Below are 288,358 nucleotides of genomic sequence, written 5' to 3'. Positions count from 1 at the left end.
ATGCACTGTACAGTAACAACAATGACACGATGACTACAAAATGTTTAAAGATTTGTCATGAACACATTTTCGACAAAGAGTTTTCCACCTCTCTTGGGCTTGCCGATAGCTACAGTATGTCTGGTGTGGTTAGCTACACAGGAAGTCACGTTTTCCACCACTCTTATACAGCAATGTGTCTTCAGGCTGAGAAGCAGCACAGTGGTTGCCTGTAAGGCCTTTCACTGAACCATTTTCAAAAATAAATCTTATGACAATTAGCATGTTTACAAACAGTAACATTACTCCATTTTGGGTTTTGTGTCAATAACGACAGTGTATGACCGATAAAGGGGGAGGAACACGAACGATGTAGACAGAACAGAAATGGACAGAGTTTGAAGAGCGATCTTCCTACACATCTTCTTTCAAACAGACAATCCAGGGAAGGCCAAAATAAAAAATGCTCTCCACAAAGACCAATATTCTGATTTATTGTAGAATATTTGGCTCTGGTGAAAAGCACTCATCAGCAACTCTTCTGTATTACCATTTAGGAAAGGTTAACCTACAGTTAGAATATTATACGATTTCTTCACACCTAATTTTCCTCATCACATGATCTTTTCCTCATCACAAGGCTTAATTGGCATGAAGATGAAAGTGAGAAAACATCAAAGGAAGCACAAAATGGCAGGTATTTAACCTGTTACAGTACATTCTCGTATGCTCAATTATGATCAATTTATGGTCCATTGTCCAACAACCCCACTCATAGAGGTTTGTAAGGACACTTACCAACTAGTCTACAGTAAGATCTGTTCTCTGTAATCCTTCATAAATGTGACTGCAAATTGAATCAAGGGATTGAGAAGACTTGGTGGGGCTACTCGACAGGGGTCCCCACCCATGCTATACCACGATACACACTCTCACAAGCTCGTACACGCTCACACAGTTTTCCTCACACAGTAGTAGCTGAGTTCAGGTGTCTTTTAATGGGGTGGTCACGAGGGGGTCTGCTAGGGCTTTTCAATAGTGTGAAGGAAAGGTGAGCTCACCCAAGTACATTAGCAGGCATCACTGGAATATTCATTTTACTGTATGAAATATCTGGCCTGTGTTACATTCAGGAGTTTATCAACAGGGCCTTGTACAGTTATGTTTTTGCTTGGTCTTTTTGTTTGTTTCTGTGTTGCCTTGTTTGCACATAGCCAGGAAATTGCACCTCGCAAGAAAGTTCACTGCTCAAGATGTGTGTTTGCCACATAACCCAAAATGACCGTACGTGTAGTCAAAGCAAATAAATAGAAATACGTCCTTAGACGCTGAAGGAAGTGTTTAATCGTTGTCTTTATTTTAAAACAATTCAAAAATCAGGACCAAATAGTAAACAAGAAAGAAAGAAAAAAAGATGTGCTAACAATACAAAAGGTCTTTATTGGAGTGTTGTTTACTGGAGACAACCGGAGGGGTGGTAAGAATATATGTCAAAGCTGAATCCGAAATCGCAATGGTACTGTAATTCCTCTCCCTTGCCATCCAACATCCAACCCTGGCATCCACACTTGGCATGGCCTGCCTGAGGACCAGCTTGTTGTCTGGGGCCTTGAGAGCCCAGGAGGCTAGGTCTATACACCCGGAGGGCTTGGTCAGCGTTTTCTTCTTCAGGGGGTGGGTGGTGGTGGATGGGGATGGGTGCAGGCCAAGGCTGGCAAGGGCTGGGTGCCAGGGTCTCAGTGGGATGCACCCCTTTCTGGGAGGCTGCATGGCCGGCCCCCTCCTGGTCTCCCAGCGTGGTACAGGGATGCTCGGTCAGTGCAAGACAGGTCCATCTGCCCCGCACGGCACCTCGCCTCGGCCTGCTGCACCACTACAGCATCAGCTAGCCCCTCCACCACCTGCACAATTGCCACCTTATGGAAATGACCTACTGCGGGCCTGACCCGGAACACATGGCTCACCTTCACTAGGGATGGGTTGGACTGGGAGGGTTGCAGGTTTTGGATCTTGTGTTCTTGTCTGCTTCATTGTAAAGCAAGGGAATACGCACTGTGAAGCTTAAGATCTTTCACTTCTTTGTTTTATTTTAATGTCAATACTCAGGCCCACAAAGGCTTGGGTTAATTAGAAGAAGTAAATGAATGCTCTGTTGGGAAATAAGACAGTTTCTCAAACACTTTTAGGGTGCTTGACAGAAATAAGAAAAGGTTCAAAATCTATTATTTGAAGTGACCTAGAACATACAGTGAAGTGTGCAGAGACGGAGAGAGTGGTAAGCTCTCAACACAAAGGGTGTCTCTGGTGTGGGTGGGTGTTTCCATCTTTCTCCGGTTCTCTTTGAAATTGTTGTGTAGAGGCATGGGTGGTGGCCACCATCGTACAACAAATCAATGGGTACATTCTTTTTTATTTTCAACACCTTTTACTATTCTATCTGAGTTCTTGTAATAAAAAAAAAGTACAAGTCAAAAGTTTGGACTCATTCAAAGGGTTTATCTTTATTTTTACTATTTTCTACATTGTAAAACAATAGTGAAGACATCAAAACTATGAAATAACACATCATGTAGTAACCAAAAAAGGGTTAAGCAAATCCAAATATATTTGAGATTTGAGATTCTTTAAAGTAGCCACCCTTTGCCTTGATAACAGCTTTGCACATTCTTGGCATTCTCTCAACCAGCTTCATGAGGTAGTCACCTGGAATGCATTTCAATTAACAGGTGTGCCTTGTTAATTTCTTTCCTTCTTAATGCGTTTGAGTTAATCAGCTGTGTTGTGACAAGGTAGGGGTGATATACAGAAGATAGCCCTTTTTGGCAAAAGACCAAGTCCATATTATGGCAAGAACAGCTCAAATAAGCAAACAGAAACGAAAGTCCATCGTTACTTTAAGACATGAAGGTTTTATTAAATTTTTTATTTAACCTTTATTTAACTAAAATTTCAAGAACTTTGAAAGTTTATTCAAGAGCAGTCGCAAAAACCATCAATCGCTATAATGAAACTGGCTCTCATGAGGACCGCCACAGGAAAAGAAGACCCAGAGTTACCTATGCTGCAGAGGATAAGTTGATTAGAGTTACCAGCCTCAGAAATTGCAGCCCAAATAAATGCCTTGCAGAGTTCAAGTAGCAGACAGATCTCAACATAAACTGTTCAGAGGAGACGACGTGAATCGGGCCTTCATGGTCAAATTGATATAAAGAAACTAAAATACTTGCTTGGGAAGAAAAGACTTGCTTGGGCCAAGACACCCGAGCAATGGACATTTTGAGGTTTTTGGTTTCAACTGCCGTGTCTTTGTGAGACGCAGAGTAGGTGAACGGATGATCTCCGCATGTGTGGTTCCCCCCGTGAAACATGGAAGAGGGGGTGTGATGGTGTGGGGGTGCTTTGCTGGTGTCAAACTGTTTTGTTATATTTCAGTCTTTTGTGATGTATAAAAAGTGCAATATTGAATGCAAACTCAAAATTGAATACACGCCCCCATTCTCATCGACGGGGCTGTAGTGGAACAGGTTGAGAGCTTCAAGTTCCTTGGTGTCCACATCACCAACAAACTATCATGGTCCAAACACACTAAGACAGTCGCAAAGAGGGCACAACAAAGCCTATTTCACCTCAGGACACTGAAAATACTTGGCATGGGTCCTCAGATCCTCAAAAGGTTCTACAGCTGCACCATTGAGAGCATCCTGACTGGTTGCATCACTGCCTGGTATGGCAACTGCATGGCACTACAGAGGGTAGTACATATGGCTCAGTACATCACCGGGGCCAAGCGTTCTGCCATCCAGGACCTCTATATCAGGTGGTGTCAGAGGAAGGCCCTAAAAATTGTAAAAGACTCCAGCCACCCTAGTGATATCCTGTTCTTTCTGCTACCGCACGGCAAACGGTACCGGAGCGCCAAGTCGAGGTCCAAAAGGATTCTTAACAGCTTCTACCACCAAGCCATAAGACTCCTGAACAGCTAATCAAAGGGCTACCCAGACCCCTCTTTTACGCTGCTACCTACGTGTACATACAGGATTACCTCAATTACCTCAACTAACCGCACATTGACTCTGTACCGGTACCCCCTGTATATACCCTCCACATTGACTCTGTACCGGTACCCCTTGTATATAGTCTCCACATTGACTCTGTACTGGTACCCCCTGTATATAGCCTCCACATTGACTCTGTACCGTAATACCCTGTATATATCCTCCACATTGACTCTGTACCGTAATGCCCTGTATATAGTCTCCACATTGACTCTGTACTGGTACCCCCTGTATATAGCCTCCACATTGACGCTGTACCAGTACCCCCTGTATATAGCCTCCACATTGACTCTGTACCGTAATACCCTGTATATATCCTCCACATTGACTCTGTACTGGTACCCCCTGTATATAGCCTCCACATTGACTCTGTACTGGTACCCCCTGTATATAGCCTCCACATTGACTCTGTACCGTAATACCCTGTATATATCCTCCACATTGACTCTGTACCGTAATACCCTGTGTATAGCCTCCACATTGACTCTGTACCGGTACCCCCTGTATATAGCCTCCACATTGACTCTGTACTGGTACCCCCTGTATATAGCCTCCACATTGACTCTGTACCGTAATACCCTGTATATATCCTCCACATTGACTCTGTACCGTAATACCCTGTGTATAGCTTCCACCTTGACTCTGTACCGGTACCCCCTGTATATAGCCTCCACATTGACTCTGTACTGGTACCCCCTGTATATAGCCTCCACATTGACTCTGTACCGTAATACCCTGTATATATCCTCCACATTGACTCTGTACCGTAATACCCTGTGTATAGCTTCCACCTTGACTCTGTACCGGTACCCCCTGTATATAGCCTCCACATTGACGCTGTACCAGTACCCCCTGTATATAGCCTCCACATTGACTCTGTACCGTAATACCCTGTATATATCCTCCACATTGACTCCGTAATGTATATATCCTCCACATTGACTCTGTACCGTAATACCCTGTGTATAGCTTCCACCTTGACTCTGTACCGGTACCCCCTGTATATAGCCTCCACATTGACGCTGTACCGTAATACCCTGTGTATAGCTTCCACATTGACTCTGTACCGTAATACCCTGTATATATCCTCCACATTGACTCTGTACCGTAATACCCTGTATATATCCTCCACATTGACTCTGTACCGTAATACCCTGTATATATCCTCCACATTGACTCTGTACCGTAATACCCTGTGTATAGCTTCCACCTTGACTCTGTACCGGTACCCCCTGTATATATCCTCCACATTGACTCTGTACCGTAATACCCTGTGTATAGCTTCCACCTTGACTCTGTACCGGTACCCCCTCTATATAGCCTCCACATTGACTCTGTACCGTAATACCCTGTATATATCCTCCACATTGACTCTGTACCGTAATACCCTGTGTATAGCTTCCACCTTGACTCTGTACTGGTACCCCCTCTATATAGCCTTGCTTGTTATTTTACTGCTGCTGTTTAATTTTCTTTCTATTTTTTTTCTAGTTTCTATTTTTAATTTATCTGTTTTCTACTCAGCACTTTTTCTCTAAACTTCTAAAAGCATTGTTGGTTAAGGGCTTGTAAGTAAGCAGTTCACTGTAAGGTCACCTGTTTTATTCGGCGCATGTGACAAATACAATTTGATTTGATTTGATTTATGGTGTGGTGTCTTCTTTTTAAAAATTTGATTTGATTTATGGTGTGGTGTCTAATTTTTAAATTTGATTTGATTTATGGTGTGGTGTCTTCTTTTTAAAAATTTGATTTGATTTATGGTGTTGTGTCTTCTTTCTTTTAAGCCAATAACCATGTGTGTGAGGTGTACTGTATACTGTACAGTAGATCTGTTTAAGACTACCAAGAATCACTCCGTGTTACCCTGATTTTAGCCCACTAAAGTAGAAGGTTCATAAAAAAGGATAAGTTGTTTTTCCACATAGACTGTTTAATAAAGAGCTCTGCAGGATTTTATATTTGGTGGTTCGGTAACCAGTTGGTGTGCCTGCAAGTACTAGATTTTCTTAGAAGATAAGTAACATCCTGTGTCATATTCATTAGCCCAAACTAACACACAAATGGTCCCATGGGCATCACTCACAACATTGGCAACTGACATACAGGCTACGGAAGTAAACTGGCTACGGAAGTAAAATTTACGTTTTCTCACTCCTCATCTTCATCACGCTAATAAAAGATATGACAATCGTCTCAAAGCTTACCACATTAAGATCTCAAATACATTGCCCAAAACAACTCCGAACCCCGTAGGCTACTACCCCGCAGGTTTGGCGGAAAGGGGAGAATGTCCAATTATGACGGGTAGAAAGGGAGTTGCTCATGCAAATGGGACAGGCAGGTGCTATTGTGCGGCCCTGGGTAATGCGCTGAATGCAGTGAATGGGGGCTAGTCGTGCCCTCTGTGCTGTCCCAGCTGTCATTGACTGGGGGGAGGGAGGCGGATTGGGGGGGCAGAACCTCCCTACACTCCTACAACAGATAGCCCTGTTTGTCGTCCCCAACTGGTGGCTCCTGTCCTGTGTTAACGCCAAGTGTCGGCGAATCGTAGCGAAGCTAATTAGTGCCAGTAAATGAGATCAACTAACAGAGGCACAGGCCAGCGCCATGCGGCTAAATGGCTGCCTTCAATGGAGGCTAGCGTAGCATAATTACCGCAGGTCCACTCCACAATGGTGGCTTTATGGAAGCTGAAATTGATTTCATGTATGTTGTTCAAGGCAGTGAGAGTAGTCCATCATTGGTTAACAATGGTTAACATAGATGTATTTGTGTGTGTGTGTGGATGCCAATTTCTTTAGCAACAATGGCTGCTGAAGGGAACTATCGAAGCGGGCAAATATTCATTCTGTTTTTGAATCAATGGGAAGTCTTTAACCCTGACACTTAACTACGCTCATTCAAGTGATGCACGTGATGGTTAATAGATCTTAACTTAGTCAAACCTGAAGCAACACTGGATGGATATAGTGAGGTGGGTGTTGTCTTCAATGTTACATGGTACAGATATTTGCACAAAAGAAATCAATAATATAGAAAACATACACAGATCCAAAATTGGACGATCACGTTAGAGTTGAAGTGCTAATCAAACATAAACTGGGACTAACATTTCAGACATACAGTTTTTCCACATTTAAACCTACGTGAGACATAAAGATCTCTGTTAAGTCCTATCCAGGTTAACACTCAATGATATGTAAAGGTCAGTGTGTGCATCTGGCCTGCCATGTACAGCAGTTTGATGAAGTGAAGCATGCCTCCAGCTGAAATAGAGTGAGTGCTTATCTTAGCAAGTTCAGCTACTGTTCCTAAGGTGTGAAAACTGAGGTGAAACAGCCTTTCTCAGAACTAAAGATAGACCTAAGACAAGAAGTAAATGTTCATATATTGTGTACCACGTGTGGCCATTCATTAACGCCACAGTGCAGTTGCCCTCTAACTCGGCCTGTCGAGTTCGCCTAAAAAGTCAGTGTACTCGCACTCTATTGTATAGGTTTATCCATACCATTGTCTCACTGTCAAATACAATATGTCATGCACAGTATTTTACTAGGATCACAGAAGGTGAACATTTCTACTTAATGTGGAACAATTCTGTCTGAAGTTGAAATCCTTTGACAATTAATGTGAAATCAATTCTAAGCATATCTTGAATGTCTCATTTAAGGATTGTTGTATGGTACATACTGTACATTTTATTTTAAGCTGAATGGTGCATTATGTTAATCACATCAAATCAAATCCAATTTTAATTGTCACATGCGCCAAATACAACAGGTGTAGACCTTACAGTGAAATGCTTACTTACAAGCCTACTTACAATGCAATTTTAAGAAATGAGTAGTGCATACAGCAATGTAACCCTGGATGAAAAGCTCAAATTTAAAGACATTCAAAACAAGACAAAGAGAGAGAGAGAGACACTGAGAGAGAGAGAGAAAGAGAGAGAGAGAGAGACAGACAGAGTGAGAGAGAGAAAGAGAGAGAGAGGGAGAGAGACAGACAGAGTAAGAGAGAGAGAGAGACAGACAGACAGAGTGAGAGAGAAAGAGAGCGAGAGAGAGTGACAGAGAGCGAGAGAGAAAGAGAGTGATAAAGAAAGAGAACGAAGAGAATAATTAATCAGCATATGATTGAGACTTTTTTAAATTTGGAAATGTATAAAAAGAAACAAAGACGGAGCATATTTAATTCTCCTGAGTTGCATTTGTTGGGTTTAATTAATAGAAGTGATGCAGTCACACACCAACGGAGGTGTCTAGGACAGGTGTTTTTTCTGCTCTGAGAGTGCTCCCCAAGCGCAGAGGGAGGTATGGCCTGTGTGATTCTCATCCGTTCTCAAATATAAATCTATTACTCATTGCTCATAACTTTAACTCAAGCAAGTTTGGTGGTGAAGATTCAACTCAGATGACTGACAACTGATGGTGGCAGTATTGTACAATTGCAGGACTATGGTATTTACATGGAGCATTATATTTCTTACAAAAATCAGTTTAGCTAAAATGACCGTAGCAACAAAAAAAAGCTAAATAAATGGCAAATTGTGTAATACCAGGTATTAGCATTTTGATCATGTCAAACAGTTGTTTCCTTAGCATGAGCTCTATGTGCAGTAAGAATGCTCCTTCCCAATACCTTCATCTCAATCAGCATGAATATAGACAAGCAGTTGGTGTGTAATGTAGCAGAAGTGTCTGCCAGCCCGACGCTATAGTGGCACTCCGGCACTGTCAAAGGTGCCGCGTTTAGCCTCGGGCCGTACTCAAATAACTGCTGTGGTGGTTCCAGGGCCCGTGTACCAGCAGGGTCCAATGATGCACACTTTACTAAACCCCCACCACCTCCAACCACAACAAGCACCCCCCCCCCCTTCTCTTGCCTACCACACTGGTGCAGAAGGCAGTCTGCGGCCCCCCTCCCCGGGCCCAGTGGATGGAGTTCATCCATCCAGCACTAACGGAGTGCAGATAGGCCGTGTCACACAAGCCGCCCAGGTCCCCTAGCACCACCTCTCCTTTTTTTTAAATGTTCTTTTATTTTCCTTTCCTCTCTTCTCCGCTCCTCTCATATTCTCTCACAAAAACTGAACTGAATAGAAGGGCTGATGTAAAAACCCTCCTGCGGCCAGCCTGCCTCGTCCAAAACAAAAGTAGCACTCCTGGAGCCACTAACAGGACATGTCCCGTAATGGGTCTGTATGTCCCAATCCTTTCACAGTCCTGGAGCCACTAACAGGACATGTCCCGTAATGGGTCTGTATGTCCCAATCCTTTCACAGTCCTGGAACCACTAACTGGACATGTCCCGTAATGGGTCTGTGTGTCCCAATCCTTTCACAGTCCTGGAGCCACTAACAGGACATGTCCCGTAATGGGTCTGTATGTCCCAATCCTTTCACAGTCCTGGAACCACTAACAGGACATGTCCCGTAATGGGTCTGTATGTCCCAATCCTTTCACAGTCCTGGAGCCACTAACAGGACATGTCCCGTAATGGGTCTGTATGTCCCAATCCTTTCACAGTCCTGGAGCCACTAACAGGACATGTCCCGTAATGGGTCTGTATGTCCTAATCCTTTCACAGTCCTGGAGCCACTAACAGGACATGTCCCGTAATGGGTCTGTATGTCCCAATCCTTTCACAGTCCTGGAGCCACTAACAGGACATGTCCCGTAATGGGTCTGTATGTCCCAATCCTTTCACAGTCCTGGAACCACTAACAGGACATGTCCCGTAATGGGTCTGTATGTCGCAATCCTTTCACAGTCCTGGAACCACTAACAGGACATGTCCCGTAATGGGTCTGTATGTCCCAATCCTTTCACAGTCCTGGAGCCACTAACAGGACATGTCCCGTAATGGGTCTGTATGTCCCAATCCTTTCACAGTCCTGGAACCACTAACAGGACATGTCCAGTAATGGGTCTGTATGTCCCAATCCTTTCACAGTCCTGGAACCACTAACAGGACATGTCCCGTAATGGGTCTGTATGTCCCAATCCTTTCACAGTCCTGGAACCACTAACAGGACATGTCCCGTAATGGGTCTGTATGTCCCAATCCTTTCACAGTCCTGGAGCCACTAACAGGACATGTCCGTAATGGGTCTGTATGTCCCAATCCTTTCACAGTCCTGGAACCACTAACAGGACATGTCCCGTAATGGGTCTGAATGTCCCAATCCTTTCACAGTCCTGGAACCCAGCAGGACATGTCCCGTAATGGGTCTGTATGTCCCAATCCTTTCACAGTCCTGGAACCACTAACAGGACATGTCCCGTAATGGGTCTGTATGTCCCAATCCTTTCACAGTCCTGGAGCCACTAACAGGACATGTCCGTAATGGGTCTGTATGTCCCAATCCTTTCACAGTCCTGGAACCACTAACAGGACATGTCCCGTAATGGGTCTGTATGTCCCAATCCTTTCACAGTCCTGGAACCCAGCAGGACATGTCCCGTAATGGGTCTGTATGTCCCAATCCTTTCACAGTCCTGGAACCACTAACAGGACATGTCCCGTAATGGGTCTGTATGTCCCAATCCTTTCACAGTCCTGGAACCACTAACAGGACATGTCCCGTAATGGGTCTGTATGTCCCAATCCTTTCACAGTCCTGGAACCCAGCAGGACATGTCCCGTAATGGGTCTGTATGTCCCAATCCTTTCACAGTCCTGGAGCCACTAACAGGACATGTCCCGTAATGGGTCTGTATGTCCCAACCCTTTCACAGTCCTGGAACCCAGCAGGACAGTTTATATCGGCGTGAACTCTCTTTCTTCAAAGTCCTTGTCTTCATATGGGACCCAATGATTAAATGATTGATCAAAGTTGGAAATGTGGTATAACTTAGAGGTTGATTGATGTCAAGACAATGATAACAGAGATTTGAGGTTTCAAGTTGTTTGTCGCTGCTGTCTCAAAAGCATCTTTGCCTTTAATTAATGATAAACCAGGGTTACACAATTCCGGTCCTGGAGGGCCGAAACACTTTTTTAGTTTTTACCTGGTAGTAATTTGCACTCTCCTGGTGTCCCAGAGCTGAATCGGTCCCTGATTAGACAGAGAGGATGAAAGCCAGAAGCTTTCATCCCTGTGACCTCATATTACTGGAAATTAACAATTTAAAATTATACACAGTATGCTATGCTACTGCCATGATGTACAGTGGCTTGCGAAAGTATTCACCCTCCTTGGCATTTTTCATATTTTGTTGCCTAACAACTTGGAATTAAAATAGGTTTTTGGGGGGTTTGTATCATTTGATTTACACAACATGCCTACCACCTTGAAGATGCTAAATATTTTTTCTTGTGATGAACAAGAAATAAGACACAAAAAAATGGAAAACTTGAGCATGCATAACTATTCACCCAATTACAGCTGCAAGTCTCTTGGGTTATGTCTCTATAAGCTTGGCACATCTAATCACTGGGAATTTTGCCCATTCTTCAAGGGAAAACTGCTCCAGCTCCTTCAAGTTGGATGGGTTCCGCTGGTGTACAGCCATCTTTAAGTCGTACCACAGTTTCTCAATTGGGCTTTGCCTAGGCCATTCAAAGACATGTAAATGTTTCCCCTTAAACCACTTGAGTGTTGCTTTAGTATTAGTAGTATGCTTAGGGTCATTGTCCTGCTGGAAGGTGAACCTCCGTCCCAGTCTCAAATTCTGGTAGAGTGAAACAGGTTTCCCTCAAGTATTTCCTTGTATTTAGCGCTGTCCATCATTCCTTCAATTCTGACCAGTTTCCCAGGCCCTGCCAATGAAAAACATCCCCACAGCATGATGCTGCCACCACCATGCTTCACTGTGGGGATGGTGTTCTCGTGGTGATGAGAGGTGTTGGGTTTGCGCCAGACATTTTCCTTGATGGCCAAAAAGCTACATTTTAGTCTCACCTGACCAGAGTACCTTCTTCCATATGTTTGGGGAGTTTCCCACATGCCTTTTGGCGAACACCACATTTTTTGTTTATTTTTTTGTTTATTTTTTTCTTTAAGCGATGGCTTTTTTCTGGCCACTCTTCCATAAAGCCCAGCTCTGTGGAGTGTACAGCTTAAAGTGGTCCTATGGACAGATACTCTAATCTCCACTGTGGAGCTTTGCAGCTCCTTCAGGCTTATCTTTGGTCTCTTTGTTGCCTCTCTGATTAATGCACTCCTTGCCTGGTCTGTGAGTTTTGGTGGGTGGCCCTCTCTTGGCAGGTTTGTTGTGGTGCCATATTCTTTAAAAAATATATATAATGGATTTAATGGTGCTCCATGGGATGTTCAAAGTTTCAGATATATATTTTTTTATAACCCAACCCTGATCTATACTTCTCCACAACTTTGTCCCTGACCTTTTTATTGCTTTTCTAGTATTTTTTTTTTATTCACTTCACCAATTTGGACTATTTTGTTTATGTCCATTATCCAAATCTAAATCCAAATCAAATCCATTTAAATTACAGGTTGTAATGCAACAAAATAGGAAAAATGCCAAGGGGGATGAATACTTTTTACAAGGCACTGTTTCAATCATGTACAACTGACAGTACTCTATTATTACATTTTAAGTAAACCTATTCTGTGCTTTATATTTGTCTATTATGTAATGTCCCGAGTCCCTTTTTTTTGTAATTGATTTATAATTTGAAATGTTTTATATAGGATAAGGTTTATTTACTGTAGGTGCAGTAGCACCCACTGATACCATAGATTACAGCATGAATCTATAGACAATCACAACCAGAGAAAGTGAGAGAGATGAGAAAGAAACAAGAGAGAGAGACAAATGGAAAAAGAGATCATACCTCAGATCAGACAAGTCAAGATGAGGGGAGAGGGGAGAGCAAGTCCAGGGCCATGGATCTGCCTGCCTGCCTGCCCAAGCGACGTGCCACAGAGCGTTCACAGGCCCAAGGAAATGGGAGGTGAGAAGCCGGGGTCAGGCTCCGACACGACTCTGTGCCTCTAATTTGGAGATTTCTCATTTTCGGCTCCTGATTCGAGGGTAAGAAATCGTACCTGTGAGAAGCCCTCAGGCAGAACACGGCGAGGTGTGGAAGAATCTGTATCTCACAGCACTCAATGTGGTGCCTGACTATGCCTGCACTGCTCTTGTTCCTCTACCACTGTAGTGCACTTCTCCAAATAATACCTCAACAGTGACATACAGTATAATGCAGTATCTGTGCTCTTCCAGTAGCTACTCAGTACACACTTGTGTTGTATGTAAGTCATTCTGTCTCTTTACTCTGGGAGGTTGTAAGTAACAAGAACATTTCCCAGGACATAGACATAGCTGACATATCGTACATATTTTATTAATTTAACTGCACTGTCCAATTAACAGTAGCTATTACAGTGAAATAATACCATGATATTGTTTGAGGAGTTATGAACTTCAAAGGTTATTAATAAACCAATTAGGTACATTTGGGCAATCTTGATACAAAATGTTGAACAGAAATGTAATGGTTCGCAGGATCCGCATGTAACTTTACACATACACTGCTGCTATCCATTGGCCAAAATCTAAATTGCATCCTGGCTTGGAATAAGACGTTATGGTCTTTCTCTTGCATTTCAAAGATAACGGGACAAAAAACACGCATGGTTTTTCCTTTGTATTATCTTTTATCAGATCTAACGTGTTATATTCTCCTACATTCATTTCACATTTAAACAAACTTCAAAGTGTTTCCTTTTAAATGGTATCAAGAATATGCATATCCCTGTTTCAGGTCCTGAGCTACAGCCAGTTAGATTTGGGTATGTCATTTTAGGTGAAAGCGGCAGATCCTGAAGAGGTTTAACCATCAACGCAGTTGAAAAAAAAAAAAAGAAGATTTAAAAAAAATAATAATATATATATATAACAAATATAAGGAGCAACAATAAAATAACAATAACAGTAGCAAGGCTATATACATGGGGTTCCGGTACAGAGTCAATGTGTGGGGGCACCGGTTAGTTGAGGTAATTTAGATAATATGTACATGTAGGTTGACTATGCATGGATAATAAACAGAGAGTAGCAGCAGCGTAAAGGGGGGGGGAGACAATGCAAATAGTCTGGGTAGCCATTTGATTAACTGTCGTTGTGCCCTCTTCACGATTGTCTTAGTGTATTTGGGCCATGATAGTTTGTTGGTGATGTGGACACCAATGAACTTGAAGCTCTCAACCTAACAGCCCCGTTGATGAGAATGGGGGCATGCTCGGTTCTCCTTTTTCTGTAGTCCACAATCATCTAATTTATCTTGATCACGTTGAGGGAGGGGTTGTTATCCTGGCACCACACTGCAAAGTCTCTGACCTCCTCCCTGTATGTTGTCTCATAGTTGTCAGTGATCAGGCCTACCTTTGTTGTGTCGTCGGTAACCTTGATGATTGTGTTGGAGTCATGCTTGGCCATGCAGTCATGGGTGAACAGGGAGTACAGGAGGGGACTGAGCACGCCCCCTGAGGGACCCCTGTGCTGAGGAGCAGCGTGGCAGATGTATTGTTACCTACCCTTTCCACCTGGGGGCGGCCCGTCAGGAAGTCCAGGATCCAGTTGCAGAGGGAGGTGTTTAGTCCCAGGGTCCTTAGTTTAGTGATGAGCTTTGAGTGCACTATGGTGTTGAACGCTGAGCTGTAGTCAATGAATAGTATCCGTTTGTCCAGGTGGGAAAGGGAGTGCAATAGAGATTGCATCATCTGGGGAATCTGTTGGGGAGGTATGAGAATTGGAGTGGGTCTAGCGTTTCTGGGATAATGGTGTTGATGTGAGCCATGACCAGACTTTCAAAGCACTTCATGGCTACAGACGTGAGTGCTACGGGTCGGTAGTCATTTAGGCAGGTTACCTTGGTGTTCTTGGGCGCAGGGACTATGGTGGTCTGCTTGAAACATGTTGGTATCACAGACTCGGTCAGGGAGAGGTTGAAAATGTGGACACTTGCCAGTTGGTCAGCGCATGCTCGGAGTACACATCCTGGTAATCCATCTGGCCCTGCGGCCTTGTGAATGTTGACCTGCTTAAAGGTCTTACTCACATCGGCTAAGGAGAGCGTGATCACACAGTCATCCGGAACAGCTGATGCTCTCATGCAAGCTTCAGTGTTGCTTGCCTCAAAGAGAGCATAGAAGTCATTTAGCTTGTCTTGTAGGCTCGTGTCACTGGGCAGCTTGTGGCTGTGCTTCCCTTTGTAGTCCGTAATGTTTTGCAAGCCCTGCCATATCCGATGAGCATCGGAGCCGGTGCAGTACGATTCTATGTTAGTGCCGTATTGACACTTTGCCTGTTTGATGGTTCGTCTGAGAACATAGCAGGATTTCTTATAAGTGTCCGGGTTAGAGTCCCGCTCCTTGAAAGTGGCAGCTCTACCCTTTAGCTCATTGCAGATGTTTCCTGTAATCCATGGCTTCTGGTTGGGGTATGTTAGTACGATCACTGTGGTGACGACGTCATCGATGCACTTATTAATGAAACCAGTGACTGATGCAGTGTACTCCTCAATGCCATCGGAAGCATCCCGGAACATATTCCAGTCTGTGCTAGCAAAACAGTCCTGTAGCTTAGCATCTCCGTTCCCTGACCACTTTCTTATTGGTACTTCTTGCTTTAGTTCTTGATTGTAAGCGGGAATCAGGAGGATAGAGTTATGGTCATATTTGCCAAATGGAGGGCGAGGCAGAGCTTTGTACGAGTCTCTGTGTGTGGAGTTTTTTTTCCCTCTGGTTGCACATTTAACATGCTGATGGAAATGAGGTAAAACTGATTTAAGTTTCCCTTATTAAACTCTCCGGCCACTAGGAGCGTTGCCTCTGGATGAGCATTTTCCTGTTTGCTTATGGCCCTATACAGCTCTTTGAGTGCCATCTTAGTGCCAGCATCGGTCTGTGGTGGTAAATAGACAGTTACGAAAAATATAGATGAAAACTCTCTTGGTAAATAGTGTGGTCTACAGCTTATCATGAGATACTCTACCTCAGGCTAGCAAAACCTTGAGACTTCCTTAATATTATATTTTGTGCACCAGCTGATATTTACAAATACCCCTTGTCTTACCGGAGGCAGCTCTTCTATCTTGCCGAAAACCCTGCCAGTTGTGTGTTTTCCATGTCGTCCTCCAGCCACGACTCGGTGAAACATAAGATATTACAGTTTTAAATGTCTGGTTGGTATGATATCCTTGATCGGAGCTCATCCATTTTGTTATCCAGTGATTGCACGTTGGCTAATAGGACTGATGTTAGTAGGGGTTTACTCACTCGCCTACGAATTCTCAAAAGGCAGCCGGACCTCCACCCCCTTTGTGTGCTGTTGTGTTTCAGCACTTAATAATTTACTGTAGTGGGCTAAATTAAGGTCACACAGACCTACAAATGTACTTTGAATGTATTGTTTGCATCCCAATATTACACTTTATATACATCACAAAAGACTGAAATATGACAAAACTGTTTGACATAAACACCGGATTTTTGGCATATATTTGTTTAAATGTTGATTAATTATGAAATGTAAAAAAATATGAATAACATTCCACCCATCGGCCATTCGACTGCAGGAAAGAGCTGCTTTGTTGCACTCGTATTTTCACAACACTCTTCTCCTCTATGGTTTGTCACCATGGACACACAGTACTGTGATAATAATAACAACTGCATTTATATAACACTTTTCAAACAGCAGATCAAAGAGCTTTCAACGTTTCAGCATTACTATGACTCGTCACCATTGACAAACAGTACACCCTCTGCTCATTCACCTCTGAAGAACCATCACCCTCCACACACAGACTGGCCCAATGACCTCGCATCCATTAGACTGCCGCTGACACCGTCACCACCACCGTCGCTAACTGCCCTCAACAGTGAGGTCAGCCTGTTGAAAAGATAGCTGTGACCTTTGCTTGTCATGGCCCTGTCAGCCCGACAGCCTAGACCCACTTCAATTTGCTTACCGCCCCAATAGGTCCACAGACGATGCAATCGCCATCACACTGCACACTGCCCTATCCCAATTGGACAAGAGGAAGGCTGTAAGAAGGCTGTTCATCACCAGGAGCCAGCTACCTGCCCTCCAGGACACCTACAACACCCGGTATCACAGGAAGGCAAAAAAGATAATTAAGGACAATAACCACCCAAGCCACTGCCTGTTCACCCTATTTCAATCCAGAAGGCTAGGTCAGTACAGGTGCATCAAAGTTGGGACAGAGAGATTGAAAAACAGCTTCTATCTCAAGGCCATCAGACTGTTAAACAGCCACCACTAGCACAGAGAGACGGCTGACTACCTACGCCACGACTTCCGCTGAAGTCGGCCCCTCTCCTTGTTCGGGTGGCGTTTGGCGGTCGACGTCACCGGCTTTCTAGCCATCGCCGCTCCATTTTTCATTTATCCATTTGTTTTGTCTTGTTCCCCGGACACCTGGTTTTCATTCCCCAATCACACTGCATGTATTTATTCCTCTGTTCCCCCTCATGTCTTTGTGTGAGATTGTTTTGTGTTACGTGTCTATGTTGACGTGCTTTACTGGTTTGCGTTTGTTCCGTGTTTTATTTCACGAGGTATGTTATTGTGTTTATACCATATTATTGTGACTGTTTGCGCGTTTGCACTTTTGCATTGGCTGGAGGTTTCGACACAGTGGCCATCTGTTGGTTTCTCCTGCCTCAATAAAGTGTGAGCTTGTTCACAACTCTCTACTCTCCTGCACCTGACTCCGCTCCCAGTACGCACACCATTGACACTACAGACTTGATATCATTGGCCACTTTAAGAACGTTTACATATCTCATTACTCATTACTCATCTCATATGTATATAATGTACACTGTATCCTTCACTATCTATTCTTTACTATCTATTCATCTTAGCCGCTCTGTCACCGCTCATATATGTATTTTATTCTTATATATCCTTGTCCCATTCCTTTACTAGATTGTGTGTATTAGGTTTTGTTGTGGAATTTATTAGATATTAGGTTTTGTTGTGGAATTGTTCGATTTTTCCTGTTAGATATATATTGCTGCATTGTCGGATCTAGAAACATAAGCATTTCGTAACACTCGCAATAACATCTGCTAACCCTGTGTATGTGACAAATAAAATTTGATTTGATTTGTGTATCAGACAGTCACCCCCTCCGCCTCACTCACTTATTAACTGCAGATGAAGTAATCACAATGGACACCTACTTCTGTTTCAATCAAGGGGACGTGGCTGGGAGGACATGGCGCGTTATGGTTGAAGGGTGTTTGTTTAGGGCCTGGAGGGTGTGTGTTTCAAACATTTAGCTGCCCAGCCTCTTGTCTTGTCATTTACAAGGTGATGTAGGAAGACAGGAGATTTTAATGAAGTTTAATTTGGTGCATTAATATACTTGTTATTATAGACACGACGATAGTTGGTTGAAGCTCAGTGTTAAATTCAAATCTCCCTACCATCAGCAAACCACTCGCCCACACGACGCCATACAGGCTGTCAAGTCAAGACCCTGGTGAGGACGACGAGCACACAGATGAGCTCCCGTAAAACGATTTCTGACAGTTTGTGCAGAAATTCTTTGGTTGTCCAAACCCACAGTTTCATCAGCTGTTTGGGTGGCTGGTCTCAGACGATCCCGCAGGTGAAGAAGCAGGATGTGGAGATCCTGGGCTGGCGTGGTTACACGTGGTCTGAGGTTGTGAGGTCAGTTGCACATACTGCCAAATTCTCTAAAACGACGTATGAGGCGGCTTATGGTAGAGAAATTAAAATGTTATACTCTGGCAACAGCTCTGGTGGACACTCCTGCAGCCACAGGCTCCCTCAAAACTTGACACATCTGTGGCATTGTGTTGTGTGACAAAACTGCACATTTTAAGAGTTGTCTTTTATTGTCCCCTGCACCTGTGTAATAATCATGTTGTTTAGTCAGCTTCTTGATATGCCACATCAGGTGGATGGATTATCTTAGGCAAGGGAAAAATGCTCACTAACAGGGATGTAAACAAATTTGTGCGCAAAATTTGAGAGAAATAAGCTTTTTGTATGAAGGGAAATTGTACATGTTTCGTTTATATTTTTGTTCAGTATACAGTGCATTTGGAAAGTTTTCAGACCCCTTGACATTTTGTTACGTTACAGCGGTATTCTAACATGGATTAAATACAAATCTACACACAACACCCCATAATGACAAAGCGAAAATATGGCAATTCAATTGATTGGACATGATCTGGAAAGGAACAAATCTGTCTATAAGGTCCCACAGAGCAAAAACCAAACCATGAGGTCAAACGAATTGTCCGTAGAGAATTGTGTCGAGGCACAGATCTGGGGAAGGGTACCAAAAACATTGAAAGTCCCCAAGAACACAGTGGCCTCCATCATTCTTAAATGGAAGAAGTTTGGAACCACTAATACTTTTCCTAGAGCTGGCTGCCAAGCCAAACTGAGCAATCGGGGGAAAACGGCCTTGGTCAGGGAGGTGACCAATAATGTGATGGTCACTCTGACAGAGCTCCAGAGTTCCTCTGTGGACAACAATCTCTGCAGCACTCCACCAATCAGGCCTTTATGGTAGAGTGGCCAGACGAAAGCCACTCCTCAGTAAAAGGCACATGACAGCCCACTTGGAGTTTGCCAAAAGGCACCTAAGGGACTCTCATGCCATGAGAAACAAGATTGTCTGGTCTGATGAAATCAAGATTGAACTCTTTGGCCTGAATGCCAAGTGTGACGTCTAGAGGAAACCGGGCACCATCCCCACAGGGAAGCATAGTGGTGGAAGTGTCATGGTGTGGGGATGTTTTTCAGAGGCAGAGACTGGGAGTCTAGTCAGGACCGAGGGAAGATGAATGGAGCAAAGTACAGAGAGATCTTTGATCATGATGAAAAGCTGCTTCAGAGCGCTCATGACCTTGGACTGAGACGAAGATCCACCTTCCAACAGGACAACAACCCTAAGCACACAGCCAAGACAGTGCAAGAATGGCTTCGGGACAAGTCTCTGAATGTCCTTGAGTGACTTGAACCCGATCTAACATCTCTGGAGAGAAATAGCTGTGCAGCGACGCTCCCCATCCAACCGGACAGAACTTGAGAGGATCTGCAGAGAATAATGGGAGAAACTCCCCAAATTAAGCTTGTGCCAAGCTTGTAGCGTCATACCCAAGAAGACTCAAGGCAGTATTCGCTGCCAAAGGTACTTCAACAAAGTTCTGAGTAAAGTCTGAATACTTAAATGTAAATGTGATATTTCTGTTCATTTGCAAAAATGTCTAAAAACTGTTTTTTTGCTTTGTCATTATGGGGTATTGTGGTGTAGATTGATGTGGAGGGGGGGGTGATATAATCAATTTTAGAATAAGGCTGTAACGTAACAAAATGTGGAAAAGGGGTCTGATTCATTTCTGAATGCACGGTAGATGCTGCACTCACTTTCATAAAACCCTAGAGCAAGATATTGCATCTATGTCATGAGGTACAGTATGATGCCATTGGATATCTGCCATTGTTCTTCCAGGGTTGGCAACATCATGAATTCATTGAATCTTCCTTTCTCTCCTTTCTCCTCTCCTCTTCCTAAGCCATTGCAATAAGACCATAATACAGTAACCTTATTCCCAACACCTCTGCTGGTGTCTGGGGACATGGGTCTACACGAGAAAGTCCTGATTCCTCTTTCTTTCTCCTCTGCTCCACAGCCACAAGGCTCAGTCAAGCAACACCGACAGGCCTCTACTGAGACCACCTCATACTCCCGTCCAGCACCCCCGGGCCTCATAAACCATTTGAAACACCGCCCCCCCACATCCCAACACCTTAGCCCCCACTCCCCGACTCCCTCTCCACCCCCTCCACAACCCCCCTTCACCCCACCCTCTAGAGAAGTCAAGCCATCCATATCGAGCAGGGTAGATGTTGAGATCATACTTTTATTGTCAGAGGACTACTCCTCGGCCACTTACCTCCATGGAACATTTAGTGCCGTCTTGCTGGGCGCTGTACAGAGAATAGCACTATAGGGTCACTGATGAATTGGTATTTTTGGTTGGGGAGTAAACACACTGCTTTGCAGGCATTAGCTTCCTCTCTCTCGCCTGTGCAACGGCTGAGATTTTACCTGATTATTCTCCTTTTATATCCTGTATGGGCATTTTTGGTTTTCCAATTGATTCAAACAAAGGCTTGATTTATGGTTAAACTAAGTGTGGTCTCCTTTTTCTGTTTGTAAAACATAAGCCTGTGATTTTGGGGGGGAAATCAACAAAAAAAATCAGAAAAACATTAATACAATGTTGCGTTCACAGTCTTGACCACTTCCGACATTATGCTGTATAACAAAAATGTATCTTTCCCTCAAAGCGTTGCTGCAATAAATCCTTGTGTGAGTGACCGCAGAGACAGTATAAAAAAGGAAACCTTGTAAAACCCTTTGACCTTGGTTAATCTCTGTGTTCGCGTAAAAGAGAAGCAACTACGGTACATGAGTCTCACAGAAATCCTTCTTATCTCTGAAAAATAGACTATGCAAACTATGGATGGATATTAAGTATTGATGTGTTGTTCTCTTGGTAAACACTTGAGAAATAATAAATGGCTGAGTGAAGACTGATACCCTATGAGAACTAGTCGCTGTGTGACAGCCTAAACAGCTGTCAGGGAGGACTGTGTGGCCTGTGTGTGTGTGTGTGTGTGTGTGTGTGTGTGTGTGTGTGTGTGTGTGTGTGTGTGCGTGCGCATGTTTGTCTGTGCATCTGTGTTTGTGTGTGGGTGTCTGTGCATTTTAATAAGAAGGTGTTGACTCTGCCCTTTAAGGCTCACCGGTGGGGAATCCCTGTAGTCGAGTGTGTGTGTGTGTGTGTGTGTGTGTGTGTGTCACGTTGGAAAAAAACATATCTGTGCACCGCAGCGCAACACCTGCCAGAGGCTGTGACTGTTTATAGCAGTTGCTGTGTGATCTAGAGAGGACAAGACTGAGAGCATCGCCACACACACACAGAAACATTCTGTGCCCACACACATCAGTACATCATACATAAACATAATCACTGTGTACACAAAATATACACAGGCACTTGTACACACACACACACAAGCCCAAACACACAACATTAACACTGGAAAATGTAATAACCACAGGTCAGTGTGAGCAGGATGAGGGGCACTTGCTTAGCCGTCCACTCCCCAGCAGGACCTATATTGCAGCAGTAGGCAGGGGAGCCTGGCAGAGGCTCCGGCCTACAAAGTTCAATATAAACGAACAGTGGGATCTCCCAGGGACCTGGCAGGAAAAAGCTTAGCGAAGTTAAAGCCTCACCAGCCCTGCCTGGCTACACATGCCAACCATGCCAACAGAGCTGGGTAAGGCTGAGTAGGTAGGGGCATGACTGGGCTGGTGGCCCACCACCCACCCTGACACACCCAGGACCTTGTCAGTCGTCACCCTCCTTTAAAGGGACAAGTGTCACTGACGGTCACTGTCACTGCTACTCAAGGTTCTTATAGGAGTGGTTTATTTCAATAAATACTATGCAACAATTTCAAAGATTTTACTGAGTTACAGTTCATATAAGGAAATCCGTCAATGCCGATATGCACCTGCTGGTCACAGATTGTTTTTTAAAGTAGGTGTGTGGTTCAGAAAAGCAGTCAGTGTGAGCTCCATTTGCCTCATACAGTTCCTTCACATAGAGTTGATCCTCTTCAATGGCTGTGCGAAGTTACTGGATATTGGCGTGAACTCGAACACACTGTTGTACACGTCGACCCAGAGCATCTCAAACATGCTCAATGGGTGACATGTCTGGCTGAGTATACAGGCCATGGGAAGAACTGGGACATTTTCAGCTTCCAGAATTGTGTACAGATCCTTGCGACATGGGCGTTATCATGCTGAAACATGAGTCCTACCTGACAAATGGATGTGGATGGGACATTTCATGCTCATCCATTGAGATTCGGACTATTTTCTTATTCGATTTCTTTACAATATTTCTTATTCTTACTAATGAATACATTAAAGATGGATTTTTTTTCTACAAATGTAAAGATCATTTGTTTACCTGGAATCATTCAGAAAATGTGGCCATGCCTGACATTAAGTAGGGAATCAAAATTGGTATCCTCAGCAAAGAGAATGGGAAGTAGAAGACCCAGCAGTAAGGTCATTGATATACGCTAGGAATAACAAAGGTCACATTTTTTAACCCTGTGGCATGCCACGGGATATCTTGACACTGGTAGATGCACATACATTTGCATAAGTAAATTGTTCTCTATCATAAACATAACTACGTACATAGCCAATGATATGTATAATCATGAAAACCATAATAATGCAATTTAGGATGTAATATTTTATGATCAACCGTGTCAAGCGATTTGGATAAATCTAAAAAGATGCCAAGAGCATATTCATTGTTGTTCAGGGCTGTAAAGATTTGATCCACAAGGTGCAAAAGGCCATATCTCTGGAATAGTTTTTATCAAAACCATATTGGTGCTCATATAGAATACAGTGTTGATTTAAATGTTTCAACATTCCCTTATACACCAATTTTTCTAGGATTTTCGAAAAACATGGTTGTACAGATACTGAGCGATAATTTGTCAAATATCTGGGATCCCCAGAATTATAGTGGGGGATACCTTTGCCAATTGTCAAATCTTTAAGAACAATAACAGTTTGCATTCTTTTTGTGAAGATATACGTTAGAGGCTCAGCAATCAAGAAAGACACAGATTTCACCAAAAAGGTGCCAATCGAATCATGACCTGCTGCTGATATCTTTAAGTTAACAATTACCTCCATTACATCAGGAGGATGAACCTTAAGCAGATATGGGAAATGTCCCTTAATGTAATCCTAGCGATTTCTGTCAGTTTTCTCTATTTTCTTTGACAGAGAGGAACCCACATTCACAAAAAGGTTGTTAAATTGACATGAAATAACATCAGGATCACTATAGGTTTTTATTTCCAACAATACATTGAGATGGGATAGTTGTAGATGCCTTTTTCTTATTCAACAGTTGATTGCTGATTTTCCAAGTCTACATTATATTATTTGTTAATAAAATACATTTTTGGGGATATCCAAAGTAGGTTAGTAAATTTGTTCTTATACTTTTTGTAATTTGCAGAATTCAGAGGAGTGGGATTTGTAAGAAACTTTTTATACAACTTCTTTTTTTTAAAGAGGATTTTTTTTAGACTGGTTGAAAAAAACAAGGTTTCTAGAACCCATCTGCTGCTCTCTTATGTGGTTGAACTAAGGGAAAGCAGTGGTGAAATACACAATTAAGATGTGAGAAAAGTCTGGTAAGCAGACTCCACACCGGCCTGATTATTAAAAAATGTCACATCAAATATCATCAATCAATCATCTTCAAGCGCTTACAATTACTTTTGTTAAAAATTCTACCTTTCATGCTATTAATCACTCCAGATTTCCAGCTGCCAAAGAGAAGTGGAAAATTGGAAAATGGTCAGAATTGTCAGTATAAAGTATACCTGTATTAGTCACATTATTCAAATAATTAGTAAAAAATATTATCAAAAAGGGTGTCATATGAATTGGGCAGTCTGTGATCTTATAGATGAGGGGATACAGATGAACTGGTCAGTCTGTGGTCTTATAGATGAGGGGATACAGATGAACTGGTCAGTCTGTGGTCTTATAGATGAGGGGATACAGATGAACTGGTCAGTCTGTGATCTTATAGATGAGGGGATACAGATGAACTGGTCAGTCTGTGGTCTTATAGATGAGGGGATACAGATAGATGGAGTATAAAGTATTCAACAAGTCATATGAATTGGGCAGTCTGTGGTCTTATAGATGAGGGGATACAGATGAACTGGTCAGTCTGTGGTCTTATAGATGAGGAGATACAGATGAACTGGTCAGTCTGTGGTCTTATAGATGAGGGGATACAGATGAACTGGTCAGTCTGTGGTCTTATAGATGAGGGGATACAGATGAACTGGTCAGTCTGTGGTCTTATAGATGAGGGGATACAGATAGATGGAGTATAAAGTATTCAACAAGTCAGATGAACTGGTCAGTCTGTGGTCTTATAGATGAGGGCATACAGATGAACTGGTCAGTCTGTGGTCTTATAGATGAGGGGACACAGATAGTTGGAGTATAAAGTATTCCACACGTCAGGTGTCAGTGAGTGGTCTTATAGTTCCAGTATAATGTATTCAACAAGTCAGGTGTCAGTGAGTGGTCTTATAGATCCAGTATAATGTATTCCACAAGTCAGGTGTCAGTGAGTGGTCTTATAGATCCAGTATAAAGTATTCAACAAGTCAGGTGTCAGTGAGTGGTCTTATAGTTCCAGTATAATGTATTCAACAAGTCAGGTGTCAGTGAGTGGTTCTCTTCAATAAGTTTATGTTGTGATCATCCAATAGAAAACAAATTGTACCTTCATTATTAATCAAATCCAAGGTTGATGCAAAGACATCAATGTCAGAACCGGGTGGCCGATAGATGCATCCAATCACCACTTTTTTTTACCACCAACAAAATGAACAGTAGGGAATTTCTATGAAAAGAGATTTAACATCAATATCATCAGACCTGTGAGGTCCTCTCTTACAAAGAATAAGAAATGTTCATGAGCAAAAATGTACCCTCCTCCTCCCACTCTTGATGTTCTACAGAGGTGAACTACAAGGTTGACTGTCTCTTCCTTCAGACGTGTGTCTGAAAGGGCAACAATGGAACAATCATGATTGTGAGAAGACAGATCATGAACAAGGTGGTCATCATTATTAGGAAGACTGTGAACGTTCGAATGAACACTTTAAAAGAAGCACGTCATTTTAGTTGGATAAACTGTTATGGCCTCCCGAGTGGCGCAGCGGTCTAAGGCACTGCACTGCTGGAGGCGTCACTACAGAGCCTCGTTCGATCCCAGGCTGTGTCATAACCGGCCGTGACCGGGAGTCCCATAGGGTGGCGCACAATTGGCCCAGCGTCGTCAGGGTTTAGGGTAGTTTGGCCGGTTTGGCGGGTCATGTTTCGGAGGACGCATGACTCAACCTTTGCCTCTCCCGAGCCCATTGGGGAGATGCAGCGATGAGACAAGATTGTAATTGGATATCACGGAATTGGGGAGAAACTGACTGGGAAACTGGTCAGAATTGAAGGAATGATGAATGGAGCTAAATACAGGGAAATTCTTGAGGGAAACCTGTTTCAATTTTATCAGAGATTTGAGACTGGGATGAAGACTGGGATTGTCCTTCCAGCAGGACAATGACCCTAAGCATACTGCTAAAGCAACACTCGGGTGGTTTAAGGGGAAACATTTAAATGTTTTGGAATGGCCTAGTCAAAGCCCAGACCTCCATCCAATTGAAAATCTGTGGTATGACTTAAAGATTGCATTGCTGTACACCAGCGGAACCCATCCAACTTGAAGGAGCTGGAGCAGTTTTGCCTTGAAGAATGGGCAACAATCCCAGTGGTTAGATGTGCCAACCTTATAGAGACATAACCCAAGAGACTTGCAGCTGTAATGGCTGCAAAAGGTAGATCTACAAAGTATTGACTTTTGGGGGGTTAATAGTTATGCACGCTCAAGTTGAGTTTCGTTGGGGGGTTTTTCTTGCTTCTTTCACAATAAAAAATATTTGACATCTTCAAAGTGGTGGGCATGTTGTGTATAAATCAAATGATACAAACCCCCCCAAAATACATTTTAAATCCATGTTGTAAGGCAACAAAATAGGAAAAATGCCAAGGGGGGTGAATACTTCCGCAAGGCACTGTAGATGTTTGAGAGAGACAGAAGTAGGAGCATTCTCTTTCCCATGGAATGAGAACAGTGAACGAGCAACGGGCAAAGAATGACACGCTTCTGGCATTCAAATTGCCATGGATAAAAAAGCAATTGTGTCGTTGTCTATATCTTATACCTGCCCACACCATAATCCCACCATGGAGCACTATATTGACAACGTTGACATCAGCAAACCGGTCTCCCACACTATGCCATACACGCTGTCTGCCATCTGCCCGGTACAGTTGAAACCGGGATTCATCCGTGAAGAGCACACTTCTTCAGTGTGCCAGTGGCCATCAAAGGTGAGCATTTTCCCACTGAAGTTGGTTAGGATGTCAAATTGCAATCAGGTCAAAACTCTGGTGAGGATGACAAACATGCAGATGAGCTTTCCTGCGATGGTTTCTGACAGTTTGTGCAGAAATTCTTCGATTGTGCAAACCCACAGTTTCAGGTGTCCAGGTGGCTCGTCTCAGACCCGCAGGTGAAGAAGCCGGATGTGGAGATCCCGGGATGGCGTGGTTACACATGGTCTGCGGTTGTGATGTTGGACATTCTGCCAAATTCTCTAAAAAGACGTTGGAGGCAGCTTAAATTAACATTCAATTATCTGGCAACAGCTCTGTTGGACATTCCTGCAGTCAGCATGGCAATTACTCGCTCCTTCAAAACTTAAGACATCTATGGCATTGTGTTGTGTGACAAAACTACACATTTTAGAGTGGGCTTTTATTGTACCCAGCACAAGGTGCACCTGTGTAATGATCATGCTGTTTAATCAGCTTCTTGATATGCCACCCCTGTCAGGTGGATGGATTATGTTGGTAAAGGAGAATGCTCACTAACAGGGATGTAAACTAAATTGTGCACAACATTTGAGAGGAATATACGCTTTTTCTGCTTATGTATAATTTCTGAGATATTTTATTTTAGTTCATGAAACATGGAACCAGCACTATATATTTATATTTTTGTTCAGTATATTTTACCAATGTTATATTTAACTGACAATGGCATTTGATGCCAGGTCTTTACCTTTGTTTTGTCCTGTACAGTAAATGGTAAAGTTGTGTTGTGAATTAGATCATGCAAGTCTATTACTGTGAGACTGTGTGTAATCACATTGTAATCCAATCTATACTACAGGAAAATACAGTACATGCGAGAAATGTTGTCAAAATTGTATTACATTGAGCAATTGTGAATGTATTACTTAAATCAATAATTGCTGAAAGATGGCCACGGATTCATACTACTACTAGTATTATTTTCATCTTATGTTAAAATATGCTTTATAAAATGTAGGATCATAGAGCCTGTGGTTATTTTCTTATTCTAAACATGATTGCTGTTTCCAGCATTATGTCATCTAACATATGCCCATTACATAGGGTTGGTTGCCTGGAGAACAAAGTGAGACGGTTGCGTCATCATGCCACCAAAAAGACCCCCTGACTTCATTTAAAAAAGAACCCCCTAAAATCATTCCAAACCTCTCTATGCTTTACATTGAACATTGAACCCCCACCCCCACCCCCACCAGCCACTTCAGATGGCTGAGGACACAATAATGACAACAGATGGGGTTTTTAGAACATGGTTAAGGAGAACAGCGGGGGGGGTTCAACAAACCGGGAGTCCAACAGCCAGCTCTCAGGGTGAAAGGGGACTGGCAGAACTGCAGCACACCACCGCTCCTTGTCAACTCCTCATCAACTGTTGGGTTCGAAAGGAAAGGTTATCTTATAATACATATGCTAATCACCAGGATTTGCATGTCTGTTTCTATGTTTTTGTGGCTGTGATTTTTGTGTCTCTACGTCAAGGTTTCCAAACTGGACCCCCCTGGGTACACATTTCGGGGTTTTGCCCTAGCGCTACACAGCCGATTCATATAATCAACAAATCATCCAGGTTTGATCATTTGAATCAGCTGTGTAGTGCAAAAACCAAAATGTGCATCCCTTGGGGACCCGAGGACCGATTTTGGGATACGTACAGTGCATGTTTGTGTGTATGTGTGTGTGTGTGTGTGTGCCTACCTGCATGTGTGCAGATGTGCACATTTCTATGTGAATTTCATGTGCTTTGGAAATGCTAATCAAACCAATCTGCTTTAATATAGTGTGATTACAGTGTGATAACTGTGGTCCAAATGTAATTTGTCTGTTTCTTGCTCTCCTTTCAGGGGGCTGGCATAGTCTTGGGGTCGTCTGGTTTCTCTCCTTAGTGTCGCAGTGTGCCAGGCAGCGTGGCAGAGCAAATACCACGGCTGGAGCCTGGCTCCCTATCACAGGACAATATGGTTCCTGTCTTATCATATGGATACCTCATTACTACCTTAATGCTAGCATTCTGCTCATAGTGTTCGCTCAATTGGTTAAGTTACCGAAGCCATGACGAAATAGAAAGGAGTAGATTGGGATATTGAAATCTACCAACAATATACCGTGTAAGCTTAGAAATGTGTTATACATATTTTAATTGTGGACTTTCAGGATGTCAAAATAATAAATAGGGATGTGATTTGCGACACATTTGTTTGTCTTGCTGACTGATACACACTGAGTGTACAAAACAAAGATTTGCTCCCTTATTGATGTCACTTGTTAAATCCACTTCAATCAGTGAGGATGAAGGGGAGGAGACAAGTTAAAGACGGATTTTTAAGCCTGAGACAATTGAGACATGGATTGTATATGTGCCATTCAGAGGGTGAATGGGCAAGACAAAAGATTCAAGTGCCTTTGAACGGGATATGGTAGTAGGTGCCAGGCGCACCAGTTTGAGTGTGTCAAGAACGGCAACGCTGATGCCTTTTTAATGCTCAACAGTTTCCCGTGTGTATGAAGAATGGTCCACCACCGAAACGACATCCGGCCAACTGTGGGAAGCATTGGAGTCAACATGGGCCAGCATACCTGTGGAACGCTTTAGACACCTAACAGAGTCCATGCCCTGACAAATTGAGGCTGTTCTTAGGGCAAAAGGGGGTGGCAACTCAATATTAGGAAGGTGTACCTAATATTTTGTGCACTCAGTGTATGTCACTTGCTTCTATGAGGCCTTGACTGCTCCCTCTTTTCAGTCCTGTGCAACTACAGTACATGTCAGGGTTTTCATAATTCAGAATATTGGCAATTGTCCACTCTCAGCAATAATACTAATCTTCCCGGGATCCAGCAACAAGGGATCTGCCACAACAACAAGGGACAGTCATGCTTCGTTTATGGAACTTCACTTGGCGACGCTTCCACTCACGTGACACGACACCTGGAGGGAGAAATCACATGCGTGTTGTGACCGGGTGGATGGAGGCCCTTCACGGTCTCTCACCTTCACCCCCTCAGCCCGGGACCCCTCGCGGACCTCACCCCAGAAACACAATTAGACTACATGGGTCCCTAACGCTTTTTAGGAGTACAATCCGTACCTCTCGAGAAGGAGGGGGATAAAAGCCACAGCCTTCAATCTATGTCCTTCTCTCTCTGTCCCTCTTTGTCCTTTTCTCTCTCACTCTTTCTCTCTTCTTCCCATGGGTAAGCTGGCTCTCTGCCTCCCTTGATCACAAAGGCCATGTCCCTTTGTCTCACTGTCCCAGGGCAGGGCACAGTGTTCAGTAATCAAGGCTTGGTGGTACATCTATGAGAGGTTTTGAAGGACTGTACCTACCTGCACAACAAGTTCATCTGCATTTTAGTCATTGAGCAGACACTCGTATCCAGAACAACTTACAGGAGCAATTAGGGTTAAGTTTCTTACTCAAGGGTAGAAACAGATTTTTCACTTAGGAGGCTGGGGAAATCGATCCAGCTCCCTTTCGGTTACTGGCCCAACACTCTTAGACGCTAGGCTACCTGCCACTTTACAGTGAAGTGAGGATATTCCTGCAATGATACAATAGAGTCACCTTGGAGTCTCTTGTCTTTTGCGCCTGTGTTGATCTCACGTGCGCGTGTGTGCGTGTGCGTGTGTGTGTGTGTGTGTGTGTGTGTGTGTGTGCACGTGTACATCTTGCCTTTGTGCCTTTATGTGTGTGTCGTGCATGTGTGTGTGTGTGTCATATATTCCAAATAACCCCTGATCTCACACTTCCTTATGGGCACACGGACAAACAGCTCACCCATGTCTGTAATCCTTTTATTAATCTGTCATCATAACTTTAATCCCATGTAGCTATGCGTGTATTTGGGGCTAAGGCCTTCACCAGCGTTGACCTACCACGTCTCCACCAAAGCCTTATCTGACCCTAGCCAACCCTCTGGCTTCCTGTTGAGACTGGCCCTGTCTTAAGTAGCTATCATCCACACATTGCTAAAGGTTGGCCTGGAGCATATTTCAAGAGGTGCAGGAGCCACTGCACAGGTAGCCGACACTGACTAGACCATACATCCATCTGAGACATATGAACGTAATGCCTCGTGCATGCAACCACCCATCCACCCTAAAGCATCTCTCACATGCGGTCACGATATCCACCCACAAATGAAATCCACCCCTGACAAAAACAATCTCTGAATCTCACGCCTCTCCTCCCCTCTCCCTCTTGCCTCGCGTGGCACAGGCGTTCTCACCAAGACCCAATTGCCATGACAGCATGACCCACAACCCTTCTACCCCCTCCTCACCCCTCCTCCCCCCTCCTCCCCGCTCGTCATCCATTTCACCCCCACTCACCTCCCTCCATCCCTCCCTCTCCAATGACAATGTCCCGGTAATGGCCGCCTTTGTTTTTCTTGGCGCTTTTGCGTGGATTTGTCAGGACGCATTTCCTGTGTGCAAACTGAGGGCTGCCGCTGCGTGGCAATCTGGGCTCACTTCTCAGGCAGCTAAACCCTTTGACACTGTGCTTTTTAATTAAAATTACATTATGATTAATCAGCCAGAAGGGGGGCCCCTCTCCGTTCGTTTCCAGGCAGGTTTGATTACAACCTGTGACGGACGCCACTCGCTGCCAAGCCGCTAAAGATGTGCTGGCAGATGCGGCGGCCCGGCCAGCTTGTCGAGCCCCGGGGTTGCGGGCGGGAAGGGAGAGAGGGAGCGGTAAAGGGAAAGAGAGGGAGTAGAGAAGTGGGAGGAGAGGGGGAAATGACACAGACAGAGGGACAGTAAAGACAAGCGAGGTGAAAAGGGAAAGAAAGTGGACAGAGAGACATTGGGCGAAGGATGCTAAGAGAGGGAGTGGGTACGGGGGGAAAAGGGAGTAAGAAATAAAGAAACAAAGGTAGTCAGAGGAAATGATGAGAAACAGAGCGAGTGAGACAGACAGAAACAATAACAGAAACCCCGTAGACTGGGAAGACACTTCAGAAAGCTCCCACCAGACATACCCAGCAGCCCCCTGGAAAACAATATTGATCTGGATATGTCTGGTCTACCAGAGAGTGACTCCAGGAGCAGAGGAGAAGGAAGAGAAGAAGGAGGAGGGTGAATGGGGGATCAGTTCTCCCTACAAAAGTACAAGGTGCCTGTGTCTGGAAACAAGAGCCCACACTTACCTCCAGTGTCTAAGAGGGCACTGAGGGCCCTTTGTAGTGCAGGTACAGTAGTGTGCAGTCTGTGTACTGTAGTGTGTCGGCTCGGGAGGCCTGTAGTCTGTTTACTCAGGTTGAAAGAGCCATGTTAGAAGCGTGTCCCTACACCAGAAAACAAAACCGGGAGGAGGATGTCATTGCTACAGTGTATCGATGGAAGCTCACAGGGCCAGTGTGACACATTTCAAATGGAGTCAGTCAACAATGCAACACCGGGCGCTTCAGGGTCTGGTAATGGCAGATTGCATGGAGTATCCGTTATCGTAGACAGACGGTATCATATTCAATCCAATATTAATCCATTATCATATTCAATTGATGTTGAATTCAACTACTTTCATGCCTCATGTATGAGGTCAAATGGTTAGCAGATCGCATAACACCTAATGATACTACAGTATATGAGATAAAACACTGGGTGTGGGGAGTGGGGTGAGGGGGCAGGGGGTTGTAGGCAAAGAAGGGGTTAAGCATGCGAGACGGGAGTGTTATCGAGCACGTCCCCACCGCTCATGGGTGTGCAACAGGGTGTGTACTGATTGGAGGGGACCTGGGGAAAGGTCAGGGATGGAGCACTGACTGACTGAACACCCCTGATACCATTCAACCCTCCACTGACTTACTGACTGACTGAACACCCCTGATACCATTCAGCCCTCCACTTACTGATTGACTAAACACCCCTTATACCATTCAACCCTCCTCTGAATGACTGCCTGAAAACCCCTGATACCATTCAACCCTCCACTGACTGACAGACTGACTGAACACCCCTGATACCATTCAACCATCCACTGACTGACTGAACACCCCTGATACCATTCAACCATACACTGACTGACTGAACACTCCTGATACCATTCAACCCTCCTCTGACTGACTGCCTGAACACCCCTTATACCATTCAACCCTCCTCTGACTGACTGACTGAACACTCCTGATACCATTCAACCCTCCGCTGAATGACAGACTGACTGAACACCCCTGATACCATTCAACCCTCCACTGACTGACTGAACACCCCTGATACCATTCAACCATCCACTGACTGACTGAACACTCCTGATACCATTCAACCCTCCGCTGACTGACAGACTGAACACCCCTGATACCATTCAACCCTCCACTGACTGACACTGACTGAACACCCCTGATACCATTCAACCCTCCACTGACTGACTGACTGACTGATTCAATCCTCCACACCCCTGATACCATTCAACCATCCACTGACTGACTGACTGAACACCCCTGATACCATTCAGCCCTCCAGTGACTGACTGACTGAACAACCCTGATACCATTCAACCCTCCACTGACTGACTGACTGAACACCCCTGATACCATTCAACCCTCCACTGACTGACTGACTGAACACCCCTGATACCATTCAGCCCTCCACTGACTGACAGACTGAACACCCCTGATACAATTCAAACCTCCACTGACTGACTAACTGAACACCCCTGATACCATTCAGCCCTCCACAACCTGACTGACTGAATACCCCTGATACCATTCAACCCTCCTCTGACTGACTGACTGAACACCCCTGATACAATCCAGCCCTCCATTGACTGACAGACTGAACACCCCTGATACCATCCACTGACTGACTGACTGAACACCCCTGATACCATTTAGCCCTCCACTAACTGACTGAACACCCCTGATACCATTCAACCATCCACTGACTGACTGACTGAACACCCCTGATACCATTCAGGCCTCCACTGACTGACTGACTGACTGAACACCACTGATACCATTCAACCATCCACTGACTGACTGACTGACTGACCACCCCTGATACCATTCAACCATCCACTGACTGACTGACTGAACACCCCTGATACCATTCAGCCATCCAGTGAATGACGTACTGAACCCCCCTGATACCATTCAACCCTCCACTGACTGACTGACTGAACACCCCTGATACCATTCAACCCTCCACTGACTTGCTGACTGAACACCCATGATACCATTCAGCCCTCCACTGACTGACTGACTGACTGACTGACTGACTGACTGACTGACTGACTGACTGAACACCCCTGATATCATTCAGCCCTCCACTGACTGACTGAACACCCCTGATACCATTCAGCCCTCCAGTGACTGACGTACTGAACACCCCTGATACCATTCAACCCTCCTCTGACTGACTGCATGAACACCCCTGATACCATTCAACCCTCCACTGACTGACTGAACACCCCTGATACCATTCAGCCCTCCAGTGACTGACGTACTGAACTCCCCTGATACCATTCAACCCTCCACTGACTGACTGACTGACTGACTGACTGACTGACTGACTGAACACCCCTGATATCATTCAGCCCTCCACTGACTGACTGACTGAATACCCCTGATACCATTCAACCCTCCACTGACTGACTGAACACTCCTGATACCATTCAACCCTCCTCTGACTGACTGCCTGACTGACTGAACACTCCTGATACCATTCAACCCTCCGCTGACTGACTGACTGAACACTCCTGATACCATTCAACCCTCCGCTGACTGACAGACTGACTGAACACCCCTGATACCATTCAACCCTCCACTGACTGACTGACTGAATACCCCTGATCCCATTTAGCCCTCCACTAACTGACTGAACACCCCTGATACCAGTCAGCCCTCCACGGACTGACTGACTGAATACCCCTGATACCATTCAACCCTCCACTGACTGACAGACTGAACACCCCTGATACCATTCAACCCTCCACTGACTGAACACCCCTGATACCATTCAGCCCTCCACTGACTGACTGACTGACTGAACACCCCTGATACCATTCAAACCTCCACTGACTGACAGACTGAACACCCCTGATACCATTCAACCCTCCACTGACTGACGTACTGAACACCCCTGATACCATTCAACCCTCCACTGACTGACTGACTGACTGAACACCCCTGATATCATTCAGCCCTCCACTGACTGACTGACTGAATACCCCTGATACCATTCAACTCTCCACTGACTGACTGAACACCCCTGATACCATTCAACCCTCCACTGAATTACTGACTGAACACCCCTGATACCATTCAACCCTCCACTGACTTACTGACTGACTGAACACCCCTGATACCATTCAGCCCTCCACTTACTGATTGACTAAACACCCCTTATACCATTCAACCCTCCTCTGAATGACTGCCTGAAAACCCCTGATACCATTCAACCCTCCGCTGACTGACAGACTGACTGAACACCCCTGATACCATTCAACCATCCACTGACTGACTGAACACCCCTGATACCATTCAACCATACACTGACTGACTGAACACTCCTGATACCATTCAACCCTCCTCTGACTGACTGCCTGAACACCCCTTATACCATTCAACCCTCCTCTGACTGACTGACTGAACACTCCTGATACCATTCAACCCTCCGCTGAATGACAGACTGACTGAACACCCCTGATACCATTCAACCCTCCACTGACTGACTGAACACCCCTGATACCATTCAACCATCCACTGACTGACTGAACACTCCTGATACCATTCAACCCTCCGCTGACTGACAGACTGAACACCCCTGATACCATTCAACCCTCCACTGACTGACTGACTGACCACCCCTGATACCATTCAACCATCCACTGACTGACTGACTGAACACCCCTGATACCATTCAGCCCTCCAGTGACTGACGTACTGAACACCCCTGATACCATTCAACCCTCCACTGACTGACTGACTGAACACCCCTGATACCATTCAACCCTCCACTGACTTACTGACTGAACACCCCTGATACCATTCAGCCCTCCACTGGCTGACAGACTGAACACCCCTGATACAATTCAAACCTCCACTGACTGACTAACTGAACACCCCTGATACCATTCAGCCCTCCACAACCTGACTGACTGAATACCCCTGATACCATTCAACCCTCCACTAACTGACTGAACACCCCTGATACCATTCAACCCTCCTCTGACTGACTGACTGAACACCCCTGATACAATCCAGCCCTCCATTGACTGACAGACTGAACACCCCTGATACCATCCACTGACTGACTGACTGAACACCCCTGATACCATTTAGCCCTCCACTAACTGACTGAACACCCCTGATACCATTCAACCATCCACTGACTGACTGACTGAACACCCCTGATACCATTCAGGCCTCCACTGACTGACTGACTGACTGACTGAACACCACTGATACCATTCAACCATCCACTGACTGACTGACTGACTGACCACCCTGATACCATTCAACCATCCACTGACTGACTGACTGAACACCCCTGATACCATTCAGCCATCCAGTGAATGACGTACTGAACCCCCCTGATACCATTCAACCCTCCACTGACTGACTGACTGAACACCCCTGATACCATTCAACCCTCCACTGACTTGCTGACTGAACACCCATGATACCATTCAGCCCTCGACTGACTGACTGACTGACTGACTGACTGACTGACTGACTGAACACCCCTGATATCATTCAGCCCTCCACTGACTGACTGAACACCCCTGATACCATTCAGCCCTCCAGTGACTGACGTACTGAACACCCCTGATACCATTCAACCCTCCTCTGACTGACTGCATGAACACCCCTGATACCATTCAACCCTCCACTGACTGACTGAACACCCCTGATACCATTCAGCCCTCCAGTGACTGACGTACTGAACTCCCCTGATACCATTCAACCCTCCACTGACTGACTGACTGACTGACTGACTGACTGACTGAACACCCCTGATACCATTCAGCCCTCCACTGACTGACTGACTGAATACCCCTGATACCATTCAACCCTCCACTGACTGACTGAACACTCCTGATACCATTCAACCCTCCTCTGACTGACTGCCTGACTGACTGAACACTCCTGATACCATTCAACCCTCCGCTGACTGACTGACTGAACACTCCTGATACCATTCAACCCTCCGCTGACTGACAGACTGTCTGAACACCCCTGATACCATTCAACCCTCCACTGACTGACTGACTGAATACCCCTGATCCCATTTAGCCCTCCACTAACTGACTGAACACCCCTGATACCAGTCAGCCCTCCACGGACTGACTGACTGAATACCCCTGATACCATTCAACCCTCCACTGACTGACAGACTGAACACCCCTGATACCATTCAACCCTCCACTGACTGAACACCCCTGATACCATTCAGCCCTCCACTGACTGACTGACTGACTGAACACCCCTGATACCATTCAAACCTCCACTGACTGACAGACTGAACACCCCTGATACCATTCAACCCTCCACTGACTGACGTACTGAACACCCCTGATACCATTCAACCCTCCACTGACTGACTGACTGACTGAACACCCCTGATATCATTCAGCCCTCCACTGACTGACTGACTGAATACCCCTGATACCATTCAACTCTCCACTGACTGACTGAACACCCCTGATACCATTCAACCCTCCACTGAATTACTGACTGAACACCCCTGATACAATTCAACCCTCCACTGACTGACTGACTGACTGACTGACTGAACACCCCTGATACCATTCAGCCCTCCACAACCTGACTGACTGAATACCCCTGATACCATTCAACCCTCCACTGACTGACTGAACACCCCTGATACCATTCAAATCTCCTCTGACTGACTGACTAAACACCCCTGATACAATCCAGCCCTCCACTGACTGACAGACTGAACACCCCTGATCCCATTCAACCATCCACTGACTGACTGACTGAACACCCCTGCTACCATTCAGGCCTCCACTGACTGACTGACTGACTGACTGAACACCCCTGATACCATTCAACCATCCACTGACTGACTGACTGAACACCCCTGATACCATGTAGCCCTCCATTAACTGACTGAACACCCCTGATACCATTCAACCATCCACTTACTGACTGACTGAACACCCCTGCTACCATTCAGGCCTCCACTGACTGACTGACTGACTGACTGAACACCCCTGATACCATTCAACCATCCACTGACTGACTGACTAACTGACCACCCCTGATACCATTCAACCATCCACTGACTGACTGACTGAACACCCCTGATACCATTCAGCCCTCCAGTGACTGACGTACTGAACCCCCCTGATACCATTCAACCCTCCACTGACTGACTGACTGAACACCCCTGATACCATTCACACCTCCACTGACTTGCTGACTGAACACCCCTGATACCATTCAGCCCTCCACTGGCTGACAGACTGAACACCCCTGATACCATTCAACCCTCCACTGACTGAACACCCCTGATACAATTCAGCCCTCCACTGACTGACTGACTGACTGAACACCCCTGATACCATTCAACCCTCCACTGACTGACAGACTGAACACCCCTGATACCATTCAACCCTCCACTGACTGACTGACTGACTGACCACCCCTGATACCATTCAACCATCCACTGACTGACTGACTGAACACCCCTGATACCATTCAGCCCTCCAGTGACTGACGTACTGAACACCCCTGATACCATTCAACCCTCCACTGACTGACTGACTGAACACCCCTGATACCATTCAACCCTCCACTGACTTACTGACTGAACACCCCTGATACCATTCAGCCCTCCACTGGCTGACAGACTGAACACCCCTGATACAATTCAAACCTCCACTGACTGACTACTGAACACTCCACTGAACTGAACACCCCTGATACCATTCAGCCCTCCACAACCTGACTGACTGAATACCCCTGATACCATTCAACCCTCCACTAACTGACTGAACACCCCTGATACCATTCAACCCTCCTCTGACTGACTGACTGAACACCCCTGATACAATCCAGCCCTCCATTGACTGACAGACTGAACACCCCTGATACCATCCACTGACTGACTGACTGAACACCCCTGATACCATTTAGCCCTCCACTAACTGACTGAACACCCCTGATACCATTCAACCATCCACTGACTGACTGACTGAACACCCCTGATACCATTCAGGCCTCCACTGACTGACTGACTGACTGAACACCACTGATACCATCAACCATCCACTGACTGACTGACTGACTGACCACCCCTGATACCATTCAACCATCCACTGACTGACTGACTGAACACCCCTGATACCATTCAGCCATCCAGTGAATGACGTACTGAACCCCCCTGATACCATTCAACCCTCCACTGACTGACTGACTGAACACCCCTGATACCATTCAACCCTCCACTGACTTGCTGACTGAACACCCATGATACCATTCAGCCCTCCACTGACTGACTGACTGACTGACTGACTGACTGACTGACTGAACACCCCTGATATCATTCAGCCCTCCACTGACTGACTGAACACCCCTGATACCATTCAGCCCTCCACTGAGTGACTGACTGACTGACTGAACACCCCTGATACCATTCAACCCTCCTCTGACTGACTGCATGAACACCCCTGATACCATTCAACCCTCCACTGACTGACTGAACACCCCTGATACCATTCAGCCCTCCAGTGACTGACGTACTGAACACCCCTGATACCATTCAACCCTCCACTGACTGACTGACTGACTGACTGACTGACTGAACACCCCTGATATCATTCAGCCCTCCACTGACTGACTGACTGAATACCCCTGATACCATTCAACCCTCCACTGACTGACTGAACACCCCTGATACCATTCAACCCTCCACTGACTGACTAACTGAACCTCCCCTGATACAATTTAGCCCTCCACTAACTGACTGAACACCCCTGATACCATTCAAGCATCCACTGACTGACTGACTGAACACCCCTGATACCATTCAGGCCTCCACTGACTGACTGACTGACTGAACACCCCTGATACAATTCAGCCCTCCACTGACTGACTGACTGACTGAACACCCCTGATACCATTCAACCCTCCACTGACTGACAGACTGAACCCCCCTGATACCATTCAACCCTCGACTGACTGACTGACTGAACACCCCTGATACCATTCAGCCCTCCACTGACTGACTGACTGACTGAACACCCCTGATACCCTTCAACCCTCCACTGACTGACTGACTGACTCACTGAACACCCCTGATACCATTCAGCCCTCCACTGACTGGCTGAACACCCCTGATACCATTCAGCCCTCCACTGACTGGCTGAACACCCCTGATACCATTCAGCCCTCCACTGACTGGCTGAACACCCGATACCATTCAACCCTCCACTGACTGACTGACTGAACACCCCTGATACAATCCAGCCCTCCACTGACTGACAGACTGAACACCCCTGATACCATTCAACCATCCACTGACTGACTGACTGAACACCCCTGATACCATTTAGCCCTCCACTAACTGACTGAACACCCCTGATACCATTCAACCATCCACTGACTGACTGACTGAACACCCCTGATACCATTCAGGCCTCCACTGACTGACTGACTGACTGAACACCCCTGATACCATTCAGCCCTCCACTGACTGGCTGAACACCCCTGATACCATTCAGCCCTCCACTGACTGGCTGAACACCCGATACCATTCAACCCTCCACTGACTGACTGAACACCCCTGATACAATTCAGCCCTCCACTGACTGACTGACTGAACACCCCTGATACCATTCAGCCCTCCACTGACTGACTGACTGAACACCCCTGATACCATTCATCCCTCCACTGCCTGACTGACTGAACACCCCTGATACCATTCAGCCCTCCACTGACTGACTGACTGAACACCCCTGATACCATTCAACCCTCCACTGACTGACTGAACACCCCTGATACCATTCAGCCCTCCACTGACTGACTGACTGCCTGACTTACTGAACACCCCTGATAACATTCAACCATCCACTGACTGACTGACTGAACACCCCTGATACCATTTAGCCCTCCACTAACTGACTGAACACCCCTGATACCATTCAGCCCTACACTGACTGACTGACTGACTGACCACCCCTGATACCATTCAACCATCCACTGACTGACTGACTGAACACCCCTGATACCATTCAGCCCTCCAGTGACTGACGTACTGAACACCCCTGATACCATTCAACCCTCCACTGACTGACTGACTGAACACCCCTGATACCATTCAGCCCTCCACTGGCTGACAGACTGAACACCCCTGATACAATTCAACCCTCCACTGACTGACTGACTGACTGACTGACTGACTGACTGACTGACTGACTGAATACCCCTGATATCATTCAGCCCTCCACTGACTGACTGACTGAATACCCCTGATACCATTCAACCCTCCACTGACTGACTGAACACCCCTGATACCATTCAACCCTCCTCTGACTGACTGCATGAACACCCCTGATAACATTCAACCCTCCACTGACTGACTGACTGACTGAACACCCCTGATACCATTTAGCCCTCCACTAACTGACTGAACACCCCTGATACCATTCAACCATCCACTGACTGACTGACTGAACACCCCTGATACCATTCAGGCCTCCACTGACTGACTGACTGACTGAACACCCCTGATACCATTCAACCCTCCACTGACTGACAGACTGAACACCCCTGATACCATTCAACCCTCCACTGACTGACTGACTGACTGAACACCCCTGATACCATTCAGCCCTCCACTGACTGACTGACTGACTGAACACCCCTGATACCCTTCAACCCTCCACTGACTGACTGACTGACTGAACACCCCTGATACCATTCAGCCCTCCACTGACTGACTGACTGACTGAACACCCCTGATACCATTCAACCCTCCACTGACTGACTGACTGAACACCCCTGATACCATTCAGCCCTCCACTGACTGACTGACTGACTGAACACCCCTGATACCATTCAACCCTCCACTGACTGACTGACTGATACCATTCAACCCTCCACTGAACACCCTGATACCATTCAGCCCTCCACTGACTGGCTGAACTCCCTGATACCATTTCAGCCCTCCACTGACTGGCTGAACACCCCTGATACCATTCATCCCTCCACTGACTGACTGACTCAACACCCCTGATACCATTCAGCCCTCCACTGACTGACTGAACACCCCTGATACCATTCATCCCTCCACTGACTGACTGCATGAACACCCCTGATAACATTCAACCCTCCACTGACTGACTGACTGACTGAACACCCCTGATACCATTTAGCCCTCCACTAACTGACTGAACACCTCTGATACCATTCAACCCTCCACTGACTGACTGACTGACTGAACACCCCTGATACCATTCAGCCCTCCACTGACTGACTCACTGACTGAACACCCCTGATACCCTTCAACCCTCCACTGACTGACTGACTGACTGAACACCCCTGATACCATTCAGCCCTCCACTGACTGACTGACTGACTGAACACCCCTGATACCATTCAACCCTCCACTGACTGACTGACTGAACACCCCTGATACCATTCAGCCCTCCACTGACTGACTGACTGACTGAACACCCCTGATACCCTTCAACCCTCCACTGACTGACTGACTCACTGAACACCCCTGATACCATTCAGCCCTCCACTGACTGGCTGAACTCCCCTGATACCATTCAGCCCTCCACTGACTGGCTGAACACCCCTGATACCATTCATCCCTCCACTGACTGACTGACTCAACACCCCTGATACCATTCAGCCCTCCACTGACTGACTGAACACCCCTGATACCATTCATCCCTCCACTGACTGACTGACTGACCACCCCTGATACCATTCAACCATCCACTGACTGACGTACTGAACACCCCTGATACCATTCAACCCTCCACTGACTGACTGACTGAACACCCCTGATACCATTCAACCCTCCACTGACTTACTGACTGAACACCCCTGATACCATTCAGCCCTCCACTGGCTGACAGACTGAACACCCCTGATACAATTCAAGCCTCCACTGACTGACTGACTGACTGACTGACTGACTGACTGACTGACTGACTGAATACCCCTGATATCATTCAGCCCTCCACTGACTGACTGACTGAATACCCCTGATACCATTCAACCCTCCACTGACTGACTGAACACCCCTGATACCATTCAACCCTCCTCTGACTGACTGCATGAACACCCCTGATAACATTCAACCCTCCACTGACTGACTGACTGACTGAACACCCCTGATACCATTCAACCCTCCACTGACTGACAGACTGAACACCCCTGATACCATTTAGCCCTCCACTAACTGACTGAACACCTCTGATACTATTCAACCATCCACTGACTGACTGACTGAACACCCCTGATACCATTCAGCCCTCCACTGACTGACTGACTGACTGAACACCCCTGATACCCTTCAACCCTCCACTGACTGACTGACTGACTCACTGAACACCCCTGATACCATTCAGCCCTCCACTGACTGGCTGAACACCCCTGATACCATTCAGCCCTCCACTGACTGGCTGAACACCCCTGATACCATTCATCCCTCCACTGACTGACTGACTCAACACCCCTGATACCATTCAGCCCTCCACTGACTGACTGAACACCCCTGATACCATTCATCCCTCCACTGCCTGACTGACTGAACACCCCTGATACCATTCAGTCCTCCACTGACTGACTGACTGACTGACTGACTGACTGAACACCCCTGATACCATTCAACCCTCCACTGACTGACTGACTGAACACCCCTGATACCATTCAGCCCTCCACTGACTGACTGAACACCCCTGATACCATTCATCCCTCCACTGCCTGACTGACTGAACACCCCTGATACCATTCAGCCCTCCACTGACTGACTGACTGCCTGACTTACTGAACACCCCTGATACCATTCAACCCTCCACTGACTGACTGACTGAATACCCCTGATACCATTCAGCCCTCCACTGACTGACTGAACACCCCTGATACCATTCATCCCTCCACTGACTGACTGACTGACTGACTTACTGAACATGCTGTTGGTCCAAAACCAGGAAATTGCTCCTCTTGACATTATGTCCACAAACAGTTAGTACAACTTGGCTTTAATAACCAGTAAAATGGCTGATGTTTTCTCCATTATAAACTCCAGAGCAAAGACAGTACTTTGTGGTGCTTCCTGGGGCCACATTGACAGGCAGAATTAAAACCCAGTTGGTGTTCTGTCACCGTCAGAGTGCAGAATGCCCTTCGTCAGAATCCATTAATTAGATGCTCTTATTATTTCGAACATGCTGTGGTTGAGCTGCCACCAAATCATTACTTATGAAAGTAAATAATCTATTTAATTTGTGATGTTTTATTCATGTTTTTGTATGCACTTGTAATTAATCTGTATTTTCCCTATCATCCCCCTCTCACCCATCGACCTCTCCCTTCTGAATTCCTCTCCAGGCTCCTCTCTCCTCTACCCTTCTGCCATCCTAGGAACCCCCCGCCACCCCTCCCTCCCCCCAACCTGTCCCAGGCTGCCCTCCCCACTACCCCCATCCCTGGTCATCACAGAGCAGGAGATCAACAGACACTTTAGGAAACAGAACAGCAGGAAGGCGTTTGGCCGGGACAAGGTCTCTCCAGCCACACAGCACTGACCAGCTCTCCCCTGTCTTCATGGACAACCAGTCACTAGAGCAATGCACTGTTCCTGTATGTTTCAAATCTTCCATCATTTTTCCAGTCCCAAAAAAGCAAAAGGTGTCGACTACAGAGCTGTAGCACTCACCTCTGTCATCATGAAAACCTTTGACTTCCTGACTTCCTGTCCGACAGGACGCAACATGTGAAGCTGGGAAAACACCTTTCGAACTCGCTGCAGGAATGCAGTCTCTCACCTCTACTATACTCAATCTAAACCAATGACTGCACCTCCAACAAATCATCTGTCAAACTAATCAAGTTTGCAGATGACACCACTTTGGTCGGTCTCATCACTGACGGCGATGAGTCCATGAACCGCGGAGAGGTCGACCGGCTAGTGGCCTGGTGCAGTCGCAATAACGTGGAACTCATCACAGACAAAACCGTGGAAATGGTGGTTGACTTCAGGAAATTCCCCCCCCCCCCCACCCCCCACCATCTGTCCCCCTCGAGATTGATGGCTCAGCTGTTAGCACAGCTGAATCATTCAAATTCTTGGGGACCATCATCTCCAACAACCTCAAGTGGGAGGACAACATCACAGCGGTCACCAAGAAGGCACACCAGCGGATGTATACCTGCGGCAGCTGAAGAAATGCTAAATCTCACATCGATTGTTTGAGTCCCATCCTTACCTCCTCTATCACCATCTGCTTTGGGTCTGTGTCTGCCCCGCTGCAAGGGAAATCCGCAACACATTGTCCGGTCTGCAGAGAGGGTCACCGTCTGCCACCGGCCCTCCATCGAGGTTCCTGCACGGCTCCAGGGCAAAGAAACGTGCAGGAAAGATCATCGCCGTCCCCTTCCACCCTGGTCACCAGATCCTCCAGAAATTCTCCTTTGGAAGGCGGTTGAGGTAATTCATGACCAAAACCTCCCACCAGCTGAAAAGTTGTTTACCTTCTGACCCAGAGAGACTAAAGGACTGTGCTGCACACGGCATCAAGCCATCTCTGAACTGCACACAAAATAACTGCGCTACACTGCATTGCAGTCTGTCCATCTCTCTGCATTTAGACATAGTGTCCATACTGATACTGTACATTTGTACATCCATTGCATATCAACCATATACCCACTATACATTTGTATATCTGCTCATTCTCTTATAGCTCTATGCTCACTCTACCTAGTTCTATATAATGTAGGTAAACTTTGTTGAAAGTCCAGTGTCTGTATTCCGTCTCTAAATGTTGTCTATCACTAGCAGCACCATATCACCAAGTAAAATTCTGAGTATGTGGAAATGTAATTGGCGAATGAAGGTGATTCTCATAGGAATCCCTGCTCAAATGCCCAACTGTAGCTCCTGTGTACAGTATCTGCCTAAGTGTGAGAGAGAAAGTGTTGGTGTGCGCGTGTCCACACGTGTGTGTGTTTCCATCCATCCATTGCCCGTTTGCGTGCTTTGGCACCACCAGCGGGGCTCAGTGGTACAGACCTGACCCGCCACTGAACCCTGTGCCCCTGCGATCTATACGTATCATTTACCCGCAGCCTTACCCTCCTCGCTCCCCTCCCCGCTTTCTGGGCTAATGCACAGAGGCGTGAAACACCTCGTAATGCTCAATCACAGCGGGGCAGAGTGGACAAGTAGCCATCCAGAGTGACAGCACAGGGCCGGGGTGGCGGCAATGCAGAGGGAAGAAGCGACCGACAGGGAAAGGAGAGGGAGTGGAGGGTGGTGGGGGGCAGGGGTAGGGGTACTGTAAGGGAGTAGGGGAGTGGGGGGCTAGAGAGGGGATATGGGCTGTAAGGGGTGTTGGCATGGTAAGAGGGTGTTGGAGCTGGATGTTAATAGCGAGGATGTATTCATGTGGGACTGTGGTGCTCGGATCTGCAAGTGAAAAAAGGAGAGAGAAAAGAGAGGAGGGATAGAGATTGGAGACTGCAACAGACGGAAGTCACACACTTGCGAAGTTGGAGGTGTGATAGAATGAGACTTGATCAGGCTGAAAGGCAGCTTCTTGGACTGCTGTTTTAAGAGATGGTTTAACCCTTCCCTGTCCGAGAGAAATCAGAGGAATTTAAAACGAGACGTGGACAAGAGCTCAAGCGCTCCTAGTGTACAAGTCAAAAGGTTGTGAATTGATACATGTATCTATCCATTGTTTATACACGTTATACACAGGTTAGTCTAGAGAGGCTTGTGATCTCCTATTGGAGATCAACTGTGCTGTGTTGCACTGACAGTACAGAGAAAAATAGCACTAGCTTTATGCCCTTTGTGCTGCTTTACCATACAGAGGTGACAATGATATTGTCTGCTTCCCATCTCTATCATAAAATAAAGCTAAAATATATAGAAAATATGGTCAGAAGAATGCTTCCCTCATCAAAATACTGCAAAATTCTGAGATACTGTGCATATTTATGACCAGTACCCAAGTTTGCACATAGACACTGCACATAGACACTATCTAAGTGTGAGACATAGATACTGGCAATACATAGATACAGTATACTGGCAATACATAGATACAGTATACTGGCAATGCTATCCATGTGATGCAATGGAGATAAAACTGAAATACTCCAAGTCAGCACAATGTATTGTAAACAAGCACAAGATCCGCTTCCACCTTGGCAGAGTCCCTGATGTCCTTGCCCTTGCCCTGTGGACCAATGCCCATGGCCCAGGCAGCGCTGTGGCCAAGCTGCCCAATGGTCCAGCTAATCATATGCAGCGCCGCAAGGAAGCTAAATCTGTGTCCCAAATGGCAGCCTATTCTCTACATAGTACACTGCTTCTGACTAGAGCCCTATGCACTATATGAGGAATAGGGTGCCATATGGGACAGCCAGTGTCAGCCTATGCCAGATTATGCCTCTTTTACAGTGGGATGCCAAGGCCAGAGCCCACAGAGAAGGGCCCTGACAGACATTGAATGCATTGGCTTGAATGTGTGGGGGAGTGGACCCCCCCCCCCCCAACTAGGAGTGGTACCTCCCACTCTGTGTGTACCCCTCTGTCCAATGCCTGCTGTGGGAGCACTGACCCCTCTGACTGTGTGGACAGAGACCCTGCTGACCAACATAAACAATGCCATTACTAAGGCCCAGCGGGACCATACTAAAACACAGAAAGTGTGTGTGTGCATGTGGGTGTGTGCCTACGCATTTGCATGCGTGCGTGTGGTTCTGTATTGAGACGGGGAGCCTTTTCGTTTCCAGCATATCACAGGTGACCTTAACTCCCCCTTGTTCACCCTCAGTGTCAGCCTGTTTAGGAGAAAGGCCGTGTAGCCAGAGGAAGTATCTATTCATTTCCTCAGCATTCTACTTGTTCATGTATGGGTTTCATCATGGATTACTTCCATTGTTATTCATGGTCTATTACAAAACATCATTAAATGGGTTATCATTTGAAAGGGATAAAGGGTGATTTGAAGCAAAAGGTCACAGGTATTATAGAGAGGACTTTGACCTTTAGGCCATCCGAGTAAACAAACCTAAATGACTTTGTGCCCACCGACACACACACGCATAAGCTGAAAGTAGCCATCTGAAAGCATCTGTTTTATAAACAGATGAGTGACCTTGTGTCTGGCCAGGGCAGGATGTGAGTGCAAGGGCACAACAGGGGTGTGAGCCATACAGGGGAGGGGGCAAAGGAGAAGGGCATGAGACAGACACTATCCCCTCATCAGTCATTCAGATATCCCTCTCTGTCATTCTGATAGCCCTCCCTGTCAAAAGTGTGTTTGCATTTGTGTGCAAGCGTGCATGCATGAGTGTGTGTGTTGTATGTGTTCAGTGTCTGAATGTGCATCAGCATCTAAATAGAGTGTGTACACGGTGACTGAATGTATCCACTGGGGCTGACCTCTGGCCCCTGGTGACCTTTGACATGTCTCTGTCACTTCTCACCTCACAGAGACAAACTCTCATTGTCATTGTCATCATTGTCTCTCCTTCCCCCCCCTAAAGCCGTCTTCTCAATGAAACCCCAACGAAAGGCTTAACACACTGCCACATCAAATGACTGCGTTGTGTTTCACCTCAATTTGACAGTGGACCTCGGGATGGGTGGAGAAGGAGCCGACGTCATACACGGCTACAGGGGGTGTTCATCCTGCCCATGTCATTAACATCATCACGAGACACCACGGCCACGGTGAGAAAGGATGGGTTGTTCTTTCTTCCACACGCCGCGTACACATAGGGGTTTCCTCAGTCAGGCCATTTAGCCTTGAGAGCCTTGTCTGACCTCCGTGACACGGTGGCCACCCTGGCTGTCAGAGTCACCTCCAATCCCCGGCACCGAGAGAGGGAGACTGTGACCAACGTTACAGGGCCAGGGCATGGTGAGGAACCCAAAAAAGCTTAAGAGGCACTTGACTCAAATCAAATCGTATTGGTCGCATACACGTGTTTAGCAGATGCTGTTGTGGGTGTAGTGAAATGCTTGTGTTCCTAGCTCCAAGAGGGCAGCAACATCTAACAATACACAACAATACACACAAATCTAAAAGTAAAAGAATGGAATTACAAAACATAGAAATATTAGGACGAACATTGTAGGAGTCCGGAGTATATAGGAGTCCGGAGTATATAGTATATGTGTGTGTGTGGATAGAATATATAGTATATCTGAAGAATACGTGGATAGAATAGTCTATGTAGAGCCATAGTTGAATAGGACGGCCTAGTTCTTACACACCATCCTCCTCCTTCCCCTCTTAACACGTGAGGATGTCTCTGTGAACTTGTATACTTTCTGATCCTTCTAACCTTTACACCCTGAGGAGAAATGCAAAAGGATGTACAATAATCAGACTCTTTGACATTGTGACAAGTGTCATTAGAAAACCTCATTGCAGTTCTGTCTATGACCTTGCCACCAATATGTGCAGTTTTATAGAATGTGCCAAATAAATGATATTATCATAGCTTCACACAGGCTAAATCTTTATTCAGCTTTCTACCCTCGTTGGCAAACATGTTGCCCTTTTGCCAACTTACCAGTGTATCAATCTGACAACAGGTGCTGCTTTCTGTGTCTTATTTTTCTTTTTCTGAGACAAATATCCCAAGAAGATTACTATATTCTCACGTTAGTTACTGTGTGGGAGTTGTGGTAGGTGCCAATCAGAGATTCTCATGTTCTTGTGTAGTTTTTTCATGAAAACCTCTTTTTTTTTAAATCAAATGTACTTGTATCTGCAATGGTGGTCTGTGGTCTGCTCTGACATGATTTACTTTCAGTTCAACAAAAAGCACAGCACCGTGGAAGTACCTCCAGCCTGATGTTGTACTCTTCAGTACAATGAGATTACAGTATGTAATGCAAAAATATCTACTGTAAGCTTACTTGTTACACTACTACCTCACTGATTTTCAGTGGTGAGGACTGGCAGTCATTACGGTCAATTGATTGTCAATATTTTGTTTTAATTTATTGAACAATGTCTGTCCTGGAAAATGTTGTGCACAGCAAGGTATATCCTGGATTGAACATCTGTGTCGGTGACATACACTGAGTGTACAAAACATTAGGAACCCTTTCCTAATTTGTGTTGCACCTCTTTTTGCCCATGGACTCTACAAGTTGTTTAAAGTGTTCCACAGGGATGCTGGTCCATGTTGACTCCAATGCTTCCCACAGTTGTGTCAAGTTGGCTGGATGTTTTTTGGGTGGTGGGTGGAACATTCTTCATACACACAGGAAACAGTTGAGCGTGAATGGCACATATACAATCCATGTCTCAATTGTCTCAAGGCTTAACAATCCATCTTTAGCCTGTCTCCTCCCCTTCATCTACACTGATTGAAGTTGATTTAACAGGTGACAGCAATAAGGGATCATAGCTTTCACCTGGATTCACCTGGTCAGTCTATCAAATCAAATCAAATAATCAAATCAAATCAAATACAACAGGTGTAGGTAGACCTTACAGTGTAAATGCTTACTTACAAGCCCTTAACCAACAACGCAGTTTTAAGAAAATACTTTCATTAAAGAGCAGCAGTAAAATAAAAATAGCGAGTCTATATACAGGGGGGTACCGGTACAGAGTCAATGTGCGGGGGCACCGGTTAGTCGAGGACATGGAAGGAGGAGGCATTCCTAATGTTTTGTACACTCAGTGTGAGCTGCCTTAAACAGTAAGTGAGTCAAAAATCGAACAAAGAAATACAACAATACAAGGATAACGAATGACCTTTTATGGCTCATGCATCTCCTTTCTATTATGAGGAGTAGAGCGTCAAAGATCTCTGCCACCGACTTGCTCAGCTGTGAATAAAATGATGAGAAACTGATACTATTGTCTTGTGGATGAGTGGCAAACCTGTGACCCCTGCTCTCGCGTTTCGGCCAATCACGTAAAGTGCCCCCCCCCCCCCCGAGGCATCTGATATAAAGAGAGAAACCAAAACCAAGCAGTGGTTCTTAGGATCCTCCATCCCTCCCATCTCTTCACTTCCCCTCTTTATCCAATCCTCCTATGTTGCACTGATGAACTTGTGCCCCCTGCCTTCTATTTGACCTCCTTGGTAGAGTGCCACAACCCTCCCTCCACCTTCACCTCCCCCTGCCTTCCCCCTCTTCCTCCCAGGCCTTCTAACGCGGCAGACTGACGTTCCCGCCTGGCCGCCCCTCGCCGTCTCACAGAAGTGAGAAAATAAGATGGCATTGGATCTATTAACACGTTGAGCTGAGTGTGAGTGAGGGGGCCCCAGCCGAGGCCACTCTCCTGAGCCCCTCACAACCGACCGACCGCCACGAGGGCAGCTCTGGCCTGGGGCTGGGTGGAGGGTGCAGGGGTGGAGGAGGGGGCATGGATAGGGGTGAGAGCAGTAGGGGGGAGGCTGTAGGCAATTAGACAGGGCTGAGTACGACCATAGGAGGGGGTAGATGGTGGCAGTGGTGGTTGGGGAGGCCGTACAGTGCACGTCGTGACAGCACCTCATCAACAGGAGCCATATTGATCAGAGGATTGATCCACCTGCTCGGAGTAATGATCAATAGATACCGGTCAGGACTTGCGTGTTTTGACAAAAGAGGCATGCGTACTGTACTGTACACACAAGGCGACGACATGCCTTGAAATGTGAGGAGTGAATTGAATCTGGTGTCTAAGAAGCAAATAGATCATTTTTTGAAGTAAAGAAAACTGCAGAAAACTGCAGGGAACAAAACGTGAGGATTATTTCTGACAAGAGTATGTCCCCAAGTGTGAGCATGTGCACGTGTGTGTGTGAGGGTGCTTTTTCATTCAATTTGTTTAATTGGACAAACACAAACTGCAGCAACTCAGAGAACCTTATCTGACATTTTGTTGTTCTTCTTTTATCCTTGTTCTAATTTTATGATGACTATACTGCACATGACATCCACGGGATTTCAGTCATGAACTTGTTGGCACTAGAAATGATTATGTGTGTCTTCAGAGAGTGTCAGTACCTTGGTGTGATTACACGCCTACATCTCTATCAGCTTTTCTACAATCAGAAAGGAGAACTCTCGACTTGCTGTCACACTTCAGTTACACTTTCATTTCATAACATTAACAAACATATAGTGAGGTGACAAATAATTCATCTCTGATGATATTGACATCCCATAAATGTGCCAACATATTGTCTGATTAATACATTAAAATAGGCAATGATATTCATAAATGCACAACGACAGAATAATAATAATTGTTGTGTGATTGGAAAAAAATGTTTAATGTAAATAAAACGTTTAATGTAAATAAAAAACGTTTAATGTAAAAAACAAAAACAGATCACAACAAATCCACGATTCCGTTGAATGAGCACAAGCCATATTTGGAAAAAATTAATTATACCGTGCACAGTTCATTAATTCCAGCAACAATTGATAAAAACGTGTTAAATATTATACTGTATATACAATGCTGATGCGTGTGCCACAATCCTTTCCATACCCTGACAGTTGAAAAGAAAGTCCACCATTTTGTCAGCCCCAAGCGGCCTTCCCTCAGAGGAACTGGTTACCAAACGATCCAAGCACCATATTTACAGGTGTGAAAAGATACATTTGACTAATACAGTGTGCTCCTTACAATACACAGTACGCCTGCTCGGTTCAAATGAGGAAGAAATCTTATGAGCGAATCGTTCATCTCGTCTTTTGGCTGTGTTTATTAAGAGGATCCGAGGCGTAGCTGAGCACAAGTCTTAAGAGAAAGTGATAAAATATACAGCGAGAAAAGCTCTCAAAGTGTCAGGAAATTGCAGTGTGTGTGTGTGTGTGTGGAGGGGGGAGTGATGAACGTTCAAGATGATCGCAGTCTGCTTGTCCGACTCCAGAGAAGAAGAGATGTCCTCAGTGCTCGACTTGGGATGAAAGAGGTGCAGGAGCACGGTTTATTAGACAATGTTCACAGAAATGACCGACAGACATTATAGAGACCTCTGGTTATTTACTGGTTAAGGGTTCATAGACATTTTCACAGATTGAATTTCGTGACATTACTATGACTTCTCCAAGACTTTTAACCAGATTTCCATGAATGCATGAATGCAGTATTGACACTAAACGGCTGCTGGTCTCTGATCCTATGTAGGCCTACTATCTCCTGCTGTTGTGCCCTTGGCCAAGGCACTTAAACCGCCACAAAGTAGAATGACTGCATTGCTAGGCTACTGTGTAAAACACATATAGTCAACCCTCCATCTGGAGAGCTATTAGTTGTGCAGGCTTTCGATCCAGCCCTGAAAAACACCAGAGTCTGCCTAACAAGGTCCTGTTGAGCAGTTGCTGTTCAGGCTACAACGTGGTGTGATAAGAGCGGGACTCAAACATTAAATCCTGCACACCTAGGAGCACTCCTGGAGGATGGTTGACAACCCTTGGATCAAATATTGCAACATGACAACTAAATACTTTTATGTTTTTATACAATTTTTCTCTCATTCGATTAATAAAGCAAATCAAATTGTATTAGTCACGTGCGCCGAATACAACAGGTGTAGTAGACCTTACAGTGAAATGCTTACTTACAGGCTCTAACCAATAGTGCAGTTCCAAAAAATACAGAATAAGAATAAGAGATAAAAGAGGCAAGTAATTAAAGAGCTGCAGTAAAATCACAATAGGGGGGAGGCCAATGGAAATAGTCTGGGTAGCCATTTGACTAGATGTTCAGGAGTCTTATGGCTTGAGGGTAGAAGCTGTTTAGAAGCCTCTTGGACCTGGACTTGGCGCTCAGGTACTGCTTGCCGTGCGGGTAGCAGAGAGAACAGTCTATGACTAGGGTGGCTGGAGTCTTTGACAATTTTTAGGGCCTTCCTCTGACACCGCCTGGTATAGAGGACCTGGGTGGCAGGAAGCCTGGCCCCAATGATGTACTGGGCCGTACGCACTAACCTCTGTAGTGCCTTGCGGTCGGAGGCCAAGCTGTTGCCATACCAGGCAGTGATGCAACCAATGCTCTCGATGGTGCAGCTGTAGAACATTTTGAGGATCTGAGGACCCATGCCAAATCTTTTCAGTCTCCTGAGGGGGAATAGGTTTTGTCGTGCCCTCTTCATGACTGTCTTGGAATGCTTGGACCATGTTAGTTTGTTGATGTGGACACCAAGGAACTTGAAGCTCTCAACCTGCTCCGCTGCATCCCCGTTGATGAGAATAGGGGCATGCTGGGTCCTCCTTTTCCTGTAGTCCACAATCATCTCCTTTGTCTTGATCAATTTGAGGGAGAGGTTGTTGTCCTGGCACCACATGGCCAGGTCTCTGACCTCCTCCCTATAGGCTGTCTCGTTGTTGTCGGTGAACATGCCTACCACTGTTGTGTCATCGGAAAATTGAATGATGGTGTTGGAGTCGTGCCTGGCCTTGTAGTCATGAGTGAACAGGGAGTACAGGAGGAGGCTGAGCACACACCACTGAGGGGCCCCTATGTTGAGGATCAGCGTGGCGGATGTGTTGTTACCTACCCTTACCACCTGGGGGCCGGCCAGTCAGGAAATCCAGGATCCAGTTGCAGAGGGAGGTGTTTAGTCCCAGGGTCCTTAGCTTATTGATGAGCTTTGAGGGCACTATGGTGTTGAACGCTGAGCTGTAGTCAATGAATAGCATTCTTACATAAGTGTTCCTTTTGTCCAGGTGGGAGAGGGCAGTGTGGAGTTCAATAGAGATTGCATCATCTGTGGATCTGTTGGGACGGTATGCGAATTGGAGTGGGTCTAGGGTTTCTGGGATGATGGTGTTGATGTGAGCCATGACCAGACTTTCAAAGCACTTCATGGCTACAGACGTGAGTGCTACGGGTCGGTAGTCATTTAGGCAGGTTACCTTAGTGTTCTTGGGCACAGGCACTATGGTGGTCTGCTTAAAACATGTTGGTATTACATACCCGGACACAGAGAGGTTGAAAATATCAGTGAAGACACTTGCTAGTTGGTCAGCGCATGCTCGCATTACACGTCCTGGTAATCCGGGGCGAGGGAGAGCTTTATATGCATCTCTGTGTGTGGAGTATAGGTGGTCCAGAGTTCTTTTCCCTCTGGTTGCACATTTAACATGTCGATAGAAATGTGGTAAAACTGATTTAAGTTTCCTTGTATTAAAGTCCCTGGCTACTAGGAGCAGCGCCTCTGGGTGAGCAATGTCTTGTTTGCTTATGGCGGAATACAGCTCATTCAATGCTGTCTTAGTGCCAACCTCTGACTGAGGTGGTATATAAAACGCTGCAGAGAATACGGATGAAAACCCTCTCGGTAGGCAGTGTGGTCTACAGCATCACGAGAAACTCTACATCAGGCGAGCAATAGCTCGAGACTTCCTTAGATGTCGTGCACCAGTTGTTGTTTACAAAAATACATAGACCGCCGCCCCTTGTCTTACCGGACGCCGCTGTTCTATCCTGCCGGTACATCGCATAACCAGCCAACTGTATGTTGATGTTGTCGTCATTCAGCCACGACTCCGTGAAGCATTAATGTCCCGTTAACAGAATTGAGGGAAGTTGGGGTTTATTCGATCTCCTTCAACTTCTCAGCAGGCAGCCCGCTCTCCGGCCTCTCTTTCTCTCACCTCCTCTTCACACAGATCACGAGGCTTGGGGCCTGTTTCCGAGGGAGCCGTATATCATCCGCCTCACGCTCGTCAGAGTCGTGAAAGAAGAAAAAGGATTCTGCTAGTCCGTGGTGAGTAATCGCAGTCCTGATGTCAAGAAGTTATTTTCGTTTCAGAGACAGTAGCAGCAGCATTGTACAAAATGAGAGAAAAAAAACAGTTAAACAAACAATGCAGATAAACAAACAAAAAACACAATCAGTTGGGGGCAACGACTGCCTTCTGCTCCGGCGCCATTTTATCATGGGGACACAATTGATAAAGTAGGTTAGTTCAAAGCGAGTCAACGACATTAATGCTGATAGCTAAATAGATAGCTATACTACAAGCTATGTGTAATGAACACGATGGGAGACAGAGAGCTGGTTTCAAGCGCAGGGCGCAGCAGGTAAAGGACCACAGGGGGAGGCAGGTAGCTGGATCCAGGGGCAGGCAGAAGGTCATACACAGGGGGAGGCAGGTAGCTGGGTCCAGGGGCAGGCAGAAGGTCATACACAGGGGAAGGCAGGTAGCTGGGTCCAGGGGCAGGCAGAAGGTCATACACAGGGGGAGGCAGGTAGCTGGGTCCAGGGGCAGGCAGAAGGTCATACACAGGGGGAGGCAGGTAGCTGGGTCCAGGGGCAGGGAAGGTCATACACAGGGGGGGAGGCAGTCCAGGGGCAGGCAGAAGGTAGACAGGGGGGAGGTCAGGTAGCTGGGTCCAGGGGCAGGCAGAAGGTCATACACAGGAGAAGGCAGGTAGCTGGGTCCAGGGGCAGGCAGAAGGTTATACACAGGAGAAGGCAGGTATGTCATACACAGGGGGTCCAAAAAGGCAACAGTCCAGGCAGGGAAAAGGCTAGAACCGTTGTCCGGGAGATCAGGCACTAGCTTGATAACAGGATATCCGATAGGCTAAAGTACAGGCAGGGAATAGGCAAAAGGCGCCGTTAGTGAGGCAGGCAAAACTATCATCCACGGGAGGATTAAATTACAGGAAAAACAGAGCTCCGACTAGAACTGTGTCACAAAACATACAATACCTTACAATGATGGGGTGCAAAGAACTGAACTAAACAGTGTGTAATAATGACATACAGGTTTGTGAACAGGTGATCAGAATTCAGGTGATTAGGATCTGGAGAGTGAGCTGCGTTCAGGGGATCTACGAGTTTGAGAGTGTGAGCTGGAAGTAGACGTTACACTATGTTTTGAATTGGCTATAGTTAGACTATAATTATTTTATAGGCTACCTGCTGCTGAAATGTCTCTCTCTCTCGCTCCTCGGACAATGGCCCACTCACACTGACACACATGCAGATGATGCAGAGCACACACAGAGAGACACGCTGAAGGGTATAGGCCTAATTCTGAGCATGGGTGATATGTAGATTTTTAAATGATTGATAATATATTTTAAAAGGAAAACACAACATTAAACTTCCATGACTTTTCTAGGATTTTCATGACTGTAAAAACTCTCATTTGACAACTTGGAACAACGCATCCTTCGCATTCTCAATCTGTACATTCTCAGACTCCAACAGTCTACTAGCACGCACACACCAGATTCACAGACGGGTACAGCACTCCGGACAGCTCCAAGTCAAGCACTGGTTGTCCTCAAGGGCCTCAATGCTCTCCAACATCATTAGGGCAAGAGACCACAAGCCTGCGTCAACAGACCTAAAATACAAAACTGGAGTAGATCATTTCAAACTAAAATGCACTATTTCTGAAATGTAGTGTGTCAAACCTATTATAAGTTGCATTTTGTTTGCAAGCCTGAGGTCAAGTCATCAGAAGGTGCCTTCTCATCAAAGGAAGTTCCTGGTCAAAAGGTGTCTTCAGATATGAGGATAGAAGAGTAAATAGAAGGGGCCTGTTAGCGTTTAGGGGGGGGGGGGGCATGCATCATGGCTCTGAGCCCAGACAAGACGACGCTGGGCCTGCCTGTCGTGCCACAGAGAGGCTCACCACCCTGTACAGAGTCAGGAACATTAGCATTGGGACCGGCAGCTTAGCGCCAACACTGCACCTACCCCATACCGTAAAGACAAGTGATACTACAAACTAATGTTGCAGTTTGTAATCTTTTCAAATTGTGAAATGTACACCAGTTATACATGCACACATTACTTACTATATAATGTTATGACAATGACTACAAAATCTGTTTATTTAGACACTCACTTGGAAAAGATTCCATAATACTAGTCATTATTTTCCAATTGAATGCTGTATAGATTACACATTATTGTTGTGATTTGTAATTTAGGAATATACTGTATTTTCAAATAATCAACACGCTGTGAGAAAAAAAAGAGGTGCTTCCGATCTCTCTCCACATTCAACGAATTTTGATGTCCATAATTATACACCTTGAACTCCCCATAATTATTCACCTTGAACTCCCCATAATTATTTCCCTTTGAACTCCACATAATTATTCCCCTTTGAACTCCCCATAATTATTCCCCTTTGAACTCCCCATAATTATTCACCCTGAACTCCCCATAATTATTCACCCTGAACTCCCCATAATTATTCCCCTTTGAACTCCCCATATTTATTCACCCTGAACTCCCCATAATTATTCCCTTTGAACTCCACATAATTATTCCCCTTTGAACTCCCCATAATTATTCCCCTTTGAACTCCCCATAATTATTCACCCTGAACTCCCCATAATTATTCACCCTGAACTCCCCATAATTATTCCCCTTTGAACCCCCCATAATTATTCACCTTTTCACCCTTTGAACTCCTTTGAACCATAATTATTCACCCTGAACTCCCCATAATTATTCACACTGAACTCCCCATAATTATTCACCTTGAACTCCCCATAATTATTCACCCTGAACTCCCCATAATTATTCCCCTTTGAACTCCCCATAATTATTCACCTTGAACTCCCCAAAATTATTCACCTTGAACTCCCCATAATTATTCACCTTGAACTCCCCATAATTATTCACCTTGAACTCCCCAAAATTATTCACCTTGAACTCCCCATAATTATTCCCCTTTGAACTCCCCATAATTATTCACCTTTGAACTCCCCATAATTATTCACCTTGAACTCCCCATAATTATTCACCTTCAACAGTATTGTATACAGAGCAAACTCATTCAATGACAAGCCTTGATGCATAAACTCCCAACTCCCAGTTCTTCCCTGCTGTATTTATGCTTGCATCCATCTTTCCCCTTTCCTCCTCTCCCACCATTCACAACCCGCTGCTATGCCCCTCCGTACGGCCTGACATGGGCGCAGAGAGAGACCCCCTAATTAATGGACGCAACCTTGCGGCCCTCGACCAGCCTTACAACTCTTTTAATGAAGTGATTAGCTGTGGTGCATTAAGATGTATTTAACCCGCAGCATAAGTATTAAACAGCCCATTAAATGGAGTAGGGGGCTCAATTAAGACAGACAAAGGCCAACACTGAATGTGAAGGGGGGAGTTGGAGAGGAGGAGGGTCGGGTTTCTGGGTATGTGCCCTCTTGCCTTTAGCATCTACCCAAACAGCTCATGGTGAGCCTGAATGACAAAGGGGACTGACGTGCTGTAGCGGGAGGGAACAGCGTCGTGGCCAGTGATGCTTTACTTTACATCTATCAAGGGTCAAGTGGAATGGAGGATTGGCTTCTTCAGAATCTCAACAAACAGGGTGCGTCAGGGCTTTCTCTGCCCTCCAGCAGAGGCTCCAGTATTGTCCTCAACTTCGCTCTCTCTTCTATTTTGTCTTTCTCGCTCTCTCTCGCACTCTCTCTCTCTGACTGCCCACAGTCTCTCTTACTTACTTTTCATTTCTTGTCATTGAAAATCAATATCGAAATGGGATATATCTGACCGTCAATATAAGTTATTATTGAACAAAACACATGTTATTTTTCTCTTATTTTGGACTGCTAAAAGTCTTCTCAAAGTGAACCCGCATTGCAACCTGAAACCAGACATTTCAAAATCTATTTTCCAAGTTGTTGATTTTTGCACAAACAATGAACCGCCGTCAGGCATGCCAGAGCCCCTGCTGAACAATGCTGGTATTGTTCAGTTGGAGAGAAAAAAACTGGCGTGGGAGCTGGCTTTATAAATGTTCTCCCTTTTCGCCCACCATTCGTTTGTTTCGTGGCATGGTGAAGGCCCATGAAGAGCCCAACAGGCTGTCCCATATGCGTGGTAGCTCCTAAATTTAGTTGGAGTCAGCGGTGGCCTCTTTGCAGTTCTGCCTCAGAGGATGTTCGCTACAATGCCAGTCCAAAAACAACAGCGCTGATAAACACCTTTGTCTCACTGTCTGAATACTTGGACTACAACTTAGATTCTTTTTTTTTTATTATAAAAAAAAGGGGCTTCAATGTGAAAATATTGCCGTTTTTTGATTAATTAAGTCCACCGGCGTCAATCTATTGACGATTTATTGATCTGGTTACTTTGAAATGGTGGACCAAGAAGTAATGCAGTCAAAAAGTAATCCGCTGTTTTTATAATAAATTCATTGAAAGAGTTTATGCCCCTGTTGAGGAACTCTCTTTCATACATATTAAAAACATATATTTACTAAGCACTGTACAAAATGTAATACTTACACATATCATCATCAGCAACGAGACACTATCGGTTTTAAATATCTAGGTCTTTTTCTTTCTTTGTGGTGCATTTTAAGTCATGTGTTAATGAGTATAACACCTTTGAATGGTGGATTTAATGCATCCATACCCGATGACAGTTAAACCTCTATATATACACAATCATTTTCCCTAAGGACAGGATCCCTATGCATAAAGAATGCTCATGTATTCTTGATTTAGAGAATAAAGTGTTATATACTGCAAAGTGTATATCAGGCAGATGATCAAACATACTCCGAAAAGGATAAAGCAGAATAATCTAGCTTTCCTTTACGATAGTATGCTTAGTTAGAAGTGTTTTAATTCCAGATCATTACATATGCTAACACAGACAGAGGCTCTGCATGATGAGTTAGCTAGACGAATTCAGAGGCGTTAATTGGCCCCAAGACTCCAGGCCCTCCTTCCCTATCTATCATGATTATGTTGAACACGACGTGGGTTAGCATCGAAATACATTCCCTATCAAATACCATTACCCCCTTGTTCGGCAGAATTTTGCGGAACAGCTTGCTGCTTTTTGGGGTTCATCTGCTGTTGAGCTAATTGGCCTGAAACTAAATTCCAACCAAGTGGCTGTCAGTGTGCCCTATGTGTTTGAGTGAATTTGAAGGGGACGGAAGCGCTCAGGGATGGACAGTCAGAACATGATTCGGCTTAGAAGAGCACCGTGCGATCGTGGTACACACCTTCAGTCTGCATTAGCCCTCAAAGCCCTTAGCATTTACATTAGCCTGCAGGCTAACACAACTACTGTGGAGGCTGCTGCAGAGATGAGACTGACAGATAAAGGTGAAAGTGAACTACAGCAGGTTATGGTTCAGCAGACATTGCTCAGATCAAATAGCTCCAAGACATACTACTGGATATGTGTTTTGATAGTTCTTTGTCTCATATACTTCACAGTAAATCAAATCCAATTGTATTTGTCACGTGCAGAATACAACAGGTGAAGTGCTTACTTGTGAGCACTTTCCCAACAATGCCGAGTTAAAAAGTAAGAACATTAGCAATTAGCAAAATAGAAAATAGTAACACAATAGTTAACAATAACAAGGCTATATTACAAGGAGTAACCTAGTCAATGTGCTGGGGTACGAGGTAGTTGAGGTAATATGCACATGTAGGTAGGAGTAAAAGTGACTAGGCAATCAGGATAGATAATAAACAGAGTAGCAGCAGCGTATGTGAAGAGTGCGAAAGTGTGTGTACGCGTGTGTCTGATCTTGTGCATGTGTGTGTTGGAGTGTCAATGTAAGTATGTGTGAGTGTGTGGGTAGAGTCCAGTGAGTGCGCATAGAGTCAGTGCAAAAGGGTCCGTGTAAATAATCGAGGTAGCCATAGACTAACTGTTCAGCGGTCTTATCGCTTGGGGGTAGAAGCTGTTCAGGAGCCTTTTGGTCGCAGACCAGTTTATTAGCACTGGTAACTGAAATATGCCTTTCGAACCAGAATGTAAACTTGCCCTTCAAACAAGAACCGAAACATACCACTCAAACCAACCAAACATTGTTAGCGAAAATGCTAAATGCCACAATTTCTTTCTCAAAGCATTAGGCATCACAGTCTGCTACAGTAATAATATATTCTAATCTGGTAACAGTGAGAGGACAGTGTGTCAGCCCCCCCAGAAATCCACTGTAAAAAACAGGACCACTCTCCACTAATACTGTGTGATACTGTGTGGTATAGGCATAATGCTGTTATTACGGCAACTGGCTGGCAGGCTTCCAGAAGTATGGTAAACACCCCTCCTGCTGTGTTCTTTGCACCCTGATCTCAGCTCTCTGAGGTATCCCCTGCCTGTTGATCGTGCGAGGAAAAGGAGAGGAGAGAGACAGAGAGAGAGAGAGAGGGAGAGAGAGAGGAGGAGAGAGGGGTGGGGGTTGAAAGAAAGAGCGACACCTCACTCATCAGCCCAGAATGTGCCATGTCGCCTGCTGCAGCATCAGGGTTCACAGACTCAGACCTCAGATCACTGCTCACATCTCCCTCTCCTCCTCCCCATCCCTCTCCTCCTCCCCATCCCTCTCCTCCTCCCCATCCCTCCATCCCTCCATCCCTCGTTCTTTCAGGAGTAGCATCATGAAGTTGCATGGTGGTGTAAAGTGTAAAAAACCAAGTGGCCCGGTCGCCTGAGTGCTGGACATAAACCACAGTAGGGGTGAGTGGGGGAGTCAGAGGGGGGGGGGGTTCTTTTCTCACTCTGAGGGTGAATCACCTTTTTTCGCAGATTGGCCTCTTTCTTAGCGTAGCTGCCACGGTGCAGTGTGGTTCATAAGCACCTGTTAGTGCTGATCAGCTCACAGTCAGCTCTGACCAGTCAAGGGTGACAGTGAGAGGTGCCATGATATGGATACCTGGTGGAGAGATTATAGGCTTGCTCTGCTGGGAGATTAGATGGACGGTAGTAGGGGTTGAGCGGGGATTTGGTTGTTGTGATGGTATGATGGGGGATTCAACTGAGGCTGGTTATTGTTCGTGAACTGATTGCGATCATAGGAGAAATGAGCACTGTAGAACATTTTACAAATCATCTATAGTTGACTTCCGAGTCAACTATAAAGTAAAGACTTAGGAGGCAAGAATTGTTTAGTGTCGCTATCAAGAGTGTACTGATGGACCTTAGCAAGCTAAAGTTGATAATCACATCACTACTACTACTGAAGACTTCAATGAAGTTGACCGCCTTCTGAGTGTTGGTGGGTGAACTCCACCAAAGTTGACTTGGACCAAGCCAAGATGGGAGGCCTCAGCTGCGGCTAAGTGAAGCCAACGAGTGAAGGCCTTTGAGCAGGGTGACGGGAGGGAGCGGGGAGCTAGTGAGTGCATGGTAGAGAGCGTTTGGTGAAAGTGCAGACAGCTTGGGAGGTGCTAATGAATGCCGGGCACTGCTAACGTACTGTACCCAGGCTCCGGCTGCACCCTGGCAGCCTCCTGTCCCTCCTGCGAAATGTGAAAGATCAAGCGGTTGGAGAGACCAGACGGGATCACACACATATAGTACATACTATAAACGTGCATCCACACGCGCACACACACGGCAGGCTCCCTACTGGTTTCACGTCCTGTAGCATCTAGTCAGGCCAGGCCATGCTTCACATGGGATGACTCAAGGCTCCCTACTGGGGCCTCCCTACTGTAGCATGCAGATGCACCTCTTACCTTCGGAACAACTTCAAGACTTGGCTAGTTTACTCTCTCTCTTTGCAGCTACATTACAGAACTGGGTCGGAATATTGAATGCAGTTTTTTTTAAGTACTATGTAACAATTTGAGCATACTCTGTAATTACATCTTACCTGCTACGTGACTACCATGCCAATACATTCTGTATTATATTAGGGAGACTGATATTAGCGAGAGGTAACATTTCTATCGAATGTGGAAAATGAGCCCCAGATTTGGGTGCTACAGCCTGACAGCTGCTGTGAAGTTACATCAGGAATAGATCATGATGAGGCCGTTATCAGCTCAACTCCTTAGAGGGCCTCTTCTTGTTTTGACAACCTGCAAGCTACTCTATATATTATGTCTATATATTTTCCCTCAGTGAAAATCCTTTATAAACCGGGTCGTTTGAGCCCTGGATGCTAATTGGCTGAAAGCTGTGGTATATGAGACAATATACCACGGGTATGATGTAAAAAGACTTGTTTACTGTTCTAATTATGTTGGCACCTCAATGGTTTGTGGTATATGACTAAGGGCTGTATCCAGGCACTCCACATTGCATTGTGCCTAAGAACAACCCTTAGCCGTGGTATATTTATTGGCAGTGTACTGTGCCACACCCCCTCGGGCCTTATTGCGTAAGTATATCATGAAACATACCCATGCCTATTTATGCATATTTTAACATGTATGTATCAAGATTCAAGTGTTATTAAGAAAACATATTTGCTTATAGCTTATTTTGACTTGAAATGAATGGTAGGGTCTCTCAGATTCCTGATTGAGTCTTTATGAACCAGTCACACCATCGGTGGTCATCTTTAACGTCACTGTATTTTATATGTTACAAGTGATTTTCAACGAAAGTGCATTCTAAATAGAACACAAATACCTGCTGGTTCAATATTTGAAGATAGCATTGGCAATGGTTTCTGAACATTTTGAAGTTGGCCATGGCTGCGAATATGGAGTTTTCACCCCTGCCCTGCTCCAGCCCTGCCCTGTTCCAGCCCTGCCCTGCTCCAGCCCTGCCCTGCTCCAGCCTTGCCCTGCTCCAGCCCTGCCCTGCTCCAGCCTTGCCCTGCTCCAGCCCTGCCCTGCTCCAGCCTTGCCCTGTTCCAGCCCTGCCCTGCTCCAACCTTGCCCTGCCCTGCTCCAGCCCTGCTCCAGCCTTGCCCTGCCCTGCTCCAGCCTTGCCCCAATGGAAACCGCTTTCTCAAAGCTATGGATCCAGATCACATTCTGCACGTGTTAGGCAACAAAAAACGATTATAATAATATACGTAGCTGCTACTCACACTCCACCTTCCTACAAATTTCTCAAAGGACTCACGGGTGGCGCAGCGGTCTAAGGCACTGTATTTCAGTGCTAGAGGCCCTGGTTTGATTCCAGGCTGTATCCAACCGGCCGTGATTGGGAGTCCCATAGGGTGGCGCACAATTGGCCCAGTATCGTCCGGGTTAAGGTTAAGCTGGGGTAAGACATCATTATAAATAAGAATTTGTTCTTAACTGACTTGCCTAGTTAAATAAAGGTTAAATAAATACACATTTAAAATTCTCTCTTTAATCACCCTCTTCTGAACCATGCGAATTTAGTTTATGTCTCTGCCTCATATTTCTGGACAGCTGAAATTGGCTACTTATGAAGGCTACAACCGTCTCTGTCTGTTGAAAGGAATATTGCAGTCGCACAAGCAGAATGCAGTCCCCGACACATTCATTGCATTGGAGAAAAAACAATCAGCGTTTTGTGTGATGATGCAGGCTAATCTTTATAGTTGCTGCCATATCGAAGCCGCTACCCAGAGTTGCTGAACAGGAACACTGCCTGTCCGCCTCCTGCTACAGCCAATGTTGGCAATGATAATGAAAAAAATGACATTCAATCACTAATTAGACTAGGTCTCTGTGTTTTACATGCTGCCAAGATATCTGCATGTAACTCCCTTCTTGAGTAACTCCCTTCTTGAGTTTTGCAAAAAAGTTTTGAGTTTTGCAAAAAACTATCTGCGAGTTTGGATGAACATATTGATCATGTCTTTTGTGTACAACACGTAAATAGCTGCATGTAGCCTAACTCGGCCTCCTGCAAAAAAAATCATACGAAATCGTGCTTATGCTTAATAGTCTACTTAGGCATGGAATGCAAATAGTTTGAACATGTTGACCGTGTCCGTTGTGTACAACATGAAGTGTGTAGGCTACATTTGACAAAGGCATTCATCACTGGTCAAAGTGGCAGCGGAGCACTGAGCAGCAGCTACGTAGGCAGCGGAGTGGGCAACAGCTACGTAGGCAGCGGAGTGGGCAACAGCTACGTAGGCAGCGGAGCACTGAGCAGCAGCTACGTAGGCAGCGGAGTGGGCAACAGCTACGTAGGCAGCGGAGTGGGCAACAGCTACGTAGGCAGCGGAGTGGGCAACAGCTACGTAGGCAGCGGAGTGGGCAACAGCTACGTAGGCAGCAGAGCACTGAGCAGCAGCTACGTAGGCAGCGGAGTGGGCAACAGCTACGTAGGCAGCGGAGTGGGCAACAGCTACGTAGGCAGCGGAGTGGGCAACAGCTAAGTAGGCTGTGGAGCACTGAGCAGCAGCTACGTAGGCAGCGGAGTGGGCAGCAGCTACGTAGGCAGCGGAGCACTGAGCAGCAGCTACGTAGGCAGCGGAGTGGGCAACAGCTACGTAGGCAGCGGAGCACTGAGCAGCAGCTACGTAGGCAGCGGAGTAGGCAACAGCTACGTAGGCAGCGGAGTGGGCAACAGCTATGTAGGCAGCGGAGTGGGCAACAGCTACGTAGGCAGCGGAGTGGGCAACAGATACGTAGGCAGCGGAGTGGGCAACAGATACGTAGGCAGCGGAGTGGGAAACAGCTACGTAGGCAGCGGAGTGGGCAACAGCTACGTAGGCAGCGGAGTGGGAAACAGCTACGTAGGCAGCGGAGTGGGCAACAGCTACGTAGGCAGCGGAGTGGGAAACAGCTACGTAGGCAGCGGAGTGGGCAACAGCTACGTAGGCAGCGGAGTGGGCAACAGCTACGTAGGCAGCGGAGTGGGCAACAGCTACGTAGGCAGCGGAGTGGGCAACAGCTACGTAGGCAGCGGAGTGGGCAACAGCTACGTAGGCAGCGGAGTGGGAAACAGCTACGTAGGCAGCGGAGTGGGCAACAGCTACGTAGGCAGCGGAGTGGGCAACAGCTACGTAGGCAGCGGAGTGGGCAACAGCTACGTAGGCAGCGGAGCACTGAGCAGCAGCTACGTAGGCAGCGGAGTGGGCAACAGCTACGTAGGCAGCGGAGCACTGAGCAGCAGCTACGTAGGCAGCAGAGTGGGCAACAGCTACGTAGGCAGCGGAGCACTGAGCAGCAGCTACGTAGGCAGCGGAGTGGGCAACAGATACGTAGGCAGCGGAGTGGGCAACAGATACGTAGGCAGCGGAGTGGGCAACAGATACGTAGACAGCGGAGTGGGCAACAGATACGTAGGCAGCGGAGTGGGCAACAGATACGTAGGCAGCGGAGTGGGCAACAGCTACGTAGACAGCGGAGTGGGCAACAGATACGTAGGCAGCGGAGTGGGCAACAGATACGTAGGCAGCGGAGTGGGCAACAGCTACGTAGGCAGCGGAGTGGGCAACAGATACGTAGGCAGCGGAGTGGGCAACAGATACGTAGGCAGCGGAGTGGGCAACAGATACGTAGGCAGCGGAGTGGGAAACAGCTACGTGGGCAGCGGAGTGGGCAACAGCTACGTAGGCAGCAGAGTGGGCAACAGCTACGTAGGCAGCGGAGTGGGCAACAGATACGTAGGCAGCGGAGTGGGCAACAGCTACGTAGGCAGCGGAGTGGGCAACAGATACGTAGGCAGCGGAGTGGGCAACAGCTACGTAGGCAGCGGAGTGGGAAACAGATACGTAGGCAGCGGAGTGGGCAACAGCTACGTAGGCAGCGGAGTGGGCAACAGCTACGTAGGCAGCGGAGCACTGAGCAGCAGCTACGTAGGCAGCGGAGTGGGCAACAGCTACGTAGGCAGCGGAGCACTGAGCAGCAGCTACGTAGGCAGCGGAGTGGGCAACAGCTACATAGGCAGCGGAGTGGGCAACAGATACGTAGGCAGCGGAGTGGGCAACAGATACGTAGGCAGCGGAGTGGGCAACAGATACGTAGACAGCGGAGTGGGCAACAGATACGTAGGCAGCGGAGTGGGCAACAGATACGTAGGCAGCGGAGTGGGCAACAGCTACGTAGACAGCGGAGTGGGCAACAGATACGTAGGCAGCGGAGTTGGCAACAGATACGTAGGCAGCGGAGTGGGCAACAGCTACGTAGGCAGCGGAGTGGGCAACAGATACGTAGGCAGCGGAGTGGGCAACAGATACGTAGGCAGCGGAGTGGGCAACAGATACGTAGGCAGCGGAGTGGGAAACAGCTACGTGGGCAGCGGAGTGGGCAACAGCTACGTAGGCAGCGGAGTGGGCAACAGCTACGTAGGCAGCGGAGTGGGCAACAGATACGTAGGCAGCGGAGTGGGCAACAGCTACGTAGGCAGCGGAGCACTGAGCAGCAGCTACGTAGGCAGCGGAGTGTGCAACAGCTACGTAGGCAGCAGAGTGGGCAACAGCTACGTAGGCAGCGGAGTGGGCAACAGCTACGTAGGCAGCGGAGTGGGCAACAGCTACGTAGGCAGCGGAGTGGGCAACAGATACGTAGGCAGCGGAGTGGGCAACAGCTACGTAGGCAGCGGAGTGGGAAACAGATACGTAGGCAGCGGAGTGGGCAACAGCTACCTAGGCAGCGGAGTGGGCAACAGATACGTAGGCATCGGAGTGGGCAACAGATACGTAGGCAGCGGAGTGGGCAACAGCCACGTAGGCAGCGGAGTGGGCAACAGCTACGTAGGCAGCAGAGTGGGCAACAGCTACGTAGGCAGCGGAGTGGGCAACAGCTACGTAGGCAGCGGAGTGGGCAACAGCTACGTAGGCAGCGGAGTGGGCAACAGCTACGTAGGCAGCGGAGTGGGCAACAGCTACGTAGGCAGCGGAGTGGGCAACAGCTACGTAGGCAGCGGAGTGGGTAACAGCTACGTAGGCAGCGAAGTGGGTAACAGCTACGTAGGCAGCGGAGCACTGAGCAACAGCTACGTAGGCAGCGGAGTGGGCAACAGCTACGTAGGCAGCGGAGTGGGCAACAGCTACGTAGGCAGCGGAGCACTGAGCAACAGCTACGTAGGCAGCGGAGTGGGCAACAGCTACGTAGGCAGCGGAGTGGGCAACAGCTACGTAGGCAGCGGAGTGGGAAACAGCTACGTAGGCAGCAGAGTGGGCAACAGCTACGCAAAAAAATATCCTGCACACGTTCGGGAATCTTAGTATTTCTTGCCACGGCAAATCGTTTTTCCAGAAACTCCAGAATCACCGTAAAAAAAAAAAAAGTTTTCTGGTCAGCCAGTTTCCAACTCTCCATGTTGGTTTTCAGGTAGCTTACAAAATATGATGCATCTGATTTTCTCTTGTGGTTTGCTCCCTTCAGAAACATGTATTTACGATTAAGTTGAACCTCATTATATGCTCTTTGTGAGTTGTCTGGAGATGTATCTATTCATTGGCTTCAAAAGGGTGTCATGTATATGAATTATGCTAACAGGATCTAATTAGCAGATGCAAATGAGGTTAGTCAAAATTGTACTGAAAAGACAGAAGAAAAACTCCATGGGATAGTTGGAGCGTGACAGCTCACCAACCGCCCCCACGCTGGGCACCAAATGTGATGGTTCGCTCCTGCTGCTACTCTTTACAGGAGATAGGACCAAACCATAAAAACACACGTGGGGAGGGCACCCATATCAAAGGGTAATCTAAAACTCAATACCTGCTTGTGTTCAAAATCCTTCCAAAGACCCTAAAGATCTTCACATCAACATCTACACATCACCAAGTGTACAGGTGCGTTAATTAACAAGCGTGTTGAAGAACATCTTGTTTCCTACCTAAAGTTCTTTGCCCCCCCACAAAAACAAAGAAAACAAATGTTACACAACTAGCTGATGGCACTCCGGAATCCGGTGTTAGTACGACTCACCAATAGCAGCCGCCTACAGGCTCCTGCCATTATGACATCAGTGCCCCAGACTGTGGCTGAGCTGGCAGAGCTCGGGAGCAGGCCTTCTGGTCTCGGCAGGGAGGAGGACCAGCAGGCTGCAGGCAGGAGCAGGGTCACAGACTCCTCTTCCTGCTATGGGAACCTCGGCTACACTCGCAGGCAGGCAGGCAGGCAGGCAGGCAGGCAGGCAGGCAGGCAGGCAGGCAGGCAGGCAGGCAGGAGCATAGGGGGAGGCAGAGACCCTTTACAGGCATGTCACAGAACATAAAAAGCACAAAGTGGAACGTACCTGCCTTACCCTTGCACTGACCCTCAAGCCATGTAGGGCCTGTCAAGATCAGAATGGACAGTGTTAGATGGAAACCGGATGCCTCAAATTAGGTTATTTTGTCACGTTGAAAGAGAGTCTCATTGAATAAATCACTATGAACATGGGGTGATTGGCTGTCACATATTATTGTACACAATATTGTGTCAGGAGAGAGGAGAGTGAAAGACAAAATGAGAAAGAGAAAGTACACAAACTTGGAGCTGCCCACCCACCCACTCACTCTTCCCGCACACTGACTCACTTCACCTCAATCCCACCCACACACACATAGACTAGATGGGTATCAGAGGTGTACCTGGTTACCCACAATTCTCACCACACCCCAAAGTTTTGCAAGTAACAGGAACCTCAAAGGTCAAAAGACTTGTCCTAAACAACTGACATGTGGCCTGATATTGCACAAACTAGGACACAGACCACAGCTCATCCAATATATCAAGTATAAGGACTTTCCAAACCACCCAAGCTGAGTGTTGCTGTTGATTAAAGCTCACTAGACTAATACCACCCTAACAGCCTAATTCAAATACCAAAATACCATAGCAGAATTCAACAAAATACCTATCACGACAGAGAATGAACAGCCTGAAACAAGACCCCATAGGTAACGACACGATCAAGTAGTGTTTTCAGGCGTTGTTCTTTGACTGTGTATGAAGGGGTCTCAACTCTAACACCTCCCACACAAATGTACCTCGCTGTGTCCCACACACACACACTGCTTCAGCCCGGGGCTCCCCTTTTGACAGCGTACTCGCAGAAGGTGTGACTGCTGCTCTTGCTGGTGTGGAGGTGGGGGGACCACTCTTCAATCAGGCCTACATGTATGTATTATGTTGGGATGTCCTCTGCTGCTTTATCACACTTCCTTTGTGTGATTGGAAAGAGTCGTGTAGCGTCCCTTTTCATAGGGGATCCCCTGTTACTGAGCTGATAAGGAAAGATGATGCTTTATTACCAGTCCAAGGGTTTTTTTTACTTAGTAGCTGTCATGTTCTTTGTGTCTTTCATGCTCATTGCTAGCCGAAATTCGTTGGATATTCAAGACATAGCCCATCGTCTGCCTTTTCACCTACATTTTTAAGTGGACTCTACACTTAAATTGGGCTCTAAACCTTTTCAATCTATACATTTGTGAGTGGCACATTATCTGACAACTTAATATTGTATGTGGATGTCTATGTGCATGAGTGAGTAATAAAATGCAAGCATTTGTGGCGGGGGGGGTGAGTCGTTGATTGCCTATACAACAGATTTTTGAAACAGAACCCGGAGCGTTAGCGCCGACTTTGGGGCCAACTGGTCCCAGCTGTTCTGTTCTAGCAAGGTCCAAAGCAATCAGATGATCCTCAAAAGGAAGCTTCCCCTTCCCTGACCGACAGAATGTTCGATCGATGTGTCTAGACCTCCATCATGTCTAACCTGCTAGCACAGAAGGACACGACAAACATGGCAAACACTCGACAGACGATCCAAAGGAACAGACAGACTCCTTTCCCTTCCCCGTGTAACGTGGAGACTCATGATCGTTGCTGTTCAGCGTTTCTTGTCACGCAAGACCCCTACACTTCTGGGAAGTCCAACCTGAGGGAGTTTGTATTGATACCTCTTCGTATGTCTGTGGTGGAGGCATTCATTTACTGTTGCTGTCAATGGGTTGTACTATAACCAAACTTTCCCATGCATTTCTGTCAACCCAATAAATAAATAAATAAACACGATTACTCCCCACTTGGCACAGATATCAATTCAACATCTAGTCCACGTTGGTTCAACGTAATTGTATTGAAATGATGTGGAAACAATGTTGATTCAACCAGTGTGTGCCCAGTAGGTCCATCTCTCACTTTCTACTTTGCTGGACCCTGTTTGGGGTAACAGGTAAGCACATTTTCTGTAAAAAAAAAAACTTCATTCTGTCACAGGTTTCTTTGCTTTTGCACTTGACACTGTGCTTCTCTCCAATTAGACTGAACCTCTATGGGCCGCCACAATGTATGTGGGAGTCCCTGCTGTTTCCCTGACTGCCAGGCTCTCCCTTTGGTGCTTTGGCTCCAGAGCCATGCAAGCGCATCTGATGTAGTCTCTCCATCTGACTAGTCGCCACCCATCCATCCACCAGCCTTCTGGAGGGATCCTACAGTACAGGAGGGGCCCAGATTGTTGTAGGCCATTTACATGTAAATACAGAGACGCAGGGCCTGCGCCCGTGTTCAATATTGAAGGGGTCCTTTGCACACAGGTCCCTGTGTGTGTGCATATATGAGTGTGCGGTGCATGAGTGTGTGGCCTGCTCCAATACATCTAAAACATGGAGCTGCCAAATTACAGGGAATGTTTTAATACAATTCCATTCTGTGGTCCCTAATTGCATTTTGACACTGGATGAATTCCTTCAGAAGCAAAAATTCAACCATTGTTGAATGAACGATTGAATTGTTTATTATTTGATTGATGTCTGAGAAAATGTACTGAAAGCCAAGAATCCTTTCTTGCAAGTGATATAAATATATGAGCTAGACATTTACTGAGATTGACAGACAGAGAGGTGCACTGAAGAGCCAAGTCTAGCGTTGTAAGTAAGTGCAGCTCCCCAGAGAGGTACTAGAGATCCTGGGCAGTGGCACGGTTTCACCGCGGGTCAGCCTTAAATCATGCTACATAGCCATCCTCCCACCAGCATAGCGAGTCAGCTAGGGCTTTCCTCTGTTTCTCTAGAAGCTACATTCTCACTTCTGACTCACTGATTTAACCACACTGAGGCAGAGCAGGAGTACTCCCTGTCCAAAAAGGGGTGGGGGAAAATATAGAGGGGACTGAAATGCAGTTTCTGAGTCAAGATTAGCAATGTGATAAAAGCCCACCTTGTTCAGCAGTAATAGTGGTTGTAGGATAGAGTATTGGGGGTGAGCACCGCTGTCGTGCCTTGGTGGCAGTGGGTTCGCTGAAGTGCAAGGCTGTTGCCCCCCCCCCCCAGCCAAGAGAATGTGCCTGTCAAGGGTGTGTTATCTTCCAAGGCTTGATGCAGAGTCGATACAACTCTGGCATCGTTCTATCCCTCCCCCTTCCTCCCCACTCCTTACGCCTCATGTTCCACAGAACACATATATCCAGCCAAACTTTTAGCACCTGCCATTTTGCTTGGCCCCTCATGTCGATTCCTCTGGCATGGAATGGGATGGAAGGGGAGAAGTGGGTCAACAAAGGTTGATGTTAAAATGAGGATGAGGGTGAGATGGAGGCCAAATGACTGGCATCCATCTTGGATTTCACAAGCTCAGGTTTTACCCATGATTCACTAAGAGAAGACAATGGTTGGCTACATGTGTCAAAACCATGCAGTGATCATTTGAATCCACAGACTAGCCTCAATGTGTTCCGTATTTCAACAGGTAATTGAAACATTGACACGTTTCACAAGATACTTACAATCACAGCAATATCACCATAGTTCATTAAAAAAAATGACCATTGTCAGCGGGACTAATATTTGACATTAAACTTGCCAGAGGGTGCAAATGGAGAATGGGACTGCTGCCGTGAAACAGGCCATTAAAAATCAATAGGACACTCCAGTCCAAAATGATGTACTTCAAGCTTAGAATACTGCTTATCTAGGCCTATTGTACTTTGAAAGTTTTTTTTCCTAGTTGTAAGAGTGGTTGAAAAGTCAGACATAATGTGCACACCAAGCCTGACACTTCACTATGAGGCCCCGTCTTATATATTGTGTCCCAGTCCCAGAAGGCCCGAAGGTTGACACCTACCGTAATGCAGTAATCCAAAAATCATGTTGGCGTGCCTTGGGATCAAATACAGTCTGCGTGCCTTTCAGTCCTATCTCTCTGTAAGCGGCGTATGTACCGGACTTTGAAGATTTATCTTAACACAGTGGATTATCATAGCCCCCCTGAAAACCTCCTTCTCATATCCAAGTATTGAGCCTCAGCCTAGGCTAAACACATCTCCCAGATACAGGATGCAACAATAATCCACACCTCCCATCCATATATATATACGCAGAGAGTGCAGCTACAGAAACAGCATCCTGAAATATACGGAGGCTTATCTGTGGAACGTTAATAAGTAACATTCCTGTGATTTTATGCATTCATGTGTTTTTTTATTTTTATATAGCTTCAATTCATACATTGGATTATGTATAATGTGCTGCATACATAGTGGAGAATTCCCTTGGCTACCTCAGTGACTGTCTGGCAGAAGATTGAGAAGGGAGAGCCTTGTATTACATGATAATATGCTCCGCCAGAGTGGAGTATCTGTAATGACATACACATGTATCAAGCATGAATACATTTGACAACATTTTACAACAAAAAAACATTTGTTTGGGGATGTAAAATGTCATTAAGGAAATTAAGAATTTGTGCACGACTCAAATTTGGAAGAAATTGACCTTCATTCAAGGTCCTATAAACCACATCATTTTTTACCATTGCTCTGAAATAGCAATGGTAAAAATGACGTGGTTTATAGGACCTTGATCATCCTCACCTTTGTTGACCCAAAGTACAACTTAAGTAAAAGGAGATGAGAGAAAGAAGAAGAGATGCCAAATGCCATTTTATAGCCAATGAAGAAAGCAATATGTGAGCAATTAAAATGTGTGGAATCTGTCTACACAGTGGAAAATATACTGAGGGACCTTCCATGATAGAATAGTCAGATAAATTCTTTACAATAAAAATGTTCGAGAGAGGATGATGATTTGCGAAAGAGAGCATGGTGTGCGATGCAGTTGGTTCGTTTCCCACCATGCCTCCCGCCAGGGGTCTTGGTAGTAGGGATGCACTAATGAGCCCGGTGTTATTAATCCTTGCAATGAGGTACATGAATTCACTCCAGAGCAAAGGCTTCAGCAGCCCGCCTTGGCCCATAAAACCTGGAATGTATTCCTTTCATGTGCTCTGCTGATTATCTACTCTGACAACAATATGTTAAGACTTCCATGCCCCTGGCCCCAGGCCATCCAAGGTCATCTCCGAAACACTTGGACTTTTATGGGTGGTCAAGGAACACGCTGACAGGTCAGAATGGGAGCTCCTTTACGATTCGACCTAAACATCGGCCTCATTTGGAATTAGTTTATGTGTCGGGGCTGCATAAATCACATGCATTCTGTTTTCTACTTTCAAAAGGCGTCCACGGCTTTTTTGGAGTCGTTTTGGAAAAATCCACAAAACTTGAAGCCGTGTGGTTATGCCGGTTAAAATGATAGCGGTTGCGTTTTTATTGTTTGCTTCATCCAGTTTTTCTCACCACATGCATGCAGTCATCTGTGAAACATAGCTGTAAAGTATGATGATCGGTTGTGAAATAATTCAGATTTTTACTATATTCTTCTTTACTGGTTTGAAAAACAGCGTGCCTCTCTTTCAGGCTAGATTTATTCCCATTGACCAGAGACTAACTTCCACTTCCCTGTCTATTTCCCCCAACATAGATAGACTACTTTCACTTGTGGATTTATGATAATTTACTGATCATACTTCAACTCATAAAACACACAGTTTGGTGGAGTTAGACTAACGAGATGCTGACAGCTGTTTGCTGAGAAATAGAGAGCCTTTAATACCAAGACACTGTCTAAAGCCAAGCCTACTGACTGTAAAGTTCCCCTTTCCTCATCAGAGTGACCTCAGAGGCATGGTCCTGTGCGCCTCTGCCCTCAGTGCCCTGAACGTCAATTCATTGCTATGGTATTGGTGGAAGGTAGCCTAGCGGTTAAGAGCATTGGGCCGGTAAACCGCAAGATTGCTGGTTCAAACTCCAGAGACTAGGTGAAAAATGAGGAAAGCAGTTAACCCTAATTGCTCCTGCAAGTTTTTCCATGAGTTTGATTCCATTCCATGTATTATTATGAGCCATGCTGTGCTCCACTCACCAGCCTCCTCTGGTGTCCAAATAGTCTGAGAAAGAGGGAGGGAGGGCGAGAGAGAAAGTCACGCTCTTTACAACAGAACCTAAGCACAACGGTCTCAGTGCCAGTTGTAGTTCCAGCACTTAGGATTTCCATAATGGCTGGTTTTCATTGCCTCATATTCTGATTTGCTCTTTCTACCTTCCTCAAAAGCCTCCGAGACTGATCGAGAAGACACCTCCTAGACAGTCCCTCATTATTTGGCCCTAGTCTAAAAGCTAATAATTGATTTGGAGTTACCCTGTTTCACCTAACCCTTTAGCCTCTCCAGTGTAATCTTTTTAGAAGTTCCCCAGTAGGATTCATTGGAAATCAAATCAGTTCATGATAGATTTGGTGGTTGGAGTGCATCATCCTTATGATCAGAAACAGGGATGGACAATTGATATTGTGCCACCCAGCTCCAGTCGCCACATGGTCCAGTGGCCAGCTTTTATGTCCTCTTTCTGCTACATGCCAATCTGCCTCCAGCTGTGTGCTCTACTCTCCCTTAGCTTTTCACAGATTTGTATCCCCATTTTCCCCAAATTCATCTCACCCCCTAACCCAGGTCACTCTCTTGACTTGCCGCAGTCACACACACACACACACACACACACACACACACACACACACACACACACACATGCGCACACACACCTACACACACTTGATGCCCAAACACACATACCTGTTTTTTAAATGGAAATGACTTATCGACGTCATGTCATTGTAACCTAAAGAAATTTGACAATTAAAACATCTGAGCAAATTGCAGGTCAGACCTATTCCTGTCATATTATTTGCTCAACAGTCAAGAGACATACAGAGGATAATCTAGAAATGGTTAAAAGTGCTCTGATATTGCACTCTCCCATGTCCCTGTGTCGTGTAGGCAGTGAAGGCCCTTGTGAATCCCTTGGACTAGCCTACACAGCACCAGGGAATGGGAGGATGTCAGGAGACAATATGTTGAGACACTTCTATGCGTGGCTGCTCTTCGAAGGTGGCCCTGTTCTTTACTCCCCCTCCCTCTTTCATCTCCAATCCAAAATCAAATCTAGAATCAGCTTGTAATGGTAGGAAGGATCGGAGGACCAATGCGAGGCGTGGTAAGTGTCCATTTTAATATATAAAACTGAACACTACAAAAATACAAAATAACAACGTGAATGAACAAACGAAAATCGAAACGGTCCCGTGTGGTACAAACACAGACACAGGAAACAATCACCCACCACTCAAAAGTGAAACTAGGCTACCTAAGTACGGTTCTCAATCAGGGACAACGATTGACAGCTGCCTCTGATTGAGAACCATACCAGACCAAACACAGAAATCCCAAATTATAGAAAAAGGAACATAAGACTGCCCACCCCAACTCACGCCCTGACCATACTACAACAAAGACAAAACAAAGGAACTAAGGTTAGTTCACTCATGCTGCTAAACATACTCTTGTAAAACTGACTATCCTACCGATCCTTGACTTCGGCGATGTCCATTTACAAAATAGCCCCCAACACTCTACTCAGCAAACTGGATGTAGTCTATCACAGTGCCATCCATTTTATCACCAAAGCCCCATATACTACCTACCACTGCGACCTGTATGCTCCCATTGGCTGGCCTTCACTACATATCCGTCGAAACCCACTGGCTCCAGGTCATCTATAAGTCTTTGCTAGGTAAAGCCCTGCCTTATCTCAGTTCACTGGTCACCATAGCAACACCCAACCGTAGCACACGCTCCAGCAGGTACATGTATATTGCACTGGTCATTCCCAAAGCCAACACTTCCTTTGGCCGCCTTTCCTTACAGTTCTCTGCTCCCAATGACTAGAACGAATTGCAAAAATCTCTGAAGCTGGAGTCTTATATCTCCCTCTCTAACTTTAAGCATCAGCTGTCTGAGCAGCTTACTGAGCACTGTACCTGTACACAGCCAATCTGTAAATAGCACAAACGACTACCTCATCCCCATATTATTACTTACCCTCTTGCTCTTTTTCACCCCAATATCTCTACTTGCACATCATCTGCAAATCTATCCCTCCAGGCCTCTAGGGCCTGTTTATTGCCTACCTCCCAACATGTGCACACACTGTACATAGATTTGATATTCTTTTGTGTACGTTTGTTTATGTGTAACTCCGTGTTGTTGTTTTTGTCGCACTACTTTGCTTTATAATGGCCAAGTCGCAGTTGTTAATGAGAACTTGTTCTCAACTGGCCCACCTGGTTAAATAAAGGTGAAATAAAAAAGTATATAAAAAAATGTGTTTAACACTGTTTTGGTTACTACATGATTCCATATGTGTTATTTCATAGTTTTGATGTCGTCACTATTACTCTACAATGTAGAACATAGTAAAATAAAGAAAAACCCTGGAACTGTTCATAGAACAAAAATATAAACGCAACATGTAAAGTGTTGGTCCCATGTTTCATGAGCTGAAATAAAAGATCCCTGAAATGTTCTATACACACAAAAATATTATTTCCGTCAAATGTTTTACATACATTTGTTTACATCCTTATTAGTGAGCATTCTCCTTTGTAAGATAATCTGTTCACCTCACAGATGTGGCATATCAAGAAAAGTATTAAACAACATGATCATTACACAGATTCTGGGGACAATAAAAGGCCACTCCAAAATGTTTTGTCACACAACATAACGCCATAGATGTCTCACGTTTTGAGGAAGCGTGCAGTTGGCATGCTGACTGCAGGAATGTCCACCAGAGCTGTTGCCAGAGAATTTAATGTTAATTTCCCGGCAATATCCAGCAACTTTTCACAGCCATTGAAGAGGAGTGGGACAACATTCCACAGGCGACACTCGACAGCCTGATCAACTATGTGAAGATGTATCGCGCTGCATGAGATAAATGATGGTCACACTAGATACTGACTGGTTTTCTGATCCACGCCCCTACCTTTTATTTGAGGTACACTATATATTCAAAAGTATGTGGACACCCCTTTAGTGGATTTGGCTATTTCGATCACACAGCCATGCAATATCCATAGACAAATACAGCGCATTCGGAAAGTATTCAGACCACTTGACTTTTCCAAATTATTTTGTTACATTATTCTAAAATTTATCAAATTGTTATTTTTCCCAAATCAATCTTCACACAAAACCCATTATGAAAAAGCTAAAACAGGTTTTTAGAAATGTTAGGAAACGTATTAAAAATAAAAACAGATATGACATGACTGTAAGTATTCAGACCCTTTACTCAGTACTTTGTTGAAGAACGTTTGGCAGCGATTACAGCCTCGAGTCTTCTTGGGTATGATGCTTCAAGCTTGGCACACCTGTATTTGGGGAGTTTCTCCCATTCTTCTCTGCAGATACTCTCCAGCTCTGTCATATTGGATGGGGAGCGTCGCTGAACAGCTATTTTCAGGTCTCTCCAGAGACGTTAGATCGGGTTCAATTGCGGGCTCTGGCTGGGCCACTCAAGGACATTCAGAGACTTGTCCCGAAGCTAATCCTGCATTGCATTGGGTGTGTGCTTACGGTCGTTGTCCTGTTGGAAGGGGAACCTCAGCACCAGTCTGAGGTCCTGATAGCTCTTGAGCAGGTTTTCATCAATGATCTATCTGTACTTTGCTCCGTTCATCTTTGCCTCAATCAAGACTAGTCTCCCAGTCCCTGCTGCTGCAAAACATCCCCACAGCATGATGCTGCCACTACATTTACATTACATTACATTTAAGTCATTTAGCAGACGCTCTTATCCAGAGCGACTTACAAATTGGTGCATTCACCTTATGACATCCAGTGGAGCAGCCACTTTACAATAGTGCATCTAAATCTTTTAAGGGGGGGGTGAGAAGGATTACTTTATCCTATCCTAGGTATTCCTTAAAGAGGTGGGGTTTCAGGTGTCTCCGGAAGGTGGTGATTGACTCCGCTGTCCTGGCGTCGTGAGGGAGTTTGTTCCACCATTGGGGGGCCAGAGCAGCGAACAGTTTTGACTGGGCTGAGCGGGAACTGTACTTCCTCAGTGGTAGGGAGGCGAGCAGGCCAGAGGTGGATGAACGCAGTGCCCTTGTTTGGGTGTAGGGCCTGATCAGAGCCTGGAGGTACTGATGTGCCGTTCCCCCTCACAGCTCCGTAGGCAAGCACCATGGTCTTGTAGCGGATGCGAGCTTCAACTGGAAGCCAGTGGAGAGAGCGGAGGAGCGGGGTGACGTGAGAGAACTTGGGAAGGTTGAACACCAGACGGGCTGCGGCGTTCTGGATGAGTTGTAGGGGTTTAATGGCACAGGCAGGGAGCCCAGCCAACAGCGAGTTGCAGTAATCCAGACGGGAGATGACAAGTGCCTGGATTAGGACCTGCGCCGCTTCCTGTGTGAGGCAGGGTCGTACTCTGCGGATGTTGTAGAGCATGAACCTACAGGAACGGGCCACCGCCTTGATGTTAGTTGAGAACGACAGGGTGTTGTCCAGGATCACGCCAAGGTTCTTAGCGCTCTGGGAGGAGGACACAATGGAGTTGTCAACCGTGATGGCGAGATCATGGAACGGGCAGTCCTTCCCCGGGAGGAAGAGCAGCTCCGTCTTGCCGAGGTTCAGCTTGAGGTGGTGATCCGTCATCCACACTGATATGTCTGCCAGACATGCAGAGATGCGATTCGCCACCTGGTCATCAGAAGGGGGAAAGGAGAAGATTAATTGTGTGTCGTCTGCATAGCAATGATAGGAGAGACCATGTGAGGTTATGACAGAGCCAAGTGACTTGGTGTATAGCGAGAATAGGAGAGGGCCTAGAACAGAGCCCTGGGGAACACCAGTGGTGAGAGCACGTGGTGAGGAGACGGATTCTCGCCACGCCACCTGGTAGGAGCGACCTGTCAGGTAGGACGCAATCCAAGCGTGGGCCGCGCCGGAGATGCCCAACTCGGAGAGGGTGGAGAGGAGGATCTGATGGTTCACAGTATCGAAGGCAGCCGATAGGTCTAGAAGGATGAGAGCAGAGGAGAGAGAGTTAGCTTTAGCAGTGCGGAGCGCCTCCGTGATACAGAGAAGAGCAGTCTCAGTTGAATGACTAGTCTTGAAACCTGACTAATTTGGATCAAGAAGGTCATTCTGAGAGAGATAGCGGGAGAGCTGGCCAAGGACGGCACGTTCAAGGGTTTTGGAGAGAAAAGAAAGAAGGGATACTGGTCTGTAGTTGTTGACATCGGAGGGATCGAGTGTAGGTTTTTTCAGAAGGGGTGCAACTCTCGCTCTCTTGAAGACGGAAGGGACGTAGCCAGCGGTCAGGGATGAGTTGATGAGCGAGGTGAGGTAAGGGAGAAGGTCTCCGGAAATGGTCTGGAGAAGAGAGGAGGGGATAGGGTCAAGCGGGCAGGTTGTTGGGCGGCCGGCCGTCACAAGACGCGAGATTTTATCTGGAGAGAGAGGGGAGAAAGAGGTCAGAGCACAGGGTAGGGCAGTGTGAGCAGAACCAGCGGTGTCGTTTGACTTAGCAAACGAGGATCGGATGTCGTCGACCTTCTTTTCAAAATGGTTGACGAAGTCATCTGCAGAGAGGGAGGAGGGGGAGGGGGAGGGGGATTCAGGAGGGAGGAGAAGGTGGCAAAGAGCTTCCTAGGGTTAGAGGCAGATGCTTGGAATTTAGAGTGGTAGAAAGTGGCTTTAGCAGCAGCGACAGAAGAGGAAAATGTAGAGAGGAGGGAGTGAAAGGATGCCAGGTCCGCAGGGAGGCGAGTTTTCCTCCATTTCCGCTCGGCTGCCCGGAGCCCTGTTCTGTGAGCTCGCAATGAGTCGTCGAGCCACGGAGCGGGAGGGGAGGACCGAGCCGGCCTGGAGGATAGGGGACATAGAGAGTCAAAGGATGCAGAAAGGGAGGAGAGGAGGGTTGAGGAGGCAGAATCAGGAGATAGGTTGGAGAAGGTTTGAGCAGAGGGAAGAGATGATAGGATGGAAGAGGAGAGAGTAGCGGGGAGAGAGAGCGAAGGTTGGGACGGCGCGATACCATCCGAGTAGGGGCAGTGTGGGAAGTGTTGGATGAGAGCGAGAGGGAAAAGGATACAAGGTAGTGGTCGGAGACTTGGAGGGGAGTTGCAATGAGGTTAGTGGAAGAACAGCATCTAGTAAAGATGAGGTCGAGCATATTGCCTGCCTTGTGAGTAGGGGGAAGGTGAGAGGGAGAGGTCAAAAGAGGAGAGGAGTGGAAAGAAGGAGGCAGAGAGGAATGAGTCAAAGGTAGACGTGGGGAGGTTAAAGTCGCCCAGAACTGTGAGAGGTGAGCCGTCCTCAGGAAAGGAGCTTATCAAGGCATCAAGCTCATTGATGAACTCTCCGAGGGAACCTGGAGGGCGATAAATGATAAGGATGTTAAGCTTGAAAGGGCTGGTAACTGTGACAGCATGGAATTCAAAGGAGGCGATAGACAGATGGGTAAGGGGAGAAAGAGAGAATGACCACTTGGGAGAGATGAGGATCCCGGTCCCACCACCCCGCTGACCAGAAGCTCTCGGGGTGTGCGAGAACACGTGGGCGGACGAAGAGAGAGCAGTAGGAGTAGCAGTGTTATCTGTGGTGATCCATGTTTCCGTCAGTGCCAAGAAGTCGAGGGACTGGAGGGAGGCATAGGCTGAGATGAACTCTGCCTTGTTGGCCGCAGATCGGCAGTTCCAGAGGCTACCGGAGACCTGGAACTCCACGTGGGTCGTGCGCGCTGGGACCACCAGATTAGGGTGGCCGCGGCCACGCGGTGTGGAGCGTTTGTATGGTCTGTGCAGAGAGGAGAGAACAGGGATAGACAGACACATAGTTGACAGGCTACAGAAGAGGCTACGCTAATGCAAAGGAGATTGGAATGACAAGTGGACTACACGTCTCGAATGTTCAGAAAGTTGAGCTTACGTAGCAAGAATCTTATTGATGGTGCCCGGTTTCCTCCAGATGTGACGCTTGGCATTCAGGCCAATGAGTTCAATCTTGGTTTCATCAGACCAGAGAATCTTGTTTCTCATGGTCTGGGAGTCTTTATGTGTCTTTTGGCAAATTTCAAGAGGGCTGTCATGTGTCTTTTACTGTAGGAGTGGCTTCCATCTGGCCACTACCACAAAGGCCTGATTGTTGGAGTGCTGCAGAGATGGTTGTCCATCTGGAAGGTTCTCCCATTTCCACAGAGGAACTCTGGAGCTCTTTCAGAGTGACCATTAGGTTCCTGACAAAGGCCTTTCTCTCCCGATTGCTTAGTTTGGCCGGGCAGCCAGCTCTAGGAAGAGTCTTGGTGGTTCCAAACTTCTTCCATTTAAGAATAATGGAGGCCACTGTGTTCTTGGGGACCTTCAATGCTGCAAACATTTTTATGTTACCCTTCCCCAGACACTATCATGTCTCTGAGCTTTACGGACAATCCCTTCAGCCTCATGGCTTGGTTTTTGCTCTGACATGCACTTACAAATAATGTCCAATCAATTGAATTTACCACAGGTGGACTCCAATGAAGTTGTAGAAACATCTCAAGGATGATCAATGGAAACAGGACGCAACTGAGCTCAATTTCAAGACTCATAGCAAAGCGTCTGAATACTTATGTAAATAAGGTATTTCTGTCCTTTCTTTTTATACATTTGCAAAAATTTCTAAAAACCTGTTTTCACTTTGTCATTATGGGGTATTGTGTGTACATTGCTGCATTTGAAAAAAATATATTTCAGAATAAGGCTGTAATTTAACAAAATGTGGAAAAGGGGTCTGAATACTTTCAGAAGGCACTGTATTGGCAGTAGAATGGCCTTCTTAAAGAGCTCTTTTAAACGTGGCACTGTCATAGGATGCCAACTTTGCAAAAAGTCCGTTCGTCAAATGTCTGCCCTGCTATATCTGCCCCGGTCAACTGTAAGTGCTGTTATTGTGAAGTGGAAATGTCTAGGAGCAACAACAGCTCAGCCGCGAAAGTGGTGGACCACACAAGCTCACAGAACAGTATCGCCGAGTGCTAGAGTGAGTAGCACGTAAACATTTTCTGTCCTTGGTTGCAACACTCACTACCGAATTCCAAACTGTCTCTGGAAGCAATGTCAGCACAAGAACTGTTCGTTGGCAGCGTCATGAAATGGGTTTCCATGGCCGAGCAGCCGCACAAGGCTAAGATTAGCATGCATAATGCCAAGCGTTGGCTGGAGTGGTGTAAAGCTTGCCGCCATTGGACTCTGGAGAAGTGGAAACGCATTCTTTAGAGTGATGAATCAGTGGTTTTTGTGGATGCCAGGATAACACTACCTGCCCGAATGCATAGTGTCAACTGTAAAGTTTGGTGGAGGAGGAATAAAGGTCTGGGGATTTTTTCATGGATCAGGCTAGGCCCCTTAGTTCCAGTGAAGGGAAATCTTAACACTACAGCATACAATGACATTCTAGACAATTCTGTGCTTCCAACTTTGTGGCAACAGTTTGGGGAAAGCCCTTTGCCGTTTCAGCATGACAATGCCCCTGTGCACAAAGCGAGGTACATACAGAAATGGTTTGTCTAGATTGGTGTGGAAGAACTTGACTGGCCTGCACAGAGCCCTGACCTCAACCCCATAGAACATATTTAGGATGAATTGGAACGCCGACTGCGAGCCAGGCCTAATCTCCCAACATCAGTGCCCGACCTAACGCTCTTGTGTCTGAATGGAAGCAAGTCAAGCAGCTGTCCACAGATACTTTTGATCATGTAGTGTATCTGTGACCAACAGATCAATATCTGTATTCCCAGTCATGTGAAATCCATAGATTAGGGCCTAATGAATTTATTTCAACTGACTGATGTCCGTATATAAACTGTAACTCAGTACAATCATTTATATTTTTGTTCAGCATAGGTAACACTTTAATAATCACTGATTTAGAGTGGATGTTGTTCAGCCATGTGTATTTCATTTTTTGTCATACTGTGATGATGCTCAGAGATTATCATGTAGGGTGCCATTTCCCCTAAATAGGCTTACAAACTAGACTATTTTACATTACTAAAGACACTCGGACATACACTATTAAAATTCAGATTTTACGAGCCACACTGAAAACATGTTATTGAGTAGCCTATTTTGCAGCGTTTAATGCCTCTAATGTCTAGTTGATTAGGCTACATGTCGTCGCAATGATTTGAAACTGGGCACACCACATCATTTCAATGTGGATAATTGGGTGGTATTTGGTCAAAAAGACAGCTAGTGGTTAGATTAATTTCCAATGTGTTATCTCCATGTATTTAATCATCTTAAAAGCACAACCAAATTCCAATGGATTTTTTTGTTTAGTTGTCACCAAAATGTCTATCACTGAACTGTCAACCATTTAAAGTAAAGTTTTGGAATACATACAGAGTAATATTGTGATAACACAAAACATTTAGTCTATGTATTATCATTGTGCTTCATCTAATAGCAGAACCAAATGACCTGGATTGCAGTTGAGATTACATAAAAAGTACACGGTGCAAGTGATCAGTGGTTCGATGTTCTATGCAGATTATTACAGTAATTGTGAAGACCCCCACAGACCTGCAACAACCTATGCATGCTATCTATGATTACAGAAGAAGACATTTATAGTTACAGTTACTTTCAATGTGACCATGTGTCACTCATTTTAAGGACGAATGTTACATTCGTTTGTAAGATAGTGTCACTTCTACTCCCGCTCCTCCACTCCAGCGTTCGACGTCGCCGGTATACTAACCTCCGATCCTGGATCCATCATTACACACACCTGGCATCAATCATTCTGCGCATCTGCACGTCATCATGGAGTAGCCTGGACTCCTTTACCTCACTCATTACCTCTGGCACTCCCTTAGGTTCTTTCCCCAGGCAGTATTGTTTTCTGTTGTTCATGTCTAGATGCTACTCCTACATTGTATCGTTCCATGTTTCTTGTCATATTAAACTTACCACCTGCTTCTCGACTCCCAGTGTCAGATAGCCTTAACTTTAGGCTATTGACTGTATTACAAGTATTATTATAGAATTGATATTAAATTGTGTTTGGTTGACAACGCAACCACTGGTTTATTACATTCTTTAATTAAAAAATTTTAGTTGGAGACGTGAAACGAACATATAATTTGTTAACGACAAGTTAATGGTCTATTTATTGTATTTTAAAAGTGATATTGAATTGTGTTTGGTTGTCAGCATAACCAAATATCAAGATTTGAAGACGATATCATACCATTAGGAATTAGAATACCAGAATGGACATAACTTATTATGATGGGGTATAGGTCAGGTGATAGGTGGTTTTCCAATGCTGTGATAAGATATTCTGTAAAATAATGAATCTGAAGAATTTCTCTGCACTGTTTGTTAGCTAGCTAGTCAGCAAGTTTAAGAGGAATGAATCCATATATTGTTCTAATTAACTGCCAATATGACAACATTCCATTCAAACAATGCAGTCAATCTACAGCCATATATGTAATGGCTGAAATCAGTTAATGATAGGAGTTAGACCGGTTTTACATGCAACACGTACTGAGATTGTATCATATAATAGCACTCAGCTTTCCAAGAAAACAAGAATTGAGACATTTATGGTCTGTTTATATATTTAACTTCTTATGGCTGGGGGGCAGTATTGAGTAGCTTGGATGAATAAGGTGCCCAGAGTAAACTGCCTGCTACTCAGGCCCAGAAGCTAAGATATGCATATTATTAGTAGATTTGGATTTGGATAGATAAACACTCTGAAGTTTTTAAAACTGTTGGAATGATGTCTGTGAGTATAACATAACTCATATGGCAAGCAAAAACTTGAGAAAAAAATTGGTCCTATTGCACTTCCTAAGGCTTCCACTAGATGTCAACAGTCTTTAGAACCTTGTTTCAGGCTTCTACTGTGAAGGGGGAGCGAATAAGAGCTGTTTCAACCAGGTGTATGGCAGAATGCCATGAACTCAGTCTCGCGCGCGTTCACGTGAGAGTTAGCTGCGTTCCTTTTCCTTTCTAAAGACAAAGGAATTGTCCGGTTGGGATATTATTGAAGATTTATGATAAAAACATCCTAAAGATTGATTCTATACATCGTTAGACATGTTTCTATGAACTGTAATGGAACTGTCGTCTGAACTAAGTGCCTGTCCCTTGTGAATTTGGATTTGTGAACTAAATGCGTGAACAAAAAGGAGGTATTTGTACATAAATGGACTTTATCGAACAAAACAAACATTTATTGTGGAACAGGGATTCCTGGGAGTACATTCTGATGAAGATCATCAATGTTAAGTGACTATTTATAATGCTATTTCTGACTTCTGTTGACTCCACAACATGGTGGCTATCTTTTTGGCTGCTTTGTTGTCTAAAGGCTGTACTCAGATTATTGCATGGTTGGTTTGCTTTCTCCGTAAAGTTTTTAAAAAATCTGACACAGCGGTTGCATTAAGGAGAAGTTTATCTAAAGTTCCATGTATAGTCGTATCTTTATCAATGTTTATTATGAGTATTTCTGTAAATTGATGTGGCTCTCTGCAATATCACCGCATGTTTTAGAACTACTGAACGTAACGCGCCAAAGTAAACTCAGATTTTTTATATAAATATGAACTTTATCAAACAAAACATACATGTATGAGTGTCATCTGATGAAGATCATCAAAGGTTAGTGATTAATTTTATCTCTATTTCTGCTTTTTGTGACTCCTCTCTTTGGCTGGAAAAAATGGCTGTTTTTCTGTGGCTTGGTGGTGACCTAACAATCGTTTGTGGTGCTTTCGCTGTAAATCCTTTTTGAAATCAGACACTGTGGCTGGATTAACGAAAATGTTATCTTTAAAATGGTGTAAAATACTTGTATGCTTGAGGAATTTTAATTGTGAGATTTTTGTTGTTTTGAATTTGGCACCCTGCACTTTCACTGGCTGTTGCGGGGGGGTTCTGCTAGCGGAACCCCAGTCCTAGACATGTTAATTTATGAAGTCCAGTGTTCATTAACAATCTGAGGGAGGGTTCTCCTCACCCTGGCAGACAGACCAGCATTTCACACAGACACCTTTCATGGAATGGAATGTTATCTTATCACCAAGCCATCGCAAATCAGTTTCCAGCCCAAGCTTCAGAGGCTCCTCTCAGTTCAAACAGACACAGATGAGAGAACCATTCGATGCAAAGAGCCACAAAAATCATCATGTTGATACTGAGCACACTCCAATTGGTCAGTGTAGTGGAAATTAGAGGTCGACCGATTATGATTTTTCAACGCCGATACCGATTATTGGAGGACCAGAAATGCCGATACCGATTAATCTGACAATATATTTACTTATTTATTTGTAATAATGACAATTACAACAATAGTGAATGAACACTTATTTTAACTTAACACATCAATAAAATAAATTTAGCCTCAAATAAATAATGAAACATGTTCAATTTGGTTTAAATAATGCAAAAACAAAGTGTTGGAGAAGAAGTAAAAGTGCAATATGTGCCATGTAAGAAAGCTAACGTTTACGTTCCTTGCTCAGAACATGAGAACATATGAAAGCTGGTGGTTCCTTTCAACATGAGTCTTCAATATTCCCAGGTAAGTAGTTTTAGGTTGTAATTATAGGACTATTTACGTCTACACCATTTGTATTTCATTCAACTTTGACTATTGGATGTTCTTATTGGCACTTTAGTATTGCCTTTGTAACAGTATAGCTTCTGTCCCTCTCCTCGCTCCTCCTTGGGCTCGAACCAGGAACACAATGACAACAGCCACCCTCGAAGCAGCGTTACCCATGCAGAGCAAGGGGAACAACTACTAGAAGGCTCAGAGCGAGTGACTTTTGAGACGCTATTAGCGCGTGCTAACTAGCTAGCCATTTCACTTTGGTTACACCAGCCTCATCTCGGGAGTTGATAGGCTTGAAGTCATAAACAGCGCAATGCTTGACGCACAACGAAGAGCTGCTGGCAAAACGCACGAAAGTGCTGTTTGATTGAATGTTTACGCGCTTTCTTCTGCCTACCACCGCTCAGTCAGATACGTAGATACTTGTATGCTTGTATGCTCAGTCAGATTATATGCAACGCAGGACACACTAGATAATATCTAGTAATATCATCAACCATGTGTAGTTAACTAGTGATTATGATTGATTGTTTTTTATAAGATAAGTTTAATGCTAGCTAGCAATTTACCTGACCACACAATGGGTTGGAGCGAGCGGTTGCATCCGCACTTCGGTCCGCAGGTAGTATAACTTTTCATTACATTTCATTACATTTCATTATAGTACAACGGTTTGATTTGTCTAATCTTAGCAATTTCTTCTTAGCTAGCTACATAGCCGTCTTTGTATCAAAGATAATTGCGTAATTATCGTATTTCGTCGTCCTAACGTAGTCTACACTGCTATCTGCCCAGCAGCTAGCCAGCTAGCAAACGTCCACCGTCTACCGAATAGCAGCACTGTAGAAACTATCACACTCAACTGAACGACTTGATTAGTGTAGTGTTAGCTAGCTACATAGTTGTCTTTGCTGTCTTCGTATCCAAGATAATTGTGTAGTTTAGAGTGTGTAGTCTTAGAGTGATTATCTTAATTTACCGAGGTTAGCTAGCCAGCTATTTGTCGTCCTTAACGTAGGAGACACTGCTAGCTAGCCAACGGCTAGCCAACGTCTACCGAATAGAACTTCCGCACTCAACAACCCGGTCGCATTCCGCTTCGCTCCACAGGTAGTATCACATTTTCATTTCATTTCATTACAGTACAACGGTTTGATTTGTTTGATCGTAGCTAGCTACATAGCTAGCTACATAGCCGTCTTTGTATCAAAGATAATTGTGTAGTCTAGAGCGATTTTCTAGGTCAGCTAGCCAGCTATTGTCGTTCTTTTAACGCAACGTAACGTAATCAACACTGCTAGCTAGCCAGCTAGCCCCCGAATAGCAGCATTGTAGAAACTATGTAGAAACTATGTAGAAACTATTACACTCAACGGAACGACTTGATTAGTGTAGTGTCAACAACGCAGCCACTGCCAGCTAGCCTACAAAGTCAACAACGCAGCCACTGCCAGCTAGCCTACTTCAGCAGTACTGTACCAGCTAGCCTACTTCAGCAGTACTGTATCATTTTAATCATTTTAGTCAATAAGATTCTTGCTACGTAAGCTTAACTTTCTGAACATTCGAGACGTGTAGTCCACTTGTCATTCCAATCTCCTTTGCATTAGCGTAGCCTCTTCTGTAGCCTGTCAACTATGTGTCTGTCTATCCCTGTTCTCTCCTCTCTGCACAGACCATACAAACGCTCCACACCGCGTGGCCGCGGCCACCCTAATCTGGTGGTCCCAGCGCGCACGACCCACGTGGAGTTCCAGGTCTCCGGTAGCCTCTGGAACTGCCGATCTGCGGCCAACAAGGCAGAGTTCATCTCAGCCTATGCCTCCCTCCAGTCCCTCGACTTCTTGGCACTGACGGAAACATGGATCACCACAGATAACACTGCTAATCCTACTGCTCTCTCTTCGTCCGCCCACGTGTTCTCGCACACCCCGAGAGCTTCTGGTCAGCGGGGTGGTGGCACCGGGATCCTCATCTCTCCCAAGTGGTCATTCTCTCTTTCTCCCCTTACCCATCTGTCTATCGCCTCCTTTGAATTCCATGCAGTCACAGTTACCAGCCCTTTCAAGCTTAACATCCTTATCATTTATCGCCCTCCAGGTTCCCTCGGAGAGTTCATCAATGAGCTTGATGCCTTGATAAGCTCCTTTCCTGAGGACGGCTCACCTCTCACAGTTCTGGGCGACTTTAACCTCCCCACGTCTACCTTTGACTCATTCCTCTCTGCCTCCTTCTTTCCACTCCTCTCCTCTTTTGACCTCACCCTCTCACCTTCCCCCTACTCACAAGGCAGGCAATACGCTCGACCTCATCTTTACTAGATGCTGTTCTTCCACTAACCTCATTGCAACTCCCCTCCAAGTCTCCGACCACTACCTTGTATCCTTTTCCCTCTCGCTCTCATCCAACACTTCCCACACTGCCCCTACTCGGATGGTATCGCGCCGTCCCAACCTTCGCTCTCTCTCCCCGCTACTCTCTCCTCTTCCATCCTATCATCTCTTCCCTCTGCTCAAACCTTCTCCAACCTATCTCCTGATTCTGCCTCCTCAACCCTCCTCTCCTCCCTTTCTGCATCCTTTGACTCTCTATGTCCCCTATCCTCCAGGCCGGCTCGGTCCTCCCCTCCCGCTCCGTGGCTCGACGACTCATTGCGAGCTCACAGAACAGGGCTCCGGGCAGCCGAGCGGAAATGGAGGAAAACTCGCCTCCCTGCGGACCTGGCATCCTTTCACTCCCTCCTCTCTACATTTTCCTCTTCTGTCTCTGCTGCTAAAGCCACTTTCTACCACTCTAAATTCCAAGCATCTGCCTCTAACCCTAGGAAGCTCTTTGCCACCTTCTCCTCCCTCCTGAATCCTCCTCCCCCTCCCTCCCCCCTCCCTCTCTGCAGATGACTTCGTCAACCATTTTGAAAAGAAGGTCGACGACATCCGATCCTCGTTTGCTAAGTCAAACGACACCGCTGGTTCTGCTCACACTGCCCTACCCTGTGCTCTGACCTCTTTCTCCCCTCTCCCTCCAGATGAAATCTCGCGTCTTGTGACGGCCGGCCGCCCAACAACCTGCCCGCTTGACCCTATCCCCTCCTCTCTTCTCCAGACCATTTCCGGAGACCTTCTCCCTTACCTCACCTCGCTCATCAACTCATCCCTGACCGCTGGCTACGTCCCTTCCGTCTTCAAGAGAGCGAGAGTTGCACCCCTTCTGAAAAAACCTACACTCGATCCCTCCGATGTCAACAACTACAGACCAGTATCCCTTCTTTCTTTTCTCTCCAAAACTCTTGAACGTGCCGTCCTTGGCCAGCTCTCCCGCTATCTCTCTCAGAATGACCTTCTTGATCCAAATCAGTCAGGTTTCAAGACTAGTCATTCAACTGAGCCTGCTCTTCTCTGTATCACGGAGGCGCTCCGCACTGCTAAAGCTAACTCTCTCTCCTCTGCTCTCATCCTTCTAGACCTATCGGCTGCCTTCGATACTGTGAACCATCAGATCCTCCTCTCCACCCTCTCCGAGTTGGGCATCTCCGGCGCGGCCCACGCTTGGATTGCGTCCTACCTGACAGGTCGCTCCTACCAGGTGGCGTGGCGAGAATCTGTCTCCTCACCACGTGCTCTCACCACTGGTGTCCCCCAGGGCTCTGTTCTAGGCCCTCTCCTATTCTCGCTATACACCAAGTCACTTGGCTCTGTCATAACCTCACATGGTCTCTCCTATCATTGCTATGCAGACGACACACAATTAATCTTCTCCTTTCCCCCTTCTGATGACCAGGTGGCGAATCGCATCTCTGCATGTCTGGCAGACATATCAGTGTGGATGACGGATCACCACCTCAAGCTGAACCTCGGCAAGACGGAGCTGCTCTTCCTCCCGGGGAAGGACTGCCCGTTCCATGATCTCGCCATCACGGTTGACAACTCCATTGTGTCCTCCTCCCAGAGCGCTAAGAACCTTGGCGTGATCCTGGACAACACCCTGTCGTTCTCAACTAACATCAAGGCGGTGGCCCGTTCCTGTAGGTTCATGCTCTACAACATCCGCAGAGTACGACCCTGCCTCACACAGGAAGCGGCGCAGGTCCTAATCCAGGCACTTGTCATCTCCCGTCTGGATTACTGCAACTCGCTGTTGGCTGGGCTCCCTGCCTGTGCCATTAAACCCCTACAACTCATCCAGAACGCCGCAGCCCGTCTGGTGTTCAACCTTCCCAAGTTCTCTCACGTCACCCCGCTCCTCCGCTCTCTCCACTGGCTTCCAGTTGAAGCTCGCATCCGCTACAAGACCATGGTGCTTGCCTACGGAGCTGTGAGGGGAACGGCACCTCAGTACCTCCAGGCTCTGATCAGGCCCTACACCCAAACAAGGGCACTGCGTTCATCCACCTCTGGCCTGCTCGCCTCCCTACCACTGAGGAAGTACAGTTCCCGCTCAGCCCAGTCAAAACTGTTCGCTGCTCTGGCCCCCCAATGGTGGAACAGACTCCCTCACGACGCCAGGACAGCGGAGTCAATCACCACCTTCCGGAGACACCTGAAACCCCACCTCTTTAAGGAATACCTAGGATAGGATAAAGTAATCCTTCTCACCCCCACCCCCTTAAAATATTTAGATGCACTATTGTAAAGTGGCTGTTCCACTGGATGTCATAAGGTGAATGCACCAATTTGTAAGTCGCTCTGGATAAGAGCGTCTGCTAAATGACTTAAATGTTAAATCTTAAATGTTGGCTTACTGCATTCACATAACAGGCAGTCTCCTTGTGGAGTGTAGAGAGAGGCAAGTCGTTATTGTGTTGGACTATTAACTGTAAGGTTGCAAGTTTGGATCCCCCGAGCTGACAAGGTGAAAATCTGTCGTTCTGCCCCTGAACAAGGCAGTTAACCCACCGTTCCTAGGCCGTCATTGAAAATAAGAATGTGTTCTTAACTGACTTGCCTAGTTAAATAAAGGTATAAAAACTAAATAAATATATTTTTTAATCGGCGTCCAACAATAGCGATTTCCGATTGTTATGAAAACTTGAAAATCGGCCCTAATTAATCGGCCATTCCGATTAATCGGTCGACCTCTAATAGGTAGTCATTCAAAAATCATATTGAACACTACTATTGCACACAGAGTGAGGCCATACTTATAATGTGACTCATTACGCACATTTTACTGCTGAACTTATTTAGGCTTGCCATAACAAAGGAGTTGAATACATTTCAGATTTTCATTCATTTGTAAAAAATAAAAGAAATAATACCACTTTGACATTATGGGGTATTGTGTGTAGGCCAGTGGGGTATAGGCCAACCAAATCTTAATTGAATAAAACATGTATTCAGACTAACACAACAAAAAGTCAAGGGCTGTGAATACTTTCTCCAGGCACTGTATATGGGGATATTATATTCCACTAGTATGGGTGTCCTGACACAGAGGGTATTTGGTTTTAGCTATTCGGTTTGGTAGGTGGGGAACAGACGTGTATGGTAGGCTACGCATTTGGGCCGACTCAAGCCAAATCGGTTCTGCTACAATGTAATACTGAGCCAAAGAGTATTTTCTTAAAAACTATTTTATTATGTTTTGGTCACATGAATGCAGTCATCAATAATTACCCTCTGCACCTTTATTCAATAAATCCTGCACCTATTGGAATTTATCTTCCCTCCCCCATCTTGGCTGAGACACGGTACCCTCTGACAAAATCTTTCGTCAGATGTTTTAAGTGTAATTTTAGTCATCGTTGCAGCAGTGGATGCCAGTGGATGCCAAGGGAAGCCAGGCTTTCCCAAAACGTTGAACTTATTATTTATTTTAAACATTAAAATTGCTTTCGTCTCTTGTGTTTTATCATTTTCCGACAGCTCGCAAGTGTTTGAATGTATCTCACCCCAGAAAGCATCCGAGCGGGCAAAACACCGGCCCTTTGTCTCAGTATGTGTAACCCATGATTCTGATTCTGTCTGGACAAAGAAGGTACAGTATGACATTGTTACCGCTCGTAGTATTGAATTCAATAGTAAGTAAAGCCAGCGAGCATAAAAATATATAGAGTACCAGACAAAAGTTTGGACACACCTACTCACTCAAGGATATTTCTTTATTTTCACTATTTTCTACATCGTAGAATAATAATATTGAAGACATCAAAACTATGAAATAACACATATGGAATCATGTAGTAACCAAAAAACTGTTATACAAATCAAAATATATTTTAGATTCTTCGAAGTAGCCACCCTTTGCCTTGATGACAGCATTGCACACTGTTAGCATTATCTCAACCAGCTTCACCTGGAATGCTTTTTCCAACCGTCTCAAAGGAGTTCTCACATGTGCTGAGTACTTGTTGGCTGCTTTTCCTTCACTCTGCGGTCCAACTCATCCCAAACAATCTCAATTGGGTTGAGGTCGGGTAATTGTAGAGGCCAGGTCATCAATGCAGCACTCCATCACTCTCCTTCTTGGTCAAATAGCCCTTACCCAGCCTGGAGGTGTGATGGTTATTGTCCTGTTAAAAAATAAATGATAGTGGCACTAAGCGCAAACCAGATGGGATGGCGTATCGCTGCAGAATGCTGTGGTAGCCATGCTGGTTAAGTGTGCCTTGAATTCTAAATAAATCACAGACAGTGTCATAGGCAAAACACCCCCACACCATCACACTTCCTCCATGCTTGTCGGTGGGAACCACTCATGCAGAGATAATACGTTCACCTATTCTGTGTCTCAAATAACCATGGCGGTTAAAACCAAAAATCGCAAATTTGGACTCATCAGACCAAAACCCAGATTTCAACCAGTCTTATGTCCATTGCTCGTGTTTCTTGGCATAAGCAAGTCTCTTCATCTTATTGGTGTACTTTAGTAGTGGTCCTACAATTCGACCATGAAGGCCTGATTCACGCAGTCTCCCTCACTAGCTTTAAGCACCAGCTGTCAGAGCAGCTCACAGATTACTGCACCTGTACATAGCTCATCTATAATTTAGCCCAAACAACTACCCCTTCCCCTACTGTATTTATTTTTGCTCCTTTGCACCCCATTATTTGTACTTCTACTTTGCACATTCTTCCACTGCAAATCTACCATTCCAGTGTTTTACTTGCTATATTGTATTTACTTCGCCACCATGGCCTTTTTTTTTGCCTTTACCTCCCTTATCTCACCTCACTTGCTCACATCGTATATAGACTTATTTTTCTACTGTATTATTGACTGTATATTTGTTTTACTCCATGTGTAACTCTGTGTCGTTTTATGTGTCGAACTGCTTTGCTTTATCTTGGCCAGGTCGCAATTGTAAATGAGAACTTGTTCTCAACTTGCCTACCTGGTTAAATAAAGGTGAAATAAAAAATAAATACATTTCCCAGTTTTGATGTCTTCCCTGTTATTTTTCATTGTAGAAAGTTGTAAAAATAAAGAAAAACCCTGGAATGAGTATGTTTGTCCAAACTTTGGACTGGTACTGTAGGTCAACCTTACTGACTGAGTTATACCATTCAAGTGTCATCCCAGATTATACTTTTTGAAATAATGTATAATTTATGTGTACGTTGCCCATTACAACAACCTGAACCTCCTTGCCATCCAGGTGGGAGGATAAACCCACTTGAACACCACAGAGTACATGTACTATCTGCAAAAGTACAATGTAATTACTAGGTTTTATACCGGATTTATCTAGTTAAAATAAAGTGTATCTTGAAAGGTACTTACTTGCAATGAATGTGTACTTATAAAGGTACCTTACCATCCTAACAGCCTGGCCATTCATTTGAAAGCTTCTGGGAGAAGTAGTGCTTGCTAACAATAATGAACTAGCTGTTTACATTGAAAAGGAACTACTCGTAGGTGTGTTGACACAAGTAGATAACTAAGTCGCTAACATGCTGAGTGTGTCTCACGTAATACCATTTGATACCGTACGGATACCCTGAGAACAACGTTCAGGGAAGAGAAGACCATGGAGCCCAGCTAGCTAGCCATGTGCAAGATGTAGGTAGCTAGCTGGCTAACGTTATCTCTCATAGCATGGAAAGTATATTCTGTATATGTTAATTAACTAAGTTAGCTAGCTACCTAAATAAATATGTCTAAAAGCTAGCTAGCTAGGCTCCATGGTCTTCTCTTCCCTGAACCGTGTATCCGTACGGTATCAAACGTGAGACACACCCAGCATGTTAACGTTAGCTACTTGGTTATCTACTTGTCAACACACCTATGAGTAGTTCCTTTTCAATATAAACAGCTAGTTCATTATTGATAGCAAGGACCATTTCCCACAAGGCCATTTCCAACAAGCCCTACCAAAAACAGCAGCTAACTTTTGCTAGCTATGATTTAGGTAGTTGGCTAGCTAGCCAACACTAGGCTAGCTACCTGGTAAACGCTAGGTAGCTAACTACCTATGCTACATGTACCAGCCCACTTTTTTTAATCCAAAAAGCTCAACAAATTGCATGGAAAACCTACCTTATCTCTATTGTGTGGACGTTTTGTCTCCCTTACAACACAACACACTATGTTTCTTTCGCGGAAATGTCTTATGTCTGGATTTTGCACACAACCTTATTCTTGATCCCGGTTCTTTGCGCACTATCACTATGAGTCGGTGTTAACACAAATTGTGGGCACATTTGAGGTCCCCATTATTTTGAGTGTTTTGCTTAGATAGGCATATCTTAATGTGATGCTTAATTCTTAGGATAAATAAGTGCACCAATGGATCCCATCCAAATGTGAGAATGTTAATTTATACATTTATAAACCAATATTCAACCAAGTTTATAGGCTCAAAATGATGTTAACCCCTGTTTTTGCCCTTGCTCTTATAATTTATTTTTATTTATTTATCCATTATTTTACCAGGTAAATTGACTGAGAACACATTCTCATTTGCAGCAACAACCTGGGGAATAGTTACAGGAGAGAGGAGGGGATGAATGAGCCAATTGTAAACTGGGGATTATTAGGTGACCGTGATGGTTTGTGGGCCAGATTGGGAATTTAGCCAGGACACCGGGGTTAACACCCCTACTCTTACGATAAGTGCCATGGGATCTTTAATGACCTCAGAGAGTCAGGACACCCGTTTAACGTCCCATCCGAAAGACGGCACCATACACAGGGCAGTGTCCCCAATCCCTGCCCTGGGGTATTGGGATATTTTTTTAGACCAGAGGAAAGAGTGCCTCCTACTGGCCCTCCAACACCACTTCCAGCAGCATCTGGTCTCCCATCCAAGACCAACCCTGCTTAGCTTCAGAAGCAAGCCAGCAGTGGTATGCAGGGTGGTATGCTGCTGGCATATAAGCTTCCATGCATTTCAAACAAAAGCTGAACCTGGAAATCAGACTCCAGAGCCCTTTATAGGAGAATTGTGTCAATGAAGTGGTTTGTTTAAAATTGTCTTACAATTATAACATTACTTTGGCAGGCTGAAAAAAAATAGCTTTCAGATTGCTATTGGAAATTTGAACACATTTGTAATGGGCATGGTAACAAGCAATTTGTTGTTACACCTCTGTAATTACAGACTGCAATTACCACATGTTGTTAGTGCAATGTAACTATGTATTATTACAATTCATTACAATACTTGTTACAGTATAATTACATATGTAATAACACTGTAATAAGGACCACCTTATAATATGTGTTTTTTTTCTGCCTTGGCTTCTACAGTGATTTTACCAACGCACTGCTACTGCATCGCTGTAAATGTCTGAAATGGGACGTAAGCGTTAGATAAATGGTACCGTCCAACTTCATCATTGGAATTATAGTAGCCTGGTGCTATTTCTGTTTGCTCTGCACAATCACTAGAGAGCGCTGTCCCAGATGATTCCACTGTGAATCAAGGTTGCTGCTGTTCCCGGGTTTTATATTCTCACATCTCTACAATACTTCACAGTGAACATAATCCAGTAGTTTTGTATGCCGATATATTTTTCTGGCCGATGTTAGTTTTAGTTTTGGGGACAATTTTCATAATAGGGATATAATTCCTACCCTTTTTATTTGTGTATGTTTGTGTAATAGCCTAATATCAACCTATTTTAACCAATTAGTTTCTAAATCAAACGGAACATAGTGTCTACTTAAACACAGCGTTGTTTATGTTATATTTATCAGACCCCCAAATAAAAATGTAAAAGCTACTTTAGGGTCAAATTTAGAATGTGCAAAAGTGGCATAAGTGGCCAATGGGCTTCATCCGTGTCAACGCGAAGTGGCAGTGCTCTGTATTTTTCTTCTTGTGGCACGTAGACTGTCACTGCCAACCCTCTCCATACATTGTCCTCATCGTACTTTGGTTTCACCGGCGGGTGCGTGCCGGAATAAGGAGTTTAGATAACGCCGTGGCTCTTTCCCGAGCTGTCTTTTCGTTCTACATCACCGGTTACCTCAGACGGAAAAATTATTGGCAGTGGGATTTGTATCGCATATCCCTTTCATATAACCGTTTGATTATGAGGACAATATCAGATGTTACATTAACTGAAAACATTGTTATTATTTTTAATCTAAGAGTTAGGATTAAATCCAAATGAAAATCAAATACAACAAATGTAGAAAAATGTGGTTCTTTAAATATAGGTTTAGGCTATTTGATCACATCTAGGCTAATTATTTAGCCTTTCCATTCAATTAAACCATTCCCAAAAGTAGGCCTAGCCTTTATATTATTTGCTTGGTTGATAGCCATGATTGTTTAGGATATTTTCCCTTTTAATGAAAGGTTATTCAATTGCTCTCAATTGATGGTCATTTATGATATATGTTTAATGAGTAGGTTTTTGTGAGATTAATAACAAATTCATATCAAAAAGGGATTATTTATTTTCATTGTGAAAACCACAGACCTCACAGGTGACACTTTCACTTTTTTCACCGTTTCCTGTAAACAGGCTCAGAGAGGACCCTTGACATATTTGCTGCTTGATACAAATCTGTCACTTCAGAAAGAACATATGAGGACTGGAAGATGTGGCGTGCATAAGGATCTAAATAAAGGAAAGTTCTTTATTATTATGTAACATTTGAATTTCTTATAATTTGATTCCATTTTATTTTAACATGCACACTTTCGTAGAATTAGAAGAGAGATTTTTCAATAGCAGGCAATTCAATTTGACATGTGAAGAGTTCTCAACAAAGAAAACGACCAATAAGGAGCGTGCATGGTATGCATGGACGCTTAGAGCACGTGCGGACTGATATGACTCTGACAAGAATTGTCTAATTAAAGGTTGCTAAATTCTAATAATTCTAATGGTGCACCTCATTTCAGTGTATGTAACACAACAAGCAAGTATAGTGGAGAGAATCATTGCACAATCTAAACCGCTTTGAAATATATTTTCCATAACAACAAGTATTGTAAGCTATTTTCTGGCTGGTGTACAAAACCGAAAGTAACAAAAGCAAAAACGAAAGTTAAGAACGGGAAGCATAGAAATAGCCAACATAGAACAGATCTACCGCTTCTTAGACTTGCTTTCAATCAGTATGACAGACCTATAACTTACATTTCTATATGAATTTGGTTGGGTTGCCCAAAAAGTTACATGTTGGAGCTTTAAATGCATGAGGTTTGTTGTTGTAACTTGGCAAAGGGTATTACATTTACATTTAAGTCATTTAGCAGACGCTCTTATCCAGAATTTCTTGCATACAATGTAGGCCCGAGGAATGTGTAAAGTAACAAAATACCCCCAAAAAGTTTTAAATATAAGTGAGTTTCACCCCCCCAAAAAAAAAAAATCGTGATTGATAGGCTGACCAATACGTAAAATATGTTAATTGTGTAAATAGTTCTCTAAGAAAACAAATGGTCCAAACATGATGTCTCTAGCTTAATCCGATCAAAAGTTATAGGAGTTTTTACCCTTGTAGGATGGCCACAGGGTGACAAAATCAATAGAGACAGAAAATAATATGGTAAAAAGTCAGGAAAATTGCATCACTTCAGCTGTGCAAGAATGAAGGCTACTGGCTAACTGACAGGTTCACTTTCCTGTTGAACTCATCATCTTTAATCTCGAATCCGCAGGACATTAAACAATATAGAGGCAATATGGATATCGATTTGGAGACATGACATGAAGTATTTTCATATTTTAGTATACGTTTTTCGTATTCATTCCAAATTCTTGTTATTTTTCTCACAAAAACAAGCGTATCTCTGTGAAATGTCAACGAAGCACTGAGCATATACAAGCTTTTCATTTTCAAAGCCTTTTACATTTAATTCAGATCTTGTCATGCTAATTTTGTTTTTTGCGATGCGCGTAAATAACTTTGAAGAAGCAAGCACAAAATGTAAAATCCTCAAAAGTTGTTACAGAAACCACTGCTGTATCAACAGAGCTTGGTGCTTATTATCAGATGCATTAGGTTACGAAATCCGAATTGTTGGATATAATGCTAATGATATGTTAGAGAAAGACCCCACTGAATGATTATTGGTAAAAATGCATTTTATAACTTAAGGAAGTGACATTTCATCACCAAAACGTGTTTTCACCCACTCTGTGTGGATATCTCCCAATTACTTTAATATATTTTGGGAAGAAACTGTTGATTTCCAGTCCTTCAGGCAAAATTTCAACAAACTATAAAATGTTCATAAAACATCGTTGCATATAGGCTAATTGCTTTTATCCAGAATATTAGCAAACATTGCGCATGAATATCCTAACAATTTAGCGAATTCAATGTCATCATCTGCCTGTAGAATAGCCTAAATCCTTGTCAGAATATACGGAATAGGCTACCCAAAGTCCGTGCAAATGTGCAATGGATTTAAAATGGTTATGTCAAATATGGTAGCATATGTCTAATTTAATTAAATCCGTGAGTTTAACCAATGGGCATGGAAAGGGTTGTAGCTTATTACATGGATCCCCCAAAAGCTCCTCCCCTGACGCTTGCCATGAGTTGGGTGTTTAAAGAAGGCGATCATATAAGAGCCCTTGAACAATTCTTGAGCAGATCATAATCGTATAGTGTGCGTAAATCCGTAGGTGCAACTGAGAAGGCCAACGTTGGTTAGCAGAGGAGAACAGGGACGGCCACAGAGGACTCCTACCAGGGCGCAGTGGTGTAGCGTCTTGGTGGTTGCGATTGTAGGCTATTTTTGGATCCTTTCTGTAGTGTTTGCTATTTCAAAAATAATGCAGCTAGAGAATATTCTTCCCAGCGCATCAACCATCAACTTACCCAAGACGTTTTACAACCTCACATCATCAGATAGTGCAAATAATAGCCCGGGGCCATCGCAGATCGAATATCAAGTTGACCGGACAGAATCCGAACCAAGGAACTGTCCTAATAAATATTTGAGCGGAGTGGGGAACGCCATGATGGGTGAGGGAGAGGGCGACGCCTTCACTGGGACTAAAGCTACCCCAGACGGAAGAAAAGGCTCACCGATGGTCGGTGAGGATGACCTGTCCACTGGCCGGCGGTACAACATAGATGAACTTGGCTCTGACAGATATTTCATCTCGTCCTCTCAGACGAGCTCCGATATGGCAAACCCGTGTTCCCTCTTTCCATACGCAGGACAAACGGGACAGTGTACAGCGGGTCAAATGGATCCAGATATTCCTCCCTTCATTACGGATCGGTCTTGCCACCGACGGGGTTTTCGTCCTCGGTGTGCACTAGCCGGAGTCAGTTTGGCAGCAGCTACCAGTTCGGCCAGGGTCCAGGATGCCTGTACCCCTCCTATCCGGGAACGGGTTCATGTATTGGTTCCATGGCTCTCCCGGGGTCCACACCGGGAGCGAGGGCTCAAGTTTATCTCTGCAACCGTCCCCTGTGGCTCAAGTTTCACCGATTCCAGACCGAGATGATCATCACGAAACAGGGCAGGTGAGCAGAGGCATTGAAAACAAAATAGCTTAAACTTCATGACTACTGTTCAAACTTAAACGTCAAACGGCATCAAGATTCTGGTCTAATGCTTCTAAAAATGTTAGGCATAACCGTGTTCATTGAGCTCTCAACTAGCGTTGCACCTCACAGATTAGGGTGTCTTTGGGGGGATCATTTGTACTGTGAGGTATCAGTGGTTTATTACCACCATGTTCTGAATTTGGTGGGACACTACACTTTAAAATTCATGTTTTGATTATGGTTAGACTAATAAATATCCGACCTTCTCTGATGTTGCAATAGTTGTTTATATTTTGTTGTCATATTTTAATATTATTTACTTGTTTATTTATAAATAATAATTTAGGTTATACAAAGTTTTAAAGCCTTTTTATTTTATTTTTATGTGAGGAAAATAAAGTGGCAAGTATTAATTAGTGCATGCCATGACCTAACCTTACGAATCTTCAGAAATGCATTGAACCCCTCTTGTAATTTTTGTTTTGAGTGCACCCTTGACATTTTATTTGCAATAATTGTGCCATCAAATGTGTTCTTTTCTTTCAGGCGGATGTTTCCATTTCTCAGTTTCAACATCACTGGACTGAACTTGACCGCGCATTATAACGTGTTTGTTGAGGTTGTGTTGGCCGATCCAAATCACTGGCGATTTCAAGGAGGAAAGTGGGTTACTTGTGGGAAAGCAGACAACAACATGCAAGGTGTGACTAATATTAAATGCACCTTTAATGTACATATTTAGAGGCATATTTCGAAACTAAATAAGGCCTCTAGCCATATAGTCTACAGAAGCAGCACATCTACACTAACGGGGATTAAATTAAATTTAGATCGGGAACGTTTCGTTAGATATTTCCCTGCAATTTTACACCCAATCAACTGGCTATTTATGCTGTGTTCTTTGTTTTTGTTGGTTTATTAACCCCATTTGAAAAGAAAAATACAACCATTCAAACATTGTTAGATGATGGCATTCATATCAAGAGCACAACCTTACAACATGAACTCGTCCGTAATGTGCTTGGCCTGTTTTCAGGTTTCACGGAAAACAGATTCAATTATAATTCATTATCAGTAATGTGTAATTTTTTACATTTATTTTCATATAATGTAAAATCGCCTGCCAATGTTTTAATAATATTTGAATTGTAAACTTCAATCTTCCATTTGCATGTTTTTTGCAATTGAATCATTTTTAAATGTTATCCTAATAGCTCCACAGTTTCACATCTGATTGCTTTTAACGTTGAAATCCTGAGCACAGGATTCAATAATAGTTTGACTGCAAGTTACTTGGTAAATTGACACATTTGCTGTTGTTGTTTTTTAAATGTAAGAGAAGTTCAAGTTCAAGAAATGGAAAATATCTGTGCTATTCTTTCAATGTGTGTTTTGCATTTGTGCTGCATTGTACTTCATATGTTTATGTTTTATGTCCCACATCATTTACAGGTAACAAGATGTATGTTCATCCTGAATCCCCAAACACTGGCGCTCACTGGATGAGGCAAGAGATCTCCTTCGGCAAACTGAAGCTGACCAATAACAAAGGGGCAAACAACAATAACACACAGGTGAGGCCTACACCATCATTTAGCATTTTTTAATTACGACTCAATTGACTTGGGCTACTTTTAAAAAGCTGTCTTTGGTATTCTAGTAGGCATAAGAGATCACAAATGAGTCCAAAACCATCGTTTTCTTTTATTTTGAGAGTGCTATTGACAAGAGTCTCCAAAATGTAATTGGTGATGTGACAAATAACCAACCACAGAAACTGTTTCGAAAGCATTCCGCGAGAACCCCAAGCTCTAACTTTGAATTCACACTTTTTTTCTTGTAGATGATTGTCTTGCAGTCTCTTCATAAATACCAGCCTCGGCTCCACATCGTGGAGGTCACAGAAGAGGGAGTGGAGGACGTAGGCAGTGAGGCTAAGACGCAGACTTTTACCTTCCCGGAGAACCAGTTCATCGCAGTCACTGCCTACCAGAATACAGACGTAAGATACCCACTACTATCATCTTATCTACATAAGAAACATCTTATCTGCTTAAGATTTTTCTTAAGTTTCTATATTGACTGTGTCTATAAAATGTGTTTTTGTCAACACTGCCGACCATGGCTTGAACATGTATCTTCTCTCCTTTCCAGATCACACAACTTAAAATCGACCACAACCCCTTTGCTAAAGGCTTCAGAGACAACTATGACTCGTAAGTGACAATGACTTGCATGCTATTTTGCATGCGGTTTTGTCGCCATTTTTTTACTGCTCTGCTACTTTTAGTCTGTCAAGTGTGAACTTGTTTTTCTCTTGCAAATTACTCATCCTTGGACCTTTGTCTCTCTCTTCCACAGGATGTATACAGCCCCAGAGGGTGACAGACTGACTCCCTCTCCGACAGCCTCCCCTCGCTCTCACCAGATTGTGCCGGGTGCCCGCTATGCCATGCAGCCCTTCTTCCAGGACCAGTTTGTCAACAACCTGCCCCAGAACCGCTTCTACACCGGGGAGCGGGCTGTGCCCCAGACCAACAGTCTTCTCTCCCCCCAGGCCGAAGACGTCGGGGCCAGCTCGGCTCAGCGCTGGTTTGTCACCCCAGTCCAGCAGTCAGGCTCCAACAAGCTGGACCTGTCCTACGACCAGGACTACTCAGCCAGCAGTTTGCTGTCCTACGGCATTAAGCCCCTGCCCCTCCAAACCTCCCACGCCCTCAGCTACTACCCCGACTCGGCTTTCGCCTCAATGGCGGCCAGCTGGGGCACCAGAAGCACTTACCAGAGAAAGATGACCACAGGCCTGCCCTGGTCCCCTCGGCCCAGCCCCCCAGCCTTCACAGACGACCAACTGGCTGCTAGCAAAGACAAGCTGCCCGAGGAGAGCACCGCAGCCTCCACCTGGATCGAGCCCTCCCACTCGCTGAAATCTGTGGACTCTAACGATTCGGGCGTGTACTCCATGGTCTGCAAGAGACGCCGGATGTCACCTGGTGGGTCGAGCACAGAGAACTCGCCCACCATCAAGTGTGAGGACTTGACCACAGCGGAAGAGTTCAACAAAGACAACCCCAAAGGCATGGGCTACTATGCCTTCTACACAAGCCCCTAAAAAAGACTGTATTTATTCAAATCGTATAATTTGTTGTTTTTAATTCAGTGCTCCCCTTTACCTTTTAAACACCCTTTATTAACTTTTATCTAAAGGTGCCAAAGCTTCTTGCTCCCAAGCAAGCTGCACAAGCTCACCCCACAACCCCATACCTGAAAACACACATGCATTGTGACAAATTGTTGTTTTTAAAACATGTCCCCAGGTAATTTTATTTTTTACAAATGTGATTTTATTTAAGGTAATTTCGTTGTACAGTATTTGTGCACTTTAGTATGTGATGTATCTTGTACAAATTGTCTTCATGGAGGTGTTATGAAATGGGTAATAAAAACAATCTTTCATAAACAATCGTCCCACTTTGCAAATTGAGTCTTGAAATGACGTTGCCACAAGCAGCAGCGCATATATTTAGATGCAAGACTTCGCTCTCTTACATTCACACATTGTACATACGCAGATACAAAGGTTCACTACATGCTGCTCACAGTGTGGTAGCCAGGGTACGAAAACAGCAAAGAAGTTGAGCCTCACTCTTCTACACTCTTTTTTGTGGAAATAAATAAAAGTTTATTTGTCGCCTACACAGTTTAGCAGATGTTATAGCAACGGGTGCAGCAAAATGATTATGTTACTAGCTCCTAACAATGCTGCATAAAGTCAAACTGCACTAATAATCCCCCCCCCCCAAAATGTTTATAAGACGTTTTGGAACTAATCCAATTTAACAACCCAAATAGCACTGTAACAGTAATCCAAATGCAATCTATGTGTATATACACCATAAGAATTTAAACAAGATATAGTAAGAATGATGTGTGCATCAATAGATCTATTAGTGAGCTATGTAAAGAATATCATATAAATGAATATGCGGTGTGTATAAACAGCAAATAAAATGCAATGTATAGTAGTAATATTAGAATGAGCTATGTCGAGAATACAGTGTTTAAATAGACAGTACAAAACCCCATTGCGAAATGGATAGAATTGCAGGAAATTATCTTATGAACCAGAGTCCGGGAATATACTGTGTACAAAACATTAGGAACACCTTCCTAATATTTGAGTTGCACCCTCTTTTGCCCTCAAGAACAATCTCAATTCGTTGGGGCATGGACTCTACAGTGCCTTCGGAAAGTATTCAGACCCCTTCCAAACTTCTCTCATTTAAGAATGGCTTGATTTGGAAAGTCTCACACCTGTCTACATAGAGCAAAAACCATGTCCAGTCAATGGAAGTTACCACAGGTGCACACGAATCAAGTTGTAGAAGCATCTCAAATGATGATTAATGGAAACTGGATGCATCTGAGCTCAATTTAGAGTTTCATAGCAAAGGGTCTGAATACTTATGTAAATAAGGTATTTCTGTTTTTGAGTTTTAATACATTTGCAAAAAATCTCCAAAAACCTTTTTTTGCTTTGTCATTATGGGGCATTGTGTGTAGATTGCTGAGGATTTATTTTTTTAAAGTAAAATATTTTTAGATTAAGGCTGTAACGTAACAAAATGGAGTTTGAGTTGAGTTTGAAAAATACAGCAGCGTTGCAGTTCTTGACACACTCAAACTGGTGTGCCTGGCACCTACTACCTACCATATCCCGTTCAAAGGCACTGACATCTTTCGTCTTGCCCATTCACCCTTTGAACGGCACACATACACAATCCATGTCTCATTTATTTCAAGACTTAAAAATCCTTCTTTAACCTGTCTCCTCCCCTTCATATACACAGATTGAAGTGGATTTAACAAGTAACATGGGTTCACCTGGTCAGTTTATGTCGTGGAAAGAGTGGGTGTTCTGTACACTCAGTGTATACAGTGCATTCGGAAATTAATCAGACCCTTTGACTTTTTCCACATTTTGTTACGTTACAGCCTTATTCTAGAACTGATTAAATTGTTTATTTTTCTCATCAGTCTACACATAATACCCCATAGTGACAAATCCAAAATATATTTTATGAAAGTTTTTTATTTTTATTTTACCTTTATTTAACCAGGCAAGTCAGTTAAGAACACATTCTTATTTTCAATGACGGCCTGGGAACAGTGGGTTAACTGCCTGTTCAGGGGCTAGTATTCAGACTCTTTACTCAGTACGTTGTTGAAGCACCTTTGGTAGTGATTACAGCCTCAAGTCTTCTTGGGTATGACGCTACAAGCTTGGCATAGGTGTATTTGGAGAGTTTCTCCCATTCCTCTCTGCAGATCCTCTCAAGCTCTGTCAGGTTGGATGGGGAGCGTTGCTGTACAGCTATTTTCAGGTCTCGACAGAGATGTTTGATCGGGTTCAAGTTCGATCTCTGGCTGGGCCACTCAAGGACATTCAGAGGCTTGCCCCAAAGCCCCTCCTGTGTTGTCTTGGCTGTGTGCTTAGGGTTATTGTCCTGTTGGAAGGTGAACCTTCTCCCCAGTCTAAGGTCATGAGTGCTCTGGAGCATGTTTTCATCAAGTATCTCACTGTACTTTGCTCCTTTCATCTTTGCCTCAATCGTGACTAGTCTCCCGCAGCATGATGTTGAAACCAACGTGCCCCACCATAATGATGATGATGTTGCCAGGTTTCTTCCAGATGTGATGCTTGGCATCAAATAGTTAAATCCGGGCAGCCAGCTCTAGGAAGAGTCTTGGAGGTTCCAAACTTCTTCCATTTAAGAATGATGGAGGCCACTGTGTTCTTGGGGACCTTCAATGCTGCAGATATGTTTTGGTACCCTTCCCCAGATCTGTGCCTCAACACGATCCTGCCTCGGAGCTCTACGGAAAATTCCTTTGACCTCATGGATTGGTTTTGCTCTGACATGGACTGTCAACCGTGGGACCTTATAAAGACATTTGAATTTACCACAGGTGGATGGACTCAAGTTGTAGAAACATCTCAAGGAGGATCAATGGAAATAGCATGCATCTGAGCTCAATTTCGAGTCTCATAGCAAAGGGTCTGAATACTTATCTAAATAAGGTATTTCTGTTATTTATAAAAAATTTAAAAAATTGCTGAAGGAAAAAAACATTTATTAAAAATAAGGCTGTAACGTTACAAAATGTGGAAAAAGTAAAGGGTTTTGAATACATTCCGAAGGCACTGAATGTATTGACTGTGAATGGTATATAGACAGTATGGACAGTATGTGAATTATTGCTGAGCGATTAGTGCTTTTAGAAGTCGGTTCGGTTTCAGTTTGATTAGAAAAAAATGGTTATGGTTTTTGATTTTGTTTCGATAAAAAAAAATACTTTCAATACACTATGCATTATGTGGGTTAAATGCTGTAACAACACAGATTAAAACTATTAATACTAAGTAATATTAAGTCCCGTGATGGTGGCGACTACCCATTACTGCTTGTTACTTATTAACCATAATGTATTACTTTTATAAAATATTTCAGTTGTGTATATTCTCTGTTTTAGGCCTATTTGATGACTTTATTATTTCATTCAAAGTCATCATCTCATCTCTATAGAACTGCTGCCTATGCTGTCTGACAAACAACTATTTTAGTAGTTCTTCAAAGTAAATAAGGCATATTTTGATACATAACATCAGTGGCGACCCGTCATTCAGGGCAGGTAGAACAGAGCCCAACCTGTTTTGAGCCCCACATTTTGGTTCCAAAATTGCAAAGAAAACAAGGCTCAAGTTTTTGTGATGGACCTCATTCATCTACAAAGAACACGACCACATCCATATTATAGATAATCATTTACTGATAATTATTGTTATTAATATTAGCCCATTATTACTACAATCGGTGAGTTCATTCAATGCGACATGACATGTATGGTGGTGGTTGTGTAAGGCCTGGGTGTCAGCATCGCAATAGTTCACCACCATCAAACAACATACAAATCCAACAAAAACCAGACTGATAACTGTAGTATAATACGACTGTTCACTTCTGTCAAGAAGTCATTACAGGATATTGTTAGGCCTACAAGTATGATAGCTAATTTAAGCATATAACTGGACTCAGGGCCGGCCCTAGGCAAAAGCCACATAAGCGGAAGCTTAGGGCCCCCGGCTGCTATGGGGCCCCAAGCCCCCCCAAAAAAGGAACTCAGTCGGGTCTCAGCTTACTGTTGAGAGTTGGAATGGTAGAATCGAAGAGAGAGGGACAACTGGGCCCAAAATCTGTCTTCTCCAGCAGGTGGCATTTCTTTTGTTTTTTTATCGCTCACCAAGCGAAGAGTCTTTATATGGAGGTCAATGAGAAAGTCAAATTTTGTTAACAAAAAATGTAATGGCTTATTTGCAAATATATGTTTTGTAATGATTAGGTTGTTACAAGTGTATTGATATAAGTAGGACGTGACATCCCGGCAACTTTGAGAAAAAACATTATATCGGAGTTGTGCATGGTCGTAGTTACAACAGCCCAAATGTTCTAAACCCCATCTATTTCTACAATTGATGCCTTAAAATGTGATTTTAAACCTAAACCTAACCTTAACTACACTGAAAACATTGTGCTTAACCCTAACCTTAAACTACAATCAAAAGTTTTACAATATAGCCAATATTGACATTGTGGCTGTGATAACTAGTGGAAACCGCTGTTGTTCACACGTATCTGCCCTCTCATTGGCTCAACATTTTCTTTTCTTTTCATTGTTTGAGCAGCCACTAGAGTATCTTTTCAATATAATGGATAATCTATGATAGAATGCACAAGGTGCAATTTCAAAATTAGGTTGTGTATCAGCAGTTTTCCTCTTGTTATGTCAGTCACTGACAGTCACTCAATTAGCCCATGTCAAGCTATTTTTTTTAGATTGGTAAGTTGGTCTATCCAGCTATGCAAACTTGTACAACTCATGGCTGAATTACCAACCGGGTACGAAGGCCACGTGCCCAGGGGCTGTGACCTCCAGGAAATCCCTATTGATTTTGTTAGTCACTCTTACTCAGATATAATATTAACATGGCATAAGTAATGGGAACATATTTGAAATGTCTCTGCTCCATGGTGAAATGTGCAGAATTGCAGGTAACTTGCTTTAAAACCACAACATTTTCTCTATGCCCAATGGCAAAACATGAGGAATTGCAGGAAATTAACTTTAAAAAGTCAAAGTGTTCTCTCCACCGTCAAGAGGGGAACCACTAAAATGTATTGTCCGCGAGGTGGTGGCCCTCCAACCAAATCTTGCTTAGGGCCCCCAAAAGGCTAAGGCCGGCCCTGATTGGACTTAAAAGTCTATTTGGAAAAGATGGTGTTCTATTGTTAACATCTCAGCCACCTTTGGACAGCAACTCTGCTTCTTTCCTCATTATACTAACCTTCATATAAATTCACCATTAAACTGGTGTAAATCAGTGTAGATAATGAATAATATATGCCTTTTTGCAGAAATGTATACACTATATCCAATGTCCAAATGGTTGGTTGTAGTAAAGGGAGAAGTCATAACATTCGCATTGAGAACACTGATTTAAATAACCCGTATTCTAATTAATTCTGTTGTCAGACTCCTTGACAGAAAGTGAAGCGTCTGACTAACTCCAATTAACACCTCCTAACAAGCTAGAGTTCTGATTGTTCTGGCCTCTCAGGAAGGAAGCATGCAAGAAATAGACTCTTGGGGGATGGAGATTGGAACAAAAATCGACCTTGTTTGCTCTGTGTTTATGTCAGTGAATAAACGTATTCCGGAGCATCTGAAGCATCTGATAAGCTAGATGCTCTTGTTTGCTCTTGTGTATTGACCTCTGCCTATAACACCAGGCATGAGGTGTGGCCATACAGTCAACTATGTGTCTTGACATTTAGGCTTGTCAAGTGAACACCCAAGATATTTGCCTTGAAGGAAATTAGTCCTTTAAATGTAGCCTGTATAGATATTGGAGGGCAATGCAGCACAGGGCCACTAAGATCTCAAGGGACCCAGTAGCCTTGAGCCTATACACTAGAGGGCCACTTGCATTGGTGGTACTTGAGGACCTTTATAGCATATGGTCTGGTCATTTTCTCTTGCAGTTCATACTATACAGTAAAATCCTGCTTTGAATATGACACTTGTGACCCACCAATCCTGAAGAAGTTCATAGATATTTCCTAGACAAAACAAGAGAGAGCCATGGGAGCCGCTACAAGTCAGAACTCCGACAAGTCGATAGACTCTGGTTGCCGTTCACAACCATTCATGGCATGCACTTGAAACTCAGACATTGTTGAGTACAAGAGCTGGGTGCAGTGGGAGGAGAGCAGCAATAGGAAGTGGAGAATTTACTATTATTTTTCAACTGCCGATGTGCACATTGTTTACTTAGCTTCCCATAACAATATTGTTTTTATTCAGTATCAGTTAGGCTCTATATTAGCCATCTATTTCATCTACATTGAATTAACTGGCAATCTGTAATTTGAACAACTAGGCCTATTGTATTGGTATACGTCTGGGTATACAGGGACTTTGTAGGTGCCCTTCCCCATAGGCCTTTATTGGTCCCAGTGTTCTGTTTTCACATAAGAACCCAACTCAATCCCCAAAGAAAATGGAGTCACCATACATAACTACAGCAACAGAGATATGCACTTTGGGGCCGTATTAATTATGCACTGTGGGGCTGGGGCGAATGTGGTTCCGCCTTTAGATTATGCACTGTGTGGCTATTTTAATTACGAAGTATTTTGACTTGTTTTAGCTGTCAGTCAAACTATGCAAAAGTGAAACCGAAACTTTAAATTCGAGAATTAAGTTTAGGCATTCATTCCGAGTGGTTAAGGTAGGGGTTAAGGTTTGGAATAGGGTTAAAAATGATCATGTCAACATCATACTTTTAAAATCTTAGCTAGCAGTCATCATCATGAATCAAGTCAACAATCTACTGGCAAATCCTTTTTAATCCTTGTCATATGAAGATAAATAATGAAAAGTTATTATAGAGAAAATGTATCAGTGCTCAAAGTTAGAAATCACAAACTCAACAATGAGTTGAAGGAATCAGTGGCAAACTGTGAGTTCAAGATAACTGGGAACACGGGAAAAACTGGGAAAATAAGTTTTGAACGCCAGACTTTGATGACAAAGTTTGATAACAGAATTTGACCACAAAGGACTGCCGTGCCACCTTCCTGTCCAAAATGTCCAAAAATGTCCGAAAATGTCTTGTAAACTGCTGTATAAATTATGTTATATGCCAGGGAGATATGTACAGTTAAAGTTGGAAGTTTACATATACTTAGGTTGGAGTCATTAAAACCAGTATTTCAACCACTCTACAAATTTCTTGTTAACAAACTATAGTTTTGGCAAGTCGGTTAGGACATCTACTTTGTGCATGACACAAGTCATTTTTCCAAAATTTGTTTAAAGATTTTTTCTGTCACGGCAGTTGAAGGAACCGGACCAAGGCGTGGTGGGCGTACATATTCTTTTTATTTGGAAAATGCACCGAACAAAACAATAAACACCACAAGACAAACCGTGAAGCTACAGGCTATGTGCCAGCAACAAAAGTCAACTTCCCACAAAGACATGTGGAAAAAAAAGGGCTACCTAAATATGGTTCTCAATCAGAAACAACGATAGACAGCTGTCCCTGATTGAGAACCCTATCCGGCCAAAACATAGAAATACAAATAATAGAGTATAGAATACCCACCCCAACTCACACCCTGACCAAACCAAAATAGAGACATAAACAGGATCTCTAAGGTCAATGCGTGACAATTTCACTTATAATTCCAGTGGGTCAGAAGTTTACATAATCTAAGTTGACTGTGCATTTAAACAGCTTTAAAAATTCCAGAAAATTATGTCATAGCTTTAGAAGCTTCTGGCAACATTTGAGTCAACTGGAGGTGTACCTGTGGATGTATTTCAAGGCCTATCTTCAAACTCTGTGGCTCTTTGCTTGACATCATGGGAAAATCAAAAGAAATCAGCCAAGACCTCAGAAAAAAATTGTAGACCTCGACAAGTCTGGTTCATCCTCGGGAGCAATTTCCAAATTCTAGAAGGTACTACGTTCATATGTGGAAGGCTACCCAAAACTTTTGACCCAAGTTAAACAATTTAAAGGCAATGCTGCCAAATACTAATTGAGTGAATGTAAACTTCTGACCCACTGGTCAGATGAAATAAATAAAAGCTGAAATAAATCATTCTCTCGGTTATACTATTATTCTGATATTTCACACTCTTAAAATAAAGGGGTGATCCTAACTGACCTAAGACAGGGCATTTTTACCAGGATTAAATGTCAGGAATTATGAAAAGCTGAGTTGAAATGTATTTGGCAAAGGTGTATGTAAACTTCTGACGTCAACTGTATGTTGTATGTTGCGTAGTAAGCTGTTAGTAACCCATGTGCCTAACCCTAATAATTTGGTCTATAAGCTTATAATTTATTTTTGGGAAATGTAATCATCGAATATTGTAAGAGCTTTCATTGTCTGCTTATATGCCCCCTTTATTTGTCCTATGGTTCTGACATGTGGTACAGGGAGAACATTGTAAGAACGGCACATGTCCTGAATTCTGTTGCTGTAAATTTCAAATGTGCTAAACAAATAGTTATATTGACTAAGTCCGTTCTAGCTCGCTCATTAATGTCTTAATCGAAATTATGGATTGCCTCTTGTCTGCCTGTTGTCCCCTTACAGTGCCTTGCGAAAGTATTCCCCCCTTGGCATTTTTCCTTTTTTGTTACCTTACAACCTGGAATTTTTGGCGGTTTGTATTATTTGATTTACACAAAATGCTTACCACTTTGAAGATGCAAAATATTTTTTATTGTGAAACAAACAACTTAAGCGTGCTTAAGTGTGTATAAGTGTTCACCCCCCCAAAGTCAATACTTTGGTAGATCCACCTTTTGCAGCTATTACAGCTGCAAGTCTCTTGTCTCTATAAGTTTGGCACATTTTTGCCCATTCTTCAATGCAAATCTGCTCCAGCTCCTTCAAGTTGGATGGGTTTCGCTGGTGTACAGCAATCTTTAAGTCATACCACAGATTCTCAATTGGATTGAGGTCTGGGCTTTGACTAGGCCATTCCAAGAGATTTAAACTACCGAGTGTTGCTTTAGCAGTATACTTAGGGTCATTGTCCTGCTGGAAGGTGAACCTCCGTCCCAGTCTCAAATCTCTGGAAGACTGAAACAGATTTCCCTCAAGAATTTCCCTGTATTTCAAGAATTTCCAACATCTATCATTCCTTCAATTCTGACCATTTTCCCAGTCCCTGCCAATGAAAAACATCCCCACAGCATGATGGATGGTTTTCTCGGGGTGATGAGAGGTGTTGGGTTTGCGCCATACAGAGCGTTTTCCTGGATGGCCAAAAAGCTACATTTTAGTCTCATCTGACCAGAGTACTTTCTTCCATATGTTTGAGGAGTCTCCCACATGCCTTTTGGCAAACACCAAACATGCAATTTTTTTCTTTCAGCAATGTTTTTTTTTCTGGCCACTCTTCCGAAAAGCCCAGCTCTGTGGAGTGTACGGCTTAAAGTGGTCTTTTGGACAGACACTCCAATCTTTGCTGTGGAGCTTTGCAGTTCCTTCAGGGTTATCTTTGGTCTCTTTGTTGCCTCTCTGATTAATGCCCTCCTTGCCTGGTCTGGGAGTTTTGGTGGGCGGCCCTCTCTTGGTAGGTTTGTTGTGGTGCCATATTCTTTCCATTTTTTTAAATAATGGATTTAAAATGGTGCTCCGTGGGATGTTCAAAGTTTCTGATATTTTTTTATAACCAAACCCTGATCTGTACTTCTCTACAACTTTGTTTCGGACCTGTTTGGAGAGTTCCTTGGTCTTCATGGTGCCGCTTGCTTGGGGGTGCCCCTTGCTTAGTGGTGTTGCAGACTCTGGGGCCTTTCAGAACAGGTGTATATATACTGAGCTCATGTGACAGATCATGTGACACTTAGATTGCACACAGGTGGACTTTTTAAAAACTAATTCAGTGACTTCTGAAGGTAATTGGTTGGACCAGATCTTATTTAGGGCCTTCATATTAAAAGGGGTGAATACATATGCACGCACCACTTCTAAGTTTACATTTTCTTTTTTTGAAACAAGTCATTTTTTTTCATTTCACTTCACCAATTTGGACTATTTTGTGTATGTCCATTACATGAAATACAAATACAAATCAATTTAAATTACAGGTTGTAATGCAACAAAATAGGCAAAACACCAAGGAGGATGAATACTTTTGCAAGGCACTGTATGCCATAGTTTGAACATCTCAATTATCAGTATAAACCACATTTGTTTAAGCAAGTCAGCCATATCAGCTATGTTGTTTTAAAAGGCAGTAAATGTGGCTGAATGAACTGTTTCGCTGCCAGACAAGGCTCCGCTGATAGCCAGGTGTAGCGGTGGTAAGGTGTTGGGACTACTGTTAGGACTCTGCTGTGGGGACAGCTTTATGTAAGCCCTAACAGTTTGTGGGCAGCGTTTGTCACCGTTCTAGTGCAGTTAATGTATTGTTTTGTGTTGTGTTGTGTAGTGGCTTTGCTGGCACGCATCCCACAGTTATTTGATTTGTCCCACCAAGATTTACATGCTAAAATCGCCACCGCCTAGGAGTCATAATCCGTACGAGAACGTCATGTAAGAGCCATGAGAAAGGCCACAGTGGCCTCTGAGACAGAGATTCAAGGAGGGTTGACATCCTCAGACCAGAACCTGAGGCTGTTTCCTCACCTCTCCAGTCACACACTATCACTGCTCTCACTGGCTAAACGGGACCACAGGCAACAACATGTTTCTGGGTCAGGAGGATTCTAAAGCTCCCCTTCAGAAAGTAACCAAAGATACGCATTGGTGCATTGAGATAGTGGTGATTGTTTTAAAGATGTAAAGTAGACTGTGTCTCAATGGGACTTTTCCTGGTTAAATACAGGTTCAGTCAAATAAAACATTTATTATTTGTGATATTTCCTCTTTGATGTGTTGGATATTACGTCAGCCGATCTGTTAAGATCATTTAACGAAAAGTCGCAGCTCAACAGATCTGTAAAAAGATAAGACAAGCATTTGGTTAACAACATGGACCTAGAGTCACCATGACAAAGTATTGCTTTATTGGTACCAGTTTAATAAAACTTTCATGCAGTTCTCAGCATATTTCATGCCCCCCCCCAAAAAAATCTTGCAAGCAAGGGAAATGTATCTTTGACTTCTCTATTTTCAGGAACTGGTTCTTCACACATACATATACTGTACAAACACATACAATACATCCACCCTCAAAAACATACTTTTTCTCTTTTTACCTTTATTTAACTAGGCAAGTCAGTTAAAATGAACTTGTTATTTACAATGACAGCCTAGGAACAGTGGGTTAACTGCCTTGTTCAGGGGCAGAACAACACATTTTTAACTTGTCAGCTCGGTTATTCGATCTAGCAAGCTTTCGGTTACTGGCCCAACGCTCTAACCACTAGGCTACCTGTCACCCCATGAGCTCTGTGACACTTCCACATTCCTTTATAAGGGAGACCGGGGCTGGGTGTCACTTTTTACTCAGACGTTTTACTCTTCGGTGTTTTTCTCAGCGACAGTACATCTTACAAGACTATTTTCAACATGAATATAAAGACCAATGTCTTGGGGAGAAATGGTGACCGTTTTTATCAGTTTTCAGCGAGGTCCAGAGGGCCGCACTGAAAATGTGTTATATTTCCTTGCTGTCAAAATGTTCCAAAAATATTCTTCAGCTGTCCCCATAGGAAAACTCTTTTTGGATCCAGATAGAACCATTTTTGGTTCAAGGCGGGACTCTTTGGGTTTCATGTCGAACCCAATGGGAAAAGGGATATACTTGGAACCCATTAGGGTTCTACCTGCAATCAAAAGGGTTCTTTCTGGAACCAAAAAGGGTTCTCCTATGGGGACAGCCGAAGAACCCTTTTAGGTTCTAGATAGTACCTTTTTTTCTAAGAGTGTAGCCAACTACGTCCTCCTCGGACCCTGAGAGTTAGAGCCATTGAGGGTCCCACTCGGTGGCGCATGACTAATGCCGGAGTGAGAGAGAGAGTGTCCTGCGGCTAGGCTGCACTTAACAGTGCATTGATTTTAAACCCCCAGTGCTCTTCCCATGGGGTGATGGAACGCACCTCTGCCCCGCCGCCTTCCCCCGTCTATCGCCACACCACATCCTGTACCCGCCTCTGTGCCCATTTGGGTGAACTAGATTGGATCGGTCTCTCCATACCCCCCCCCCCCCCCCCCCCCCTTCCCTAGCTTCCCCATGCTGGGGGTCTCAGGGGAGCCATCCAAGGTTCAGGGGCACTAAATCTCCCACAAGACCGCAGACATGGTTTGGAGGTGGGATTGGGCCAAGTGGAGTCAGGAGACGGCTGAGTGGAACAGGTCTGTGGTCAAAATCAATGCATTGGCAATTTGAAGGAGCGCTTCAGACACATTTGGGAATTTCACATTCCCTATACCCTTCTCTCCTTGCGCCTGGTAGAGCTGCACAACTAGAGAAAAACAGACGGATTACCAGGACGAGTACTCAGAGCAAGTGTCTTCACTGACATTTTCAACCTCTCCCTGACCCAGTGTGTAATACCTACATGATTAAGCAGACCACCATAGACCATATGCCCAAGAACGCCAAGGTAACTTGTCTAAATGACTATCACCTCGTAGCACTCAATCTGTAGCCATGAAACACTTTGAAAGGCTGGTCATGGCTCATATCAACACCATCATCCCAGACACCCTGGACCCACTCCAATTCGCAGACTTCCCCAGCAGATCCACAGATGACACAATCTCTATTGCACTCCACACTGCCCTTTCCCACCTGGATAAAAGGAACACCAACAGTGCATTCAGAAAGTATTCAGACCCATTTACTTTTTCCACATTTTGTTACGTTACAGCCTTATTCTAAAATGTATTAAATTACATTTTTTCCTCATCAATCTACACACAATAGCCCCATAATGACAAAGCAAAAACAGGTTTAGACATTTTTGCAAATGTATTAAAATTAAAAAGAGAAATACCTTATTTACATTAGTATTCAGAACCTTTACTAAGAGACTCGAAATTGAGCTTAGTTGATCCTGTTTGATCATCCTTGATCATCCTTGAGATGTTTCTACAATGGATTGAGTCCAACTGTGGTAAATTAAATTGATTGGACATGATTTGGAAGGGCACACACCTGTCTATAGTTGACAGAGCAAAAACCAAGCCATGAGGTCAAAGGAATTGTCCGTAGAGCTCTGAGACAGGATTGTGTCAAGGCACAGATCTGGGGAAGGGTACCAAAAAATGTCTGCTGCATTGAAGGTCCCCAAGAACACAGTGGCCGCCATCATTCTTCAATGGAGGAAGTTTAAAAAGCCAAAAACTTTTCCTAGAGCTGGCTGAGCAACTGAGCAATCGGGGGAGAAGGGCCTTTGTCAGGGAGGTGACCAAGAACCCGATGGTCACTCTGTCAGAGCTCCAGAGTTCCTCTGTGGAGATGGGAGAACCTTCCAGAAAGACAACCATCTCTGCAGCACTCCACCAATCAGGCCTTTATGGTAGAGTGGCCAGACAAAAGCCACTCCTCAGTAAAAGGCACATGACAGCCCGCTTGGAGTTTGCCAACAGGCACCTAGAGGACTCAGACCATGAGAAACAAGAATCTCTGGTCTGATGAAACCAAGATTGAAATCTTTGGCCTGAATGCCAAGCATCACGTCTGGAGGAAACCTGGCACCATCCCTACGTTGAAGCATGGTGGTGTCAGGCGGTGTCAGAGGAAGGCCCTAAAACTTGTCAAAGACCCCAGCCACGAACTGTTCTCTCTACTTCCGCATGGCAAGCAGAACCGGAGTGCCAAGTCTAGGACAAAAAGGCTTCTCAACAGTTTTTACCCCAAGCCATAAGGCTCCTGAACAGGTAACCAAATGGTTACCCGGACTATTTGCATTGCGTGGCCCCCACCTAACCCCTCTTTTACGCTGCTGCTACTCTCTGTTTATCTTATATGCATAGTCACTTTAACTATACATACTACCTAAATGGCCCGACAAACCAGTGCTGCCACACATAAGCTAACTGGGCTATCTACATTGTGTCCCACCACCCGCCAACCCCTCTTTTTATGCTTCTGCTACTCTCTCTATGCATAGTCACTTTAACCGTACCCACATGTACATACTACCTCAATAAATCTGACTAACAGGTGTCTTTATATAGCCTTGCTTCTCTTTTTTCAAAAGTCTTTTTACTGTTGTTTTATTTCTTTACTTACCTACACACACACACACACACACATACATTTATTTTTTCTTGCACCATTGGTTAGAGCCTGTATGAAGCATTTCACTGTAAGGTGAAATGCTGTTGTATTCGGAGCATGTGACAAATAAACTTTGATTTGATTTGGTGGTGGCAGCATCATGCTGTGGGGATGTTTTTCAGCGGCAGGTACTGGGAGACTAGTCACGATCAAGGGAAAGATGAACGGCGCAAAGTGCAGTAGCCTACAGGATGGAGTCTTCTTTTTTCAGCAGGAGCCATTTGCTCTCCAACCTGTGTTTTACCTCAATTGTATTTGAGGCCTGTTTTGCCTGCATGCTGTTTTTTCACGGACAGATTTTCACTATTCCTTCTTATTGGGCTACAATCCACAGCTAGGCTATTTAAAAAAAAGAAGCTATTGATTTTCTGTGGCTAAATTACAGGCCTTCTCGTGATGTAGTAGGCTATTCTGAATGATTTCATTTATTTCTGAACAGACAGCAGTAATTCTATAACTTTGGCAAATGTATTTCAATTTATCAGGGGTGCTGCAGTTCCTTCCGAACCCTTTGCGTGGCTATGATTCTATAAGGAAATAAATGAGGAAGTGCAAAGCTGAGATTTCCAGGCTCATGTCTATCAGAGCAGAGAGGGAAAGAGATCATAGAAAGTGAATGTCATTCAAGTTATGTGCCAGATACTGGCGTGCTTCTCACATAGCCACTGGCACGCCTTGGTCTCAAACATAGGTTACAATATTTTGCAAACCATGAACCCGGGAAAGCCCAACCCGAATCAATTCTTGGAATATTAGGCTTGGCTGAAAATCTACTTTTTCACATGACATTTTTTTGTGGGGGCAGGAGAATTAACGAAGAGGCAACTCGATTGAACTTTTGCGCCTTTTCAAATTTTTACATTGCAAAAAGTGAAAATAATTTCAGCCCAGTACATCACTGGGGAAGCGCTTCCTGACATCCAGGACCTCTATACCAGGCGGTGGTGTGGACAGCCCAATACATCACTGGGGCAGCGCTCCCTGACATCCAGGACCTCTATACCAGGCGGTGGTGTGGACAGCCCAGTACATCACTGGGGCAGCGCTCCTTGACCTCCAGGACTTCTATACCAGGCGGTGGTGTGGACAGCCCAGTACATCACTGGGGCAGCGCTCCCTGACATCCAGGACCTCTATACCAGGCGGTGGTGTGGACAGCCCAGTATATCACTGGGGCAGCGCTCCTTGACATCCAGGACCTCTATACCAGGCGGTGGTGTGGACAGCCCAGTATATCACTGGGGCAGCGCTCCTTGACATCCAGGACCTCTATACCAGGTGGTGGTGTGGACAGCCCAGTACATCACTGGGGCAGCGCTCCCTGACATCCAGGACCTCTATACCAGGCGCTGGTGTGGACAGCCCAGTACATCATTGGGGCAGCGCTCCTTGACATCCAGGACCTCTATACCAGGCGGTGGTGTGGACACACCAGTACATCACTGGGGCAGCGCTCCTTGACATCCAGGACCTCTATACCAGGCGGTGGTGTGGACAGCCCAGTACATCACTGGGGCAGCGCTCCCTGACATCCAGGACCTCTATATCAAAGGGTGGTGTGGACAGCCCAGTACATCACTGGGGCAGCGCTCCCTGACATCCACGACCTCTATACCAGGCGGTGGTGTGGACAGCCCAGTACATCACTGGGGCAGTGCTCCCTGACATCCAAGACCTCTATACCAGGCGGTGGTGTGGACAGCCCAGTACATCACTGTCCAAGACTCCAGTCACCCAAGTCATAGACAGTTCTTTCTGCTACCGCATGGCAAGCGGTACCGATGCACCAAGTCTGGAACAAATAGGACCCTGAACAGCTTCTAAAGACTGCTAAATAGTTAGTTAAATAGTCCGGGTAGCTATTAGTTAACTATCTGCATTGAATATTTTTTCACTAACTGTTTTGACTTCTTACATAAGCTGCTGTTACTGTTATTTGTCTATCCTGTTGACTAGTCCCATTATCCCTACCTATATGTACATATCTATCTCAATTACCTCATACCCCTGCACATCAACTTGGTACTGGTACCCTGTGTATATATCCAAGTTATCGTTACTCATTGTGTATGTATTCCTTGTGTTATAATTTTTCTATTCTTTATCTTGTTTTTCTCTCTGAATTGTTGGGAAGAGCCCGTCAGCAAGCATTTCACAGTTAGTCTACACCTGTTGTTTACGAAGTATGTGACAAATAAAATGTGATTTGATTTGACATTCCGTGAATCTGCAGGGAAAGAGACAAGAGACTCCTGATTTCTGCAGCCTCCTTGCATAGAACATGACCCGTTCAATACTCATCAGTGTGATGGCCAGCGTCACGTTAAACACTCAAATCTATTGCATCATATGGAAAAGATTTAAGATGTTAGGCTTTTACTGATATCATCAACAGTACTATGTGAAAAGCCTATTGATTGGCTAATCTTCATTAACCGGCACGAGTTTCTAGGGTTCTGATCAAATTTGCCTCACAATATCACATTACAGCTGAGCAACTAATCTAAAACTGTAGAAAGTTCCCCCTTACTGCTTTTATAAGAGAGTTGCTTGATGATATTGCTTTCAACCTACAGTGCCTTGCAAAAGTATTCATCCCTCTTGGCGTTTTTCCCATTTTGTTGCATTCCAGCCTGTAATTTAAAAAATAAAAAATAATCTGGATTTCATGTACTAGACATGCACAAAATAGACAAAATTGTTGAAGTGAAATGAAAAAAAAACTTGTTACAATTTTTTATTTTTATGTCAAACTGGAAAGTTTTGCATGCATATGTATTCACCCCCTTTGCCATGAAGCCCCTAAATAAGATCTGGTGCAACCAATTACTTTCCGAAGTCACATAATTAGTTAAATAAAGTCCACTTGTGTGCAATCTAAGTGTCACTTGATCTGTCACAGTATATATACACACCTGTTCTGAAAGGCCCCAGAGTCTGCAACACCACTAAGCAAGGGGCACCACCAAGCAGGTGGCACCATGAAGACCAAGGAGCTCTCCAAACAGGTCAGAGACAAAGTTGTGGAGAAGTACAGATCAGGGTTGGGTTATAAAAAAATATCAGAAACTTTGAATATCCCACGGAGCACCATTAAATTCATTATTTAAAAAGGGAAAGAATATGGCCGCGCACCAAAACTCACAGACCAGGCAAGGATGGCATTATTCAGAGAGGCAACAAAGAGACCAAAGATAACCCTGAAAGAGCTACAAAGCTTCACAGCGGAGATCGGAGTACCTGTCCATAGGACCACTTTAAGCCGTACACTCTACAGTGCTGGAGTGTTCGCCAAAAGGTATGTGGGAGACTCCCCAAAAATATGGAAGAAGGACTCTGGTCAGATAAGACAAAAATTGAGCTTTTTGGCCATCAAGGAATACGCTATGTCTGGCAGAAACCCAACACCTCTCCTCATGCCGAGAAAAGCATCCCATGATGACAGCATCATGCTGTGGGGATGTTTTTCATCGGCAGGGATTGAGAAACTGGTCAGAGTTGAAGGAATGATGGATGGCGCTAAATACAGGGAAATTCTTGAGAGAAATCTGTCTCAGTCTTCTAGAGATTTGAGACTGGGACAGAGGTTCACCTTCCAGCAGGACAATGACACTGAGCATACAGCTAAAGCAACACTATAGTGGTTTAAGGGGAAACATTTAAATGTCTTGGAATGGCCAAGTCAAAGCCCAGACCTCAATCCAATTGAGAATCTGTGGTATGACTTATAGATTGCTGTACACCAGCTGAACCCATCCAACTTGAAGGAGCTAGAGCAGTTTTGCCTTGAAGAATGGGCAAAAATGCCAGTGGCTAGATGTGCCAAGCTTATAGAGAAATTTTTTGTTTCACAAATGTTTATTTATTTTGCATCTTCAAAGTGGTAGGCATGTTGTGTAAATCAAATGATACAAACCCCTCAAATGATACAATTCCAGGTTGTAGGGCAACAAAATCGGAAAAATGCCAAGCGGAGTGAATACTTTCGCAAGCCACTGTAGATACCTCCCATTTTTAAACTGTGAAATCAATGCCTTTTGCTCTCCACTTTGGTGTTTTGAGATTGAAAACTCGTCATGCATTGTTATGTAGAAATGTGTATATGTTAGTGTTAATATCTCCCAGTGCATGTGGGGAAGCCTAAGTAGCTTTCATGTGTGCATGATATTTCAGACTAATTTCTTCCAGCTGCATTCAGTATGGTGCATGCTTTAAGTACGGAAGACGGTATGTTTCTCTGTGTGTTAATGGGCTCTCAGCCTATTAAGACTCAGGGCACAATTAAGAGGTGCTAGTTTGATCTCCCACCTCACAGTTCTATTTCAGCTCTGCCATGTGATTATGCCTTTGGGGAGGGAGGGGGGGGGGCTCTATTTAAAGGTAGGCTCCCACGAACACTGTTGAAAGGCAGGGTTTGGCTGGTTAAACCTTTCTGTTTGACTTACAGCACTCTCATGTTGTAATGTTCAGAATGACTATGAGTATGTCTTTTATCTGAAAGACGGTGTTGGGGTTAATAACATAGAGAGACATCTGAGGGCTTCAAATTCAATGGAAAGGCTTGTTGATCAGACCAAACATGTCAGGGTTGGGGATGATTGTATTTCAGTGCATTAGGGAGTGCATTGGGATTCCAATTCAAGAATAGAACCATTTACAATAAATGTTCCATTCAATAAACAAATTATATTCTTAGGGGAAATTCAATACATTTCTAGAATTTAATCTTATTTAACTGAAAATGATACCAACCCTGTAATCTTTTACAATGCATGAATTAAGAAAATATTGCAATGTCTAAGTAGTTTTAATCAAGAACTTAACTGGCCCTTCTATTCATAATATAGTTCAGTATTGTGATTTGTGTTGAGTAACTATATCTAATGTGTGGACCATTCCTCCCTAGGGCAAAATTTAGTAATACTGGACTGCCACTTGCTGGTTAGAATGAGAAAGTGCATTCTAACTCTGACACTGATCAGACTCAGAAGCCTTACTTATTTAATCACATTAACAACAGCAAAAATGGTCTATATAGTTTTAATCATTGTGCTTCATAGTATATTTTGTCTCCTGAAGAGTAATGCATAATTTAATAATCAGTCAAAATGGTTTTGTTCCAAATTGTATAAATATATTCAGTCATGTAATTAACTTACATGACTGAATATGCCTTATATTTCTGGTTTTAATTGAGAAGTGATGATGATCTCTGAGGTCTGCTGTGGAAACTTGACCTATCCTTTAGTCTAGGGACTAGCAGTGATTCTCAACTAAAGTATCTATATCCACAGTAAAACAAGTCCTATATGGACATAACCTGAAAGGCCGCTCAGCAAGGAAGAAGCCACTGCTCCAAAACCGCCCCAAAAAAAGCCAGACTACGGTTTGCAACTGCACATGGGAACAAAGATCATTTTGGAGAAATGTCCTCTGGTCTGATGAAACAAAAATATAACTGTTTGGCCATAATGAACATCGTTATGTTTGGAGGAAAAAGGGGCGACGCTTGCAAGCCGAATAACACCATCCAAACCGTGAAGCAAGGGGGTGGCAGCATCATGTTGTGACGGTGCATTGCTGCAGGAGGGACTAGTGCACTTCACAAAATAGATGGCATCATGAGAAAATAAAATTATGTGGATATATTGAAGAAACATCTCAAGACATCAGTCAGGAAGCTCTAGGGTATGTGGGATGCTAGTCCCACCTGGCCAAAATCCAGTGAGATTGCAGAGCGCAAAATTTAAATACAAATTCAAATACAAAATCAAATACAAATATAAATTCAGAAAAGATACAACTATTTTACATAGGTTTAAAGATGAACTCCTTGTTAATCCAACCACGGTGTCAGATTTTAAAAATGCTTTACTGCAAGAGCATACCTTACGATTATTTTAGAACATCGCCTAGCAGTTAAATAATTACAAACAGTAACCAGCCAAGCAGAAGAGTTACATAAGTCAGAAATAGAGATAAAATTAATCACTTACCTTTGATGATCTTCATATGCTTGCACTCATAAGACATTCATTTATTCAATAAATGTTTGTTTTGTTTGATAAAGTCTCTCTTTATATCCAAAAACCTCCGTTTTGTTTGCGCTTTTTCTTCAGTAATCCCCAGGCTCAAACGCAGTCACAACAGGCAGACAAAAAATTAAAATAGCATCAGTAAAGTTCATAGAAACATGTCAAACGATGTTTATATTCAAACCTCAGCTTGTTTTTAGCCTAAATAATCGATAATATCGCGCGCATGAAAAAGCTCTGTGACACTGCAGGGTCCACTCATTCAGACAGCTCTTACTTCCTAATTTTTCAGAATATAAGCCTGAAACAATTTCTAAAGACTGTTGAGTGGAAGGCATAGGAACTGCAATTTGAGTCCTAAGTCAATGGATACTGTAATGGCATTGAATAGAAAACTACAACAACAACAACAACAAAATCCTACTTCCTGATTGGATTTTTCTCAGGTTTTCGCCTGTCAAATCAGTTCTGTTATACTCACAGGCACTATTCTAACAGTTCTGGAAACCTTAGAGTATTTTCCATCCAAATCTACCAATAATATGCATATCCTATCTTCTGGGCCTGAGTAGAAGGCAGTTTAATTTGTGCATGCTTTTCATCCAAAATTCCAAATGCTGCCCCCTACCCGAAAGAAGTTAAAGCTTGGTCACAAATGGGTCTTCCAAATGGACAATGACCCCAAGCATACTTCCAAAGTTGTGGTAAAATTGCTTAAGGAAAACAAAGTCAAGGTATTGGAGTTGTCACGCCCTGACCTTAGAGAGCCTTTTTATTTCCCTATTTGGTTAGGTCAGGGTGTGATTTGGGTGGGCATTCTATGTTTTCTGTTTCTTTGTTTTTGGCAGAGTGTGGTTCCCAATCAGAGACAGCTGTCTATCGTTGTCTCTGATTGGAGATCATACTTAGGCAGCCCCTTTTCCCACATTTAGATTGTGGGATCTTTTCTTTGTTTGTTGCAGGTGTTGCACTCCGAAGCTTTACGTTTGTTGTGTTGTTTATTGTTTTTTTTGGTGGAACATTTAATAAAGAAAATGTACGCCTACAACGCTGCACCTTGGTCCGGTCATTCTGCCACTAACGACGGACGTAACAGGAGTGGCCATCACAAAGCCCTGACCTCAATCCCATAGAACATTTGTGGGCAGAACTGAAAAATCATGTGCGAGCAAGGAGGCCTACAAACCTGACTCAGTTACACCAGCTCTGTTAGGAGGAATGGGCCAAAATTCACCCAACTTATTGTGGGAAACTTGTGGAAGGCTACCTGAAACGTTTGACTCAAGTGAAACAATTTAAAGGCAAAGCTACCAAATACTAATTGAGTGTATGCAAACTTCTGACCCACTGGGAATGTGATGAAAGAAATAAAAGCTGAAATAAATAATTCTCTGTCACGACTTCCGCCGAAGTCGGCTCCTCTCCTTGTTCGGGCTGCGTTCGTCGATTGAAGTCACCGGCTTTCTAGTCATCGCCTCTCCATTTCTCATATATCCATTTGTTTTGTCTTGTTTCATACACACCTGGTTTTCATTCCATAATCACATTACATGTATTTAGTCCTCCGTTCCCCTTCATGTCTTTGTGTGTAATTGTTTATTGTTAATGGTGTATGTTCACGCGCTATACTTTTGTTTATTGGTCCTTGTTTTTGGTCACTTAGATGTCATTTTGTGCCAATTTTTGACCTGAATAAAAGTGTGCCTGTTTACTCTACTCTGCTCTCCTGCACCTGACTTCGTCTCCCTTCCACAGCCATAACATTCTCTCTACTATTATTCTGACATTTCACATTCTTAAAATAAAGTGGTGATCCTAACTGACCTAAGACAGGCAATTTTTACTATGATTAAATGTCAGGAGTTGTGAAAAACTGAGTTTAAATGTATTTGGCTAACTTGTATGTAAACTTCCGACTTCAACTGTGTGTGTGTATATATACATACAGTGGGGCAAAAAAGTATTTAGTCAGCCACCAATTGTGCAAGTTCTCCCACTTAAAAAGATGAGAGGCCTGTAATTTTCATCATAGGTACACTTAAACTATGACAGACAAAAGGAGAAAAAAAATCCTGAAAATCACATTGTAGGATTTTTAATGAATTTATTTGCAAATTATGGTGGAAAATAAGTATTTGGTCAATAACAAAAGTTTACCTCAATAGTTTGTCATTGCCAACAAAGGGTATATAACAGGGGTCAAACGTTTTCTGTAAGTCTTCACAAGGTTTTCACACACTGTTGCTGGTATTTTGGCCCATTCCTCCATGCACATCTCCTCTAGAGCAGTGATGTTTCTGGGCTGTTGCTGGGCAACACGGACTTTCAACTCCCTCCAAAGATTTTCTATTGGGTTGAGATCTGGAGACTGGCTAGGCCACTCCAGGACCTTGAAATGCTTCTTACGAAGCCACTCCTTCGTTGCCCGGGCGGTGTGTTTGGGATCATTGTCATGCTGAAAGACCCAGCCACGTTTCATCTTCAATGCCCTTGCTGATGGAAGGTTTTCACTCAAAATCTCACGATACATGGCCCCATTCATTCTTTCCTTTACACGGATCAGTCGTCCTGGTCCCTTTGCAGAAAAACAGCCCCAAAGCATGATGTTTCCACCCCCATGCTTCACAATAGGTATGGTGTTCTTTGGATGCAACTCAGCATTCTTTGTCCTCCAAACACGACTAGTTGAGTTTCATCTGACCATATGACATTCTCCCAATCTTCTTCTGGATCATCCAAATGCTCTCTAGCAAACTTCAGATGGGCCTGGACATGTACTGGCTTAAGCAGGGGGACACGTCTGGCACTGCAGGATTTGAGTCCCTGGCGGCGTAATGTGTTACTGATGGTAGGCTTTGTTACTTTGGTCCCAGCTCTCTGCAGGTCATTCACTAGGTCCCCCCGTGTGGTTCTGGGATTTTTGCTCACCGTTCTTTTGATAATTTTGACCCCACGGGGTGAGATCTTGTGTGGAGCCCCAGATCGAGGGAGATTATCAGTGGTCTTGTATGTCTTCCATTTCCTAATAATTGCTCCCACAGTTGATTTCTTCAAACCAAGCTGCTTACCTTTTGCAGATTCAGTCTTCCCAGTCTGGTGCAGGTCTCCAATTTTGTTTCTGGTGTCCTTTGACAGCTATTTGGTCTTGGCGATAGTGGAGTTTGGAGTGTGACTGTTTGAGGTTGTAAACCGGTGTCTTTTATACTGATAACAAGTTCAAACAGGTGCCATTAATACAGGTAATGAGTGGAGGATAGAGGAGAGAGCCAGAAATCTTGCTTGTTTGTAGGTGACCAAATACTTATGTTCCACCATAATTTGCAATAAATTCATTAAAAATCCTACAATGTGATGGCGGTGCTGGCGGTGCTTTCACTCTAGTGGTAGCATGAGATGGAGTCTACAACCCACACAAGTGGCTCAGGTAGTGCAGCTCATCCAGGATGGCACATCAACGCGAGATGTGGCAAGAAGGTTTGCTGTGTCTGTCAGTGTAGTGTCCAGAGCAAGGAGACGCTACCAGGAGACAGGCCAGTACATCAGGAGACGTGGAGGAGGCCGTAGGAGGGCAACAATCCAGCAGCAGGACCGCTACCTCCGCCTTCGTGCAAGGAGGAGCAGGAGGAGCACTGCCAGAGCCCTGCAAAATGACCTCCAGCAGGCCACAAATGTGCATGTGTCTGCTCAAACTGTCAGAAACAGACTCCATGAGGGTGGTATGAGGGCCCGACGTCCACAGGTGGGGGTTGTGCTTACAGCCCAACACCACGCAGGACATTTGGCATTTGCCAGAGAACACCAAGATTGGCAAATTCGCCACTAGCGCCCTGTGCTCTTCACAGATGAAAGCTGGTTCACACTGAGCACATGTGACAGACGTGACAGTCTGGAGATGCCGTGGAGAACGTTCTGCTGCCTGCAACATCGTCCAGAATGATCGGTTTGGCGGTGGGTCAGTCATGGTGTGGGGTGGCATTTCTTTGGGGGGCCGCAGAGCCCTCCATGTGCTCGCCAGAGGTAGCCTGACTGACATTAGGTACCGAAATGAGATCCTCAGACCCCTTGTGAGACCATATGCTGGTGCGGTTGGCCCTGGGTTCCTCCTAATGCAAGACAATGCTAGACCTCATGTGGCTGGAGTGTGTCAGCAGTTCCTGCAAGAGGAAGGCATTGATGCTATGGACTGGCCCGCCCGTTCCCCAGACCTGAATCCAATTGAGCACATCTGGGACATCATGTCTCGCTCCATCCACCAACGCCACATTGCACCACAAACTGTCCAGGAGTTGGCGGATGCTTTAGTCCAGGTCTGGGAGGAGATCCCTCAGGAGACCATCCGCAACCTCATCAGGAGCATGCCCAGGCATTGTAGGGAGGTCATACAGGCCACACACACTACTGAGCCTCATTTAGACTTGTTTTAAGGACATTACATCAAAGTTGGATCAGCCTGTAGTGTGGTTTTCCACTTTAATTTTGAGTGTGGCTCCAAATCCAGACCTCCATGGGTTGATACATTTGATTTCCATTGATCATTTTTGTGTGATTTTGTTGTCAGCACATTCAACTATGTAAAGAAAAAAGTATTTAATAAGAATATTTAATTAATTCAGATCTAGGATGTGTTATTTTAGTGTTCCCTTTATTTTTTTGAGCAGTGTACACACACACATATATATATGTGTGTGTGTGTGTGTGTGTGTGTGTGTGTGTGTGTATGTGTCGTCACCCATAATGTCTTTGTTTGAGAATTGTCTTAGCAAATGCAGAGACTGAGAAAGATATGCTTCTGCCCCTGTGGTCCGGTCTCTGTACTGGATTGAATAGCTTTTGTTGTACAACACGTGGTGAGAATATGATTTTAAATTGTTTTGACAATGGCACCTACGTAAAGCAACCGTTATTTTGTTTTCACAGCTTTAACTTCGATTTTGGGGAATGCTAACAAGCTAGCCAAGTTGCTCGCTAATGCCAACAAGAAGCTTGTGGCTTTATGTTTCTGTAAAGTATATGATGCTCCTGAGGAGGAAGAGCGAATCATGGGTCTTTCCTCCTCAGGAGCCATAGAAATCCTGCCTCCTCTCTACTTCGTCCCCACTGGCCTTTTGAAAAAAGTCAACAGTAAGAGAGGAGAGGGGAAAGTGGATGAAAATGTTCTTGTATGAAAGACTCTCCTCCAATTAAGCGTCATCAGGCAAATGAGGTGTACAGGGTAGAATCCCAAAACACATGTATAAAGTGATAAACACTAATTTAGCTAATTGTGTAAGACAGGGGTGGCACTTTGGTTTAGAAATGGGTGGGACATAACCTAGCGGGGAATCTGGGGGTCCTCCCCCACAATTGTTTTGGTTATTTAAAGCTAATTTCCTGCATTTTCACACAATCCAATGTCTCTGTTTAGAACAAAAAGTAAGCAAAAATGACCACAATCATCAAGCTAAGTAAGAGATTATTATTAAATATTAATAAGACTGAACTAGATCAATGATAATTCAATAATAAATATTGTGTTGCACCTTTAACCGGTAGCCTAACAAATGAACAAAAATACGAAGACTATTGATTGTCTTTATTAACTTTTTATTGCTGTGGGCAGTATTGAGTAGCTTGGATGAATAAGGTGCCCAGAGTAAACTGCCTGCTACTTAGGCCCAGTTGCTAATATATGCATATTATTAGTAGATTTGGATAGAAAACACTCTGAAGTTTCTAAAACTGTTTGAATGATGTCTGTGAGTATAACAGAACTCATATGGCAGAGAAAAAATCCAACCAGGAAGTGGGAAATCTGAGGTTTGTAGTTTTTCAACTCATTGCCTATCGAATATACAGTGTCTATGGGGTCATATTGCACTTCCTAAGCCTTCCACTAGATATCAACAGTCTTTAGAACATTGTGTGAATCTTCTACTGTGAAGGAGGGGGGAATGGGAGCTGAATGAGTCAGAGGTCTGCCAGAGTGGCATGAGCTGGTCACGCGCGTTCACGTGAGAGTTAGCTTGCATTCCATTGCATTGCATTTCTGAAGACAAAGGAATTCTCCGGTTGGAACATTATTTAAGATTTATGATTTAAACATCCTAAAGATTGATTCTACACATCGTTTGACATGTTTCTATGGACTGTAACGGAAATTGTTGACTTTTCGTCTGGACCTAGTGATCGCACCTCATGAATTTGGATTTGTGAACTAAATGTGTGAACAACAAGGAGGTATTTGGACATAACTGATGGACTTCATCGAACAAATTAAACATTTATTGTGGAACTGGGATTCCTGGGAGTGCATTCTGATGAAGATCATCAAAGATAAGTGAATATTTATAATGATATTTCTGACTTTGTTTACTCCACACATGGCGGATATCTGTATGGCTCGTTTTGTTGTCTGAGCGCTGTACTCAGATTATTGCATGGTGTGCTTTTTCGGTAAAGCTTTTTTGAAATCTGACACATCGGTTGCATTAAGGAGAAGTTTATCTAAAGTTCCATGCATAACAGTTGTAACTTTTATTAATGTTTATTATGAGTATTTCAGTAAATTGATGTGGCTCTCTGCAAAATCACCGGATGTTTTGGAAGCAAAACATTACTGAACGTAACGCACCAATGTAAACTGAGATTTTGGGATATAAATATGAACTTTATCGAACAAAACTTACATGTATTGTGTAACATGAAGTCCTATGAGTGTCATCTGATGAAGATCATCAAAGGTTAGTGATTAATTTTATCTCTATTTCTGCTTTTTGTGACTCCTTTCTTTGGCTCTTCTATGTTTTTCTGTGACTAGGTGCAGACCTAACATAATTGTTTGGTGTGCTTTCGTCGTAAAGCCTTTTTGAAATCGGACACTGTGGTGGGATTAACAACAAGTAAAATACTTCTATGTTTGAGGAATTTAAATTATGAGATTTCTGTTGTTTTGAATTTGGCGCCCTGCACTTTCACTGGCTGTTGTCATATCGATCCTGTTAGTGGGATCTAAGCCATAAGACGTTTTAAGACATCCTCTACAGTGCATTCGGAAAGTATTCAGACCCCTTGACTTTAAAAAAAAAATGTTATGTTCCAGCCTTGTATTAAAAACATTATTCACACACTCAGAATTTATTGCTTCAACTTCAGTAGCCTAACTCCCTATTTGGGCGTGAGAGTTCAAGTGTGACTAGTATGTGTGATCTCATTGAAATAGAGTAGGCTGCATACATGGGTGGAGAATCACGTGGCAGTTAACTTAAATATGAAATTAACGTAAATATGATTCGACTGTAGTTTACTTCAGTGTCTGTAAATAAATATTGACAATGGAAAGAAGTGGAGGGCGCTCAACCAACGTGAGTCGAAGTACAATCAAAAAATGTCATAATTGAAAAGGCACAACGCTCAGGTTAGGCTACTATAGCTAGCACGGTCTTTTCATTTTCAATAAGTATTGATTACCCATTTATTTGTCTCTGCCTGCAAATCGTCCTCCTAAAAGGTAGGCTATATCCTATAGGCCTGTGCGAAAACGTAGCAAGTGTTGCTGTCATCATTCTTGCTGCTTCAAGTTCAGTAGCCATACCAGTGAGATCAGGTGTGTGTGTGGTCTCAATTAAATAGAGTAGGCTATAGCTTATGCATGGGGCAGTTATCTTTCTAAGGAAATGTTGTAAACTATTTAGGAAGTACGTTGCCTAGAAATAGGCCAAAATATTGATCACCCATATTTCTCAGTCTGAAAGTCTTCCCACTCATAAAAGGTAGGCTATAAAAATAGCTCAAGAGAAAGTGCAAGTCTCTCCTACTCTCCTACTTTCTTCAAGCTACATATAGCATATTGGCTGATAGCCTAATACAAGAGCTGTGTGAGAATCTCTGGTAATTTAAGCTATTTCTCAAGTTATTTTTGCGCATTTAATATTGCCTATAGGGTGCAGAATTGATGGGACCATGGCTGGCAAGTGAGCTGTGACACATATGCCTAAAATAACATTACAGGGCTGCGGTTGGATTCAGGACCAGTTCTTGGGGTAGCAGATCAGTGCTGGCAGAGTGAGGTATGAAAAGCTGTGGGAGCAGGCTAAAGAAATCGGTCTGCGCAGACCTCTACTGTGCACCATGACTCTTCTACTTGAGTGACGGGGTGGGACTAGGTCTGTGTGGAAAGCGGCGCAGAGAGGGATGACTCAAGTAGAGGAGTAAACTATAAAAATGGACATTACACACGACGTATCACATTTAACAAACCAAACATTCAATATCCGTTATAGAAGGTAAAGTAAAAGCCCAAACCGGTCCGTGCATCAATACCGGTATATAGTCAAATACGGTATATCGCCCAGCCCTACACAGCACAAAAACATCATTAGGGAGCCTGACCTTCAAATCCTGTTTAAAATAAATTAGCAAATTGGCCTTGTCTTGCTTTCTTATGAATTGTAGGAATGTACAATCCCCCATGTTTGTTTCAGTGTGTGTGTGTGTGTGTGCGTGTGTGTGTGTGTCTCAGCTGGCTTGCTTTGCCTCAGTGTGAGATTCCGAATCTGCCATTAGGTGTCACCCTGCCCCTCAGTTTCCATGGAACTGTATTTAATGCGAGGCAATGATCAGTTGTATGGCTTTGTCCTGTCTCTAGTCAGTAATGACTTGTACCTTTCTGTGTTTGAGACTGAAAGAGGAAAATGGATTTGATTTAGGTCGTGTAGGTCTATTTGAAATACCAGTTTCCTCATGTTGTAGACCTAGTCTGAGTCCCAAGGTGGCACCTGATTCCCTATATAGTGCACTACGTTTGACCAGGACCCACAGGGCCTATGTAGGTATAAGTGTGTCATTTGGGATACACAGTCCTTGATTGACCCTTTTCTGTCTTACTATTGCACAAGCATGATGTTACACTGACCACCCCATAAGTCCTATGTTTTACGACCTTATGGAACTGTTTGTGGACGTGGTATTCTGAGCGCATGAGTCATGAGTCTCCATGGAATTAGAAGGTGCTGAAAGATGTGTACATGACCTTGAGACTGTGATAAAGATCACAAATGTAGCAGAATCAATGGAGGCAGAGACACGTAATGAACACATCTCTGTCTGTCCTTTTCAATTCTCATCGCCCTCTGGGTAATGTCTGTGAGAAATGTGTGTGCGTGTGGGTGTTTGCCCTGAATGCCACTGTGGGTGTGTGTGTGTGTGTGGAGGGGGTGTGTGTGTGTGTGTCCTCTGTGTATGTCCTCTCTGTGTGTATGCCCGCCTACGTGTGCTTTTGGCTGGGCAAATTAAATATTCATGGTTGCGGGGGATTGGCTGCTGAGAAAGGAGCGGGTTGTCGGAGAGGAGCAGGTCTGTTTTAAGGCAGGCAGTGCTCTGCTCTCTCACTCCGTATAATCACAGACGAGCCGGCAAGAGCAACCCAGTATTCCAGTGTTTCAGTTGGAGCTCAGACACACACACACACACACAAGTCCACATACACGCTCACAGAAACACACACACGGGAGATAAGAGAGAAGAAGCCAGCTAACGCCACAGCTGCCTCGGCTGCCCCTGATGTTTCAGCCCAGATGGCGGGGAACTGTGAAGGGGAGCATGTGCTGACGGTAGGTCTGCTCTGCTCTGATAACATGAGTGTGTGTGTGTGTCTTCTCCATCTCTGACATTGTCTTGCTGTACCGTAGAATAGTGGTCGTGGTTGCAGAATAGAATATAGGGTGTTCTATAGGATGTATCTCAAAGGGGAAGAGAGAGGGCAATAATGTGGTAAAGGGGAGAGTCCCTGCATGTCTCTTAGAAAGGAAATGGTCATTCCCGCCCTTCACTAGCCGGAATGGGAGAAAATGAGACAGGAACAAGATGTGGCTGCATTAAAGAGAGACCAGGAGAGAGAGAGAGAAGGGAGGGAGAAGGAGGAGCGTGAGAGAGGAGCAGAGGAGGAAAATGTGGAAGTGGACTAGAATCAAAACAAAACAGAGCATGCTCCTTTGATAAAAATTGATAGATTATGAATAGGATGTTTGTTTATCCATTGAATGGAAGTTGATGTCAGTCACACTGAGGGAAATAATAAATGATAGGGTATTGAAATAGCCTAGATAAGAGGAGAATGACAGGGAAGGGAGAATATGTAGATACCTGTGGTTACTAGGTTGTACATACAAGGAGAGGAAAATGTGTTTTTAGAGAGGAGTGGAAATGGTTTCCATTTCTGTGTAGCCTATGCTTTAGCCTATTTTCTGGGGGCGGGGGCATGCTATTTTCTGCTGCCTCTGGTATTGCGTTTGGCCTGTGTGTGACAGTGGAGATACAACTCAGGGGACTGGCGTGTCTATAGAGCTATGCAACTCCTCACTTATGTCACCTCCCCTGCCTGGAACGAGGCCCAGTAACGACATCCTGGAATAGAGGTAACCTGGCTGGGTCTGAAATCACTCCTACACTAAACCAGAGTCACCCACACCGATAACAAGAACCAGTGACATGAACCAGGGTCGAATGCACAGTGAATTTAATTGAAAATGGAAGTCCCCATTTATGTACCCATAGAAGCAAAGCAGGAAGTGTGAGCAGGAAGTGTACCCATCGAAGCAAAGCAGGAAGTGTGAGCAGGAAGTGTACCCATCGAAGCAAAGCAGGAAGTGTGAGCAGGAAGTGTACCCATAGAAGCAAAGCAGGAAGTATGAGCAGGAAGTGTACCCATAGAAGCAAAGCAGGAAGTGTGAGCAAGAAGTGTACCCATAGAAGCAAAGCAGGAAGTGTGAGCAGGAAGTGTACCCATCGATATTTGCTGTGATTTGTTGATTAAACTCAACTGACATTACAAAAAATACGTTCCATTGCATGAGCCACATCAGTTAATATAATTTGAATTAACATTCTACATTACCATGGAAAGGGAAAGGGGAATACCTAGTCGATTGTACTGAATGCATTCAACTGAAATGTGTCTTACAAAAGTATTGGGCAATACTTTACTTGACACCCAGCATCATAACACGTTATGACACGGTCATAACCATGTCAAAATATATCATAACAGCTGACATAACTTGTGGTAGCACATATATTTAGAACTGTTGTGACATACACTACATGACCAAAAGTATGTGGACACCTGCTCATCGAACATCTCATTTCAATATCATGGTTGTGGAGGCTGTCTTTTTAGACTTCAGTGCAGCTTTTGACATTATTGATCATAGTCTACTGCTGGAAAAACGTATGTGTTCTTTTTTTACACCCCCTGCTATAATGTGGATAAAGACTTTCTTGTCTAGCAGAACACAGAGGGCAGTTTATCAAATATAATCCAGTTAGAATCAGGAATCATTTGCAAATAAATTCATTACAAATCCTACAATGTGATTTTCTGGATTTTTTCCCCCTCATTTTGTCTGTCATAGTTGAAGTATACCTATGATGAAAATTACAGGCCTCTCATCTTTTTTAAGTGGGAGAACTTGCACACCTGGTGGCTGACTAAATACTTTTTTGCCCCACTGTAAAACACCCACAATCATCGCGGGATGAACGAGTGACGAATTTCCGGCCAATTTAAAAATAATTTCTTCCTCCCTTGCCCCTTTCCCTGCAAGTGTATACTCATCAGGCATCATGATACGTCATCAGAAGTGTCCACTTAATTTAAGGGCTGAGGAGATAGGGTGTCTTTTAAGTGTTTGGACCGCATCCTTTGGCTACATTGAATGTTTCTTCTTAGCTACATCAAACAGCTGACATATTCTTGCTTTGAGTATTCCTCTTTGATTTAGAAGAAACTGTTGCACAAATGTAGGTCTACACCATCACTGGTATTATCAGGCTGTATAGCTAGTTACGTTTGCTCTGACTTAGCACATGTATTAGCTAGTTAGCGATTGTTTTTTATTTAATACATTTTAGAATATGACTAAGGTAATAAAATGTGGAAAACGTAAAGGGCTCTGAATACTTTCCGAAGACACTGTATATAGTATATATTGCAATATTTTATGGCTGGTTATGACACCTACATAAGAGTGTCAAAAAACACAACCTACCACACAGGGCAAAACATTCCATTACACCAGTGGTTCCCAAGGTTGTTAATGTACCACAATGTAACGGTTCTCTTGTGGTGAAGGAGAGTCGGACCAAAATGCAGCGTGTAGATTGCGATCCATGTTTAATAAACACACGTAAAACACGAATACATTTTAAACACTACAAAACAAAGAACGTAACGAAAACCGAAACAGCCTACACTTGTGCAAACTAACACAGAGACAGGAACAACGACACTAAGGACAATCACCCACGAAACACACAAAGAATATGGCTGCCTAAATATGGTTCCCAATCAGAGACAACAATACACACCTGCCTCTGATTGAGAACCACTCCAGACAGCCATAGACTTTGCTAGATAACCCCACTAAGCCACACACCCAACACCCCACAAAACCCCAAGACAAAACACACCACAATAAACCCATGTCACACCCTGGCCTGACCAAATAAATGAAGAAACACAAAATACTTCGACCAGGGCGTGACACAACAAGTATATTTTGCTCTGTCTGGAGTACCCCTGAAGTACCCCCTCATGTGAATTTTACAAGTAGGCCTATGGTTTCATGAGTCTTTTCAAGTACCCCCTGTGGATGGGCCAATTACCCCTTGTTGGGAACCACTGCATTACAACATAGCCTGTTGACATGTAGGCTATGGTTATATCACTTTTTTAAAATTTTTTATTCACCATATTAAATTATAATTGAAATTGCACACACATTGATGTTAAGCATGCAGCTAAACCAATGCTCTGTTGCAGATTTAGGAGCAGATTTTAGGAGCAGGCCAAGACACCCTCTTTTTGACTGATGACTGATGACTGATATAAGGGCATGTATGTGATAGGCCTATCTGGCTTGTATGATTATGATGGTCATACACTTTATGACACTGTCAAGAAGCATTATGTAACGGCTTTCTTTCGTCGAAGGAGAGTCGGACCAGAATGCAGCGTAGTTAGTTCGATACATGTTTAATGAAAGAATAAACACGATAAATACAAAAACAAGAAACGGAACGTGAAAACCTATACAGCCTATCTGGTGAATACAAACACACTGAGACAGGAACAATCACCCACAAAACACACAGTGAAACCCAGGCTACCTAAATATGGTTCCCAATCAGAGACAACGAGAATCACCTGACTCTGATTGAGAACCGCCTCAGGCAGCCATAGCCTATGCTAGACACCCCTACTCAGCCACAATCCCAATGCCTACTAAAACCCCAATACAAAAACACATGTCACACCCTGGCCTGACCAAATAAATATATAAACACAAAATACTAAGACCAGGGCGTGACAGAACCCCCCCCCCCCCAAGGTGCGGACTCCCGGCCGCACACTAAAACCAATAGGGGAGGGTCCGGGTGGGAGTCTGTCCACGGTGGCGGCTCCGGCTCGGGACGTGGACCCCACTCCAACCAAGTCTTAGTCCCCCTGTAACGCGTCCTTTGATTGGCGACCCTCGCCGCCGACCTAGGCCTAATAACCCTCACCAAGGACCCCACTGGACTGAGGGGCAGCTCGGGACTGAGGTAGAAGCTCGGGACTGAGGGGAAGCTCGGGACTGAGGGGAAGCTCGGGACTGAGGGGAAGCTCAACACTAAGGGGAAGCCCAGCACTGAGGGGAAGCCCAGCACTGAGGGGTAGCTCGGGACTGAGGGGAAGCTCAGCACTGAGAGGAAGCTCAGGCAGGTAGTTGGCTCCGGCAGATCCTGGCTGGCTGGCGGATCTGGAAGAGTCTGGTTGACTGGCAGATCTGGAAGAGTCTGGTTGACTGGCAGATCTGGAAGAGTCTGGTTGACTGGCAGATCTGGAAGAGTCTGGTTGACTGGCAGATCTGGAAGAGTCTGGCTGACTGGCAGATCTGGAAGAGTCTGGCTGACTGGCACATCTGGCTGCTCTGGCTGCTCCATGCAGACTGGCAGCTCTGGCTGCTCCATGCAGACTGACAGCTCTGGCTGCTCCATGCAGACTGACAGCTCCATGCAGGCTGGCAGCTCTGGCTGCTCTATGCAGACTGGCAGCTCTATGCAGACTGGCAGCTCTATGCAGACTGGCAGCTCTGGCTGCTCCATGCAGACTGGCAGCTCTATGCAGACTGGCAGCTCTGGCTGCTCCATGCAAACTGGCAGCTCTGGCTGCTCCATGCAGGCTGACAGCTCTGGCTGCTCCATGCAGGCTGACAGCTCAGGCTGCTCCATGCAGACTGGCAGCTCAGGCTGCTCCATGCAGGCTGACAGCTCTGGCTGCGCTGAACAGGCAGGAGACTCCAGCAGCGCTGTAGAGGAGGAAGGCTCTGGCAGCGCTGAACAGGCGGGAGGCTCCGGCAGCGCAGGAGAGGAGAAAGGCTCTGGCTGCGCTAAACGGGTGGGAGACTCCAGCAGCGCTGTAGAGGAGGAAGGCTCTGGCTGCGCTAAACGGGCGGGAGACTCCAGCAGCGCTGTAGAGGAGGAAGGCTCTGGCTGCGCTGAACAGGCGGGAGACTCCGGCAGCGCAGGAGAGGAGAAAGGCTCTGGCAGCGCTAAACAGGCGGGACACACTGAAGGCCTGGTGCGTGGTGCTGGAACTGGTGGTACTGGACCGAGGGCACGCACAGGAAGCCTGGTGCGGGGAGCTGCCACCGGAGGACTGGTGTGTGAAGGTGGCACAGGATGGACCGGACCGTGAAGGTGTACTGGAGAGCCTGAGAGCAGGGCTGGCACAGGACGTGCAAGGCTAGGTAGGTACACAGGAGGCCTAGTGCGTGAGGCTGGCACAATTTTCACCAGCCGACTAACACGCACCTCAGGACGAGTATGGAGCGCTGACCCAGGTGCCATCAAATCCCCGACTCGCTCCGTCGGACGAATATCGTACCTAAAGCACCAAACTAGCAACTCCCTCATTACTCTCTCCTCCACTTTCCCCATTAACTCCTTCACAGTCTCTGCTTCACTCACCTCTAACACCGGCTCTGGTTCTGGTCTCCTCCTTGGCTCCTCACGATAAACAGGGAGAGTTGGCTCAGGTCTGACTCCTGACTCTGCCACTCTCTCCCTGAGCCCCCCCCCAATACATTTCTGGGGCTTCCTTCCGCGCCGCCGTGCTTGCTTCTCCAACTCCATTCTCCGATAACCTGCTTCGCACTGCTCCAGCAAATCCCAGGCGGGCTCCGGCACTTTCTCTGGGTCGAGAGCCCACCTGTCTATTTCCTCCCAAGTAGTGTAGTCCCGATATTGTTGCTCCTGCTGCCGCTGTTGCTTCTCCTCATACCAGCGCCTCTCAGCTCTCGCCGCCTCCAGTTCTTCTTTGGGGCGGCGATATTCTGGTTCCCAATCAGAGACAACGAGAATCACCTGACTCTGATTGAGAACCGCCTCAGGCAGCCATAGCCTATGCTAGACACCCCTACTCAGGCACAATCCCAATGCCTACTAAAACCCCAATACGAAAACACATGTCACACCCTGGCCTGAACAAATAAATATATAAACACAAAATACTAAGACCAGGGCGTGACACATTATTGTCTTAGTCCAATTACAGTGACACGGGATGGTCACAATGCTTCAGAACCGTGTCATAAAGTTATTTAAAATATGATAATAAAAAAAAAACATGACTGTAAAAACAACAAAAAAAGGATTTAAGAAACCAACTTTAAAACTAAAGCAAACTTCTTGGCAGGGAAAAACTCATTTGAATAAATTTGGGTTTTGACACTCTTATGTAGGTGTCATAACTAGCCATAAAATAATGCAATATATGTCACAAAGGTGTAAATATTTGGTTCATGACAGTGTTATGACAGGTTATGTCAGGTGTTATAACATATTATGGCACGGTTATGACGTGTCAGAATGTGTTATGACACTGGGTGTCAAGTAAAGTGTTACCAAGTATTGTGTCACAATACCAGAGGGCCAATGTGAGTGTAACTATGAGTTTACCAGTCAAATTGCCAGGGTTAGAGGTTCCAAGCCAGGTATATTCATTCTATTTACCAGTCAAATTGCCAGGGTTAGAGGTTCCAAGCCAGGTCTATTCATTCTATTTACCAGTCAAATTGCCAGGGTTAGAGGTTCCAAGCCAGGTCTATTCATTCTACTTACCAGTCAAATTGCCAGGGTTAAAGGTTCGAAGCCAGGTCTATTCATTCTATTTAATAGTCAAATTGCCAGGGTTAGAGGTTCCAAGCCAGGTCTATGCATTCTATTTACCAGTCAAATTGCCAGGGTTAGAGGTTCCAAGCCAGGTCTATTCATTCTATTTACCAGTCAAATTGCCAGGGTTAGAGGTTCCAAGCCAGGTCTATGCATTCTATTTACCAGTCAAATTGCCAGGGTTAGAGGTTCCAAGCCAGGTCTATTCATTCTATTTACCAGTCAAATTGCCAGGGTTAGAGGTTCCAAGCCAGGTCTATTCATTCTATTTAATAGTCAAATTGCCAGGGTTAGAGGTTCCAAGCCAGGTCTATGCATTCTATTTACCAGTCAAATTGCCAGGGTTAGAGGTTCCAAGCCAGGTCTATTCATTCTACTTACCAGTCAAATTGCCAGGGTTAAAGGTTCCAAGCCAGGTCTATTCATTCTATTTAATAGTCAAATTGCCAGGGTTAGAGGTTCCAAGCCAGGTCTATGCATTCTATTTACCAGTCAAATTGCCAGGGTTAGAGGTTCCAAGCCAGGTCTATTCATTCTATTTACCAGTCAAATTGCCAGGGTTAGAGGTTCCAAGCCAGGTCTATGCATTCTATTTACCAGTCAAATTGCCAGGGTTAGAGGTTCCAAGCCAGGTCTATTCATTCTATTTACCAGTCAAATTGCCAGGGTTAGAGGTTCCAAGCCAGGTCTATTCATTCTATTTAATAGTCAAATTGCCAGGGTTAGAGGTTCCAAGCCAGGTCTATGCATTCTATTTACCAGTCAAATTGCCAGGGTTAGAGGTTCCAAGCCAGGTCTATTCATTCTATTTACCAGTCAAATTGCCAGGGTTAGAGGTTCCAAGCCAGGTCTATTCATTCTATTTACCAGTCAAATTGCCAGGGTTAAAGGTTCCAAGCCAGGTCTATTCATTCTATTTACCAGTCAAATTGCCAGGGTTAAAGGTTCCAAGCCAGGTCTATTCATTCTATTTACCAGTCAAATTGCCAGGGTTAAAGGTTCCAAGCCAGGTCTATTCATTCTATTTCTGTGTGTGCTGCTGCTGCATTGTGGGGGGCATTGCCTAGGCAACCAAAGTGTCCTTTGCTAGTTTCTTGTTTCAGCAAGGAGCAACAAAGCATCATCACGTTGTTAAGAGCATGTTACCGTAGAAACCGACTCAACTGCACAAATGCCCCCCCTGGCCCGTCTTTAGTTGTCATGGCAGTCTTCATCCGTAACCGTCAGTTACATGGTTATACTGTAATACGCGCTGCTGTTGACATTGACAGCTTTAGATCCCATGCTTCTTGTGTGTCATTGCCTTGAGAACATACACATCATAGAGTATTCAAATGTTAAGTCATGCTGTTTTTAGACTGCAGGACGTCCCTAGTCCCCCAAAAATCATATTTGTCTACAGTCCTCTACGGGGATCCAGTCTTTTGGGTTCAATAGATAGGTCTATCACCTTTTATGCTTGGCTGGTGAACTCTAGAGTGATCCCTGATGTCTGTGAGAGGTTTTGCATGATATTATGTAAACTATGGTGTGATCTTGGAAGGTGTCAGAAGCAGAGGGGGCTGGGTGCGCTTAGGGCACATGGGCTAGCTATAGGGTAGAGGATGAGATGACTTTGTTATTGCTAGGAGGTTGGCTGCCAGCTTCGCCCCCACCCCTTGTTACCCCCTGGCCTTGAATGAACAGGGTTGGGAACGGTTTATCCCAAATTAGACTCTATGCATGCCCCCCATTCTGCTGCTCTCACACTCCAGGTGACGTTATGGTCCATGGGTCGGGAGCCCCCCCATTTATAGTCCCCCTCCTCTCTCTCTCTGTTAGGGACAGTCGGGATCTTGCTGTCACCCCCCCCCCCCATCTGCAGCTGTGTTCTGTGGGTAACCAGCTCCCAGGGGGGGGGTATTTTGGACCGGAGTAGCCGCAGCAGCAGGTTGCATAATGTGTTTTGAAATTGTGATGAGCGGAATAAACCAGCTCTGATTCTGAACACGTGTGCTTAACTTACCCACACCATGGACTCAACAAATGAAATGCATACCAAACACACGCTGCCTGACACACATACAATAAACAGCTTCACATGCATGCTAACAGATTTCCGCAGGCACTAGGCCTATTTTAAGAGGCTTTTAAGTGGTAATGAACCTGGAATAATCATAATTTCTCAGGTGTAAACATTGGCTTAGTATAGCCTTGGACTATTTTATGCCTTGTATCCATCACAATGAACAGTCAACAACAGTAGCAATGCAGTCCACTGAGCCAAGCCCAGCATCATCAGTCCAGCACTCCTAGCCCACTATCAAACCCCTTTCTTTATTTCTTGGCTCACCTCTCACCTTCTTGGCTCACCTTTGAGTGTGCAAAGCTGTCATCAAGGCAAAGGGTGGCTACGTTGAAGAATGTCAGATATATTTAGATTTGTTTAACACTTTATTGGTTACTACATGATTCTATATGTGTTATTTCATAGTTTTGATGTCTTCACTATTATTCTACAATGTAGGATCTAGTAAAAAATTATGAAAAACCGTGGAATGAGTAGGTGTGTCCAAACGTTTGACTGGTACTCTATGTAGTAGCTCATGAGATTGGAGGCTCAGTTCAAGAGGGGCTTGCATGGTTCAGTGAAGAGAGAGCGGTCGGAGCAAATGAGACCCCAATGCCAGAGAGATGTGCTCTGTGCATATCATGTTCCTATCCTCCCACTGTGTGTTTAACATCCTCACCTAATTGAATCAGCTCTCTCTGCTGCTTAGCAGCAGTACTTATCTGTGTTTAGTGGGATATCTCAATGCCTCCTCCAATGGAGGAGCTGTTGCATTTGAAGCCCTCAAATAAACTATCCTTTTCAAAATATGTTTCAAATTTCTGAAGGTATTTGACAATACCTGAATATACGTTTTCTTTGAGCTGTTTATGACCCTAGGGTGGCAACACTTAAATGATAAGTTATTTCAATGGGGGTTTCTCCATTCTGATTGTTTAATACTGTTCAATAAAACTTCAACCAAAAGTGTGTGTCACGCCTTGGTCTTAGTATTTTGTGTTTTCTTTAGTTATTTGGTCAGGCCAGGGTGTGACATGGGTTTATTGTGTTGTCGTATTGGGGTTTTAGTAGGCATTGGGATTGTGGCTGAGTAGGGGTGTCTAGCATAGGCTATGGCTGCCTGAGGCGGTTCTCAATCAGAGTCAGGTGATTCTCGTTGTCTCTGATTGGGAACCATATTTAGGTAGCCTGGGTTTCACTGTGTGTTTTGTGGGTGATTGTTCCAGTCTCAGTGTGTTTGTATTTCACCAGATAGGCTGTATAGGTTTTCACGTTCCGTTTCTTGTTTTTGTATTGTTCGTGGTTTTTCTATATTAAAGATGTATCGAACTAACCACGCTGCATTTTGGTCCGACTCTCCTTCGACGGAAGAAAGACGTTACAGTGTGTCTGATTTGAGATCATTTCCACACTGCCACGTAGGGCTGCATGATATGGGCAAAAAAAATTGCCTTATTTTTTTAAACCATTTATTCCAATTGCAATTCAGATAAAAACTGTTGGAGAACTGTTGGAGTCATGGAAATAGAATGATTATTCAAATTATATAGTTAGAAAGTAATATTGGGCCGGGGAGGCGTTTATAGAATTAGGAATTAGAATACTAATGGGATCTCTTTGGAGGTGTTATTGTTACAGGGTAGGAACCAAAGTGTTGGTCAGTGTTTCCCAGAGGAGTGGGACCCTATAATCTTTGGCTACAGTTAATGTTTTCTTTTACTTCATGTAGCTAACATATTGATGCTTCGCCTATTCCTCTCTGATTTGGAAGATACTGTTGCGCATTTAGGCCTACACCAGCACTGGTTTCAGGCTGTATTAGCTAGCTATGTTCGCTCTGAATTAGTACAATTATTAGCTAGCTAGCTAGCGAATAGCATAAGTGGCTAACACAATTTGTAAGCTAACACAAGTTGCTAAGAAAATACAAAATAGCTGTTTGCAGACAGAAAGATACACAAACAAATAGTGTAATTATAGAACGCTTGTGGATGTATATTAAGAATGCTGAAAGCAGCATCATTGTCATCAATATATTGTTACATCTGCTGCATTGACCATGCAGACCAAAGAGTGAACCAAAGAAAATATAGTAACTCACTGTGAACTATCGGTAAATGATCTCGTGGTCGAGCAACAACAAGTGCTCTCCTTGAGTGACAGGAGGCAGGGATTGGTGAGAGAGAAGGAGAGGGATGACCCAAGTAGTGGAGTAAGCTATAAAAAACAGATTGGCGTATCACATTTAACAAACCAAATATCGAAATATATCAAATCAAATGTTATTGGTCACATACACGTGATTAGCATGTTATTGCAGGTGTAGCGAAATGCTACCTTCTAGCTCCGACAGTGCAGTAATATCTAACAAGTAATATCTAACAAATTACACAACATATACCCAATACACACAAATCTAAGTAGGAATGAATTAAGACTATATACATAAGGACGAGCGATGTCATAGCGGAACGGACTAAGATACAGCAGAATAGTATAGAATACAGTATATACATATGAGATGAGTAATGCCAGATATGTAAACATTATTACAGTGACTAGTGTTCCTTTCCTTAAAGTGGCCAGTGATTTCTAGTCTATGCCTGTAGGCAGCAGCCTCTAATGTGCAAGTTATGGCTGTTTAATAGTCTGATCGCCAGGAGATAAAAGCTGTTTTTCAGTCTCCCGATCCCAGCTTTGATGCACCTGTACTGACCTCACCTTCTGGATGAAAGTGGGGTGAACAGGCAGTGGCTCGGGTGGTTGATGTTCTTGATGATCTTTTTGGCCTTCCTGTGACATCAGGTGCTGTAGGTGTCCTGGAGGGCAGGTAGTTTGCCCTGAACGATAGCTAAGAGGTCGGTGAGAGTGGAAAGGCAATTTACCAGTTAACTTACAACAGCCCGTCCCCTGAACGATAGCTAAGAGGTCGGTGAGAAGGGAGAGGCAGTTTACCAGTTAACTTACAACAGCCCGTCCTCCTGAACGATAGCTAAGAGGTCGGTGAGAAGGGAGAGTGGAAAGGCAGTTTACCAGTTAACTTACAATAGCCCGTTCCCTGAACGATAGCTAAGAGGTAGGTGAGACGGTGATGAAGCATACTTCATGAGCTGTAACCGAAAACAACTGGTATTTGGAAAGTTTGAGGTGAGGGAGAAAGTGTGGTGGAACAATTATTGTTAACATTATTAAGTAACGTTATCTTGCTAGCAGGATCGATTTCTCCATTAGATAGCCAGAGAAATGTTTAGCAACATTTGCCAACTTAACTGAAAAAATATTTGAATTCATGATGTGAAAATTTGCTGGCTAATAATGTCAGACAGCTAACATTAGGTACTTAACGTTACAATATCAGATGAGCTAACGTTAGTAACCAAACCAATTCGCTATAATATTAACTGGTAACATTGTACCCCCTAGCAGGAATTGTGTCACCTTTTTGGGCACTCGCCAGTTTGTATCCCTGCTGTAGGCTGTCTCATTATCGTTGGCAATCAAGCCTACTACTGTTGTGTCGCCTGCAAACTTGATGATTGAGCTGGAGGCGTGCTTGGTCACGCAGTCATGGGTGAACAGGGAGTACAGGAAGGGGCTGAGCACACACCATTGTGGGGCCCCAGTGTTGAGGATCAGCGGAGTGGAGGTGATGTTTCCTATCTTCACCACCTGAGGGCAGCCTGTCAGGAAGTCCAGGACCCAGTGGCACAGGGCGAGGTTCAGACCCATGGCCTCCAGCTTAATGATGAGCTTGGAGGGTACTATGGTGTTGAATGCTGAGCTGTAGTCAATAAACAGCCTTCTTATAGATGAGCGATTGCATCGTCTGTGGATCTATTGGGGCGGTAAGCGAATTGAAGTGGGTCTAGGGTGGCAGGTACGGTAGAGGTGATATGATCCTAGAAGGTAAAGTAAAAACCCAAACCAATCCTTGCATCAATACCGGTATTAGGGTAAAATACGGTATATCTGGACAGCACTCCTGGTTTTACAGAAATAAAAGCCAAAACACTAGAGAATTGCACTAGCAGTCTCTCTCCATGCTGCTTACCTCACAAGATCTAGCCCGCCCCCTGTCACTCAAGGAGCACATTTGTTGTTCCTTGACCACGAGACACTTTCGTTCAGTCTGCATGGTCAATGCAGCACATGCAACAATGTTGATAACAACAATGTTGTTTCCACTTTACGTCTTAATATAAATCCACAAGCATTCTATAATAACACTTAGTTTGTTTCCTACATCTGCAAATCAAATCAACATTAGCAAACAGCTAGTTTGTCTTTTCTTAGCAAGTTGTTACTAAATCGTATTAGCCGCTAATGCTAATCGCTACTTAGCTGGCTAAGTGTACTGAGTCAGCTATGTAGGTCCCCAAGAAAATACTGACCAACACTTTGGTTCCTACCCTGTAACAATAACCCTGGCATTATAATAATAATAACTATTTCCATGATTCCAACAGTTTACCCAAGTGTTTTGATCTAAATCAAATCGCATCATAAAAAGAATGCCTAGTTTTTCTGCCAATATCGTGCACCCATACATGGCAGTGTGGAAATGATCTCAAATGAGTGCAGAAAATGCAGAAATGGATGAAAATGCACAAAAAGATTTATGGTTGAAGTTTATTTGAACAGTATAAACCAAGAAAAATTGAGAAAACCCAAATCACTTACAATGTATGTGTTGCCACCCTAGGGTCATGCCCCTACTCATAAGTCAATTTATTATTCCAAAACATAAAATAACATAAAATACCGTCAGAAATTAGATAAATACTGTGATATGATATTTTGGCCATATCGCCCAGCCCTATAGGAGGCACAGGCAGGTCAAAAATAGTCTCCTCTCCCAGTCACAATACCTCATGTGGGGCTGAAATAGACACTGTGGTGGGTGCTGGAGAGTTGAGAGACCGGTCTGTCATCGCCAGGGGGCCATAGGAAACAGTGGGAAATATTGTGAGGAAGCAGAGTGATGATCTCTTATCACATTTGGTTGGATTCTGGTGACATATCAAGTGTAATTAGTAGACTAGGCCCATTGTGTGTTTCTGCCCTGCTTGTCAGGGCTGAGTGTCTATCACTAATAAAAAACAGTGTTTTTTCCTCTTCCTGTCTGCACTGCACTGCCTGCCAGCCAGAATCTCCCATGTTTCACTGCATTGCCTGCCAGGCAGAACCTCCCCTGTTCCACTGCACTGCCAGCCAGGCAGAACCTCCCTTGTTTAAAGGCAATTTATGGTCAATCTCGAAAGTGTACTGTCCGTACATCATTTACTGCGATGCGGCCTCTGCAGAAGTGAGCACATTCATACTTGCGCTTCGCAGAGCTGTTGTGAAAGAAGTTGTCAAGGAAGTGAGTTTGTGTTTATACAGGATGTGCACCCCTACCTACCCAATCATGTGAATGCAGAGCTATAGGGAGCCCTCCGCGTTGTTAATTCATTTGGGAGGCACACGGCGATGCCTTGATTTGAGGCTCGATTTGGTCTCCGCAAGCCTCCAGAGGCGTTGCAATTGCGTCACAACATCCGTACGGAGCCTCCAGACCTTTTTGCCTGATCAAGCATAAATCAGCTTTTACCTGCACTGCCAGCCAGGCAGAACCTCCCCTGTTCTACTGCACTGCCAGCCAGGCAGAACCTCCCCTGTTCTACTGCACTGCCAGCCAGCCAGGCAGAACCTCCCCTGTTCTACTGCACTGCCAGCCAGCCAGGCAGAACCTCCCCTGTTCCACTGCAATGCCAGCAAGCGAGGCCATACAGAGTGCAGCTTGCATTATTGAAGCAACTCCCACAGTTCAAAGTCAGATGCTGAGCACTGCTGATTGTGCTGGTTAAAAGGTAGACTCAGCAATGCATGAAGTAAACGGAAATATCTTTTCGAATTCAGCAACAACCAAGACCGTTGGAGCATGAGGCTAACTCCACTGTTTTGGTTCTGTAGCTATCACGTTGTAGCTGCGTGAAGCGCACCCTTGCAGATACTCGGTGTGCCTGTGTGAGAGCAGTGTCATACCAACATCGCTGAGTCTGTTTAATATTATATTATTTTAAAGCCCATCTAGGTACTGATGCGTGCAACTCCCACAGTTCAAAGTCAGTTGCTGAGCATTGCTGATAGTGTTGGTTAATATTATTTCAAAGTCCATCTAAGGACTGATGCTGCAAATTTGGGCAAGCTTTAAAAGGACCGTTTAAAAAATATGTGTTTTACCAAATCTCTATTTTTGATGAAAGCATGCATTTGCTTGTGCACTAAAAAGTATTGCTCAAATCCAACAAAACAGAATATAAAATACTGAAATTACACTATTTCATGTGTACAACATCTGCATCACTATATTATAGTTTTGCAGTTTTTAAAAGGACGTTATTTAGTGTTTTTGGAGCTTTGTCCATGTTTTCTGCACGACCACATTCTGCCGAATGAGCCTGAGGAGGTCTATCGCTGGTCGGGTAAGTTTCTCAGAACCAAGTGAAATCACATAAAAAGTGTCTGTACACTTTTATAGCATTCTATTTACATTCCAAAGTAGAGATTGTCCTTTAAGCATGATGGTGCAATGCCCTGACTGTTGATAGGCCTAATTCAATGTGTCAATGTTTGAAACTATAAACTTTATTAAATTACCCCATTTCTGAGATGCCATTTTGCATCACAGCATCAGTACATTTATGACAAAAGAATACATCTACTTACTTACTGTAGCCAAACTGATTTATGTTACCTTATGCTAATACTGTTCCAGTACAGGTCCGTGAGGAATAATTCAAGCAGATATGTGACCCACCACCTGGATTCGGTCCTACTGTATGTACTGTAGCAAAATTTGAAGCTCAGAGCTAGAAAAAAAATCTCATACAACTGCGAGCTAGAAAAAAAATCTCATACACTGCAGTTGTATGGTAGTGTACTAAACAACCAAAGGTTTCAAGACTAAAGACTGGGTTATACTACTTCTATCGACGTGTCTGTATACAGTTGTCGCATTGACATTATGAACATTCTATTGTCGTCTGACATCAAACTTGTTCTTGTCTTATGAAAAAGTATAAACACAAAAGCAGTCTGGTGGTCCAAAATAGCATAACTGGTGTATTTTAACACCAATAAACCAATTTCTTTCTAAATGTATCTAGTAAACCAGGCAACTAAAAGCAACTTTCTAAACAATGTTTTGGTTAGTTTTTAGCTTGTTAGGTAGCTAGCTAACGTTAAGTTAGCAGGCTAGCCAGTTCAAATAATGACCACGTCATATAGCTGACAAAGTATTCATTATTACAGGAACATAAACTCAACAAGATACTTCTTTACAAGTTAATGACAGAAAATAGTTTGCTTGTGAGTGTGATTAAATAAAAGCAGGGCATTCTACCAGATAATTTTAGAATTTGGACACTGTATCGTTGGCCTAACCTTATATCCTAATTTGGCTTTGGTGCATGTTTTGACTTTCATGTGTCATGTTGTTCTTCACATTACCGCCTCTGTTAAACACACAATATCAAATAAAATCAATGTTTATTTGTCACATGCACAGGATAGAGAAGGTGTAAACGGTACAGTGAGATGGTTACTTGCATAGTGGGGTATTTTGTTTAACCTGTTGCGACGAGCCATCCCGGATCCGGGATCGTGAATACAGCCTCAAGCTCATTACCATAACGCAACGTTAACTATTCATGAAAATCGCAAATGAAATGAAATCAATATGCTAGCTCTCAAGCTTAGATTTTTGTTAACAACACTGTCATCTCAGATTTTCAAAAATATGCTTCTCAACCATAGCAAAACAAGCATTTGTGTAACAGTATTGATAGCCTAGCATAGGATTATGCCTGACATTCAGCATGCAACATTTTCACAAAAACCAGAAAAACATTCAAATAAAATAATTTACCTTTGAAGAACTTCAGATGTTTTCAATGAGGAGACTCTCAGTTAGATAGCAAATGTTCAGTTTTTACAAAAAGATTATTTGTGTTGACAAATCGCTCCGTTTTCTTCATCACGTTTGGGTAAGAAAAAAAACGAAAATTAAGTCATTAAAACGCAAACTTTTTTCCAAATTAACTCCATAATATCAACAGAAACATGGCAAACCGATGTTTTGAATGAATCCTCAAGTTGTTTTTCACATATCTATCGACGATAAATCCATTGTGGCAGTTGACTTTCTCTTCTGAAGAAATGGAACGCAATCATTTCGACACAGGACACCGGGAGGACACCTGGTAAATGTAGTCTCTTATGGTCAATCTTCCAATGATATGCCTACAAATACGTCACAATGTTGCAGACACCTTGGAGAAACGACACAAAGGGCAGGCTCATTCCTGGCGCATTCACAGCCATATAAGGAGACATTGGAACACAGCGCCTTCAGAATCTGGGGCATTTCCTGTATGAAACTTCATATTGGTTTCGCCTGTAGCATTAGTTCTGGGGCACTCACAGATAATATCTTTGCAGTTTTGGAAACGTCAGAGTTTTTTCTTTCCAAAGCTGTCAATTACATGCATAGTCGAGCATCTTTTCGTGACAAAATATATTTTTTTTATCCAAAAATTAAAAGAGCGCCCCCTATCTTGAAGTTAAACATGTAGTTAGCTTAACTAGCTAAACAATGAACCATAATCCCAACTCATAACGTTACTATCCTGCATGAATCTACAGGTAACTAAAGCTAACCAAACTAGGTTCAATGTTAGCTAGCTAGCTAACATTAGGCTATAACACGCAATGCAAATGGCTCTGAGATATGAATAATATTACTACACAGATTATACATGTAACATTAGCTAGCAATCCAGCCAGCTAACGTTAGCTAGCTAACAGTACGCTTTAACTTGCAATGATAACAACTTTCTGACAAAATTTGAAATGTATAATATCTAAAAATGTAGCTAGCTAGACTCTCTTCCATGTATACATGGATGAACGCTTCTCCCACTCTGTCACGGATGCCATGGTTGCCCTTAAGTTTGAAGATGTAATCCAGAGACAGGTGTTTTATACAACAGCTTTTTGTGTGTTCTCTTTTCGACTCCCTCCACATACTTGCAATCAAACACTTACATTTTATCCTTCTCCTTAGCTATCATACTCTGCTTCCACCGAACATTTCACTGATTTCAAAACTCTGCCCTCCAGAAAGTGGAGAGCATTAGCAACACATTTGCAGTTCTTTGTGATATCTTTCAAAAATATGCATTAGAAAGGATTACCTACACATACTGAGCAACTCATGTTATAGACGGAAACGTGCTACATGGCAGACCAATCCAAACTCATCTCTCGGCATGTCCAGCCCATCCATTATCTCAGCCAATCGTGGCTAGTGGGAAGGTTCCTTCCTTTTTCTGTGGCTAAACCAACTAGGCTCATAATTTAACAATTGTATTTGTATTTACAGATGGCACACAAGTTTGTTATTAAGGCACATGAAAGTTCATATGTTCCAGAAGGCATTTCTGCCAAAAAAAATGCATTCTGTAAGAAAAAAAAGGATTACGTTCAAATGCCTCTTCTGTGAACAAGTCACATATAGCCCTAACCCCCTAGTGTAGGGTATTCAAATCTTACCCTATAAGTTCCGGAGCTTGCTGGTTTTCTGTTCTACCTGACAATTAATTAATGATACCCACCTGATGTCACAGGTCTAAATCAGTCCCTGAATAGAGGGGATTTTCTTTTTTAAGCAGTAGAACTGGCTTCGAGGTACAGATTTGGATTTGAGGGTCCTAGTGTACCTCACAACAAAGATCTCCTGGAACACGCCTGTGATAAAGTACCATTACCTTTCCTTCAGAGGATGGAAAAATAGGAATCTCTAGCCTCGTATGACCATCCTGATCTCACGAGCGTACGGTATTCTGTTTTGCTGCACGGATTCTGTTAAATTAAGCAAAACAAGAGTGCAGTGGTCAGGATGGTGGATCAGGCTAACATTTCCTAGCCCAGCCTCAGGAATACTGTCAAATAGGCCTAATCCCAAAGACAATACATAATAATAGACTGTTATTCCTGAATCCTGAAATCAAATCAAGCACAAATGCTGTGTGTCAAAGCAGCTTGTTCTCTGCAAAGGCACCAAAAGCTGTTGTTCCTGTTGTTCTTTGAATATCAGACAAACATCCATCTTGTTGGTAATTTCGGTAGTACCTATACTAATGGCTGAAGGTGCTGTGATACCAGTCTGGTGGTCTTATAAAGTCGTTTTTATAAGCCTCTGGCTCAGTCGCAGTTTCAACTGTCAGTTTATTGGTCCATTAAAGGCCTAAAATCTCTTTCCATCTCTCTTAGGGTCTGGACGAGGAGGCCATCATTGACCTCGGGAAGACCAGCTCCACCACCAACACCAACTATGAGACGGAAGACCTGGAGAGTAAGTCTAGTCTAGACTTCTTCCCTGGTCCATACAGCCCTACCAACTTACTGTACCTATGTGTATGTCTATGCCCGTGTGTGTTAATTCCTGTGTGCAATGTGTTGGAGAAATGGTGTGCTAGTTGAATTGGCTCAATTCAGTCAATTGCATTGAATTGAAATTGAACTCAACCCTGGTTCCAGTCAGCCTCTGTGAATGTACCAGTTTGTGTACCTGCCTTTATTACTGTTGTGTCTAGATGCCCGTTTTTCTGTCTCTGTGTGGATGATTCCTGTCCACATTATAGGCCTAGATACGTGCTGTGAATAGAAAGAACAGGTGTTGCTGGTTTTGTTTCTCAGGGGGCCTTGGCAGATTAAAGCCAGCCCCTGCTTGGCTCTCCTCACCTGGGTGTGGGGTATGTTCATTAGCCAGACAAACATGAGCCCACTGATATATGGCAAATGTAATTGAGCTTAACTGTTGTGTCGCCTTTATTCAAGTCCAGCTGGATACTCTGTGTTGCTGGTTGGAATATCCGGCTATATATAAAACATTTAAAAAATCACAATTTTCCCAAATTAGCGTCAAGCTTTGGTTTCAACTTCAAAAGGACTTTCAATGGTATGATATGCTATCCCGGTGGGCAAAACTGGATGAAATTATGTCATTACAACCAGATACTGGGCATGACATAATTTCAAACAGTTTTGCTTGCTGGGATAGTATCAGCTGTGATATTGTATTTGTATCACATGAAAGTACTGTGCATATGACACGGTGGTGTCTCCTTATAACCCAAACATTCTCTGCCTATCTGACTATGATTAGCCGCAAATCTGGCCTCTGATTATCTGGCCCGTCTAGGTAACAAAGCTAGCATTTTCTCTCTGAGCTGTACATTCCAGGGGATTTCAAACACGACCTGTGATTATCTCTAATGGGTACTGAGAACGCCTACCAATCACCCACCTAGTTCCCCAAGCAGAAATAGGCTGCATGTTTCATTAGAGCTTGCAGTGAAGTACATGTTATGGTTGACTAAGAGAGTACTAAATGGTCAGTAGACTGTCTATGGTCATACAAAACAGTATGATGAGTAACTTTTTATTAGACGTCAATGTGTATGTCATGAAATTAATGACTACTTTCAATTTATGTAGGAAAATCGAAATAAACAAAAACTGAGATTCAAGGTTTTTCCAGGGAGCCGACGATATTTGAGTTATAATTATTTTAGAAACAGAGCTGGCAGCGAGCCAGTTGTTATTGAAACCAATCCTCTGTGGTCCTTCTCCTGGGAACGAGGCAGAGACAGGAGAGTGTTTTAAAGGAAGTGTCATTGCGGCTCACGTCTGGAGAATGCAGCCCGCAAATAACATCATTACCACATAGTACATGTTCTCTCTCTCTCTCTCTCTCTCTAGTTTGCCATTCTCTCTCTCTCTCTCTATCCATTATCCCTCTCATTTCCCCTGTTTTGTTTCTGGTGTTTTTGTCTCTCTTCATTCCTCTCAAACACTATATCCCTCTCTCTATCGCCTTTCTCTTTTTCTTTGTATATCCATCTGTTAGGCTCATGTCTTTCTCTTATCTTTTCCTTTTCCCCTTCTTATGTATTGTTTTCATCAGCTCTCCCAGAGTATCTCTCAAATCAAAGTAGAATGACTCATCCTCCCAAAACATCTATTGGCACAGAAAACTGGGACATTTGCATTTCATAGCAAGAATCCAACAAACAGTGAAAATAAACAAATATGAAAAAAGTGATGGTATTTTTTCCTGTCTAAGTAGGTTATTCACAGGAAATGGAGCCTGGTAATCTGTAAATCTCTCTGGTTTGGTGTGGTGTGTCTCAGGCCACAGGGCGGTCTATGTCGGGGTCCATGTGCCGCTGGGCCGGGAGAGCAAACGCAGGCACCACGGCAGAGGCCACAAACACCACCGCAAGAGGAGGGAGCAGGAGGAGGACCGCGAGGAGGAGGACCCCACTTATGGTAACTAACTTCTACCTTAAAGTCCAGTTAAAAGCATCAGCTGACTGTTAGAAATGTTAGTAGAGGTGCTGACTAAAGGAATAGTAAACGTCAGACACTTTATAGGCTGACAGAAATTGCTGACAACAATTTAATAGGTTAACAATTTTCATCCATTAAATTGTTGGGAGCATACATAGAATGTGCGACTTTCTTTGTTTTTACGCAACAAACTTCTACCTTCCTTGATGCTCTTTATGCATGCAATTAAATAAATGTGTGGTGGAACATATGGCTAAAATCTATGTTGTTACCCTACATATTACCCTACATATAAGTAGGCTATCATGGGGTAATTTGGATAAAGAGTCAGGGCTTTTAGTGTCGCGCTAATGTACCAGTAGACATAATCATAATGTATTGGAATCGTGTCAACGCAAAAACTCCCACCACAAATTCAGCTGTTGCCCTTAAACATTTTCCCCCAAATGATTTGTAACAATTTACTTTATTTATTAATTTTCACAAGCATCCCCCCTAAAAAATGACAACATAATGCCCCTTTTACCCCCCCCCCTTCCTTCCCACACAGAACATCACTCTCCCCAACACATACACAGAACAACATGCTACATGCTAAACCCCCCTCAAATAATAGCAGATAAATGAATCAACACAAATACAATATACACTCACTGGCCAGTTTATTATGTACACCCGTCTAGTACTGGGTCGGACCCACCTTTGCCTCCAAAACAGCCTGATACAAGGTGTCGGAAATGTTCCTTGCTTGGTATCAAGGGACTGAAAGTGTGCCAGGAAAATCTTCCCCACACCAGTACACCACCGCCACCAGCCTGTACCGTTGAGACCAGGTAGGATGGGTCCTGTTTACGCTAAATCCTGACTCGGCCATCAGCATGACCCAACAGCATTCGTCGGACCAGGCAATGTTTTCCCACTCCTCAATTGTTTGTTGTTGGTGATCGTGTGCCCACTGCAGCCACGTTTTAGCTGATGGGAGTGGAATCCGGTGTGGTCCTCTGCTGCAATAGCCCATCCAGATCGACAAGTTGTGTGTTCCGAGTTGAAGTGTTATTGTTATACAGTTGTGGCCAAAAGTGTTGAGAATGACACAAATATTAATTTCCACAAAGTTTGCTGCTCTTCAGTGTCTTTAGATATTTTTGTCAGATGTTACTATGCAATAACGTATAATTACAAGCATTTCATGAGTGTCAAAGGCTTTTATTGACAATTACATGAAGTTGATGTTGATGTAAAGAGTCAATATTATTTTTCAAGACCTCTGCAATCTGCCCTGACATGCTGCCAATTAACTTCTGGGCCACATCCTGACTGATGGCAGCCCATTCTTGCATAATCAATGCTTGGAGTTTGTCAGAATTTGTGGGTTTTTGTTTGTCCACCCGCCTCTTGAGGATTGACCACAAGTTCTCAATGGGATTAAGGTCTGGTGAGTTTCCTGGCCATGGACCCAAAATATCGATGTTTCATTCCCTGAGCCACTTAGTTATCACTTTATTTATTTTTTTATGGCAAGGTGCTTCATCATGCTGAAAAAGGCATTGTTCGTCACCAAATTGTTCCTGGATGGTTGGGAGAAGTTGCTCTCAGAGGATGTGTTGGTACCATTCTTTATTCATGGCTGTGTTCTTAGGCAAAATTGTGAGTGAGCCCTTGGCTGAGAAGCAACCCCACACATGAATGGTCTCAGGATGCTTTACTGTTGGCATGATGCAGGACTGATGGTAGCGCTCACCTTGTATTCTCCGGACAAGCCTTTTTCCGGATGCTCCAAACAATTGGAAAGGGGAAAAATGACTATACCCCAGTCCTCAGCAGTCCAATCCCTGTACCTTTTGCAGAATATCAGTCTGTCCCTGATGTTTTTCCTGGAGAGATGTTGCTTATTTGCTGCCCTTCTTGACACCAGGCCATCCTCAAAGTCTTCGCCTCACTGTGCGTGCAGATGCACACACACCTGCCTGCTGCCATTCATGAGCAAGCTCTGTACTGGTGGTGCCCCAATCACGCAGCTGAATCAACTTTAGGAGATGGTCCTGGCGCTTGCTGGACTTTCTTGGGCGCCCTGAAGCCTTCTTCACAACAATTGAACCGCTCTTCTTGAAGTACTTGATGATCCGATAAATTATTGATTTAGGTGCAATCTTACTGGCAGCAATATCCTTGCCTGTGAAGCTCTTTTTGTGCAAAGCAATGATGACGGCACGTGTTTCCTTGCAGGTAAACATGGTTGACAGAGGATTAAAACAATTAAAACTGAAATATCATCTTTACAAGTATTCAGACCCTTTACTCAGCACTTTGCTTAAGCACCTTTGACAGTGATTACAGCCTCGAATCTTGGGAGCGTTGCTGCACAGTTCAAGTCCGTCAAGTCCGGGCTCTGGCTGAGCCACTCAAGGACATTGAGACTTCTCCCGAAGCCACTCCAGCGTAATCTTGGATGTGTGTTTAGGGTCATTGGAAGGTGAACCTTCGCCCCAGTCTGAGGTCCTTAACACTCTGGAGCAGGTTTTCATCAAGGATCTCGCTGTACTTTGCTCTATTCATCTTTCCCTCGATACTGACTCGTCTCCCAGTCCCTGCTTCTGAAAAACATCCCCACAGCATGATACTGCCAACCCCATGTTTCACCGTAGGGATGGTGCCAGGTTTCCTCCAGATGTGATTCTTGGCATTCAGGTCAAATAGTTCAATCTTGGTTTCATCAGACCAGAAAATCTTGTTTCTCATGGTCTGAGAGGCCTGTAGGTGCCTTTTGGCAAACTCCAAGCAAGCTGTCATGTGCCTTTTACTGAGGAGTGGCTTCCATCTGGTCACTCTACCTTAAAGGCCTGATTTGGTGGAGTGCTGCATATATGGTTGTCCTTCTGGAAGGTTCTTCCATCGCCACAGAGGTACTCTGGAGTTCTGTTGGAATGACCTTCGGGTTCTTCGTCACCTCCCTGACCAAGGCCCTTCTCCCCCCCCCCGATTGCTCAGTTTGGGCAGACAGCCAGCTCTAAGAAGAGTCTTGGTGGTTCCAAACTTCTTCCATTTAAGAATGATGGAGGCCATTGGGTTTTTGGGGACCTTCAATGCTGCAGACATTTTTTTGGTACCCAACAAAACCTGCCAAGAGAGGGCCGCCCACCAAAACCCACGGAACAGGCAAGGACGGCGTTAATCAGAGAGGCAACAAAGAGACCAAAGATAACCCGGAAGGAGCTGCAAAGCTCCACAGCGGAGATGATAGTATCTGTCCATAGGACTACTTTAAGCCTTACACTCCACAGAGCTGGGCTTACAGAAGAGTGTCCAGAAAAAAAGCCATTGCTTCAAGAAAAAAATAAGCAAACATGTTTGGTGTTCGCCAAAAGGCATGTGGGAGACTCCCCAAACAAATGGAAGAAGGTACTCTGGTTAGATCAGACTAAATTAAGGTTTTTGGGCATCAAGGAAAACGCTATGTCTGGTGCAAACCCAACACCTCTAATCACCCCAAGAGCACCAGCCCCACAGTGAAGCATGGTGGTGGCTGCATCGTTCTGTGAGTATGTTTTTCCATTGGCAGGGACTGGGAAACTGGTCATAATTTAAGGAATGATGGATGGGAAATTCTTGAGGGAAACCTGTTTCAGTCTTCACGAGATTTGAGACTGGTGACGGAGGTTCACCTTCCAGCAGGACAATGACCCTAAGCATACTGCTAAAGCAACACTCAAGTGGTTTAAGGGGAAACATTTAAATGTCTTGGAATGGCGTTGTCAAAGCCCAGACCTCAATCCAATTGAGAATCTGTGGTATGACTTAAAGATTCCTGTACACCAGCGTAACCCATCCAACTTGAAGGAGCTGGAGCAGATTTGCCTTGAAGAATGGGCAAAAATACCAGTGGCTAGATGGGCCAAGCTTATGGAGACATACCCCAAGAGACTTGAAACTGTAATGGCTGCAAAAGGTGGCTTTACAAAGTATTGACCTTTTGGGGGTGAATACTAATGCACGCTCAAGTTCTGTTCTTTTGTATTTTTTCTTGTTTGTTTCACAATAAAACATATTTTGTATCTTCAAAAAGTGGTAGGCATGTTGTGTATATAAGATGATACAAACACCCCCAAAAATCTATTTTAATTCCAGGTTACAAATGAACAAAATAGGAAAAATGCCACAAGCCACTGTACTGGACAGGTGTGTACCTTCCCAAATCATGTCCAATCAATTGCATTTACTACAGGTGGACTCAAGTTGTAGAAACATCTCAAGGATGATCAATGGAAACGCACCTGAGCTCAATTTCGAGTGTCAGTGCAAAGGGTCTGAATACGCATGTAAATAAGGTATTTCAGTTTTTTATTTTTAATACATTTGCAAACATTTAAAAAAAAAACTTTTCACTTTGTCATTTTCGGGTATTGTTTGTAGATTGATGAGATGTTTTATTCATTTAATCCATTTCAGAGTCAGGCTGTAACATAACAAGAAGTGGTAGAATTCAGGGTCTGAATTTTTTACGAATGCACTGTATACTACATAACCAAAAATATGTGGACACCTGCTCGTCGAACATCTCATTCCAAAATCATAGGCTTAGTATCAATGTGTTCCCCCCTTTGCTGCTATAACAGCCTCCACTCTTCTGGGAAGGCTTCCCACTAGTTGGGACATTGCTGCAGGGAATGTCTTCCATTTAGCCACAAGAGCATTAGGGAGGTCGGGCACTGATGCTGGGTGAATAGGCCTGACTCGCAGTCTGCGTTCGAACTCATCCTTAAGGTGTTCGGTGGGGTTGAGGTCAGGGGTCTGTGCAGGCCAGGTAAATTTTTCCACACCGATCTCGGCAAACCATTTCTATATGTACCTCGCTTTATGCACGGGGGCATTGTCATGCTGAGGAAAGGGCCTTCCACAAACTGTTGCAACAAAGTTGGAAGCACATAATTGTCTACAATGTTAATTTATGTAGCGTTAAGATTTCCCTTCACTGGAACTAAGGGAACTAGACCTAATCATGAAAGACAGCCCCAGTCTATTTTTCCTCCTCCTCCATACTTTACAGTTCTCCTGGCATCTGCCAAACCCAGATTTGTCCGTCGGAATGCCAGCTGGTGAAGCGTGTTTCATCACTCCAAAGAACGTGTTTCCATTGCTCCAGATTCAAATGGCAGTGGGCTTTACACCAGTTGGCATTCCACATGGTGATCCTAGGCTTGTGTGAGATTGCTCGGCCATGAAAACTGATTTCATGAAGCTCCCAACGAAGTTCTTGTGCTGATGTTGCTTCCAGAGGCAGTTTGGCTATGAGGACAGACAATTTTTTACGCACTGCGCACTTCAGCAGTTGCCGGTCCTATTCTGGGAGCTTGTGTGGCCTACCACTACGCGGCTGAGTCGTTGTTGTTCCTAGATGTTTCCACTTCACAATAACAGCACTTACAGTTGAACAGGGCAACTCTAGCAGGGCAGAAATTTGATTTGACTGACTTGTTGGAAAGGTGGCACCCTATGACCGTGCCACGTTGAAAGTCACTGAGCTCAGTACTACTGCCAATATGTGTCTATGGTGATTGCATGGCTGTGTGCTCGATTTGATACACTTGTCAGCAACAGGTGTGACTGGAATAGCTGAATCCCCTCATTTCAGTGGGTGTCCACATACTTTTGTATATATAGTGTATATGGACACAATCCAGTTGTTCGTTCTATATGTTCCGTTCTTATTCCTTGCTTTCTAGCTAGCCAACTAGCTACGGCTAACACAGTCACTACCTCTGCAGCCAGAATAACAGCAAAGAAGCTGCATTTGCGTTTGTTTTCTATATCAAATCTCAAATCCAGGTTTATTTGTCACGTGCGCTTACAGGCTCTAACCAATAAAAAAGGTATTGGGTGAACAGTAGGTAGCTAAAGAAATAAAACAACAGTAAAAAGACAGGCTAAATACAGTAGCGAGGCTATAAAAGTAGCGAGGCTACATACAGACACTGGTTAGTCAGGCTGATTGAGGTAGTATGTACATGTAGATATGGATAAAGTGACTATGCATATATGATGAACAGAGAGTAGCAGTAGCGTAAAAGGGATTGGGGGGGTACACAATGCAAATAGTCCGGGTAGCCATTTGATTACCTGTTCAGGAGTCCTATGGCAGCTGGGGTCTTTGACAATTTGTAGGGCCTTCCTCTGACACTGCCTGGTGTAGAGGTCCTGGATGGCAGGCAGCTTAGCCCCAGTGATGTACTGGGCCGTATGCACTAACCCTCTGTAGTGCCTTGCGGGCAGAGGCCGAGCAGTTGCCGTACCAGGCAGTGATGCAACCAGTCAGGATGCTCTCGATGTTGCAGCTGTAGAACCTTTTGAGGACCTCAGGACCCATGCAAAATCTTTTTAGATTCCCGAGGGGGAATAGGCTTTGTCGTGCCCTCTTCACGACTGTCTTGGTGTGTTTGGACCATTCTAGTTTGTTGTTGATGTGGACACCAAGGAACTTGGAGCTCTCAACCTGCTCCACTACAGCCCCTTCGATGAGAATGGGGGCATGCTCGGTCCTCCTTTTCCTGTAGTCCACAATAATCTCCTTAGTCTTGGTTACGTTGAGGGATGGGTTGTTATTCTGGCACCACCCAGCCAGGTCTCTGACCTCCTCCCTATAGGCTGTCTCGTCGTTGTCGGTGATCAGGCCTACCACTGTTGTGTCGTCTGCAAACTTAATGATGGTGTTGGAGTCGTGATTGCCATGTAGTCGTGGGTGAACAGGGAGTACAGGAGGGGACTGGGCACGCACCCCTGGGGAGCTCCAGTGTTGAGGATCAGCGTGGCAGATGTGTTGCTACCTACCCTCACCACCTGGGGGCGGCCCATCAGGAAGTCCAGGATCCAGTTGCAGAGGGAGGTGTTTAGTCCCAGGATCCTTAGCTTAGTGATGAGCTTTGAGGGTACTATGGTGTTGATGTGAGCCATTACCAACCTTTCAAAGCACTTCATGGCTACAGACGTGAGTGCCACAGGTCTGTAGTCATTTAGGCAGGTTGCCTTTGTGTTCTTGGGCACAGGGACTATGGTGGTCTGCTTGAAACATGTTGGTTTTACAGACTTAATCAGGGACATGTTGAAAATGTCAGTGAAGACACCTGCCAGTTGATCAGCACATGCCCGGAGCACACGTCCTGGTAATCCGTCTGGCCCCGCTGCCTTGTGTATGTTGACCTGTTTAAAGGTCTTACTCATGTCGGCTACGGAGAGCATGATCACACAGTCGCCTGGAACAGCTGATGCTCTCATGCATGCAGCTCGCGGCTGTGCTTCCCTTTGTAGTCTGTAATAGTTTGCATGCCCTGCCACATAAGACGAGTGTTGGAGCCGGTGTATCTTAGCCCTGTATTGATGCTTTGGTTCGTCGCACGGCATAGCAGGATTTCTTGTAAGCTTCCGGGTTAGAGTCCCGCACCATGAAAGCGGCAGCTCTACCCTTTAGCTCAGAGCGAATGTTGCCTGTAATCCATGGCTTCTGGTTGGGGTATGGACGTCCTCGATGCACTTATTGACAAAGCCAGTGACTGATGTGGTGTACTCCTCAATGCCATCGGAAGAATCCCGGAATATGTTCCAGTCTGTGATAGCAAAACAGTCCTGTAGTTTAGCATCTGCTTTAGCTGACCACTTATTTTATAGACCGAGTCACTGGTGCTTCCTGCTTTAATTTGCTTGTAAGCAGGATTCAGGAGGATAGAGTTGTGGTCGGATTTACCAAATGGAGGGAGAGGGAGAGCTTTGTACGCGTCTCTGTGTGTGGAGTACAGGTGATCTAGAATTGTTTTCTCTCTGGTTGCACATTTAACATGTTGATGGAAATTTGGTAGAACTGATTCAATTTCCTTGCATTAAAGTCTCCTGCCACTAGGAGCGCCACCTCTGGGTGAGCGATTTTCTGTTTGCTTATTTCCTTATACAGCTGACTGAGTGTGGTCTTAGTGCCAGCATCTGTCAGTGGTGGTAAATAAACAGCCATGAAAGTATAACTAAAAACTGCAATTGATCACAATATACTCTACTTCAGGTGAGCAAAATCTAGAGACTTCCTTAGATTTCGTGCACCAGCTGTTGTTTACAAATATGCACAGACCTCCCCCCCTCGTCTTACCGGAGTGTGCTGTTCTATCTTGCCGGTGCAGCGTGTATCCCGCTAGCTGAATATCCATGTCATCATTCAGCCACGATTCCGTGAAACATAGGATATTACAGTTTTTGATGTCCCATTGGTAGGATATTCGTGATATTCGAGGTACTCGTCTAGTTTATTGTCCAATGATTGCACATTGGCGAGTAATATTGACGGTAACGGCAGCTTTCCCACTCACCTTTTTCGGGTCCTGACCAGGCTCTTTGTCCTCTACCTGCGTCGCTTCCTCAGTCATTTGGATACATCCAAATGTTTGATTATGCCCGATTTTCACCTGTTATTGCTAGAAATGTTTGCCTTCTTGTCAGGACACTCAACACTATTAAATACGAGGAAACCGGATTGCATATCAAACACTAGGCTTGAAGCTAGCTAAGTAGTGTCACGCCCCTATCTGTTTCACCTGTTCTTGTGATTGTCTCCACCCCCTCCAGGTGTCGCTTATTTTCCCCTGTGTATTTATCCCTGTGTTTCCTGTCTTTCTGTGCCAGTTTGTCTTGTATGTTAGTCAAGTCAACCAGTGTGTTTTTCCCTGTACTCCTTTTGTTATTCTCTTTCTGAGCGTCCTGCCTGTTTTGACCCCTGCCTGAATCTGGACTACTTTCCCCCCCTGCCTGCCCTGACCTTGATTCTGCCTGCTCTTCGGTACCTTTTGGACTCTGAACTGGTTTTGACCCTTTTTGCCTGTCCACGACCATTCTCTTGCCTACCCCTATTGGATTAATACATATTGTAAGACTCCAACCATCTGCCTCCTGTGTCTGCATCTGGGTCTCACCTTGTGTCATAAGTAGTTTGTTGCAAGCAAACCTGTCAATACGACAACCCAAATGAAAAAATATCAGTTGCTGAAACCAGCTGCTCAAACCAGAAACAAGGGAGCAATTCTGACGTTATTGTTTTGCTGATACACTCAGTCTTGAGTTCCGGCTCTGTTCTTTCACATTTACCTTTTTCTACTCCCACCACAACACATTTAATTATTCCACTCTTTGTAATGCAGAGGAATTCACAGCACTCTATTCAGAAGCTAAGCTTTGGCTCCTGCTCTTCCCACACTCTCCTCATCTCCATATCTCCTGTCATCTCTCCCTGCCTCCCCCATCTAGACACACCCTCCCAGCGGGTGCAGTTCATCCTGGGTACCGAGGATGATGATGTGGAGCACGTCCCCCATGACCTTTTCACCGAGTTGGACGAGCTGTCTTTCAGGGACGGGAGCGCCACTGAGTGGAAGGAGACCGCCAGGTAGGTCACAGCCCAGCCCAGGTTCCAGACTCCCTACTCCAGGGTCCATGTGGCTTTAGAGAGGCCATGTTATTATGCCATTCTTTGTTCATTCAGGTCTAGATTCAACAGCACTTTATTGGTGCCGTAGGTTTTCCCTGAAACGTTGATGACTTTAACTAATTTTGAAGTAGTCTCCTAGACTGTGGTAAAAGATTCAGGGAAACTGACTTTTTAAAGCTAAAACTGTACTGCTGCTAGACTGTTGGGGAATGGTTACGTGTCTTGAATGTGAATGTGTGATTAAAGATTGACAGAGCTCTACTGCCTACAGGTCTGACTGTGAGTCTATCTTAGTCCTCCTCCATAGCCATGGCACCATCGCCATCCCAGACATTGTCAGCCTACGCTCACGGGCTCAGACACAAATACCCAGCAATTTACCGATCTTAAAAAATGAGTTAAAATTCTAAAAAACGGAATCAAAGGTTTTCCATTACCTCTCAAAAGTGAACACCTGAAGGCAAGGCAAAATGTCTGTTTCTGCTCAAGTTGTGCTTAGACAGCGTTTGGGAAATGGAAGTAATGAGTATTGAAGCCATATTCGTGTGTGTTGTGTTGTGTAGGTGGTTGAAGTTTGAGGAGGACGTGGAAGATGGAGGGGAGCGTTGGAGCAAGCCCTACGTGGCCACCCTGTCTCTACACAGCCTGTTTGAGCTGAGGAGCTGCATCCTCAACGGAACCGTCATGCTGGACATGAGGGCCACCTGTATCGAGGAGATTGCAGGTACAGAAGACGTTTGTGTGTTCACATTGGCATGCTATACGATTAGCTAGATTTGTGTGTGCACCAGAGGTAAACAATGATAAACAATGATAAAAAGTTGGTTGAATAAGGTGCAATTGAATTGATCTCTCTGTGTGTGTGTGTGTGTGTACGCAAGCTCATTTGCAAATGAACAACAATACAAGGCAATACAATGCGCCCGTGTCTGTGTGTGTTCACGTGTGTCCAGACATGTTGATTGACAGCATGGTGGCGTCTGGCCAGCTGAAGGAGGAGCTGCGTCAGAAGGTGCGCGAGGCCATGTTGAAGAGACACCACCACCAGAACGAGAGGAAGCTCAGCAACCGCATACCGCTGGTGCGATCAATCGCCGACATAGGCAAGAAACATTCAGACCCGTTCTTGCTTGAGAGAAATGGTGAGATCCCCCTGCGCCGCGCACACTCCATTTCTTTTTCCTCATCTTCGAAGGGCGTTGAAATAATCTATGTAATCCTTGGTATTCCAAAAAAAGGAAAGCTGACAGCATCTCGTTCATATGACCACAACAATCATGTATGAGATGTTAGCCATTTAGCAGACAGTAAGGTGAGTGCATACATTTTAGTATGGGTGGCCCCAGCGGGATTCCAATCCACAACCCTGGCGTTGCTAGCGCCGCGGTCTTACCATCTGAGCCACACAAGACCAAATCCACCATGGCTGTTCAGGAGGTGTCAAACTAGTGATGTGAGTAGATGCTACGATGAGGACATAAGCCTCATAGAGACAACTACTACACCCCAATGTGAAAGAGAAATCTGGGTGCGGATGGTGCGAGCATGTGTGGCTGCCCTGTCTCAGGGTTTTGCTTCTGAGAATTAACAATGGCTTCTACTCCATGTTGGAATGGTTGGGGTAATGCTCTTCTTGCATTTCGATATGTTTTGTTTACTGAGCATGACTTCAGGTTGTGGTGTATACACAGATGATGGTGTGTGTGACTGTTTATGTGAATGAAATAATTAGCTCGTGCTACAGTTCCAATGCTCTCTGGTCTCTGTACTACTGTCACATTTTGTTTTATTAAATGCAATGTTGCCTGGGTATAAAATATGTGTGACATGTCATATATTGCATAGCTTGCTTGCACTATATGTATACCAAACACGAGACCTGTATGTACACCTCTTCTCTTGCCTGCAAGCATCTCTCTACCCAAAATGCTCTCCCTTAGTACAATATATGTAACTGTGTGATTGGTGAGTGGACAAGCTTATTGTTCTGTGTGGACACCTCACCTCTCTCACCGTTCCCCTGCAAGAACCTCTCGACAACTCTGTCTCTCTCTAACCACACTCCTCCCAAGCTCCCCTCACCTTCCTTCTGCCACCAGATAATGCACCCCTAAAACCACCTCTCTGATGAAATCCTCCCTCATATGTTTCTCCTTTTACCCTCCTTATTCTTTTTCCTCCCTTTCTTCTCTCCCTCCTCTCCCTTCTTTGTTGTTGTGTCTTCCTGCCACTCCAGGGGAGGGCCTCTCTGCCTCCCGCCACTCCCTGAAGCCGGGGGCCTCCGTCTCCAACCTGTCCCAGAGGCGAGAGTCCCGGGTCTCCATCCTCCTCAACCTCCTCCTGCCAAACTCCTCCTCCGCCGGGGGGCCCTCCACCGGACCCTCGCCCCTCACCACCCCCCAGAACACGCCTCCTACTCCCCGCCGCTCCCCAAACCCTCCCCGCGCTTCTGGCCCCGCCCCGGTCCGCCAGGACATCCCTGAGGTGGTGGTGTCACCGCCTGAGGACGACGAGTCTCCACCCGCCGCCATTACGAAGGATGAGGAGGCGTATTCCGCTCGGCAACCGTCGCTGCAGACTAGAGGGCTCCAGCAGCTGCCCTTAGAAGGCAAATATCTGTGTAGCCTGCCAGTGTGAGTCACGGCTTGAACAGAGAACACTAGCACCAGCATGCTGGCTGTGCCCTCCTTCTCTACCCTACCATAAATCTATTATCAACCCCCAGCAATGTTCACTTTTTATACCCCTCCATTGACTCAACAAGACCTCACACAGCTCTCTCTCTCTCTCCACCTCACTCGGTTTTTCTCTACCTCATTCCATTCTTGCATACCTCTCTGTTTCTCTTATCAAAACATCTTTCTGCACTCTCCCTTTCTCTCATATCGCTCTCCATTCCTAGACTATTTCTTGTTCACATTCCTTACTCTCTATCTCCACCTTTCTTCATCCAGCCCTTCCACATTACCCTCACCTTGCTTGGCTTGGTCCCTCCACTTCTCTTTGCTCAGTGTGTGTGCATGGCTCTTCTCGAGAATGGAAAAAGTGTTTTCATCATTTTACCATGCCATAGTTCTGCAGTGTCCGACATCAACGAGTGCCCGCTGTCCCGGGGCCAGTGAAAACGTGTGTTGGGCCAGCAACTTCTCAGTGCATTTTGGCATTCCAGTTTGATATTTACCTGCTGTGTAGTCTCTCATGGACAGATCTACGTAAACATAACTGGTACCGTAGAATCTCTTGGGAAGGAATGGGATGCGTGGGATAGAGAACAGCAGTAGTTCTGGTGTTTTTGTTGTTGTTGTTTTCTGTAGCTGGTTATTTGGACATATCACGATTTCGCAGGTGTGAGCATCTTTCGAATTTCGGCAATGGGAGGGGGATCTTCGGCCCCATAACTCGTTCTGGTTCCGCTCCTTGTTCTAGCATCTCTCAACACGTATGGACCCAGAATCGAGCAGCTGACTACAGGACACTTTAATTTGGGGTTAACCAAGGTTATCTGCTCTGTCGCTGTCTTGAAAACCATTTGAAGACTACACGTGGAAAAGTCATGCTATTTTGTATTTCAGCAATATGATTGGTCATTCATTCAACCACACTCCTCGCGAGTCAACTTCTCGAGCAGTACATCCTGTAAGCTGATGCGTTCACACGTGAGCTGTCCAGAATGAAAAAGGAAGCGCTCACCAATCCATTTCCTTTAGGAAAATGGATTTATAAACGTAAACCTTCAAGAGTGAACATATAGTACTAGCAATATGCTGGCTACTGTTGATAAAAAGACGCCTGGCATTCATCTTGGCTAGCCTACTTTAGCCAGATTAATGTCTTCTCTTTTGAAAGGCAGTTGTCGTAATGGGGAAGCATCCTATTCTTAGATCCTCTCAAAATAACATACTTTAGAAGCAAAAGTGAATGCAATTAATACAATTGCAATTCTAAATGATGATTTTGCTAGATATTGCTAGATTCCATTGCTCAATTATATTCTACAGCATAATAACCAAATGTAGCCTATTACTAGCTAAACATAGAGAGAAAGCATGCCAACCTATAGGCCCTGTATGACCCCAATGCATTTTAACTACACCATGTTCTGGCCAGTAGAGATTATATTTGGGCCAGTGAGAAGAGAAGTTCACCTTTCACTCTGGTTCTGTGATTATTTCTTCGTCCACTTTTTCATTGCAAACCTTTTTTTTATTCATTCAGTCCTAAAATGAGACCCTGAAGGTGTTTAATTGACTGCAAGTTTTCCATCCCTTGAGGCCTGTTTAGTCTAGTCAGTGTAAGAGAGTCGACAGGTCTCATATTCTGGGTAATTTTTTCCAGTTACTGTCACTTCTCTCCATGACTGTCCCATTGTGAATATACTGTACAACCAGGACGGACTTAAAAAACGTAAAATATCTTGTATTTTTCCAGAGAAGCATCGTTTGGCGCCTCCTCCATAATTCCTGAGTATAAACACACACGTCTCAGACGTTTTCCCCATGAAGAGCCTAGCAAGGGACTCCTACAGTACATGTGCAAACAGCATGCTAAATATAAAGACATAGAGAGGGGTTGAGGTGGGAGGGTTTTAACGTTGACACGTAACTCTCTCAGTCCCAGTGACATCCACAGTGACGTTTTTGTTCTTCCCGGACTTGGATAGTATTTAGCCCCTGTATTTATAGCAGTGTGTGTAGAAGAGAGCTGAACTGGAAGGCTGGGTCATGAGAACTAGAGACTTCTAGTTTGGAGGGAAACATGATTTAAGGTGGCCAACTCGTTGTCTTATTATAGGTACTAGTGAGGTTCTGTAATCTTCCATTACTTCTGTCTAGGAGACAACGTTTGCCAAGAAACTATATACTGTACTTGACCACGTTGTGAGTATCGCTCGAGTGAAGTTTGAACCCCATGTTTGACAACCAGTTGCCAAGAAACCAAATACTAGACACTTACTTCACCTCGTTCTGAGTATCGTTCATTTGAGTTTGAATCCCATGCTTGCATAGACAGGAAGTGTAGGATGATTTCTAGGAACTATTAGGCTAAACCTTATAACACCCAAACCAGCTATCTCACCGACAAAATTGCTTTGTAAACCACCTCTCCCTAATGGCAGGCTATAGAGAGTTATTGTAGATTCAATAGAGAGTCAAATGCCTTCATTGCATCCCACACACGATGAATGCAGCTGCTCATTCCTGATCAGGCCCTGGGGTCACTTTAGGCTATTCTTCTCCGTTAGTGTCCGCTAACAACATAATTGACCCTGAGAGTTATAACTGCAATCGACACTGTATCAGCATCAGGGGAGTCCGATCATCATCAGTCTTCCTACCAAGGCTTATATACAGTTGTGAACTAAATATATTCTTAAATAATTCCCTTATTTCATATAAAATAAGTTGAACTTGAAAACAACATTTGGTCTCCACACCTTTTGTTATTGGATTTTCAACATTGCAGAACAAATTGTATTTTTGTAAACTTAAATTGGCATGGACAAAATTGTTGGCACCCTGGAGCTAGTACTTGGTTGCACAGCCTTTGGCCAAGATAACTGCCAACAAACATTGCACTCCAAAACACCTTGATAATCTGCTGATTTCATGCTGTCTTGTACACATTCAAGGACCCCAGTGCCAAAGGCAGCATGGCAACACCACAGCATTAACAAACCTCCCCAGTGTTTGATTGGGAGGGTGTTCTTTTCTTTATTGAATGCTTAAATTGGTGGTTGGTAAACATAGGAAGTCCCCACTGCTGAAGGAGACACAAGAAAGCCTGATTGAACTTCTCATAAACCCACCTTAACAAGCATAAACCCCGGGGACAATGTTCTGTGGACCAATAAAACAAAATTTGAGCTCTTTGGAAATACAAATCAGCACTGTGTCTACTGACAAATTAATCACACCCTCCTTACAATCAAAGATGGGAGGTTTGATAATGCTGTGAGGTTTCTTTGCTGACTCTGGTCCTGGGGGCCTTGAACGTGCACAAAGCATCATGATCACACTTCCTCAATTCAAAAATGATGGTGACACTTTCCCAAAGATGGTTTGGTATAGTTTAGAAACTTTGGGAACCAAGCTCCCATCAGAAACAAATTTGGTCGTTTTCACAGCCGGTCAAACTGATGTCATTAGGACATTTTACACAGAAAATCTTTCCGGTTTTATTTTTGCTTTATTGTAATGTTCTTTCTTCCCCAGAGGCCCTAAACTTCTTTGCTACGCAAAAGAAGACAGAGAAAAATGGACCAATGTCAACTAGATTGAAGAATTAATTATTCAATTGATCTATTACATTCTATTTAGTCTTCTAGGGCAACATATATCACAAATGAGAAGCTACATTATTCTAATTATAGACAAGTTGACAAACAAATAGCCTACCAAAATGTCAGAAATTATAAGCAGAAACATCTAAAACAGGCAACAACAAACGCCTGTCAAATCGTTCTGCAGTCTTTGACTGTAGCCTATAAGCACATGTTCTATATATGCGGGTTAGGGTTGGGTGCGGGGCTCAGATTTTCACTTTGTCACATAGTCGGGCAGTTGTGGATGGGTTATTAGCAATTAGCAATTGCGGATGAACAAACGGCTGACCCACGCACCACTACCGGGGCGCCAATAATTTTGTCCATGTCTTTATTTTCGTTAAAATTGACTGAAGTTTACAAAAATACAATTTGGTTCTACAACGTTGATAATCTAACAATAACATATTTTTTACTTATTTGAGAAGAAAGGGTGCCAATATTTGGCTGCAACTATATATACAGTACACCTGCTCACCTTTTGACTGCCGGATTCTTTAGTAAGAACTGTCTAATGCCACTGCAGCACTCATGTCACAGTACCACACAACATGTAGTGTCAACTCTTGGTATGCAGATGAAGACAAAATGATCATAGAGTCAGTAGTGTTTGTCCTCAGTGTGCCCCTGGTTTTGGAATGATATGATTTGATTAGTCAAACTTGTTTACTGTACATATAGAGCGTGGCCTGAGGTTCAGCATGGAGCGCGCATTCCGGGTTTAAGCTTCCGGATGCAATCTCCCCTAATCCCTGTCACTCCCAGGGGCTTTGTAGGGAATGTGACCAATAGCGCTTCTGTTCGTCCCAACATGGCTGCCTCATAGGTCACAGGTCAAGGATGACCGTCACCCATTCATATTCATTTGAACATTCCTCTACGTTCTAGGTGACTTGATACGGAAGGAGTGGAGTGTGTGGTGTCGCTATGTTACAGTTCATTCATTTCTGTGGTTCTTTCCTCAATGCACGTCTCCCTTGCTGAAGTGCTGGCGTTTCCTGTGTACGGCTCACCTCACATGGCTATAGGGCGCATTGAAGTTGAGGTGCAATTTCTTGAACCCTTACCACTGCAGGCCATAATGAAGTTTCATTATGTTGTCAATTAATTAAGGTCTTTTGAGATTGTATAAATTGAACTTTGTATCAAATACTATTTAGCAGTATGCATCGGTAGTCTAGGCCTATACAAGAGAACCTATAGAAAAATAATTGTAATTAATTGATCAGAGTATGGCTACATCATATTTGTATAGATTAAGGCTTCTCAAATTTTAAATATGAGAACCGGTATTGTGTTTTGATGCTTTGCAAACTGTCTGCATATGTGTGATATATCAAAAACACAATATTATCAAAAGCAGGCATTCTAATCTCAGTATCCACGAGAATGCATTGAGCAGCAGGAGCCTCGGTGCTCCAGAGCTGACATTGCTAACACTCTTCTGCCACTATCCCCTGTCTGTTTGTCGTTTCAGGGCCACTGATATCCACACACTCTGTCCCCAGTAACCTGGATAGCAGCAGCAAGGCCGGAGACAGGAGGCCCTCCAAAGTTGGGGTCAGTAAAGATAATAGCAATGTGGACTTCAACAAGGTAACCCCTGCTACTGGGCAAAGAAACAGATGGCAGTTCTGCTTCCAGCTCCTAAGAAACTTTGCAACAAGCATTTCACTACATCACAAGTGTTTCGCTACACCCGCAAAAACATCTGCTAAATATGTGTATATGACCAATAAAATGTGATTTGATCATCAGCCACATTCATCCAGAGGACCAAGACAACCATCATCAATCCACAGCTCTTTACTCTCTGGGCATAATAAACATCACCTGCCTTCTATAACCAAGAACCAGTCTCAAAGTTAACTGTACGGTGTTTTATTTCAATAACTGGATTTGATGAGCTCTCCCTCATTATATCATTTTACGACTCTTTCATCGATGTAATAAGTAGGCTGGCGGCCATGAGGAGTCATCAGCATCTAACCAGCTTTCATGTGTATGCCAAGAAGGAACCTCTTACTGGGGGAGTCTAATCAAGAGCGGGAGACGTAGTGTGTGTGTTTTTGAAAAGAGGGAGATGCAGATATGACCCATCTCAGTGGGCAAGGTTTCCCAGCTCTCTTAAATAGTTCACGCAAACGACCTTGTGACGAAAGGAACTCCATTGCTCTGTACTGCCCTTATATTCTCCCTCTACGCCAATGGTTCCCAAACTTTTGGGTCCGCCCCCTAGGGGAACTCAGTGCGGTTTTCAACTTAGTCTTGAAATTTGGAAATTGAGTAGTGCATCATCCGTATTCTTCTTGTCATGTCAGTCATTGCATACCTCAGAGAGCTATTTATAACTTGTCAGAAATGTCCAGATCATCTAGCTTTTCTTTAGCTCGTTTTTTTAGCCCATGTTTGAGTCACTCAAATATCACACGAATACACATTAGACATGGTAAAATGTATAGAATTGCAAAAAAAATTGCTTTAAAACGGCTAAATCTTCTCTGCACCCTATGAGAAAATGTGTTGAATTGCAGGAAATAAGATTTAAACCTGCAAAATGTTATCTCCACCAGCAAGAAGGTTGTGAACAGTGCTTGTGCCCATAGAAATAGACATGGGGGGGTAGATACTCCAGGTAGATACTGTATAATGATACAACACACCAGTGTTTCCCAATATAAAGCTGCATTCCCATGGGCATCCCCCGGGACCCGACAGACATCACTGCAGTGTGGTTGGCATTTTTCATGCAATGAGTGTGGGGGTCAGATAAACTTTGGTCTGAAAATATTGTATGGTATATCCCCACAGATGATTTAGAACCGTTGTCTTTCTGTTTCGTATGTGTTATCTATTGTATTAAAACCCCCCGCGGATCTCTAGTTAGCATAATACAAAACAATCCCCATACAAATCTGTCAGTTTAAGCTAGAGATTTGTTTTGTATTGGATGAGTCTCAATCCACCGATGTCGCACTTCATCTGCGGTGAAAGGTGGCAGAGGTAGAGCGGTGTTTGCTCTACGATCCCCACAAGCGTCTTGGGACTCATCTGAAGTCGGTACAGCCGATCTGCCAACTTCTGTCTGTAGCATCTGAACAGTTTGGGCTACTCACTAATATGACCCCTTTGTGGAAAGGTGAGACTCTCATGAACACGTGCATGTGGTTTTGTTCTAGGTCTTGCAAGACTCGTCTGAAGGTCCCCCTGTACCAGTTGAAAAAATGAATGAAAGTATATGGAGACTGTTAGTGCCAAGAATAAGGGGTTATATACATGTCAAAACAAAATGAAACAGGTTTCCTTATCTGTCTTATATCTAAGATATAGGACAATAATACGATAGCCTAATATAATGGGCCACTTGAGAATCTCGGGTATTTTAACCTATTAGCCTATTTTTGTGCATTTTGATCTTGCCTAGGGTGGCAAAATTGCTAGGACCAGGGCTGCAAAGCGAGCTATGTCACATACACCTAAAATAACATTGCGGGACTGTGGTCGGGTTCGGGACCAGTTCTTGCGGGAGCGGTTGGGAGTCGGACAAGAAGTCAGCAAGAGCTAAGAGGGCGCAGTATGAAAAGCAGTGGACGGGAGCGGGATGAAGAATTATTTCCTGCGCAGACCTCTCTCCCTAACACTAACACTCTCGGTTCAACTAATCAAGCCTTTGCTAGTGCAACAAAAAACTCAAATGTGCTTTGGGATTGGGAGACACTCTCTTATAATGTTGTTACTCCCTAAAGTCTCTCTCTCTGTCCCATTCGGGTCCTATAGGTGGACACGAACTTCATGAAGAAGATTCCTCCGGGCGCTGAGGCGTCCAACGTGCTGGTAGGTGAGGTGGACTTCCTGGAGAAGCCCATCATCGCCTTCGTACGCCTGTCTCCCGCCGTCCTCATCACAGGGCTCACGGAGGTGCCCGTGCCCACCAGGTAGGTACACTACATCTCTACCCCCACTCTTTCACTGCTCTTTCTCTGTCTAACCTGCTTGTTCTAGGTTTTATTCATGCACCTGCTCCCCTACAGTAACCTAAACCATTTGTATTTGGAGTCATATGTCCTATCACCAAATATACTCACTTATGTTGGGTTTTGAGTCAAATACATTGTATTAGTCTATATCTGTCCATCTACATATATTTGCGTTGAGTCTAATGTGTGAAAATGGTTTGTGTCCTCTACAGATTTCTGTTCCTGCTACTGGGTCCACACGGGAAAGGCCCTCAGTACCATGAGATTGGCAGATCCATGGCCACACTGATGACAGATGAGGTGAGATGTTTTACATGCTGTTTGTGCAATTATTATTTTATATTCTTATCAGGATTAGTAACATTCAGTCATAAACATTAATTATATCCCCCCCTGACATGCATAGAATATAATAACCTTGAAACCTTGAATCCTTAGGTGTGGCATTCAGATTAGATATATTTTACGTTAATTAGATCAACATTTAAAAGCTATACTCTGTCCTTCATGTCTCTGTAGATATTCCATGATGTAGCGTACAAAGCCAAAGACCGGACGGACCTGCTGTCTGGGATAGATGAATTTCTGGACCAGGTGACAGTTCTGCCCCCAGGAGAATGGGACCCCACGATACGAATCGAACCCCCCAAGAACGTCCCATCGCAGGTGTGGGTCTAAGATCACAATGAGCTTGCCTATAATCAGAAAATGAACAAACCCATACAAAAATATATATACATAGATGTCTGAAGTTAAGTTAAACCTGATTTTAGATATTGGTCACATATTTAGTGCTCTTCAATCATGATCCTGGAGACCCACAAGAGGTGCAGGCTTTTGTTTCTGCCGAGCACTAACACACTTGATTAAACTAGTCAAGGGCTTGATAATTAGTTGAATCAGATGTGTTAATACTAGGTTGGCGATATAGCCTGCACTGCACCACCTGTAGGCCCCAGGACCAGGCTGACGAACACTGGCTTGCATGGTAGTTTTCCATTATGTTTTTGATGATGTGTATGACTGTGCCTCCTGGTGGCAGTAGAGAATATGTCAGCCCTATAATAACTTAGTCATGCATGCATACATGTGGGTGGCCCTAGTGGAAATCGAACCCACGACCCTGGCGTGGCCAACTCCATGCTCTACAAACTGAGCTCCACCTATAATGACTCTCACCTTTAGATGAAGAGGAAGATACCCTCCCAGCCCAATGGGTCGGCCTCACTCTCTGGGGAGATGTTGGAGGAGGATGAAGGCCACGGAGCTGGGCCCGAGCTGCAGAGAACCGGACGGTGAGTTAGACATATGAATTCATAGGGGAGGTTTCCCGGGGCACAGATTAAGCTTAATTCTAGATGTAAAAGCATTTTCAATGGGGATTCAATTTTGAGTTTGTTTTTTAGTCCTGGACTAGGCTTAATCTGTGTCTGGGGAAACTGCCCCATAGAGGAGAGTTGATAAGGCAAAATAATTATTGCGAGGATCAGGTGGCAAGTGGCTAATCTGCCCTTGCCTTCCATTCTGCTAACTAACATTCAATCGCTGGAAAATAAATGGGACGAACTGAAATCACACATCTTATCAACGGGACATTAAAAACTGTAATATCTTATGTTTCATCGAGTCGTAGCTGAACGACGACATTAAGAACATACAGCTGGCGGGTTATACACTCTATCGGCAAGATAGAACAACAGCCCCACGGGGTGGGGGCCTATGCATTTATGTAAACAACAGCTGGTGCACAATATCTAAGGAAGTCTCAAAGTTTTTCTCACCTGAGGTAGAGTATCTCAAGGTAGAGTATCTCATGATAAGCTATATTTTTCGTATCTGTTTTACATACCACCACAGACAGAGGCTGGCACTAAAACCACACTCAATGAGCTGTATTCCGCCATAAGCAAACAGGAAAATGCTCCCCCAGAGGTGGAGCGCCAAGTGGCGGTGACTTTAATGCAGGGACACTTAAATTAGTTTTACCTCATTTCTATCAGCATATTAAATGTGCACCCAGAGGGAAAACAATTCTAGATCACCTTTACTCCACACACAGTACAAAGCTCTCCCTCGCCATCCATTTGGCAAATCTGACCATATCCTCCTGCTTACAAGCAAAAATGTAAGCAGGAAGCACCAGTGACTCGGTCTATAAAAAAGTGGTCAGATGAAGCAGATGCTAAACTACAGGATTGTTTTACTAGCACAGACTAGAATATGTTCCGGGATTGTTCCGATGGCATTGAGGTGTACACCACATCAGTCACTGGCTTTATCAATATGTGCATCGAGGACATCGTCCCCACAGTGACTGTACGTACATACCCCAACCAGAAGCCATTGATTACAGGCAACATTCGCACCGAGCTAAAGGGCAGAGCTGCCGGCTTTCAAGTAGCGGGACTCTAACCCAGAAGCTTATAAGAAATCCCGCTATGTCCTCAGACGAATCATCAAACAGGCAAAGCTTCAATACAGGACTATTATCGAATCGTACTACACCGGCTCCGACGCTCGTCGGATGTGGCAGGGCTTGCAAACTATTACAGGCTATAAAGGGAAGCACAGCATGAGAAACATGCATGAGAGCATCAGCTGGTCCAGATGACCTTGTGATCACGCTCTCCACAGCCGATGTGAGTAAGACCTTTAAACAGATCAACATTCACAAGGCCTCTGGGCCAGATGGATTACCAGGACGTGTACTCCGAGCATGCGCTGACCAACTGGCAGGTGTCTTCACTGACATTTTCAACCTCTCCCTGTCTGAGTCTGTAATACCAACGTGTTTCAAGCAGACCACCATAGTCCCTGTGCCCAAGAACACCAAGGTAACCTGCCTAAATGACTACTAGCACTCACATCTGTAGCCATGAAATACTTTGAAAGGCTGTTCATTGCTCACATCAACACCATCGTCCCAGAAACCCTCGACCCACTCCAATTTGCATACCGCACCAAGAGACCCACAGATCTCTATTGCACCCCACACTGTCCTTTCCTACCTGGACAAATGGAACACCTACGTGAGAATGCTATTCATTGACTACAGCTCAGCGTTCAACACCATAGTGCCCTTAAAGCTCATCACTAAGCTAAGGACTGGGACTAAACACCTCCCACTGCAACTGGATCCTGGACTTCCTGATGATCTTCCACCAGGTGGTGAGGTTAGGTAACAACACATCCATCCAGGACCTCTATACCAGGCGATGTCAGAGGAAAGCCCTAAAAATGGTCAGACTCCAGCCAACCTAGTATTAGACTGCTCTCTCTGCTACAGCATGACAAGCGGTACCGGAGCGCCAAGTCTAGGTCCAAGAGGCTTCTAAAACAGCTTCTACCCCCCAAGCCTTTAGACTCCTGAACAACTAATCAAACGGCTACCCAGACTATTTATGCATAGCCACTTTAATAACCCTACCTGCATGTACATAATTACCTCGACACCGGTGCCCCTGCACATTGACACATTGAACCGGTACCCCCTATATATCCCCACTATTGTTATTTACAATTCCTACATACTGTGACAAGTCATGAACATAACTGCACAGCACATAACCACGGATATTGAATGGTTGATTTTAATGTTGTATAGATCATTATGACTGCACAATTACGATGCTGGCATAAAATGCTGGCATAAATAGATACTCAGGTTCTAGGTGTGAAAGCCTCTGTGATCACATGGCTGCTTGTAGAGTGTGTTTATTTGTAGAGTGTTTATTTGTGCTTGTGTAAGTTAGGTGAGTGTGTGAGGTAGAAAGATGGGCTGACTGGTATCTGGGTCTGAGAGCAGGAGTGTCCAACCCCATAGGGAAATGTGAATGAATGCTTGTGAAATAAGTGTCAAAAAATCTGTACCACCAATGAACTGCCATTCACCTACTGTGATGCCCCCCAAAAGTTCTCTGCAGGCTCCAAAAAGTAATCTGGCAGACCCTATTGATGATGGTCTGAAAATGTTATCTGCTGGTCCTGAAAAAATATCTGCCGACCCTATGGAAGGTCCAAAAGAGTCGACAAATATGTTATGGTCCCCTATATGGTATAAAAACCAAATCCAGAAGTACAAGATGTTATCTGGGGTACTCTACCCCATTAGTATATTGCTGCTACTTCCGTTAGCCTGCTGCAATGTGTTGTGGTTTTCCCTTCCTCTAGGATCTTTGGAGGCCTGGTGATGGATATAAAGCGGAAGGCCCCATTCTACTGGAGCGACATCCGGGACTCGTTGAACCTGCAGTGTCTGGCCTCCATCCTGTTCCTCTACTGCGCCTGCATGTCCCCTGTCATCACCTTCGGAGGGCTGCTGGGCGAGGCCACAAAGGGCAACATAGTGAGTGGGTCCTTGTACATGAGTGTCAATGAATGCCACTCCGATTACATCTGTTTGTCTTCTATCTGTGCTATGTCACCTAATACAGTTGAAGTCGGAAGTTTACATACACCTCAGCCAAAGACATTTAAACTCAGTTTATGACAATTCCTGACATTTAATCCTAGTAAAAATTCCCTGTCTTAGGTCAGTTAGGATCACCACTTTATTTTAAGAATGTGAAATGTCAGAATAATAGTAGAGAGAATGATTTATTTCAGCTTTTATTTCTTTCATCACATTCCCAGTGGGTCAGAAATGTACATACACTCAATTAGTATTTAGTAGCATTGCATTTAAATTGTTAAACTTGGGTCAAACGTTTCAGGTAGCCCTCCACAAGTTTCCCATAATAAGTTGGGTGAATTTTGGCTCATTCCTCCTGTCAGAGCTGGTGTAACGGAGTCAGGTTTGTAGGCCTCCTTGCTTGCACACAATTTTTCAGTTCTGCCCACAAATTTTCTATCGGATTGAGGTCAGGGCTTTGTGATGGCCACTCCAATACCTTGACTTTATTGTCCTTAAGCCATTTTGCAACAACTTTCGAAGTATGCTTGGGGTCATTGTCCATTTGGAAGACCCATTTGCGACCAAGCTTTAACTTCCAAACTGATGTCTTGAAATGTTGTTAATATATCCACATAATTTCCCTTCCTTATGACGCCATCTATTTTGTGAAGTGCACCAGTCCCTCCTGCAGCAAAGCACCCCCACAACATGATGCTGCCACCCCCGTGCTTCATGGTTGGGATGGTGTTCTTCGGCTGGTGGTCATTATAGCCAAACAGTTATATTTTTGTTCCATCAGATCAGAGGACATTTCTCCAAAAAGTATGATTTTTGTCCCCATGTGCAGTTGCAATTTTTTATTTTTTTGTGGCGGTTTTGGAGCAGTGGCTTCTTCCTTGCTGAGCGGCCTTTCAGGTTATGTCGATATGGGACTCGTTTTACAGTGGATATGGATACTTTTGTACCTGTTTCCCCCAGCATCTTCACAAGGTCCTTTGCTGTTGTTCTGGGATTGATTTGCACTTTTTGCACCAAAGTACATTCATCTCTAGGAGACAGAACGTGTCTCCTTCCTGAGCGGTATGACAGCTGCGTTGTCCCATGGTGTTTATACTTGCGTACTATTGTTTGTACAGATGAACGTGGTACCTTCAGGCGTATGGATATTGCTCCCAAGGATGAACTAGACTTGTGGAGGTCTACAATTTGTTTTCCAAGGTCTTGGCTGATTTCTTTTGATTTTCCCATGATGTCAAGTAAAGAGGCACTGAGTTTGAAGGTAGGCCTTGAAATACATCCACAGGTACACCTCCAATAGGCTAATTGACATCATTTGAGTCAATCAGAAGCTTCTTAAGCCATGACATAATTTTCTGGAATTTTCCAAGCTGTTTAAAGGCACAGTCAACTTACTATATGTAAACCTCTGACCCACTGGAATTGTGATACAGTGAAATAATCTGTCTGTAAACAATTGTTGGAAAAATGACTTGTCATGCACAAAGTAGATGTCCTAACAGACTTGCCAAAACTATAGTTTGAACTAAACTATGACTCCAACCTAAGTACATGTAAACTTCCGAATTCAACTGTTTCTGCCAGTCTCTTAGCTGCTTGGTGAAACAGGTTTACGACAAGGTCTTACCCTATTTGTTTATCACTAAAAGCATATAGGATGCATATAACTATAAGCAAATAGTAGGTGCTTAGATGGTGTCCCTCTTCCTCATTGCGAGCTACTCTATATACTGTCTCTGTGCTTTGATCCTGACAATGACTTACACACACACACACCCTACAGTGACCCTAGAGGTCTTTATTAGGAGGGAGACTGTTGGCATAGCGAGCGTCAGCGCGCCGGGGTGTGTGATGTGTCTGAGTAAACTGACCAGATGACGAGTGGCGGAGGGATATTACAATTGGCAGGCCGACGTGGTGGAAAAAGCAGAGAAGTTTATCTAGGCAGTCTGATGCTAGGCGGTCTGGAATGTCAGTTTAAACATATGTATTATGTTATGTGGGGTGTTCTGTTCGCTTTGCCTCTTTTCCCCTTAGTCTCCCAGTCTCTCTGGTTCCTCTATGTATTTACCCCCTCGTCATCCTCCCCTTTTCCCTCCCTCTTTTCCTTCTCTTGCTACAGAGTGCCATAGAGTCTCTGTTTGGGGCGTCCCTCACAGGAGTGGCTTTCTCTCTGTTTGCGGGGCAGCCCCTCACTATCCTGGGCAGCACGGGGCCTGTCCTGGTTTTCGAGAAGATCCTCTTTAAGTTCTGCAAGTGAGTGCTACACCGATCCTGGTTACACTTATTCACACTGTGGCCTTCTGGCGGTAGCAACCTGCAAGGACAAGTTCACTACTGACATTTGGGGATTTCTCATTTGTTTCTCAGTAACTCCCTGAGTTTTATATACTGTACATGTACAGTAAGTTACAAGGCCTGAAGTTTTTTCTGGTCAAGTCACATGGTCAGGAAAAACTTTGGGCCCTAACTAGTTATTAGAGAAGTTGGGACAGACTCAAGGTCATTATTGATGAATCCTCAATCATTTCATAAGGCATAGTCCGAGTGATTGCACCTCCCCTACAATTGTCATAAACTCTATGCTTTGAGCTTACTGCTTCCAGTCCCTAGTAAGATATGGATGTGAAAATACACTGAAAACACCCAAAATACATCATCTATACAGCTAAAATCTGCAGTACAATGCCATGTAAAAAGAAGTTGACATTGAGGTTAAATAAAGTGTGCTTTCTCAATTGACCTAATTTTGCTAACCATTACTTTAGACAAAATCAAGACGTTAATATTTTTGTAATGTTTTTTAAAATTTTAAATCTTACATTTTGAATTTGAGCAAATTCTAAATTTGCCATTAATCACAAAATCCTGCTAGTTAACTCAAATACATTTTTAAATAGTTTGACAGCCCTAATATTGAGTCTTGATCTTAATTACCGTACTATCCACCCAGGGACTACGGCCTGTCCTACCTGTCTCTGAGGACCAGCATCGGCCTGTGGACGGCCTTCCTCTGCCTGGTCCTGGTGGCCACAGACGCTAGCTCCCTGGTCTGTTACATCACCCGCTTCACAGAGGAGGCCTTCGCCGCGCTCATCTGCATCATCTTCATCTACGAGGCCCTGGAGAAGCTCTTCCAGCTGGGGGAACACTACCCCGTCAACATGCACAACGAGCTGGACAACCTCACACTCTACTCGTGAGTCAGAGTCAGAGAGCCTCGGTGGAGGGCAAAAGACACGAGAAGTGGGCACTGCCATTTTTCCGCTTTCTTCAGGGAATGTATATTTTCTATTTGGATTTCTGTGTTTTAGATGTTACCACTGACTATAAAAAGCTTATGGTTTTGTGCTATTTATGATGGGGAGTGTAAGATGTATTCTCTTGACTCAGGTGTCAGTGTTCTCCACCGGCCAACGCCTCCGCTCAGATCTTGCAGACGTGGAACCAGACAGGACACACACCAGACTCTATCTCCTGGAACAGCCTCAACGTATCGGTTAGTCAGAGGACACACACACTGCAAAAACATCTGTTGAGCCTGTGTATTTCTCTGACCCTTTACACTCTTTGCCAGATGTGTAACCTGCTCCATGGAGAGTTTGCTGGTCCTGCCTGTGGTCACCACGGCCCCTACATCCCAGATGTCCTCTTCTGGTCCATCATCCTCTTTTTCACCACCTTCTTCCTCTCCTCTTTTCTCAAGGAGATCAAGACCGAGCGATACTTCCCTACAAAGGTGTGTTATTCACTTGGGAGCATTGTGTGTGTGTGTGTGTGTGTGTGTGTGTGTGTGTGTGTGTGTGTGTGTGTGTGTGTGTGTGTGTGTGTGTGTGTGTGTGTGTGTGTGCGTTCATCTAAAATGTAAATGTGTGAACTGGTAAGTTTTATTGTGCTGCATCAATATTCACAATTAACTTCAAGGTCTTCACATTCTTCCCACACAATTTTAGCTATTACTGTTAGCTACTGTGTAGGTGTTCCCACTGAGTGAATTTGAATTACTGTGTTTATTACCATGATTATGTATTGTGGTTAATATGGGTTGTGCAGGTGCGCTCCACCATCAGTGACTTTGCCGTGTTTCTGACCATTATGATCATGGTGCTGGTGGACTATCTAATGGGCATCCCCTCTCCTAAACTCAACGTACCCGACCGCTTTGAGGTAGGACCCCCTTGACTTATTCCACATTTTGTTGTTACGGCCTGAATTCAAAATGGATGAAGTATTTTTTTTTTAATCTCATCCACCTACACACAATACCCCATAATGACAAAGTGAAAAAATGTTCTTTTTTTTTGGTGCAGAAATATTTCATTTACATAAGTATTCACACCCATGAGTCAATACATATTAGAATCACCTTTGACAGCAATTACAGCTGTGAGTATTTCTGGTTAAGTCTATAAGAGCTTTGCACACCTGGATTGTACAACATTTGCCTATTATTCTTTAAAAAATTCTTCAACCTCAACTTGGTTGTTGATCATTGCTAGACAACCATTTTCAAGTCTTGCCATAGATTTTGAAGTAGATTTAAGTCAACTGTAACTCGGTCACTCAGGAACATTCACTGTATTCTTGGTAAGCAGTCTAGTGTCGATTCAGCCTTTTGTTTTAGGTTATTATCCTGCTGAAAGGTGAATTCATCTCCCAGTGTCCGGTGGAATGCAGGCTGAACCAGGTTTTCCTCAAGGATTCTGACTCCTTAGCTCTATTTCATTATTGTTTTTATCCTGAAAAACTCCCCAGTCCTTAACAGTTATGAGCATATCAATAACATGATTCTGCCACCACTATGCTTTAAAGTTGTGAGAGTGGTATTCAGTAATATGTTTGGGGCAAATCCAACACAACACTTTCTATCCAGGACAAAAGGGAATTGCTTTGCCACATGTTTTGCAGTACTACTTTAGTGCCTTGTTACAAACAAGATGCATCTTTTGGAATATTTTTGTTCTGTACGGTCTTCCCTCTTTTCACTCTGTCAATTGTGTTAGTATTGTGGAATAGCTACAATGTTGTTGATCCATCCTCAGTTTTCTCTTATCACAGCCATTAAACTATGTAACTATTTTAAAGTCACCATTGGCCTCATGGTGAAATCCCTGAGTGGTTTCCTTCCGCACCAGCAACTGAGTTAGGAAGGATGCCTAACTTTTTTGGTTACTACATGATTACATATGTGTTATTTCATAGTTTTGATGTCTTCACTATTATTCTACAATGTAGAAAATATTAAAAATAAAGAAAAATGCTGGAATGAGTAGGTGTGTCCAAACCTTTGACTGGTAGTGTATATACATTTACATTTACATTTAAGTCATTTAGCAGACGCTCTTATCCAGAGCGACTTACAAATTGGTGTACACTACATGCCCACTGTGTGTGTGTCCACAATCAGCTCCTTTGTTTTGATGACATTGAGGGAGAGGTTATTTTCCTGGCATCACTACGCCAGGGCCATCACCTTACTCCTGTTAGCTGTCTTGTCGTTGTTGGTAATCAGGCCTACTACTGTTGTGTCATCTGCAAACTTGATGATTGAGTTGGAGGCCTGCTTGGCCACACAGTCATGGGTGAACAGGGAGTACAGGAGGGGGCTGAGCACGCACCCTTGTGGGGCCCCAGGGTGGGGTACAGACCCAGGGCTTAAGGATGAACTTGGAGGGTACTATGGTGTTGAAGGCTGAGCTGTAGTCAATGAACAGCATTCTTACATAGGTATTCCTCTTGTCCAGATGGGATAGAGCAGTGTGCAGTGCCAATGGCGATTGCATCATCTGTGGATTTTCTGTTGCGGTATGCAAATTGCAGTGGATCTAGGGTGTCTGGTAATGTGAAGGTGAATTGATCCTTAACTAGCCTCTCAAGCACTTCATGCTGACAGAAGTGAGTGCTACAGGGCGATAGTATTTACTTTCATTTACCTTCGCTTTTTTGGGTACAGGAACAATCTTGAATCAAGTGGGGACAGCAGACTGGGATAGGGAGAGATTGAACATGCTGTAAACACTCCAGCCAGCTGGTCTGCGCGTGCTATGAGGACGTGGCTAGGGATGCCGTCTGGCCCGGCAGCCCTGCAAGGGTTTTACTCACGTCGGCAGCATAGAACGAGAGCTCACAGTCCTCAGGAGCGGCACGTGTCAGAGGCACTGTGTTATCCTCAAAGCAGGCAAAGAAGGTGTTTAGCTTGTCCGGAAGCGAAACATCGGTGTCCGCGACATGGTTGGTTTTCCCTTCATAATCCGTGAATGTCTGGAGTCCATAACACACACGTCTCGTGTCTGAGCCGTTGAATTGCGACTCCACTTTGTCTCTGTACTTACGTTTTGCCTGTTTGATTGCCTTACGGAGGACATAACTGGACTGTTTGTATTGGACCATATTCCCAGTCTCCTTGCCCTGGTTAAACGCAGTGCACTTTCAGTTTTGCGCGAATGCTGCCATCTATCCACGGTTTCTGGTTTGTATAGGTTTTAATCGTCACAGTGGGAACAACATCCCCTATACACTTCCTGATGAACTCTGTCATCGTGTCAGTGTAAACTTCAATGCTATTCTCATATGCACATACAAAAACACACACAACCAAAACCACACACACCACAACTGCTGCTGGACTTCTTTTTAATATTCCACAAAACACGTTGCTCTCCATATCCCACTTCCCTGGCACACGTGTAAATATCCTAATGAAAATCTGTTTGAGTGATTCCCTTATGTTTTATACTTCTGCTAAAATGTTATTCGATTTGTGTTCCGTTGAGCTTCTATTCTATTAATTTATGTTTATTAATTTTATTTTTCTATTATTGTTATTGCATTGTCCAGAGTGGAACCTGCAAGCATTTCATTGTACTGTGTTTCTGTGCATATGACCAATATACTTGAACTTGCACTTACAAGCTCTTGCTAGCGAACACTATACCCTGACTGCAAGCCAGTAGCTTCAGTTTAAAAGCTAACTCTATGCTCTGGTCTACAGCCTACCTCCAAGCATCGTGGCTGGCTGATCTCCCCGCTGGGCCCCAACCCCTGGTGGACCCTGCTGGTGGCGGCGCTGCCCGCTCTGCTCTGCACCATCCTCATCTTCATGGACCAGCAGATCACCGCCGTCATCATCAACCGCAAGGAGCACAAGCTCAAAGTGAGCAAGCACTGGTTCATGGCATAGACGTCCGTAGTCTACAGACTCCATTTCCACTGTCAAGGTGGAATAGAAAGATGTTTACAAAAGATGTTGTTCTGTCACCTTGTTCTGCCCATTATATTATCATTCACTGTGTTGAATGTAGCAATTGTTTTCAATTCGGTGGTCCAGCTATACTAAAATGGCTTTTTATCCTCTTCTTTACCCCCCTCATTTCCCCCTTCTTCTCCGTCATGTAGAAAGGCTGTGGCTACCATCTGGACTTGCTGGTGGTGGCGGTAATGCTGGGGGTTTGCTCAATCATGGGCCTGCCCTGGTTCGTAGCCGCCACCGTGCTCTCCATCTCCCACGTCAACAGCCTCAAGGTTGGCAGCCTGCTGCGGTCTTTGTTTAGTCTTTGTTTATGTCAGTGGTGTCAAACTCAATTCCTTTTTTTGCTCCTCCCGTGTACGCGATTGATCAATTCAGGTCGTCGATTAGTTAGGAACTGCCCTCCCCTGGTTGTCAAGGTTTTAACCGGACACAAATGGAAATAACAAATAAATAAATAACACTCGGCCCTCCAGGAATTAACTAAGGAATTAAGTTTGACAACTCTGGTCTAAGTGAGTTATGGATTTGTTATTTGTGTTAATGTACAAGTCTGGGGAAAAAAATGTCTTTCTCTGAGGATAATAAATATGAATCTAATGTAATCAAATCTAAAGGTGGAGTCGGGCTGCTCGGCGCCAGGAGAACAGCCCAAGTTCCTGGGCATCAGAGAGCAGAGAGTCACCGGCTTCATGATCTTTGTCCTCATGGGCTGCTCTGTCTTCATGACCTCCGCACTCAAGGTGACAGCTCTTTGGGTTTCAGAGAAGTGTTTTATTAATAATCCATCTTTATTTTTACAAGACAATGGGACACCAATGCCATGACAGGCAATGTGAATGATAAGCAATTTGACTGTTATACATTATATTCACCTTACAGTTGAAACAAGTGACATGTCATTTTTTAAAGGCAGTTTAAATCCCATGTATTATTTATTATATACTGTATGTTCAACTTCTGCCCCACCCTCCAGTTCATTCCTATGCCAGTGCTATACGGAGTCTTCCTCTACATGGGAGTCTCTTCACTCAAAGGCATTCAAGTGAGATTATATTCAATGACATGATTGATTGAAGATATGATCAGTGTTTTTTTCTTCTTTATAAGTAAATCAATGCCTTGTCTGTAATGAGGAGCTTACTCCTTTGTAATTAATCTCTCTTTTATCAAGAAAAACATCATCACATTTAAACTCAAAGAGCGTGTTTCATGACTAAAATATGAAATGAACAATAAACGGGTCTCTCTGTCTCACTCTCTCCTTTAGTTCTTTGACCGTATCAAGTTGTTTGGTATGCCAGCCAAGCACCAGCCTGACCTGATCTACCTGCGCTACGTTCCCCTGTGGAAGGTCCATGTATTCACCCTGGTGCAGCTCACCTGCCTCATACTGCTGTGGGTCATCAAGGCCTCGGCAGCTGCCGTCGTATTCCCAATGATGGTAATACCCATAGAGAGAAATGTGCTATAGTAATACTACTATCATCCCATCTCTCTATAGTAATATCCTCTCCACATCTACAAACTGGAGAAACGTGCTATCGTGTCTACCAACAAGGGTGTTTGTAAACATGAAAATATCAAAAACCTTCTGTATGAGTCTGTGGTCTGTTTGCTCCCTCTCCCTTAAAATATCCTATTTTTGCTTAAAGGTGCTGGCCCTCGTCTTCATTCGGAAGCTTCTCGACTTTTTCTTTACCAAGAGGGAGCTCAGCTATCTGGACGACTTGATGCCCGAGAGCAAGAAGAAGAAAGAGGATGACAAGAAGAAGAAGGAGAGGGAGAAACGGGTAACACACACTAATACTTTTAAAGCCATTAGTTCCCAGACAACGTTCAAACCAAATGACTAGAACGGGCAAAGGGGCTCAGACCTTAGCAATTTACCTGCACCCTCATGGGTACACTCTATTGTAATTCTCTGCGTGTCCCCTTGGTCCCAGGAGGCCCAGGCTTTATTGCTCATAGAAGAACAGGTGGGCGTGAATGCTGTGAAGGTCCATTATGACGGTGGGAACCTGCTCAAGATCCCAGTCAAAACTCTCTCAGGGAGGTGAGTGCTGCCCACCATTCAACCAGAGTACAATACATTACACTGGATAGCTAAATCGAGGACACGCTTTGTCTTTGTATTATATGATTTTGTTATACTATTCAAATTTTTCCTCAATCTCTACTTTCTTGGTATTGCATGTAAAGGTAACAGTGATGATGTTAGGTCTGTAACGTGTTTATCTTGAACAGATCGTACAGAATAATCGCTCATACCCTCCCAGTGGATGAAGAGGCGGTAGGGGTGGGTGTCTGATATATCCAGCCCATGTGCTGAGTTTTAACCCTACTCAGTAATATACAGTAACATCAATGAGCGCATGGCCAAAATCGTAACTTGGCTATTTACTATACTTGTAGATGATGCCTTTTTATTGAAAACACACTCCTAGCGTGTTGCGTTTGTGTTTTGGGCGGTATTGTTATGATACATAATGCTACATAGTATCATGGCAAGGTAAAAAGGCTCTAAAACCATGTGAATACTAATGACTAATGTACACATTGATTACGTAGAGAACTCACCGCAGACAATCATTGTCCAAGAGTAACAATTGGCAACAGAGAAATTGTTACACATAAGCCAGTGCATATTTTTAGTGCAAGATGCAATGACAGGGAACTGGTGCCAAGGAGTCATGTGTGCACTTCAATCTTTTGTTTGTTTACCTTGTCCATATGCATGCATCTCTATCTCCCTTCCCCTGTTCTGTCCTGTTCCTCGCTGCATGTAGCTCATGTGACCTCGGCAATGTTAATATCTCTGAGGAAATGGCCAAAAGCGGGGCATGCAAAGCAGTGGCGATGAGCGCCGACTTCGGCCCATCTATGAAGCGTAGCCAAAGGTAGCTATGCTGAAAATGACTCTCCCCTTTAGCTGACCTCCCCACCTTCTAAAAAATGGAGGAGCTTTTTTCCAGGCACACCTCAGGTCTACTGAAATCTCACTAAGACAAGATCACATTGATAACTCACCCCTTGTAGATCAAATAATCATATTATATTCTGTGACTATTCTAATCCAATAAACTAGTCTACTTAATTCTGTGACTAGCCCATTAGTTAATGGGTATGACAAGAACAATGCATCCATTCTTATGTAATGAAAGTATTTTTAACTTGTGTAATGTTCAGTTGCATGTATGTTGTGACATCTACATTTAGTGTGGATGTTTGCATAAAACAAGACTTGATTTTGTTTTCCTGAATATTGTATTTGCCTACAGATGCATTCATATATTACAATATGAATGTATCTTGTAATATATTATATTACATTACAGCATATAAAAGCAAAGTGTTCAAGAGGCTTTGCCCTGATGTTCTGACATCCTGAGGATATAACACGATGCTGACACATTTAGTCTTTTTACCCCAATTATAATGTTTAACAGCACACTTTAACACATGAGCCCGCCATCTTCAAGTTGAGAGTGTTAACAACTGTCTATACTTAGAGCACGGAATGAGCTTTGAGTTTAATTTGAGCATCTGTCTGACATTCTTTCAGACAGCATTGCACTTCAATCAGCAACACATTTCCTGCTCATCCTTTACCCATTGATATTCTGGCCCAGCACAACCAGCCCGTTGATGCTTCTCTTCCCATCCATCTCTCTCCCTTGTCTCTGGCAGCCAGGAGAAGGTGGCCTGTGTTAGAGTCAATATGGACACCACCGAGGCAGGAGGGCAGAGTTCAGCCTTGGAGACGGCCTTGTGATTGAGGAGACCTTTGTCCTACCACCCCCTAACCCCACAGAGGGCCACTCTGTTACAGTGAGCAAGGTGAGCTAGACCTGGAGCAGAGAAGTTAGACTGGTCTCTGGAGAAGCCCCTTTTGTGTGTCTCCTCGGTCAACAGTTGAGCTCCAGTTACCTCCAGTGGTCCAGTGTAGTTCTGGGGATCCCGAGGCCCCCTCAGCACACAGAGGACTAACTTACTTGCAGTGGAGAGCACATTGCTAGGATATAAATGAACCAGACTGACACTGCCCACCGACCCCCACCATTTTGGATCATACTCCAATGTGAACCAATTATTTCCCACCCATTGCCACAGCTGCCAAAAGATGGGGCCACCACTGCCACACTGATGCGGAATCTTCTTCGATTGTCATGTATGCGTGAATTTACTTAATTTTAAAAGGTATATTTTCTCATCAAAATTTGAAGCGATATTTTGTAAAAATTAAATAAATTAAGATTCACATCCTGAGACATTCTGGTCTCTGTCAAATAATATATATTTACTTTAAATGTACTATACACAAACCAGCTACACCAGCTCCAGAAGCATGTCACTTAAGCAATGATTCAGGTTGTTATTTCTGTGATTTCAACCGTGCAAACTGGTTACATCATGACGAGACACTGGTGATCTAAACTGTTGCAAACCAAAAAAAGAATGTAGACATTCAAGCATCTATACCCCATAATCTTTCTTGGTTGTGAAACATTGACAGAAAGGTTGGGAGTGGCAACCTCTTTTTACTGCCCTTGTACTGTATCCGTACTGTATACTCTGCAAGTTGCATTCTCAGTATTGATATCGCTGCTCAGATCAAGTTGTTGAGTAATTTTTTTGTTTGTCACTGTTGTGCTGTTTTAGTGGAATTGTGTGCTTTTTATGTTTTAATGGACAATTTAAAAAAATACTAATTTAAGGTTAAGGAAGTGATGATATGAATATTACAATAAGCACATTAAATTTGTTTGCCAGTAGGAATTAGTGCACAGGCCTGAATTGAGTTAAAAACATTGAATCTGAAGATTCACAGAACTGTTGCTGAAATGTCTAGAAAAAGCAACGACTCAGGAATCTACATGATTTCTGATTGTGGAAAGTTCTTTACTCTCATTTGTCTCACTACTCATACCGTATTTCAATAGAATAGCGTATTTCTCTATTGTTGGGACAATTTTTTTGATAAACAGAAAAAAAACCCCATCTAAATTACTGTGCCGTTCAGTTTTCTTCTAATAGCAATGAACGTTATTCTGTGCAGTAAAACTGTATTGTACAAATTATGCTGCACATGTTTTAATACTTGTCACATGTAAAAAGTAAGTTCAGTATTACAGACATTTCCAAAAAATGAGTCGTAAAATGTATTGCAATTATATATTTCTAATTTGCTTAGCACACATGCTCCTGATTTAGCAATAATAGACGAGTGATGTGAGTACAAAGCGATGTGTGGAGTGATGGTTCTATTGAGCTGTCTAGGGGGTTTGTCAAACCCCATCCACTTTGTGTGTCTGCTCTATTGACTATGTTAGTGTGTCGCTGATTTATACAGACAATAGCTTATGTGCCTTGTGAATGCTCTTTGTGTCTTTTAGTCATACTGTAATCAAACTTTTCAGGTAGTACATACAAACACACAGCAGTAATGATCTGAATGTTTTTGTGAAAATCATATCCTCTTCAACCAAACCGGCAAACTGAACTGATTAATAAGTTACAAATATTAACTCATTAGTACTTCATTGTACCCATTTTCTGTCAAGATATGTACTGTATGTTTATGTCACAGATGTAGTGTTTGTTCACAAATAGGAAGAACTGTAATGTACTGTAATCAAATAGATTGTTTTATGCAATATCAGTGAATGTGCACCGAATTACTGCAACTTTAATAACACTGGTGAAAATGACAGAAGCCTGGTACATTTTTTTTTTTTTTTTACAAAATAATAATTTGAATAATTTTAGTTTGAACAGAATTCAGATAAAATGTTGGCTATTTCAAGTCATTACAAATATTGTCTTGGTGATCCTATATGTGCGAAGTAGGTACCACAATTCAATGTAGAACACAAATGGTATTGCAGTGCAATGGATTCGATGTTTATTATATGATCTGTACCATAGAAACAGGGTGTTCTTTAGGATAATATGCCATTTAGCAGACGGTTTTTCCCAAAGCAACTTTAGCAGACGGTTTTTCCCAAAGCAACAAGTCATGCGGGCATACATTTTACGTTTGGGTGGTCCAGGGAATTGAACCCACCACCCTGGCGTTACAAGCACCATGCTCTACCAACTGAGCTACAAAGGACCACTTTAGGACCATATACAGTGGGGCAAAAAAGTATTTAGTCAGCCACCAATTGTGCATGTTCTCCCACTTAAAAAGATGAGGCCTGTAATTTTCATCATAGGTACACTTCAACTATGACAGACAAAATGAGAAAAAAAACTGAAAATAATTGTAGGATTTTTAATGAATTTATTTGCAAATTATGGTGGAAAATAAGTATTTGTTCACCTACAAACAAGCAAGATTTCTGGCTCTCACAGACCTGTAACTTCTTCTTTAAGAGGCTACTCTGTCCTCCACTCGTTACCTGTATTAATGGCACCTGTTTGAACTTGTTATCAGTATAAAAGACACCTGTCCACAACCTCAAACTGTCACACTCCAAACTCCACTATGGCCAAGACCAAAGAGCTGTCAAAGGACACCAGAAACAAAATTGTAGACCTGCACCAGGCTGGGAAGACTGAATCTGCAATAGGTAAGCAGCTTGGTTTGAAGAAATCAACTGTGGGAGCAATTATTAGGAAATGGAAGACATACAAGACCACTGATAATCTCCCTCGATCTAGGGCTCCACGCACGATCTTACAACGTGGGGTCAAAATGATCACAAGAACGGTGAGCAAAAATCCCAGAACCACACGGGGGGCCTAGTGAATGATCTGCAGAGAGCTGGGACCAAAGTAACAAAGCCTACCATCAGTAACACACTATGCCGCCAGGGACTCAAATCCTGCAGTGCCAGACGTGCCCCCCTGCTTAAGCCGGTACATGTCCAGGCCCGTTTGCTAGAGAGCATTTGGATGATCCAGAAGAAGATTGGGAGAATGTCATATGGTCAGATGAAACCAAAATAGAACATTTTGGTAAAAACTCAACTCGTCGTGTTTGGAGGACAAAGAATGCTGAGTTGCATCCAAAGAACACCATACCTACTGTGAAGCATGGGGGTGGAAACATCATGCTTTGGGGCTGTTTTTCTGCAAAGGGACCAGGACGACTGATCCGTGTAAAGGAAAGAATGAATGGAGCAATGTATCGTGAGATTTTGAGTGAAAACCTCCTTCCATCAGCAAGGGCATTGAAGATGAAACGTGGCTGGGTCTTTCAGCATGACAATGATCCCAAACACACCGCCTGGGCAACGAAGGAGTGGCTTCGTAAGAAGCATTTCAAGGTCCTGGAGTGGCCTAGCCAGTCTCCAGATCTCAACCCCATAGAAAATCTTTGGAGGAAGTTGAAAGTCCATGTTGCCCAGCAACAGCGCCAAAACATCACTGCTCTCTAGAGGAGATCTGCATGGAGGAATGGGCCAAAATACCAGCAAGTGTGTGAAAACCTTGTGAAGACTTACAGAAAACATTTGACCTCTGTCATTGCCAACAAAGGGTATATAACAAAGTATTGAGATAAATCTTTGTTATTGACCAAATACGTATTTTCCACCATAATTTGCAAATAAATTCATTAAAAATCCTACAATGTGATTTTCTGGATTTTTTTTGTAATTTTGTCTGTCATAGTTGATGATTTTTTTTAAATTTATTTTTATTTTACCTTTATTTAACCAGGCAAGTCAGTTAAGAACACATTCTTATTTTCAATGATGGCCTGGGAACAGTGGGTTAACTGCCTGTTCAGGGGCAGAACGACAGATTTGTACCTTGTCAGCTTGGGGTTTGAACTCGCAACCTTCCGGTTACTAGTCCAACGCTCTAACCACTAGGCTACGCGGCCTCATCTTTTTAAGTGGGAGAACTTGCACACTTGGTGGCTGACTAAATACTTTTTTCCCCCACTGTATTACACTGACCTCACTACTGCTGTCAGTCAAGCACAGAAAATACTCCTGTCATGTTGTTGAATACCATACCATAACAGGATGTAAAAAAAAAAAACTTTTTACTTTGCTGATAGAAAGCAATAAAAAGTGTGTAAAATGTCTTCTCTCTCCATATTTAACTGAGTCGCAATTCACACCATGTGAAAGTACACAGTGCACAATACGCAGAGCTTTTTAAGGTGTTCAAGAGAAATGTGTTGTCCTGTAGAGAAGAAAAAAGACACACTATTGAAATTGAACATGTTTAATCAAAATTATGTCCCTATATTAAAAGGTCCTATTTGGCATCTTTGGGGATTTTCAGCACCTTGTAGACTTTATTCTCGAACATTGTGGTGAAGTGAGGTCGGGAGTCGATGGATAGGAGGGTACATAGCGGCAACTTTCCTCTGTTCTCCTGATCCTCCACGTCCCAGATCTCAGGCATGCTGCAGCCTGGCCTGTGAAGTATAGCACAGTTAGATTGGAATCCGAGATTGAGAGAACATAGTACTACAGGGCTTCGTTCATTTGGAACCAAAAGGAAGAAAACAGACTGAAACGGGGAGGGAAAGTGGCTAATAAGAAACCTGTTTTAATTTTCTATTGCAAAATGTTTTGCTATGGTATGCTTTATAATACCACCATGTTTACCTGGAGCGTCGGTTACACCAGGAGTCCTCCAGGATGAAATAGTCTGCCTGCAGCTGCATCAGATTCCTCTTCACCTCCTTGGCCGGTTTACGGCTGTACATGGTGTACACCAACTTGGTTCTCTCCCTGTGGGAATATGTTAGACGTAACTTACTGACAAACACAATGGGTGGTGTCTCATCAGATATTGTTGCAAAGTATAACCCATAGGGGAATTGTAGCAGTCTTACTTCTGCCAAGTGTCCTCGTAGTGGGGATGATTCACGATGGCTCTACCAGTGGACAGTTTCACACTCGCCATGGTTGGCATGGAGCCAGCAAACACAGCATCTTGGAACACACACAATTTAATTTCCCTTTTTGCAGCCCATTCCTTGTATCCCTCAATAAATTTTTTGCATTACAAAAATTACACTAATTCAGATCTATCCTAGATAGTAATGCATCTACAGAGCTTAGCAGCAACTGAACTGGCTCAGCCTACAACTGTATGCCCACCAATCTTATGCCCCTGAAAAGCACACGCTAGGAATAAGTCCTAACGTGACATGACTCACTGGGCATGGTGTTGGTATTGATCCACTCCAGGAGCTGCTCTTGAGGCAGGTTGCTGAAGTCTCCTACGATTCCTCGCTGGCTCTGGAAGTTGGCCACGCCCTGGATGGCCATGATGGACAGGATGCCAAACACAGTGATGTGGCACTTGAAGTGTTCCCCTATCCAGCCAAACAACTGCGGAGCATTGGAGAACATGTATACCGGCAGATCAATGAAGACCCAGCGTAGATCATTTATCAGGCAGTCTTTATTAGAAATCCATTCACAAGGACATTTGATTTGGAGAATGTTTTTCATTATGATCTGCTCTGACTGCCTGCATAAGAGTCCAGTTACTAACCCTAATGCTGGTGGAGTACAAATAAGAGATTAATTGGTTTCATTGCACTAGTCATCTGTCCGCTCTTTACGCTAGATCAGCATGGCTTCTATAGCTGGTATGATGGAGGTCAATTAAGGAAAATGGAAAGTGATCCATGTGATTTCTATTGTCTATGCCTGTCTGTTTGTCAGTGTCTTGTCTACAGACATCTCACCTGTCTAGAGCAGATCAGGGAGGCCATGAGGCACATCAGCGGGGCCAGGAAGAGTTTGATTCTCATGACCAAGATCGCCAGCACGGCAAAGGCCACCAGCTGCAGACTATGGTACACCATCTGACACACGCACGCACACAGGGAAACACAGTGGAAGTTATGAGCGCTGTAATGATTCATGAGTCATTGTGCCTTCAAAGAAAACAGCTGCTAATATGGGCTGTGATGTTGGTTTGAAAGTGAAAATAAGTAGCTAAGTTAGCTTACCTCCCCATTAGCAAACTGTGCCATCCTAAAAAATGATAGAAAATGTTTGCATGAGGAAGCTATCAGAGATCTGTAGGTGGCGCTAGTGTCCAGCGAATATAATACTTAATGCTACTTGTTGGATTGGAAGACTTACTGCTCAGTGTCAATATCGACGTCTTCTTTAGAGTCAACTCTTTCGTGCCTAAGAGATCTCCAGACTTCTTTGATTGCCTTCAAAGGAATTATTTATAATACTACAATATACACTCAAATGGACTTAAATGAGCTGCAATGTCAAAATCGAGAATAATGTGTCTCACCTTTCCAGAAATGATGGCTACAATAACTATGTTTACCGGGAGTATCAATGTCTTAACGTATCCCAACAAAGTCTGGAAACAGAATACAGTATAAGAAAAGCATTTAGGGGGAAAAAAAAGAAAAAAAATCAACAACCAAATAGTAGTGTCAAAAGTAAGCTTGGAGGCAGCACTGATGAAATTAAACCTACCTCCAGCTCCATAAAGTCGAACTCTGCAGCACAGGTGTACATCAACGTGTGGAAATCCTTGTAGTTGGTCAACTTGGATCTGATCAAGTTGCCAATGTGAGCCTGTGGGAAATATAGAGAAACGCACGGTGAGGTTAAAGTCATACAGACATTCACACCTTCATATGGAAGCATTTGAAACAGGAATTGACATTAAATGAGTAGACTCCATCAGTGAAAGAGAAAGGAAGGAGGAATACATTGTGGGGAACAAAGAACATTTGACTTCATGGGTCACTCAGAGCCCACATTAAGATCATGCTGAACAGACTTTCATCTAAGAACTTACATCATTGGACGCTCCGAGGATGAACGACATGAAGAATTTGAGAAGCACAGTGGAGGTAAACCAGGCAATACCTTGAACAAACTGAGGATTTAGAGAGGAAAAAGTTAACATTCAAAACCTGTTATATGTTGCACTGTGCCACTAAATAATGCTGTGTAATTGCATGTTACGATTGGGGGTAGAGTGGAGACCCTTGGGATGGTATAATACCATGGAAATTCAATATATTTCTCTTAAAGTCATGGAAAAATGGCAAATTCTGAGGAACGTAGTTTCACCAATTAACCCCAGCATGTAACTAAATAACTAACATTATTATACACAAATTATTCAAATAGGATTTCATACAATTGTGACGATTCCAAGTTTGCAGACTCTTGTGATATCGTCTCTCAGTGCGATGAGGGCCTGGAAAACACCACCATACAGGTATGAGGAGTGACAGAATGACACTTGTGTATTCAGGCATTTCAGTCTATTTCCCAGTCAACTCACCCAGCCAGCAACCAGGGAAGAAATGTAAAAAGATGTCAAAAGTTCCAATTTCCCAAACAGCATGACAAAGCAGATGGCAAATGAAGCCTGAAAGGAGAAATAAATAACTTTTGTCCAGCAAATCAAAATACAGTGATCCATCATCATAGCATAATTGATGAACATTGTTCATGTTGAAACTGTTCTATCACCAATTTCACAACCATAGCGGATGCTAGTATGTTTCTAAGCCTTAAACCTGTGACGATCATGTCTGAATATCAATTCAGTAGTAATACTTACCAAATGCACAACAAGTAGTGATTTCATCTTGGAAGTGGAGAGATAGCCCATAAAATTACAGGCAAACAGGCATACAATCTGAAGAGGCAGACAAAATAGGCATTTCAATTCATTGTCACTGTTATTGTACAGCTAAGGAGCTTCAGTACAATAACAGAATCTTTTACGATGACTGGTACATCCACAGGAACGTTACCAGGCTATTTTCCAGTCATGCATTTTTACCTCGGTGTGTGGATTTATTTACCTGAGTTAGCAAAACAAACTGGGCAAATGGCCAAGGAAGAAGGAACAACACATTGCAAGCACCAAGAGCTACTAGGGATCTTCTTTCAAGTTTGGAATGCCTACAAAATCATACAAAGACAACAGTATTATTTGCATTTATACATTTTCAGTGACATACACTGGGTGTACAAAACATTAGGAACAACTGATCTTTCCATGACATGGCTGACCAGGTGAACTCAGGTGAAAGCTATGATCCCTTGTTAAATCCACTTCAATTAGTTTAGATGAAGGGGAGGAGACAGGTTAAAGAAGGATTTTTAAGCTTAGAGACAATTTAGACATGGATTGTGTATATGTGCCATTCATATAGTGCGAATGGGCAAGACAAAATATTTAAGTGCCTTTGAACAGGGTATGGTAGTAGGTGCCAGACACACCGGTTTGAGGGTGTCAAGAACTGCAACGATGCTAGGTTTTTCACACCCAACAGTTTCCTGTGTTTTATCAAGAATGGTCCACCACCCAAAGGACATCCAGCCAACTTGACATAACTGTGGATTGGAGTCAACTTGTGCCAGCATCCCTGTGGAACGCTTCCGACACCATGTATAGTCCATGCCCCGATGAATTGAGACTGTTCTGAGGGCAAAAAAGGGCGCAGCTCAATATTAGGAAGGTGTTCCTAATGTTTTGTACACTAATATATATAAATGTATCTCAGCTATAAAACACAGATAGGACTTTGAAAAGAGTGGTGAAACCCAAGATGATGGTAAATGGTTTAGATCAAAGGCATGTAAACTGAATATACCTGAGAATGCGTGTTAACAGCAGCATCTGCAGGACAAAGAAGGGATAGGAGAAGCTCTCCCTCAGCGGTGGAGTCCACATGACCCGAGTACTCTGGAATACATAGCATGAGTTAAGATAGCATTCACCACCAGCCAACCGCCATGATGATCTAAGTTTACATACACTGTATGAAACAATCAAATGACATTCATCTCAAAGAAAACATTAATTGTACAGTGAGGAAACTTTAATATGGATTGCACTATGAGAACACAGCTCCAAACTGCAAAACTCTCACCTCTCCATGGTTGAAGAAGAGACACAGGACAGTGACGACCCCTCCAAGACGACTGCCACTGGAAAGAAACCCCACCCCCCCCAAAAAAACATCAGATTGTCTTCTAGAGTGGCAAGGGGCACTAAAACAGAATGGATACCCAAGATGATGGTTTTATGGTATACCATAGTGATAAACTAGCCTGGGTACCAGTCTATTTGTGCCATCATGCAAATCCTTGTCATGGCTTACATGACAGCATGGAGTACGCAACAAAACAAACAGATCTGGGACCAGGCTAGTGAGAAACCAACAACAGTTTAAGAACTCATTACCTTAGGTAAGTCCCGTAGATGTAGAACAGGCTCATCATTACCCCATTAAGCAGGAAGACACAGGAGACATAGAAGTAGGCTGCATCCCCCATGCCTAAAAGTGGGAGAAAATTATATTCTCAGTGTCAATTTACTGTGCCTCCCAGTCCTGACAGTGTGACACACTATATTACTACAAGACACTATTTACAATGCATAGTAGGGTTGGGCGGTTTCCAGATCTTCAAACCACCATACCGTTTCTGTACATTACCGGTGTATACAGTATTATTGGAAGTGGACACAAGGGGTGCTATAAGAAATGTTAAATAACAATTTAGCCAACAGGGATCTTGATCCAGGAGGGGATTTAATGTCTCTAGTCTGGGTACCAGTCTTTTTAGCTAACATTCTACTTCTTCTACTCACTGAGCTCGAGCTGTTTTGCAAGGAGGAATGGGAAAACATTTCAGTCTCTCGATGTGCAAAACTGATAGAGACATACCCCAAGCGACTTACTGCTGTAATCGCAGCAAAAGGTGGCGCTACAAAGTATTAACTTAAGGGTGCTGAATAATTTTGCACGCCCAATTTTTCAGTTTTTGATTTGTTAAAAAAGTTTGAAATATCCAATAAATGTCGTTCCACTTCATGATTGTGTCCCACTTGTTGTTGATTCTTCACAAAAAAATACAGTTTTATATCTTTATGTTTGAAGCCTGAAATGTGGCAAAAGGTCGCAAAGTTCAAGGGGGTCGAATACTTTCGCAAGGCACTGTAGTTGCTGTCGTCTACTTCGAGAACACACTCATGCATCTTTCACAGCAAAGAAAGACAGAGCTAGCGATATAGCGGTATAACTCAATAACTAATTCACCATTTGTCACAGAAACAAACTAGGTATGATTTATTCTATAAATGTCTAGCATACTTTTACAACCTTTGTTTTGAGGACAAATTCCAGTTTTGATTTGATAGAGGGCATGTAGTCTATCAAATTTTTATTTCTATCAAATCAAAACTGGAATCTTTCCTCAAAACAAAGGTTGGAAAAAGTATGCTAGACATTTATAGAATAAATTATACATAGTTTGATACTTCTGTTATTGATTTATACAGTTTTAAATGGCATTTGATAGATTTGATGTATTTCTATCAAGTCAAAACTGGAATTTGTCCTCAAAACAAAGGTTGTAAAAGTATGCTAGACATTTATAGAATAAATCATTTAAATGTTTATGTTTCTGTGCGAATCAATTAATTATTTATAGATTTTTACAATTTTAAAATGGCTTTTGGCGAATGTCTGTTGAATGTCCAAATGTGTGAATATAAAACCAACTTTACCTTGGTCGCAGGCAGGCAGACAGACTGTCGGAACCATGCACATAGCAAGATACAGGTGACCATAATATAGCCTATGTCTTGTATAGCAATGCCTCGTAAATTCACCAAAAGTATATTAAAGTATATATTAGGCTATCAATGACTATGGCTAAGCTATTCTTCATACTGCCAGTGAATTGAAATTGAACATCTCCAAATGCATCAGTTTAATTAGGTGCAATAAAAAGTATTGTGTCTATAGTTTATTTAATGAAACCCTGGCTGACTGTTGATGTCCTAGGCCAAGGCTCTCCAACCTTGTTCCTGGAGAGCTACCGTCCTGTAGTTTTTCGCTCCAACCCCAGTTGTAACTAACTAGACTCAGTTGATAAACTATCTAATTATTGAATCAGATGCACTAGATTAGGGTTGGAGTGAACCTACAGGAAGGTAGCTCTCCACGAACAGGGTCGGAGAACTCTGTCCCAGGCAATAGATCTCAAAGCAGGTCGTCCGCGCAAACATTTTGGGAAATGGCAAGTTCACTTTCTCATCCATAAACACATCTCAAGTGCAAATATGGTTCAGCAGCTTAATTATTATGATCACATTTCATCAATTGAAATATTATGGGAACATCTATACATTTGGCAGCCAAGCACGAGTTATCAGTGTACCTACCCTATGACGTTAAAATATCTTCACGCCTACACTAAAAACCTCCAGGCTTCCGTCATATAAGAGTAAATTATATTTGAAACATTTTGGAATTACAGGGGGGGAAATGTATCTTGTGTGAATCGTCCTCTGGAATAACGCACATGCTTGGATAATAATTACAAAACCAACGTCTCTAGTAATACCCATCCGAATAGGACTATAACATGGCAAAGAATAGGTTTATCAGCGTAGTGCGTTGCATCATCCCATGTCGTGTGATCCATCAAGACTGCACACAGCAGAAATATCACTGAAATATTCTAGTTCCTACACATCAACTATATTCAAACAAAATAGGCCTTTTATGGGCTAAGTAGATGACCAAATGGGCAGCATCATGCTCATGTCAGTCCCCTAGAACGCAAATGTAGCCTTCCTGGTGGGACTCTGCAGTAGTGAAATGATGTGTACCTGTGCACATCCGTTTCAGCGTGTTTTTTTCCCCGGAGTCGAGCACAGTCGACTCCAACCGCAGTTGACTACTTTTCGACTCCAGCCACAGGAGTCAGAGTCGGAGTCGTGCATGACTACTCCATGTCATTGCCAAAGAGGCAATCTCAACGTTCAATATGCAGCTGGATTGATGGTGGAGTTTCTCATTGGTTGTTGGAAATATTTTCCATGACAACATGAATTAGAATTATTACAAAGTCAAAAAACAAACATTTAGCTGTTAGCTAGGCAAGTTGTTGTATTTTGAGGCTTAGCAAAGAGGTTTTGTGGTTGGAATTGCAGTACATATTTAGTTTGAGAATTTAGAGGTGAGCTAGCAACTTTTGAGACTGGTTTCCTCTGGACAAACAAAAAATGGTTGCTTAGCAACCGGATACCAACCTGTTCTGTGGAGAACAAAAGTGCGAGTTCCAATATTTTGATTATCTTTGTGATTGGAAGTTAGGTGTGAGGGTTATCGAATCAGGATCATCAACTCTGTTCTCCTCGAGCTCATTAATGATGTAATGTTCATATTTGACGATGGCAGAAAGGCCAGTCTCTTTTCAAATGACAAGGAGTGGCAAGGAGTGGAATGTTAGCTAAAGAGACTGTACTCAGCAAGGCACTCAGGCTAGAATGCCTCTCCTGTAACCAAGAAGCTAGGTATTAACATCTAGCCAATTAGCTAGCAAGTTAGCAAACCAAATGCAAAGCTGGAGCCCTGAGCTGGATATAATTTATTTGACACATCCTAGATTCCTTATAGTTAGGTGGGGTAGCCCCCAACCCCAAAATCATACGTTCACTATTTCGAAATATACCGTATACCGGTGTATCGCCCAAGCCTAACGCAGTTATTTTCTAGGAGTAGTTGTACCTTCACAGCTCTCTACTGGATTCAGTCCATCTGCTCTGTTGACATTCCAACATGCCTTGGTGGGGATTCCAAAGAAGTCCATGGTGCCAGTGTAAATCCTGAACAGGCTGCCAAGGAAAACCTATCAACAGAGAGGGGATCACTGGAATAAACACTCTGTAACAAAGAAACGGAAGAACAATACAATGTTTTTGAGATCCACCGCACTGCACAATTAAATGATCGCCATTGTTTCTTTTTTGTCTTCATTTGGTGAAATAAATAAATGTCTGCACTTGCATATTTATAAAATGCAAAAATCTTGCTTGCAAAATAATGACATAGTTCCAGCTCCTATAGTACCTCTGGGTACAGATTGAACCTCTTCAGAGCATTGACAACAAGAGGATACTCAGAGAACCTGTCGTTCATGATCAGGTGGAGACCATGCAAAAAGGATGGCGCATTGATGAAGACCTTGAAATAGGAATAATACAGACCCTGCAAAATAAAACCAACATGTGAGTGAACTAGATGCTGAAATTGCAGATGAGCCTATTTTTGTAACAATGTGTCCATTTCTTTCAATAACACAGGATGTCAAATCTAAAGCCCCCTTGGAATGGCACATGTGTGAAGCAGTGAAGGACAAATTGGCCCATCTCAACATTCCTCTTACCATTTCAGTGCGGAAAGCCATTTCTTTTTCAATCGAAGATAGGTGTGAAAAGTGTTTGTCATTTTCAAAGAGGTTTGTTAGATGAGCCCTAAACAAAGTTTTAGACATCACATCAGCAAGGGGAAGTGTCTGTCTGTCAGACTGAATGACTTGACTGAATGAAGTATAGGCCTAATCCTTTAGACTAATGACGTCCACATTTCTACATCTGGCCAGCATTGGTAGGTTATAACAACATACTACTAGTACCTGGATAGTGAACTTACCAATGCAGAAGTCCAGCCAAGACAGCTGTCAAAAAGATGTACACAGGTTTGTCATCAAAAAATGAATGCGCAGTCATAGGCTGATGAATAACGTTAACGATTACGTTCATTAATAGATGAGGCAACTATTGAAACTTACCAATAATGACTGTGATTCCAATGTTCATAAAATATCGCACAGTTATGCCTACTTTATCTCGAATAAAATCAGAGTCAGACCCGTCAGAAACGCCATCTTCGGTTTGCAAAACGCAGAGAGAAACACATTTTCGTGCTTTTCGTTTGTTGACATGAAGAGCAAATGCAACGCGTTTACCCTTTCCATCATTTGGGATGTCTTTGGTTGAGTTGAACAATTCCTCGTCGTCACTTTCAGGGCAAAACTGGGCCTCGTCGCCTGACCGGCGAGTCTTCATAGCCATGTTTTCAGACTCCGAGTATGCCTCAAAATATGACATAAGTGGTAGATACACCAGGTAGGAACTCGTTTGAGTATTTTCAATTGTTATTTTCTTTGTCAAAAGTTAAAGAAAATGAGCTAACGTTAGTTTGCTAAATGCCATTTTTCTGGCCACTCAAGTTCAAAGGACGCACCGCAATTGAACTAGCAACCATGGAAACCCAGGATCAGCATTCTTCTAAAACGGTTCTGCTGCGCAGTCATTTATGAATGCGTATTAAAAACATGAGCTAATATTCATGTCTGGGTTGAAAGGGTCGCGTATCACGTGGTTCTGAATCACTAGTCAAAGGGAACGCGTACCACACTTGTGGCATACCACATTCACCATATGGTGTGATTGGTAAGATTTTCAAACATTTTAATCAGGTGCTTTTTTATACTGGATCAAAATGTTTTTTTTGTTTTTTAACGTCTTTGTTTTCATTCATGACTCAAACAAACGAATGTGAGGTTCCATCTGAACTGAAATTCATATTACCCTCATATAACACAACAAATAGGATTTAGGGTGGTGTTCTTTAAAACTGATTGTTTGATTCAAGCCAGTCCTACAAGTTTATATTAAATACAATATTACACAGATTTACAGTTCACATACTTTACTTATTATTTCACTCAAATAGGTTTAATTATCATGGTATTAAACATAATATTACACAGGGATGTCCTTTTCCCCCAAAGCTCATTGTTGTTCACTTCAAAACCAGTTCAAAGCCTTTCTGTTTGTGTGGCTGAGTGACCACTCAGTTCTTCTGTAGTGCCCTGTGATCCAGTAGATGTACAATGATTGTGTAGACAAGGGTGAACTCGCTGGGCATACTAAGATAGTGTATTCAGTCCAGTCAGTAGTGCCATTCTCATATGGCTCATTGGCTCAGTTGGCAGCATTGGGTGGCCCCTCAGGTATGAGAGACATGAAGAACGTGACAATAAAAGACCAAGTCGTAGAGAGAAAGCCAGCATGGGGAATACCATTGGGATCCTCCAGTCCTTCCTCTCCACTGTCCCCATCATCGTCCCCCAAGCCTTCATCCATCACCCGCTCCTGTGTAGGCCAAACATGGCAACACGTAAATTAGTCATCACACAGAAACTGGAATACTGGATAAATGTTTTCCTCTAACATTTCCAACAAACTCTTTCCATCAAAGACATATTTGCTACACACATCAATGCAATTGTAATCATTCACCATAGCAATACCATATTATGTTACCAGACACGCATTACATAAATAATTCATCACTGCTATTACAAATTAAATTACTGTATAATTCAAGGAGTTCTCTGTCCTGGGATGCCTTTGGTTGAGTTTAACAATTCCTCATCGTCACTTTCAGGGCAAAATTGGGCCTGAGGCACTTTAACCTTTAGTTTACGGTCAGAGGTCAATAATGACCTACCATCTCTTGGAGGTCATGATGAAGGTCCGCCTCCATCTCATCCTGTTGGGGCCCATATCCATGGTTCTGAAATTCATTCTCCGGGTTAAAAGGGAACCACCCTGCTTGGTGCCTAACGTAAATACAGAAATAGCCATTGACAAAACCTGTGATCCATAATGGGTGACTGTTCACAACACATTTGTTGGGTCAAAGACCCAAGAAGACCCAGATAGAAAGGTATACGGTTAATATAAAGGATTCAGAACAATCTCATTTTCAATTTACAGTCTAGCCTGGTCCCAGAGCTGTATAGCTAATGCTATGGATATTGGCAAGACAGCACATACAGATCTGGGTCCAGTCTAGTATTTCACTTAGCAGGGACGCATAGTATTAAGTTGAGAGGGTGCAGGGGAATACTCACAGATATAGCAACAACATGGCGCCCATCACCATGACAAAGCGGCTAAAGGAGGAGTAGAAGTAGACTATGCTGAGCAAGATGGCGATGCGTGACACCGTGTACACCCAGTCCAGCCAATCACGGTTCTGCTCTTCTTCATTTAGATGCACCTCTCCTCCCTGGGCGTTCATCTGGATGTCAGGCTCGCCACGGCGCTCCTCCAGGGGAGGTGGGTTCAGAGGATCTGATTGACCGGGCTGGGTCGAGAGCAGGTCGGTCCTAAAGTGGTGAGATGAGGCAGCCAACATCTGACTGAAGGGCAAGAGAGACAGAGAAAAGAGAGAGAAATGGATGTAAAGAGAAACTAATCAGCGACAGATTTCATGAGAATATTCTCTAAAATCTGCATAAAAACGATATGCACATTTTCCCACCAGAGATAATTCCATCAAATGGACTTGTTGCGGATAAAAGGTTGTGCATGATGACAGTGCGAATAAACATTTATTTTGCGGTTGAATTCCCATGTACCGTATAAAAGATAAATGGGTTTCCATCGCTCGGTAGCCTAATAAACTGCACGATTTCCCGAGACGTTGTCACGACCGTCGTATGAATAATTGGACCAAGGCGCAGTGAGAGTAGAGTTCCACATTTTAATGATAGTGAAACTTCCAAAACAACAACTAATATAACAATCGTGAAATACGTAGCGCACATAGGCACTCACACAAAACAATATCCCCCATAGCAGGAGGGAAAAAAGGACACACTAAGTATGATCCCCAATTAGTGTTAACGATTATCAGCTTCTTCCAATTGGGAACCATACACACACACCAACATAGAAATATAATACCTAGAAACCCCCCTAGTCACGCCCTGACCTAATTACACCATAGAGAGCCCTCTGCGTGACAGACGTAGTGGGAGGACTACACACCATATCATTGCGTGACTTCAAGTTTACTTTGATATGATAGTTATTATATAAACTTTTGCGCATAAAGGTATTTCCATCACCATTTCTCACAATTATTTAAAGACACAAAAAGATCCCGCCATGCTGAAAAAACACATTTTCTGTAAACAATTATGAAATTGTAGTCATTTTTTTTTCTTCCATCAGCCCTGTCTTGACTTTTTTCACACGTCAATTCATACTGAAAGTCAGATAATTGTGATTGAATCTCAATGATCGCATATCTCAGCAAGGGTAATTGAGCATATTGTCCAACAGTTGTTGTGAGACAGCAGACTTACTAGTGCATGTAGTATTGCCGGGCGTACACCTGCTGCCACCACAGCAGCGTCATGGGATTGTACTGTATGCCAGGGTAGGCTGGCATGTTGTTGGTAGGGCCTTGCTGTGGAGAGAACTGGTTCCACATGTAGCTGCAATAGAAGTACACAGCTACGGGTAAAACAGTTCGGCATTACCTGTAGAACAATTAACACATACAAACACAAATCTATTAGGAAGTGAGAGCTCTCAACAGTACTACACCTCTTGGAAAATCATAACATGTGGCCAGAACGAACAGTGTTATAATTGAGAGGTCGGTGTATAAGGGCTTACGCTTGCATTAAGGCAGGGTGTGCTGCATGGTTAGGGGCGGGGCCTGTGTGATGTCTCAGCCCGTCAGAGCGCTCTCCAGTGGAGGTTGATTGGCCATCTTGGCTATGGGAGGAGAGACGGGGGCTCTGACCCGTCTGAGCAAACCAATCAAGAAGTTGATTATTTTACTTATCTGACTCCACTTAACAAACTTCAGTAGCTGTGTGGATTTACAACAGAGAGTAGGCCTAGGTTAGCCTTGTCCCAGATCTGTTTGTGCTCTTGCCAACTCCATAGCTCATTGACAAGCCATTTTTTGGCATGACAATGAGTGACAAGGAGTTGGCATGATAGCACAAACAGACTACAGCTAGTCCTAGGTGTGCTGGGATGATGAAATTAGTGGCAATGAACAGAGCAGTAGAATAGGTGTTGCATGCATAAGGGTAACTCACCGTGAAGCCAGTAGAGGGGACTCCAGGGGCCTTGTTACTGTGGCTGATGTGGAGCTTGGGGGACCCAGGAGGGGTGCGAGATGCACACACCAGGTGGACCACGTGGTACTCATCCTGCTGTAAGAGTCATCCGTGGCCATTAGCAAGGACAGCCACACTATTGCATTGACAAAGTACAATCAGAGGAATCAACTTGACTTTAAGAATGAGATCTAGGATGAATGCATACATTGCTGTAATCTCTGATCAGAATATCTATGTCAAGATGAAAGATAAATGAATGCAGCAGACAGACCTTTCTGAGCACATCTTTCAGTATTAAGTGGTCCAAGAGGAGCTTCCCAGAATACACCAGCCTCTGGTCTTTGAAGCTCTACAATAAAAATCAGACAGTTGAGAACATAGTAAGCATTTCATTGTAAGGTTGTATTCGGAGCACGTGAGAAATAAACGTGGATTTGATTTGATAGACCAGATTTATTATCTGACCCTGCTGGTCATGTATGACAGTCTTGAAAAACGATCTGGCCTTAATGGCCACATATACTCTTTAAATCTCTAGTCAGAAGAGGACTGGACACCCATCGGATCCTGGTTCCTCTATAGGTTTCTTCCTAGGTTCCTGCCTTGTATCAAGTTTTTCTTAGCCACTGTGCTTCGGTCTCTACATTGCTTGCTCTTTGGGGTTTTAGGCTGGGCATCTGTAAAGCACCTTGTGACAACTTCTGTTGTAAAAAGGGCTTTATAAAATATATTTGATGCATTGATTTGATAACCCCTGAAAACAGGGGTTTTCCTTTCGCTTTCCTTCACTTTGGGTCCAGAGAAGATTCCCTTTCACTTTCTTATAATTCATAAGAACATGTAAGTAGTAGTGATTGAAATAACTAGAATAGCTTAGACTCAGCTCCCAGACTGTGACGGAAGAGACTTGGTTAGGATGGCAACGCGAGACTAGTCTTACATGCTGACCACACTGCTCACGTTCCATGCGCTGCAAAATAAATATACACATACATGTTATTCAGTCATTTCATCCAAACAGCTTGAGCGGCTGCATAGCCAGGCACTAAAATAGAACTTGTTTTTTTTTTGACACTTGATGCACTGGAAAGGTGAACTAAGGTCCACACTCCAGTCCAGTTGGTGGTGGTAATGCACTTTAAAGTTGGTTGCCAACCGCCATATAAAGTCCACAGAAGAAAAAGAATGAAGTGATTGAGTGAGTGATTACTAGAAACCAACCAGGTTTCCCCTTTTATCTGTGGATTAATTGTCAGAGTAGAAGAACACATGATTTTGTGTGACTCATGAGTCAATATTCTACAAAGAAGAAGAGGACCTTGTTCCTTTCAGGTAAAAGAACAACCCAATGTTTATATCTCAGGTCAAATTAGCTAGCAACAGCGCTCAAGGTCTCCGCTAGGTAAAGCCCCGCCTTGTCTCAGCTCACTGGCCACCATAGCAGCACCCATCCGTAGCACACGCTCCAGCAGGTATATCTCAATGGTCACCTCCAAAGCCAATTCTTCCTTTGGCGGCCTCTCCTTCCAGTTCTCTGCTGCCAATGACTGGAACGAACTGCAAAAATCTCTGAAGCTGGAGACTCTTACCTCCCTCACTAGCTTTAAGAACCAGCTGTCAGAGTAGCTCACAGATCACTGCACCTGTACATAGCTAATCTGTAAATAGCCCATCCAAATCTACCTCATCCTCATACTGTATTTATTTATTTATCTTGCTCCTTTGCACCCCAGTATCTCAACTTGCACATTCATCTTCTGCACATCCTACCATTCCAGTGTTGAATTGCTATATTGTAATGACTTCGCTACCACGGCCTATGTATTGCCTTACCTCTCTTATCCTACCTCATTTGCACATGCTGTATATAGATGTTTCTACTGTATTATTGATTGTATGTTTATTCCATGTGTAACTCTGTTGTATGTGTCGAACTGCTTTGCTTTTTCTTGGCCAGGTCACAGTTGCAAATGAGAACTTGTTCTCAACTAGCCTACCTGGTTAAATAAATAAAAGGTGAAATAAAAAATAAAATAAAAAATACAAATAACATGCCTACAACTTTAAAGATGCAAAATATATTTTGTGTGTGAAACAAACAGAAAACTTGAGCATGCATAAATATTCAACCCCCAAAGTAAATACTTTGTAGAGACACATTTTGCAGCCATTACAGCTGCAAGTCTCTTGGGGTATGTCTCTATAAGCTTGGCACATCTAGCCACTGGGATATTTGCCCATTCTTCAAGGCAAAACTGCTCCAGCTCCTTCAAGTTGGATGAGTTCCGCTGGTGTACAGCAATCTTTAAGTTATACCACAGATTCTCAATTGGATTGAGGTCTGGGCTTTGACTAGGCCATTCCAAGACATTTAGCAGTATGCTTAGGGTCATTGTCCTGCTGGAAGGTAAACCTCCGTCCCAGTCTCAAATCTCTGGAAGACTGAAACAGGTTTCCCTCAAGAATTTCCTTGTATTTAGCACCATCCATCATTCCTTCAATTCTGACCAGTTTCCCAGTTCCTTCGTATGAAAAACATCCCCACACCATGATGCTGCCACCACCATGCTTCACCTTGGTGATGGTGTTCTCTGCGTGATGAGATGTGTTGCATTTGCGCCAGACATATAGTTTTCCTTGATGGCCTAAAAGCTCAATTTTAGTCTCATCTGACCAGAGTACCTTCTTCCATATGTTTGGGGAGTCTCCCACATGCCTTTTGGCAAACACCAAACGTGTTTCCTTATTTTTTTCTTTAAGCAATGGCCTTTTTCTGGCCACACTTCCTGGTCCTATGAACAGATACTCCAATCTACGCTGTGGAGCTTTGCAGCTCCTTCAGGGTTATCCTTGGTCTCTTTGTTGCCTCGGAATAATGCCCTGCTTGCCTGGTCCGTGAGTTTGTGGGCGGCCCTGATCTTGGCAGGTTTGTTGTGGTGCCATATTCTTTCCATTTTTTAATAACGGATTTAATGGTGCTCCGTGGGATGTTTTGGATATTTTTTTATATCCCAACCCTGATCTGTACTTCTCCACAACTTTGTCCCTGACTTGTTTGGAGAGCTCCTTGGTCTTCATGGTGACGCTTGCTTGGTGGTGTTACAGACTCTGGGGCCTTTCAGAACAGGTGTGTATATATATATACTGAAATCATGTGACACTTAGATTGCACACTGATGGACTTTAATTAACTAATTATGTGACTTCTGAAGGTAATTGGTTGCACCAGATCTTATTTTAGGGGCTTCATAGCAAATGGGGTGAATACATATGCAGCACCAATTTTCGTTTTTTTTTTTTTTTTTTTTTTGGAAGCAAGTAATTCTTTTCACTTCACCAATTTGGACTATTTTGTGTATGTCCATTACATTACATGAAATCCAAATAAAAACTATTTAAATTACAGGTTGTAATGCAACAATATAGGGAAAATGCCAGGGGGATGAATACTTTTGCAAGGCACTGTATGTGACTTGTTAAGCACATTTTTACTCCTGAATTTATTTGCCATAAAGGGGTTGAATACTTCTTGACTCAAGACATTTCAGCTTTTCATTAGTAACGTTTTTGCTCAACATAATTCCACTTTGACATTATGGGGTATTGTGTGTAGGCCAGTGATAAATCTCAATGTAATCCATTTTAAATTCAGGCTGTAACACAAAATGTGGAAAAAGAACAGGTTTGAATACTGAAGGCACTGTACAGTTTAGTTAATCGGATTGACAGGATTTAGGAAACCAAGGATTAGGCTAGACGTATTAGGGCAATGACAGCGTCAGTGGTAGCGAGACATTTGAGTTTACATTGACATTCGTGTGATGTCAGTGCTACAGTAAAGCTGAAATCTAAACCAAAATCGTATCTTTTCAACAGACTGGTTTTGTTAAGGCTCCGTCACCTGGTTAATACTATTATGGTAAACAGTAATGAGATCGATGACACGAACCAGAGAAGTTGGAGAACACACAACAGACTGAGATTACTAGACAAGTGTGCTGTTAAGTGCTCAGTGTTTACAATGATTACTGAGCAGGAACCGTTATTAAATCAGATTATAGGGGAGAACAAAGTAATCGCAGGGCCCTTATTCCAGCCTGACGTCAAATCTACACTTTCCAGCCAAGAACATGTTCAAATATATGCCTTGCACAACCTTTTATTCATTGCTTTCTCCTCTTCCAGCCTCTCTTTTCCCCGTAGAGTAGTTTGCTACGGTGTGTTTTGACATTCTTTTAGATGCCGTTATGGGTTATAAAGTCTCATTCCCACAGGTAATAGGTTTTCACATCACTGACATTAAGCTATGCATTTCAGTAATATGACATGACTTCAAAAGTGTTGGCCTACATATAAGCAGATGTATTTCCAGGTTAGGAAATCATCACTGTGTAGCAAAAAGCAATTACTGGGGTACACAGGATGTTGGTGCAGAACATGTGAAGCTATAAAAATGCAATTATTGTCTACATTAGTTTGCCACGTTTATTTTGTTAGACACCTTGAAGCATACTTTTAAATTATTATGTGAGCTAAACATACACATATTTTTAGAATGTACTAATGTTACTGTCCCCACTACAATTATTGATTGATTTATTTATTAAATACATGTCATTTTGGCCTTGAATCATTTCATTGAAACATGAGGAATGCTTCTTCTGTGGAGTGCCAATGGTGGCTTCGAAGCCTCTCATTGGCCAAAACATAGCATCAGCAATCCAGGGTTTATATACAATGCATTCGGAAAGTATTCATACCACTTGACTTTTTCCACATTTTGTTACGTTACAGCCTTGTTCTTAAATTGATTCAATTACTTTTTTCATCAATCTGCACACAATAGCCCATAATGACAAAATGAAAACAGGCTCTACATTTTTGTAAAAGTATATAAAATAAAATAAATACCTTATTTACATAAGTATTCAGACCAATTGCTATGAGACTCGAAATTGAGCTCAGGTGCATCCTGTTTCCATTGATCATCTTTGAGATGTTTCTACAAACTGATTGGAGTCCACCTGTGGTAAATTCAATTGATTGGACATGATTTGGAAAAGGCACACACCTGTCTATATAAGATCCCAGTTGACAGTGCATGTCAGAGCAAAATCCAAGCCATGAGGTCGAAAGAACTGTCTCGGAGCTCTACGGACAGGATCGTGTTGAGGCACAGATCTGGGGAAGGGTACCAAAAAATGTCAGCAGCATTGAAGGTCCCCAAGAACACAGTGGCCTCCATCATTCTTAAATGGAAGATGTTTGGAACCACCAAGACTTTTCTTAGAGCTGGCCGCCCGGACAAACTGAGCAATCGGGGGAGAAGGGCCACTTGGTCTGGGAGGTGACCAAGAACCTGAATGTCACTGACAGAGTTCCTCTGTGGAGATGGGAGAACTTTCCAGAAGGACAACCATCCCTGCAGCCCTCCACCAATCAGGCCTTTATGGGAGAGTGGCCAGGCAGAAGGCACTCCTTAGTAATAGGCACATAACAGCCCGCCTGGAGTTTGCCAAAAGGCACCTAAAAGACTAACAATGAGAAACAAGATTCCATGGTCTGATGAAACCAAGATTGAACTCTTTGGCCTGAATGCCAAGTGTCACGTCTGGAGGAACCTGTTTTTGCCTTGTCATTGTCATTATGTGTTATTGTGTGTAGATTGATGAGTGCTGCAGAGATGAAAAAACGATATAATCAAATTTTAGAATAAGGCTGTAACGTAACAAAATGTGTAAAAAGTCTAGGGGTCTGAATACATTCCGAAAGCACTGTACATCATTGATCTGAACAGACCTCAATCTCACTGTACGTAAGCCAGAGCCTACTCACCGGTTTACTGGGATATACTTGTGAGATATGGGTTTTTAGTTTCTCCACTGTCCAGTTCAGGAAGCAGTTGATTGTCTGGTCATCATACTTCTGGTTGGGTGCCTTGATGACAAGGATAACAGGACTGTCGGCAACACCCTGGTCCATGTTTTAAACCATCAGTGAGTGTCCTCTTGGAGTCTTATGGTGCCTTGCACATATCCCAGATATGTTGTGCTGGAACAGAACGGTCCCTTCCAATGCGGAGGACTACTAAATATGACAAATCTCCAGCTGCAAGATGTAACGTTAGCTAATACTGGGGCACAACATTGAAACCTAGAAAAAAAGATGAAAGCCACATTGTTTGGACAAGTTTACCCTGTTATGCAAGTGAAGTCAAATGGACTTAGACCGACTAAATCCCTAGCTAGTTAGCTATCTATGGTTTGTCAGAACAGAAAGTGGCAGGTATAATGAGGATCACCTCTGATAAAGTACTAACTACTGTAGGCTTGTCAATCAGGTAAACTGAGTGTTAGCACATATAGCTAGCTAGCAACCAGCCTATGGTACCAGCAGGTGTTTCAGCGCTAACGCTGGCTAGCTAACAAGTTATCTTAGGTTATCCTAAATGTTGGTAAAGCAGATGACGATGATCAGTCTCTCGCAATATCAGGCCGATAAAATATATTTACCCACCTTGGCTTCCAGCGACTGAACTTTAACTTGATCACCTTTAATTAAAGATCAGTTACACATCCTTGAATATAATCTAAATATCCGACGTGTTGTTGTTGGCCTGCTAGCTAGCTGCTAGCTAAAGGAAGTGGAAATACATTATCGTGTCTAAAACAGCTGTTCTGCCCACATTCGGAATTCGTATAATCGAATCGCGTGAAACGAGTCTGAAAAACGGTAGTACATTTCGTTTTATGCTTGTTATATGCTCGCTGTATTACATTTATACTAAACAAAAATATAATATTTTACTGAGTTAGTTACTGAGTTACAGGGGGGATCATAACCTGGAGGGGTGTCTGGTGGTCCTCACTGAGAATGTTTTTGTGCATCTAAAACTTATTTCCTGCATTTTCACACAATCGTATATGCTGTCTCTATTTAGAACAAAAAGTAATCAAAAATGCCCACTGTCATAGAGCTAAGTAAGAGATGATCATGAAATATGTTTAAGTGGTTAATAAGACTGAACTAGATCAGAGGTAATTAAATAATAAATATTGTGTTACACCTTTACTAATAGCCTAACAAATGAACAACTCTTGAAAAAATACAGACTTTTGATTGTCTTTATTAAGAATTTCAGCCAGACCAACCAGCCAGACCAACCAGCCAGCCTGAGCCGCCTACACACCTGACCCCCACTAGTCAATAACTCACTCTTCCAACACAAGTTCCTTCCTAGTTCCCACAGATATGTGTTTTAGTTCCCAAGATGAAAAAAATGTATATATAAAAATAAAATAAAAACACATACACCTCAATTATACATTAAAAACACACAGAAACAGCAAAACCTCCATATAATTAATCTCATAGGACTAATAGTACTGTATAGCTCTTTTTACTTGTACATGTAACGGATGTGAAACGGCTAGTTTAGTTAGCGGTGCGCGCTAAATAGCGTTTCAATCGGTGACGTCACTTGCTGAGGACGTCACTTGCTGAGACCTTGTAGTAGTAGTTCCCCTTGCAGAGGGGGCCGCGGCTTTTGTGGAGCGATGGGTAACGATGCTTCGTGGGTGACTGTTGTGGATGTGTGCAGAGGGTCCCTGGTTCGCGCCCGGGTATGGGCGAGGGGACAGTCTAAAGTTATGCTGTTACATGCACAATATAGTTGGGTCGCCCCGTCCTGTCCCTAGGGGTCCACCACCCTGCAGCACCCCAACCCAACCCAACACACCCCACTCAGCTTTAGGATCTTAGTGAAGATTCATTATTGGTTTCGGGTGTGTTAGGCCGAGGCCAGAGTGAAAACCCACAGGACGGCAGACCCCCAGGGCCAGGACTGAGCAGCCCAGCAGCTAGGGATTTCCTAAATAGGCATCTCCGCTGACGTGGGCATGTTTTCAATACAGACTCCTTTGGTCGTACTGTATTCCATAGAAGGCATCCAGAATTTATGAATGTTGCCCAGTATTCACTTGATCTGGTAATAAATCAAAACTAATGACATTGTGGGAGGATAACCAACCTTCCAGTTAATGGCAATGCATTTCTTAGCTGCTATAAATGCTTGGTTACACAGTTTCTTCAGATAAGTCTCCAAATCAACATTTCCAAACAAACAAAAATAGGGAGAATCTGTAAACATGCTGAGATAAAAGAACATACTCTTGCCAGAATTCAGCTAGCCTTCACAAGATCATAACATATGCAAATCAAATGTTATTGGTCACATAGACATGGTTAGCAGATGTTAATGCGAGTGTAGCAAAATGCTTGTGCTTCTGGTTCCAACAGTGCAGTAATATCTAGCAAGTAATCTAACAGTTCCCCAACAACTACCTAATACACACAAATCTGAAAAGGGGTGAATGAGAATATGTACATATAAATATATGGATGAGCGATGGCCGAGCGACAAAGGCAAGGTGCAACTAGATGGTATAAAATACAGTATATACAGTGGGGAGAACAGTATTTGATAACCTGCAAAATCAGTGTTTCCTACTTGCAAAAGCATGTAGAGGTCCAATTTTTATCATAGGTACACTTCAACTGTGAGAGACGGAATCTAAAACAAAAATCCAGAAAATCACATTGTATGATTTTTAAGTAATTAATTTTGTCACGCCCTGGTCTAAGTATTTTGTGTTTTTCTTCATGTATTGGGTCAGGCCAGGGTGTGGCATGGAGTTTTTGTATTGTGGTGTGTTTTGTCTTGGGGTTTTGGTGTGTATATATTTGGGATTGTAGCTAGTGGGGTTATCTAGCAAAGTCTATGGCTGTCTGGAGTGGTTCTCAATCAGAGGCAGATGCTTATCGTTGTCTCTGATTGGGAACCATATTTAGGCAGCCATATTCTTTGAGTTTGTCGTGGGTGCTTGTCCTGAGTGTCTTGATGTCCTTGTTAGATGTTAGTTGACACATGTATAGGCTGTTTTCGGTTTTCGTTTCGTTTATTGTTTTGTAGTGTTCGTGTTTTACGTTTGTTTAATAAACATGAATTGCAATCGACACGCTGCAGTTTGGTCCGACTCTCCTTCACCATTAGAAAGCTGTTACAGAATCACCCACCACAAACGGACCAAGCAGCGTGTCAACAGGCAGGAGCAGCCCAAAGAGGAGATGCGTAAGAAGGATTTCTGGACATGGGAGGAGATCCTCGACGGGAGAGGACCCTGGGCTAAACCAGGGGAGTGTAGCCGCCCAAAGGTGCAACAGGAGAAGAGGCAACAGAGGCAGCAGCAGCAGGAGCAGCAGCAGCTACAGTGGGAGAGGTTGCACCACCTGGAGAAATGGACATGGGAGGAGGAACTGGACGGTAAAGGACCCTGGGATCAGCCTGGAGATTATTGTCGCCCCAAAGCCGAGCTGGAGGCAGCAAAAGCAGAGAGGCGGCATTATGAGGAGCTAGCACGGCAGAGCGGATGGAAGCCCGGGAGTCAGCCCCAAAAAATTATTGGCGGGGGCTCACAGGGAGAATGGCTACGCCAGGTAGGAGACCTGCGCAAACTCCCTGTGCTTACCGGGGGGCTAGAGAGACCGGGCAGGCACCGTGTTATGCAGTGGTGCGCACGGTGTCCCCAGTGCGGGTGCATAGCCCGGTGAGGTATATTCCAGCTCCTCGGATCGGCCGGGCTAGAGTGGGCATCGAGCCAGGTAAGGTTGGGCAGGCTCGGTGCTCAAGAGCTCCAGTGCGCCTGCACGGTCCGGTCTATCAAGTACCACCTCCACACCCCAGCCCTCCAGTAGCAGCTCCCCGCACCAGGCTTCCTGTGCGTGTCCTCGGTCCAGTACCACCAGTACCAGCACCACGCATCAGGCCTACAGTGCGCCTCGCCTCTCCAGCGCTGTCGGAGCCTTTCTCCTCTCCTGCGCTGCCGGAGTCTCCCGCCTCTCCAGCGCTGTCGGAGCCTTTCTCCTCTCCTGCGCTGCCGGAGTCTCCCGCCTGTTCAGCGCTGCCAGAGCCTTCGTCCTCTACAGCGCTGTCGGAGCCTTTCTCCTCTCCTGCGCTGCCGGAGTCTCCTGCCTGTTCAGCGCAGCCAGAGCTGCCAGCCTGCATGGAGCAGCCAGAATGGCCGGTCTGCATGGAGCAGCCAGAGCTGCCAGTTTGCATGGAGCAGCCAGAGCTGCCAGTTTGCATGGAGCAGCCAGAGCTGCCAGTTTGCATGAAGCAGCCAGAGCTGTCAGTCTGCATGGAGCAGCCAGACCTGCCAGTCTGCATGAAGCAGCCAGTCTGCATGGAGCAGCCAGAGCTGTCAGTCTACATGGAGCAGCCAGAGCTGCCAGTCTGCATGAAGCAGTCAGAGCTGTCAGTCTGCATGGAGCAGTCAGAGCTGCCAGTCTGCAAGGAGCTGCCAGTCTGCATGGAGCTACCAGTCTGCAAGGAGCAGCCAGAGCTGTCAGTCTACATGAAGCAGCCAGTGCCGCCAGTCTGCCAGGATCCGCCAGAAGTGCCAGTCAGCCAGGATCCGCCAGAAGTGCCAGTCAGCCAGGATCCGCCAGTCGGCCAGGATCTGCCAGTAGCACCAGTCAGCCAGGATCCGCCAGTCAGCCAGGATCCGCCAGTCAGCCAGGATCCGCCAGTCAGCCCGGATCTTCCAGATCTGCCAGTCAGCCAGACTCTTCCAGATCTGCCAGTCAGCCAGACTCTTCCAGATCTGCCAGTCAGCCAGACTCTTCCAGATCTGCCAGTCAACCAGACTCTTCCAGATCTGCCAGTCAACCAGACTCTTCCAGATCTGCCAGTCAACCAGACTCTTCCAGATCTGCCAGTCAACCAGACTCTTCCAGATCTGCCAGATCTGCCAGGATCTGCCAGTCGGCCAGGATCTGCCAGTCGGCCAGGATCTGCCAGTCGGCCAGGATCCGCCAGTCGGCCAGGATCCGCCAGTCAGCCAGGATCCGCCAGTCGGCCAGGATCTGCCAGTCAACCAGACTCTTCCAGATCTGCCAGTCAACCAGACTCTTCCAGATCTGCCAGATCTGCCAGTCGGCCAGGATCTGCCAGTCGGCCAGGATCTGCCAGTCGGCCAGGATCCGCCAGTCGGCCAGGATCCGCCAGTCAGCCAGGATCTGCCAGTCAGCCAGGATCTGCTGAGACCACCAGCCAGCCAGGATCTGGTAGATCTATCTACCTGCCTGAGCTTCCTCTCACTCCTGAGCTTCCTCTCACTCCTGAGCTTCTTCTCATTTCTCTCACTCCTGAGGTTTCTCTCACTCCTGAGGTTTCTCTCACTCCTGAGGTTTCTCTCACTCCCGAGCTTTCTCTCACTCCCGAGCTTTCTCTCACTCCCGAGCTTCCCCTCAGTCCCGAGCTGCCTCAGTCCCAAGCTGTCCTTCAGTCCCGATCTGCTCCTCAGTCCAGTGGGGTTCTGGGTGAGGACTACTAGGCCATGGTTGGCGGCGAGGGTGGTCTATCCAGGGACGCGAGGAGAGGGGACTAAGATATTGACTGAGTGGGTTCCACGTCCCGCGCCGGAGCCGCCACCATGGACAGACGCCCACCCGGACCCTCCCTATTGTTTTGAGGTGCGTTCGGGAGTCCGCACCTTAGACCAGGGCGTGACAGAACACCCCCCTAAGTATTTTGTGTTTTTCTTCATGTATTGGGTCAGGCCAGGGTGTGGCATGGAGTTTTTGTATTGTGGTGTGTTTTGTTTTGGTGTGTATATATTTGGGATTGTAGCTAGTGGGGTTATCTAGCAAAGTCTATGGCTGTCTGGAGTGGTTCTCAATCAGAGGCAGGTGCTTATCGTTGTCTCTGATTGGGAACCATATTTAGGCAGCCATATTCTTTGAGTTTGTCGTGGGTGATTGTCCTGAGTGTCTTGATGTCCTTGTTAGATGTTAGTTGACACATGTATAGGCTGTTTTCGGTTTTCGTTTCGTTTATTGTTTTGTAGTGTTCGTGTTTAGTCGTGTTGTACGTTTGTTTAATAAACATGAATCGCAATCAACACGCTGCAGTTTGGTCCGACTCTCCTTCACCATTAGAAAGCCGTTACAAATTTGCATTTTATTGCATGACATAAGTATTTGATCACCTATCAACCAGTAAGAATTCTGGCTCTCACAGACCTGTTAGTTTTTCTTTAAGAAGCCCTCCTGTTCTCCACTCATTATCTGTATTAACTGCACCTGTTTGAACTCATTACCTGTATAAAAGACACCTGTTCACACACTCAATCAAACAGACTCCAACCTCTTCACATTGGCCAAGACCAGAGAGCTGTGTAACGACATCAGGGTTAAATTGTAGACCTGCACAAGGCTGGGATGGGCTACAGGACAATAGGCAAGCAGCTTGGTGAGAAGGCAACAACTGTTGGCGCAATTATTAGAAAATGGAAGAAGTTCAAGATGACGGTCAATCACCTTCGGTCTGGGGCTCCATGCAAGATCTCACCTCGTGGGGCATCAATGATCATGAGGAAGGTGAGGGATCAGCCCAGAACTGCATGGCAGGACCTGGTCAATGACCTGAAGAGAACTGGGACCACAGTCTCAAAGAAAACCATTAGTAACACTACGCCGTCATGGATTAAAATCCTGCAGCGCACGCAAGGTCCCCCTGCTCAAGCCAGCGCATGTCCAGGCCCATCTGAAGTTTGCCAATGACCATCTGGATGATCCAGAGGAGGAATGGGAGAAGGTCATGTGGTCTGATTAGACAAAAATAGAGCTTTTTGGTCTAAACTCCACTTGCCGTGTTTGGAGGAAGAAGGATGAGTACAACCCCAAGAACACCATCCCAACCGTGAAGCATGGAGGTGGAAACATCATTCTTTGGGGATGCTTTTCTGCAAAGCGGACAGGACGACTGCACCGTATTGAGGGGAGGATGGATGTGGCCATGTATCACGAGATCTTGGCCAGCAACCTCCTTCCCTCAGTAAGAGCATTGAAGATGGGTCGTGGCTGGGTCTTCCAGCATGACAACGACCAGAAACACAGCCAGAGCAACTAAGGGGTGGCTCCGTAAGAAGCATCTCAAGGTCCTGGAGTGGCCTAGCCAGTCTCCAGACCTGAACCCAATAGAAAGTCTTTGGAGGGAGCTGAAAGTCCTATTGCCCAGCGACAGCCCCGAAACCTGAAGGATCTGGAGAAGGTCTGTATGGAGGAGTGGGCCAAAATCCCTGCTGCAGTGTGTGCAAACCTGGTCAAGAACTACAGGAAACGTATGATCTCTAATTGCAAACAAAGGTTTCTGTACCAAATACAAAGTTCTGCTTTTCTGATGTATCAAATACTTATGTCATGCAATAAAATGCAAATTAATTATTGTTTTATTGTTTTAGATTCCGTCTCTCAGTTGAAGTGTACCTATGATAAAAATTAGACCTCTACATGCTTTTTAAGTAGGAAAACCTGCAAAATCGGCAGTGCATCAAATACTTGTTCTCCCCACTGTATATATTCATTCATATATATATTGGGGTTAAATAAATATATAAAACAGATCTATATATTAAACATCTTTTGACATTGATGTAATGTCATTGTTAAGGGAGAACCACTCTGGAAATGGCCTCTCTGTTCTCCCAATCTATCCTTACACTGAGTTGTGCAAGGCAGATCAGGTTTCAAGCTTCTGGTCAGCATTGCCTGGCTTTGAGTCAACAGATACTGACAGCAGTGACGAACGATGTCGTCGGCCAACCAGAACACAGGCTGTAAAAGAAAGTAAATCAACTTCTAGTGACAGTGATCACACATAAATCAGCATCTCCAAAACAGTTGGATGAATGGTCAGAAACTTTTAAGCATCCACAAGACGTGGTGATCAGAGTTATGCAGGTTCCGAGTGAAACCAACAACATCATTCGTTCCGTAAAAGAGAAACCAAGTATGTCATTATTGCGGGATTTCTGGTCACTGGCAAAGAGAATGTCGGAAAATAACTTGATTTTATGAGAAGTGGCCAGGAGAACGGTCCGTCTAAGGGAAAATGGAATCAGGACAACAGCCCCAATGATACAATACTTGTGCAGAAATTTAAGAAGCTCTCTCCGGCTCAGCAGCAGACTTTGTTGGATGCTGTGGAGGTAAACTAATAGACTCCCTCTTTACGTCCCATCTCAGCTGGTGTACACATGAAATCAGATGGAATATATGTGAACATGATGGTTAAAAACTTTGCAGTAGATATACGGGTGCTGAAATCACTGTATTGCCCAAATCTTATGCAAAACATGCCCTCAGTACACCGGCAAGTCATTCATTGGTAAAACCCTGAGGTTATCGTATACGCAGACGGTTCGAGCATTGTGGAGGGGCATGTGAGGCAGGCTGGGCACGGTTACTTACTACAATGTACAATGTGATAATACAGGCATGTTAGATTTGAGAACTGCAGACGTTCACTTTGAGTGACAATGCGTAACTATTGCACACAACTCTCTAATGGGGAATAACTCCCGAGGGGGGACATGACATAGTACCAGGACAGTGGGTGATGGTAAAATAAAAATGTAACAGACAGACACATTAAGGCCAAAGTGGGAAGGTCCTTATCAAGTTTTGCTCATAATGAGGTCAGCAGTAAAAATCAAGTGAAAATCACGATGTCACTCATTGCAAGGTTGTCCATTTTGAAGGCAAAGCGGAGCCTGGAGAATAAAGAACTGATTGATTAGCAATCGGGGGTCAATCTTGGGTGAAGAAGCATGGTAAGATGATCAGAACCTGATAAGCTTCTATGTTGTATACCGCAGTCGCCATATTAGGGATATCTAGGTGAAATGTCCAATGTTTTCCTGAAAATTGGGACAAGCTTACTTAGGGAAGTTTGTGAAATATCAATTTCTCTTGAAACCGGGACATGTTACTCTCACTTTTTTGTTTCCTTTGTTACAGGTTATGAGAATCTACAGTCGGAGGCTGCAGCAATTTCCCTTGACTGTACCTGAAACGATACAAGATCACCAGTGAAATGTAACCAGTGGAATGGAAGAAGAATTCCTCACGACAGTCAGAACATAATTTCCAATAGTTATCTATGGGACTAATACCAGTGTGGAAGAGCTGGTCATGTCTAGTAGTTATCTATGGGACTGATACCAGTGTGGAGGTGGAAGAGCTGGTCATGTCTAGTAGTTATCTATGGGACTGATACCAGTGTGGAAGAGCTGGTCATTCTAATAGTTATCAATGGGACTGATACCAGTGTGGAGGAGCTAGTCATTCTAATAGTTATCTATGTGGGACTGATACCAGTGTGGAAGAGCTGGTCATGTCTAGTAGTTATCTATGGGACTGATACCAGTGTGGAAGAGCTGGTCATGTCTAGTAGTTATCTATGGGACTGATACCAGTGTGGAGGTGCTGGTCATGTCTAGTAGTTATCTATGGGACTGATACCAGTGTGGAAGAGCTGGTCATTCTAATAGTTATCAATGGGACTGATACCAGTGTGGAGGAGCTAGTCATTCTAATAGTTATCTATGTGGGACTGATACCAGTGTGGAAGAGCTGGTCATGTCTAGTAGTTATTTATGGGAGTGATACCAGTGTGGAAGAGCTGGTCATTCTAATAGTTATCTATGGGACTGATACCAGTGTGGAGGAGCTGGTCATTCTAATATTTATCTATGTGGGACTGATACCAGTGTGGAAGAGCTGGTCATGTCTAGAAGTTATCTATGGGACTGATACCAGTGTGGAAGAGCTGGTCATGTCTAATAGTTACAGTATCTATGTGGGACTGATACCAGTGTGGAAGAGCTGGTCACTTTTAAAAGGACTTTGTGAATGATTACATTCACAATAGGACATTTGAATATTATTGTATTGCAGACAAGTGAAAGATGTTTGACATTTCTTTTCTCGTGAGTTCCCTCCTAATTCCAAATGTGGGTGGGGTTTCCATTTCTAACACGGAGATGCATCAGCAGGATGAGGGACACTCGGGTGTCAATACGTTTCTCTCTCTCTACACAATACCACAGTTGTCAAAGTAGTTGCAGTGTTTGTACATCTTCTCCATTCACATCAAGGGCAGGTATTCCATTAAGGGTTATTCCTTTTAACCAGAGTGAAACGTTGAGTTTCTGGAGATATGTTACTTGGTATAAGGCAATTATTGGTAGTAATATGGGTGATAATTGAGTGTCCACATGTGAGAGTACCTAGTTCTCCAGTACCTTCCTTCATTTGAGATTTTCAATGATACTAATCAGCGACCACCTTACCTAGTATTTACACAGGCCCCTGTTTGGGTGGTTGTTTTAATAGATCACTCTCTGAATTTGTCTCAACTGCACCAGGACGCGTTTGTCAAAGTAGGAAAGAGTGAGCAGACAACTGCCTGTGACGGTTGAATTGATTCTCAGTAATGGGACTTACTTTATCTGTGGATCCTATGCCTATTCCTGGTTACCAAAGTTGTGGAAAGGGTCGTGTTATTTGGAATATGTAAGATATTCTGTGAATTCTCCTTTTTCACAACGTCATAAAAAGGGATATCATAAGATTCATCAATGGTGTCTTTTTGGGGATGAGTGTCAGTGGTGTTCACAAGAATGTGGTAGGGATCATAAGGCTCTTCATCATCACAGCAAGCCTCATGATTGTGGTCAATGTGCCCGTTCTAACTGTCCTCGGTGCTGTAACGAACCATGCGCTCTCAGATGTGGTATCACAACTGTTAATACCTCTTTTCTATAACTTTGTGTGAAATCTATTTCTTATTGCAACGGCAAGTCAAATATGCCCTTTGTGTTTTAGAGGAATGCAAGGTGTTTCATGTGAATGATTTTATCCTTACTGCTAAGGTCTTTTATTCTGTATACTTTTTCACATTTTCTATTGTTTTCTAAAAAGACATTTTAACTATTTTTAAAATGGTATAGGGGAGTGTATAAGAATATTTTGAAGATAAATACACTACGCAGAGGACTAGAGTTAACGATCAATAGGAGTTGATTTAGTTCAATATTTGTTTAGAATCTGTGGGATGTCAGTCCTGAAGCCAACATCCAGGAGTCACCTCTTCACGTTGAGACTGGTGTTTTGCGGGTACTATTTAATGAAGCTGCCAGTTGAGGAATCTATTTCTCAAACTAGACACTAATGTACTTGTCCTCTTGCTCAGTTGTGCACCGGGGCCTCCCACTCCTCTTTCTATTCTGGTTAGAGCCAGTTTGTGCTGTTATGTGAAGGGAGTAGTACACAGCTTTGTACGAGCTCTCCAGTTTCTTGACAATTTCTCACATGGAATAGCCTTCATTTCTCAGAACCAAAATAGACTGACGAGTTTCGGAAAAATTATGTTTCTGGCAATTTTGAGCCTCTAAACCTACAAATGCTGATGCTCCACATACTCAACTAGTTTATTGCTTCTTTAAATCAGGACAACAGTTTTCAGCTGTGCTAACATAATTGCAAAAGGGTTTTCTAATGATCAAAATTTGCCTTTTAAAATGATAAACTTGGATTAGCTAACACAACGTGCCATTGCAACACAGGAGTGATGGTTGCTGACAATGGGTCTCTGTACGCCTATGTAGATATTCCATTAAAAATATGCCAATAGACTCATGCCAAGAAGGAGATCAAGGAGGGTAAGATGAGCATTGTATTTAAAGACACTGCACTGTAGCCGAATAGAAAATGAAGAAAATGTATTATTTTTCTACATTGTATAATAGTGAAGACATCAACACAATGAATGATCAACACAATGATATATTTTATATTTGAGATTCTTCAAAGTAGCCACCCTTTGCCTTGAAGCTTTGCACACTCTTGGCATTCCCTCAACCAGCTTAATGAGGTAGTCACCTGGAATGCATCTTGTTAAAAATCAGTTGTGTTGTGACAAGGTAGGGGCGGTATACAGAAGATATCCTTATTTGGTAAAAGATCAACTCCATATTATGGCAAAAACAGCTCAAATAAGCAAAGAGAAACAGTCCATCATTACTTTAAGACAAAAACCATCAAGCGCTATGACAAAACTGACTCTCATGAGGATTGCCATAGGAAAGGAAGACCCAGAGAGACCTCTGCTGCAAAGGTTAAGTTCATTAAAGTTAACTGCACCTCAGAATGCAGCCAAAATAAATGCTTCAGAGTTCAAATAACAGACACATCTCAACATAGTGTTCAGAAGAGGCTGCATGAATCAGGCCTGGTCGAATTGCTGCAAAGAAACCACTACTAAAAGGACACCAATAATAAGAAGAGACTTGCTTGGGCCAGGAAACATGAGCAATGGACAGATCCTTGGAATCATTGTAAAAAAGAATGTTCTTAACTGACTTGCCTAGTTAAATAAAAGTTATTTAAAATTAGACTGGTGTAAAAAATGTGTTTTTTGGTTCCAACTGCCGTGTCTTTGTGAGATGCAGAGTAGGTGAACTGATGATCTCCACATGTGTGGTTCCCACTGTGAAGAATGGAAGAGGTGTGATAGTGTCCCCAGCAAAGCATCCCCAGCCTGTCAGTGATTTATTTAGAATTCAAGGCACACTTAACCAGCATAGCTTCCACAGCATTCTGCAGCGATATGCCGTCCCATCTGGTTTGCGCTTAGTGGGACTATCATTTGTTTTTCAACAGGACAATTACCCAAACACACCTCCAGGCTGTGTTAGGCCTATTTGATCAAGAAGGAGAGTGATGAGTGCTGCATCAGATGACCTGAACAGCATTCTCATATGTGTTACTTTTGTCAAGGTGGGAAAGGGCAGTGTGGGGTGTGTCATCAGTGGATCTGTTGGGGCGGTATGTGAATTGGAGTGGGTCTAGGGTTTCTGTGATGGTGTTGATGTGAGCCATGACCAGCCTTTCAAAGCACTTCATGGCTACCTTCGAGTGCTACGGGGCGGTAGTCATTTAGATGACCTTCGCTTTCTTGGGCACATGGACTATGGTGGTCTACTTGAAAACTTAATTGGTCCGCGCATGCTCGGTGTACACGTCCTGGTAATCCATCTGGCCCCGCGTCCTTGTGAATGTTGACCTGTTTAAAACTTAATATGGCTGGGGGGCAGTATTGAGTAGCTTGGATGAATAAGGTGCCCAGAGTAAACTGCCTGCTCCTCAGGCCCAGAAGCTAAGATATGCATGTTAGTAGAGTTGGATAGAAAACACTCTGAAGTTTCTAAAACTGTTTGAATGATGTCTGTATAACAGAACTCATATGGCAGGCAAAACCCCGAGAAGAAATCCAACCAGGAAGTGGGAAATCTGAGGTTTGTAGTTTTTCAACTCATTGCCTATTGAATATACAGTGTCTATGGGGTCATATTGCACTTCCTAAGGCTTCCACTAGATGTCAGTCTTTAGAACATTGTTTAAGGCTTTTATGAAGGAGGAGGGAATGAGAGCTCTTTCAAATCAGGTGTCTGCCATGAGCTGATCACGCTCGCTCCCGTGAGAGGTACCTGCGTTACTTTTCATTTCTAAAGACAAAAGGAATTTTCCGGTTGGAACATTGAAGATTTATGTTAAGAACATCCTAAAGATTGATTCTATACATCGTTTGACATGTAACGGAACTTTTTTTACTTTGTCTGGACCTAGTGATTGCGCCTCATCAATTTGGATTTGTGAACTAAATGCGAACAACAAGGGAGGTATTTTGACATAAATGGACTATCAAACAAAAAACATTTGTGGAACTGGCGATTCCTGGGAGTGCATTCTGATGAAGATCAAAGGTAAGTGAATATTTAGAATGCTATTTGACTTTGTTGACTCCACAACATGGTGGATATCTGTATGGCTTTTTTTGTTGTCTGAGCACTGTACTCAGATTGCATGGTGTGCTTTTTCCGTAAAGCTTTTGAAATCTGACACAGCGGTTGTATTAAGGAGAAGTTGATCTATAATTCCATGTGTAACACTTGTATCTTTTATCAATGTTTATTATGAGTATTTCTGTAAATTGATGTGGCTCTCTCACCGGATGTTTTGGAACTACTGAACATAACGCGCCAATGTAGACAGATTCTTGGATATAAATATGAACTTTATCAAACAAAACATACATGTATTGTGTAACATGAAGTCCTATGAGTGTCAACTGATGAAGATCAAAGGTTAGTGATTCATTTCCTCTATTTGTGCTTTTTGTGACTCCTCTTTGGCTGGAAAAATGGCTGTGTTTTTCTGTGACTAGGCACTCACCTAACATAATCGTTTGGTGTGCTTTCGTCGTAAAGCCTTTTTGAAATCGGACACTGGTGGGATTAACAACAAATGTATCTTTAAAATGGTGTAAAATACTTCTGTTTGAGGATTTTTTTATTATGAGATTTGTTGTTTGAATTTGGCGCCCTTTCACTGGCTGTTGTCATATCGATCCCGGTAGCGGGATCTAAACCATAACAAGGTCTTGTTAACATCAGCTACGGAGAGTGTGATCACATAACAGGTACTCTCATGCATGCTTCAGTGTTGCTTGCCTCGAAGCAAGCATAAAAGGCATTTAGCCTGTCTGGTAGGCTTGCGTCACTGGGTAGCTCAAGGCTTAGTTTTCCTTTGTAGTCTGTAATAGTTTGCAAGCCCTGCCACATCCAACGAGCATCAGAGCTGGTGTAGTAGGATTGGATCTTAGTCCCGTTTTGATGCTTTGCCTAGTTAATGGTTCATCTGAGGGCATAGCGGGATATCTTATAAGCTTAATGTCCCACTGCTTGAAAGCGGCAGATCGAGGCTTTAGCTCTGTGCGGAGGTTGCTGTAATCCATGGCTTCTGGTTGGGATATGTACATACGGTCACTGTGGGGACGATGTTGTCAATGCACTTATTGATGAAGCCGGTGACTGAGGTGGTATAATCCTCAATGCCATTGGATGAATCCCGGATCATATTCCAGTCTGTGCTAGTAAAACAATCCTGTAGCGTAGCATCCACGTCACCGCCTCCGTATTGAGCGAGTCACTGGTACTTCCTGCTTTAGTTTTTGCTTGTAAGCGGGAATCAGGAGGATAGAATGATGGTCAGATTTTCCAAATAGAGGGCGAGGGAGAGCTTTGTAATGAGTCTCTGTGTGTGGAGTAAAGGTGGTCTAGAGGTTATTTTCCTCTGGTTGCACATGTGACATAGAGGTAGAAATGAGGTAAAAACAGATTTATGTTTGCCTGCATTAAAGTCCCCGGCCACTAGGCGCACCACTTTTGGATGAGCATTTTCTTGGTTGCTTATGGCCTTATACAGCTCGTTGAATGGGATTTTAGTGCCAGCATCTGTTTGTGGTGGTAAATAGACAGCTACGAAAAATGTAGATGAAAACTCTTGGTAGATAGTGTGGTCTACAGCTTATCATGAGGTACTCTACCTCAGGCGAGCAATACCTTGAGACTTCCTTAATATTAGACATTGTGCACTTGCTGTTATTGACAAAGACACACCACAACCCCTCGTCTTACCGGACTTGGCAGTTCTGTCCTGTCAATGCACGGAAAACCCAGCCAACTGTATATTATCCGTGTCGTCGTTCAGCCACAACTTGGTGAAACATAAGATATTACAGTTTTTAATGTCCCGTTGGTAGGATAGTCTCAAACGGTGCTCATTCAGTTTATTCTCCAGTGATTGCACGTTGGCCAATAGAACGGAGGGTAGAGGCGGGTTACCCACTCTCCGATTAATTCTCACAAGGCACCCCAATCTCCTCCCCTTGTCCCTCCATCTTTTCTTCACGTAAATGACAGGATTTGGGCCTGGTCTCGGGGAAACAGTATATGCTTTGTGTCGGACTCATTTATAGAAAAAATATTTGTCCAGTTTGGAGGTGAGTAATCGCTGTTCTGATATTCAGAAGCTCTTTTCAGTCATAAGAGACAGTAGCAGCAACATTATATACAAAATAAGTTACAAACAATGCGAAAAAAGACAAATAGCACAGTTGGTTAGGAGCCCGTAAAATGGCAGCCTGGTCTCCGGTGCCATCCAGATTGCGGATTTAAAAGAAACATGAGTTGTTGGCATACAATGACACATTTGTTTTTAAGCTCTGGATTTCTAGCTCCTTGATATTAATGTTTGATCTGATTTTAATGGATAACATTTCGTATGCCGATAGTGGACAACCTTTTTTTATTCTTCTTGACAGTTTAATACTTTCTGGAAAGTAGCCGTTATTTACTATCTTACACCTGGGATTACTATACATAACTTTAACCCATTTGTATAAAATATTCTCCAAAATTAAAATAGTCCAGGCATACTTGTCCTATTTGTCCAGATAATTACAGTATGGCGCCTTCAAATGGGGGAACTCAGTGCATAAAGTGCTTTAATTTCTAAACAGTAAAAGTGTATGAAAATACCCTCAAATAGGTGACATGCTGTGTACTGTATTTGATCTCAAACCCAAAATGGAGTATAGAGAGCTAAATTAAAAAATGTAGCTTCACTGTCCAAATAAATACGTAGGGGAGTGTATGTCTCTTGCAGAATAGAAGGGGATTTAGCCAAATTGAATTTAAAATTTCTATTACACATTCTACCTGTCTATCCCAAGTTTTTTTTGTCCGATCTTAAAACCTGGTCCATGTTTGAAACATGTTTTTGTCTGTGGTGACCGAATTAAGCTCAAAAGCTTTGGAGGGGGAATAGCTCAAATAGGTTTGGAAACCTCTGCCATACTGTGACAGTGGTATACAACAGCAGTGCAATTTGACTTGTCGCCACTAGATGACAGAGAAGCTCTAGAAGAGATAGTCAATTAGACTCTAAATAGTTGATTGGTAGCTGATTTAAGACTAGTTAACTTAGGTTGCCGAGTGCCCTGTATAATGGGTTCATTATGTGACAAAACTAGATCTTCAGCTAAAGATGGGAAGTACATGGCTCCATTCCAAAAGGCATCTGTTCCCTATATAGTGTCTTGCTGTTGACCGAGACCCATAGCTAAAACAATGTAAGAAATAGGGGGGCATTTGGGATGCAAATGTTTCTTTGAAACAAAAAGTATCTCATGAAGAGACCTGGAACCAACGTATTGCTGCTGAGCACTATGACTGTGGGATTGAAAATAACACATTTGGAGAGTTAATGGCTTTTACCCCAAAAGTACTTAGTGTGGGTAGGTTTAGCTGATGACATGAAACCGTAATAGAACTTAGTTCTCTTGACAACATGTATATAGTTTTCATATTCCGTTTCTGCTTTTTCTGTAAATGACCTTGAGCAAATGGAGGCATTAGGGTAAAAACCTAACATGATTGACTATTTTTGTATTTGTTTAGCAGTAGACTAGTCTACACCCACTGGAGACTGTAGGTTCCACCCACTAACTGTTTGGGGACACATCATTGATGGTCACCCCTTGACAATGTTGTTCGGTAAAGCAAAGAGGAAGTTTCAAAAAACAAAGATTTATGCTAGACCCAAGGTAAACTAACCCCTCAGAGACACTAGGATACAGTGTCTAGTGAAAGTCTACACCCCCCCCTTTGCACAGTTCACATTCTGCTGCCTTAAATTTAAATTCAAAAATGCAATTTAAAGTGAGAAGACTGCAAAACTCTCAGAATGGATTAATTCCGTTTGTTACATGAAACCCTGATAGACCTTGCTGTGACAATTAATTCTACAATGGCACAGGAAGATGGTTTTATAATCTGACTGTTCTTTTGTATTCCATTTCAGCTTTTTCTGTGAATGACCTTGAGCAAACGGAGAGTCACCACTTTTAAACATTCAAGAATTTCCCTGCAAACGGTATAGGCTACTTTCTTAGAATACCGCAGAATACAGTCTTTGAGAGTGCATGAAAGTAGTGTACAGGGGACATCTTCCTGTCAACTGTCTTTCTGCCACATACTGTATGCCTGGGGAAGACACTGATGGTTCCAACAGGCGCTACATGTTACCAAGGAGGCATGTACTGCCAGCCTGCCCATACTAGTCCCTCTAAATGGTCCTCACTGCATTAGCAGCTAAGAGATGTCCAATTTATTTCATTATCTTCTCCCTGTGTTTTAATACGTCCATTTATTTCCTTTTACACTGCAGCTCCAAAACCCTCCATGGGTGTGTTACTGGTGTTGGAGGAAATGCAGCAATAGCAGGGGTCCAAATCAAAACAGCAATAGATGTGAGATGTGATTACATGACAAGACATAAGGCATTTTACTCTAACGCTTACTCACAAGCTTTTTTCAATCTTATTTGTCAACAGGTGACAAAAATAATTTAAAAGGTCCACTGCGATTGGAATTAGATATATTCAATCTTATCTAGCCTATTCTATTCGTCAGGCTAGATAAAGGACAACTCAGAGGATGTGTGCATATGGGTTGCTATAGTGTACAGTAGTTCCATCTGATTTGATGTCCGATAGGAACAGTAGATGGAACAGATTTGAATTCATTCAGAGTTGTCTAGGCTAGATCACACAATATGCAGGTTAATTCAATCCAGTCTCTAACCCCCAAATGAATAAGAATTTACCTATACTACTTAAATAAACCCATGCAAATTTACAGCCCAGGGAAAAATCTTCTGATACCACAGCTATTAATGCTGTTTATGTTGCACAGACAAGGGCTTTGAACAGGACATGGAACATTAGTGAATGCAGATTAGAACTCCAGGTGCACTGAAACAGCTCGTCACTCCTGCTCCCGCTCTCCTCCCTGGCGCTCAAGGGCACCAGGCTCCCCAGCGATTATTGGACTCAACTGGACTCTATCATCTCTGTCATTACCTTCCCTATATACAGTTGAAGTCGAAAGTTTACATCCACTAACGTTGGAGACATTAAAACTCAATTTTCAACCACTCCACAAATGTCTTGTTAACAGACTATAGGTTTGGCAAGTCGGTTAGGAAGTCTACTTTGTGCATGACAAGTAATTTTTCCAACAATTGTTTACAGACAGATTATTTCACTGTATCACAATTCCAGTGGGTCAGAAGTTTACATTCACTAAGTTGACTGTGCCTTTAAACTGCTTGGAAAATTCCCAAAAAATCATGTCATGGCTTTAGAAGCTTCTGATAGGCTATTTGACATCACTTGAGTGGATTGAAGGTGTCCCTGTGGATATATTTCTAACCTACCTTCGAACTCAATGCCTCTTTGCTTGACATCATGGGAAAATCAGCCAAGACCTCAGAAAAAATATTGTTGACCTCCACAAGTCTGGTTCATCCTTGCGAGCAATTTCCAAATGCCTGAAGGTACCATGTTCATCTGTACAAACAGTAGTACACAAGTATAAACACCATGGGATCCGCCATACCGCTCAGAAAGGAGATGCGTTCTGTCTCCTAGAGATGAACGTATTTTGGTGCGAAAAGTGCAAATCAATCCCAGAACAGCAGCAAAGGACCCTGTGAAGATGCTGGAGGGAACAGGTACAAAAGTATCTATATCCACAGTAAAACGAGCTCTATATCGACATAACCTGAAAGGCTACTCAGCAAGGAAGAAGCCACTGCTCAAAAATCACCATAAAAAACAGACTACGGTTTGCAACTGCACATGGGGGCAAAGATTGCAGTTTTTGGAGAAATGTTCTCTGGTCTGATGAAACACAAATAGAACTGTTTGGCCATAATGACCATCGTTATGTTTGGAGGAAAAAGGGGGAGGCTTGCAAGCCGAAGAACACCATCCCAACCGTGAAGCACGAGGGTGGCAGCATCATGTTATGGGTGTGCTTTGCTGCAGGAGGGACTGGTGCACTTCACAAAATGAGAAAAGTATGTGAATATATTGAAGCAACATCTCAAGCTTGGTCGCAAATGGGTCTTCCAAATGGACAATGACCCCAAGGATATTTCCAAAGTTGTGGCTTAAGGACAACAAAGTCAAGGTATTGGAGTGGCCATCACAACACCCTGAGCTCAATCCCATAGAAAATGTGTGGGCAGAACTGAAAAAGCATGTGCGAGCAAGGAGGCCTACAAACCTGACTCAGTTACACCAGCTCTGTCAGGAGGAATGGGCCAAAATGCACCCAACTTATTGTGGGAAGCTTGTGGAAGTCTACCCGAAATGTTTGACCCAAATTCAACAATTTAAAGGCAATGCTACTAATTTAGTGTATGTTAACTTCTTACCCACTGGGAATGTGATGAAAGAAATAAAAGCTGAAATAAGTCATTCTCTCTACTATTATTCTGACATTTCACATTCTTAAAATAAACTTGTGATCCTAGCTGACCTAAGACAGGGAATTGTTACTAGGATTAAATGTCAGGAATTGTGAAAAACTGAGTTTCAATGTATTTGGCTAAGGTATATGTAAACATCTGACTTCAACTGTATATAACCTTGTTGATTTGATGATTAAATGTTGAAATGGTGCCAGAATAGCGGAGTCTGTGCTCCTGTTGTCTTTGTGCTGACTTGCGGTCCATCGTTCTAAATCAGTAGATGTTTAGTAAACTGTCGAACATGCTTGGCCACGGCTATATTGTAATTGTGCTAGCCCTAAATTAAATGAAACTGAATTGCAAAATTGAAAAACTAATAGAACAACAAAAAAACACTATAATAACCTTGGTCTTAACTCAACTCACTGTAAGCCTGAGGTAGAATGTGCTCTTCTGAATTCAAATTCATGGATTGGTCACAGACATGAAAGTGCCACTAGCTTACACTGGGTGGCGGTAATGAGATGAAAGTTGAAAAACTAAGCAAGTTCACAGAAGAGCTTCTTCCATTCCTATATGTGTCTGGAAACCTAGAGGGGAACTTTTTTTTTGTTTACAACAAAGGCTCTTTTTATTTGATGAAACGAGTCTAGTAGAGATTGCTTAAGGAGCTTTGTAGAAGTAAGTGAATAACCCTGTAACCTGGCCCCTTGTCTATACAAAATTGTGGGGGAGAGTGTTCTTTGTTGTGATGTCAAAAGTCTACCAGACTAAATGCTCTGTGGAGACAGCACTGTTATGTTCAGTAAGCTGCAAATGAGCTCTATAGTCAATTGCTTTGCTCTTGCATATATACCTCAGAGCAATTCATCTTTCAAAATTGGATTGAGAAATGATAGTGCTTTGCAGTTGATATGCCTCAATTCCATGCAGTGTTCTTCAATGCATCTGTTTCAACCAATCATCAAACCCTTGATTTACGGAATAAGGTGTTTTAGTACAAGGCTGGAACAACCCCCCACTTCTCAGACGGTTTAAACACACACCGTTGCAATGTCAGGGAAAGGTGATTGCATTATATTTGACATGTATAATGCAATGAGCAGGATGAATTCTAAGACAAATCATCCAAACCAAGCAATTGATCTCATTCCTGTGTTTGCATGCGCACTAAGTGCTTTGACTGTTGAGTCCGTGAATGCATGTTCTTTCAGGCTGCAGGATTCAGATCAACATGTTTGACTTACTAGGAACACATAGCCTCGAACACCTAACTAACCCTTGTTTCTTCAGCATACATCCATATGTAGAGAGAGAAGTTGCTAGTTGAGATGATGACTGACTCTTTCTGGTCTCTAACACACCAGCGGTCTAGTCTCAGCCTCAGAGAGTGGCAGGAGCTGGCTGCTGTCCCCATGGCAACAGGTTTTCGAACTCCAGGAGAGCTCCATCAGCATAACCGGATTTCCTGAGAAAACAGAGGGAGGGAGAGGGAGACTGAGGGAGAGAGGGAGGTGGAGAGAGAGAGAATAGGTTAGCGAAGTCCCACCAAGTTTCTGAAAGAGGTTTCTGAAAGAGGTTTCTGAGGTGCCCTGTTCGATGAAAAAACTCTAAGCCGTAAAACTTTTTTGCCACTTTTTTCGAGTGTGAGACAAAAGCACTTCTGACTTTTTAGCTTCCAACAGTTATATCACTGCATAAGTTAGTGCTAAGTGGATAAAAACAATTGGAGGGCAGTGCAATGCTAGGTGAACATGGTACATACTGAAAAAGCGTAAACATTGGTGCTCAATGTCCTCAAAATCTTCATTCCATTCATTAATGTATGGGCGTAACAATATAATTGCTCACATTGTTGAGCTTAAACTCTGCACTGTTCAGCACATTGTCAATGGGTGATTCATGTTTCCGGGACGTAAGCAAAGCTCTATACTTTCCCTTTTCCATTCACCGCTGAGCCTCAAGACTTCCGTGTATACCTAAGTCAATAATGGGTATCAGGGGATGAATGAGATCAGCCTTCAGAGTCTGACTCAGACTGTCTGCTTATTCACTGTAATGGCACTCAGTCCTGAGACGAAATAGGTAGACCAATTTTAAAAAACGCTGTGAGGTCATTCGCTCACTCATTGGACAAACTTGTTTCCTCAGGTTGACAACCGGCCTGTTAATTTGGGGTACAATTTTCACAATGGAGGTGGCGCGTCATTTAAAGCGGGGCTATTTCCGGCCCTGTTAGTTGTTGTGTGCTAGCCTGGGCCATCATAGTTTGGACAAGATTCCTCAGTCCTCGTGTAATGACTCCACCATGGTTCCACCATTGAGACGTATTTCCATCTGTGTGCACATGTAACAGTCGGTGCCTAAGGGTTATTTCTGGTACCCACCCACCCCAATCTGTAGGACAGAGAACCATGAATAATTCGCTCACACCCCATTGGGCGGATCCCGTTCAGACAGGAACTTCTTGGCAAGGGCATGAGTGAAAAAATAACCCCCATTTAGCTAAATGAACACTTAGCTACACCGACCAAAAATAGTTACGAAGGATACAATCACCAGTGTCTATTTCTTAGATGTGTATTTATATTCAAAAGTCACCCAAAATGGAATCTGCACCCAACACGGCAAAAGGGACCTGTTCCCGAAATCAACAATTGACAACTTTTGTGATTGCTTAAACCAAGAATGGTAGTAATGATAGAAAAATATACACGTGTTGACTCATAATACACAAAGAGGGGCTTATTCATATGGGGTATAATTGGTTTTGAAAGACTTAGAGCCATTTCGTTGTTATGTGTTGTCTGGCTTACACCTAACTCTCGAAGTCCTCTGGAATGGCTCTATTTGATGTTGCTGGCACATAATGTCTATAATGAAGGGGGCTGTGCTTTCACTGGTTGGCTGTCCTCTTTCTCACTCACCCACATGCACAGCCACATAGCCCCAAGCACCGCCTCCTTCCATTACAACGATCGGATTTTAAAATCCATGTCTCAACCCCCAAAGAAAAAAGTACTTTTAAGACAACCAATCAAGCCCGTATCTCAATTTCTTTTTTCTTTTTTTTAACCCATTTTTTTCCCCAATTTAATGGTATCCAATTGTCTAATCACTGCGACTCCCGTATGGACTCGGGAGAGGTGAAGGTCGAGAGCTGGTGCTTCCTCCGAAACACAACCCAGCCAAACCACACTGCTTCTTTACACAATGCCGGAAGCCATCTGTACCAATGTGTCGGAGGAAACACCGTACACCTGGCGACCGTGTCAGCGAGAATTGTGCCCGACCCGCCACAGTAGTCGCTAGAGCGCGATGGGACAAGAACAGTCCTGCCGGCCAAACCCGGACGACGCAGGGCCAATTGTGCACCGTCCCATGGGTCTTCCTGTCGCGGCCGGCTGTGACAGCGTCTGGACTCAAACCAGGATCTCTAGCAGGACAGCTACCACTGCAATGCAGTGCCTTAGACCACTGTGCCACTCGGGAGGCCCTGTAGCTCAATTTCTGAGTGAATATTGCAATAAGGAACTACCTCCTTTCCAGACCAGTGTGTCACAGCTCTCCCTGCACTGTGAGTCATGGTTGTTGAGTCAGCCAGGCTAATATTCCACCAACAGCCCATGTAAATTGACCATGGACTTGGTATTACATAATTGTACTCAAAAGCAACCTGGCACCAGTTTTACCCCTTGTTTTTTTTTTTTACTATTCATACAATGTTCGGTTCTCTATCATACAATACTAATGTGCAGTCCCTGTGTAGACTAACAGTGAAATGCTTAGTTATGGGTCCTTTTCAAGCAATGCAGAGTAAAAATATTGAATAACTATAGAAATAGTGACACGAGGAATAGATACAGTGAATAACGAATAACCATAATTAGTAAAAATAACATGGCTATATACAAGGGAGTATGAGTCCCGAGTGGATGTGCAGGGGTAACAGGTAATTGAGGTAGCTACAGTATGTACATATAGGTAGGGGTAAAGTGACTAGGCAAGAGGATAGATAATATACAGCTGTAGCAGCAGTGTATGTGGAGCAGAAGCAGCAGCACATGTGGTGTGTGTCAAATCAAATCAAATCAAATTTTATTTTTCACATACACATGGTTAGCAGATGTTAATGCAAGTGTAGCGAAATGCTTGTGCTTCTAGTTCCGACAATGCAGTAATAACCAACAAGTAATCTAACTAACAATTCCAAAACTACTGTCTTATACACACAAGTGTAAGGGGATAAAGAATATGTACATAAAGATACATGAATCAGTGATGGTACAGAGCGGCATAGGCAAGATACAGTAGATGGTATCGAGTACAGTATATCCATATGAGATGAGTATGTAAACAAAGTGGCATAGTTAAAGTGGCTAGTGATACATGTATTACATAGATGCAGTAGATTATATAGAGTACAGTATATACGTATACATATGAGATGAATAATGTAGGGTATGTAAACATTATATTAGGTAGCATTGTTTAAAGTGGCTAGTGATATATTTTACATCATTTCCCATCAATTCCCATTATTAAAGTGGCTGGAGTTGAGTCAGTGTGTTGGCAGCAGCCACTCAATGTTAGTGGTGGCTGTTTAACAGTCTGATGGCCTTGAGATAGAAGCTGTTTTTCAGTCTCTCGGTCCCAGCTTTGATGCACCTGTACTGACCTCGCCTTCTGGATGATAGCGGGGTGAACAGGCAGTGGCTCAGGTGGTTGTTGTCCTTGATGATCTTTATGGCCTTCCTGTAACATCGGGTGGTGTAGGTGTCCTGGAGGGCAGGTAGTTTGCCCCCGGTGATGCATTGTGCAGACCTCACTACCCTCTGGAGAGCCTTACGGTTGTGGGCGGAGCAGTTGCCGTACCAGGCGGTGATACAGCCTGCCAGGATGCTCTCGATTGTGCATCAGCGGGGTGGAGATGTTGTTGCCTACCCTCACCACCTGGGGGCGGCCCGTCAGGAAGTCCAGTACCCAGTTGCACAGGGCGGGGTCGAGACCCAGGGTCTCGAGCTTGATGACAAGCTTGGAGGGTACTATGGTGTTAAATGCCGAGCTGTAGTCAATGAACAGCATTCTCACATAGGTATTCCTCTTGTCCAGGTGGGTTAGGGCAGTGTGTGTGTGTGTGTGTGTGTGTGTGTGTGTGTGTGTGTGTGTGTGTGTGTGTGTGTGTGTGTGTGTGTGTGTGTTCGTGCGTGTGCGTGTTGGTGCGTGCGGTCAGCATGCATGCGTGCCCATGTTATGTGTGTGGGCAAGTATTTGGGTGTCAGTGTAAGTATGTGTGAGTGTGTGGGTAGTCCAGTGTGTGTGCATAGAGTCAGTTGATCAGCTCTTTTTGTCTTGCTGACGTTGAGGGAGAGGATATTGTCCTGGCACCACACTGCCAGGTCTCTGACCTCCTCCCTATAGGCTGCCTCATCGTCGTCGGTGATCAGTTCTACCACTGTCGTGTCATCAGCTAACTTGATGATGGTGTTAGAGACGTGCTCTGCCACGCAGTCATTGGTGAACAGGGAGTACAGGAAGGGACTAAGAACACACACCCTAGGGGCCCTAGTGTTGATGGTCAGCGTGGCGGATGTGCTGTTGCAGTCCAGGATGTTTATGCAGTCCAGGATCCAGTTGCAGAGGAAGGTGTTCAGTCCCAGAGTCCTGAGCTTGGTGATGAACTTGGAAGGGACTAAGCTGAGCTGTAGTCAATGAACAGTATTCTTACATAGGTATTCCGTTTGTCCAGGTGGGTAAGGACATTGTGTAGTGCAATAGAGATTGCGTCATCTGTGGATCTGTTGGGACGTTTTGCGAATTGGAGGGGGTCAAGGGTGTCTGGCATAATGGCGTTGATGTGAGCCATGACCAGCCTTTCAAAGCATTTCTTGGTTATAGATGAGGGCCCACGGCCATGGTCATTTAGGCAGGGTACCTTGGTATTTTGGGGCACAGGGACTATGGTGGTCTGCTTGAAACAGGTTGGTATTACAGACCACGTCAGGGATAGGTTGTAAATGTCAGTGAAGACACTTGCCAGTTGGTTAGCGCATGCTCTGAGTACTCGTCCTGGTATTCTGTCTGGCCCCATGTCCTTGCGAATGTTAAAGTGCTTAACGGTCTTACGCACATCGGCTTCGGAGAGCGAGATTAACACGGGTCGTTCCATGTTTTTCAGCAAGCCATGACACCCACCATTTCAGATAGTTTTGAAATCATTTCTGCAGTTAGAAACAGAAAAGTTAGCATTCCTGCATCATTATTTTGTTGAAATATAATTTGATCTCTGAAAAATAAACCTAATTGATAGCACCTTAATTGTCCATTTACATTTATAGGATTCATATAATATTCCTAAAATATAGTACCTTACATCCGATTGGACCAACATTTTTTCTAACAATGTGTAAGACATGAGGAAACCAAAAAATTATCAAAAGCCACCCACAGACCCCCCACACCCCATACCAATCCCAACCCAACAACGAGTATACATTATAAGTTCTCTATGTCTAACAAGTAGTATGGAGCTGCAGCTCTGGGTATTGCTTCCTTATCATACAGTTGAAGTCGGAAGTTTACATACACTTAGGTTGGAGTCCTTCAAATTTCAACCACTCCACAAATTTCTTGTTAACAAACTATAGTTTTGGCAAGTCGGTTAGGATATCTACTTTGTGCATGACACAAGTACTTTTTCCAACAATTATTTACAGACAGATTATTTAACTTATAATTCATTGTATCACAATTCCAGTGGGTCAGAAGTTTACATACACTAAGTTGACTGTGCCTTTAAACAGCTTGGAAAATTCAAGAAAATTATGTCATAGCTTTAGAAGCTTCTGGTAGGCTAATTGACATCATTTGAGTCAATTGGAGGTGTATCTGTGGATGTATTTCAAGGCCTCCCTTCAAACTCAGTGCCTCGTTGCTTGACATCATGGGAAAATCAAAATAAATCAGCCAAGACCTCAGAATAAAGATTGTAGACCTCCACAAGTCTGGGTCATCCTTGGGAGCAATTTCCAAAAGCCTGAAGGTACCACGTTCATCTGTACAAACAATGGAGACACCGTGCGCTTCACCGCATAACACGGTGCCTGACCAGTACCACGCTGCTTCTGGTAAGCATGGGGAGTTGGCTCAGGTCTATCGCCTGACTCCGCCAATCTCTGCGCTGCCTTGCCTCATATCGCCGCCTCTCAGCTTTAGCTGCCTCCAGTTCTTCCTTCGGGCGGCGATATTCCCCAGCCTGTCTCCAGGGTCACTGTCCTTCCGATATCTCCTCCCAAGTCCAGGAGTCCTGAACCCTCTGCTCCTCGTTACCACGCTGCTTGGTCCGTTTGTGGTGGGTAGTTCTGTAACAGTATTCGTCGTCTGAAGAAGAGGAATCATCGGACCAAAGCGCAGAGTGGTAAGTGTTCACGCTTGTTTTATTAAAACTGAACACTATAACAAAAATAAACAAGAGAATAACCGAAACAGTCCTGTAAGATGCAAAACACTAAACAGAAATTAACTCCCCACAAAAACCCTGAGGGAAAAAGCTACCTAAGTATGGTTCTCAATCAGAGACAACGATAGACAGCTGTCCCTGATTGAGAACCATACCCGGCCAAAAATAAAGAAATACAAAAACATAGAAAAAGGAACATAGAATGCCCACCCTGACCAAACCAAAATAGAGACATAAAAAGCTCTAAGGTCAGGGCTTGACAATCTAGGCATCACACGGAACATATCCACAGCCAAACTCATTCCATAAACCAGTCTAAATAACAGGTTAAATAAACAAAATATAATTTAGCAACCTAACAGACTTGTTTACAATGTAGCACATCTCTGGTGAGAACTAGGGGGCCAAAATATAATATTGTTTAAAAAAAGAGATACGTGTCAGCTAAATTCTTTATGACGGCAGCCATGTACACTACCATTCAAAAGTTTGGGGTCACTTAGAAATATCCTTGTTTTCCTTGAAAACAAGTATGAAATATAGTCAAGATGTTGACAAGGTTATAAATAATAATTTTTAATTGAAAAAATAATTGTGTCCTTCAAACTCTGCTTTTGCTGTTGTAGAAGGAAATTGGCTCCAATTAAGCACCGTCCACAGGGTATGTCATGGCGTTGCAAAATGGACTGATAGCCTTCCTTCTTCAAGATCTCGTTTACCCTGTACAAATCTCCCACTTTTACTACCTTCAAAGCAGCATCACATTGCCTCCACCATGCTTGACATATGGCGTCAAGCACTCCTCCAGCATCTTTTCATTTTTTTCTGCGTCTCACGAATGTTCTTCTTTGTGATCCGAACACCTCAAACTTTGAACACTTTTTTCCCCAAATGTTCCTTTGTCCAGTGTCTGTGTTCTTTTGCCCATCTTAATCTTTTATTTGTATTGACCAGTCTGAGATATGGCTTTTTCTTTGCGACTCTGCCTAGACGGCCAGCATCCAGGAGTCGCCTCTTCACTGTTGATGTTGAGACTGGTGTTTTGCGGGTACTATTTAATGAAGTTGCCAGTTGATAACTTGTAAGGCGTCTGTTTCTCCAACTAGACAGTCTAATGTACTTGTCCTCTTGCTCAGTTGTGCACCGGGGCCTCACACTCCTCTTTCTACTCTGGTTAGGGCCAGTTTGCGCTGTTCTATGAAGGGAGTAGTACACAGCGTTGTACAAGATCTTCAGTTTCTTGGCAATTTCTTGCATGGAATAACCTTCATTTCTCAGAACAAGAACAGACTGATGGGTTTCAGAAGAAAGTTATTTGTTTCTGGCCATTTTGAGCCTGTAATCGAACCCACAAATGCTGATGCTCCAGATACTCAATTAGTCTAAAGAAGGCCAGTTGTATTGCTTCTTTAATCAGACAACCGTTTTCAGCTGTGCTAACATAATTGCAAAAGGGCTTTCTAATGATCAATTAGCCTTTTAAAATTATAAACTTGGAATCGCCATTGGAACACAGCTTGCCATTGGAACACAGGAGTGATGGTTGCTGATAATGGGCCTCTGTAGGCCTATGTAGATATTCCAGCTACAATAGTAATTTATAACATTAACAATGTCTACACTGTATTTCTGATCAATTTGATGTTATTTTAATGGACAATAAATTTACTTTTCTTTCAAAAACTTTTGAAAGGTAGTGTATGTTTACGTTTGACAAGCGAAAACTCCCTAATCCCAGAATGCCATTCACTATAAAACACAAATAAACAAAGTCAAAGTCAAGGTCAACTTAATTTGGCCACTTTTCAGCATATTACAAATCTTCAAATTGCTTGTTACAGTGTATAGAAGAACCAGAGCACATGACTTGACAAATAATTTACAGGTTTTGACAAATCACAAAGCAAACAAAATGTTATCACCTCACAGATTATCACATCTTGACCTGCTAAACAAGGTTACCAGATTTGGATGAAACCATTTTAGGGTGGTTTGTAGGGGGTGGGTATATTTCATTTGTGGAAGGTGGAAATGGGGCAAGGTATTGTGGGTGGAAATTATGAAGGAAATATTACTATGATGGGGGATTTATTAATAAGTGGGGGACAAGCACAGGCTAAATTTATGAAATGAATAAAATCCCTGGAAAGGGGGGTCTGAGATGGCAATGAGTAACCATAGTTACAATCTAAGTCACTCCTGACAGAAAAACGTAACTTTTGACAGACAATGATCGAGTAGAGATAATGTCCGGTTTCAAGTGGAAACGAGGAGATACAAGAAATATTGTTTTATTCTGATGAAAAATCTGTGTATGAGAGGGAGTCAGATAAATCAGTGACGAGGAATACCCCCCCCCCCCAACCTTTTGGACTGTGAGCGTGAAGTGTCTGAGGACAATGGTGCCCACCCCAACCTTGCAGGCAATGAGGTTAAAGTGGAGGAGAATGGTCCCCGCTGCTGGAGATCTCGTCACTTCACACCATCAGAGAAAGACTTGAATGACACCAAGTCTGGCAATACAAAGCACCCTGCCTACCCCCTTGACCTAAAATATTTGACTAAAACATAATCGATTCAAACCTTGCTTGCATTTTTATATGATCACGTGCTTCTCTATTATGCGTGGGAATACTTGTGAACAGATTTCCCTAATTAAAAAATGTTTTTGCTAAGAAAACACTCGCGGCCCACCAGTTGGGGAAACCTGAGCTAGGGTATCACAACTGCCATACTCTGCCATACCCAGTTGCCTGTATGCAATCTATTGACAAAGTATGACAGCAACCCATGCTTTGGTTTAGTTGGCCACTGTTTCAAAAGCATTCTATTTTTAATTTGTGGCACAATTTCAATGCAAGTCAATGGTACCTTTATTAGCATTTTCACGATTCATGTTCAAATCATCCTAAAGTATCAAAAAATGTATTATGTAACTCAATTATGTTATTTATGGATGATTACAAAATGCTAATGTATTTACAATTGACTTGCATTGGATTTGAGCCACAAGGGCTAAGAATGCGATATGGTAAGGAAACCAATATGTCATATTGTAATTTGGGTGAACTATCTGTAAAACCTGACGCCCTCTGGTGGCATTTTCTAAGAGACTCAAATTATAACATACCTTGTACATTTTGATTTAAAAACTATAAGTCCTACAAACACATGCTTAGTACTGTTAAAAAGGTAAGAACCGTAGGATTCTGACACAGGTTTACAGCAACAATGTGACTATTACAGAACCAGAGCAACAAAATAGCAGAATTGGTAGCAGAAACAGTAATACAGCTGTTATCCACAGCAGCGCCATCAGCAACCAGACATTAGTGAACAGACACACATCAACTCGCAAAAATACTAAAATGTCCCACACCCATCAGCCCACCAAAAGACAGAAATGTGACTACTGTAAACACAGTCTGACAAAGAAGTCTTGTTTTGTGGGAAGTGTGCAGTCAGAGCAACCCACCAGTAGTAAAACCTCCCCCTGTTTAGTCTGTTGTTTGGATAAGACAGAGCATGAATGGCAGGAAGAACAAGGCAGACATGTCAGCACCATCAGAGGAACAACTGTTGATTCATAAAAAAAAACTATCACATATCAAGTGCTGAGAACATTTATTTGGATGTTCCAGCCATCATCTTTTGTCAAGATAAACCACGCTCATATCATCCAGCAATCCAAGCATGGCTTGCCTTGACAAAAGACTAGCGATTTGAGCGATAAACGGTTGAAGTGAAAAGTGTTTGCGTTTAGTTTAAAAGGTTGCTCTACAGTGAGAGTGCATTCGTGAATGGAGCCGTAAATGTGTGTTGTGTTTGAACAACCTAAAGAGTTGGGCGAGTGTTTTCTATGACAACGTGGGTAAAGATTCAAGTTCATTAGAATGCAGTTTGAGTCCCATACTTAGGCCTCATTCACCTGAGACATGAGGGAAGGAGACAGGTCGTCTGCTGTGTCACAAATGGCGCCAGGCGACACCAGCCTGTTGATCAAAGTCTTTAATTAACAAACGTCTCGGGACTTCTTAGGTCGTCTGTGTCCACCATTTGTTTAATTGGAGATCCAGCCAGGCATAGTGTGATAAGAATATTGTAAACCACTATGCCACTGTCATGTCGAATTGTGTCCAGCTGCTGCACATGCAGTAGGTAAAGAATGAGCAACATGGACTTTTAAGGGAAATTTGTTTGCCTTCCATTTTGGGATTTATATTAGCCTACAACATTTGCGTAGAAGCATCATTCCAGCATATCACACCTGCATGGAAGGACACCATATAGGCACTGCTGTTAGTTTGAGAATTCGGCGCATTCAGAAAGTAACCAGACATCTTTGACTTTTCCACATTTTGTTGTTACAGCCTTATTCTAAAATGGATTAAATACCATATTGTAGCCAGCAGAAAGAAGGTGCACCTACAGTTGAAGTCGGAAGTTTACATACACCTTAGCCAACTACATTTAATCTCAGTTTTTCACAATTCCTGACATTTAATCCTAGTAAAAATTCCCTGTCTTAGGTCAGTTAGGTTCACCACTTCATTTTAAGAATGTGAAATGTTAGAATAATAGAGAATTACTTATTTCAGCTTTCATTTCATTCATCACATTCCCAGTGGGTAAGAAGTTTACATACACTCAATTAGTATTTGGTAGCATTGCCTTTACATTGTTTAACTTGGGTCAAATGTTTCGTGTAGCCTTCCACAAGCTTCCCACAATAAGTTGGGTGAATTTTGGCCCATTCCTCCTGACAGAGCTGGTCTAACTGAGTCAGGTTTGTAGGCCTCCTTGCTCGCACACGCTTTTTCAGTTTTGCCCACAAATGTTCTATAGGATTGAGGTCAGGGCTTTGTGATGGCCACTCCAATACCTTGAATTTGTTGTCCTTAAGCCATTTTTCCACAACTTTGGAAGTATGCTTGAGGTCATTGTCCATTTGGAAGACCCATTAGCGACCAAGCCTTAACTTCCTGACTGATGTCTTGAGATGTTGCTTCAATATATGCATGTAATTTTCCTGCCTCATGTTGCCATCTATTTTGTGAAGTGCACCAGTCCCTCCTGCAGCAAAGCACCCCAAAATAAGATGCTGCCACCCCTGTGCTTCACAGTCGAGATGGTGTTCTTGGGCTTGCAAGCCTCGCCCTTTTTCCTCCAAACATAACAATGGTCATTTTGGCTAAACAGTTCTATAATTGTTTCTTCACACCAGAGGGCATTTCTCCAAAAGTACGATCTTTGTACCCATGTGCAGTTGCAAACCTTAGTCTGGCTTTTTTATGGTGGTTTTGGAGCAGTGGCTTCTTCCTTGCTGAGTTGCCTTTCAGGTTATGTTGATATAGGACTCCTTTTACTGTCGATATAGATACTTTTGTACCTGTTTCCTCCAGCATCTTCACAAGGTCCTTTGCTGTTGTTCTGCGATTGATTTGCACTTGTCGCTCCAAAGTACATTCATCTCTAGGAGACAGAACGCATCTCATTCCTGAGAAGTATGACGGCTGCGTGGTCCCATGGTGTTTATATAGTACTGCATCCTATTGTTTGTACAGATGAACGTGGTACTTTCAGGCGTTTGGAAATTGCTCCCAAGGATGACCCAGACTTGTGGAGGTCTACAATGTTTATTCTGAGGTCTTGGCTGAATTCTTTAGATTTTCCCATGATGTCAAGCAAAGAGGCACTGAGTTTGAAGGTAGGCCTTGAAATACATCCACAGATACACCCCCAATTGACTCAAATTATGTTAATTAGCCTATCAGAAGCATCTAAAGCCATGACATCATTTTCTGGTATTTTCCAAGCTGTTTAAAGGCACTATCAACTTAGTGTACGTAAACTTCTGACCCACTGGATTTGGGATACAGTGACTTTTAAGTGAAATAATCTGTCTGTAAACAACTGTTGGAAAAATTACTTGTGTCATGCACAAAGTAGTTGTCCTAACCGACTTGCCAAAACTATCATTTGTTAAACAAGAAATTTGTGGAGTGGTTGAAAACAAGTTTTAATACCTCCAACCTAAGTGTATGTAAACTTCTGACTTCAACTGTGTCCCGATCGTTATAATGATTGGACCAAGGCGCAGCGTGCATAGAATTCCACATGTTTAATAAATAAACTCACCAAACAAAACAGAAGAAAAACTAAAGAAAATGCCGTTCTCACATCACTATACATAAACAAGATCCCACAAAGTGGAAAAAGGCTGCCTAAGTATGATCCCCAATCAGAGACAACGATAGACTGCTGCCTCTGATTGGGAACCAGACCCGGCCAACAAAGAAATAGAAAACATAGAATACACATAGAAATAATAAACTAGAACACCCCCCAGTCACGCCCTGACCTACTCCACCATAGAAAATAAATTCTATGGTCAGGACGTGACAAACTGTATGTAATGATCACGCTGTTTAATCAGCTTCTTGATATGCCATACCTGTCAGGTGGATGGATTATCTTGGCAAAGGAGAAATGCTCACTAACAGGGATAATTTTTTAATATATTTTTTTATTTCACCTTTATTTAACCAGGTAGGCTAGTTGAGAACACGTTCTCATTTACAACTGCGACCTGGCCAAGATAAAGCATAGCAGTGTGAACAGACAACACAGAGTTACACATGGAGTAAACAATAAACAAGTCAATAACACAGTGGAAAGGAAAAAAATAGTCTATATACATTGTGTGCAAAAGGCATGAGGAGGTAGGCGGATAATTACAATTTTGCAGATTAACACTGGAGTGATAAATGATCAGATGGTCATGTGCAGGTAGAGATACTGGTGTGCAAAAGAGCAGAAAAGTAAATAAATATAAACAGGATGTAAACACTTTTGTGCACAAAATTTGAGAGAAATAATATTTTTGTGCGTATGAAACACGTCTGGGATATGAAACATGGGTCCAACACTTTACTTGTATTATTTCTATTTCTAATTCTCCTATAATCCCTGTCTTGTTTCCTTCTGATATATCAAGAGTAACTACTTGTTTGATTTTAGGCCCTCTAATCCTCGTTCCCTGTTTGTGACTCTGATTCTGTATCCTATCCCATTAGTACATCATTATGCATTTACAACCTCCATTATTCATTCATCCTGTACATTCCTTGTTTTATCCTGGGTATTTCTAATTCAATCGGATGTGTTTTGTAAAAATATCCACTGTCTCCAAGAAAGCATTGCCTTGTCATTTTAAGAAATTAACTGCCTTCAGAATTATAAGTTTCCCATACTTATAATTGTAACTATTTTTTAGCAAGTGGTACCCCATTAATAATTTCATAGTAATAAGTGTACACACTCCCCTACACCAGGGACTACTATTGTACCACTATTGCAGTTATGAATTCAACACCATGCTCTCTCATCCCCAGAGGGCACAGCACGTTCTGTTGCTTGGGGGGCGCTAATTGCCCCATCGGCATTCCGTGCAGTGCAGCCCGAAGCTGAGGCAGCACCAGACAGATGATTCATTCCAGCCTTGCGACGGGGGCCCTGTAAACTCGTGATCCGAGTTCATGCTTATGCCACTTCCGTTCAGAATGTATTGCTCTCTTCCATCTCTACTGCCCTTTGTGAATTTGGGTTGTTTAGCTAATATTGCATCTGGTTAGGGTCAATTCCTCTCCTTTGAATACTGATAAGGTGTGCACGTCCATTGCATCTACATTCAGTGTGTTGGTTCTGTAATTGAAACTTAATGCAGTCTCATGCGGCAAGGAAATGTTCCCTTATATTCACCTACAATGTACACTGCCTTTATGTACGTAGTAAGACTAAGCACCGTGTATCCTGTAGTGAGAATAGATTTGGGTGACGTCCAATGACAATATAGCCTAGATGTGGTTGGAACACAATAGTCATGGTTTATAATGTACAGTCTAATCTGTTTTCAGAGCGATCACTTGCCTTTTGTGTGATCTGTTTTCATTGTGAATTCCTGTGATTCCTAGAAGTCTGATTCACTTGAATAACACATATGGAATCAAGTAGTTCACAAAAAAAAGTGTTAAACAAATCAAAATAGATTTGAGATTTTAGATTCTTCAAAGTAGCCACCCTTTGCCTTGATGACAGCTTTGCACACGCTTGGAATTCTATCAACCAGCTTCACCTAGAATGCTTTTCCAACAGTCTTGAAGGAGTTCCCACATATGCTCAGCACTTGTTGGCTGCTTATCCTTCGCTCTGGGGTCCAACTCATCACAAACCTCATTCCCTGTTTGTGACTGATTCTGTAGCATTAGTACATAATTATGCATTCACAATCTCCATTATTCATTCATCCTGTACATTCCTTGTTTTACCCTGGTTATTTCTAAATAAATCATGTGTGTTTTGTCAAAATTTCTACTGTCTCCAAGAATGCATTGCCTTGTCATTTTGAGAAACTCATTGCCTTCAGAATTATACGTTAACCCTACTTATAATTGTAACTATTTCATAGCTTCTTGCTGACTTATAGCAAGTGGTTCCCCGTTAATAATTTCATAGTAATAGGTGTACATCATGGCGACGGCTAATGGGGATCCAAATAAAGAGGAAAGATCATCCTTTACAGCATGGGTTCTGTTCCTGTTTTGAGTGATAGGCCACCCTCTATCATCTTAATGTCACTCAACCCCTTCTGTCTTTATTTCATTGTAAGCCCTTCCTTTACTGGCTGAACTGTGAGTCATGTAGTGGATGACACAGACTAGGGCATAACAATACGGCACTTTGGGCTCCCGAGTGGTGCAGCAGTCTAAGGCACTGCATCTCAGTGCTAGAGGTGTCACTACAGACGCCCTGGTTTAAATCCAGGCTGTATTACAACTGGCTGTGATTGGGAGTCCCATAGGGCGGTGCACAATTGGTCCAGCGTCGCCCGGGTTTGGCCAGTGTAGGCAGTCATTGTAAATAAGAATTTGTTCTTAAATGACTTGCCTAGTTAAATAAAGGTTACACACATTCTAGTTAGGATACTATGACGACAAAAACCCAACATTTTTTTTATTCCAGAGTTATTTTGTTGGATTTTTACAAAAGCGTGTGCAAAAATACTATTGATGTTAAATTACTCTGTTTTTCTCTATTTCTTTAACTCTTTTCTCAGGACTCAATCAAGGACTCAACCTGCTTTGTTTGGATTCATTTGTGTGCTGATAGTTATCTGAGGGTCTGCATTAGAAATGGTTAGAAAACAAAGATTGCAGAGTCTAAAAGCAGATACAGCATTTCCATGTGTGAACTATAGTTCTACAGAACAATAATGTTTCGTGTTCATGTTTTCAACATATAACTGACACTATGTCCGTCCGGCAGGCTACTGCTTTGCTTTGCACCTCTTAGCAGGCGCCACATCAAGGTTCTGCTTCCATTCACAGTCACAGGTGAGACTCTTTGACCACAGTGCACTGATCTGATTGACATGTTCTTCATAGTCCAGCTGTTTTCCTGCCTCTGTGTCTCAGTGGTCCTTGTGTTCTTTCCTCTCCGATGTGCGTCATTCAGAAGCGTGTGCCGTAAGCGTCGACCACACCACAAGCTGTTGCCCATCATTGATTTGCAGCATGTGCAGTCAGAGGACAGGCTCACATTCAGGCCTCAAACTTGGACTGCCTCTCTCTGAAATATAGGACAAGATTCATATAGGATCAATGATGACCACAGACCATACAGTTGATTGGGGTGAACAATTTGTAATTGATGTCGCCCCATATATTTTATTTAAAAAAAAAATGTATTTCCTAAGAACACAATTTAATTGGACATGGAAATGTAAGGCATGTCTTCTGCTTAGGGATCAAACCTCTCTTTTCATCCAGAGGAAGCAGTACTTTTCCTGATATTTTTCATTGTAATCCCCCCATCAATGACCTACCTCCTGCTGTGACCTGACCCACTATCCCAGCTTAAACCTCACAACATTCCATTGCCTAGACAGCTAGTATTCCACAGGTCCATGATTGCACAAATCGATCCAAAACAAAATATTTATTAAATGCTAATTACAATATCATTGCATCTGTTGATTCAGATCCTCAATGACTGCTTAGTGCTTAGTCGTCTGATGAGAGTTATTCCCTTGGAGCTCAGTGTGCACGCAGGTGACACAGAGCTAATAACTCAGGTGGGCTGTATTAGAACATTGGGGATGAATCAGGACTTCCTTTATCTTAATAATGTAGTATGTTTGTTCTTTTTTAAAAGGAGGGAGGCAGTCCCACTGCTCTCGTATTTTATTTTTATTGGATTGGATAGACGGAGAGGAAAGAGTTGCTGAATAATGGTGGGCTGGATTTCAACCCATGCTGCAGTGGTGATCAAGAGACAGCAGGTAGGCCACCCTAAGCTACTTGAAATTAAGTCTTGTTTTGTTTCGATCCTCGGTTCAGTTCTTCCCACCTAACAGCTGTTCGTTGTTGTTTTGAACCATCTTGTTTACATCTACTGACCAGCTGCAGCAGCCCTCAGATCAGAGAGCGTCCTCGGGCGTTTCCTGGCTGCACCACACCACAGCAAACCCGGTCGCATCTTGAGGATCCTCTGCCTCAATTAGAGGAACATAATTGCAGGGTTAACAACAACTTCCTTGTAGCTAACAGCTTCGCTGCACTACCTCTGGAATCAATGGAGGTTTTGCAGAAGGAGCAGGTGTTTCCGGGGCTGCTGCTGTGTGCCCTGCTAGAGATGGCTTATGAGGTGTTGTCAGTAGGGCAGCAGACATGCTTGAAGGTATGTTTACTGCCTCTTCCTCCTGCTGAATCTCCTCTGTGGTCTTTTCTCTGTGGTTGTGTGTGGCTCAGTTGGTAGGGCTTGGCTCTTGCAGGGATCGATTCATGCTGGGGCCACTCATACGTAAATGTATGGACGCAGTCTCTTTAGATAAAAGCGTCTGCTAAATGAAATCGATTATTGTATTATATAAACCTCTTCTTCCCCTCACCTATGTCTCTACCAGACAACATTTGATGTACCTATATATTCCATGAGGCACGTGCAAGAAAATATGTAGTAAGAAAGGTTTGTCTCGGTGTTGATGTCATACCTGTCTGGGAACATCAAGCATGTGCCTTTTGTGCAGGCAGGTGACTATAACTTGTTTGAGATGTAATGGACAGCAGTGATGGCTGCAGAGATGTCTGCTATAATATTGAATTTCAGCTTTTTATTGAATCCCAACTTTTCTGTTTACTTCCGCCCTTCCATCTCTGGAGACCCTGTGTGTCGACCCCTTCTGATCCAGCCTCGCTTTCTCCCTGCTCCTATAATTTCACACACACCGTCAAGATCAATAGGCTCTCTTTGTCTTTCATTCACTCTTTCTCTCGCTCCCTCGCTTTCTCTGCATCCTCGACCCTCCCTCTATCTACCTGGTCACTGATGTCTGTGTCTGTTAATGTGCTGTTATTCAGACAGACGCCGTGTTCAATAACTGCAATCAGCCCACGCAGGGTTTTTCTGTGTGTGTGTGTGTGTGTGTGTGTGTTTGAGGGAATGGAAAATGGTCTTTGAAAGGCTAGCTGTTTTTGCTCTCTCCCAATGACGTCAATAAAATGGAAGGGAAGCGGAAGCTGTAGAGAATATAAGAGAAAATTAACACCTACGGCAATCACATAAGCACCAGCTTACTGTGCAGGCAATTGCAATAAAGAGTTGAGTGTCAAGACCTCTCAAAAGGTAACTTCTTTTATATCATTATAGTCTCCTGGAGGCTCATCCGGAAACCTGTACCATTGTGACACTCTGTCTACGTGGCTTCCTCGCCTGCTGGGTGTATATTTGTCTGCAGTCCACACACACACTTTCTCCAACTGCAGTCTGCACAGTCACACGCATTAGTTTCTTTCTCCTTTTGTCTCTTAAAACCTTGCGTCCTTGTCTATATAGTCCACATGCTAAGCCAGTCAATATAATGTATGCCTTTCAGACAAAAAAAAGTGAACTTCAATTACAACAGCTATGAACCTTTTCACTGGATCATCGCAGCAAGCTAGCTACAACCCGAGTGGCTACTCCTGGCTAACGTCTGTCCCGAAGCAAGCACCAATTAGCCTGGAGCTAGCCAATGCTAGGCCCATACTCCCAGCTAGCTGAAGAGGCCCATCAGCCACTCCTGGGCTAGAATACCCGGACCCCTTCTACTGCCGGTATGGGGCACGGAACCACGCCGATCCTTCACGACTGGACTACTGACATAACCTGCTCGAGGGAGTACTCAACTGGCCCCTACGGCGCGACGTCCCCTGAATGCCAATCTGCAAGCGGTGGCCCGCTAGCTGCTATCAGCGGCCTGCTAGCTGTCTAGAGCATATTGGACTGTTAGCTGAATAGATCCATCGGCCAATTTCTTGGGCCACTATACCTATTTTGGACTCAGAACCGTACTAATCCATCACGACTGGTCTATCGATGTCACCACATGCGGAGGCTAAAACAGACTTTCCTCCGTCGTGACATCCTTCTAAGGCCCTTCTGCTAGCTTGCTAGCCCCGGCCTGCTAGCTGTCTGAATCACCGTGTCTCCAGCCAGCCCAACCACTCACTGGATCCCTATGATCACTCGGCTACACATGCCTCTCCCTAATATCAATATGCCTTGTCCATTACTGTCCTGGTTAGTGATTATTGTCTTATTTCACTGTAGAGCCTCTAGCCCTGCTCAATATGCCTTAACCCACCATTTAGTTCCACCTCCCACATATGCGATGACATCACCTGGTTTAAACGTCTCTAGAGACAATATCTCTGCTCATCATTACTCAATCCTACCATACCTTTGTCTGTACATTATGTCTTGAATCTATTCTATCGCGCCCAGAAACCTGATCCTTTTTACTGTTCCTCGTTAACGCCCTGCAGTGCCTAGATGACCAGTTCTGTTAGCCTTTAACCGTAAAAAAGCCTTTTCCTAACTCCTCTTTGTCTACGGTTCATCTCTGGTGATGTACTGAGGTTAATCCAGGCCCTGCAGTGCCTAGCTCCATTCATATATCCTACTCATCCCCCAGGTGCTCAGTAGTTCATTTGTTGACTTCTGTAACTGAAAAAAGCATTTTGGTATCATGCATGTTAACATTATGTGACAAATAAAATTTGCCTCCTCCCTAAGTTTGTTTAACCTCTTCAACCTATGGGGGCGCTATGTCATTATTGGATAAAAAAACGTGCCCGTTTTAAGCGCAATATTTTGTCACGAAAAGATGCTCGACTATGCATATAATTGGCAGCTTTGGAAAGAAAACACTGACGTTTTCAAAACTGCAAAGATATTATCTGTGAGTGCCCCAGAACTGATGCTACAGGCGAAACCAAGATGAGACCTCAAACAGGAAATGAGCTGAATTTTTGAAGCTCTGTTTTACTATCGTCTCCTTATATGGCTGTGAATGTGCCGTGGACGAGCTTATGCTCTCTGCCGTTCGTCCAAGATGTCTGCAGCATTGTGACGTATTTGTAGGCATATCATTGGAAGATTGGCCATAAGAGACTACATTTGCCAGGTGTCCATTGTCTAAATTGGTGCGCAATTCTCAGTGGCACTCATTTTACCATGCGATACAGAGGGAGAAGCACACTTCCAGGAACGATACATCATTGAAGAGATATGTAGAAAAACACCTTGGGGATTGATTCTAAACAACGTTTGCCATGTTTCAGTCGATATTATGGAGTTATTTTGGAAAAAGTTTGGCGTTTTTATAACTGAATTTTCGTGTTTTTTTTGGTAGCCAAACATGACGCAGAAAACGGACCGATTTCTCCTGCACAAATAATCTTTCAGGAAAACTGAACATTTGCTATCTAACTGAGAGTCTCCTCATTGAAAACATCTGAAGTTCTTCAAAGGTAAATGATTTATTGAATGTTTTTGCTGGTTTTTGTAAAAATGTTGCCTGGTGATGCTAATGATGCTAATGTTAAATGCTAATGCTAAATGCTAAATGCTAACGCTAAATGCTAAATGCTAGTTTTGCTATGGTAGAGAAGCATATTTTTGAAAATCTGAAATGACAGTGTTGTTAACAAAAGGCTAAGCATGAGAGCTAGCATATTGATTTCATTTCATTTGCGATTTTCATTAATAGTTAACGTTGCGTTATGGTAATGGGCTTGAGGCTGTAGTCATGATCCCGGATCCGGGTTGGCTCGACGCAAGAAGTTAATTCACTGCTTTAGCACACTCTGCCAACCCGGATGTCCTAGCCGTGTCTGAATCCTGGCTTAGGAAGGCCACCAAAACCCCTGAAATTTCCATCCCTAAATACATCCTCCGACAAGATAGAACTGCCAAGAGGGCGGTGTTGCAATCTACTGCAGAGATAGCCTACAGAGTTCGGTCTTACTATCCAGGTCTGTACCCAAACAATTCGAGATTCTACTTTTAAAAATCAACCTTTCCAGAAACAAGTCTCTCACCACTGCACACCATATGTGAATTTATTGCCCCCCATCTATCTTCATAACTCATGCTGCTAGGTGACCTAAACTGGGACATGCTAAACATCACGGCCATCCTACAATCTAAGCTTGATGCCCTCAATCTCACACAAATTATCCAGGCCATCTTCAAGTCTCTGCTAGGTAAAGCCCCGCCTTATCTCAGCACACTGGTCACCATAGCAGCACCAACCCTTAGCACGCGCTCCAGCAGGTATATCTCACTGGTCACCCCCAAAGCCAATTCTTCCTTTGGCCGCCTTTCCTTACAGTTCTCTGCTGCCGATGACTGGAATGAACTGCAAAAAACACTGAAGCTGGAGACTCGTATCTCCCTTACTAGCTTTAAACACCAGCTGTCAGAGCAGCTCACAGATCACTGCACCTGTACATAGCCCATCTGTAAATAGCCCATCCAACTACCTCATCCCCATACTGTATTATTTGTTTATTTATCTTGCTCCTTTGCACCCCAGTATCTCTACTTGCACATTCATCTTCTGCACATCTACCATTCCAGTGTTTAATTGCTATATTGTAATTACTTCACCACCATGGCCTTTTTTGCCTTTACCTCCCTGATCTCACCTCGTAGGGATATCCTTGTCTCACCAGCGACTCCTGTAGCGGGCCGGGCGCAGTGCACGCTAACCAAGGTCGCCAGGTGCACGGTGTTTCCTCCGACACATTGGTGTGGCTGGCTTCCGGGTTGGATGCACGCTGTGTTAAGAAGCAGTGCGGCTTGGTTGGGTTGTGTTTCGGAGGACGCATGGCTTTCGACCTTCGTCTCTCCCGAGCCCGTACGGGAGTTGTAGCGATGAGACAAGATAGTAATTACTAACAATTGGATACCACGAAATTGCGGAGAAAAGGGGGTAAAAAAAAAGATGCTTCCACTTATCCTCTCCGATTTTACACTATATATACAAAAGTATGTGGACAAATCAGTGGAATTGGCTATTTCAGCCACAATTGTTGCTGACAGGTGTATAAGATCAAGCACACAGCCATGCAATCGCCATAGACAAACATTGGCAATAGAATAGCCTTACTGAAGAGCTCAGTGTCTTTCAGCGTGGCACCGTCATAGGATGGCACTTTTCCAACAAGTCAGTTCCTCAAATTTCAGTCCTGCTAGAGCTGCCCTGGTCAACTGTAAGTGCTGTTATTGTGAAGTGGAAACGACTAGGACCAACAACGGCTCAGCTGTGAAGTGGTAGGCCACACAATCACACAAAACGGGGCCGCAGAGTGGTGAAGTACGTTCACGTAAAAATCGTCTGTCCTCAGTTGCAACACTCACTACCGTGTTCCAAACTGCTTCTGGAAGCAACATCAGCACAAGAATGGTTCGTTGGGAGCTTCATAAAATGAGTTTCCATGGCAGAGCAGCCACACACAAGCCTAAGATCACCATGCGCAATGCCAAGCGTTGGCTGGAGTGGTGTAAAGTTCACCGCCATTGGACTCTGGAGCAGTGGAAACGCGTTCTCTGGAGTGATGAATCACACTTCACCATTTGGCAGTCTGACAGACGAATCTGACTTTGGCGGATGCCAGGAGAACGCTACCTGCCCGAATCCATAGTGCCAACTGTAAAGTTTGGTGGAGGAGGAATAATGGTCTCGGGCTGTTTTTCATGGTTCGGGCTAGACCCCTTAGTTCCAGTGAAGTGAAATCTTAACGCTACAGACGATTCTTTGCTTCCAACATTGTGGCAACAGTTTAGGGAAGGTCTTTTCCTGTTTCAGCATGGCAATGGTCCCATGCACAAAGCAAGGTCCATAAAGAAATGGTTTGTCGAGATGGGTGTGGAAGAACTTGACTGGCCTAAACAGAGCCCTGACCTCAACCCCATTGAACACCTTTGGGATGAATTGGAACGCCAACTGCGAGCCAGGTCTAATTGCCCAACATCAGTGCCCGACCTCACAAATGCTCTTGTGGCTGAATGGAAGCAATGTTCCATCTAGAGGAAAGCCTTTCCAGAAGAGTGGAGACTGTTACAGCAGGGGGTCCAACTCAATATTAATGCCCATGATTTTGGAATGAGATGTTCGACGAGCAGATGTCTACATACTTTTGGTCATGTAGTGTATGTCCCTCACATCCCCCCTAGAGGCGGCAGGTGCTCCTCCTCTGAAAAATGCAAACATTTGTTAGATGTGTGTGAGTGTGTGTGTACAGTGGGGCAAAAAGTATTTAGTCAGCCACCAATTGTGCAAGTTCTCCCACTTAAAAAGATGAGAGAGGCCTGTCATTTTCATCATAGGTACACTTCAACTATGACAGACAAAAGAAGAAAAAAAAATCCCAAAAATCACATTGTAGGATTTTTAATTAATTTATTTGCAAATTATGGTGGAAAAATAAGTATTTGGTCAATAACAAAAGTTTCTCAATACTTTGTTATATACCCTTTGTTGGCAATGACAGAGGTCAAACTTTTTCTATAAGTCTTCACAAGGTTTTCACACAATGTTGCTGGTATTTTGGCCCATTCCTCCATGCAGATCTCCTCTAGAGCAGTGATGTTTTGAGGCTGTTGCTGGGCAACACAGACTTTCAACTCATTGTCATGCTGAAAGAACCAGCCACGTTTCATCTTCAATGCCCTTGCTGATGGAAGGAGGTTTTCACTCAAAATCTCACGATACATGGCCCCATTCATTCTTTCCTTTACATGGATCAGTCGTCCTGGTCCCTTTGCAGAAAAACAGCCCCAAAGCAGGATGTTTCCACCCCCATGCTTCACAGTAGGTATGGTGTTCTTTGGATGCAACTCCGCATGCTTTGTCCTCCAAACACGGCGAGTTGAGTTTTTACCAAAAAGTTATATTTTGGTTTCATCTGACCTTATGACATTCTCCCAATCTTCTTCTGGATCATCCAAATGCTCTCTAGCAAACTTCAGACGGGCCTGGACATGTACTGGCTTAAGCAGGGGGACACGTCTCTGGCACTGCAGGATTTGAGTCCCTGGCGGCGTAGTGTGTTACTGATGGTAGGCTTTGTTACTTTGGTCCCAGCTCTCTGCAGGTCATTCACTAGCTCCCCCTGTGTGGTTCTGGGATTTCTGCTCACCGTTCTTGTGATCATTTTGACCCCACGGGCTGAGATCTTGCGTGGAGCCCCAGATCGAGGGAGATTATCAGTGGTCTTGTATGTCTTCCCATTTCCTAATAATTGCTCCCACAGTTGATTTCTTCAAACCAAGCTGCTTACCTATTGCAGATTCAGTCTTCCCAGCCTGGTGCAGGTCTACAATTTTGTTTCTGGTGTCCTTTGACAGCTCTTTGTCTTGGCCATAGTGGAGTTTGGAGTGTGACTGTTTGAGGTTGTGGACAGGTGTCTTTTATACTGATAAGTTCAAACATGTGCCATTTAATACAGGTAACGAGTGGAGGACAGAGGAGCCTCTTAAAGAAGAAGTTACAGGTCTGTGAGAGCCAGAAATCTTGCTTGTTTGTAGGTGACCAAATACTTATTTTCCACCATAATTTGCAAATAAATTCATTAAAAATCTTACAATGTGATTTTCTGGATTTTTTTCTAATTTTGTCTGTCATAGTTGAAGTGTACCTATGATGAAAATTCCAGGCCTCTCTCATCTTTTTAAGTGGGAGAACTTGGTGTCTGACTAAATACTTTTTCCCCCCACTATGTGTGTGAACTGTATAATGAATGATCAAACATGACTCATGTGGACTGTGAATTTGACAATTCAAATGCTGTACTCTGAAATGTAGGCCTTGCCTTGTGAAAATGTGACAGACCGCCTCGATTCGGTCTTATGTAGAAAAATGTGAAATGTTTTTATTTTATTTTTTTACATTGGATAAAGGAGAGACTCAGAGCTAGAAAATGGTTTATCATACACTGCAGTTGCAGTACAAAGGGAAAGTAATTCTGCTTTGAAATTTGGTCAACTTGTAACCCCACTTTTGAGAAAATGGCCCTTGGAATGTTTTGGTACAGCTACTGGACAGCTCCTCTTTGTCTACACCCATTCAACGTCGTTCACACCATCTTAAGCCTTAGCCCCACCCATGTCTTTAAAGATTCACATGTGAGGCCATGTGGTAAACACATGGTATATCAAATACAATGTTTATTTGTCACATGCACAGGATACAGAAGGTGTACACGGTACAGTGTTGCATTAGTAGCAAAATCAAAAACAGAAAGTGTACAGATACAAATATTTTATAAACGTTTTATCATTATTAGATGACGCTTACCAGATACACTTGTCTAAATTGATGGGTCATGTGAGGGAAATGCTATAACCAGCCTCCCGCCACATCTAGCTGAGAGGATGGGTCACTATTGTCTAGACATGTACACATGTTCATGAAATACAATAAATGGCTGTAATCACCCCCACAGACACACCTGGATAACGTTATGGGTCATGTAATAATCCTTCCGAAGTAGTCTTTTATTTAGACATGTAGCCAGCTAGGTAGCTAGCTAAACAATGAACCGGCATAATCCCAACTCATACTACTACCAATAAAAACATTGTCATAGCTGTAGTATGAATCTGCAGGTGGCTAAAGCTAACAAACTAATTTCAATGTTAGCTAGCTAACATTAGGCTATAACTAGCAATGTAAATGGATTACTGATTCAAATAATATTACTACACAGATCATACACATAATGTTAGCTAGTGAGCCATCAAGCTAACATTTGCTAGCTAACTAACAGTATGCTTTAACTTGCAATAAAAATAACTTTCTGACTAAATTAGAAACGTATTTCTGAAAATGTAGCTACACTTTACCTGCATACATGGATACATGGTTATACTGGAACCATTTAACTCTGTGTTGTTTGTAGCTACATCTGTAGCTACATTTGACCAGCGTTGTGTCAAGTTACTCCGCTTCACACTGACCGTGGCGTGTGCAGAAAGTATCCCATCACTTTTTCCAACTGATCTGTCGAGCGCCTGATAAATTCAGGGCATCAATGTTGTTGAGAAAAGTAGAAAAACTTTTGTAGTTCTCGATGGCTAAAGTTATATCTTTCAAAAACGATGTGGGAGAAAGGACTGTGAACACATACTGAGCAGCTCACGTTATAGACAGAAGCATGCTACATGGCAGACCAATACAAGCTCATCTCCACATGTCCAGCCCATACATTATGTCAGCCAATCGTGGCTAGCTGGAAGGTTGCATTCTTTTTCCGTGGCTAAACCAACTAGGCTCACAATTTAACAATTTAATTTGGATTTATGGATGGAATACAACTTTGTAATTAAGGCACATGACAGTTCACATGTATGATAAAAATACATGTGTACATTCAAATGCTGCTCCTGTGAAGTAGTGACGTGTGACATACGCCTAGTTTCCTGAAACGAGTCCCAAATGTACTTTGTTGAGGTCCAAAATAAAGCATTCAAACACAGTGTATATGTCAATTTCACTCCCACCAAAGCCTTGAAAATTGAAGCTCCGTCCATTTCCCTCTATTGACAATGATATAGTGGGTTCTGGATAGGACAGCCATACAAATCACAAAGAAACATTGGCCTCAACTGTAAACATTCGTCTGAGAAAATAAAAATCCATCTCTTGAGTTTGACATATTCCTATTCCTCAATTGTTTGACATATTCACATAGACGGGTGAAGTGTTTACCAGCAAAACCGATGTGTGCGCAACTGCGAGGCAAAAACAGACAGGGCTGTCTTACAATCAAAGCATGATTGACATGTAAAGCTATATTTTGTCTGAATTTTTTTTCAATTGAAAACATGAATACATTTGCCCAATAAGCACTTGTTGCCTCTCAAATACATGGTAACAGTGTATGAGTCAAAACACATCAAGACAAGAGATGTTGTCAAGAACAAGATACAACTAGCTAAAACAAGCCATCTACAATTCACCACACGGCAGCTTCTTTTCATTGTTGCTAGCTATCTGACCATTCAGAAGGCAACAACACACAGCCTTTTACCCCTGAGTTGCACACACGTTTTTGTTGTGATGTTGTCAACCCACCTGTCTATTCCTCCATTGTTTAACATATCCCTGACTTGGTAGCAAACTGACATTCTCTGTGCACTGTTCATAAATATGTATTTTGTATGTCCTCAAGAACTGTATTATTTCCTTTTCTTGCCTGCCCAGGAAGATACTTTAATAGAGGGAGGAAGTGTTATTTCTAGTTCTCATAATAAAAAGATCACAAATCCCAGTCAACTAAAGCACTACCAAGTGGGAATCTGGTTGAGGCATATAAAAAATATTTAAAACAAACACCTGCTTGTAATATCTAACATCCATTTAAGCACCTTTTGTATTTTACGCAATCGTTTACCTGTTGTGTAAAAATGCATTAAATGTAGGGATGAAGATTTTCTCTCTCACTCTTATATTCTTAATGTCACGCCCTGACCTGAAATATCTCCGTTTTCTTAAATATTTGGTTAGGTCAGGGTGTGACTAGGGTGGGTACGCTAGTTTTTGTATTGTCTAGGTTATTTTGTATGTCTAGGGTTTTTGTAGATCAGGTGATTTGTATGTCTATGGTGTCCTGATATGGTTCCCAATCAGAGGCAGCTGTTTATCGTTGTCTCTGATTGGGGATCATATTTAGGTAGCCATTTCCCTTTGGTGTTTGTGGGATCTTGTCTATGTGTAGTTGCCTGTCAGCTGTATAGCTTCACGTTTTGTTTTGTTATTTTGTTAGATTGTTCAGTGTTCATTCTTTTAATAAATAAGAATGTACGCATACCACGCTGTGCCTTGGTCCGATCCTTATAACGAACGTGACACTTAAATCTTACTGACAAATTTTACACATTCCCTGGGCTATCGACTGTCTAGCTCAGAGAAATGCACACAAGCACACACCCGTAAAAACCTTTCTTTTTAACTGAAACATTATAAATAATTAGCTTTGCCCCCGTTTATGAACTGTCCAACCAAACTGTTCAAAATAGCCTAGCCTTGGAATAACTGGAAATAGATACATGACAGATTTTTTTGCTACACACATCCACGGCGTTCTGCAAAACAAACGTGTGTGTTGACCTTTATTGCAAACGCCTGCAAACACAATCACATTGATATAGAAACCAATAGCAAGGGAAAAGGTCAAAGTCATTTGCCTGCCACCAAAAGCCCTGACGTTCTCTGTGAGAGTGCAGAATACTCTGGAAGTATGGGAAGAGAGGATTAAAGTGTAATCCAAACTCATCCTTCTTTACTGGAGGTGGAAATGACAAAGAAGCTCAAGGGAAACGTTGAGTCACTTGGAATACTCAGGTGCTACAGCACAGCGTCAGTAGATGAGCGTCTGAGATATGCAGTGCATATGGGGGAATTGAAACAAGCAGAAAGACCAGGCCAGATAATTGAAGAGTAGGACCTTGAGGCTTCTCTGACATAAGAACAGGGACCTTGAAGAGCAGGGATGTCAATACAGTGTACCACATTTAACAAAAGTAATGTTAAGCCCCATGGTTTTATCCTTTTGTCTTGGCAATTTTGAAAAGACAGAACATCCCACACAAAGCACATGAAGTAAATGTGACAAATTCATTAAGCCTGTTAAGGGAACTTCCTCCCTTGCTTGTGACTTCCCCCCTCCCAGGGTAAGGTTATTGGTTGTTAGGGAGTGCAGAAGGATGACACTGCAGTTGTCAAGGACAGTGTGTACAATTCCGAGCCCTTTTTTAGTCAAACCTTACCAATTCTTGAGTCAATGCTCTTCACCCCTTTTTGAGTCAATCATCACCCTTTCTTGACTCATTCCTCACACTTTAGATGGATTTCCAATGCCCATGGGCAGACTGGGGCAAAAATTCAGCTCTGGCATTTTAGCCACACTAGCCCACATCACCGCACAAGTGCGCATACGTACAACAGGAATGTCTACCAATGGCATACCCATATTTTTGTGAGAAATTCCACTGGTCACGCAAAAAATGTATAAATAGAAATCACTTTAGATTACAGACTGAAAACATACTTTACTAAGGATTAGTGAATTGTTTATTACTGTGAGAGTAATGATCAATTAATTAAAACACAATTTAGAACTGCCTTATAAATTACAGACCCTTTAAAATATATTATGAATAAACACATATATTAAAAAGAAAATCACTGAATACTGCCTTATAGATAAACATTGGCTTATACAGTGCATTCAGAAAGTATTCAGACCCCTTTACTTTTTCACATTTTGTTACATTACAGCCTTATTCTAGAATGAATTAAATGGGTTTTTCATCAATCTACATACAATAGCCTATAATGACAAAGCAAAAACAGGTTTTGGGAAAATTTTGCAATTATACAAATATATATTTTTGGAAATATCACATTTACATAAATATTCAGACCCTTTACTCAGTACTTTGTTGAAGCACTTTTGGCAGTGATTACAGCCTTGAGTCTTCTTGGGTATGACACTACAAGCTTGGCACACCTGTATTTGGGGAGTTTCTTCCATTCTTCTCTGCAGATCCTCTCAAGCTCTGTCAGGTTGGATGGGGAGCGATCGATTGGGTTCACGTCCAGGCTCTGGCTGACCCACTCAAGGATATCCAGAGACTTGTGCCGATGCCACTCCTGCTTTGTCTTGGCTGTGTGCTTAAAATCGTTGTTCTGTTGGAAGGTGAACCTTCAACCCAGTCTCAGGTTCTGAGAGCTCTGGAGAAGGCTTTCATCAAGGAGCTCTCTGTACTTTGCTCTGTTCATCTATCCCTGGATCCTGTCTCCCAGTCCCTGCCTCTGAAAAACATCCCCACAGCATGATGCTGCCACCACCATACTTCACCGTCGGGATGGTGCCAGGTTTCTTCCAGACGTGACACTTGGCATTAAGGCCATATAGTTTAATCTTGGTTTCATCAGACCAGAGAATCTTGTTTTTCATGGTCTGAGTGTCCTTTGTGTGCCTTTTGGCAACTCCAAGTGGGCTGTCATGTGCCTTTTACTGGGGGGAGGTTCCATCTGGCCACTCTAACATAAAGGCCTGATTGGTGGAGTGCTGGAAGGTTCTCCCATCTCCACAGAGGAACTCTGAAGCTCTGAGTGACTATCGGGTTCAAGTTAACAAGAAATTTGTGGAGTAGTTGAAAAATGAGTTTTAATGACTCCAACCTAAGTGTATGTAAACTTCGACTTCAACTGCATACACACACACACACATATATATATATATATATATACTGTTAATATATTATATTTATCAATTAACGAAATGCAAAGTGAGTGAAGAGAAGAAAAATCTACATCAAAATCAATATTTGGTGTGACTACCCTTTGCCTTCAAAACAGCATAAATTCTGCTAGGTACAATTGCAGTTTGGCTGGGAGTTTGAAGGAACTCGGCAGGTAGGTTGGTCCAAACATTTTGGAGAACGAACCACAGTTCTTCTGTGGATTTAGTCAGCCTCAGGTGCTTCTGTCTCTTCATGTAACCCCAGACAGACTCGATGATGTTGAGATCAGGGCTCTGTGGGGGCCATGCCATCACTTCCAGGACTTCTTGTTCTTCTTTACGCTGAAGATAGTGACTTCCGCTGTATGTTTGGGGTTGTTGTCATGCTGCAGAATACATTTGTACTCATCAGTCCAGAGTACCTGCTGCCATTTCTCTGCACCCCAGTTCCTGTGTTTTCGTGCATAGTTGAGTCGCTTGGCCTTGTTTCCACATCGGAGGTATGGCTTTTTGGCCGCAAGTCTTCAATGAAGGCCACTTCTGACCAGACTTCTCCAGACAGTAGATGGGTGTACCAGCGTCCCACTGTTTTCTGCCAATTCTGAGCTGATGGCACTGCTGGACATCTTCCGATTGCGAAGGGAAGTAAGCAGGACGTGTCTCATCTGCTGCAGTAAGTTTCCTTGGCCGACCGCTGCGTCTACGGTCCTCAACGTTGCCCTTCTTTGTGCTTCTTCAAAAGAGCTTAGACAGCACATCTGGAAACCCCTGTCTGCCTTGACATTTCTGCCTGGGAGAGACCTTGCTGCTGCAGTATAACTACCTTGGGTCTTGTTGCTGTGCTCAGTCTTGCCATGGTGTTTAACTTTTGACAGTAAACTGTCTTCAGCAACCTCACCATGTTAACTGAGTTTGGCTGTTCCTCACACAGTTGTATTCCTCCTACCCAGATGTTCTGTTTCAGTTAATGATTGTGTTTCAACCTACATATTAAACTGATGATCATTAGCACCTATTTGGTATAATTGTTTAATCATACACCTGACTATATGCCTACAAAATCCCTGACCTTGCAAGTGTACCTACAGGAATTGATGCTGTTTTGAAGGCAAAGTGTGGTCACACCAAATATGGATTGGAGTTAGATTTTTCTGTTCACTCACTTTGCATTTCGTTAGTTGATAAATATAATCTATTAACATGTCTATTTTTGAAAGCATTCTGACTTTACAGCATTTTTTCAAATTAAATTTTCAAATCAAATTTTTCAATTAATGCAACAGCTGTGTCAGATTTTTAAAAAACTTTACGGAAAAAGCATCATCTGAGAACGGCGCTCAGAGCACAATCCAGCCAGAGAAATATCTGCCATTTTGGAGTCAACGGAAGTTAGAAATAACACCATAAATATTCACTTACCTTTGATGATCTTCATCAGAAGGCACTCCCAAGAATCCCAGTTCGACAATAAATGACTGATTTGTTCCATAAAGTTCCATAAAGTCCATCATTTATGTCCAAATAGCCACTTGTTGTTAACGTGTTCAGCCCAGTAATCCATCTTCATGAGGCGTTAGCACTATGTCCAGACAAACTCAAAAAGTTCCGTTACAGGTCGTAGAAACAAGTCAAATGATGTGTTGATTCAATCTTTACGATGTTTTTAACATAAATCAATAATGTTCCAACCGGAGAATTCCTATGTCTTAAGAAAAGCACTGGAACGAGAAGTAACTCTGTCGGGAGCGCGCGTCACGAGCCTGAGACACTCTGCCAGACCACTGACTCAAACAGGTCTCATGAGCCCCTCCTTTATAGTAGAATCCTCAAACCAGTTTCTAAAGACGGTTGACATCTAGTGGAAGCCGTAGGAAGTGCAACTTGACTACATAGACACTGTGTATTTGGTAGGCCAAGCTTTGAAAAACTACAAACCTCAAACCCCACTTCCTGGTTGGATTTTTCTCAGGTTTTCGCCTGCCATATGAGTTCTGTTATACTCACAGACATCATTCAAACAGTTTTAGAAACTTGAGTGTTTTCCATCCAATACTAATAATAATAATATGCATATATTAGCATCTGGGACAGAGTAGGAGGCAGTTCACTCTGGCCACGCTATTTATCCAAACTTGAAAATGTTGCCCCCTATCCCAAAAAGATTAATGAAAGAACGGTTTGTCAGAAGAAAACCACTCTGCTCACTCAGAGGCCCTGCCCAAGTGAACAGACATGGGTTGTAAAACTATGAAATACGCCCTTTCACCACTATATAAACCCACTGACAAAAATGTAACTTCCTGTTCCAAGGACGTGTGGACTTGAGGTCCCCACGTTGAAAGGACAAAGACCACCTACAGAACTAAGCCAACCTCAGCAAGAACCTAATGAAATTAGCATATAGCATGGCTACTTGATATGAACTTTGATCTCTTATTCACTAAAGAAGTGATACCTCCTAGCCGTCGCATTAGCGCAGCAACTGTAGACGTGGGCTAGGAGACGACGGACAGAGTAACTGTTCTACCACACCACATATATATTCTACCACCAGAGATCCACGCTGGACCAACCCGGCGGTCTACCAATGACCAAACTACCAAAGCGCAGCTCAGAGTAAATATTTATTGCATTTTCCATTTTGAAATGGGCGGTTATGTAGAATGCATAATATACTGTATTTACGATAGAATAGCTGCCTACGGCCTGATAGACACAAAATCTTGTTGTTCCTCAGTCCTCCCGCTCTGTCATTCAAAACCTAACCCCCTTTCTTTGTGTAACCAGCTGTCATATCTGTTCCGTCCACTAGGGACGTTTTCCTTTATGACATAATTTGTAATCAATACTGTATATGATCCGTTCTGTATTGATGTTATTCTTTATGATTTAGATATTTTGTCAATAAATACTTAAACCCAATTTTGTATTGCTGATTCAACTTGTTAGACAGGGTTTGTGAAGACAAACAAGAATTTACAACTTGCAGATGATAATAAATAAGGTGACAATTAAATATTGACTGATATTGATGTAAAAGACTACTAGGTCTTTAAGAGTTTATTTGGAAGATAACAGCGCTATAAACATTCTTTCGTGGTACCCCAACTTTCTAGTTCATTATTTACCTGATTGGCTTAAGCAGGTGATATTAATTGCAGAGAAATGAGTTTATAGAATATCATGTCATATCACTTAATCTGGCATAGCCAAAGACACGACACAGGTAAAGGGAAGTTCCGGTGTAGCACACAGAGCTTTGTGTCTAGACTCTAACTGTGTCTTATACACTGGACCCAATTTAATTCTCTCCACAACTCTGTGTACTGTCTTCTCCCACAGTAAGCACTGAGTTTCCCAGGGCCACCTGTTTCCGATAGGTTCCTCAAAAGGACTCGCTCACCTGGCTGTAGAGTTGCACCTTAGACACCTTTGTCGTAGTACTTCATCCCTTTCGCTGAGAACTTTTGACTGTTCTCAGAAGTGATTTTGTATGGGTCATGCATCTTTCTTGCCCACTTGTCTGTGAATGTTTGTTGGGTTCTTGTCACTCTTTCTGGTTTGAAGGTTGAACATTAGGTCAATAGGAAGGCATGGGGCTCTGCCCTACAGGAGAACAAATTGTGAGTATCCCATCGCCTCATGCCTTGTACAGTTATAGGCATGAACAATGTTTGGTAGATGTTCTTTCCACGGTCTTCTCTTCTTGCGGAGTACGAAGCATCTGCAGGAGTGTTCAGTTCATCCTTTCCACAGGGTTCCCTTGTGGGTGGTATGGGGTACTTCGAGAGTGTCAGATCCCTGCAAGCTGCTGGAGTCTCTGGAACAGGTTGTTCTCGAACTCTCGCCCTCTGGTCATGGTGAAGCTTATTAGGGTAGCCAAACCGAGGAATGAAGTCTTGGAATATCTTCTCGGCTGGAGTGTTTCCTGACTTGTTCTTCGTTGGGTAGGCCTGTGCAAAGTGTGTGAAATGATCGTCCAGTACAATAATATATTCATAACCTCATTTGCTTGGCTCAAGGTGCATGTAGTTGATGGAGAGAAGCTCAAAAGGTGGTGATAGAACCCATAGGTGATATCTCTGGAACACAAGGACATTTCTGCTTGATACATGCACACTGTCTGATCACATAGTCTTCTACTTCTACTGCATGAATGACCAGTAAAATCTTTCCCTGACTAGATGGATAATTTTGTCTGCTCCGACGTGGCCCATGTCGTCATGTAAGTTCTTCAGCACCGCTGACTTCAGCTTGCTGGGTAGTACAAGTTGCTTTCATTGCCCAGCCTGTCTATACAAGATTCCATTTTCCATGACCAGCTTGTTCCACTCATGGACTAGTCTCCTTATTTCTGGTCCCATGAGCTTTGACTCTCTCATTTGAATTCCATCTTTTGTTTTTCAGCGAGATGATTTCTCTGATTGCAGCATCCTCGTGCTGTGCAGCCTTGTTATCTTTTGGTGTGATGGCATGCACACATTCAGGTGACACACCACCCTCTCTATAGTTGGCTTGCAGCGCAGCCACCCATGGAACATGTTTCACTGCTCTGCTTCTTTGCCATACAGCTGAGATGACTTCTGGTGGCATAGATTGTGTATTCACCTACATGGTTGTGGAGAACAACAGGACAACGAGACAGTGTCAACATCTGCGTTAATTTCCCCAGGCCTGTATTTCAGGTGGAAGTGGAATTCGGCCAACACCCCGACACAGGGGTGGCCTACTGCGTTGAGACTAGCTGTGCTCAGAACATAGGTCAAAGGGTTGTTGTCTAAATTTGTCACAGATCGCGCCTTTAAGTGCTAAAAATTCAAGTTTGCCAGAGTGGAGGTGGTAGTTTTTCTCTGCTGGAGGTCGTGTTCTAGACCCATACCCAATTACAAGTAGTCTCCCTTTCTGGTGTTGGTAAAGGACAGTCCCTACACCCTCATTGGAAGCGTCAGTGTGTAGCACAAATGGTAAGTCACAGTCTAGGTATGCTGGTATTGGGTATTGGTTAGCATGTCCAACAACTTGGCTACGATCAATCTGTGTACTGTGTACCAGTCCTCTGGACTGGAGTCTTTGGATGCCGTTGTCCATTGCTAACCTTGTTGATTTCTGCTTGGCAGTTCCCCCTTTTCTTTTGATGGACTTTGTAGCAGCTCAAATAGGAGTTCGGCCCATCCAGGAGAAATCTTGGATGAACGACCTGTTGTAGCCGAAGAATCCCAGCAGTGTTCTGACCTCTCCAACTGTCAGTGGCTCCCTCTCCTTTAGCCGCAACACAGCTTCCAAGTCTTTTGGGTTGAGCATCGAGAACCATGTGTATCCCCGTAGGTTGGATAAGCTCTCCCTTCTCCACAGCTCTGACGTCCGTGTCAACCAGTTGTATCATCAACAATTCATAAGATAGTGAGTGGTGCTATTCTGTTTTTAGTGACTTTGTTTTCAACCCACTACAGACGCTTCTCCCTCTCTGTCACGGATGCCATTGTTGCCCTTAGTTTGAAGATGTAATCTGGAGATAGGTGTTTTCTCCTTAGCTACCATATTCTAATTCCACTGATTTCAAAACTCAGTCCTCCAGAAAGTGGAGAGCAACACTTATGCAGTTTTACTACGATATATATATATATATATATATAAAGCTTTGTTAGACAGGATTGCCTGCACATACTGACCAGCTCAAATAGACAGAAGTGTGGCAGACCAATCCAAACTCATCTCACGCATGTCCAGCCCACTCATTATCTCAGCCAGTCATGGCTAGCGGGAAGGTTGTTGGTTTTTCTGTGGCTAAATCAACTATGCTCGTAATAAAAAATAAAAATAACATTCAAATGGCTCTCCTGTGAAGTAGTGACAGGATTTCCCTGCACATACTGACCAGCTCAAATAGACAGAAGTGTGGCAGACCAATCCGAACTCATCGACATACGCCTAGTTTCCTGAAACGAGTCACAAATGTTGAAGAGGTCTGAATACTTTCCGAATGCACTGTAAATGCTATGCATACTGAAGTTCTGTTATAGCCTATTGCTATCTTCTTGGCCAGGTCTCCCAAGACTCTGTGTCTCAGTGGGCTTGTCCTGGTAAAAACATAATAAATTATGTCATGATAAAAATATGAATATGCAACAACGATTAGCATCAATAACCTCTGGTGATAAAATTAGGGCTCCAGTGTAAGCTCTGATTGCACTATTGCAACATCTATCTGCAGGGGTTTAGAGTGACATATGGCATTCTTTAATGAAGATAATTGAAGAACTTTATTTTAGAACAGTGAAATACTGACAGTAGCTTTAGGAATTATTAGATGTGCTTGCTGAAAACAAAGCACAACTTTAAAAAACGGTTCATACATTTTAATCATTATTCCGCTTCCACCTGTAGCACCAAAATAGTAAAAGCTATCAACACCAAAACAACTTTCTGAATACATATTTTTGATACTACTAATAATTTTTACACAACAACCATATTTGTATAAATCCCAATGCATTGCAATGGCTTTAGACTTAAATGGGAAAAATTCTGGTCGTAACTAGTCTTCAACTATTTCAGCTAGAACAGCTATTCAATCTTCATAACTTGCAGATCATTGGGAATAGTGTGCTTGTATACTGACCACAACCACAACTACTGACCACACAACGATTTCAGCTGGAAACGACTGACCAAAAACCACAAAACTACTGACCCCGGTACCGACCATAACTACTGACCACAACCACACAACCACTGGCCACAACTACTGACCACAACCTACTGACCACAAACCTACTGACCACAAACCTGCTGACCACAACCACACAACTTCTGACCACAGCTCCTGACCATAACCACACAACTACTGACCATAACCACAAAACTACTGACCATAATCACAAAACTACTGACCATAACCACAAAACCACTGACCATGACCAAACAACTACTAACCACAACTACTGACCATAACTGCTGACCACAACCGCAACTACTGACCACAGCCACACAAATACTGACCACAGCCGCACAAATACTGACCACACAACCAACCACACAACTACTGACCACAACCACAAAACTACTGACCATAACCACAAAACTACTGACCATGACCAAACAACTACTGACCACAACTACTAACCACAACCATACAACCACTGACCATAACTACTGACCATGACTACTGACCACAACCACACACCTACTGACCAAAACTACTCACATCAACCATACAACTACTGAACACACAACTATTTCAGCTGGAAATGACTGACCACACAACTACTCACAACAACCACACAACTACTGACAACAACTAAACAACTACTGACCACAGCCACATAAATACTGACCACACAACTACTGACAACAACCACACAACTACTGACCACACAACTAATGAACCACACAACTATTTCAGCTGGAAACGACTGACCAAAAACCACACAACTACTGAAAACAGTACTGACCACAAGTACTGACCACAACCACTGACGACAACTACGGACCAAAATCACGCGACTACTGACCCCACAAACCTACTGGCCACAAACCGACTGGCCACAGCCACACAACTACTATATATATACAGTGCCTTGCGAAAGTATTCGGCCCCCTTGAACTTTGCGACCTTTTGCCACATTTCAGGCTTCAAACATAAAGATATAAAACTGTATTTTTTTGTGAAGAATCAACAACAAGTGGGACACAATCATGAAGTGGAACGACATTTATTGGATATTTCAAACTTTTTTAACAAATCAAAAACTGAAAAATTGGGCGTGCAAAATTATTCAGCCCCCTTAAGTTAATACTGTGTAGCGCCACCTTTTGCTGCGATTACAGCTGTAAGTCGCTTGGGGTATGTCTCTATCAGTTTTGCACATCGAGAGACTGAAATTTTTTCCCATTCCTCCTTGCAAAACAGCTCGAGCTCAGTGAGATTGGATGGAGAGCATTTGTGAACAGCAGTTTTCAGTTCTTTCCACAGATTCTCGATTGGATTCAGGTTTGGACTTTGACTTGGCCATTCTAACACCTGGATATGTTTATTTTTGAACCATTCCATTGTAGATTTTGCTTTATGTTTTGGATCATTGTCTTGTTGGAAGACAAATCTCCGTCCCAGTCTCAGGTCTTTTGCAGACTCCATCAGGTTTTCTTCCAGAATGGTCCTTTATTTGGCTCCATCCATCGTCCCATCAATTTTAACGATCTTCCCTGTCCCTGCTGAAGAAAAGCAGGCCCAAACCATGATGTTGCCACCACCATGTTTGACAGTGGGGATGGTGTGTTCAGGGTGATGAGCTGTGTTGCTTTTACGCCAAACATAACGTTTTGCATTGTTTCATCTGACCAGAGCACCTTCTTCCACATGTTTGGTGTGTCTCCCAGGTGGCTTGTGGCAAACTTTAAACAACACTTTTTATGGATATCTTTAAGAAATGGCTTTCTTCTTGCCACTCTTCCATAAAGGCCAGATTTGTGCAATATACGACTGATTGTTGTCCTATGGACAGAGTCTCCCACCTCAGCTGTAGATCTCTGCAGTTCATCCAGAGTGATCATGGGCCTCTTGGCTGCATCTCTGATCAGTCTTCTCCTTGTATGAGCTGAAAGTTTAGAGGGACGGCCAGGTCTTGGTAGATTTGCAGTGGTCTGATACTCCTTCCATTTCAATATTATCGCTTGCACAGTGCTCCTTGGGATGTTTAAAGCTTGGGAAATCTTTTTGTATCCAAATCCGGCTTTAAACATCTTCACAACAGTATCTCGGACCTGCCTGGTGTGTTCCTTGTTCTTCATGATGCTCTCTGCGCTTTTAACGGACCTCTGAGACTATCACAGTGCAGGTGCATTTATACGGAGACTTGATTACACACAGGTGGATTGTATTTATCATCATTAGTCATTTATGTCAACATTGGATCATTCAGAGATCCTCACTGAACTTCTGGAGAGAGTTTGCTGCACTGAAAGTAAAGGGGCTGAATAATTTGCACGCCCAATTTTTCAGTTTTTGATTTGTTAAAAAAGTTTGAAATATCCAATAAATGTCGTTCCACCTCATGATTGTGTCCCACTTGTTGTTGATTCTTCACAAAAAAATACAGTTTTATATCTTTATGTTTGAAGCCTGAAATGTGGCAAAAGGTCGCAAAGTTCAAGGGGGCCGAATACTTTCGCAAGGCACTATATATATATGCGAAGGTATTCAACCCTTTTGTTGCCTTATAACCTGGAGAAAAAAATTGCGCCTTTGTATCATTTGATTTACACATGCCTACCACTTTCAAGATGCAAAATATTTGAAATTGTGAAACAAACAAGAAATAAGACATAAAAACTTAACTTGAGCATGCATAACTATTCACCCCTCCCAAAATAAATATTTGTAGAGCCACCTTTTCCAGCAATTACAGTTGCAATCTCTTGGGATGTCTCTATACGCTTGGCACATCTAGCAACTGGGATTTTTTCCCATTCTTCAAAGCAAAACTGCTCCAGCTCCTTCAAGTTGGATGGGTTCCGCTGGTGTGCAGCAATCTTTAAGTCGTACCATAGATTCTCAATTGTATTGAGGTCTGGGCTTTGACTCAGCCATTCCAAGACATTTAAATGTTTCCCCTTAAACCACTCGAGTGTTGCTCTATCAGTATGCTTAGGGTCGTTGTCCTGCTGGAAGGTGAACCTCCGTCCCAGTCTCAAATCTTGTGAAGACTGAAACAGGTTTCCCTCAAGAATTTCCCTCTATTTAGCTTCATCCATCATTCCTTCAATTCTGACCAGTTTCCCAGTCCTTGCCGATGAAAAACATGCCCACAGCATGATGCTGCCACCACCATGCTTCACTGTGGGGATAGTGTTCTCGGGGTGATGGGCAGGTGTTGGGATGTGCGCCAGACATAGCATTTTCCTTGATGGCCAAAAAGCTCAATTTAGTCTCATCTAACCAGAGTATCTTCTTCCATTTGTTTGGGGAGTCTCTCACATGTCTTTTGGCGAACACCAAACGTGTTTGCTTATATATCTTTTTGAAGCAATGGCTCTGTGGAGTGTATGGCTTAAAGTCTCTGTCTCTGACCTGTTTGGAGAGCTCTTTGTTCTTCGTGGTGCCACTTGCTTGGTGGTGCCCCTTGCTTAGCGGTGTTGAAGACTTTGGGGCCTTTTAAAACAGGTGTATATACACTGCTCAAAAAAATAGAGGGAACACTAAAATAACACATCCTATATCTGAATGAATGAAATATTCTTATTAAATACTTTTTTCTTTACATAGTTGAATATGCTGACAACAAAACCACACAAAAATGATCAATGGAAATCAAATGTATCAACCCATGGAGGTCTGGATTTGGAGTCACACTCAAAATTAAAGTGGAAAACCACACAACTGGCTGATCCAACTTTGACGTAATGTCCTTAAAACATGTCAAAATGAGGCTCAGTAGTGTGTGTGGCCTCCACGTGCCTGTATGACCTCCCTACAACACCTGGGCATGCTCCTGATGAGGTGACGGATGGTCTCCTGAGGGATCTCCTCCTAGACCTGGACTAAAGCATCCACCAACTCCTGGACAGTCTGTGGTGCATTTGGCGTGTGTCAGCAGTTCCTGCAAGAGGAAGGCATTGATGCTATGGACTGGCCCGCTCATTCCCCAGACCTGAATCCAATGGAGCACATCTGGGACATCATGTCTCGCTCCATCCACCAACGCCAGCGAGCACATGGAGGGCTGTGCGGCCCTCCAAAGAAATGCCACCCCACACCATGACTGACCTACCGCCAAACCGGTCATGCTGGAGGATGTTGCAGGCAGCAGAATGTTCTCCACGGCGTCTCCAGACTCTGTCACGTCTGTCACATGTGCTGATTGTGAACCTGCTTTCATCTGTGAAGAGCACAGGGCGCCAGTGGCAAATTTGCCAATCTTGGTGTTCTCTGGCAAATGCCAAACGTCCTGCACGGTGTTGGGCTGTAAGCACAACCCCCACCTGTGGACGTCGGGTCCTCATACCACCCTCATGGAGTCTGTTTCTGACCGTTTGAGCAGACACATGTACATTTGTGGCCTGCTGGAGGTCATTTTGCTCTGGCAGTGCTCCTCCTGCTCCTCCTTGCACAAAGGCGGAGGTAGCGGTCCTGCTGCTGGGTCCTCCACGTCTCCTGATGTACTGGCCTGTCTCCTGGTAGCGCCTCCATGCTCTGGACACTACGCTGACAGACCCAGCAAACCTTCTTGCCACAGCTCGCATTGATATGCCATCCTGGATGAGCTGCACTACCTGAGCCACTTGTGTGGGTTGTAGACTCAATCTCATGCTAGCACTAGAGTGAAAGCACCGCCAGCATTCAAAAGTGACCAAAACATCAGCCAGGAAGCATAGGAACTGACAAGTGGTCTGTGGTTATCACCTGCAGAACCACTCCTTTATTGGGGGTGTCTTGCTAATTGCCTATACTTTCCACCTGTTGTCTATTCCATTTGCACAACAGCATGTGAAATTTATTGTCAATCAGTGTTGCTTCCTAAGTGGACAGTTTGATTTCACAGAAGTGTGATTGACTTGGAGTTACATTGTGTTGTTTAAGTGTTCCCTTTATTTTTTTGAGCAGTGTATATACTAAGATCATGTGACAGATCACGTGACACTTAAATTGCATACAGGTGGACTTTATTTAACGAATTATGTGACTTCTGAAGGTAATTGGTTGCAACAGATCTAATTTAGGGGCTTCATAGCAAAGGGGGTGAATACATACAGTATGCACACACCACTTTTCTGTTTTACTTTTTTTTTCTTGTAACAAGTTATTTTTTTCATTTAATTTCACGAATTTGGACTATTTTGTGTATGTCCATTACATGAAATCCAAATAAATATCCATTTAAATTACAGGTTGTAACTCAAAAAAATAATTCTGCAAGGCACTGTATACACAACAGTTCAAAAGTTGAGTCACTTAGAAATGTTCTTGTTTTTGAAAGGAAAGCACAATTTTTGTCCATTTAAAATACATTTAAATTGATCAGAAATACAGTGTAGACATAGTTAATGTTGTAAATGACTATTGTAGCTGGAAACGGTAGATTTTTTTATGGAATATCTACATAGGCCTACAGAGGCCCATTATCAGCAACCATCACTCCTGTGTTCCAATGGCACATTGTGTTAGCTAATCCAAGTTTATCATTTTAAAATGCTAATTTATCATTAGAAAACCCTTTTGCAATTATTTTAGCAAAACTGAAAACGGTTGTCTGATTAAATAAGCCTTCTTTAGACTAGTTGAGTATCTGGAGCATCAGCATTTGTGGGTTCGATTACAGGCTCCAAATGGCCAAAAACAAAGTATTTTCTTCTGAAACCTGTCTTGTTGTGTCTTGTTCTGAGAAGTGAAGGCTTTTCCGTGTGAGAAATTGCCAAGAAACTGAAGATCTCGTACAACGTTGTGTACTACTCCCTTCACAGAACAGTGTAAACTGGCTCTAAACAGAATAGAACGAGGAGTGTGAGGCTCCAGTGCACGACTGAGCAAGAGGACATTAGACTGTCTAGTTTGAGAAACAGACTCCTCACAAGTCCTCAACTGGCAGCTTCATTAAATAGTACCCGCAAAACACAAGTCTCAATGTCAACAGTGATGAAGCAACTCCGGGATGCTGACCTTCTAGGCAGAGTTGCAAGGAAAAAGCCATATCTCGGACTGGCCAATAAGAAGAAATGTTTAAGATGGGCAAAAGAACACAGACACTGGACAGAGTAACTCTGCCTAGAAGGCCAGCATCCCAGAGTTGCTTCTTCACTGTTGATGTTGAGACTGGTATTTTTCTTTCTATTTCTTGTGTTTTTTTTGTTCTACTTCACTTTATAGTGCTACTGATATTGATTACTGCATTGTTGGAAAAAGAGCTTGCAAGAGAGGCATTTCACTGTACTTGAAGGCTAGCAAGCCTTCGAAGTGGGCTTGATGGTAAGGCAAGAGGTGTTTCGGCAACTTAGCTTGCGTTGATAAAAAGCAATCATCCTCTTTCCTGCTGCCTTTTGGTAGCTGGGGCCAAACTGGAGGCCCGCCAGGGGAAGCACTGAATCATTGTGACCCTTGGCCTTTATCCCGTGGGGGAGAGCACTTCAGGCTGCATTTCCTTTAAAAAAACAGTAATTGAACGCGTAGGACTGTGTGGGAAGAGCCCTTCAGCTGATCTGGGGTGTCCGCACTGACGCAGGTGAGGTGAGGAGGGGAGGCATGTGTGAGGTGGGAGGGCCTCTGTCCTCGTTTGTGTTGTCGAAGATGCCCTGGTTAATGCAATGTGTTCAGCCTCACACCCTCATCATCCCTATCAGGTGATTTGTTGTTGTTGTTGCCGCCTTAGCTCCAGCGTGGGTTATGTAAATGGGTCTTTGTATCCATGCTGGTTGGTGCACGCCCACGTTGGACCTGTGGCTCATAGAGACCCATTAGAGGGCTGTTCCTAAGGACCTCGTGCCTTTCGGTGGAACCCTTGAAGTTGTCTGTGTATTTAGGTAGAGAATCCCTTAAGGCCAGATACGAACTTTGGGACACGAGGGAACTTGAAATTCGGGATAAATATTATGCGACGACGTCAGTGAGAGTTGAGAGTGCAGGCTTCAAATTAGGATTCAGCCCTAAGCGTGCTTAAAGGACAGTATAATTCTTGAGACTTTTTTCACCTTTCATTTAACTGAGAAATCAGTCATGAGGTTCTAATTAGGGCCTTATCACCTGTACTAGTTTATGCAAGTAAGAGTCAAAGGTTGGGAAATGCTAATTATTGAGTGAGCTTGTAATCAACTACTACTACTGCCTCTTCCTCTCAGTTCTGCAGCAGTGCAAAAAAATGAATTTACACACTGACACTGAGCAGGCTTATCACTTAAGGTGCAATTCATACAGAAGCGAATGTTTGAGGTTGGTAGTTTCCTGGTCCATGCTCTTTGAAGACCAGTACTTAGTAAGCATCTATTAAAAGAACCGGCTAATTAGGCCTAGCTGTGCTTACACCATGTCTGATGACACTCTGCTCAATGAATCAAATGTATTTATAAAGCCCTTCTTACATCAGCTGATGTCACAAAGTGCTGTACAGAAACCCAGCCTAAAACCCCAAACATCAGGCAATGCAGGTGCCGAAGCACAGTGACTAGGAAAAACTCCCTAGAAAGGCCAGACCCTAGGAATAAACCTAGAGAGGAACCAGGCTATGAGGGGTGGCTAGTCCTCTTCTGGCTGTGCCGGGTGGAGATTATAACAGAACATGGTCAAGATGTTAAAAAATTTCATAGATGACCAGCAGGGTCAAATAATAATAATCACACTGGTTGTACAGGGTGAAACAGGTCAGTACCTCAGGAGTAAATGTCAGTTGGCTTTTCACAGAGTATCTCTACCGCACCTGCTGTCTCTAGAGAGTTGAAAACAGCAGGTCTGTGACAGGTGGCACATCCGGTGAACAGATCAGGGTTCCATAGCCGCAGGCAGAACAGTTGAAACTGGAGCAGCAGCACGACCATGTGGACTGGGGACAGCAAGGAGTCATCAGGCCAGGTAGTCCTGAGGGCATGGTCTTAGGGCTCAGGTCCTCTGAGAGAGGGAGAGAAAGAAAGCGAAAGAAGAGAGAGAAAGAGAAAAAGAGATAAAAAGAGAATTCAAGAGAGCATACTTACATTCACACAGGACACTGGATAAGACAGGAGAAATACTCCAGATATAACAGACTGACCCTAGCCCCCCGAGACAAATTATTGCAGCATAAATACTGGCAGCTGAGACAGGAGGGGTCAGGAGACACTGTGGCCCCGTCCGACGATAGGGCCAAACAGGCAGGATATAACCCCACTCACTTTGCCAAAACACAGCCCCCACACCACTAGAGGGATATCTTCAACCACTAACCTACCATCCTGAGACAAGGCCTAGTATAGCCCACAAAGATCTCCCCCATGGCACAACCCAAGGTTGTAGACCCACTTTTCCTCTCCACGAGCAGCTTAGTCCAGCTAAGGTTTCAGTAGAAATATGGCGCAGATCGGGTGTGTGTTCTTAGTTTTGAATTGACGTGCAGCCTATAATAGCAACTTCATGAAATCTGAACAATTATTGACAGGAAGTCCAGAACATAATTACAACTTCTAATTGCAAAATTCCAATGCAAATTGGACCACTCAGTGTATGCACAACTTGCACTTATTCATACATGTTCATATTCTTACATGTTCATATTCTTACATGACACATTCATACAATGTTCCCAATTGAATAGTCAGTCACATGCAGCGTGAGAAAGGTCTGCACATGCATGTGTGAAGGGCAAAAACACTGTTTTCAATTAATTAAATGTGGCATGTAAGAGTGGGTTGAGGGAGTGCCAGGTTGTGTCCTAAATGGCACCCTATTCCCTATGGACCTTGATCAAAAGTAGTGCACTATATAGGGAATAAAGTGTAATTTGGGACGCCCCCCAGTACTTTTCTACGTAAAGGTGAATAATAAAAATGTGTAACCAGAATGGGTGTGCAGGGAGGACAAAGGTCGTATTAATCACTTCCTGTATCTGATGTATCCACATTACATCTAGTGGAAGAGTGGAAGAGTCAAATCCAAAACCAAATTTTATTTGTCACATGCTCCCGAATACAAACATTGTAGACTGTGAAATGCTTACTTACGAGAACTTTCCCATAATGCAGTTTAAAAAATTGGTTCTGATAGCACACTAGTATGATATCATAAAATTGTGAGCAATGCCATACTTGAAGGAAATGGCTCTGCAGCACATGTAAACAGATGGATGCTAGGGGCAAGAGAATTGTGAAAAAGAGTGACAATGCATGCAGCACATTTCCCCTTTTACTGAGTCCAAGGCCAGGTAACCGAAACGCCAAATGGAAGGAAACTGACAATCACCTACCAAATGCAATTCACAGAGCTGACAAAAAAAACTTATTTTCAAATACTCAATTGCCTCAAAGCCTTGAAAGTGCAGCAAGCCGAGTCACACCAAGCTTAATCATGTTAAATGCCATTTCTCATTACATGGTATCTTGTTCATGGACTTGGGAATAATTGTGACTATAAAACCTTACACCAAAGACTGTCCCCAGGGGTGCAATAGAAGATTTGTCTTCTGCTGGATAATTTTTCTTCAGAGTTTTGGAAATCCTCAACACTCCTTCAGGCTGAGACTGAATTTAGTTGTTTGTTAAACTCAATGGAGTGCTCAGTGTGGATTTGTACCCTTTATAGACAGCCTTTTACATAATCCAATTTAATGCAATTATGTTAGTGGTAATTAGGGTCTTCAAGGCCAGTTTCCCAGACACAGATTAAGCACATATTCCTGGACTAAAAAGTACTTTCAAAGGATAACACTTTATTAATAACATTGTTATGACATCATTATAACATTATAATAAGATTGTAATAACTCACCATAAGTCAGTAAAACACTCCTATTTAACCCTGTAGCAGTTTCAGTTGAAGTAAGTGGACATTGTAAGTGGACATTAAATTTGCTGTGTGTTTTCGGATTGTTTGTCATTTATTTTTAGACATAATGTTGATGCTACCGTCTCTCATGACCGAAAAGTGCTTCTGGATATCAGAACAGCGATTACTCACCTCGAACTGGACAAAAATTTCTTCTTTAATGAGTCTAATGTAAAGGATATACTTATTTTCCGAGACCCAAATCCCTGAATAGAATAGACGGAAATACAGAGGGCAGAGATCTGGGGGCCTTTTGAGAATTTGTCGGCGAGTGGGTAACCCGCCTCTACCATCCGTTCTATTGGCCAATGTGCAATCACTGGAGAATAAACTGGATGAGCGCCATTCGAGACTATCCTAACAACGGGACATTAAAAACTGTCAAATCTTCTGCTTCACCGAGTCGTGGCTGAACGACGACACGGATAATATACAGTTGGCTGGGTTTTCCATTGTTAGCAGTTGATGTTATTCTTCAATAACGCAGACCATAAAGGGAGAAACATATATTTATTCAAAAAGAACAACTCATATTTGTCATACTGGAAACTGTATGGTAGATTCTTCCCCGTTCTCAGTGTTTTCTCCAGTGAACAAAGTGGCAGGATGTAGTTTATACCCAAGCCTAGCCTGTGGTTGACCAATTAGAATTCCATGCAATAAAATTGTGCCAATGGCCAAATACCAAATATCCCGTTTCAGGCGCAATGTATAGACAATTTGGACCCATGGGAACTTGCCACATGTAGCTATGAGTCCCGGACTGGAACCCTTACACAGATTCTAAACAAATGTTAAACTGAAAAACAACCGTGTCCCTGACTCATTAATCTTCAGTTCCCCATTACAGAAACACTTTGTGCATTTATCTTTACATGTTCTTACACCATGCATCGGCAGGACAGAACAGCTACATCTGGTAAGAAGGAGGGGTGGGGGTGTGTTGAAATGTCAATAACAGCTGATGTGCAGTGTCTAATATTAAGGAAGTCTCGAGGTATTGCTCGCCTGAGGTAGAGTACCTCATGATAAGCTGTAGACCACACAACCGACCAAGAAAGTTCTATATATTTTTTTGTAGCAGTCTATTTACCACCGCAAACCGATGCTGGCACTAAGACCGCACTCAGTGAGCTGTATAAGGCCATAAGCAAACAAGAAAATGCTCATCCCGAAGTGGCACTCCTAGTGGCCGGGGACTTTAATGCAGGCAAACGTAAATCTGTTTTACCTCATTTCTACCAGTATGTCACAAGTGCAACTCTAGACCGCCTTTACCCCACATAAAAACCTCTCCCTCACCCTCCATTTGGCAAATTGGACCATAATTCTATCCTCCAGATTCCTGCTTACAAGCAAAAACTAAAGCAGGAAGTACCAGTGACTCGTTCAATGCGGAAGTGGTCAGAATGCGCGGATGCTACGCTACAGGACTGTCTTTCTAGCACAGACTGGAATATGTTCCAGGATTCATCCAATGGCATTGAGGAGTATACCACCTCAGTCACCGGCTTCATCAGTAAGTGCATCAACGACATTGTCCCCACAGTGACTGTACGTACATATCCCAACCAGAAGCCATGGATTACAGGCAACATCCGCACCGGGGTAAGGGCTAGAGCTGCCTCTATCAAGGAGTGGGACACTAATCCGGATGCTTATAAGAACGAACCATCAAACAGATAAAGCGTCAATACAGGACTAAGATTGAATCCTACTATACCGGCTCTGACGCTCGTCGGATGTGGCAGGGCTTGCAAACTATTACAAAGGGAAACCCAGCCTCGAGGTGCCCAGTGACTTGAGCCTACCAGACAAGCTAAATGCCTTTTATGCTCGCTTCGAGGTAAGCAACACTGAAGCATACATGAGAACACCAGCTGTTCCGGATGACAATGTGATCACGCTCTCCATAGCTGATGTGAGCAAGACCTTTAAACAGGTCAACATTCACAAGGCAGCGGGGCTAGACAGATTACCAGGACGTGTACTCAGAGCATGTGCGGACCAACTGGTAAGTGTCTTCACTGACATATTCAACCTCTCCCTGACCGAGTCAGTAATTACCTACATGTTTCAAGCAGACCACCATAGTCCCTGTGCCCAAGAAAGTGAAAGTAACCTCCCTAAATAACTACTGCACCTACCCCATGAAGTGCTTTGAAAGGCTGGTCATGGCTCATATCAACACCATCATCCCGGAAACCCTTGACCCACTCCAATTCGGATACTACCCCAACAGATCCATAGATGATGCAAATCTCAACTGCACTCCACACTGCCCTTTCCCACCTTTCCTATACCTATGTGAGAATGCTGTTCGTTGACTACAGCTCAGCGTTCAACACCATAGTGCCCACACAGCTCATCACTAAGCTAAGGACCCTTGGACTAAACCCCTCCCTCTGCAACTGGATCCTGGACTTCCTGACGGGCCGCCCCCAGGTGGAAAGGGTAGGCAACAACACATCCTCAACACAGGGACACCTCAAGGGTGCGTGCTTAGTCCCCTCCTGTACTCCCTGTTCACCCACGACTGAATGAGCAAGCAGGACTCCAACACCATCATTATTTTGCTGACGACACAACAGTGCCAGGATAACAACCTCTCCCTCAACGTGAGCAAGTCAAATGCGGTCATCGTGGACTACAGGAAAAGGAGGGCTGAGCACACCCCCATTCACATCGACGGGCTGTACTGTAATGGAGCGGGTCAAGAGTTTCAGGTTCCCTGGTGTTCACATCACCAACAAACTATCATGGTCCAAACACACTAAGACAGTTGTAAAGAGGGCACGACAACACCTTTCCCCCTCAGGAGACTGAAAAGATTTGGCATGGGTCCCTTAGATCCTCAAAAAGTTCTACAGCTGCATCATCGAGAGCATCCTGATCAGTTGCATCACTACCTGGTATGGCAACTGCTCGGCATTCGACCGTAAGGAACTACAGAGGTAATGCATATGGCCCAGTACATCACTGGGACCAAGGACCTATATACTAGAGGAGGAAGGCCCAAAAAATTGTCAAAGACTCCAGTCACCCAAGTCATATAGACTGTTCTCTCTGCTACCACATGGCAAGCGGTACCGGAGCACCAAATCTAGGTCCAAAAGGCTCCTTAACAGCTTCTATCCCCTAGCCATAAGACTGCTGAACAATTAATCAAATGGCTACCTGGACTATTTACAATGACCCCCACCTTTTGTTTGCACTACTGGTACTCAATGTTTATTATCTATGCATAGTCACTTTACTAGAGTTCGACCGATTAATCGGAATGGCCGATTAATTAGGGTCGATTTCAAGTTTTCACAATCGGAAATCGGTATTTTTGGACACCGATTATATATATTTTTTGACACCTTTTATTTAACTAGGCAAGTCAGTTAAGAACACATTCTTATTTTCAATGACGGCCTAGGAACGGTGGGTTAACTGCCTTGTTCAGGGGCAGAACGACAGATTTTTACAGAGATTCAATCTTGCAACCTTACAGTTAACTAGTCCAACGCTCTAACCGCCTGCCTCTCATTGCACTCCACGAGAAGCATGCCTGTTACGTGAATGCAGTAAGAAGCCAAGGTAAGTTGCTAGCTGGCATTAAACGCATCTTATAAAAAAACAATCAATCAATCATAATCACTAGTTAACTGCACATGGTTGATGATATTACTAGTTTATCTAGCATGTCCTGCGTTGCATATAATCGATGCGGTGTGCATATGAAAAAGGACTGTCGTTGCTCCTACGTGTACCTAACCATAAACATCAATGCCTTTCTTAAAATCTATACACAAGTATATATTTTTAAAACTGCATATTTAGTTAATATTGCCTGCTAACATGAATTTCTTTTAACTAAGTAAATTGTGTCACTTCTCTTGCAACAGAGTCAGGGTATATGCAGCAGTTTGGGCCGCATGGCTCGTTGCGAAATGTGTGAAGACTATTTCTTCCTAACAAAGACAGCCAACTCCGCCAAACGGGGGATGTTTTAACAAAAGCAATCGTTGCACGGCTGTACCTAACCATAAACACCAATGCCTTTCTTAAAATCAATACACAGAAGTATATATTTTTAAACCTGCATATTTAGCTAAAAGAAATCCAGGTTAGAAGGCAATATTAAGCAGGTGAAATTGTGTCACTTCTCTTGCATTCATTGCACGCAGAATCAGGGTATATGCAACAGTTTGGGCCGCCTGGCTCGTTGCGAACAAATTTGCCAGAATTTTACGTAATTATGACCATAACATTGGAACGGTTCCGTATTTCACTGAAAAAAGTTTTGTTATCGAAATGATAGTTTCCGGATTCGACCATATTAATGACCAAAGGCTCGTATTTCTGTGTGTTATTATGTTATAATTAAGTCTATAATTTGATATTTGATAGAGCAGTCTGACTGAGCGGTGGTAGGCAGCAGCAGGCCCTTAAGCATTCATTCAAACAGCACTTTTGTGCGTTTTGCCAGCAGCTCTTCGCTGTGCTTCAAGCATTGAGCTGTTTATGACTTCAAGCCTATCAACTCCCGAGATTAGGCTGGTGTAACCGATGTGAAATGGCTAGCTAGTTAACGGAGTGCGCGCTAATAGTGTTTCAAACGTCACTCACTTGGAGTAGTTGTTCCCCTTGCTCTGACAGAAGCTATACTGTTACACTGGCAATAGGAAAGTGCCTATACAGTGGGGCAAAAAAACTATTTAGTCAGCCATGAATGAGAAAAAAATCCAGAAAATCACATTGTAGGATTTTCTATGAATTTATTTGAAAATTATGGTGGAAAAATAAGTATTTGGTCACCTACAAACAAGCAAGATTTCTGGCTCTCACAGACCTGTAACTTCTTCTTTAAGAGGCTCCTCTGTCCTCCACTCGTTACCTGTATTAATGGCACCTGTTTGA

General features: G+C 43.7%; 3 protein-coding genes and 1 pseudogene across 8 annotated transcripts; 2 read left to right on the top strand and 2 right to left on the bottom strand.

Moving 5' to 3' along the window:
• The first annotated feature begins 99,675 nt into the window (after window positions 1-99,675).
• Window positions 99,676-106,085, top strand: LOC115128228 (eomesodermin-like; annotated as a pseudogene).
• A 29,308-nt stretch (window positions 106,086-135,393) lies between these two features.
• Window positions 135,394-196,124, top strand: LOC115128227 (sodium bicarbonate cotransporter 3-like). Of its 5 annotated transcripts, none has more exons than XM_029657896.2 (27): window positions 135,394-135,626; window positions 154,592-154,673; window positions 156,515-156,652; window positions 165,947-166,085; window positions 166,691-166,851; window positions 167,081-167,269; window positions 168,364-168,735; window positions 173,927-174,009; window positions 176,227-176,384; window positions 176,639-176,726; window positions 176,946-177,092; window positions 177,612-177,721; window positions 180,597-180,771; window positions 182,960-183,093; window positions 183,791-184,036; window positions 184,231-184,336; window positions 184,415-184,576; window positions 184,891-185,004; window positions 187,829-187,990; window positions 188,233-188,358; window positions 188,701-188,826; window positions 189,060-189,128; window positions 189,354-189,527; window positions 189,739-189,876; window positions 190,030-190,139; window positions 190,873-190,983; window positions 191,774-196,124. In XM_029657896.2, exons 1-27 carry the CDS (start codon window positions 135,591-135,593, stop codon window positions 191,856-191,858), a joined length of 3,741 nt encoding a protein of 1,246 aa, XP_029513756.2. In that variant the 5' UTR covers window positions 135,394-135,590; the 3' UTR covers window positions 191,859-196,124. The 5 variants fall into 5 exon arrangements, with proteins under 5 accessions (XP_029513756.2, XP_029513758.2, XP_029513757.2 ...); XM_029657898.2 differs by lacking the exon at window positions 190,873-190,983 and adding an exon at window positions 190,331-190,382; XM_065017667.1 differs by lacking the exon at window positions 135,394-135,626 and adding an exon at window positions 150,522-150,741.
• Window positions 196,125-196,251: 127 nt separating this feature from the next.
• On the bottom strand, window positions 196,252-206,233 carry LOC115128226 (protein C-mannosyl-transferase DPY19L1-like). The gene is made up of 22 exons (XM_029657895.2): window positions 205,651-206,233; window positions 205,512-205,536; window positions 205,246-205,333; window positions 204,930-205,067; window positions 204,588-204,708; window positions 201,251-201,344; window positions 200,937-200,994; window positions 200,658-200,749; window positions 199,863-199,962; window positions 199,616-199,693; window positions 199,334-199,420; window positions 199,187-199,246; window positions 198,839-198,919; window positions 198,511-198,612; window positions 198,320-198,391; window positions 198,154-198,230; window positions 198,018-198,042; window positions 197,751-197,870; window positions 197,214-197,388; window positions 196,887-196,986; window positions 196,657-196,782; window positions 196,252-196,463 (listed from the first exon to the last, which is right to left on the bottom strand). Exons 1-22 carry the CDS (start codon window positions 205,967-205,969, stop codon window positions 196,301-196,303), a joined length of 2,301 nt encoding a protein of 766 aa, XP_029513755.2. The 5' UTR covers window positions 205,970-206,233; the 3' UTR covers window positions 196,252-196,300.
• A 323-nt stretch (window positions 206,234-206,556) lies between these two features.
• LOC115128225 (homocysteine-responsive endoplasmic reticulum-resident ubiquitin-like domain member 2 protein) lies at window positions 206,557-216,591 on the bottom strand. 2 transcript variants are annotated; one of them, XM_029657893.2, is made up of 9 exons: window positions 216,316-216,577; window positions 215,635-215,952; window positions 210,071-210,148; window positions 209,776-209,892; window positions 209,342-209,475; window positions 209,026-209,157; window positions 207,784-208,074; window positions 207,378-207,489; window positions 206,557-207,019 (listed from the first exon to the last, which is right to left on the bottom strand). In XM_029657893.2, exons 2-9 carry the CDS (start codon window positions 215,779-215,781, stop codon window positions 206,849-206,851), a joined length of 1,182 nt encoding a protein of 393 aa, XP_029513753.1. In that variant the 5' UTR covers window positions 215,782-215,952; window positions 216,316-216,577; the 3' UTR covers window positions 206,557-206,848. The 2 variants fall into 2 exon arrangements, with proteins under 2 accessions (XP_029513753.1, XP_029513754.1); XM_029657894.2 differs by having other exon boundaries at window positions 206,926-207,019; window positions 207,378-207,443; window positions 216,316-216,591.
• Between the last annotated feature and the right edge of the window lie 71,767 nt (window positions 216,592-288,358).

This window comes from Oncorhynchus nerka, linkage group LG4, assembly GCF_034236695.1.
Source record: "Oncorhynchus nerka isolate Pitt River linkage group LG4, Oner_Uvic_2.0, whole genome shotgun sequence".
NCBI lineage: Eukaryota > Metazoa > Chordata > Actinopteri > Salmoniformes > Salmonidae > Oncorhynchus > Oncorhynchus nerka.
Note: the sequence above shows the minus strand (reverse complement) of the source record. Positions and strands in the feature narration are given on the sequence as shown.

Bases quoted from the DNA above. Each gene is read 5' to 3' on its own strand.
- LOC115128227 (XM_029657896.2), top strand. From the start codon at position 135,591: ATGGCGGGGAACTGTGAAGGGGAGCATGTGCTGACG. The intron at 168,736-173,926 runs GCAAATATCTGT...TTGTCGTTTCAG, and splicing joins CCAGCAGCTGCCCTTAGAAG to GGCCACTGATATCCACACAC. The intron at 183,094-183,790 runs GTGAGTGCTACA...CTATCCACCCAG, and splicing joins ATCCTCTTTAAGTTCTGCAA to GGACTACGGCCTGTCCTACC.
- LOC115128225 (XM_029657893.2), bottom strand. From the start codon at position 215,781: ATGGACCAGGGTGTTGCCGACAGTCCTGTTATCCTTGTCATCAAGGCA. The intron at 209,476-209,775 runs GTGAGTTACCCT...TGGTTTGCTCAG, and splicing joins TCCCCTCTACTGGCTTCACG to ACGGGTCAGAGCCCCCGTCT. The intron at 209,158-209,341 runs GTAAGCCCTTAT...CTTCTATTGCAG, and splicing joins CACCCTGCCTTAATGCAAGC to CTACATGTGGAACCAGTTCT.
- LOC115128226 (XM_029657895.2), bottom strand. From the start codon at position 205,969: ATGTCATATTTTGAGGCATACTCGGAGTCTGAAAACATGGCTATGAAG. The intron at 205,537-205,650 runs GTAAGTTTCAAT...TCTTTTTGACAG, and splicing joins TGGAATCACAGTCATTATTG to CTGTCTTGGCTGGACTTCTG. The intron at 198,231-198,319 runs GTGAGACACATT...ATTCCTTTGAAG, and splicing joins TAGCCATCATTTCTGGAAAG to GCAATCAAAGAAGTCTGGAG.